Genomic DNA, 288,358 nt, shown 5'->3' with positions numbered 1-288,358 from the left:
AAGAAAAGAAGAGCAGGACACCTTCAGAGGGAGATCTAGAGGCTTAAAGGCTTGAATACTTTCTAACCCCTTTACGTTCATGGTTTGGTTAGCAGGAAGAGGCTGATATTGCTAATCACACAGAAAGGCTGGTTTCCAGTAAGGAGATCTTGAGATGTGCCAGCAGGGCTGGTGCTGTCGGCTGTTTCATGTGGAAGGTAGTGGTTTGGTCAGACCCCCCTCTGGTTAGAATCCTTCCTCTTGCCTTTCAAATATTTTAAGCTCATTGAAAAGCTGGGGCTTTGGGTGTCATTTTTTTGGAATTTTGACCGTTTGGAGTTTGATTTAAATGATCGTGGAGCTGACGCTGAATGTGATACTTGGCAAACGGAAGTACGAGGGATTTCTTGGCTTCAAAAGCATGTCAGAAATAGACATTTTCCATTGTAATGAGTATTTTAAAGTATTTCTGAATGTTTTTCTCATTTCAGCTGTGATGTTCTGATGATTAACAATTAGAATAATGTATTTTACCAAAGCCCTTTGGAATTACTTTAAGTGACTATTGGACAGATGTACCGTTGAATTTGTATGTAAAGTGGAGACCATAAAGCATCATCTCTTCTGCTCTCTTCACAGCAGATAGCGTAGCATATTACAGTTGATTTAAGTGAGGATATTACTGGGCCCTGAGCTTTTAATCTGATCTGCATGACAAGACCCACATGGCTGCAGCCTTGCTGAGTTCCCCGGGACTTGCAGCCGTCCGTATGTGCTGGTCACACAATGGGGCTGGGGAGATGATTTCGGGCTTGTCAGAGAGACAACAGTTGGAGCAAAATGTCTCATCCTGCTCACTTTGTTCATATAACAACAAATACAACAACAACAAAAAACCCAAAGCTTTTAAAACTTCTGAAGCTATTAGAGTGCTCTATCCAGAGGTTTAATCCATGCTGGCATCTTTAAGAGTGTCTAGTGAACTGTTTTGGAAACTGTAATGAGGTATATGCTTTTTTGTAATCATGTATGTATGTTTTGATTGCAGGAGGGAAGGGAAGGTTGATAATGAGAATGGGTGGGATGGGAAGTCTTTTCTGCTTCTAACCTGAATCCATTTCCGAGATATAAATATTGGTTCATTGAGGATGTAACTTTCCCTTGAATTCACTAATTTCATTAAATATATAATGCACCTTCCTCAGAGATGAAAAATGATTATATATAGATCGCTGTGCAGATATAGACACAAGTACAAGTATTTAACAGCTCTGGATGTTGCACTTCAAGTCTTCCTTCCTGCTCTCTGCAGCTCGTGTTTCTTCATTTCTTGCCTCAGGAGCTGTCTGTATCACAGAGAGCAACTCCTTGAGCAATAGGTAGTCATTGGATATTTTTTTTTTCTATTCCACCTCAGTCAAGACAAGTTGTTTTCCAGAGGTTTGGACACCAGCAAACATACCTCTCTACACAAGCCACTAAGGTAGACTCGTTAAGCGAATAATGACAAGGAAGTCCAAGTCTGCTCCACTGAGTCACTGGAGTTACAGCAGCCAGGAGATGCTGTGTAATATTCAGATGGTGTTAGCAGTTCCCAGTGAATGGGTATTTTGTATTTGCTGAGAGGCTTATAAAATTAAGCAAACTATATATACTTAACACTAGCTGGAGAATTGATATTCACTATTATTAATTCCTTTATAACTCTGTTCATAATAGTGTGTTATCCTTGCTGTTATGACTTGCTTTATTTGTCACCTGGAGTAGCAATTCACACACATTGTTATTCCTAGGTGTGGATCTAGCAGTTCTGCCATAGTGGGTAGACCTCACTCTCCAAACCTTCCCAGAGACTTTCTTGATGGAAAATGTTAGTCTTATGCAGGCAAATCCCAGTCTGGCCCTAAGAAATAGAATATAGGAAAGAGATGAGACATTCATTCATTTTAACCGAAGGACGTGCCAGCTGCAGAGAGTTTTCTTTGTGTGCTGCCAGTGAGCAGTTTCTTGCAGGTCTGGGGGAGAGGCTGCAAGCCACAGATACCTTTAGCAAAGCTCTGTTGTTGCAGCAGTGCAGCTGCCATAAGCAGAGCACAGGCTCTTGAGGCAGAGAGCTAAGAGTGAACTGAAATGAAGGAAGCTGGAGACTTCCTGATGGGTTTGAGGATGAGAGGCTTGAACTGTCGGAGAAAGGATGGATTGCGCAAACAGCAGGGTGTACAAAGCGGATGGAGAGGCTGTACTGGAAAGGTTAGGAAGGCCCCACGTGTGGGTGATGGCTGCGGTGTTGCTGGTGATGAGCCCTGTGCTCTACCAGCGCACAGGAAGGAGAGATTACTTGAAAGGAAAATTCGTCAGTAAAGAATAACAACAAAAAATGATGCGAGTTACAAGACAGTGGTAATAGAGGAGCTGGCTTTGTTGAAAAAGGTAAATTCTCAGGGATGGGACAGATCAAAGGAAAGTGTATCCCAAGATTAAGACTACTGCATGAAGACTTTTCTCATGAGGCATACAGCCTGTAGATTTTTCCTTAATCAGGTTTTAAGAGTCACAGGTATCAGTTATATTCACCAGCAGCACCATAGAAAACTCAAACATAGAAAATTCAAACAATAACTAAGGCCTTTTATGCAACATCTCTCTTTGCCCACAAGAGCTCAGGGTTTTATAAAATCAGATGCATCAGGAAAAGATCTCTGTCAACTAAATATTTATTTTAAGTGATATCACTGGAAAATGCAATGGATTAAATGAACTTAAGCTTCTCAAGCACATGTAAACTAGTGACAATCCTCTACTCTGATGTTTTGGAGTATCCTTTTTATATTCCTGTCATCCACATATGGCTCTCCCTTAACTCCTTCAGGGCTTCCGTCCCTTGTCACTCTCTTCTCTGCAGCTAGACAGCCATGGGCCATTTACCTAGAGAGGATTTGGAGGCAGACAGAAGGCTGTATCAGTAATAAGGCTCAGGAGGATCTTTTATTGCTTTTGTGGGAGCGGAAGATGAGCACGACAAGAAATGGTTTCATCTACACGTAACAAGTTAGACACTGAGAAGTGCTGCTTTTAATTCTCTATTCACTGATTAGAAGAAAGAAGGGAAGTAGATCAGAGACCTGCCTAATTTAGCCGTGTGTGTTGCTGTTCTCAGACTCCTAGCTCGCTGTCTCACCGTACCTGGGGTCCATACCTTTGCCCAGGAGTTGGTAATTACCATTGCCACTGTTTGTGCTGTGGCCAGGTAGTGATTGTGGCACTGGGGGGGATGAGGGGCCTAAAAGCAGAGTCTGGATTCACTGCCTGGGAGGAAGGCGCCGTGTCTGCTTCTAGGCATTGCGTCCTGACAAAGAGCCAATATAGCCTAAGCGAGGAGAAAAGCAGACGAGTAGCAGGCTGAGCATGACAGGAAGCATCTGGGAAGAGAGGAAAGTTTCTGCCACCTGCAAAATTGGGAATAAAAAAAAGCGGAGATTTTTGTCTCTAAGGCCCTGAGAACCATGTCTACTTTGATGGTGTTGGTTGTGGTAAAGGCTGCTTGGGATGCCCTGTTCTGTGGCGCAGGTTTATCCAGAGGAGCCGCGTGGCAGCCACCTGGCACTGCCTGACTCTGCTCCAGCAGTAGCTTGGCTGATGCCAGATAGTATTTGAAGACTGTTTTTCTTCTTAACCAAAATATTCTTGAGCCCTGCGGTTGCCCAGCCACCCTGCTGCTTCCTGGCTGTTTGGAGTAATAATGACAATAACAACTTTTAGTCTTGCTTGTTGAAGTTGCCTCTGAAGCAAGAGGCATGCAGAGATTGCCAGAGCTTCTGTCCTGCTCTCAGATGCTGTCTTGTTCTCTGGGGCTGAAAGGGTGGAGAGGCAACGAGGGTGCTCCGGATGGAGACAGGGAGTGAGCAACGGAGACATTTTCTCAGCAAAAAGATACTCTATGCCAAAAACAACAGTTAAATACTAAGGCCCCAAGTAACTTTAGCATGACCTAATAGAAACACTGCTGCCCAAGCAACCCAAACTTAGGCTCTAGTGCACTTACAGAAACTGTCCTGAGGCACTGAGGAAAATCAATGCCCTAAGGCAGCATTACAGCTGTGGAAAATGAACACAGAGACAGTGAACAAAAGAGACAACAAGGAGAAGAAAAGAGAGGTGGTGCTTCAGAAGGAATGGCAAGGCCAAAAGAAGTGTGGAATTGTCAGAAGATAGGCCTGAAGCAGCAGGGTACTACCTGGAAGAAAACAGGTACTGGAGAGCTGCTAAAAGAAGCAATGGTGATAGTGTCAGATGTTGCAGAGGTGGGTGCAGAAGGACGTTTGGGAGGTGAGATGTTAGTAGGCTTCCCAAAAAGCTCTTGCCACCTTCTGAGGACAGATGTCTGGCCATCTGCAGTGCCCAAAGGGCCTTGACAAGTCTGGAAACCATCAGCAATTCCTTGGAGCAGATCATTGTCCATTTTCTCCATCTGCTCTTCAGGATAAAAACTCAAGCCTGCTAGAGGGTGCATTCCTCTCTTGCCATAAGAATTGAGGCTCATCAGTGCAAATCCAACACAGACTGTCTTTTGAGAAAAGTACTTCCCCCCAGATACCCCAAAGAAAGTTTTTTATCAGCAAGAGAAACACATATCATGTCTGGAATGGCATAAGATTATGAATCTGTTAACAATGGCCTGTATTTGTGTTAACCAAATAGCATTTCTGTCTTTGACCCAGCCTCTCAAGGCCTTCTACAGATAAATAACAATGACCTAGGCCTTCATTATCCCATCATTACACAAATCCTGCTGTTAATTTATGTATAGGAAAGAAGTAGCAGCTACATAAGGCTCCAGCAGCTGCATAATTACTGCTTATATTATAAAACAGCAGCAAATGCTGTCTGTGAATACAAACTATCTCTGCTCATTAGAAACCTGCAAGAATTAATTAGCCAGGATCTGATTCTGCCACTCATAGCCACAGGTATTGTCCCAATATGGCTTAACATTCAGTTGTCTTCATCTTTAGGATGGCTTTAATGGAGAGATTCTAGACCTATCCACAAAACTTAAGACCAGCATCTGGCCTAAGTAAAACCAAAGGTGGCAAAACCGGGTGATGGATTTTCCCAGCCAGTCCAGCTGTCTCCGAGAGGAGACACAAGCCCTCTTCTCTCTCTAACTGCTCTTATTTCCATCAAAGTCCAGGGTGTTTTAGCTTCACGGTCAGCTCAGCAGATTTGAGCCTACCAGCAGCTGATGCAGTGACAGACTGAAAAATGGGAGAGAAGGACGAGTCCTGCGGATGGAGAAGGAGATTCGCACGCTCTTCAGTGGAGCGAGAAGAGACGTAGCGATGTTCAGGAGACCCATGCGTTGCCTCTCCCTTGAGGAAGGGGAATATTTGTTGGCTGTGCATTGCCCCGTATAAAACACATTGCCCTCAACACCGTTTGATGGACAGTTGTGGAGCTTTTGCTTTTTGCCACTGGGCTTCCTCCTCTCTGAATCAGTCTCAGGCTGTTACCGTCACTGCTGGCTCTCAGCAGGCTGGTGAGTCACTTGGCCTTCCTGCAGGAGAAGGGCTCAGACTTGGGTTTCAGCTCCTATCTAAAACTATACGTTTGAAAGAAGTCAAAACACAGCTGTCACAAGGGGAAGTCTAAGTCCCTAATTCATCCTGCCTTCACAGCTCCTTTAGGTTTCCTAACAGGATCTGTCCTTGGGAGAATTGAGTGGTCATATCTGCTCTGCAGAGGTATCCATCACAGAGCAATGTCTCCTAGCATTAACCAGGCTGTGTGAAAACCTGGTAGCTGGTTTCTTTGGTTGCTCCAAAAACCCGTGCAGGAATGTGCAGGGACAGCCTGGTAAGGACTTAAAGTCATTTTCCGTGTCTTTTTTTTTTTTGTCAGTTTGAGCTCTTGGAATGCAAGACCAAATTAAACATTTAAAGCAACTGAAATGAGCCTATAATTTAAATAGAAAATGAAAGGATTTAGGAATTTTCCACAAGTGACATTTATATTCTAAGATTAATTTGCTAGCACAGTACTTATAACTTTCCAGATTTCTGTTTGCTTATGTGTGAGAAAAATGTGCTCTGCTACACTGACTATAGCGATTAGTTAAATTACTCATACATCCATTATTAAAAAAGCTTTATTCCACTTTGAGCCTGTGTTTGTTCAGCACCATCTGATAATAACTTTCTGCTTGAATGATGGCCACTAATGTTGTTTATGGCCCATGAATGTCAATCATGCACATTTTTTTGTAACTAAAAGCAGGTTGGTAGGTACAGGTAGGTTTAGATGCATGTTTTCGTGACAGCTTATCAACACTAGGGGAATTTGGCTTTGCCCAAGTGATTGATGCTGAGAGTTTGGTAGCTGGATCAGCATCAGTTAAAACATGGGACTTATTTACCTTCTGAGCTGGTGTTGCTTTTCCTAGTGAAAAGAAATCTGCCAGAAACCGTTGAGGTAAATCCTGCAGCTTTCGGTCTGCCATAGAGAACAGAGGATGGTGGCCACGGTGCCGCGTGGCCAGCGAGGCGGCTTCCTGGGGTTGCTCACTGAGGGCAACTGGTGTGGTGGGCAGAAAGGAAAGGGACGGTGCTAGTTTGCAGGGGGGATTTTGACAGAAACCCTGAGGCTGCTTGGGGAGGAAACGTTGTAGGCAATCAAATCACACATACCTGCTCCAGAGAGCCGCATCTCAGAGCTTCTAGACATGGATGCTTGCTCAGGAAATAGAGCTGCGGTGGCTTTAGCGGACCGTGAGAGTGAAGCTGAGGAAATCCAGCTCCCTGTGGAGCACCCACCGGCTGGGCCAATGGCAATGTCCTGAGGTTTCCCAAGAAAAAAGAGAAGGAGCAGCAAAACCAAAGTTGAGTTGTTCTTGTGTGAGAACAGCCAAAAAAGCAAAGCTAGAGGACCGAAAGCTGCCGAGAGGGAAGGAGCAGTGCTTGTAATCAACTAATAGATGGGGACTAAAAATAATTAGGGCAGAGCTGACTAGATTTCTGTACGTTTGCAGGAGAACACGGCATGTAGTCACTAGCCACGTCCTCGGTGCCTCGCTGTCTGTCCTCGCGCTGGTGGCAGTGGCGCTGGCCGGGGTGGCCGGTGCTGGCGCGCAGAGCTCGCGGCCGCGGGGCAAGCGCGTGCGCCCAGTTCAGCCGGGCACCGCGCGCCGCTGCTGCCAAGCTGCTCCTCCGTGCGAAGACGGCTTTCGTGGCACAGCTTAGCGTCTGCGAGCTGCCTTGTTTTCTGTGGTAATTGCACAGAAAATAAAAATAAAAGGGGGACAGCCTTCTATGGCAGAGCACAAATATGAAAGGGAAAATCCTCTTGCTGTGTGATGCTCTAGCCCAGGACTCTGTGATGAGCAAGTAGTGGGTTTGCTGCCACGTTGCCCTCATTTCAGATGCTGTTGCCGTGCAGCAGGTTTGTTCCCTCCTCCCCTTTCCTGGTTCTGCTCTGTTTTTCTTGCCTTCTGCCCTCAGCTCAAGGCCTCGCAAGCTGGGCAGCCTCCTTGGGCAGGGACCTGCCAGCCTTGCTTAGCCTGTTTTTTTACTTTTTTTTTTTTTCCCCCCACACTTGGAACTATCCATTTATTCACAGCTAAGTTCATTCTTTCTCTCTTCTCTGCTATAGAAATCAGCCTATCCGCTACGGGTGCATTCCTGTGACAACTTCCCAACACCCCATCTCCTGGGACAGGCCGCCTTCCGCTCGCCTGCGCGTGGCCCTCCTGTACACTCTGCCCTGGCGCGTCCTGCGGGGGCCTGTAAAATGCCTCTGGAGTGGATAAAATCCCAGGATCACACAGAAATAACACGCTCCTAAAGCTGCTCAAAGGATCAAAGGCAATCAAGTCCATCAGGCTCAGGCATTTTTTGTTTGACCGTATCTTCCATCAGAATAAAATAAATATAGTGTAACCTCATTAAACAGAAAAGTATGAAAACTGATCAAGCTTGATTTGATCTAAAAGAATAAATTTACAGAAATCTACAGATTAGTGACCTTGAAGGCTTTCACCTTTCTTACTGATCCTCATTTTTCAGGGAGTACATTTGTGAAAAACTGTGGCTTGTGTGTTTCTACCTATGTTGATGTTTCAGCCTGACGTGCTCTTTTGGTTATGAGACAGTCTCCAGCTGCATGACTTTAATTCAAATATCTGTTGTCCTCATGAACTGTCTCCTCATTGCAGTACACTTTATTTACTTTCATTTTTGTTTATTGAAAGTTCTTATTAATAGTTAAGTCAGACTATATGATGCCAGCATGCCTTTTTCAGGGGTGAATTTTATAAAAAATGTCAGTTTAATAAGATAGCAATAAATTTAATTTTGTGTAAAGCAGAGCTTTCACAGTAGTGTCTTTCAGGGGTTCGTTTTATCTGACAGACTCAAAGAGCTCACCTTGCGTCAGCTTGCCATAGCAAGGTGTTTCAAACGGGCACCTTCCATAATGAGGCCTATTTGCTGCATCTCAGACTTCTCCAGCATAAATGCACTGCTTCATTAGCAATTCCCCTGAATGCTTCTCGTAAAGGGTGATTACTTTTGTTTCCAAGTGTTGTCACCTTTCCTGTGGTTTAATTTGGGTTGGTGTGTAAAATGTCCCCACATGGGGGGATAGGGTGGGAAGAAATTCATATAAAAATTTTGACTCATTCTGTGTAATCTCACTCCAGCGTTTTGTCAGCTCTGATGTATTCAGCATTTTAAAGGGTATGTCAACATAGTAAATTTTATACTGCCAATAAAACTTGCTGGTGAGCTCCCTGAGAAATTCCTAGATCTTGGAAGGCAATTAATGTTTGAAATATATACTAATCTCTTTATTGCAACATTTTACACATCTACAAAATTAGGTTACCAGTCAGTAGCTAGCTGTAAACTATAGCGCTGCAAGATAAACCTGAAGTAGTAAATACCATATATTACACTGTATGATCTTTTTAATAGTCTAATTTTCAAAGCGGTATCAGAGGGAAAAATGCATAGTATTTTCAGCTTATTCCTGAAATATAAATAGTGGAAATATATAGCTCAGTAAATGGACCTCTGGCATATGGTAATTATGCTGATTCTAACAGATTAAACTCCAGTTTCAGCTAAATGCTAATAAGTGAGGTGTAGCAGCCTTATCTGTATCCACCAAAGACATTAGATGCTGCTGTTCAGCTGTTCTTATCATCAGAAAACGTTCCTTGGTTGCCACCTAGCCAGGGAAGCCCCTTCAGTCCCTCGGACCGTGTCCAAGGCAGGGTCTGGTGCTGCTGCAGGAGCTGCCGTGCTGTCCCGTGTCCTGCGTGTGCTCCAGGGCATCCTGCGTAGCCGGTGTCTTTGCGGAGACACAATGCAGAGATCTTGCAAGGGGAGCTGCGATGTCAGGACACAGGGATTTCGAGTAGGTGGTTTCCTGAGGAGCTACCTGGTGCCATGGGTGTCATCCCCAGCCCTCTGGGACGCACAACACTGGGACACAGGTTCTTTTAGAGGTTGTGGTGGGTCGGGGAGATCTTGCTGTGCCTTTTCATAGCAATAGTTTGCTGGGCAGCTGTTGTGTAACTGTATTCATATGTGCCACCTCCTTGCTAAACTGAAGCCACACACTAGCTTCCTTGGGACTCTGAGCCACTTCAGCTCCCGATTGTTGGCCTCACTTGTGTTAACTTTAAAACTCAAACTGTTAAAAGGGTTGAGGAGGGTGGTTTACTAGGCTCTGCAATTTATAGTGTGAAGAGTTAAAGCTCTTTGTGAGATACATAATGAAAAGCTTGCAGACTTCTGTTGGTATCGAAGTAAATCTGTAATTATCAACTCTGTGCAAGGTACAAACTCAAGAGCATGATCTTGTGCTGTAATTACGTTGCTTCATAATGTGATACAGTTCACATGCATCTCTTGCAAATTAGAGTTTAGTTCCTAAGCATATGAGTACCTCAAGTTTAACTTCTCAGCCTGACAAAGATGAAAATGTGTGATCTGATTCTCTGTGCATTTACATCAAGTTTTTGCTAGAATCTATTCTGGACTCATTATCAGTGGAAAAAAGAAGGATTAGGCCCTTTGAGTGCAACACAGTAAACAGAATGTAGTAGAGGCTCCTCAGAGCTCTAAGTGGTATGGTGTGAATCTGTGAGAACCCAAAAAGGCTCAGTCTGAGAGCTCTGCCTTTTCTCTTTGTAAAAGATGGTTATGAAAAATGGTGAAAGAATCAGTTGGCAGAAGATATCTTTGGTTCTCTTTCAGTGTTATCGATGTTAGAACATCCTACCCTTGATATTCCTATTGTAGTTAGCAACTGCTTAGTAACAAACCTCGAGGCTAACGTAAGGCCAACCCCATGTTCATCTAAATGAAGGTGCTATTGTGTACCAGGCATAGCATGAGTTTGAGCTGGGGCACAGAACAGAAATAATGATTTCAGGATACTGATGGACAGACCACAGAACTTTCTTTTAGTTTTAACAAACTCAGCCATGAAATGTTAAAAGGGGAAGCAAGGGGTCAGGGGTATGTAATAAAATTATTTGTTTCCTGTTGACACACCTGGCATAGGAATATCTTTGCCTTTCTCAAGTGATGGAGTTACACAAGAGTGACATGGTTTTTTCTGATGTTATGTACCCTCTGTATTGAAAGATTAAGTAAATAGGTAGCTTTGCTTCACATCATCACAGCATTGACACCAATTTGACTGAGGTCTTGGATGAGATTATCTTAGGTGATTGAAGCAAGATGTAGGTGCTGTCCGTGTATAAAATAAAATGCTTCAAAGAAGCTTTTTGTTATAACTAGCAAAGAAATTCTGTTCTAACCTCATCCAAGAAACCTTTAAGATCACTTGGTTAAGTTTCAAAGTTCTGGCATTAATGATGGAGGCAGGATTCCTTTGGAATTGAGTGAAAGAAGACTTGCTCTGGTGGGAGTTCAGCTCTGGGGTTTTTTAAAGAAAAAAAACCCAGGAAAAAAACCACAAACAAGCCCAGGTAAATAGAAGAAAGTAAGTAGGCAAAAGCGTCTAGAAATAAAATGAATTGGAAGCAGGTGTAGCTGGGAGGATTGTTGTTTGCCTGCTGTGTCATGCTTGCCGTCACCTGTTTGACAGTTGTACTGCACACAGGTGTGGGGGGTCTTGATGCAGATTCGCGACCCTCATCAAACTGTCCCCCGAGGAAACTGCCCCAGCAAAATGTCCTAGAGTGCTGAACGTAGAGACACAAAAAGATTCCTAGACACAGAGATGCAGAGGAGCAGTCCCACATCCAATGCTGCACTGCTGGGCTGGAGGGGAGCCTCCTCCGGGCTCTAGTCCTGAGAGAGGAACCATCAACCAGTTGCGGGTGCTTCTCGCTATATGGAATGTGCCCCCGAAGCAGGCAGATAACCTGTAGTGCTGGGAATGTCTGAATATGACAAATTAAGATCAGGGTGAACCACTAGTCTATTAAGCAGAAGACTAAAGACCAGAACCTTAATGGTAAAATGTTCTGAAATGCTTTTGGTGCCACATCTAGGACTAGATGAATGATCAGTGTGTTAATGTGTACTTGAATTTCCTCTAAATGGCATAGGGTGCACGTTTTAAATTCTGTTAGCAACTGGAGAATGTCTTGCACTATAAGGAGGTTATACAGAAAGAATGGATCAAATATGTCAGCTGCTGGTGTGCACTTAATATTTTTAAAAATTGAAGAGATTTTTAAAACAAAGTTCATAGCAAGAGGAGAGGTGTAGAAGAATATGGAGCCTAGGAGTGAAAAATCAGGATATTGAGGTGGTGAGTATGGATGTCCTTCTGTAGGAATTAGCTGAGCAGTAAAGACAACGCTTTTGGATAGTGATGGAGTTTAGTTGTTTTACACAAACCAAAAATCTTGCCTGCTGTTTGTGTGTGGATGATCACTGTAATGAAGGGCAATAAACATGTCATATATTTGAGCCAACAGTCACAGTGAGATACTCGCAATATATGAAAGTAGTCACAATGTCCTGGAAAGGAGTCCCCAGAGGCTTGTAAGAAAAATACGTTCATCCTGAGTTCACCTGGTCAAACTGCATTCTTTTCAAATCTGTCAGGATTAATAGAGCCAAATCAGTTTAGACTTAGTTAAGTGCTGGTATCACCATAAAGCAATTCCCTCTTGACTTGTGAAACTGCTGACAGCTCTTACAGTTTTTTCCACGTAGGCTGTCGCTGTCCAGGCTGTGAAAGCCCGTCACCTCTCCCCTTGCTAAGCGCAGTGTTCCTGCAGCTCAGCACAACCAGACATGGGCTACAGCTAACTGAGCTGCTCATCTAGACACTTTCTTCTCACTTTGACTCATCAACTTCTCAGTGTTTTCTGTCACTCAACATCCACGTGCCTCTTCAAAGCAAAAGTACCAACAGTGTAAGCTTCGGTCCTGCACCATTTGAGCACTGTAAAGGGAGTTTAAAAGACGTAGGTGTCCCATGCAAGGGAAAAATCTGCTCTTGGGAAGGACCCGAGCTCTCGGACATTCATGCAAGCTTCAACACAGCCATCTGGGATGGGTTTAGGAGAGGAGGGATTGGGCCCTAGCATGCAGTGCTGCAGACCTGAGGCTGCCCCATCTGCAGACGGGAGGTTGCCAAAACTCTGCCCTGTTACTCGAGCTGCTTAAGAGGTGCTTAGGACTGAGCCCGGAGGCCACTCTGAATTCACACAGGACAAAGAAAACTGCCACACTGTCCCTACGCGCTGCATGGACCCAAAGTCTTTTTTTTTGGGATGGAGGAGGACAGGGAAGCAAGGGCTTTTTTTTTGCCTTGCTGAGATTTTCCCTGTTTTATAGGACTTACCAAGCACTTGTCCCAGTTCTGGCAACTGCATATAAAGAGAGATGAATGCATCATAAAATGTGTATGGCTTGAAGAGACTTTTATGTCTTTTAAAGAGATCTGCTTGTCTTCCCCACAGTAAAGCACTTTGAGATCTGTGGATGAAACAAAAAACAGAGCTGTATAGAACAATGAACCCTTTGGGATAAATCCTAAAGTATTAGGCAGGCCTGAGATAATTATCATTTTCCAACAGAGGAAGAAGGCAGCAAGCTGCGTAGAGTTCTGAGTTCTATCTGTTCTCTTTCTATCATCAGAACAGGAACTTTCATGCTCAGTTTGTATGAAAAATGTAATGAAGCTCTATAGAAAGTAACTTAAAAGCTGGATAACTCATTAGGACTTCTATCCTCCAATTATGTCCCAATTTGCTTACCCCATCAGGTGCAGTTAAATCACACTTTATTTTATATTTCCATCTATTATTCCAGCAATCACTTTGATGCCTTTGAGGTTTATCTGGGCTGGACTCATGGTACTGTGCATGGATTAGGCTGCATACTGGAGCCTGGAGCTACATTTGGACCTGCCATCCTGGCCACAGCTGTGTTGGGTTCAAAGATTGCTACTCCCAACTGCTTGTTCACTCCCTCCCCACTAAAGTTTTCTGTCTTCTTCAGCTCTGCTGTTGTATTTTCACGTTCAGATGGAATTGTCACAATCACAGAAAAGTTGGAAGGTAAGTTTTAGAGCCTGCCTATCTAACCCCCTGCTCAAAGCAGGGTCAACTAGAGCAGTTTGTTCATGGTCATGTTCAGTTTTGAGTATCTCTAAGGGTGGAGACTTCACTATCTGGGCAGCCTGTTGCAGTGTTTGATTATCCTCACAGTGAAAAATTTCCTTCTTGTGGTTATGGGAATGGTTTTAATTGTATGCTTTTTAACATATCTTCATTGAGTTGCACTTGGTGCATCCCTGCATGTGGCTCGTGGCTGTGGGGATAGGTCCCCTGCTTTGCCCAGACCTGTCACTGCTCTTAGCAATGGAGGGCCATGTGTTGCATCATCCCTAGCTATGGTGCTGTGAACTCTGCTCCCCATTTCCAGCTGCTTCCTCCAGGTTTTTGGCAAATAAGTTCCTCACAGCCTTGGAGTCATCGCACCGTTTTACTGAACGGATGTCGCTTATGAAAAAGTGATACCTAACGAGTGTAGTTTAGCCTGCTGTTAGCAAAGCCTGAAACAGTGCTGTGCAAGTGAGCATATCTGTAGGACATAGCTCAGCACAGACACTGGCTCAGCCCCTAGGAATGGTTTGTGTTAGTTCAGGCCAGCCCTTTGAGCAAGGCTGATTAGCCAGTGCATATCTTGTTACTGCTCTTCTGTTGCCAAGGCTGGAACTAATCTGGCTATGCATGAACTGCACTGTGTTTATCACATGCTGTGAATATGCCTATAAGTTGCTACTTGACTTAGGCTCAGATCCACAAGGGGATTTGGACACCCAGTGCTGCGCAGCCAGCGGGAATTCGGCATCTAATTCTGCCAGAGGAGCCAGTCCTGAGGCCCTCAGGACTGTGTTACTCGAGAGAGATTGTGTGATTCAGTGAGTGTAAATCAACATTGTTTTGCTTATCTGAACAAGGGCCACTTTGATTTATACCCTCTCCTGATCTGTCACGCTGCTTTTGTGTAGAAATGCTGGCATTTTCTCCTGAAGCCTGTAGTTGTGTCCCAGGGTAATCTACATTCCACTGCAGCATTAAGTTTTTTCAAAATTTGGGAGCCGTTTACAACTTCACTGCCGTGCTGTGACATGATGCATTGCTTTGTAAACAGGGTCTTAAACAACCGGGGTCTTAAATCCATAAACTGGCTGGGGCTTGGCAACACTTCGGAAATCTCTTTGCCAAATAGCATACATTATAGTGTCGTCTGAACAGGCTTCACAGAGATCTGACTGACTGAAACATTCGCATTTCTTTTGCCACTATTTCAGGAAGTTATGGGGCTCCCTAAGTTTTTTTTTTTCCCTAAAAAATATCCTCCCAATGTTTTTTTTTTTTTGTTCTGTGCTATGTGTGAAATGATGCATCTAAAATATACAGCATGTTTCGCTTTCCCTGATATTTTATTTCTTTCAGGATAACATTTTTTTAATAAACAATCGCCATCAATTTTGCTTTTGGAACTTGCTTGCAGAGACATTCCATGAACACGATATCTGTCGTGTGGCACCTCGACATTTGCGCATTTTGTTCCCCGTAACTCCCCCATTCTCGAGACAGACTTAACAGGGATATGGAGGGGAGTCTTTTCACATCATTCTCACACACATTTCAGTTCTTCTGCTTTCAACAGATTTTTCCCCCATTCACTAAGGAACAGCTATATTTTTCTGCAACTTTACTTTTTACTAAGGAGTCAGCAAGATCATCCTAATTTATCTTCATCCCTTTTAAACAACAAGGTGTCCATGACCACTCGTGTTTGGCGACTAATTCTATTAGTTTGTTGTCATGTCTAACTCTCCCCAGACTCTTATTAATGAGCCCTTCTATGGCTGGGATTAGTGTGGTTTTATGTGCTGCTACTCTACATAGCTGTGACAAAACATACTTACATACCTGTGACAAAATGGAGAATTTTTTGCCTAATTTACCCTGTATTGCTCCTTTTCCCTTCAAGTCATGATTTTTCATGGAGGAAAAAAAATCCATTTTTTTATCCATCTCTTCCCCCTTCTGCCACTGCTTTCACTGAATGAGGTTCTGTTGGATGGAAAAGTAATAGGATGGAGCAGGCAGTTGCAGAGAGCAGCTGCGTCACTCCAGTCTTACCAAAGCAATGTGTCCTCTCCTAGTTCCCCTCTTTTCTTTCCTCTTTCCCACCTCCTTTCACAGGCTGTGCTGCCTGGCACGTCAGGGTGAACACTGCACTTCTACATGGGAGACTCTTATGAGACTTTTCTGTAGGGAAAAGACAACATTAAGGAAGCTGTGTGTTCTGTTGTGTTACCTTCCCAGACCTATACAGATACCTACTGCAGTCTGAATAATGCTACTGGACTTGCAGAGCCTCTGGAAAAGTCCTGGGAACAGAAGTAGCAGGGAATGTGAGGTAGGATCCGGGAATGCTCCAGGCTTTCTGGCTGTCTGTGAGGGTGCTGTATCCTCTCCTGTTGCAGTGCATCTCTGCAGGCCGGTGGAAAGAAGCAAAATAGGAGGAGGGATTTATTGCAAGGACAGAAAAGGGTTGCACCTGCACCATCATACTGAAAGCTTTTGTGCATGACCCAGAGAGTTTTATGCCTCTTCTATTCTCTATATTTCTATTGTGTGTCTGCATTGGAGCAAGGAACACCAGGGCTACTCGATTAATCTCCAAGGCCACCCAGCAGGAAGCACTGTGCAAGCGCTGTGGCATCCATAAAAGCCTGAGCTATTAGTAACCAAGAGTAACTGTATGGCACATGGCAGCTTTTTCTTGGGAGATGACAAAAACTGTAAGAAATGAGGAAAGTGAGAGATACCACGTATGGGAGACCTTTTAGAGATTGAAGCAGAGTGTATTCGTAGTGCAGAACAGAATCCACCACTTGAACAGCTATGCATTATGCTCCTTAATCTCCAGCTTTGTTTCCACAGTCATCTACTGACTCTCTGTATTTATACTCCCTAATTCATTGCCATCTCTTAAATTAAAATAAAAAATAAATAAAGAGAGGGAAGTGAAGCAGCAGAGATCCTTGACAGTGGTTTGATTTGATTTTAATATGTGATTTTCTTTACCCTCAAGGGTGCCTCCTTCAAGGATGTACCACTGAAAATTAACTCTACTGGTGCCTGGGCACACAGCAGCCCTGAGGCGAGCACAACATTGCCTGCAGTAACAGGGACTGCAGCCCTTTCTTGGTACTCGTACCAAGTAGGGGTCTTCCTGTGACCACATGCCACAATGGAGCATATTACAAAATCTGAAAGAAAGGGAATTTAGGGAGACCAAAGCCTATTACCTGGTTTGAAATTTGTCAAAGACGTCATGTTGCTTCTTTGTGACATGAGTCACAGTCTTCAGCAAGTGTTTGAAAAGGGCCTTGGTTTGGCAGATAGTTCGTACCCTTTCTTTAATGCAGGGAATAAAGCATCTCTCTTCCAAGCTGGACATGTGTTAGAAATGTGTTAGAAATATCTGGTACAGTGTGTCCAAAGAATAATAGAAAAGAACATTTTCTGGATGCACCTACATGTCATTCAGAATGGAAGCAGTTAATAATCCAATTACTTTACTGCATCCTCTTCAGCTTCAATTTTCATTCTCTTTTATAACAATCTAAGAGGCTGTTGCCAAACTGCTTAGACAGTCTTAGTGGTACCTGGTGAATCATAAATCTGCAGACAGTGCTCTCCAAAAGTGAGCAGGCTCAAACAATGTAAAATGAGTTCTGGCCTTTTGCACCATCATCTCTCTACTTTTATGGTCTTTCTTAACTGATTTCATAGAGTTGAGGGAGGGCTGTTATTTAGGAATTTTTGTTGTTAGGCCTTTGTATTGCTCTGTATGCGCTGAAAGAGAAAAATAAACTTCTGCAACAATGTAGACAATGCAACTGCTATAGCTCATACTTCATGAAAACCATTAGGGCAATATGCAGAAAAGCGTTTGTATATCTGGAGGAGTAGGAGTAGAAAGGGAGAATTGTGGATTCAGATTCAAATTTGTTATATGATATTTTTTGCCTGTTGAAAACCAATAGAGCAACTTGAGATGCCAGCCTGGGTCCTGGTGAATTAACATGGCTGCACCATCCAAGGCAATGTTCTTGTTAACTGAATGACCATCGCAGGAGATCTCCTTGAGGCCATCTGATCCTGAGGATGTGTTGGTAGAGGCTGGGTGATCACCAGGTCAACAATCTGTGCGAGAGAGATGTAACCACATTAGTGAGCTGCTTTGTCTATGTGAAGAGTTAAAGTTTTACTGCCAGAACATGCCTCTCATCTCTCCCATTCAGTGGTTCTTCAAGTGAGAGAGACATCATTTTTCCCCTTAGCAATTTGTGAAGAACCCCAGAAGTGGTCTAAGCAACTTCATCGTTAGACTAAATTATTCGGAGGCTATTTGGAGTTGTCTGGAGTACGCGTTGGTTCAGTTTGGTGGGCTCTGCATGAATGAGCACTGGGCTGGGAGGGATGTTCTCCTCTCCCATCATTCTTGTTTCTCTTTTTGGACTTTGGTCTGCCAGTGCATAGGATGTGATAAGTGACCTTTGCAAATCTCTGATAGGCAGGTGGTTCTTTGTGGTTATAAGAAATGCTGATAAGGAAAGAATCAGGCTGTATTCAAACTATTCTTCATTTCCATGTCCTAGATGACCACCACTGAACTCCTCTTTTGCATGGATCATAGATTCCAAGATACATCTAGCCTGGAACATTTCACACCGTGCTTTGAGCTGTGCAGCGTTTCCATGAATGTAATAGCAGTTGTAGCCCAGTTGAATTCATTCAGATGGTGTTGAACTCTCAAGATGTGCTGATTGTTGCTTTCTTTGGGATGTCAGAATGGAGCAAAAGAGCAACCTGACCAGCTTCCATCCGATTGTCACCAGGTTAGCCTGCCCTGCCAAGTCTGAATGCACTAGGAGCCTCCTGTCCTCTTTCACACAAACCAGCTTGGATATGCACAGTGATGTGCTGTGTTAGAGTGACCCTGAAAATCAGCTTCCCACATGGCATGGGTGGTAAGGGTGCAAAGGGACTCCTGCCTGATTCTGGAATCTCTGCTTGCTCCTGGGGCTCCTGCCTCGAATCTGATGATAGCTGAGATCCAAGCAGCCCTTCATCAGGCTAAGAGCAGGTTTTATTCAGGAAGGTTTTCCTACATTGATCTGTTGCTGCCACTAGGGTCAATCTTGGCATGGGGCCCAAAGCTTCATTGTTGGACCAAACAAATGTTTCTGTTTGGTTCAGTTGTACTGTGTTTATTCAGGTCCCTTTGTTGTGTTCAGTTTTGCTTTTTTTTCTGGTAGACATCTGTTATTTTTCTGTTATTGCTTACATAGCCTTTTAATGCACATTTTCAGAAGTGAAAACATGCTTCATTGCTCGTCAAGCTTCATGTAGTCAGTCCTTTTGTCCAACTCCTTTTTTTCTTGTCATTTTCTTTTTTATTGATTTTCAAATAAAGTCTTGATAAGTGACATTATTGGGATAAACCAATAGGACATACAATAATGCTTTGTGTTAAAGATCTTGTCAGACATGATACAAGTATTGTACGCATCCCAGAGATGAGAAGGAGAAAAAGCAAGACAGGGTCTGCAGATGAATTCCTTTTTGCAACAACTGGAAATCTTAGCATGTAGCTGAAGGAAAAATCAAAGGCGACAGTAAAACAAAGCAAAACATAAATAATTTGTAAGTTTAATAATGCTCTGAAGGCATAAACTGTGTTGGGGAACAGGAAATGCAAAATAGTCATTTTGCAACTAGCTAAATGAACAACTCAGGTGCTTTCTTTTTTTTCTGGTTTAGGATGAACTCACAGGGAAAGCTATGAAAACCTCAAGCAATAGAATTGTCTTATTCTGTGTGAAGTCTTAATCCAGTTCACTTTTTCATGGCTTTTTGTGCTGTGCTCGAAGAGTCCTCAGCCTGGTTTCCATGCTCCTTCTGCAGTCCCTTTGAGGATGGTTCTTTCCTTTGTTCCGGGTGATTTCATGCTGCGTGCCCAAGGGTTCCTCTTTCTTCCCTCCTTCCCTCAAGCTTAATTTTTTGCAGTTGAACTCCACCATGTCTTTCCATAGGGCACCCAATCTAAGAGGATCAAACTGCAAGGAGAATAAGATGGGAATATTCTCTAAATCCCAAGGACATGCACATGCCATTCAAGAAGGAAGAGGTCTTGCTTTGGTTTTGTTTTTGGTTAGCACCGGACAAGTGCTAACCTTTTGTAAAGGCCGTTTGGATCAATTTCATTTGCAATCAGTAAGCTAACAAAATCCCTTGCACATATTTCTTTTATCACAAAGGGAGGCTGCATCCACCAGCCAGTTTGTGCCAGCACAGCTCATGTGCCCTTGTGCTCTCTTTCTTCAGGACATGACCACTACTGTGTTTTTGATGTGCAGGTTCATCAATGATTACAATCAGTAATGAATTCCTCTCAAATCTCAGGATTAAAAGTTTATTTTTGAATAAAATTGCTATCACACTTAAATGTTACATAGATTTTTCATATTATCTTTTGCTTTGTATTTTCATCTGATAGTTTTGTGCCTTGTAATCAGGGCTGCTTTCTTCTTCTCCAACCATTTATCCTTTCTTGTTTTTTGGAGAAGTTTAGTTTTGTCTTCTTAACTTTCATGTCTTCCCATTATATGCCTTAAAAGGTATGTTTATGATCATTTTAATGAGTATAGTTTTAATATCAAAAATTGTTAGCTTCAGTCCACACATTTCTCTTTCATCCTTAAAGTCACTGACTGAGTCTTAAGGGAAAAATGGCTCCAGCTGACTGGAAACATTTTATGGTGTTTGAAATTCAGGACAAAGCTTCAGTATGTGTGTCCCATTTATCATCATCCTCTTCCTCTCCCTCCCCCCCCGTTTTTTTTCAGACAACTCTGGGGTAGATCTGAAATATCAAAATTTCAGTGAAGAATAAGGAAAATATTTACTATCAAATGAGTTTCTAATTTTGAGATCAATTCAACTGTCAGGATAAAATAGGATGCAGCTGCCTGAGTGGTAGTGCTTGAAAAAGATACCATGAGACCTTTTTCCAGCTGCATCCAAAATGCCCCTTTCAAGTGAAGTCTTGTGTAGAATCAGGATCTACACAGAATTCCTACCAGAAATCTACCAAATACCAGAATCTACCAAAATTCCTGCAGAATCGCCTACCAAGAACATCTGTCCTGGACTGTCAAGTAGCTATGTTTTTTTTTAGAGTGGACACAGTGGTTTCATTAATACGTTTCTTCAGTATTCCTCCTTTTCTTTCATAATTTATACAGGCTATTTTTAAGTATCCTAGTGAGATACAAGTAAGAGTTGCAGTGTTATTTATCATGCTCCTACCCTCCCTGGCAGTTGGCCAAGGGTGGTATGCAGAACCCATGGGTAAAGGGGGAGGTACTGCATTGCATTAATACTGTCGTGTCTTTTTTTCTTTTCCTCTGCCTCATTGAATGCATTTTTCGTAGAGAAATATCAAATGTAGAACTGTGGCAAAAAATGAATATGCAAGTAAATATTTGTGCAGATGTGAACAGAGTAGATGCACATAATGCATCGAGGAGGGCCATAATCTCGAGGACCACATGAGAGTGTTCTCTGTAGACGACTGTGCTCGATCTGTCAGCAGTGACTCTTCCTTGACTGTGGTACCATCATCTTGCCCATCTCTGCTCGTGTCTTCTGAAAATAGATTCTGCACTTGGGTCCCTGGGAGAGCACAGTCTGTTTCTGTTGGAAACTGCAGTAAATGCAGACCGTGGTGTTGTGAAAGGTTATTTCCCTTCAGATACGGCCTCAGGGCTGTGTTCTCTGCTCCATCGTTTGCATGGGATGCCCAGAAGAGTCTGAGAAATTAAATCTAACCAGTAAGACCCATCCTTCATTGTGTGACATTACAGTGGCCATTACCTCCGTGCAGGTTATTAATGAAACTTGTGAGGAAATTTTTTTTTTTAAAAAAAGGGAAAAGTAAAGGAAAAAAATTCACAGCTTTGAAGTTGCCTAAAATTTTCATTCCCTGATTTCAAATACTAGAGCTAAAGGTGGCTGCTCCAGAGGGCCTGTGTTCAGCAGGCTGTTCAGCACTCAGGCTGGATTTTTCAATAGTCTGTGTAGAAGAGGGTAATAAGTGTAGGGCAGACCAGAAGGGGCAGTAGCTGGAGAAATAACCCACCTTTAGCCCTGGAAATGAACAGGCAGGCCCACCCCGCTGCTGCGGCGCGAGGGCTGTCCTCTGTGGGCACAACGCTGTTGCCTTTTTCCATGGCTGCAAATGAGTATTCCCCATTTTGTATCCACAAAATGAGGATGATTTGCTGCTTCGCCATTTGATACAAACACTCCCTTTCTGAAGATGAGGACAGGCTCATGGGCTCTCAGGTAACTGAGACATTCAAATTTCTCCTTGTCTGTCAAACTCACTAAGACCCCTGGAAGGCAGAGGAAGGGCCTTGGCTAGCTGTGCCGTTTGCCCATCTGTGGGGAATCCCGTGCACGAGGGATATGAAAGGAGCCAGTTCGGATGAAGGCAAGCGCAGTTACCCCGAGGGAATCCCGCGTGGTGAGCAAGGAGCACTAGGTACGAGACGAGCAGCTTCAGAAGTAGCCGTTGATTATTGTTGGCTCATATGGAAAAGATGAGCGCTGTTTTCCTGGAGTGCTTAATGTTTGCAGTATCTATTGATTTCAGCCTGTGTTGGTGCACGCTTGACTGTTTTGGAAATGTCTGAGCAGCTGGTAATGTGCGACCGCTGCGCTCAATTGCTGAGCACAGTTATCTCATGGCTCGTATGGGCTCCCTGCTCCGCTCTTATGCGGCTCCCTGTCTCTTGCCTCATCCTCCCAGTGTGATGCCTTTAGGACAGGGACTGTGTCTTTTGCTGTCTACAGCAGCTGAAGTGATAAGATCTGGACTGCGCCTGGGGTATCTCAGAGTTACCACACATGCACGCACACATAAAACATAATTATTTATTAATATGGTATGCATCAATGTTAGACATTTCATTGACTGTAATAGGCTTTGGATTGGTTTCCTTAGTACCTCTGGCCTTTCTCTGTTCCATTATTCATGCAGGACCATGTTTAATTCAGAGGTAGGGACTACAAATATATCTGGTATACTTAGTGACTCATTCCACTTCCAACTGCAGTTTCGGAAGTCATCCCTGAGCATAGAATTGCTTTATACACAGGCTGGTGCTGGCAACCTCTCTTCAGAGGCTGGTTGCTCCTGTACAGGATAAACGTGTTGTTCCTCCAGCTTGCACGGGTGGTTTTCTTTGCCTTTTGCAGCATGTCCCTCCGCTTGCCAGGCTGGTGAGCTCCCAGGAGACAGATCCAAGGGCGGCACTTCTGCTGTGAGCCCTGGAGTTAGCGTCAAAGTTTAACACGTCGAAACGAGGGTCACACTCTGCTCCATCCTATTTCCATTCAGGGATGGTCTTTTTGCCAACCTTCCATTATCTCTTGCCCAGCTTTTACCTAAAGATAAAAAGAAACAGCTTATAATTCATTACAGTTCATTAAAATGAAAATAAAATTTATTTTGCATCAAAATGAAAAAATATGACTTGTTCATTATTAGCATATAAATGGTATTTTTTTATGTCACTCTGCCACAAAATCACTTACATTTTCAATGATCACAGCACACAAAATTAATTTTTGATAGCCTTTTGTGATTTGGTTGAAAATTCTCATTTCATTTTTTTTGCATTAACAGCAAACTGTATCCACTGCTATTCATACCAAATTTTAGATAATGAAGCAATTAAAAATACATGGATTGAAGATCTTATCTCATTTTTCCTCTAGCCCATTTCTGCTTCATTATTCATGAAGGGATATGTTTAATTCAGAGTTAGTAATTGCAGATATATCTAGTATAAATTGTGCCTTATATTCTTTTACTAAATTTCAATTTATTTTAGCAAATAGATCTATGGGGAAAAAAGAGCGAGAAAGACAAAAGGGCAAAAATTTCATATCGGTGTAGCCAAACAAAACCTTACAGGTCTGTTGCTTGTAAAGCGTGTCTGCAGCTCAGGAAAATGTCGATGCAGTGAACCACTGTACTTGGCATATTAATAACCTTGCATTTGTGTGAAATAGATGAATTAAACAATTCCGATGTGAAGCAGTTTGATGGATCCGATGACCCAGCGTGACTGTCATTCTGCTGCTTTTATCTGCAAAGCCAAAATGTCCAAAATCAGTGAAAAACAGAAGATGTGGATGAATAGCACAGTGAAATTAAATCTCAGGTATTTTAAGCAAATTAGAGGGAATTTCACATGACTTGAATGTGAGAATGAGTTTGGATCCATATGTCTGGAATGGGACACGTCAAAGGGAAGTGAGGGTGACCACTGAATGTGGCTGGGGTTGCCCTAGGGTTAGGATGAGGCTTCCAAGAGGGAGCCAGGTGAGCTGTCTGGTGGAGAGGAGCTCAGCTGGAGAAGACACCCAAGGGTGCCCATGGCCTCATTCCCTCTCTGCTGGGGACCCCCCTGGACACGGGGCCTCCTCCTTGGCAAGAGCCTTCTGTGGTGTTTGCTGCCAGCCCGGGGCCATGGAGAACCTTTGTCTCCACAGGCCGGTGTCAGCAAGGTGGGATGGTGTCTTGGACGACAGAAGGTGGTGACAGCTCGGCCCAGGCTGCTCTCGGCTTCTAGTGCTGGGGCTCTGCCAGCTCCTTGGTGACGAGGTCTCGGTGCTGCTTCAGGAGCAGGAGAGCTGCTTTTTCACTCCTGATCAGGCTGGGCTATTTCAGACCCAACTTTCTGGTTCTTTTAAAGTACTTCTCTACTGAGCATCTGCATTTATTCTCCCAAATCAATACAGAGCAAGAAAAAAGACCTGAGACCTGCCACCCCAGGAGCACCCATACACGCTGAGGCAGGGCATGGTCCCTCCTTCGCTGGGGGCACTGGCCTGGTGGCACAAGTCACCTCAGCATGTTGGCCTTGTGCCGGTTCTGCCATTTCGCTTTGTGGCACCCTGGTGACGACGAGTCCGGCCAATGTGCTGCCTGTGCGCCAGGCGGGCAGCCATGCTGTGGAGCACAGGGCGCTTCTCTTCGCCGAGCGAGGCCTCTGGAGCTGCAGTCCCGGCGTCGCCCCGCGGGTTTGGAGATCCTCGCAGACCATCCTCTGTGCTGGCTGCTGCTGGGGTGGACAAGGCATTGCTCCCTGGCCATCACAAGCGCAGGTCACTGCTTTGCTGTTCCCAGTCTTGTGCTCTGCTAGCCAGAGCTCAGGGCTGCTAAACCTGCAGTCCCTGGAGAAACCCTGCATGGAGTCTGTCAGTGCGCCTCTGCCTTTTGTTTCCCAAGCATATGGTGAGGGATGGAGTTACTCCATTTCACGTTTCAAGTCTTCTCCTCTGGGGAATTTCAGAATTGGCTTTTCAGAGTGATTGTCACTTAAAAAGAAAATAATAAAACTGGCTGTCCTGACCTCCTGCAGACAACAAGGAAGAGGCCTGATACAGGTGAGTTTGGAGCTAGTGCTCTGGCCATGTCAGACTGCTTTAGCGAGCTCCTGTTTCTGATTGCTCAGGACACAGTCCCAAACCCTCCCATTTGTACCAGAGGATTTTTTTGCACGTGTCTCAGACTTGAAATAGGGTTTATAGAATCAACTATCTGGATTTATCAAACACAATGAGCAGTAATTTCTAGTGCAATTATTAATACAAATTTTGTGACCCAGTTATTTGTTTAACTGAGTATTTCGCAAAGTGATGCATAGCCTTTTGTGTATAGTTCTTGATCCATAATTTGAATAAGTTAATCAATCACAACCTGTTTTGCCATCTTAATGAGTTCTGGCTTGCTCTGATGGCTCTGGAAGTCTTAAAATCTGTTGCGACTCTTTCTCTAGAAATGAATCAGCTAATGTTTCAGAGACATTTAAAGTTTTATAGTATGTAGCATTTAACACCTGTGCTTCCTTTTTGGTATACAGAAGTCACAATATGCTTCACAATACCCAGAATCAGCAACAAAAGTTGTGCTAGCTTTCAGCTCCCTATGCTCCGGGAGGAAAATTCATCCTTTCATAGATAAATGCCCATATTTTGCCTAGATAAAATTGACAGGCATTGCTTTCAAAGAAATTACTCTACATTCAGTGCTTCAGTCAACAAAGCAATGCTCCATAACTGGCTAGCAGTGAACAAGAGTTGGAAGGTGTCAGACAATAGCAGGGTATCTAATCTGCCTTTGTTTGCAATGTCACCTGTCAGTGGCCTTGAATGGGTGCTACATGCTTTGTGTTCTGCAATTTGCTGATAAGTATGTTGACAGCTTTTGAAGCCACGTCTGCCGAAAACCTCTGTTGGTCCATCATGTGCTCACTAAACTAAGTATAAAGCAAAATTCTTCCAAATGCGTGAAATCCGTATTCCTAGAATCCTGTTTTTAATAAGCTCACTAGAAGCAGATTTCCTGGAAGTCAGCTTGCTGTAGTAAGGAACAGCTTCCAGCTGAGTTTTTTTATTTGAATGCTATGGCTGTGCTGTGCTCACTGTGACAACCAGGTACTTTGTGGTGCTACCAAGCCAAGAGCGTGTTAATAAGTAGCACAGATTCTGTCTTCAGTATTGGTGAGGAAGTGAGTTCTCTTTCCAGAGTGGCCTGGGTCTTTTTGTTGTTTGTTTGTTTGATTGGTTTGTTTTTTTTCCACTTTGGCATGTTGCTTCCCCTCTTTCTACAATTTCTCACTGGTGTTTTCATTCTGTCTCCCTAGTTGGTTCTTTATCTTTTGCTGTACCTTCCCAGATTTAGGTTGATTGTTAGGGAAAGGAGCAGAGGGGATGTGTGCTTGGTTTCTTTTTCTTCATCGCAAACCATATCTCCTCAACCCCTTTCTCCTTGCCTTTCCTATTCCTTTGTTACATGCAAGTTCCTCATCTCTACCTTACACTCTCATCAACACTTTCCTCTCTATTCACCTTGCTAGTTGACCAATTTCCCTGTATCCTTTACTGGAGGATGCCATAGGAAAATAATATTGAAGTTGGGAGCTGTCTTCTCCTCCTTAATTTCTACTTTTATTGCAAGGCAGATGACACAGTCACAGAAAAGCCTGTTAGGCCAAGAAGCTGGTAAATAGGCTCAGAAACTGAAATAATAACTGAAATAACTCTTAGTCAAAACTAACTCAAATGTCCATCACCCACAATAACAGATTATAAACATGAGCTTGGCATAGACCCAGATATTTCCTTCTCAGTGTCCCAGTCACTTAAACTGCGAACAGGCAGCCACAGCCACATAAGGCAGGGTTTCATTAGTTCAGTTGCATTAGAAGCTAATTAGAACCATCACCCTTTGCTGAAAAAATACCCATGAAGTAGAAATATTTGCTCAGCTTTCCTTAATCAAAACTTTCTTTTCATGCTCCTCTTTATATGCTGATTCCTGCCTGCAAAAGAGCTGGAAGTACTGGAAGACTGGGAGGGAAAAATCATCTTGCAATATTTACTATTGGATCAGAACCAAAAATCCACTGGAAATCTCATGATTTCCAGCAGAATTTACAGGCCAAGAAAATCTGGAGAAGATGCAAATAAGCATCCAGATGTCTGGATAAGCCTCTGAACTAAAAATCTTTGGTGGTTTGTTTATCCTTAACACAGAGAATAAAACCTTAGTATTTATTGATATTAGTGAGCTCCCTAAAGCTCATGATGTTTACAAGGCAAAGAAGTAGACATGTTGCTTGCTTTGATAAGCTTATATGCCTGTAGGCTTGTCTGTCCTGAACAAGAGTTGGGTAACTCAATTCAGGGATTTAGTGCAAAACTCTTTAGGAAGTTAAAAACAAGTATTCATGGAAGGGGTGATTTTTAAGTAGAAATGTGAAGCTGGGGCAGGAGTGTGTTTGGTGGAGGTATGTATGGCTCTCAGAGCTGCATGACTTGAGAGAGGTTGAAGTGGGAAGAAAAGTGGGAAGAGAGACATTCAGGAGACACCAGGGTCCTACACTGCTTCTCTTTCCTTCATGCAGCAGTGTGCAGAGAGAGCTGCTGGCCACGTGTGGCTTGCTCCCTCTGCTTTCGTGTGCTTATGGTCTGTGGTGGAGAAAGGAAGAGGACTGCTAAGTTTCTTTACTGCTCGAAGCACATGATAAGGGCCTAATCCATTAAGAGCCTTTTGATGAAGAATTTTTCTTTTCCAATTAGACCTGATCCTGATGGTAGCAGGATCCAATCCTTAAGAGAAATGTGGGTTAGGCCACAAAACAATATTATATGTTAACTGTTGGCAGGGGTTGATGTATACATACTGAGCCTTAGGTTAAGAATCTGGTGTCCTAACCCTCCCTCAGGCAAAACTGACCATGAAATCACAGAATAGAGTTACCTGAGGTAGATATCCAGGATGGAAGCCTTATTTATACTTTTTTAAAATTGCTTGCCATAAATTCACTGCAAAATATTTCAGATGCCTGAAGAACAAGCAATGTGATGTGGCCTTGCCATTTCAGATGTTTTCGTTGTTTGCTCTCTGCATCTTTATTAAGGGTACTCTGTCAAGGTTGCTGCATTAAACACTGATCTACCTTGACAGCAGGAGCAGGGCATGCATATTGAAGGGCAGGTGTCTACCCCTTACCCACAGGCTTCCACTCTCACACATTATTAACTATTGCTTAGGCTCGGAAGACGTGGAGGAGTCTTTCTTTGACAGCAGACTGGCAGTACTGAACACAGACAAATGTCTGAGATGTCATAAAATTACTGTGCAAACTAAAATACAGGGAAAGGAATTCTGGAGTTCTGAATTTTGGAACTGGAAATCTGCCAAACTAGGAGCCACATCAAACAACCTTGACACTCTCCTGTCAGCATATCGCCTGCTCATTCAGATTTACTAGGCAGGAGCTACTTACCATTTCACAGCAGTTCTCAGCCTCAAGTCTATTTACCTGCGGGAAAATTACCCGAAGGGCATTTTTATAGCATTTTTATAGCACTTGAAGCTTCAGCTCTGCCTAGTCACGAGCTTCCTTTCTCTATTCTTGGAGGCACTTCCCACAGTGATTCTTTCAGGTAATTGCTGCTTTTTGATAAGGTCTACACTTCTAAACTTCCAGGGATTCCTTGAAATTTCCTCAAGAAAAGTGGCAGACTCTGAAGTTCTTGAGGGCTTCTTGGAAGCAATCCAAACACAAAATATTGGTCTCAGCACTGGGAAATGGGCAGCCAAGGTCTCTGCTTGGCTTTAGCTCATGAAGACTAATAGAAGAGGGTCTGAACCATTTGGTAGATTCAGAAGTCAGTGGCCTTTTGAAGATGTTTCAAAGCACAAATAACTCCTATGGCTCTGATCATCTGTTTCTTTTACTTGTTTTGAATGTAGCTAAAGACACTGAGAAGGAAGCAAAGGATCGAAAAGGGTCCTGTGGGACATTACCTAGAGAAACAGGGATTTATCAGTGTGGCTTCTGCCTCTAGTACACGTACAGTTTGCTTGCCATCTCTCTGCTCTTACGCAGCCTTCGTGTTGTCCATCTTCCTAAGTGGACAACCCCTTCCCAGCCTGGTTTCACCTGGATGCTCCCATCTTGCAAACTTTTTAAGTAGGAAACCTATGATTTATGGAATCTCCCAGTAACTCTTCATTCCTCCTGAGTAGAAGCACTGCTCCCCTGACCTTTCTCCATGGCTTTTCTGACATGTTTCTGTGGGGTCCTCACTGTCTCCTAGCGAAGGGCCTTTGTTGGGGTGTCCTGCTGCTCTCCCCTTTTCTGCTCTTCCTCAAATCCCCACACTGTTTCTCCCTCCCTCTCCCTCCCAACTGCAGAGCGTGTCATGAGAAACGCTAACACGCCGCTGCGAGCGGTTAAGGAGCCATCGCCTCCAGGTTACACGTGGCAGCGCAGCCGGCGAGCGGCCCGGAGACGCGACCTGCCACATCGACACTTCCCCTCCCCGCTCCGGCTGCGGAGAGCCTGGCCAGGCCCTGCCTCGCTGCCTCTGGCTCTTGGCAAGGGAGCGAGGCCGATGTCATCTGCTTGGCAGGGGCGCCGAGGAGCGGCGCGGGCCGCGGGCCGGCTGCCGTGCGGCGCTGCCAGCTGCCACAGCGCTCGCTGGCCGGGCGGCGCGGGGACGGGCGCCCATGCGGAGGCCGCAGCTCCCATGAAACACCCTGGTGAGGCATCTTGCAGCTCTGTAAGGACTGTGCGTTTCCTTGGCTCTGGACAGCACAGAGATCTCAAGCTATCTCCTCATTACATGCTTGAATTTCTCTTGAAGGTCTGATAGTTTTCATTTACAAGGTTTTACTTTGGCAGAGCTTTGATTTTCCTTTCCCCCCCCCCCCCCCTTTTTTTTTTCCTTATGAATACTGTTGAATTCACTGGCTAAGGACAAGTAAGACAAGATTGAATCTTAACTACCCGATCACACTCCCACCTGCCTGCCCAGAGACTGCACCAGTTGGTACGTTTAGTTCCCAGGCTTGTTTTAGACCAGCTTACCTGATAGCGTTTGCTGTCTAGCATCTCTCACCAAGGAGATGCACAGCCCGGCGCCTCGCCTGGAGCTTCCTTGATTATGTGTGTGCATGCGTGTGTGCCAGAGAAGGAGAGGAGGGGAAGGCTTGGTCCCTCTCAGCTCAGTCACATACATTATACATCTTTTCCCCCCATTTCACCAAGGGGCTTAAATGCAAGATAGACAGTTGCAACTTCTTCCCTAGGGCTGAACTCTTTCATATTTTAGCATGAAATGTTGACCTGCATAGTAACAAATCATGGCTGCCTGGTCCTCCTGTATCAAATGCTATGTGTCTCACCAAAAATGATGTGCGTCACACAAGCAATTGTTCTCTAAATTCTCTTTAAACTTTGACTTTTTTTCTATAAAAATTTTGGCACTGTTTTAGCTGTTTCTGTGGTGAGAACCCCTGCTGCCTTGCATGCTCTTTGTGGTCTTCAATTGCCTTTGCCTGCCATGTTCACCCTCCCTCTTTGGGTGATAGCCGTTCTGGATCCACTGCCACGCTGGCTGAGCATCTGTGCAGCACCAGGCACACCGGGTAGAAACAAAATTGTAAGAACATAAGAGCACCCAAACCACATCCAGCCCAGTGTGGTCTCTCCAACAGTTTTCACTAGTTGTTAAGATACTACAAATACTGAACAGCAGAGCAAGCTGCCCTTCATCTTCCTCCTCCCCTTCGCTGCTGTGTGGAGCACCTTCTCACCTCAGTTCTCCCTGAATCTAAGTTACTCACCAGAAGGCACACTGAACTACCCCACTAGCCTGGGCAGAACCCACTGCTCTCTTTCTAAAGAGCCCTGTTGAGGCTCATCTTTGTGGACAGTGATGCTGAAGATGACCTATCCAATGCCCACACCTCAGGCCCTGCTCCTGCGCCTGTCACCTCTCAATCTGGCCATGCAAAGCCCAGAAGCTCATGAAGGTCTCTCAGCTAGTTTCAGCCCTAATAGACTCTTCTGTCTAGTTTGCACTTTTTTTTTTCTTTTTGACTTCCAAGATCAACTCAAGAAAGATCCCATGGAAATAGTCACTACCTCAGATATTCTTAGGTCTCACTCAGGAAAGGCATGGGAATCTTTCCAGAATATTACATCACCCTCATAAATGACTCACGCTGCACGTCTGCACTTTCTGTTACTGGTGAGGAGACAGCTGGACTGGGGAGCTGTGGTCAGTCTTGACTTTCCATGGGGCGAAAGGGAGATGGGGCCAGCTCATGGCGTTATACCAGAAGCTTCAGCAGCGTGTGCTGATGTCCTAAGGGGTGTCTGCATGAGGTATCCTGTCTAAAGATGTTGAATGAACATAAAAAATTGGTCAGATATTTGTCATCATGTTCTATGGCACACCACCCGTTTGAGCCAGTGAGACTATAGAAATGTCTTTTCAAGTCTGCTGCATTGTTCATTCCAGCGAATTGTGCCAATTTAATTCACTCATAAGCTCATAATATCAGAAAAAGAGGTCTGTGATTTCTTTTCTTCTTGGCAGTCTTTTCTTTTTGCAGTGTTGTTGGTTTGTCCTTCCTGAAATTTTATTTTCATAAGCTGTTCTCCTTTTGGGTGCATTGCTCCCTTCTTCTATTTGAAGCTTTGTGATATTTGTTTTCTGGTTTTGAGTAAATGAAGTCCTAATTGACAAGATGTGAAATAACTCAGTGACATGAGTCAGTTGCTTTCAAATGTGGCTACCTTCAGAAGAGGGAAGACAACCTTTATGGAAAAATCCAAATGTTTACATGTCCAATCCAAATGGGTGGAAAGGGAAGCAAATTAAGCTGAGCCAGTCGCTAGGCTCAGTATTGACATCAGCTAATGGGAAAAACAAAATAGGAATACGGAAATGGCCAGTACATTAGGACACCTTCTTGCTACACACATGCGAGTGGTGGAGGTGGATCCTCCTGCTTCTAATTCATATAATTAATTCACAAATTTACCCATTCATGATTGTTCTGATCATGTGAGTGTCTGTGGCCTGGACACTGTATGGCACAACACAGTTCAGCCATGTCACTAACATCTGCCATGCAAACCTCACTTCAAAGCACTTTACTGACTGAAATAATACCTAAAAATGGGGAAAAAATAGCGAAATCTATGGTTAAAATTTGAGTCTTGACCAATTCTTTAGAATAACCAGAATGGCAATAGGAAAAGTGAGGGAAAGCTGTTTGAAATGATCTGTGTCAAATAGAAATGGAATTTTGTATTGATTAAAAGGGACAAAAGAGAAGGAAGGGGTGGTGGACTCAGGCTTGGTATATGAAAAGAACTCAGGAGAACCAGGACAGAAGGTGTCTCTGTGAGAAGAGAAAATAAAGACAGTTTTGAAATGAGGAAAGTTACAGGACCATTTGAGGAAGGGAGGGAAAGCATCATGCATATTTTCCAGCTTTTTTTTTTTTTTCCAAATAATTTTACCTCGATTGCTTTTCAAACATTAAGTTGAAGGTCCAATGAAGGCAGGAATTCTCGCTAGATTTTCATTGCTTTCTGCTTCCAGACCTCAAGATCAGGCTCTCGCAGTAATATAGAACATCTGTTCCTGGCCCTAAACCCCCGTTCCAGCCAAACAAAATAGCAGTTCAGAGCATCCCTGAACCTGGGGGAAGTTTGGCCCTCGTCCTTGGCTGCTCAGCGCAGCCCTCCTGGAACAGGGCGCAAACACAGAATAAAAGTTAAATGAGTGTCTTGGAACACCAGGAAAGCTTGGGCTCAGACTAAGTAACAGGCTGAAGAAAGGTTTATGTCAATTCTTATTATGCTCAGACAGATAAATCTATCAGACTGTGGCATTTCCACTGACAGCACTTCTGAGGGTGCAGTTGCCTTGAACCAATATGGGCAACTTGCACTCTTGAAAAGCCCAGGGGAAGAACTGATTTAGGATTCTGGAAATCAGTAGCTCGCTCTAGAAACTTCTGCGCAGTGTTCTTAAAAAGGCAGTGATGTTAGGATCATCATAATGAATGAAATCATAATGAATGTAAATTTACTTGCATGTTTAAAGAATGTTTCTGCAAGCTCTTCAGACTAACTTTTTGGGTTTACAGTCTACTCAGAACAGGAAGACTTCTGATGAGGAATACATGGTACCAATCATTTGCACAATTAATAGCAGATGGTTTCATGCAGATGTTTTAGGTTTCTATTCAACTGTGGTCATTTTTTACCTTTTTAGATTTTGCAATCACACAGCTTTTTCTTCATGCAGTAAGAGCTGCAGAAATGTGAAATGGAAACACAGAGGTTAACGGACCTGCTAGAGAATATACAAAGAGCTTAAAGAAAGTACAGAAATTAATCTGTGTTTTCTGATTCCCAGAACGATGCTCTTATCCTGCAACCAGGATATTTTGCTTTTACACACTCAGTGAAAGTGCTCATATTCTTTAAAAAAGCATGGCTAAATACTTCAGTGGTGTGTTGCTTAAGACTAGTTAACAACATTGTCATTGATAGACTACATAAACATTATCTGTGTCCTTCACTGGGTAGAGTAGTTCCTCCTGCAAAAACCTGGGCTATTATTCTGTAACAATACTGATGTTGTAGTAATTACTACAAATGTACAGACATCTGCATTAATGTTAGCAGCTTCTATCGCATTTCTCATATATTTAGTCAGTTCTACGCTTGAACACTTCCTTGAATGTGGTGTCAGGAACAGTTGGCTTCTGAGCAAATTTAAATATCAATACCTATTTCATAGCTCCCAGGAACAACTGCTGTGTGCGGTTCAGTCACAGGCGATGATTAGTCACAGGAGATAGCAACTATTACATGAATACTGAGCCATGCTACTTTAAAACTAAAAACCACCAAAAAATGACTCACACACTGACTGGGAAACCTTCATGAGAACATCATTAAATGCTCTCCAGCGCGGCGTGTACCCAAAGCATAGACTGTGCGAGCTGCGTTGTGTGGGTCATTTTTCCTCAGTGAGTGTTAAGTGCAAAATGTGGCAGTGGGAAGAAATTGCAGTTCATCAACTACTTTCCCAGGGTAAAACAAAGATTCAAAAGTATACATGATATAATTAAAAATTACTTTAAAAATAATCATTACCTTTGCCGGTTCCCATACTATTTGGCACTGTAGCCCTGGCTGAGCACCATCTGAGCACGTTAGGGTCTGCACAAGGGGCTTGCTAGGGCACCATACCCTCCTGAGGCAAAATAGCAAAGGGAAAGCATTTCCTTTCCCCTTCACATCGTCCCTAGTGCACCATGTGGCTTTGCTCTTCCCATTCAGTGCTAATAGCTACATTTGTCTTGCCATTAACTGGGTCTTTGCTGAACAACAACCAGGCCGGACATCTCCTGTCAGCCAGGAGGTGAATGTGATATCCGAGGCTGATGGACATCTGCAGGACACTTTCTGCAGACTATTTGGGAGAATAATGTGGTGTCAGAAAAGGGAAGAAATCGTTAAGCTTGTACTGCGGTGTTGAATCTGTCTGCATGTTGAGTCAGTGACCATTGCATTATACGGCGCAGATTAAACAAATCCCCAGCAGGGGCAATCCAGCAGTCTCTCTGTGCTCTCATTTTGGGTTCATGTCACACAAGCTGATCCTAATGCTATATGGATTTGTTTACAGAGCCCCATTACTCACCTGAAACAGTAGTAAAAGCCTGAACAATGTTGTTTCCCGTGCGAGGGGAGCTTGTCTTGTTAAGCTCTTTAGCTGCTCAGGCTTCCACCAGTTCAGCAGTGCAGCTTGAGTTCTGGCTTCCCTGGTGCTGAACGCTCAGGAGCGACAGCTAAGCCGAAGACATGACGATGAGTAAAGACAGTGACACTTGTCCTCGCTTGTGATCCTCCTGTGAGCCCAGTGCTGTGGTTAAGAGGTTACTTGCAGCAGGCATGCCCAAAAGAGCTGCCTCTGGGTGAGGAGAAGTCATCCTTGGCTTTCCAGTTGTTGAAGACCACTGATACAAAGCTACAGTCTTCTTCACTATAAACAGATGTTAGAAAAATTCATTGAGGCATTTGCTACTGCAGATTATTTCATCAAACTCAGTGACATTTTGCAGCTAGAATGCTCCCCCATTAGCACATTTAGTTGTATCACTTTTGCAATTAGCTGTGTATTTATAGCACTAAAAAAGACTGGTAAAAACCTTCAAGCGGGTTCCTGTTCGCTAAGCAGCAGTTTTCTTAACTGTTCTCTTGAGCAATTTGGTGACTGCTTTGGATAAACTACAAAGAACAAATGGCCTTGACTTTTAAGAAATGTCTATAGAAATTGTAAAGAGTATATGAAATTTGGGTATAAAAATGCCTTCTGAGTTAACTAGGATTTGGCACTCTCTCATTTTCCTTCAAAACTCAGAGTCTTAGATTTCACTGAGGAGCAGATTGATTTTCACAGAATGGCAGGGATCTCTGGAGATCATCTAGTTCCTACTTGAAGCAAGTTGGTACTAGTTGTAAGTATTAACCTGTGTCTGCACTTAGTATGATCCTGCAGTGGAGGAGAACTCAGGAGCCTTGAAAACTTCACAGATACTTCAATGAGGCACTAAAAATAGCCATGAATGGTTGGCTCATATTCACTTCTAAAGAGTACAACCCAATAATCTTAGTAGTCCTCCAAGGACTTCTGCACGTTCTGTGTCCTCCCCATAAGGATGTTTGAGTGTATGTTGGTAAAGCATTCAGCCAGCTGCTGGAAGCTGCCCTGTGTAACCCAGCAGAAGCCAATTCCTACAAGAGCAGCCTGGAAAACTCTTGTAGGGATGAAGCACCTTTCCCCCGGAGTCCTAGCATCATTTAAATGACAGAGTGAATGCACTATACGACTACTATTTCAGTCATTGATATCAAATGAGAGATTGTGTTGTTTTATGGCATAACCTTTTATTATATTCTGTTATTTCCCTCCATTGTTATTAGCTTGGCTTTTTTTCCCAGCCTTCTTCTGGCTTCTTCCTCTCAGAAGAGGAGATTCTTCTTTAAAGTGGCTGCTTTTCTACTGCCATGTTTAACCTTTCAAACCTGGCTCCCTCCCACACAAATGCAACGTCAGGTGAACGATGATTTCCCTTGTTGTGTCTCAGTGGCCGTGCAGACCGTATGCCGAACATGCCCTCACCGTGCTCTCCTGTCCTGTATTGGTGAAGTGCTCGGATGACTTGGAAAAAAAAATCTACTAATGCAGTCCCTTGAGTTTATAGAAGAGTCTAACTTTGGAGCCCTGGATTAGATATTTACAAGTGGCCAGTGGCATGTTGAGTCATTCTGTGGTTGCAGTCATTCATTGTGGAGACCCGTGTAGGGGCTACTTGTCCTGGATCTAGCTGGTGGCAGGAGCTGCTGCATGGCACCCTCAGCATTGGTAAGAAGGCAACCAAGAAATGCTGCTTTTTGACAGCCTTACAGCATATGTCACTTACTAATGTAAATGAAGAACAAAATGGAGCGGTCTGTGATGAAATATTTAAGTTCTTCACATCTCAGGTTTTTCATCTCTGTACATCAGAGCTACGACACACTATCTGATTTTGGCTTTGTAGTGCCAGATAGTTGCAGTATTTTGTCTCTGCTTGTACTACCTCTTCAGCCTCCAGCTATGCGCTGTCTGCCAGCTGGGGCTCCCTGCGCAGGGGAAACTCATGCCCAGTGCTGAATCCCAGCACTCTCGTAAGGCAGCCCACTCGTAACCAGAAGCCTGAATTAATCAGTCTGAATCCTTCAGATTAGCAAGGAGTGACAGCGAGCCGCAGAATGAACTCTAGCAGAAGATCTGAAACCGAAGTTGGACTTTTGCTTGATCATAGAAGAATGTTAAGATGTTTAACACAGAAAAAATATGTAACAAAAGTGGAAAAATGGCATCCCTACTTAGAGGTTATGTGGAGGCTGCTTGGGCTCTGTGAAATATTGAGTATTAAGGTTAGGATTTTGAGAGGGATATGAGGCAGCCAAATCCCACTGGATGTGAGATGGTTTCTTGCCTTTTCTGACATTAACAGCAGCAGTGCAGACTAATCACCGTGTCCCATCTGTGGATCAGGGGCCCAACACAGCTTAGCAAATTCCTGCAGCCTAAGGATCAGCCACAGGCACTTGTAGAGGATGGGCAAGTGCCCCTCGAGCCTGTCATTTGGCCACCTGAAAGGTCTCCTTGCCTGAGCACTGACATAATGAAGCGGTGACGTTGCAGTCATTGATGCATTTCCCATGGCTGGGGGCTCTGAGACCTCAGCCGGCTGGTGGTAGAGGTGAGTGGCCTGAGCACTTCACCCTGCTCCTGCCCTTGTCTGAGGGACCCCAAGGAGCAGGGTCCCATGGGACAGTGTGCACGGGAAGCACGAGAATCTAGGAGTGCAGACAGGAAAAAGGAACAGAGCCTAAAGGCTACCAGAGCGGGTGTTTTCTGCACCGCTAACCAGGAAGGGAGCCCACTGTGACAAATGGACAGCCGAAAAATGAAATGTCATTTTGGCAGGCTGTTCTGTTACAAAAACATGTCTGGGCAGGTAAAACAGAGACGTGTGGCAGCGTTATCTTACATTAAAAATGATCCAGGTTTCACCTTCAAGATACAGTATTTTATGGCATGTAATTTGCAGTGGTTCTATGATTTTTCAAACCAAGTTGCTTTTTTACGTTTACATAAACATGAATTTAAAAGCAAAGAATAATTCTACTTAGAGCTAATTCATTCTTGGAGCTTTTTTATCAGGAGCTGCAGTCTCCATTATCTGAGTTTTCTATTAGTTGCTGGAAGGTGTTCATTTCTCACAGAAACTATCCAATGAAAATATGAATAACACATAATAGAAACTGGAGAGGAAAGAAGTCTCTGACCTTCCCTTCAAATAGAATCTCATAACTGAAAAAAAGCAAACTCCAGGAGCAATTTCAAGTCTACTCTACTGCTTTTGTAATGTTTTCTTAGGATTGAGCTTGTTTCTGTCTTGCACCAAAGCTTATTTTTCTGTCACCACACACAGGCCCTTTGGCAGCTCTTCAGGGATCCCTAAATGAGGCTGTTCCCTAGTGTTGAAGTTAGAACGTGGCTGGGGGCATTGGAGAGCTACCAGGGAGAGGAGCTTCCTGGAGCAAGGAATGGGGAGCATTAATGCACCGGGACGACGAGTGCACGTATTTATTTACTGAGGACAGTGTGTATTTCTGCAGTTTTTTTTGCAGAAGGCATTAGTAGAGCCTGAACATACACTCTGGCTCATACGATGATAAGCTATGTAGATATAACAGCCGATGAAGTGTGTAGGGGAGTGTCTCATATTTCAGTTTAGACTCTTCACTTCCCTTGTGACCAAGAGGGAATTTTCAAAAATAGAAAAAGGCTTGTGTTTAGCTATCAAAATGTCATTTCCTCTGGGCTTTTACATCCTCTACGTCCTTCCCCATTAACACTAGGTAAGTGTGTTAAGAAGATAAAAATTGGCTTCCAACTTTATGGACAATTGATTGGAGAAAAAGACAGCGCTGAGAGTAGCTGGCTCAAGCCTGTATAAGACCAATTAGAAATTATTTACTAGAGACTCAATAAAGTGTGCCAGAATAGCCCATTAAAACTGTGGAGGCGAGAGCCTCCGGGGAGATTTCCCTGAACTATTCCTTGCCAGTCCAGCTGTGGCTGCTGCTAGCGTGGGGAGTAAACACAGCGTAGATCAACATGCAGTTCTCTTCTGTTTGCAGCAGATTTAAGGATGATATTTATAGGCATCAGTCATCTCTGATCTCTTTTGATCCATTCTTTCCAACTGAATAAGCTGTGCTTTAAAAAAAAAAAAAAACTTCATCTTTTCTGTGGCAGAATTAGAGAGAAACACCAATATACTGACTTCCAAAACACTTCTCACGCCTTTAATGTTTATTTTAACTTTTTTTTTTTTTAAATCTTGGGGTCTGATGCAGAACCAGGCATGGGCAAGAAAAGTAACAGAAGATCTTGTTCCACCTCTATTTATGGGTAACACGTCTCTAGCACCAGGCTCCGAGGTTATCACGAATGTTCCCATCTAAAACATTAAAAGTCCCTCTCTGAGCCCAGCTAATGTAAATACATTAGTATAAAACATGCTCGCCTTCTCTCAAATGCATATTCATAATGTAGCAGCAGCTCCTGACAAAGATAATACCGTATGTGGAGAGCAGTGTTATTAGCTCTGAGTGACAAATGGATTTCTAATCTAATGTATGTACGGCACGAATAGATCACAAGAGCTTTGAAGTCAAATGCATTCTTAGTAGCTGAGCCACTTTTGTTATAGTGCAGCATTAAAGCAGGGAGCTACCAAGTCCCCTGCTGCTGGATGACACTCAGCAGCTGATAAATAGGAGGCAAGGGCGCCTTGCTAACATTAGAAATGCTCCTTGATTTTAAAATAGCAACCTGTACTACAGGCAGCCGTGGAGACACAAGCGTGCTCTGCCTGACAGGTGGAGCTGTGTTTCTGTGGCTCCCTCTGTACTCCGTCCCCTCTCCATCTATAAAGTTTGCGAGACTATATTATCTGAGCAAGCCCATGACTGAATTTTTGTAACAAATGATGCTTTTAATAAGACTGGGGCCCACAGTAGAGGGTCTTCTCCAGCCCATCCAGAGAGTGCTCTTGTACCTGTTCTGCACACCTGTGAGCCCACTTGCCCTCCTGTGTCTATTGCTGTCATGAAGCTGGAGTGTGAAGGCAAGGAGGTTCATGCAGGATTTACGCAGGGAGCAAAGGAGGTCACGCTCGTGTAGCAGCTTGATGGGACCTGGCATGGGATGAGCGACTTCGCAGTCCCAGAAAGCTTCCCTGGCAGAAAAGCTCTTTACACCTGTGGAGTGCCATTGGTGACTGGCACCAAAACATAATGCAACTGATGTTGCTTTACATAAAAAATAAATAATCAGCAAATATTTGGTTGCTTTCCTCCCTATCTCTGTTTAAGCCCTTAATCCCGTTCGAGCAGCCAGTAATGAGCATCACAAATAACACCAGGATTTAAGCACCCGCATCACCCCTGCCATGTAAATAGTGCAGCCTGCACTTATGAAATCATTGCCCTATCAGTCCTTAACAATTCAAATATGGTTCATAGCTACTGTCTGCAACATTTTAAGAAGAATCAGTTTGATGTGAGTCTTGTTCAGGACAGGAAAATGTTTTTGCCCTTCTGAGTTGAAGCCTAATTGAGAGTAAACGCTGTGTGTTTATATCGGCACATGTAGCAGTAATAACTCAGGGAAATGTATTCGTAGGCTGCAGTATCCTCCGCAGTGTAGCTGCTTCATCCACATTAAACAATACCACATGAAATCCATTGGAAACCTCATGTTAGCCAGATCTGAACTTACCTAGCTGTTATGCCTCATTAATTTGGTGTTTACTTAAATGGACTGTTCTGTTCCTTAAATAAGTAGTCTGGCATTTTTTAAAAAACAACCTGATCACATCATGATGCTTGCACAGCTCTTCCTGCTTGCCGCTCTGTCCCTCTTTTGTCTCTCATTTGAATGTAGCGTTACCTTACAAATACACCTCGCTGGAAAGGTGTTTAGTCTCTGAACCAAGACATAGAACGTAGAATCACAGAACCATTCTGGCTGGAAAAAGACCTTCAAGATCATTGAGTCCAACTCTAAGCCCCTCAACACCAGGCCTGCTAAACCATGTCCCTAAGCGCCTCATCTACACGTTTCTTGAACACTGGCAGGGATGGTGACTCCACCACTTCCCTGGACAGCCTGTTCCGGTGCTTGACTGCTCTTTCTGTGCAGAAATTCTCCCTAATATCTAACCTGAACTTCTCCTGGTGCAGCTTGAGGCCATTTCCTCTTGTCCTGTCGCTAGTTATTGTGGAGAAGAGATCGACCCCCGCCTCAGTGCAGCCTCCTTCCAGGCAGTCGTAGAGAGCCATCAGGTCTCCCCCGAGGCTCCTCTGCTCCAGACTAAACAACCCAGCTCCCTCAGCTGCTCCTCGTAAGGTCTGAGCTCCAGCCCCTCCAGCAGCTTCGCTGCCCTTCTCCAGACACGCTCCAGGGCCTCCGTGTCTTTCTTGTAGTGAAGGGCCCATAGCTGAGCCCAGTATTGGAGGTGCAACTGCACCAGCACTGAGTACAGGGGGACAATCACGTCCCCGGTCCTGCTGGCTACGCTGTTCCTGATACAGGCCAGGCTGCTGATGGCCTTTTGGCCACCTGGGCACGCTGCTGGCTCATGTTCAGTAACCCGTGAGGGTTTACAAGGGTTTGGTGAACAAAATGCAGGTTGTTACGTGTTTGAGTTTAGCACTGTGAAGTTAGCTCCTGCAGGAGGAAAAGATGTTCAAACTGTGTCTAGATGTAGATCCACAAAAAGGGTGTGATAAGCATTTGTGTTTCCATCTGCAAATTTTAAAATAGGATTTTAAAATTCAAGACAAAAAGGAACTGTAAAAATGCAGCAAAATGATGACACCAGGAGCTATCGTACAGCCGTCGCCCATGCATACTGCTCCATGCTGCATTTTAATTCAAAGTTATTTTTATTTCACAAGAGTTTTCAAGATGCTAAAGAGCCACCACCGCTCTGTGAGTGCAAATGGGGAACGTATGTCAAATGTGGTGCAACAAAAATAATCTTTTTTAATGGCTGTATGTTGGAAATGAGTGGTCAGTCCACGGCTAAGATATGGTGCAATGGAGCCATGGAGGATATTCAAGGAGAGGCAGTGTTTTCTTTTCTCTCACAGGCAATTCTCTGCTCGCAGAAATAACACTCCAGAGCAGCAGCTATAGCAACAGGAGGATTGCACTGGGTAGAGGTCAGGGAGTATAAGCTGTTTTTCACTGCTGGTTTTCACATGCCATCTTCACAACTGGCTATTAATTGTGGTGCTGGACGCCCTTTCTTGTGATGATATTTCATCTTTGCTACAGCAGCGATGAATAATTAAAGCTGTCAGCAAAACCTGAAGTACCTATATACCTTTGAGAATAGCTTCAAAATAATTTGATGCCCCATTTGTCTCCAGAAAATTATTAACAAAAGAAGTTATTGACAGGGCAGAGAAGAGCATGCATGGAGGCCATGTGCCTGCCTTTTCTGCTGTGCACTGCTTGGAAAAATGCTACCAGTGACAGTCATGGAAATCCCTGGAAACTCTGTGTGCTTTGGTGGCTTTCTGCAAGTGCGTTGGGAATAAAACTCCACCGCCCACTATGAGGAGTCAAGAGCACGAAGCCGGGGAGGGAAGTGTCCTTTACTCAGCCATATTGCGCATTCCCTGTATTTGCATTTAGGATGGAAGAAGGACCCAGCACGCTGTCTTCCTCACATCACAAGCCGTGTCTTGACCTGCTCTATGTGCTTTGCCGAATGTCTTAGGGCAAAAAATCTCCTGCTTCTCCCTGGATGGCGGTCAGTGAGAGCTGGGGATGCCTTTCATCCCTCCTGTGTTGTTCCTGCTCATGGGAGAGGTTCCAGTGTGGATGCCAGGGTGCTTTTATGTTGCGCTAGGAATGCAAATGCCATGTTATTCCTGGGGGAAGGGAGTTCCTAAGAAAATCCGTCTTTCTTTGCAGGCACCAACTCTAGTGGCATTGCCTGAGGTAGAAGCTCGGAGAACACTGCAGGAGCTGCTCCAGCCGTGAAATTCGGGAGGAACGAAGGGGAAGGGGCACCACTGTCCTCGAGGCTGGGTGGTCTCCATGTGCATCTGCATTTATACGGCAAGGGCTATGTGTTCGCCAGGGCAGCACCCATGGGAAGGGATGTGACACATTCCCCTCTTAAAAATGTGACAGGAGGGCCAGCAAAACACGCCGGGTGCCGCAGGTTTTTCCATCAAGGAATGATCCTAGGCAGTGTTTTAGTGGTGTGTATGTGCTGTGAGCACAGCACGGGGGCGCAGCGACGCAGCCTGGGCTGGCCTGAAGGCCAAGCCAAGACATATAATCAAAACAGGGGTGTCTGTGGCAGTTGATTTGTCCCATGTGCAGACAGAATCAGAGCGTCCTGCTGCCACTCGTCACGCAGAGCAGGGGATGCACGTGTGGTTTTCTAGGACATGCAGTAGCACAAACATGCTAGAAAACCATTTCTGCCCTGAAATTCCTTGCTGGCTTTGACATGACTCAGTTACTGCAAGAGTGTCACATCTCAGCTCCTGGGTCCGTTCAATGGGCAGTTCACTCTATGTCCAGTATCTAAGGCAGTGCAGGCATCAATGCAGCGGCTATTTGTTCCATAGGATTTCCATAGGAATTTGTGAAACACATACAGTTAGTTTGCTAAATACACATAAATACAGAGGAGATCCCCTCTGTGTACCAATCTGTGACTGGGGGGGGGGGGGGCGGGTTAGGTTATCTTTGCAAAATCCTCTTAAAAATGACACTTTTTTCCCTTTCTCTCATCATTACTGTGTCATTATTTCTTTCATTATTATTATATCATTATTTCCCTTTCTTTCATTATTCTGTCTTTATTGGTCTTATTCTTTTGTCTATCCTGTCTTTGTTGGGCCGTTAAATGAGAAAGGAAACACTTCTCTTGTATGGCTGTATACAGCAGCACACCTATAGCTAGCTGAAGCTTAAGTTAAGGATAAAACTGTATCTATCTTCCCTGTGTTGCTTGCACTGAGCTCCACAAATCCTAAATCTCATAAACACCCAGAGAGCTGGGAGCTACTCGCATGCCTGGTTGTGCGCATCTGTGCTAAGGCGTTCAGCTGGCCAGCAAATTCCCAAATGCAGATAATATCTATGTGCAATTATCTGTCGTACTCGGGCACACAGCTCAGCAGGAAAGCTGATGTTAGCCTACACAAATGCCTCATGGATATTAGTCGCTAGCTCAGCCTCGCTAAAAGCCAGCGTTGAAATAGGTGCCAGGGCAGCCGCTGCGTTCGAGAGGGCCAAGGCAATTCTCTCTCTGCAGCCTATGGAGGGATCTCAGTTTATTTCCCCAGGAGTTAGCCTGCATGAGGTTGGTCTGTAGGCTTTATCTCTGTTGAGTTCAGGAAGTTATTGCACGGTCTGGGCCTAGGGCTGCTTTATTTGCAAGCCCGTTTATGTTGCTGCACCACATGGGCAGTTTAATGTTTGTTTTTGTGAGGCAGGAGTGCCTGGTTTTAATCAGATTGCCCACAAACATTCAGATTTGCTCTTGCATATGGTAATAAACTTCTCACATGCCTTTTAGGGATCTGATTCCTTTGAGCTAGACACATAGCAAACTGCTTTGCTCCATATTTTGGCCCAGGGCTTTGTTCCACACTGCAGAGATCCTTCTTTGTCCTCAGACCCCAGAACAAAGTGAGCCCAGTTGTTCCCTGGGCATGGAAGTCCAGATATGGAGTGGAGGATATGGCTCTTGCAGTCCACATCTCCTGCAAACCTGGCAGCAAACCAGCCCGCAAACCAGCCCACATCAGTTTTCCCAGAGCCTATTTCCAGCTCCGTGTTTAGTCTGTGTATGATATTCAGCAGAGGACTTCAGCTTTTCCTCTCTCCTGCCACCCCTGTGTTTATCTAGATGGTCAAGCCTCAGGAGCAAAGTCCTTCCATACAAATGTAGGGTTCTGCATACTGTCACATTTGGGTTTGCCTGGGGCATTTGAGCGATGCCTACCTGGTGTTCTGCCGCAGGCATGAATTCAGTACTGGGTGGCTCTGTGTCAGTTTGGGTCATTAATAGCTCTCTCCAAGGCCACCTTGCCTCCCGTGGGCTCTTGCCCAGCTTTGGGGTCAGCACTGACTTACCCCGCGCGCGGGCCGGCGAGGGGCTGCCGCAGAGCACAGCGCCACGGCGATGCAAACACGAGGGAAACGCGGCTCGCGCCTGCCGCCCTCTCTTTCCTTGGGGTCTTTTCTCCTTGGAAAAAGGAGAAAACTTGCAAATCAATACAGCTGGCTAATCAACAAATTGATAAGAACTGCTGACTAGACTTGCATTCTCAAAAAAAGGACATGATTCACTTCTCTTTCTCTGCTTTGCTCCCTTAGTCAGCACAACTTACCTAACGCCCTCTTAATATTTAGCTGCACGTGTGTTTTCTGTGAGGTTGTGGTTATTCAGTATTATTCATATGGCATTGCTCATTTGTGCTGCACTTCTGCAAGTCACCCCACTTACCACTAGACTGCCAAATGCACAAAATAGTGTGTAAAAATTCATCCTCTTGGGGCACAAGTTCCTCAAAATGGCAGAAAATCAAGGTAATAAAATCAAGTGCATAACTATTATCATCAAGGCATAAACCTGCAGGGCACACAGACCACATGTTGTTAGATCCCCCCATTATTTATTGCTGTATTAGACGGAATTATTATTGCAATGTAGAGGATGTACACTTTTCCCATCATGGGGAGGAAAGAACCATACAGCCCCAGGAAATTCGGATATGAATTTCTAAGATTTAGGGGGCTTGATTCCAAAGTCCACTGGAGTCTAGGAAAGACTCTCGTGGATGAAAATTTGTGCCTCTGGTTACGTTTTTTTCCCTCTTTTCAATTACCTAGAATAAAATAAAAGTGAGGACTAGGAGTCCATCAGTGATATGTGCTAGGAGAAACTCAGTGCTACTTTATGTACATGAGGGATCGATTCCTCTCTCTTTTTACCTGTGGATCCTGATGGGTAACTTATCTTTCAGCTTCATGGTTAAAATGAGAAACACAAGATATTGGAAGGAAAATATCTGTGGGTCAACCCTGTGACAAAAGAAATGGGTGAAAGAATAAACAACCAACAGTACCCTTTTGGGGTCAAACAGGATTTTTGTTTTCAGTTAGAAATTAAGATGGTGTTTTGTTTGGAGTGTTTCTTTTCTTTATGTATTTTATCTTCCTTTAAATAAGAAATTAAGCTAGATTATAAAAGATTTACTTCAAAATCAAATCAAGACTTGGGATCTTTCTGGAAAACAGCAAGGTTAAAAACCTAGATCTTAACTATTTTATCTGAAGAGGAGTAGCAAAAGGAAAATATTCCCATCATGTTCTCACGGATGAAAAGCAAAGGTGTGCTGGAGCTGAGCAACAATAGCTCACAAAAACTGTGTACAGATACGAGTATCACCACAGTTTCCAAGAAAGCAGTGCTGGAGAGCTCTCCATCCCTCAGCTGTTTGAATGGCTCAGGCTGCAACTCTATCAAAGGCAAAGCTGAAGCAACTGTGACTGGTAGGGCAGAGAAGTCAGTTTTTGCCATGGGGAAAGCAGATGTGTTTGCTTCATGATAATAGTTTACAGGAAGAAAGCTTTATGTTTTGTTTTATTTTCCCCAGAAAGCACAGCTTGGAAAGCCACAGCTCTTTGTGGCTTCACGTAATGTATATGAAAGTCAGATCTGGTTGCTGAAGAATGTGCAGTTAAGTAGTACTTGAGAAAACCAAGCCACGGAAGTTGTTGGGGTTTCTGGACTTTCTTCAATCAACGAGCCTTTAAATATTGGTTGACTCCTTATGAAATGGCACTAAGCCGAGTCATGTTCTTCTGAACAGGAAAGATTTGTCATGTAAAATTAGAGAATTTCTTTACATCATGCTTTCTTTTGTGCAAAAAATAAATAGATCACAGTTATTTTTGCCCCTCCCTCCGAACAAGAATATTTTTATAGTAAGAATATTGTCAGGAATGTGAGTACATTGGTGTTCTGTTACCAACATATCTGCCTACAAAGAACCTACTATGGTCAAGGACGACAGATTCAGCATGTGGAAGCAGAAATTCGCTAGGAAGATTCAATTTAGAGAACCAAAACATCCATAATCACCAACTCATGGAAAAAAGTCTGTGGTTCCTGCACTCTGCAGCCCACAGAAGATGTCCTAGCACCTCTGGAGGACACTGTGGCTTGAGGGACACTCAGTGGCCCTTCAGGGAGACCACGATGGGTCCCCTCCCATCACGGCCTCCGCAGTGAACACCAGCCATGAGGATGGGCACCAGCGTCTCGGCAGAAATCCCACTGATCCCGAAAGTGGGTGCCCAGGCTTCGCTTGCCTCTTGAGTCACCCCTGCTGGCGCCAACCTTGTTGCTGCTGGCGAAAAAAATTGCAAATGTCATTTTAGTCTTTTGGGAACTTTACTTTTACTGTGCTCATAAATAGAAAGACTTCAAATCAGAGCTATTTCAACTGGGAGCCAGAGTTCAGGATATTTGCTTATGTTCTTGTTGCTAATAAAACCAAATTGACTTTTAAAAATAGCCCTCGTGTGTTATGTAAACAGAGCAAAAATGATGCAGCAGACGGGGAATGAGACTGGAAAATGAGTGATCTAGAAATTATTTCTCCATCTGCCACTAACTTTGTAGCTCCCTGGCCTCTGCCTCTAGATGAAGCCATGTAACCACCAGCACCTCCCTACCTGTGAAGCGAACTGGGCCGTGTATGAGTGAAAATAGACGGTAAGAGGGAATAAACTGCAGACGAAGTGAGAATTCCAGCCCTCTTGTATGTGAAGAGTCGACCTTAACTGCAGACTTTTGTAACTGTGGGTAGATGCATATCAGCATGGAAGAATGTTGAAGGATCTGTCCAAGAGTCAGCGAATCCCTTGTGTGTACTCACAGGCTGCATTTGTTCATGGTGGAGATAAGTTCTCCTCGTTGCCTAGATGGCATGAGGTCAGACCGCTAGTTTTGGTGAGCAGCAGGTGAGCAGGCATTAAAGCACGTGGCTAATTTCCAGCAGGCCTGTACCTCCATATGTGTGAGGCCTTTCTGTGGAGTCAACTGGAGCTAGTCTGGTGTGTAGGGCCATGACTAGTCCATCTCGGTTCTCATGGATCTCTCCAAAGCCAGCACTATGAAGCAGGAAGTTAGCACAGATTAATAAGGTGGGTTTATTGCTGTGTCACTTAGTGAATGCAACCAACAATCAGACATGGAATCACTGATGCTTTCATGCACGTGTTCTGAGAGCCAAATGCTCAAATGGGAACTGAGGAACATGGTTGCTATCTCCCACGGAGATCCACGGAGCTGATCACTTATAATTGAGTAGAAGAATTCCCTGGAAAAAGTCATTTTTTTTTCTTGTTATATGTGTTTTTTAAGCCAGAATCTCTCCTGAGACCCAACACACTGTATACTATTTCAGGCAAAATAGTGGTGGAGCATCCCATGGTATAAAGGGCCACATGAGGGCAGCCCGTCTTTCATTTGCCAACTGCACAGTGCCAACAACAGCCCTTGTATCGCCAAGGGGTGGAAGGAGGGGAGGGTGCCACTCAGTGTGCTGTGGAAACGTAAATGGATATTCAATATTTGTGGAACAAGCTGCATCTAGGAGAAGCGAAAGGGGTGTTAAAATACTACGAATGTATGAACTCTTGCATCTTTGCCAGCTGCAGATTGATCAGAGATGGGCAAAGGGAAGGGCTGTATGGGTATGTGTTGGGTTTAGCCTTGGAGTCCTAGCATTAAAGGTCTTGGTAAAGCTCACAGTGTTAGCAGAGCAGTGGGGAAGGGACAAACCTAGAAAAACAGCATTGCATGAAGTCGCACATCACCTTTCAGCATGTTCATGCATAATGTCAGCTTTCTAATGTTTCATTTATACCCAGCTAAATGAATGCTGATGCCTTAGGGGACAGCTGTGAAGATGCAGTATTGTATTACATGGAGTACATGAGGGAACAGCCACATAAACTTGAATTTGCAAAATGTTTTCTAAAGTGCATATTTCTTGGCATATAAATGCAACACTGAAAATCATTAGAAACAAAACAGAAAGTGGAAGCTCTGGACATTGACCTGCAATTGGCCTGGAATTGCAGAAACTTTCATTTTTGTATCTTAAAATTTACGTTAAACAGAGTTGACTCTGAAAAATAGAATACTTAATTGTTAAACGTACACTTCAGTGCTTAATGTTTCTTAAAATGGTGGCCCCAGGTGAGAGGATGTCCTACAACATGAAATAATGTCACCAACTGATGTCAGGAGAGACCTCTATGTTCAGACCATGAAGGTCTGTGAGTGTGGTGCCTGACTCATCCACACAGGTAATTCTCTAGGGTGGGCTATTAATATTAGATAAAAGATCAGATAATGAAAATGCCTTTTCTAGTAAAGAGCATTTTGTGACCTCCCAGCAAACAGTAAGATGCTACTTGGTAACTTCATTTTTCATTGACATTTGGTCTTCCTTCAGACAGTTGCTTTATCAAGGGGCAAGGTATGAGTCAAAGAGCCTGACTTTAGAGAATAGTGCTCGAGTAGGGGGAAAAAAACAATCAAATGGTCCCTCGTTCTTGGATTTTGTAGGGGATTCTTGGATTTCGTGGAGATTCCCCTCCTGGGCAGAGCAGGAGGAGAGCGGGAGGCGATGAGGAGCAGGAGGCCCCACGGTGAGGGCTCTGCCCTGGGATCTCTCCTGCAGCCAGGCCTAGAGAAGGTCACAGGACTTGGTGCTAATCCCAGCTTCAGATAACAAGAGGGAAGTAATTGCTGCTGACTGATACCTTGTGCTGCAAGGATTTCGCTAAATGCCTTGTGAATACTTGGCAGCTTTGTTTCTTCGTGTAGCTGCCTAAATCACTGATTGGCGTTTCTGACTAAACAATTAGGATGTAACAGCTACAGTGCAGCCATCATTCAAGGAGCAAGGTTACCAGATGAGCCACTCGCTCTAGAGGTTGCCTGGCAGACACTGAGTTTATTCATCAGTCAAACTGATGAGCAGTCAGTCTGGCCAAACCCTTTCCCCAGCGGGCCCCCACGAGCCAAGGCGGGCGCTCCGAGGCCGAGCGGGCACGCTCAGCTTACCAGCTCCCTCACCTGCTGCAGGGAGCTCAGCTGCCTTGACTAGGAGGTAATGGAGGCTTGTGCATGGACAAGGCTGGCTCTAATTAGAGCTTTTTAACAGCACACCAGATCTGTGCAGCTCCAGCTGGCCCAGGAAAGAGCCAGCACTGCAGGTTTAGAAGTGCAGGGACTTGCTGAGCCAGGGACCGGCACTTGGGACCTAATGTGCTCCTGTTGATAGGCTTGGAGCTGTGTCTGTGTGTGCATGCAGATGGAGCGGGGAGGAGGGACAGCAGCGCAGCAGGGAGCCCCATGAGGCTCCAGGCTCCCTACAGGAGCTCACGCGGGGGCTGGAGACCGTGACACGACTTCCTGCTAATCCCGGCTTGGTTGCCAGCCTGGCGCCTATTTTGGGAAACCTGGCAGAGCGCCCCTCATAGATGCTTGACAGTGAGCATCAAGCCAACAGGGATTAATGGCACACAGGCTTGCGGAGGAGCTGGCTCACCTCGGCTGAGCCTGCCAGCGCCGGAGTGTTGGTGCAGGGGCAGTGTCGCAGGGACGTCTCCCCGCTAAGCAGATGACACTGTGCAAGTTCAGCTCATGGCTGCTGAGGCAACGCCTGCATTCATGAGCACCCTGGCCTGGTGCCCTGGAGCGAGCGCAGAGGCTCTGAGGGGGAGCAGAGCTGCACTGGGGACACAGAGCGGGAGCAGGAGGGGGACACTCTTCCCACTGCTGTCAGCCCCTTCCTGCAGGGGCCTGTGGCCACGGGGAGAGCTGCTTGTGGAGCAGAAATGCCACTCAAAGGGCTACTGGTGCTTCAGAGCTGTGGATACGCTCTGCACACAGCTCCACAGCTCAGTGGCCAAAGCAGAGGCCTTCCCAGGGCAGCCGTCACCTCTGCATCCCCTTTGCCGGCTAGCAGCACACTACTTTTCCACTTTAGTGCTAACAGCAATATATTTACATCTAGCCTAATTTATTCTTCACAAGGGAAGCGGGTGGGAGCCCTAGTGCACTCTGCTTCTCCATGCCCAGTGTCCCGTGCGTGTCTTCTCCCCTACACAACTGCTCCTGGTGCACACACAGGAGCCCCAACACGGTACAGATCCCTAGTGCACACATATGAGCCCCAACACTATGTTTAACACTTTAACTCCTGATTAGTCACTGAGGGCCTCACAAACAGTGCAAGCTGAGTAATAACCTACAGGAAGCACACACGTAATTGTCTAGGCATCAAACTTGAAGGAGAAGAAAAGAGTTTTCTGTAGAATCGCTCATGTACCGACAGAAGCACTGCTCTGAGGATAGACATATTTAAACATCTTTGCCATGCAGTGATGGATGAGTAACAAAACACCTCAAAAAGAGCTTCACAGGAGACTACATATGAAGCAAACCAAAAAAAAATGCTGTGATTGCAAAAGTGATTTGATATAGAAATACAGGAGACCAAGTGCATTGTGGTTCTGGAAGCTGCAGTTGAGCTCACAGAGGTGGAGGGAGGTGGTAGTGTCTATGGGCCACGTTCCCACCACTGCCCCAGGCCTGGGCTCGGTGGGCAGGTCTTACCTTGGAAAGCTTATCCTGGGTTTTCAGCGGAAGCCATTGATTTCTGCACGAATTTACCTCTGAGGACACAGACCCTTGAGGCTGGGCAGGGCGGCACAGTGAGGCGCGGGCGCTGCGGCAGCGAGGCCAGAGGCCGCGGGGCTCTACGGCTCGAGGCCGCGGGGCTCCATGGCTCCGGGCCTGCTCTTGTGTGGCGCAGGCTGGAGGCAGCTTCTCCCTTCCTGCCTGGGCCGCTGCCAGCAGCAGTCGGGAGGCCTCGGGAGGCTTTGGCGGCAGTGCTGTGGGGACGCGGCGCTTTCCCCACACAGGCAGGGTCATAAATCCCCACAGGGCTTCCAGCATGTGGCAAAAAAACCCACCTCCTAAACATGTACGCAGACTAAATAGTCTAATCTAAACCCGCTGCTACTCATGGAAGGAAAAAAACATTTGTGAGGGGGAAATGACTTGAAATGGTCATTGCTCAACATTGGCTCTTAGTGACAAATGGCCCTGGGGAGCTGGAGTGCCGCGAGTGAAACCCCTGCGTCACTGCGGAGCCCTGACCCGCTGCACCTCCACCTTGCTCCAGCACCCCTCTACCTTCAGCGGCAATAACTCGTGCCCTTCGGCACTGCTAATGCCAGGCTCCTTCATGCCTCTTCCTGGTCAGGAATCATGGGCTGAGACAGGGCGCGGGTGAGCCAAGGGCCCACGCGTGTCTTTTTTGGGACCAGGAGATTTTTTTTTTGTGAGGGAGCCACTGTGTAACACACAAGGCTCCGCCAATGAGATTGTTTTGTGTCAGCAGACACCAGCTGAGCTCCTAGGAGCTGTGCATGGGGAGGGTGGGCTCCGCTTTGTGCAAAACAATTTTGGGGGTATTTCACTCTATTTTGAATAAATACATAGATGTGTGTGATTCAGATCAACCTGCCCCAAATCCTAAAATATTTACAGTGAGGGAGAACTGGAGGGTGGGCTGGGATCAGCCTGAGATATCTGGCAACTGTGGGGACAAAAGCTGCCTGCTGGTACTGCAGTTAGCTTTGGGTTTGGTCCAGCTGGGAGCCTACAGAAAGACGTTGTTGAATTTTAGGACATATTTCTATGTTGTGAAATGCGGTTCTTACCCAGCCTGGGGTTTGTAGTTATTTTTTTTACAGTCAAGTCTTGCCAGGCTGGTGGAGTGGATAGGATCCCCTCGGAGAGCCGTAGTGAGCGCGTTCCCGTTACTGCCGGCCGAGGCCGCCGCTCCACTGGCTGTGCAGGAGGGCAGGATTGGGGCGTTTGGGGCTCGTTTTGGCAGCACCCTGACACGTGTGCTGTGCTGGGTGATGTGTTTGGTGCTGGCTGACGCACAGTGCAGAGCTAAAATACCAGTGTGGTGCTGCCAGTGTCTGGAGCCCCCCAGCGATACGGCTTGTTGTTTTATAATGTCTTCAAGGCGAATGTGGGCCAAAATGAGATTTTTTTTTCCTCTTTTTTGCTTTTGAGGCTAGATCAAGTGGCAGCCAGTATAAATCAGTGTAATTTCGTTGAACGGCTTTGTAGTATTAAATTCACATTGGTGCTGAAATGTGCCTTAACCAGCCCTGAGCTTGAAGGCAGAAGCAGGGGGGGGAAAAAAAAAAAAAAGCTCTGTAGCTTGTGGCTGTAAACTAAACATGGACCAAGCTCCCCCTGCAAGCACGTGTGCCTGCACACACACACACATGCAGGTAATGGCTTCCTATAGCATCTCTCCTTAGGAATATCCAATAAATGTATACCATTTGTGCTCAATGTGTTCTTCTACTGAAATCTGCTTAATTTATGCTGATTAATTAAAGGAATGAACGAATTAATTCAAAACTTACCTGTATAAGAAGTGGGGAGGCACTGAGGCCCCACAGCCCTGGTGGGCACTCTTCCCAGCAAGCCCAGGCCAGCAAAACCTGTGGGTGCCAAACAGCTGATTTAGGCTTAAAGTACCCTCACCCAACTCTGCCGTGAGACCCTCTGCAGCAAGACCAGCTCCTTTCCCTCCTCGTTCAGGCCTGAGCTGTATCCCTGCCGCATGCTGAACGCGGCGCGGCCCAGTGGGACCGGCCGACACATTGGCCGGGATGATCACTCAGGCTGGATGTGTCGCTACAGCTGCACAGCAAAAAAATGTACATTTACAAAAACACGCCTTATTTGATAAGCTTCAGAGAAAAGGAAAATGCAATTTGGCGTTTTCTTAAAGAAAGAGGGACACGACTAGTGACTAGGCTTAAATCTGCAAAAAAGCAAACCCAAAACTGAACCAGCATGCTTTTTGCTCGTATTAATGCTATTAGTAAGCCTAAAATCCATTTTTTCAAACCTGAACCTAACTAGGAACCTGGCATGACACCCCTTGGATTCGGAGCTGCTTTTGGAAATTTTTGCCAGTCCACCCATTGCTGACCTTGATCCATGGGATTTCCCCACGTGCCCAGATTCGGCCTGTGCTCTGCTTGAGGGGCTCAGCGCTCCCTGCCTCAGCTGTGCCACGTTTCATAGCCATGGACACTCGCCAAGGCTCCTCACCAAGGGCTGCCAGGGCAAGGGTAAAGCAGGCTGAAGTACTGATTTGACACCAGAATAGCCCAGATCATCTCCCATTAAACAGGGAAAAAAAAAAAAAAAAAGGGAAAAATTGTCATCTGTATCTGTATGTTAAATACAGTAGAACCTTATGAAGCTCCCACTTTTTAAATCATTTATAGACAGCAAAGATTTACAGCCATTTGCATTTGTGACACCTCAGATTACAAACCATTCTCTTTTCAGAAAATAGGCAATGGTTTTTGGGGGGGAAGAGATGAAGAAATGTCAAATATGCAGGTGTATGAAATGAAACCCTTATTGTCAAGGCAATTAAAGTCCTCATTTCTGTTGCACTTGATTTACTGTGCTTTCCGCTTGGCAAGCAGCGCTGCAGTGAGTTTGGAGCCATTATTGTGAGTTAACCACACTCTACACTATATAAATATTAATTATGATCAGGACAGATTAAGCATGGCTGATGCAAAACTGTGATGACACCAGCACAAAACTCAATAGCTCTGCAGTCTGTCAAGTCACATGTGTCTTGTGGCCTGGCCCTGTGGACAGCTCAGCCAGACCTTCCCCTAACATGTAGGTTTTGGGGTGCTACCACGAAAAAAAAAAATCTTACCACAACCCACAATAAAAACAAAATTATTTAGCAACTGATAGCTTCATGCTTGGTTTAAGTAGAGGACACCCTTATGGTTGGAGAAAATTAAGAATGTGCTTTTTTGTTTAATCTGATATAAAACTTAACTGGACAAGGAATAATCCAGGAAAAAGGCAACATACTTCATCTATAAATACAGTACTGAGAGGATTACTTATTTCTTTCTCCACAAAAAAAACAAAATAAAACAAAACAAAACAAAAAAACCCTTCCTTTGTTCCAAGACTCAGATGTTCGCACTGTGCTCCCTGCTCTCTTTAAGCAGATCTCATTGCGGTTCAGTGCCAAAAAAGTGCAAGTCCTGAACAGCGGGTGGAAAGAAAACACGAGATCAAACGCACTCGTGGCTGCCAAGAGGCACCGGGCGCTGCCGGCAGGAGCGCGGAGCCCTCGAGCCCCTGCAGGGGCCTGAGGGCTCTGCAAGGTCGCCACGGAGCTGGGTCGGTGCCCACAGCGAGGCAGCGTGGGGAGACAAACCAGCGCCCGCAGCCCCACGGGGATGGTGCCTGTGCTGGGTACAATAAAAGGTACCAGGTAGCGCTGGGAGGAAGTACCTGGGCCTGCCCCGTGATCCCACTCTGTGTTGGGGATGCAGGGAAGAAGCTGCTTCAGCAGTCCCTGGAGCTGGTGCTCTTAAGGAAAGTCACCGAGAGGCTCCTGGTGGCCACCGCGCTCTGCAAAAGGTGGGGAGGAGCCGGCCCTGCCCAGGAGACCAGAGCTTGGAACACGGCAACATCATCCGCAAAGGCCCAAGTCGTCTCCCCGACCCTGTGGAGCAGGATGTGCTGTGAGCCCTGAGGCGTGAGCAGGGATTTCGACCATTAAACATGTCTCCAAGGCTGTTTATCTGCTGAGGGAGTCCTCAGGCCTGAGAGGGGCCCTGTTTGCGAGGTCTTGACCAGCAAAAATTGACTTCCAAGAGGCCATTTTCAACCTTGTCCCACTGCCGTGGCAGGAGCCGGAGCCTGAGCAGTGACTTGCTGGGCAGAGGATTGGTACCAGCAGTGGGATCACAGACCCCCCAGGGCTTGAGTCCCTTTCTGCTGCCACATGTTACCAAATAGCAAATTGCTTTTTAAAAAAGGCACACATTAGTGAGGATAACAAACAACTACAAGGTACAGTGCTATTCCCAAAGACAGCCTTTTTTATTTTAAAATTCTGCATCTGAAAACACAGTATGACAGAAAGCATTTATATACAACTGCAGTGTTTTTGGTATAATACAGTATTTAATACATCCACTTCTTTTTCTGCAAAAAAATTCGCTTTGTCGGACAAAAAAAAACCAAACTCCAATAGACAAAGAATACAGCTAAGGCACATCGTTGTCTGCTAAATGAAAGACAAAAGGGTGCAAAAACGGGTAGTGCAATAATTGATGAAAATCACATTCTACTACAAGAAAAGCATTCTGACTTTGAACTTTGATTACCGGTCAATTTAAGACATTTCAATATCTCATAAAATACTCCTTTAAATAAATAGCAAAATATCTACATCTTTCAGTATGTTCCATTTGAATTTCCAATTATTTTTAAACATCGCTGTATATACATTTTTTTTTCTTACTCAATAGCTTACAAAATATTTCTGTACAGTTTTATGCATATTATGATTTATAACAAAATAGTTATTTCTTAAAACTATATTACCACCAGTCTTTGAAAAATGATAGGAATAACTTATTATGGACTATGTTAGGTAATACAAAAACCCAATCAACCAAAACCAAAATGACAAAGTCAGAAAAACCATTAGCTCAAATCAATTCTTTTTTGTTTCACAAATCTTGTTTGCTATGTAAACCCTTTTCAGTTGCCTTTGGGTTGTATCTGCGTCAGAATACTGAAACTACGGAGGATCTGCGGTTCCTAAAAGCACTGCAGCCTGCCGGGAATACTGGCACTACGGAAACACGACTGTTCCTGATGGAGAGGAGTATTAACGAAAGCCTGATCAAGTCAACAGGGTCTGCTGGCTTTGACAATCTTTGGATGAAGTTCCAAAGGGCAAATTTTTGGAAATGTATTTGTAACTGTAATGCTAGCGCCAGACTATATCTTCCCTGTGCACGCAAAATCGCGCCCCAGTGGTCAAATACTTCATATTTTAAGACTATAACATTAAGAGGATCTATTATCTCCCAGTTACCAGTACAAATGGGAAAGGAATGCTACCGAGTCATGTCAAAGAAGAGAGTGAAATCACTCCAGAATTTCTCTCGTGCATCTGAGAGCAGAGTCCGTCCTGTTCTTCTCTGAAGATAAGAAGGTTTTAAGTTAGCACTTTGTAGGTAATTAAATCAACCTTTCTTATCTGCAGTAAGTTGCAAAAGACAAAGCTCATAATTTCCTAAGGTTGATATGAAAGTCTGAGCTTTCCTTTTGCCCAAAGGGAAGGTAATTTTCTCCCCGCAAAGCCTGCATTTGTAAGCAATTTCTATTGTGTTTGTGAAGTGTAGGCTGACAGCAGCACAGCGGAGTTGTAATAGAAATCACAAGGTGCCTTTTACTCCTTCTACAGCAAACAGAAAAAGTGAGCAAGACACAGACAACATCTAACTTTCTAATAGTTTAAGGCCACATTTAGCAAGGACGAAAGTAAGGCTTTCTTTAAGGGGCACCACGTCGGTTGCCACAAGGGGAACATACACTGAGAAAGCCAAAGCTGATACAGGTTGCACCCCAGGAAAATTTTCAAACATCCTAAATTTGGGCAGTAGGTCTGTGCCTTCCTCTGTACATATGCAGGGAAATAAAGTGAAATGCAGTAGCCACCCCCCTCCGGAATATTCCCAGCAAACTGAAGGAGCAGGAGATTCCTATCGTCTTGTCGAGGGTGTTTGTTGATTAGAACAGAAGCAAAGTCCAGTCACTACAATATACAAAGGCAGCGCAGGGAACCGCGCCGGGAATTGTCTCTCTGGCATCAGAGGCACCTGTACAGTATCTTGCTGTTTATTTGGCAAGGTTACAAGTAATACTTCTAGGTTTCTTTAACAAAATAAAAAGAGAGTTTGCATAGATTGTACATTCAGTTCAAGGAGATTTCTGGTACCTTTTTGTTGTTGTTGTCAGGTAAACGCGTTTGCGGATGGAGTGAGGTAGCAGCTGTGATAGCACCCATGAGCAAAAGAAGGTAAGCAAGGCCGAAGCGCAGAGCAGCGAGTGAACTGGGCACTACCGCAAAAAAATCAACAAAATCAACAGGGCACCTGCAGGCCCAGGGACAAGGCTGAGGCTCCGGCAGCACCGCGCGGGGCTGGAGAAGCCCTAATCGTGCTGCGGCCTGGAGCCGGGTGAGGGCAGCGGGCAGGCCCGGCTGCCTCGGCCTGCAACGCGCCGCGCGGCCTCCGTCACCGCCCCGGCACCTCCTGCCCGCGGCGCCTGGGCCGGGAGTCCCGGCGGAGCCCCCTGGACAGGGAGCCCCTCGCTAGAGCCTCCCGCGCTCGGGCAGGTGCCGAGCACCAAGGGCTAGGTAGTGCTGCAGAGTCTTCTTTCTGTGACAATTTCAGTTGTCATATAATAGGGGTTTAAGGTACTGCCCAGTTCCTTAAGACTATCTTGGAGGCCTGTCATCTAGTTGAGATAAAAGCACATTTTAAAATAGCAGCTTTTCACTACCAGGCCAAAGCGGGAGAAACTTCTCCCCGCTCCCTATGTGCTCAGCCTTCTTGTGCGGCTGCCCGACCTCCTACCCCACATGGGCACGTGTAGGCTCACAGCGAGGGCACGTAACTGCCACCACTTTACAGACCCCTTCATGTAGGCCAGGACCGAGCTGCCCGAGGGCCGCCTCCAAAGCGAACCAGCCTGGATCCCATCACAGCCTCCTGCTCCCTGGGAGCGATGGAGGGGCCAAGGGCTGCCCTCCCCCAGCTCTGGGGGCTGCGCACGGCGGAGGCTGCGCCGGCCGGCACGAGCGGGCAGCCCTCACAGCCGTGACGCCAGAGACGACCTGAAGTCAAGAGACGGTGGCTCCTTTTGTCCAGACATGCTAAAAATCTGGACTTTATTTTTGATGTGGGCAGTTGAAGCTACATCTCACTGTAGCAACATTTCTCAGCCTTGCCGTGCAGAAGAGAAGTTGCTTGGGTTGCTCAAAGTTTTCCTGCCGCATAATTGTGCCAAACTTTATCAAAGTTCATGACCCTTCCTGTCCCCTTCAGCCAGGTGCTGAATTCCCTCCTCTGACCCCTGCAGGAGCAGCTGGGAGAGCTTGAGACAACCTTAGTGTTGCGCTTCGTGCAGGTGAACACGCTGGCGCTTCGGCGCCTGCTGCAGAGTCACTCTGTCCCATTAAACAACTGCCCACGCACGGTGCCCTGAAGCCAACATGCAGGAAAGCCAATTTGTGACACACAGATGCAATTTCCTGTGTCTCCACACTCAGCGATAGAAAGCATGGAGATATAGATGGACGCTCTTGTATCCTACTTGCTGTGGCAGAAAAATTGTTAAAACACTTTCTCTGCTGGTAGAGAGCACAAAAAAGCAGGCATAATTTCAACTTAAAAAAAAAAAAACCACTTTTATATAGCAGAAAATAAAAATATACATACTACTACTCCTATCTGAATGTCAGCAAAGAAAAAAAAATAGACACACCTAAAAATTAACTGTCATTTGAGTTATTTCTACTAGCATTAAGGTTTAACACTACCATATAAACAGGCTGCATTTTACTGAGACTGACTTGGGATATAATTCATTAAAACATGTAAATGGATGTTGTGCATTTTGCCACATCTCCGTTCCATGTAATATTGATTGATCACAGAAGTGGAATGTGGCAATCTAGCAGAACGGGCACAAAATTTAAACCAGCAAAGCATTACACAGAGGACAAATGTGTGCATATGGAAATACAGCCGTTTCGCACAGAGAGGGATTTGGATTAAAGCTGGCTTTCAGATGGAGCCCTCATCCGAAAGGACATGCCAGCACAACTGGAAAATAACACCAGAATATGCACGTGAAGACGCCTGACCTGCTTGTTTTGTACAAACTGTGGGTCCCTGCTCTGAATTCTCCTTTTCACCAAATGTAACATCTGTGAAGTCCTTCTCTTCTAACAAAACATACTGCTCGTTGCAGGCTTCACGCTTCCTCGAACCAGGAGAGGCAGGAGGCAGAGCTGAGGCCCTCACAGCAGCCCCGGGCAAGCGGGACCCCGCGACGGCCGTCGCTTCCCATGGGCTGGACTTCAGTTACTGCACTGCGGAGCTCAGACACAGTGCCCCGTATGGGAGCTGGACGTCAGTGTCTGCACATTAATAGCTAGAGTGGAGGGTTGTCACACAGGTCCGGAATGGGACACTCACTGCACAAGATGCTCCAAGCACAGCAGCTGATCCTGCAGCGCTTTCAAACACGCGCAGTGTTTATTCACAGCACATTGTCACGCCTCCCACTGAGGCTGGCTGTGGCCCTGAAGTCCTTCCTGAGGCCCAGTGCTCCGTGGAGGTTTTGCCTGAGGAAGGACTGCAGGACCAGCCTCTTCAGCAACATCGAACCTCAGAAGAGCGGCACCGAGCTGCCAGCCTGCTACAGAGCCTCTTGGTGTCGATGCTTTTTGTCTTTTAGGAAACAAACTGATATAAAACATTTCTTTGAGCTATTTTAAACACAGTACATAATGTGAATCGATATATCAGCAAATACTTTATTTCTTTTCTTTAAACTAAACCAAAGTAATTTGAACCTTAAATTTTAAATGATAAAAGTGGCAGTTTTTCTTCTAGTCATAAAAGGCTGGATTGTTGCCACCTTCTGCTCAACATAGTTCAAAATGAGAACTTCTCAACAAAGCACGTAAAAAACATTCCTGTTTAAGAATAAAAAAGAAAGTATCAAATTTAAAAAACAGATTACCTGTATGTGTGGGCATACCCTTATACATATGCAAGACAGCCTGGATTTTGCAGCTGCTGCAGCACTTCTATTAAGAATGATCATTGCCCGGGATAGCTGATGTGTGCCCTAAGTGTGATGCTCCCTGTTCCACGTGCAGGGCTTTAACCTGCCATTGCCACTGCAGCAATGTGCCTAGTGCCCAGGCTGTCACAGTGAGCACCGACAGGCCCCCGGGAAATCTGACCTTCCTGATGGAGAGTTAGATTAAAAAGAAGTATTATTAAAAACCAAACAAACCAACAAACAAAAAAACTATGGAATGAGTAACAAAACTATGTTTCCATTATAAAAAAAACCTGTTGGCAACCCTGGTTTTAAACAGATTTGACTCTAGAGCCAGTCAAAAATCAGGAACATTATTTTGACAGAAACATTTCAACCAGCTCTCACTGCTACAAACTTTCCTAAAACTACAGCTCCCAGGACTGTCAAAACCAGGCAGGAGACGGTAAAGGGAGGTGTGAAGGGAGGAAGGCCTTTTCTTAATAAAGGCAGCTTCAGTTAGTAAGATAACATAATCTTCAAGCTGCAAAAGCAGCACCTACTAATTAGTCATTGACTAAAACATAAATAATAAATAGCTAAATTGTTCCTTCTATGCATCCATTTTTGTGCCAGATAAACATTTAAAGGCTCTGCTTTAATGCCAGCACAGCTGACACTGTAATTTCAAGTCCAAAGCAAACTGCAAGTAGCTTTAAACCAACACTATGGAGAGAAATATAATGAGCCACCGGGACCTGTGTGTTATGGTCATTTGCAACTGTTGTTTAAAAGGGAATTCAACCTTTCCATGCGATACAATTACGGAATGATTTAAGGGGCTATTTCCCTCCTCATGTGGAAGCTTAACTCTCATCAGCAGAAAGGAAAGTTATACGTGCATATAGAAGGGTAAAAGGCTACCTTTTTTCACTAAATTAACAAGGGGTTTTATAATTAACCCAAAGGCTTCTAATAGGCTTTTTGGGTTATGGTGTTAAGCAAGAGATTACCACAGCAAAAAACAACAACAACAAAGTGCACATCTTACACAGATGCAAAATGTGTTACTTGGAGATATGTTTGCATATAAAAACAGGTATTCTAAAAAGTTGCTGGAATGTAAATAATTGTTTTTGCTTGTATAGAAAATGCAGGTTAATACGATGTGAGATGTGCACATTCGAAACAAGATGCAGCCTGCTAGAAAGTCAAAACCCGAACACAGGCAAAGGTAGGGCTTGTTTTGGCAGAGTACAGAGCAGCACCAGAAACACGGCATGGTTCGCCTTCAAATTCAGCCCATGGCTTCGGCCAGGAACCGTCCCATCCTGCTCACCACAACCTCCCACATGCCCAGTGCTGAAAAACAGCCGTCTTCACTAAGAGCTGGCAGATATGAGATCAAGCTAGGAAATTAGTGTTAAGACTTGTTAGCCACTGCTCAAATTATGGAAGAAGCAGTTTTCTGCAACTTCAGGGCCCAGTATTGTTTCCTTGGAGAAAAATAAAGCCCAGCTCTAAAGCGCAAAGGGCCAAATTCTACCGTTTTACTGGTCCTGAGGAACCAACCTGCTCCGACCATGAGCACGCGAAGTGAACAGCCCCATCATGAGCCAGACCCAAAGCCGCCTGCACCCGCTGAAACAGGCTTAAGAAAAAGCAGATGTCAAAGGGACTGGAATCAAAAATGCTTCTTTGCTTAAAAAAAAAAAAAAAAAAAAAAAAGCTAGTACCAGGAGCCTGAAGCTGACTGCATGAACAATAAAAACCTATGACTGCAAACACTGGTTCCATGTAGAGCTTATCAGGACATTAGTCTGAAAATAACACTGCTTTTGCTCATTTTCCCTCACCAGGGTAACAGCACACATTATCCGAGTCCAGGATTTGTGTCACAAGTTAATAACAAGGAAGGGTGTGTGCCACATACCTCATGTTCTGTAAGGTGAAGGAGCCATACAGGGTATGGCCTGCAGTAACCAACCTTCCCAGGAAACATAAATACAAGGGAGTTTTGCTGTGATTTAGTCATGATAGCAAAATAATTAAAGCCTATGAAACAGCAGAAGTACATGTAAATTTATTATAAAAAAAACACTTTTAGCAGCTGCTCCTTCACTGCCCTCTCCTCGGCTCGTTCTGCTCCCAGCGCTGGTGGCCGTGGGCTCAGCGCAGCGCGGGCGGCCCCGGCCCGGCCCAGCCCCACGAGGCTGCCGGGCGGCGGAGAGAACAGCGCCAAAGGCCTTGTCAGACTCTGAGGAGTTACATTGCGACCGGTAACAACAAGGTATAACGTGTCCTTAGGCTTCTGCAATCTGCCGTGAGCCTCACGTGTGAGCAAGGTTAAATTCCCTTTTAAAACCTATGCCGGAAAGCGCGCGCACCATCTGCTACCTGAGGCGCCCGTCGGGCTTCACGGGGCCCAGCTCGGACTTGGGGTCGGGGCTGAGCGAGCTCCACGCCGTCTGCGCGCACGCCTGCATCACGGGGCACGAGGTGGCCCCGCTGCTGCAGATGTCCACGGCCGACCACGCGCTGCCCACCAGCGAGTCCACCCAGCTCTCCAGCTTGGAGCCCACGAGCGCCGCGTTCCTCCGGGCCTGGTCCAGCTGCGCGGCGCCGATGGGGATATTTAGGACGGGGTTCAAGCCCTGGAAGCTCTGCTCCATGTATGCGTTTCTTGGAGGCCCGTTGTGATACTTCAAGGCTTCCTCTGGAAATGCAAAAAGAAACGCCCAAATTAGTGAGGCAAAGACTCATCCAGGGTTTAAGGTCACAGCAAACCGAAAGGCAGGAGTTGGTGGTGTGCTGGCCTGGAAATGAGCTGGTCTTGAGAACACACAACGAAAAGGCAGACCCAGCATCGTGGCTGTCCTGTCTGGGGGCTCGCTAAAAGCCCCTCACTGTACCTGGCCCTTCAGTGACGCGCATCTCCCTCTCAGGAGGAGCTGATGTTGCATTTGCACAAAGTGACTTTTCTTTCACCAGGGGGAAGCTGAGGGAGATACATCCCTCTCAACTCTGCAGACACCATGCCCTGAAATTACAAAACAACTCCAGGACATTTGCTGTGAGAATGCCGCCCAGCCTTGCGGCGCTGTCACCGATTTGGCTAAGAACTAAGATCTCAGGCTTTTCTTCTTTTTTTTTTTTTTTTTTAATCCCCTAACTGGATCCACCCTCTCGCGGGCGGAGGAGACGTCACGGTGTTCACTGGCTCCGTTTGCCTGCAGAAGCTGGCGGGAGTCACTCCTGGCACGGGGAGGGTAACAGCACCGTATCGGACACACCGGGCTGGGCTGATGCTTAACCCCAGCATCGCTCAGGAAGTGCTCCAGCCTTACTGGGAAATTCTCTTTAATCACAATCATATTTCAAGCCTTTCTGTCAAATAATGTATCAAAAACACTTCCTAATGATGCTTTTCTTTGCACCGCTCCTGTTTTTCTTACCATAATTCTTTCACTTCAGCAAAACGCAGCTTATTCCCCGAATCTGTGATATTGCACTAAAAACATCTGTCACAACTGTGCTAACGCCTTGAACAACCCGGGCTGGACGCTATGGCTCGGCCAGGCCTTGTCTCGGGCTCCCTCGTGCCTCCACGTCCGTGTGCACTGAGGCTCCTCGTGGAGCCAGGATGCGACCCGCTCCAAATATTCCCTCAGTGCCTCTGGGGAGGAAATTCTCAAACGTTTCTTTCTGTTCTCAGTTGACTCCTTTTGCTGTCCTCCCTCCCGCAGCACAGAGGCCGCGTTGAGCTCTGCCAACGCACACATGTCTAGAGCACAAAATGGGCCCATTCAGGGCCCTCCAGGCTGGGGAAGCCACAGCTCAGATACCAGTTAGAGGCCAGGAATTAAATCAGCGTCTCCAATTCCTTCCACATGTCCCTGCGGCTTGCGCTGCAGATCGACACTGACTCCTTTCTTCCAGGCAGAGGACAGTATCTCAGATGCTGGCAATAAATCAGTACATTTATTTAGAGGGAAAGAGGACATTTAATTGGAAATTTGCTGTTACATTTGCAGAGTCTTTAATGTCAGATATTGTGCAAGTCCATTACTTCAAAACTCCAATTAAATTAATTCGGCACATCCTCATTGCCATTATGTATCACTTACTGTTCCTGTACCCATCAAAAGCTCCCTTTTATTTTAAATGGTAGATACAATAACCTCTAGTCAAAATGAGCTTTTGCTAAGCACATGTGTGAAAAGTGTGCTCTGCCAGAGCACTGCAGTTTAAGAAACAGAACAAGTACACATGATTAAATTTCCTCCTTTGGAAGCAATTAAATATGGAAGACTGTTTGTCAACATATTAATTAAATAGGAACATTCTAAGTAAAAAATCCCCAAACAAATAAGAGTTGGCATTACTAGCAGGATCATCTGATTGAAACAGGCAATTTAGAGAGCTTGTTGAATTAAAGGCTGTTGTGCATGTGTTTATTGGAGGGAAGGAGATGCTTTTCCAGACAAATAGTGGGATGAGGTGGAGCCTGCTCTCCTCTAGTTCCTGGTCTCTGATGTTTCCCACCTACTTAATGACTAGATGGAAGGAAAGAAGGGAAAGAAACCTGCCAAAAACTTAGGACTTGGGGGTAGTCATTAGCAGGAGGTGACCACCCTCTCTGAAGGAAAAGTAAATAAAGCAGAGGCTAATACTAATGGGGAAAAAAGCCCATGCTGCTTCCCAGTGTGCAGGCTGCTCCTTGGCTGGAGGGAAGCTGAGGAAGGGCAGCGGGGGGACGCGCGTCCCCAGAGCTGCCTGCGCTCCATGGAAAGGGCTCGGGAAAAGCAGACAACAGCAGTGAGGCAGGGTCTGGAAGATCACTATTTTGGCATTAGGTGCCTCAAAAACCTGCCCAGTTTGCCCCAATTTCTTCAGCACTCAGCAGTAGCTGCAGAGCCAAGAGGAAGATGTGGCAGTTTGGCTCCTTCCCTCCACTGACACAGAGAGAAAATGCTGTGGGGTGAGCTGCTTGACACAGATACTGAATTAGTATTTAAGGACTGACACGTCACTCCTTTTTCATGAAAAAATAATGAAGAATGCCAGGCTTTCCTCTATGAAACATGTGCTTAGACTTTTAAAACTATGGTTAGAGCAACCAACTCAAAATTAACAGAACTGCAAGCCTTAAACTAGGCTTTTTTTTTTTTTTTTTTTTTTGCCAGGAAATACATCTAAAAAGCCCTTTGACTTCAGTGGAGGATGCAGGCTATGTATCAATGCAAAATATGCCCCATTGAGGTCAAAGTGCTGTTTTTTAAAAATGAGTTATTTTGGTCCCCCATTTTTATTTGCTCTTCACTCTGGGAGGGCCCTTCCCTTCGCAACTGACTTTTTTAACTGTAACTTCTTTGGAGCAAACACAGAGCCTGTAGTCTGCTGCACAGGCTGGCACTTCAGCATTTTTGTGGGGGTTTGCTCAGTATTTTGCAGAAAAAGCAAATGATTTTAGACAGCCAGTGGGTTCAGGAATGAAAGATGCGGTTACCTTGGTACACATTAAGGTGCTAGACTGGTGATTTTTTTAAAACACTACTGAATGTACAGCTTTATTTTGTTACTTGAATTGTGTTGAAACCCTCTGGCGAGAAGGTGATTTTTTATTGGCATTTTGTTTGTTTTTCTTTCTTGCAGCAAACAAGACAGTGCTGCATTTGCTCATTCCGGAGCTGATCGACTCCTTGTCAACTGGATCTGAACTAAATTTCAAAGCAAATCCCTGTCCTTGGGTTTTTTCTCAGCACGACGATTCCTGTGCATCTCCGCTCTTCTGCAGCCCTGCGCTTGCCTGCTGCTGCTACAGTATTTATCAGGAACACGTCACACAGCCGCTAGGTAATTTAAGGAATTCACAGCAGTTCTAGCATCAGCCGCCACCAGCTTTATAATCTTTATAGATGCAATTAGAATTGATTGAGCCTCTGCAAATAACCAATGGCAAAACGAAGGTTTCCCAGTATATACTTAATTAAGATGACCCATAAATACGGATTAAGCGAAAGGCCTTAGGAATGCGTGGCTGTCTGCTACTGCCTTCAGGCCCTTGGGACAGGCAGCTGCAGCTGGAGGGGCTGCGGAGCAGAGCAGCCCGAGCAGGAACGAAGCCCCTGCTTCCCTTCTGTGCCCTTCCTATTTGAAGGAAGAACTGTTTGATGTATTTATTCCCTTCCCTGCTTTTTTTTCCCCGCCCCCTGCCAATCCAGTGTTTGGTATCAGCTTGGTCTTTGCGGCTTTATCTGCCCACTGGCTCCCAGTAACCTATTTAGCTTTAATGAAACAGGTACTGCCACTAAACGCCTGACAACTCATTATCATCCCTCCAGCTGGGAGACCACTGTGAAAGCTCTGCCGTGAACATAAACTCCAATTTAGAACTGGAATTGCCTTGGCTTCTCCTCTGGCCCCGAGAACAGGCGTGTGCTGGCGCAGGCAGGACGGCTCCACGGGGCAGCGTGGAGCCGAGCGCTGCCGAGCGCCCGGCCTTTTCACCAGCACGGGAATCTCCCAGGCTCCTGGGCTTAGGCTGAGAACTGCTGTGTGCTCAGACACAAACCCTCCTTCCACTTCCCTGCATTAGAAAAGCAGCAATTCCCATGGGATTTTTTTTCTGGCAAAAGTCTGAAACCTTAAGGGAGTCTCCAGATTGTGTGGTGCATCACTTGGGTTATGGGTGCTGCTCCTGGGGGGCCGGAGCAGGGCACAACCCGGGAGCCCACGGAGGGGCCGGTCCTGGGCTCGGCAGTCCCCGCGCAGGGGCCGTGCTGCCCGTCGCCGCGCGCGTCCCTCGCTCCGTGAATAGAGCTTTTATCAGCCCAAGCAAGGACATGAATATCACATTATTTCTGTATTCTTTAACGTATAGCTGGGAGGGGGGGGCGCTAGGACTAGCAGCTGGCAGGATTTCTGTCCTGAGGGATCTCACGCCCCCATTTATGGCCAAGTGCTCTGACTTGGGCCTCCTGTCTGGCTCTGCCTCTCTCCATCGCTGTGCCGGGTCTCCAGACCACGTCTCACCTCTGCTGCCTAAAGCAGAGAGCGAGAGCCCCCGGTGGGCACGGAGCCCTCGTCGGCTTCTTCCTTCCTTCCCTGCTCTTCCTCCTTACTTCCATGTGATGGATGGCCGGAGGGGAAGAGAACAAGAAGGAATAACTAACAGCGGGCTCTAGCCTGCCCTGAATTAGTCTGGGGAGTCTCAGCAAGCCTCTGGGTGTGCTCAGCAACCCCAGGTTTTGAAAAGGGCAACGGATTTGTGTTTTCAGACCAATTTACCTTGCTCTTTTCACAGACAAATTGCACCCAAAGCCACAGCCGTTCCTACACCTGGAGGGTTCGGCGGGGCGCAGGTCTGAGCACTGCCAGGCAGATCGATGCCAAGTGACACCAAACGTATGAATGACTGTGATCAGTCAACACCTGTGGAGCAGCTATTCGCTTCCCAGGGCATCCTTACAACAAGGACTTCAATTTTGGGGGGGGAACAGAAGAGAGGAGGATGGTGGGTAGAACAACATTTTCAAGAAATCCCTAATAGAATACAGGATTCCCTTCTGCTGACAACTCCTGGCTAGGTGTGATGCATGTTTGCTTTCCAGTGTTCAGACAAGACAATACTACTCCTTCATTTTAGAAGATTTTTGGCAGATGTCATGTTGTTTACAACTGAACAGAAATTGTTCTTCTGGAAGTCCTAATTCTTCTGTCATCTTCTCATAATGCCTTTATTTGGCATAGAAAAATAAATTTAAATAGTTGAGTGGTGTCAATCAGACACAAGCTGGAAATCAAAAATAGATGACAATTTTCTACGTTGAGTACAATAGTGTCACTGAGAGAGAAAACCATAATAACCAAACAACAGAAATCTGCATTGCAAATACCTATATAATTGTAACTACAGCGGAGTGTCATTATTTGCCCCTGTAGTTAATTTTCTCCTTTACCTTCATGCCTCAGACATCTGGAGATTATACATCACAGCATCAGTAACAAATCATTCCTGAGGCGTTTTTCCTACATAAAATTGTTTTCAAGTTTTATATCTCATTCCTATAGTAGACTGTAATTACCCTATGAGGGAACAAGGCTATTTAACCAAAAATAGAAGCCTGAGCTTCTCCTAGTGAATCAATGGGTCATTTTTCTTTTTGCAGCTCAAGTGGCCATACAGAATGACTTTGTAATTTCAGCAGAGTCAATCCAGATTCAGAGTTTGGAGCACAGGGAGTTTTATTTGAGTTGCAACATGGGGATTCCTGGGTGCAAGCTGAGGAACGTCTCCTCTGGCCTTACAGGTAAAAGGCTGCAGATTTTATCACCGGCTGGCACTGCGCCACATTTCCCATTCGATTTTTGCCTTAACTGTTAAATTAGCCAAGAACATGGAATTCAGTAATTTACAAGGGGCGAGTCAATAATATCCGCATTTAGAAGTGAGCTGCCTCAAACTTTGAAAAACCTTCCCTTCTGCGCACCGTGCTTCCTCCCACTTCATCACTGTCTATTAGCTAATGGCAGCAGCAGGCTGTCTGTGCTTTCGTTTCTGCTTAAGAAACGATGCCACCAAATGTTAGAAGAAGAAATCAGTGCGTTAGCTGTTGTGGTGTGAAACGTGCAGAACGAAGCTCCCGTCGAGCCAGCTAAGGGCTGCATTAGCTCCCAGCGGCTGCCGGCTGCTGTTGGCGTCGCAGGGGCCGCACATCACCCGGGAAGGGTCACGCCTGACTCAGTTTATTTGCTGCCTTGTCAGGAAGAAGAACTTCTGAAAACTTAACAGGTTCATTCATGTATCTAGCAACTTTAAGACGTCTAAAGTTATGAATATTGATATTAGACAGATGGAAGTACTTGAGCACGTAAGGAGAATGGTAAAGATATTCCTAGCAACAAACTTGTTTTGATCTTACTGAATAAGAAAGCAGGGGGGGTTACAAAATGTTCCCTCTTCCCACAGCCCCGTGTGCGCGGTGGTTGCTGAAGAACAGCCACATGAACGGGTGCTCCTGCTGTCTGCTGGAAAAGGGAGCGTGGCTCTGCTCCTGTCATTCGGGGACACAGCCCTTGCATGGACGTGTATTTCTGCATTTGCGAAGCAGATTTTGGCTGGTATTGGGGAAAAGTGGGCACCTGGACCTGATAAATATGTCAGCATATGAGCTCTGGCCTAGGGTAATTTTGACTAATTCAGCATTTCATATATAAATGCTTTTATCATTAAACGCATAGACTTTGTCAAGGTAAGAGCTTAAATGTCTGTACATTTCTCTGAGCAAGTGTGAATGAAAAGCAGCAGAGAGGAAATGCTCCATTTTTTTTTTCAAATTTCTCAATTATGTTCTTTTATCATAACTGTTAGACTATTGAGACTTTAAACTTCTTTGGATCTTGAACCACGCATATTTTAAAGATACAAACAGCCTTTTGTTCAAAGTGCCTGTGTTTTATGGACTGGAGGCAGGCACTTTGGCTTGTCATGGTACAACGTTTCTTCTGATTTAATATCTAAAATATTCCTTTCTTTTCTCCTTTCCCAATGCACTGCAACTCCATTTTTAACAGCAACATTTACAGTGAATAATGTGACAACTATACTATCTCTGGAACAAAATAATACAACTTACCTTGCTTGATAGGCTGCCGATTAACAAAGGTGAGAGGAGTAACGAGGAATTTGGTTTCAGCTACTTGTACCCAGTGGTGCAAAATTTTGATTGTCCAGACACCAGGTCGGAGGGGCAAATTCAAAGGTGGTTTGTAGTGAGTAAATTCTGCGCTGGATTCAATCAGGATATCGTACGTTGCGGCAATTATGTTGATGGGATCGACCCAAATGACAGTGACGGTGACGTTGGGGCCTTTCCCCCACTTCTGCATTCCCACCGGCTCGTCCATCGGCCCCAGAAGTCCTCCGAAGTTCCGGAAAAGCCTCTCCTTGGCGTCCCACTCGGTGCCGATCTGCAATCAGAGGCCGCACTGCTGCTAACGGTTCCTCCGCAAGCACCCAAGACCCCGGCGACGAGCGGGGTCCCGCGATGCAGGAACCCTGCTGCTCCAAACCCCACGATGCACGAACCCTGCTGCTCCAAACCCCACGATGCAGGAACCCGGCTGCTCCAAACCCCACGATGCACGAACCCTGCTGCTCCAAACCCCACGATGCACGAACCCTGCTGCTCCAACCCCACGATGCACGAACCCTGCTGCTCCAAACCCCACGATGCACGAACCCCGCTGCTCCAACCCCACGATGCACAAACCCTGCTGCTCCAACCCCCCCAAGCTGGAAGCGCGGTCAGAGCTGCCCGGCTGGCCAGGCCTGCACGGTTACGCTGGGAGCAGGAAGAGGCTTTTGCTGCCCCAGGAGAGGCACAACCCGCGCTATCCCCTCACACTGTCGCGGGGAGTTATTTCTGCTAAACTCAATTCGTACTGTCATAACAGTGACGGTCTTTTTTATTTATTCACTACCTGACAGTAAAGCAGCTGATTCACAATCTAGTGTAAATATTTAATAGACCTTTCATTTTCCTAGCAGCTTTCACATTTCAATGGTTTATATGTATTTTAATGCTTCACCCATAGCCCATGGGATGATACCAACTTACAAGCTGTTGTCATTAAACACTACTGAAAATAAGCATGTGTAACCAGATGGCATGGAAATATATGTAAAAATTGGACTCTCTAGGCCAACTGAAAGCCTTTTTACCACCCCAGTGGTATACCCCACTACTATAGCTAGTGTGTATTTATGATGTTAACAAAACCAATTCCTCCAGTTCTCAAGGCAATCTGGTAGAACATAGCACTGAACATTGTGTATTTGCTTTTGGACCAAGGGCCCAACTTGCTTATCCCGTGAGGTCCTTTTTCCATGGCCTCAACGCAGAAGAAATCAACACCAAAAATGTTTGAACTGCAGAGCAGGAAAACCCCTTGGCTCCTTTTGGTAAAGAGGCCTGTCATTCCTGGTGAGACATACGGATGACGTGATCAGCCTGGTACTGAAATCCCTCACAACTCTTTAGGTCTTAATGCTTAAATTCCCAACAAACAACATAAATGATCTAATCGTGATTTTGTTCCATAAACAGCAACCATGGGACTCCTTCAAGGGGTCCCTGGAGTCCCATGCGCACACAGACTGGATCCTGCTCTTTCAGCATACGAGGACAGCAAAGATTTCTCCTACACAGCATCTGTTCTTGTCCCTAACCTTCACCTCAGTGGTCCCACAGTCACAACTTGCTTTCCTGAAGCAGTAAACAAACAATTGTAGCTGATTTGCTTGAAAGGCTTCTCTTCTAGATTTCATCTCACCTGGTGAGAATGAGTGGCCCCAATCTAATGCCAAAATCCTACAAATATGTCAAACAAAGCAATTACCTGATGTCTACTACCACTGATATCTGTACTGGCAACTGTCCAGTCTCTAGTCTCTTCTAAGCAGATCACTGTGGTTGGTAGAAGAATTACATAGGGACTGAAAGCAAAAGGCTACAAGGCCAACAGAATAAAAACCTGAAGCTCTAAATCCATCTGGCAGCATACAAGTTTCTCCTACAGGACTACGACACTGCAGAATAAGAGACAAAATGAGTCCTCTATTACTCTGCAATCACCACAGCAGAATCACAGCTAGCAGAGGTATTTCTCCTGGCACAACAGCTAATTGGCCTAGAGAGCATGGCCCAGATACCAGACCCAAGCATTGGCTGCCCTGAAGAGCTGTCACTGTGTACTCTCCTGACAAGACCACCTGAATATGGATGGAACTAAGCTGTGAAAGAAATTTTCCTGAGCAGATCTTATTACCTGCTCCACCAACCTTCACTGAGCATGGCCATGTCATACTGCTGTAGCTCAAGAGACCTAGAAATAATAAAGCCACAATACGTGAAACAAATACACACTCTTCTGGGCAAAAGAAACCCTTTGCAACTCTTTCCAACAGTGTATTTTACTGAAACATGTCTGAAGAACCCCTTGAAGAAAGTTCACTTTCATCCTCAAATATTAAATGTTCAACCCTGACATCAGCTCTTGTCCTGTCTCTAGCCTCTGCTGCCTGGAAATGACACCACATTCTCCGTCCTCCAAAAGCCCTGACCCTGCTTAACAACCTTGTTGCACAAAGCATGGGAGACACGTGCACATACACAAAAATGCACGTGAACTGGAGAAGAGTAAAAGGTCTATGGAAGAGTACAAATTACTCCCGGGGTAAAACAAAAACATGCACTGGGATGTAACCAGTGGTGCTGCAGAAGAATTCAGGAGGCCTCTAAGAAATGAGCTCCTGGATGAGAAAGCTGGCAGAAACTGAATGCAAGCAAGACATGAACAGAGCTGCCACCAGTTTCTGAAGGAGAGGGAAGATGTTGGGTCGAGCATGTTTCCCGTCAGCGAGAAAAACCTCAGGATGCTGTTTGAATCAGTAAACTTTGAAATTAGAATGCTTTGTTTAAATCTGTATTTAAAAATTTTTTCTGTCTCTTCTAGCATCATCTCTTCTTCCTGGACCAGCACATGGATGCAGTCTCCTTGTATTCATCACCTTGAACTCAGTATCTGTAACTCACTGTATCTGAAACTAATTGTGAAGATGATGCATGGGGTAAAGCATGACCCACCTCCTCGATGATCTACAGTGCTGTAAACGTGTCAGACCCTGCTACCAGCCTCCCGTGCAGTCCCTGTAATTTTCAAAGCAATTAATGGCTCAAGGCCTCGCTAAATTGAAGCTCATATTTCTGTCTATGAAACTGAGCCTGTCTAAAGCAAGGCAAATCACAACGCTCATGAGAATTGGGGAAAAAAAACTGTTATGTAGGGATATTGCTAACTAAGGATTTTCTACAGACATCACAGAAATCCAAACTGGAACTACTTTTTTGAAATCCTGCAAGCCTGCTTCTTCAAGAAAGTCTTTCCGCCATTAGAATGACACCTCACCAAAAGACCATTCCCTTTGCCAGGAAAAAACTTCATCCAAATCACTCAATCCAGAAACCTATTCCAAAGAGCAATCCAAGCCCGGGGATGTAGCAGGGAGTTCATGCAAGCAGTGGCTGCTCTTGCTGCCAAAGGCCTGTGCTCAGACCTGAGCACCAGTCAGGGCATAAGCCCTGCACTGCAGATGAGGCCCACGGTGCAACATCGAGGTGGGCAGATGTGTGACAGGAGCACCCGGGCCACCCCATGCAAAACCACAGGTGCAGGAGAAGCAAAGGGAAGGGGGCCGCACACGTCTAGTTACGAGGTCAGTCCTTCATACCCAGCGCTGGTCTGGTACAGACTTTCCTTGCTGCACAGCTTACAGTACCAGCTGGTTTTAGAAGCACAGTTTAATTTTATTTAAAGCAGTATTTAGAGGCTCATGCATCTTCCCCTGAACTTTACGCAGGTGAATTCCTGGTACCAAGATGTCTGATTTTACAGGCTAAGAGATACTACAGCCCTATAATATTTTTCATAGCCCCTTAAAACATCTTGAGTAGGCTTTCACTTTCAAGTGGAACACACAAAGTATAGGAGGGAGCCAAGCAGTAACAAATATCTGATATAATACAAAGGTACATGGCACAGAAACATTTAACACGTATTTGGGGCTTCCAGAGCAGGCAGTAAGCACGGGTACACTTGGCAAGCTGCAACTCTCTCACTTGCTTAAAACTACTGTTTTCTGTCTCTGTTCAGTCCCAAGATAAAATTTTCCCAAGATAAATTATGCCTTGATTATGGGTTTGTGTCTCATTGCTCACCACAAACAGGACCATTAGGTTCACACAATGCACACTAATTGCCTGCCACCTAGTTTATTTTATTCTCCGTGATGAATCACAAGTCTTAACAAGGCCAGAAATAAACTTCATGTTCCCCCGTTATAGTCAGAGCTGAGACTTTTAGTACTCTACAGCGAATCAATCTCTTGTCCTCCATGGAAAAGGTACTACGAAGCCAGAGCAGTCATAGAAGGCTACGTGGTACGTGTATTATTTACAAGCCAATTTTAGGAGGTGTGGGAGTTTCCCGACAAAGAGGAGGGCAGAGGTCTCAGCCTTGGAAATCTTCCCTCTTGGATTTCCTGTAATTTTATGTAACAGCCCAAGACTGAGTGCAAGGAGCCCAGTGCAACTGGCACGCTGTCATTAACCCTGTTAGGAGGTGCACAGGGCTTAGCTTTGCAAGCACGCCGGGATCGTGGCAAATCCGCTGCTCAGGAGGGCGGGCGGAGGAGCGGAGCGGGGAGCACTCGGCCCTGCTGCAATCTGGGGTTGCCCCAGGGTCTCAAGGAAGCCCAAGTCACGTTCAGGGCAGCTTATTTGTGCTCTTCCCGATGGCATCACTGCATTGAGCTCAAAGAGGGAACAAAGCTCCAGCTAAAACATGCCCCGTTCAGCGACACGTTACTGTGAGATCGTGCAATGGAAGCGGCGGCTGGAAAAGCCGCAGAGTAACATTTCTCAATAAACACAAATTTCAGATTTCTTTTCTGGCGCACACAACCCGTGAACATTGCTATCCTTTGTTTCCTCCTTGTATTGAGATGAAGTTTGATGCGTTCTTTCTAAAATTTTTTATTCAAGCTCTAAAATACTAAGACGAATGTATTAATTTTTACCATGCAATGAGAAAAGACATTCCTGCTACCTGCAAAAGCAAGACTTAGAGCAGGTATCAGGCTGAAAGCAGCATTAAAAGAACCAAATAAATAGCAGCATTTCGCCTACAAATTTCAAGAATTAACGCCTGCCTGACCATTTATCATTGCATGAAATGGCACGTCTACCATCAGACACATTGATAAACGAAACACACCTTCCATCCATCTCTTTAATGGCACATTAGTGTCATGGATTTGCCATGCACACCAAAACACTGAATTCTACCTAGGCCTTTCTTAATTGCCCAAGAAGATGGTAATTTATGGACTTGACCATAATGACTTGAACACATTTGTTCAATCAATTTTATGCCTTAATTGAAATTTGTGGCTTAATGAGAAAAATCATGGAATTAAGTGCCTAGACAGTTTCATCTTTAAAACAGAACACAGATGTCAGGTTCTATTAGTGGTCAACTTTCCTAATATATTTTAGGGGTACATTTTTATAGCATATGTCAGATACTGAGACAAATTTCAAGAAGAAATAACAAGCTTTGTGGGAAATCTCAACTGCTGCTGTGATAATTTTCTCTTTGATGCTGCAACATCAATATTCTAGTCAGATGTGGCACTGGTGCCTGACTATCACTAAATTTATGGTTTTTCAGCGTGTTCTCAAGCAGAACACTTACTATATCCCCATTCCCATCTGGAACTGAAAAAACAGGGCATTTTTCAGCTGCCAGGACTCTCTCATAGCTACAACCGATAGCAATCGCAATTTTTGCAGTTACGGAGCCCCTTCTACAACTGTATTGGTGTTATAAGGAAGCTGCGCATTAATCTAGAGAGCCACTCAGACCTAGGAATGACATGGAAATACTCTTGCAAAGGCTGCTGAATTAGCATGCAAGCTCTCCATGGGCTCACGATGCAAAAGGGTGGCTAAACACACGTACCTCGGAGAACTGCAGCCTTCCAAAATCACTCGGTGGACTTGCAATCTTGAAGACCTTCTTTGGCATCACCCACGTTTCCAAAGTTTCCAGCTTACTGACAGCCAGGTTGGTCGCATGGTATCTGATTAGGAAGCCTTGGAAGCGGTCAGCAAGGAAGTAAAGGTGGACTGAAATGGGATGGCCCATGGGATAGTATCTGCAAAAACAGCACAAGCGCATGCTCGTCACTTACACAAACATGAGACATGAGGTCCATGTTTCCTTGGAGCTAACAGCTTAAGGAGCTTAATTCCAACTAGAAAATTCACTGATGTTACGAGATTTCAAATGTGTTCATTACTCATTATCAAATACTCATAAGCTGCTCTGATTATCCTGAAATATAAAGACTGTTACTAAGAATATAGGCTCATTTAGAAGCTCTTCAGCGCTGTAAGTTTTTTAGGAGCTACCTCTGCATGCCAGAAAGCTCCAGTCCATGACGACCTCCTCTGGATAAGAAGCTCTACCCAGAGGGACACCCTCGGGCTGGAGCACTGTCTGCGAGACTAAAGGATGTTCAAGCAGTGTCTGCTCTGTCCTGAATCAGGGGTCTCCTTTTCTTCCGCCTTTGGAGAGGCGCTGGCGGGGGCAGTGACTCGCTGGCGCTGCCCGAGAGCTGCGGGACGGGGGCAGCAGAGGGTGCTCCGAGGCCGGCGAGACGCCCACGGCAGCGGCGGTGCCCGGCTCTGCTCAGCCCGGCCACGTCCCCGCTCCTTCCCGGGGCGATGCTCCCCAGGGACACGGGCAGCAGGAACCAGGCCCACGTTTACAGAACGAACCTCACACTCACGAAAGGCTTGGATTGCGCTTGCCAAGGAATTTTTTTACTTATAATTATAAAACAATCCCAACCAAGCAAACGGGAAAAGAAAATCTAAACAGGAGGTCTGGAAGCCTTCACTTACGGTGTGGCCATTAGATCCTTTGGTATCTAATACTATTAGTCTAGTAAATTACTACTAGTCTAGTAAACTACTAGTCTAACACTAATATCTAGATACTACTAGTCTAGTACTACTAGGATCTAGATACTAGTCATGGGTTCAAATGATCAAAATTTAGGGCCCACTGTCTCTTGCAGTGTCAGAAAAGTTTTTGTAATTATATATGTATGTATGATATTTCTGTAGATATGGATACATAAATAAGCAACTAAATAAAATGCTTTTCATGTCTCCATAACTGAGTAACTTGTTATTTTGCAGAACTGACATTAACTGCAAAATGAGTATATTTGTAATCTGTTTAAAACCAGCTGGTATCACCAGTTTCCAGGAAATTAAATCAGCTAGGACTGACTCCTCGTCTTGGTTATCACAGCTTGAGAGGCCAGCACTAAGAAAAGCCAAGCAGGGATGACTTTCCTGAGATCAGTAACACTCAGGAGGGACTCTGTAGAGCTTGGGAAATAGACCCAGTGAGCTGGGTACAAGCAGGACCAGCACTGATAGACCACAGAACCACAGCAAAGCTCTGCAGCCAGCACAGGCAACAGCCCAGCTCCTGTTCTGAACACTAAGGCCTCCTGTTTTATACGTGTGCAGCAGCAAATATTTACCATATCCTTGAACCAGCCTGAGTAAATTGTCTCTTGGCAGCAGTGAGTAAAAAATGCCTAGAGATGGAGAGAAATAAACTAAATCTCCATCACACGTTGGTGCAGCTGATTCGGCAGCACAGCAGTGTGCAGGGGCCGCACGGCCCTGGCGGGAGCGCGGCTGGCAGCAGCTCCGCACCAGCGTCCTGCGCGGCTGCGGCGGCAGCGCGAGGAGCAGCGCCGTGACCCCGGCAGCAGTGTGGCAAACCACGCTGCTCGTAGGCCTCGCAGCCGAGGGAATGTTATTGGGGTGCTCCGTCTAAATACATCCCTTCTACTGCTGCTTGAGATGTGCAAAATTACCCGTGGGAAAGAAGAAGTGTACACGTGTATACTAGCACGACAGCAGAGTATCAAGAGAGAAGAGAGGCAACACATGAATCTGAGGGTTATCTACTTCTGTATGACTTAATTTGGACACTGACTAGCGGTGCTTTGAGGGGACTTGGCTGGGTGTGTAAACGTGGCCTTCACGCAACATCCCTGCTTGCAATTCCTCCCCGCGCTGTTTCACGAGGCTCCGGCCAGCAGAGGAGCCGTGTTTCATCCCAGGGACAGCTGCAATCAGTGGCGGGTGACACGGTTCCCTATCTATAATCTGAGCAAGCTTGAAAAGCACCTTGAGCTCCTAGGAATGGAAAGCTCCCCAGAAATGAATCTGATTATTGCTATAAATCATCATCAGCACACTGGCAAAAGGAATAAGCACAAAAGTAATTGTGATGTTATTTTAGTACTGGTTATACATAGCTCCCATGTTCTCCTCTGGTTTCACTGTACAGGACAAATGACCCAGGAGTTCTTCAGGTCTGCCTTTACTTCATAGAAGGGAATGCATTCTACTTGTGATTATTTGCTAATTGTTATTGACCTTTTATTGCTTTGCTCTAATAACCATTGCTGGCAAAGCTGGAATAGGAGTCCGGATTGCTTATTGCCACATCTTTGTAGGTGGGGCATTGCTCAGTGCTTCCATGACCAAAGAAGAAGGTCACAAGGCGTCAGGTTCCTCTGGAGAGCGTGGAAGGGCCAAACGCCATTCGTCAAAGCACAAGGACTGTCTTCAACAGTTGCAGACTTAGGCTGTGTTTTCCATAAGGACAAAAAAGGGCTGGGTATCATGGATAGTTCTGAAGCATGAACTAGAATTGCTTTAAAAGATGAACCATATCTGCTCCAAAATGTAGACAGCTTCAAATGTGTGCAGGCAGCACATTCCTTACACAGGCAGCTTAAAGTCATTAAGTGGTCTGAACTACAGACATCTAACATATCTACCATGAAGTCTCTTCTATGTCAATCTCAACTCCTGAATTCTTCTTTCCTAGACTTACAGGTGAAAAATGAAGCTAAAATACATTTTTTCCCCTACAGGCTTTGTTCATGATCTATATCTATATATACATACAGGTTATTTATTTGATGTTAACGGATGCACCTGCTGCAACCTTCAGCAGCAGCAAGCAAGCAGAGACCTTGCAACCAGCTCTTTGTGCACCATATGTGCACCCAAAGGAATAAAATGGCAAGGACCGTTAACTTGCCCCCATTTACATTAATTCTGAAATCCTGTCCTCTGCTTTTGGTATGCATAATAAAGGTGAACATGACCTCTGCTGAAATCACACTGAGGGTTTAGGGGTGGTGGGTATAATATACTCACTGAAATTAATAGAGAAAACGCAGCAGCAGGGGTGGGGGTGGTGCTGCCCAGCTGGAATGTGTCAGTCTTGATCAGGCTGTAGAGCAGCTCCTTAAAAGTGCAACAGCCAAGTCCCATAATGTCACCCTGAATCCCACTGCCTTAGTGCTGGCAGAAACACTGTGGGAAAGGGGTGCCTTCCCCACGCCGCCGCCTGGCCGTGCATGAAACCAGCACAGCCAGGCAGGTGAGTGTCCTTCAGGCAATGTCCCGAGTGTCCCCTGGCAATTGGGTCTGTGTGCTCTGAAGCATCCAGACCTACCTCCTTCCACGAAAACCCACAGGAACTGCTGACACACCAGTGAATCCCGCTCCCACCCACAGGAAGGAAGAGGATTCCCACTAACCGGCAGCTGTTGTCTCCGGCGGTGTGAAAGGAGGTCTCGGCTCTCCTCAGGCCCAGGCGCGCGAAGGAGTGGTACATGGTGAGCGCCACGTCGCTGAGCGTGTGGATGCCGTCGGGCTCGTCGTACACGTTCTCCCAGTACGACCTCAGGCCCGGCGTGCCGGACGGGTAGTTGCCGTACAAGTAATAGTCCAGCTGGCCAATTATCTCTTGGTTCACCACAGCTTCAAACTTGCGGGCAAAGAACGTTGGCCTGGCAGTCTGCTGCGGTAGTGCAAGAGAGAAAGAAACTGGAGTTGGTTCCCGTTTCCAGCCACAAGTCCCTGTCCTAAGCACAGAGTTGGAGTTGAGACCTCAAACAGATTTTTTCTCACCACGGAGCACGCTAACGTTTACAGAACACGGACTACTGTGTGCCAGGGCTAGCCCATGTCCTGGCTCTGCTCGTTTCCTGGTCATCAAGCCATCAGGATGGTCACCAGCTCTCAGGACAAGCAGTGATGATTGCCATGATCACCCTGTCTCCACAGGATGCTCAAGGCCCGGGGCATGAGGCTGGAGACAAGGTGGCAGCTACAGGCTTGGCAGTCCCCAGTGTCAGCAAGGAAGCCCCACACCTCCATGGGACTCCACAAACCTGTCCCTGAGCACTACCAAAAGCAGAACATCGTGGATAACCAGCTTGTGTCTATCACCTTCCTAACTCGCTCAGTAAAAAACTTAGGAGAGTCTAAATGAAGTGAAAAAGACACCTGGATTAGACACAACCGTTTCTTTCAGAACTGGCTTCAGGAGCACTTGTCTTCAGAGTCAGCAAAGGAGATGAACCAAAGCCACAAGAATTGCTGCACAGCTTGGGCTCCTTCCCTGCTGTCTGCTCTTTGCATATTTTCAGCAATCCTTTTGAAGCGTCTCCTGCTTTTATTTATTTATATTAGCACATGGATGCCGCTTTGGCCTTCTCAGAATGAACCCTCCAACCAGACCTAGGCTGACGTCAGGGGAGCCTTCTCCAACTCTTCCCTCTCCCTGTGTTAGCAAACTGCTGCTTGCCTCCTGGGGAAGAAGTACAAATATCTGGATACCAAGGATATGAGAACAGCAGCAGTATTTTTCCGAAATGCCTGACTGACAGGGAGCAAGCAAAATAAGAAAAGCTGTGTGAGAAATCTCAGACCACAATTATGGTGGCAGATACATTTTCTTCTTCTGTTCTGTGGCCAGTCCCTTTGTACCAAGGGCCACCTCCTGCCACCCTGCCCTGGCAGCCACTCTGTGTGCGCCTTTGCAAAATCACTCTAAAATGACATGTTAGCAAGGAGGCCGTGCAGCGGCAGTGGCTGAGCAGAAGGAAGAGGACCGTGGGCTTAGTCCAACTTTCCCTTGCTGCTCAGTTTACCCGCAAGTCCTGAAAGGCTCCTGGGTTCTTTTCCCAGCCCCAAGCCAGTTAGCTTCTGCAGACTTCCCAGAGCTTTTTAAGACTTCCCATTTGTTTTGTGCTGGAGACTTTTCTGAGATGGGAGTTTGGGAAAGCAGAGACTCTCTTAATGTCTCGTTTGCTCTTTTTGTGTCCGTGTCACTGACTTCAACTGTGCCTGGTAGGCAGCACATTACAATAAAGAAAAGATCTCTGTTTTGGAGCAGTCATCATTTTTGTGCTGTAGGGTAACACACTCCCCATCCCACACAAAGCCTGAACAAACATGCTTTATGTAGGGAGCCCTGAGGAGCTGGAGGCTTGGAATTGCAAATCTGGTGATCTCGAAACAAGCTGTTGTTCATTCTTAATAGAATAGGCCAGATACAGTCTTGAGACCAAGTGCACCCTTGAACACAAGCATTTGCTCTCATTTGCCTGGAGGAAATTGTCTCACAAAAGAACCAATTAAACTCTTTAAGGCAGTACTGCCAAACCTGGGTGACCAAAACCTCATGACTCTGACCTCCAAACCATGGGATCAACTTCAATATAACCATGCTTAAGAATATATTAATAAAAAACAGTTTTGCCTTGTGCTATGTAAGCATCTAACAGGTATTCTCATCACGTTTTTTCAGCTTTCTTTTATATTCTAAGGATGAAAATCATTGTTGTTTAACTATGAAAGGCAGTAGACACCTGAAATCATGAAAGCATCGGAACTGAAACCTTGAAAAACCCTTTTCAATAAATTTACTAGAGTAATGCTAGCACTGTGCCAGATGCGTCAGGTTTTCACCCTTCCCAGCACAGCAGATCAACCGGTGGGAAGCCTCCCAAGAGCTGTGTCATGATCTTGCTACACAGTGGTAAACCTCAAGGGCCAAAACAAGGGAAAAGAGACTTTGCCTTCCCCTAAACTATTGACGCCATGCAGCTACACTGCTCTCCACACCCAGGAACAAGGGTGAGAAACCTCCCTTGGGGAAACCAGAGAAGGGAACACTTCAGTTACCTGGAACCTGTGGAAGTCTGCAGGTTTGAAATCATTGGGCGAGCAGCCACACCAGTCTACAATGTGTTTGTACTGACATTTGCAACCGAGTTTACGGTTCCAGTTCGTGATACGCAAATTGTTGTCCACCATGGAGTCACAGTACGGGCTGTTTTCCAGGACCGTGTGAAAGAAAGACTGCAAGAAAAAGAGACCAGGTCAGTACAATCAGCTCTTCGGACTTCCATGTTCTCTCTCAGACCAGTCTGCAGGCCTGAACTGAACTCAGGTGACTTATTTTCTTTCAGAAACAGAGGACAAACAGCTACTCTTGTTTTGCCATGTATAGAGGACATTCCACATGTATGCATTCTATAGAGCATGAAAAATTACAGCACACAACAGATAAAGCCAAACAGTAATAGCATATAGTCGAGGGCATGCTGCAATAAACTGGCCCAGAATAATGACTAGCTTTGGAAACTAGAGTGGAAAGGCACCAATGCCAGCAATTATTTTATTTTTATTCCAGCTGTATGAGCAATTCTAAGAAATTCCCATTATTTCTCTTCAGTAAGCTACTCTCTGGTCCAGCAGATTCAGGGCTATGTGTTGATGATAAATTTCAAATTGTTTCCTAAGACAATTCTCAAACCTCAGCTGCCACCCTGGCTGCTATGAAAAATACAATCGCAGGGGGCTTCTCTGCTGGGTTCCGAGGCTGCAGCACTCAGATGTATTGCTAGTTGAATCGCCTTGCACGGAAATATACAGTTCACCCCTGGTGCCAGAAGGACATCCCACCTCCTGCAATTACATCTGAAATCATAAGTCTCTATTTGCTGACTCAAGGTAGCAAGGAATTCCTATTGTGCTATCCTAATTATATCACCATAATATCAGCTATTACATAAATCATGGGTAATGGGGACTGATACAGCAGGTTAATAGGTCAGTGAAGGCAGGGTGATTTTAAGAAGCCAGACATGTATCTTGTAAAGAAAACCTTGCAGAGAGAAGCAATAGAATATAATCAAATTTACCTCTGTAAGAGAGAGTTCTAAGAGCAGTGACTTCTTAAAAATCAGCTATAGCACAATCTATAAATAACTGGCATAACATTAGAATCATAGAACCATTCCGGTTGAAAAAGACCTTCAAGATCATTGAGTCCAACTCTAAGCCCCTCAACACCAGGCCTGCTAAACCATGTCCCTAAGCGCCTCATCTACACGTTTCTTGAACACTGGCAGGGATGGTGACTCCACCACTTCCCTGGACAGCCTGTTCCAGTGCTTGACTGCTCTTTCTGTGCAGAAATTCTTCCTCATATCTAACCTGAACTTCCCCTGGTGCAGCTTGAGGCCATTTCCTCTTGTCCTGTCACTAGTTATTGTGGAGAAGAGACCCCTGGGGAACACCACTTGTGACCAGTCGCCAGCTGGATTTAACTTCATTCACCACCGCTCTCCGGGCCCAGTTGCCCAGTTTTTCAGCACTGAAGAGTCCACCTGTCTAAGCCATGAGCTGCCGGCTTCTCCAGAAGGCAGTGGCAGACTGTGCCAAAGGCCTTACTGAAGTCTAACAGACCCCATCCGCAGCCTTTCTCTCATCCACTAGGCAAGTCACTTGGTCATAGACGGAGATCAGGTTGGTGAGGCAGGACCTCCCTTTCATGAATCCATGTTGGCTGGGCCTGATCCCCTGGTTGTCACACACATGCTGGGTTATCGCCCTCAAGATGATCTGCTCCATAACTTTCCCTGATACCAAGGTCAGGCTGACAGGCGTGTAGTTCCCTGGATCCTCCATCTGACCCTTCTGGTAGATGGGCATCACACTGGCCAGTCTCCAGTCATCTGAGACCTCCCCTCTTGACCAGGACTGATAGATGATGGAGAGCAGCTTGGCAAGCACTTCTGCCAGCTCCCTCAGAACCCTCAGGTGGATCCCACCTGGCCACATAGACTTGCAGGTGTCCCAGTGAGGTAGCAGGTCACTGACTGTTTCCTCCTGAATTATGGTGGGTTTCTTGTGCTCTCCAGAGGTGTCTTGCAGCTCAAGAGGCCAAGTACATCGAGGAGAACTGAACTGGGTGCTAAAGACTGAGGCAGAGAAGGCATTAAGTACCTCAACCTTATCCTCATCCGTGGTGACAAAGTTCCCTGTCACATCCAATAAAGGATGGAGCTTCTCCTTGGCCCTCCTCTTCTTGTTAGTGTATTTGCAGAAACACTTTTTTATTGTCTTTTACAGTGGTGGCCAGAGTGAGTTCCAGACGAGCTTTTGCCTTTCTAATTTCCTCCCTGCGTACCCTACTGACGTCAAATTGTAGTGCCACAAATTCAAACCAGATAGATGACCATTCCCGCTGAACAACAAATCAACGAGAAACACCTTTTGACTCATTCTATTGCTAAAAGAAAATATTCAATTAAAGTCAGCTTCCATCTCTACTGGATAAAGTTTAACGGAACAGGCAGAAGAACACAAGCCATTCTCTGTGATGAGAAAAGCCAAACAAACAAACAAACAAAAAACAAAAAAAAACCCCAAACAAACAAAAAAACAAACCCAAAACACCTAACAGACACCCTATATGGAACTCGGCAAAGTCAGAGCTGCCAAATACGTTAGTAGAACAAGCAAGGGCCACGCGCTGGTCAGCAGGGAAGGAAGTGCAGCGTCCTGGGCAGGCAAGCTCATCACAGAGCAGAACCGACACGACGAAGGAAATTCAGAGCCAACTGTCTAGAGAAATTGAATGAGTAAAGAACAAAACAAAAAATTAAATCAGCAGTCACCAGTCTGATGAACACACTTCACTTCTCAACTGATGACTGGGAGTATGTACTACTTTATTGCTTTTACACAAGCATTTTAACCTGAACTCCAAGCAATATCTAACAGCAGCCTACACCTTTGAACCATGTACGGCCTGCACACATATCCTGGAGCATGCACATCCTCCATGGCTGCAGCTGCAATTATCCAAGAACGCGACTACCACTCTTTTTCCCCGAGCCAGCTAACATTTAACCAGTCACACACTGAATTTCAAGGTGAAAGTGGCTTCCAAATGAAAAGGAGGGGATGCATCTTCACACAACCTCCAAAATCAAATGAGACTTGACGCTTGTTTTGTGATTAAATAAAACTGCAGTCTTTAAAACCCATTTCTGCCCTTTTCAGGATGCTGAGCCACCCCCAGCTCCCCCAGCAGCGCGTGCAGAGCGCGCACCCACACCTCGCCACAGCCTCCCAGGGCCCGGCCGGCCCGCTCCGACTGCCCCGCTCCGGAGGGAGCCGGTGCTCCTACAGCTGCGACGCCGCGTGAGCACGCAGGAGCTGGCCCAGTCACCGCCAGCAGCGGCCCTGCCCCATGCGCCCTCAAGGCTGAGCTGCTCCTTCGATAAACCAAATGAATATAGAAAGGAAGCCCAGAGCAGGGCAAAAAAATATTCCTGCTATGCCCAAAAGAATATTGCTGAGAGTGATTCCAAGACACCAGGATCTAGACCTAATTTCATTCCTGACGGATGTCTGTTCTTACAGACTGCCAGGAATGAGGATGACGACTTGGCAGTGTCTGTGAGGAATCTGTTCCTGTTACAAAGCCAGCCTATCCAGCAGCAATAGTCACCTAGAGTCTCTTGGCTGAAATTTAATAATTAAATTTTGTCATAGGTGTTTCCACCATGGGGAAACAGACTTTTTCTCTTTCCTCAGATTGGTCAAAATGCACAAGGATGGTCATTCTGGGCAATGATGCATAATACCCAAATATGGGCAAAATGTCCAAATACGCTCAAATTGACCCCATATGGCACTTTGGGAATGAATGCCCAAATATGGTCAAAATAAGCAAATTTAGACATTTCAGGCCAGATGACCAAACACGGAAAAGACCAATATGGTAACTTGGGGGCTGGATATGCAAATACAGAAAAAAGAGACCAAATATGGACAAAATGCACAAACATGGTAGAAACTATAAGATACGGTAATCTGGTCACAGAGCCATAAATATGGTGATAGTGCCTACATAAGGTAAAATAAACAAACAAACAAAACACATATGGTCACAATAGCCATTGATGGTCACACAAAATGGCCTTATAGTGTCAAAATTATGGTAGAAATGACTAAATATGGCAGAAATGACTGAATATGGCAACCTGGGTATGGACAACTATGGAGAGGAGATGAGGGGGAGGAGACTCTCATTATTTATTTAGATTATTTAGAAATACCCCAAATTCTGACCTCCATTCAGTGGAAATGAATATTATATTTTAAATACTGTGCACAAAATATTTTGCAAATGCATCCATATGTGCAAATACCTCTTGTAGAAAAAGCATTTAATAGGGAATGAATCAGGCATCTATAGATGCTTCATTAGTGATTTCATTAACATGTTTGAATTTTCTGTTCAAAGTCAGGCTTCAGCGTAATAGTGTTGGCTGTCAGCAATACTTTAACAAGAATTTAAAATCCGTAACAGAAGTGTCTCTGCAATTCTGTTCTGTAACTGCGAGGGGAAAAAGTGCCTAGCAGGAAATGCACCACTTGTGATTAGATTTGACAGGACACTCCTACACCCGCGAGGGCATCATGCTGCTCGGCGTGATCGGAGCCTAAACCCGCTCCTTTTCGCACCTCTCCGTGCGGCTGCCTGGTGTCATCCCGCCTCGACCCGGTGCTGCCGTGCAGCGGAGCTGGAGTGGGCAGGGAGAAAAACGCTGCCTGTCAATACATGAGAAGAGCACAGTGAGGAATCACTGCTGCCTCCTTATTTGTTTTCTGTAATACAATATGGAGAGTGCTAATCGGATTAGCCTTTCGGGATGAATGATAACAGCATATAAAAGCAAATGTTAATAGGCAGCATGCTAACAAAGTAGAAAATTGCTAATAAAAAAAAATGGCTAATAAAATTCAGTGGGCCTAATTTGAACTTTGATAGGATGGCCAGCACTGAGAACTGCTTTCTCAGAGGTGAGAGAAGCAAGAGGTGGGATGGTAGAAGAGCAGCCTCTGCAGAAGCAGCTGCATCCTCCCACTGCAGCTCCTGCCAGAGACTGTCCTCAGTCACCTGGAAAAGGAAAACTTCCCTGCTTTAAAATCTAAAGGCATTACCTGCACAGAAGTGTGTGTGTGCAAATACATGTCTGGTATCCCCTGAAACATGGTGCAGGGAGAGATGTGGCAGAGCAAAGGCAGACGAGGGGGCTAATACGTCCCCTAAAATGCCTTGATTACCTGGGCTGCATCCTAGGACTTGTTAGAGTATCTTGACTGACATCTCTAGCTGTGACACATGGTTCAATGCTAAGAAAAACTTTGAAAATTCTTCTACTAAAAGGAAAAAAGTAAATCAGAATAAAAACCCGAAGCTCAAAGCATAATGTCGTAAGGCAATTGAGTGCATGGACAGAAAGAGCAGACAGAGCAGCATGGCTGGCCCCCAAATAATCCCCCTACTCTTTTTAATGTTAAATGACAGCTCAGTGAATATGGATTTTATGCTTGAATTGTTTGGTTAAACCCATAAAGGCATCTATTCTCATTCAAGCGCGAGGGAAGAAAAAACCCTACCCAATTACCCATTGCCCTGTGTCCTTTCATAATGATACAGAAATTTCTGCTAGATAATGGATGAAAGGGTTATCAGAGTTGAAAGAAAAGGTGATTTTTTAACAGAAATGGGATTAAAGCAAGATTATTCAACATGTGTGTGGAATAATAAACCCCTATCAAAAGATGACAACCGCTGTGCTCTGCTGCAAGCTAATAAGCCTAAATTTGCAAGATGGTTCTCATCGATCCCTCAAAATGTTCAGGAGTTGCCACTGAGGAGGGAACTTGGGTCTTTCTCCTGCGCTGGGGGGAGAGTCGGGACCTGCTGGGGCAGCCTGCCCAGGTGCTGGAAAGGCCCTGGAGGCGCCTGCCAGCCCAGCTTCACCAGAGCACCAGCTGCTGTTTGCGGAGTTCCTATGGGCAAGAGGGCTGGATAATGGCGAGGAAAGCTACTTCAGCAGGCAATTCACTCATTCTGTAGCCTTCCAAGTCTTTGTGGAGCAACAACTTGCAAGCAAAGGGCTGTTGGATTTTTGATCGCTCCGTAATAGGTTAATGGGTTCAAAAGTGCAAAACTAAAGCCACTGCTTAAAAAAGGTCCCACAAACAAATTGAGCAACAGCAAAAGCAGCTGTAACAGTGAAGGACTGATCTGTCATGGAGGTAAAACTCTCATTACCAACAGCAGGATGATCCAAAGCCGAATGAAACTGAGGAAAATCCCCGCTGATGTCAACTATCTTCTTTGGGCCAAGCAAAAGAGATGCAATTTCGAGAAAAGAGGGAGTGCTTTGAATTCACGTACCTCAGCAGGAAGCAGAGTGTAAGAGTAAAACCTCTTCATCTTTGTTACCAAGTCGTCGTTGGAAAAAGTGATATACTCCACAAACTTCCTGTTCAGGAGGAACCAGTCGGATCCCCCATCGACCGCGATTCCTTCGGGGATCTGCCGGTCCCCCAGACGCCACATGTGTGTATCACATTCCAGGAAAAGCCGATCCAGCCCTTGTTTTCTAATAAATCTGAGGGAATACAAAAACAGTCATTAACTGTTAATCTGTATTTTGTTATCACTGGCTCGATAATTAAAGCAGCTACTCTCCCAAACAAGAAGGGATAAAAAGGTCACTGTTTATATTTCTGTCCTATCCATAAATAATGTAAAGAAGTTTAATAAATGATTAATCAGTTATATATTTCAGTTAGAGGGGCAAAGATCATCAGATTTCTTTTAAACATCATTTGCACCTTTAACTGACCTGAGTCAGAACTCTGCAAACCGCAGAGCTCAGCTGGGGCATCTGTAACATGCATTAACTCTTTGCAAACCACTGCAGAAGACCCATGAGAGGAACATGAGCAAAAAACAATCTATGTAATAGACTTCCGCCTCTAAATAAATGAATGTATTTGAAAAACTGCAAACTGTACATAAAATCAAAATGACCAATTTTCTCCTATGTTATTATTCTGTGAATCTTTCTCCTGGGGTATGGTTAATTAGGAAGAAGTACAATTGCATTGCTCTTTGCCATGGAATGAGTATATTTGCTCCATTCTCAAGTCTACAGGGAAAAATATTTTGTTTATTGCTGAACCATGGATAAAAAGAACTGTAGAATTGCAATGTTATGGAAATGCATTATTTGAGACCACTCTAACACAAAAAAGAAGTTAGAAAATCAATCTGTATTTGAAAACACTTTGGACTGGATGCCCACAGGTGTTCTGGGACTGTCTGGTACAGCTTTTTATTTGTTACCCATTTTCAGAATTACTCCCCAGCAAGTGAAGCCTGGCAGTCATGAATTAGCGCACACTCTCAGAAGGCCTGAATTCCATTAATAACAGCAAGTTGCTGTACTCAGTACATCCGACACGTTTTGAGGAATAATAAATGTTAGCTAACCCGACCGTTTACAGTAACTAACAACCACAGCTAATGGGCCCCCACCACAGACCTCCCTGGATTTAAGAACTGCAGGTGAACTAGAGCTGCACCAGCTACAGCAAAAAGGGCGATGTAAGATCTGGCCATAAATTTCACTTTCTACACCTGGAAATACGAGTCTTTTGCCACGCAGTAGGCTAAATTTAAGGTTGAAGTTTCATTCTGGATCAATCTAAGAACTGAGACACCATTATGAAATGGGCATACATTAATTTTCAAAAGCACCATAAATGCCTTCAGGGTCTGTCTCCCACTGATAGCTATCTTCCTCCTCACAGTATGAGCAAGAAAGCTCCTCTGTTGATACAACAGTGAAGGGAACGTGCGGGTAAGAGTGGAGAAATTTTTCTTTCCATGAACAAGTTTCTAATTTCATGTTCCATTATGAAGGATAATAGAAAAGTCTTGCAATTTTAATGCAGTGCTCTGGAATTTAATCTTCAAATTCAATATTTATGCAGTTATCTCCATATCAAATATTAATGTGCCTGAAAGTTTGGTCATTTAATTTGTTCAAAAATAAATGCTCAATTGAGTTAATTATTTTAAGAAAATAATAGATTATTGACTATATATAAATAGGGGCATAAAGTTCTTTTCCATTATTTTTTCCAGCTATCTCTATCAATTTATCATCTTATACTCTCATGCTCAAGTGAAGTTTCTTTGATTGCAATAGACACACCTCCAAAGCAAACTAAACACAAAAATCCCAAACCCTAACTATTCCAAAAACCTCCCAACTTACAAACTACCTAAGTCTGCATAACATGACGTGCTTTGCAATCAGCTCATCTCAAAAAGCTCCATGATACAAATCCAGCTCTACTGTGTGAAACCAGCAATGGAAGAGGGAGCCACATCCAACATACGAAGGTCCCACCAGCAGACCTGGCCTTGCTGCTTCAGGTCTTCCCAGCGAGTCAGCAGGCTCCCTGTTTACACGTGTGCACAATTCGATGATTATTTGAGTTAATGGCTTGGACAAGCAACTCGTCAGCACATGCACTGAAATACAACATAATTAGTCCTTGGGAACAAGTGATTTCACAATAAATTCCAGTCCTGAAATCTTATGGCAAGAGGTTATTTGAAGAAAACTAAATGAAGTTTCCAACCACCCATCCTACAGAAAGGTGGCATAGCCCAGCTGAAGAGCAGCAAAATCCGGAAACCTGCAAAGGGACAACCCTTTTGCTAATGCTTCTTTAAGCCTTTCTAGAAACTTTATATCAGGTTTTAAATATGTCAGGTTTTAAACAGCAATAACAACCTAATAGGAAGAACACATTTCTTGGAAGGATCCCTCTTACTAGGCCTTCTTCATATACAGTTATTACACCTAAGCACTACAATGTGCTGGCATAGCAAATAATTTCCCTTTATCTATGAAGCACTAATTTATACAATGAGCTTTGAAGCCACAGCTCTCCACTGGGTGATTGCTTATTATCCATTTATGTTTTTTGAGCGCCAAGGAAACCCAGCATATTTGGGATCAGCAAGAAGCTAAATAATCCTGGATGCAATCCAAGGATGCAATGAGTTCCTCTCGCAGGCCAAGGTTCTCATGCTGGCTGGCACTGGAGAGCAGAGCCACGCATGGAAGTGAAGGAGGTGGACACGGCATTCCTTTTTTCCAGAGTTTCTTCCAGGATGACTAATGTCACCAAGCTGCTCCAGCCGAAGTGATTTTTGAAAGTCAGGGAAGCAAGACCTAACTCTAGGCATCCTGCACACACCTTGAGGGAAGGGCGATGTGCTACCTGGATGTCTTGAAGGCCTCTTTAAGACACCAAAGTCCCTAGCACACTGAGAACAGTTCACAAAGATCCTTGACTCACCATCCAACAGCATCTGGATGAAGCTGCCTCTGAACGGAAAGGTAGGATGGAGAGCAAACCCTTGACCCTACTGATTTGTTTCTTGTCTAGTGCTGCATTTCCTAAGTTTCTGGTTATACACCCAAAGAGTGCACTCGATGAAGGCATCCAAGTGTCCAAGGGAGTAATGAAATGCATGATGATGGTGATTCTCCCTTCAAGTCTTTCTCTCTTGGGTTTTATAGGACCCTAGCATATAATTCCCAAGGTAAAGCAGAAAAACAAAACAAACAAAACAAAACAAAAAAACAAAAACAGATTAGTGATAGCACTTCATTAATCTTAGTCAAAATGGGCAACTTCAGGTGCTTTCTGGCACCCTGAACTTTGGGTAAGACTGGCACATTTTGCTAACGGCAGATGGACTTCCAGGATATCTGGACACACAATAGTATGGAGATATGGTTAGCCACGTGCAGTGCAGATTGCCATTAGGTGAAGACACTTGGCTTTTCCCCCGATCTAGCAATGGGAAGAAAATAAAGATGATGTGAATAGAGAGTCAACTATGAGAAAGTAAAATAAGACCAAGGTTCAGCAAAAAGCATCTCATCTAACCTTATTCCACAGATCACTCCATTTACGATGTTTTATATTCACTCTTAATCAATTTTTATTCCTCATAAAGAGCCTCTAATTTTGTGGAAGTTGGATTGTATTTGCAACTAACCAGAAGGCACGGTATAATATTTATATACCCTGCTAGCTGAGTTCATCAATCAGGCAATTGAAAGTGTGCAGGCTGCCTTTTGTGTCCTGACTAAGTGTGAAGGCAGCCTCAAGGTTTACATGATCTGGGTTGTTATTTTTATGCTTTGTTAAAACAAACAAAAAACCAAACACCTAATTGTAAAACATGATGTGTCACACCAGCAGTTAGTTAACTGCCTAAAAAGCTCACGACTGCAATATGTCTTAGGGACTGCCTTTCACTTTGCAGCATATTTAAATATTTATAAACACATTTAAGATAACATTACAGGATTCTTTAACATATATAATGTAAGATGTTTAGCAAAAGCTCCTACAACACAAATATAAACAAATGGCTCAGTGCTTCTTGCAATGTATTTTAACTACTAATAAATAATGTGGCACAGTTACTTAAAAGCAGAAAAAACATCACAAGCAAATCTGAGCCTTCTGCATAGCTTTTAGCAAGTGACACTGCATAGCACTGTAATGCTGAAAGCCCACCACTCCTGAATGCTCACATGTTTATAATACATAAAGAGTTTTGTCTTTTTCTGGTTTTCAGAGCCCAGGAATGAATAAAGCTTTCTCAAGCATCAGAAGCTACCAGGTATTGAAACTTTACTTTATCAGTAAGATCATTACTGAAAGGTTTTGGTCTATAAAGAATATATATTTTAAGCAGGAAAGGTTTCCTCTTCCTAAATGCTTCCTTGTTCTGGCCTCTTGCCTAGAAAGCTCGCTGCCAACATTCACTGCTAACCAGACGTCTCTACCAAGATATTATTATCACCATTCGCTATACAAGAATAAGAGCTATGAGCTAAAGTCAGGGACACAGCAGAAAGACTATTTATCACGTGCAAAAAATCAGCGTCAAAGCAAAGAGCCAAAAGTCTTGCAGCCAGACAATGTTCTCTTGAATGGAGAGAAGGACGCTCTGCATGTTGTTTTGACCGTATCTACCACTCTTGAAGTCACTTTAGACAAACATTTGAAGAACTCACCCGATTTGAGTAAAAAATGACAAGTAAATATTTCTATGGCTACAACACACGTGAGGTTGACTCCCAACAATGTCTCCCAAACACCTGGAAGCGCTTCCTGGAATCCGTCTGTTCAGGGGCGGGAAGAAGCGACTTGCCATATAGGTGACCAGGCAGAAAGCACACAACTGTACTTGGGATACCTTGAATCTAACAGTTGCAACAAACAATTTGTGAGCAATCCATAAACTACAACATATCTCCAAAACCCAGTCACCGAATAATTCTTTATAACAAGCAAGGTCATACAATTCAAAGCTGCACAGAGCAGTTGCATTCCCTGACCTGCGAGCACAAAAATCTTGGCCTTTCACAAATATATGGTGAAATTTCAGTTGCTTGCAACACAACCCTGACTTCACCCCATTTTCATGAGTAACTCTCTTCTGCGAAAAATTACACAGCATTTAAAAAATCTGAAATAATTAACAATTGGCAATTTAAGTACAGTGCCCACGCTGTGCCAGATAAGCATCTGCTTGCCTAAAGATGTGATCGTGCAGTATTTTCTCAAGGCCTCTTTCTGCCGTGCTAAAAGCCCCTGGGGCTAAGAACAACCTCCACCCTCTAAAAACAGAGTTGAAGCTTTAAAAGGAGAAAAATGCTAAAAAGAAATAGTACCTACTTAGTCTGTCAAGATTAGGAAGAATTCCTCCTGGTACGATGGGCAATTGGGTGTGAAGAAAGTGCGGAATTCAGAATTCCTGCTGTTTGAAAAGGCTATGAAAAAACTCTTGGCATAGATAAAAAAGAGGGAAGAAAAGAGAGGGAGAAATAAAAATTGCAACCCAATTTCCAATGTGTTTAAACTGCAGCATCCTGAATGCAAATGTTACCAGGTCAAAAATAGGATTACCTCTTATCTTCCTTTAATTCCCTTACTCTGAAGAAAATATTATAAACACAATGCTATCCTAACAATCCCTTAAGCCTTAATGCCGATGCACAAAGAAACATCAACAACATTATAAAGAATTTCTCTCTTGATTGGATTTGCTGTAGTGCGACTGGGCTCATTTCATATGCAAAAGCCCAAACTGTTGGTAAGCAAAGAAATCAAAATGCTTTCAGTAGCTTTACCCACGGTGGTAAATGCTCAAAAGTTAAGCAGGAAGATAGAAAAACTCTTACTTTTTAAATAGGATTAGCACTCAGCTTTCGTCCCTTGGTGCGGGGAGGCAGCCGGCCGGGGCGGGAGCCCCCGTGCTCCCCCGGGATGACAACGCACTGACCTTGGTGCTTTAGTCACATCGCGCCTCAACGTTATGGGGTTAGAAGAAAATTCCTCATCATTTCTTCTCGTTCACCTCTCACTAAGAGCTACTTGCGTGGGTTTTGAAGGATCTGTTCTTCCATCTTCTGGAAATCTCTTTCAAAGGAAGTCTTAAAAGCCCGTAATGCCTTGTACGATTTTTCACATCGCAGGTCAAGGAGCAAACTCAGCAAATGTTAAAAAAAAATAACAGAAAAAAGAAAATTGTCTGAGGTGCAGGAAACCTCCTGCACTAATGACCCCACTAGACCTTGCCTTGCTCGGACCATGACTCCACACAGCCCCTCGTGAGCACAGGAGCTTCCAAAGACCTTCCCGTGGGTCTCCTCCCATGGCTCTTCACTTACATTATGTCCTAGGAAACACTGTAGCTTCTCTTACAAGGACACAAACTTAATGGCTCCCTGTCATGATTAGAGGTCACAACTCGAGTGCTTTCTGTCTATAAAAATAAGCAAAAGGGGGAGAAAACTGCAAATGACAATGTTGAAAGGTGTAACATGAGTACAGCACAGACCAAGATTCAGCAAGATGAAATCTAACCTGCCCTCCAGTACAGGGCTTTGCTAGATTATTTCTTCTCCCCTTGCATCCACTCTTCCCTCCTGTTTTGCATTCACTCACTGTGAATATTTTTTTTCTTACTTTTAGTTTTCTTTGCACTGACTTCTGCCTTTAAAAAACAGAGCAGGAAAAAAAAACCCTACAAGGAAGCAAACTATCTGGCAGAAAGACCAGAAAGCTCCCTGGCAGCCCTAGCACTTAGCATAAAACAATATGAGTATGTGAAAGTTAGCTGTCATTTCTGAAATTTTTAAATGCGATCCTTCTGCACAGATTCTGCACTATTTCAGTCGATACAGTTCATATGCCACTGTTGGGTTCATCTACTCACAAGCAAAAAATAGACCTTCCTAGTCTTAAGAAACATCTAAGAGAGTGAAATTCCAGCCAGATGATCCACCAAAATACATGGAATGAGCAGGATGGCAAACTCTGCAAGGAACTAAGGGGTTAAACCACCCTGCCCCAGGGCAGATGATCCACCAAAATACATGGAATGAGCAGGATGGCAAACTCTGCAGGGAACTAAGAGGTTAAACCACCCTGCCCCAGGGATAATGAATTAAATTTTATTCCAGTGTTTAGGTACCTAATGGGTGATTCTTCCGTGCAGCAATACGTAGCAGCGGTCCAAGGAAAGAGCACGGCTACATCGCCAAATTTTAAGGGCATTTTGAGAGCTGTTCATATGCTGCCCATGAGGTCAAGATTCCTCAGAGATTTAGCAGCCTCCAGCCTTCACAACATGCTTATGTTGCTTCCCACATGACTCCTGTGGCAGAGTTTCCAAAAAAAGAAAAAAAAAAAAAAGAAAAAAAAAAGAAAAAGGAAAAAACCCCATCTCTCTGGCTGTCATTGAAGATGTCACATTTTCCTGTCTTTATATCTTATAATACATCAGCCAGGTGCTGTTCCTGCCAAAAAAACAAATCTTCCGGGTGCTCAAAATTGTAATAGCTTATATAACCATAGGGTTATTCTTTTGCTTTTAATAGTCATAAGACAGTGAAAAGAGGAGAAAATGTAAGTGTTGCCCACTAAGTGCTATGTAACAACTGCAGCCACTATATGCCATTCCATTTCACATATCCAGCTCTCTAAGCAAATAATGCTTCTCCAGCTGAGTTCAGGAGCCATTTTCACCTCTCCATCCCCCTTGCGAAGCCACTAAAGATGCACTTTTTAATGACTTTGGCATAACTAAAAGAAAACTTCATTCTATAAAAGGAAGCCTGGTTTCTCTCCTTATTTGGCACTAAAACATGTACTGATTGTGAACATGGCTTGAATACAAAGTACCTTGTAATTGAGCCGTATAAGCAGTTAGGTTTTAAGATGGCACTTTTAATCTTCCTCTCGCCGTTGTACAATCCAAAGACTATGATGACTTAAAATTCAGAGTATGCTCTTGTTTACAGCGCAGACTTAGTTGAAAAGTGTATTGTTTAGGAGCCATTATTCATCCATAAATTAAAATAAAAAGTAGCTGGAAGGGTTATACATGGCTTTCAGTGTGTTTTTTTTTTTTAATGTTGAACTGCTGAATTATTAGCTTGCCATATTTTGAGAAAACACCTTGAAATAACAAAATGGTTATTTTACATGGGGCAGCGCAAGCCATCCCCCTCATCGTGGCCTCAACTAGTCTTTTTAAATAAAAAATCCTATTCAAGGCTGCTTTAAGATAGCATGTCCCCAGGGAAGGTTTCCTCCAATTGCCCAATAACTCGGAGATTGGCCTGGCTCCTAAATCCTTTCTAAAACCCATCTTTATTTTTTTCTCCCCTGATTTCATTGCTAAATATTCAGGCTACTGCTTTTTCTCCTGACATTACTAACTCTTGGTCATACCACTCTCCCCATGGAATACTTGTTTTCCACAGGGCTGTGACAAAGTAAAATCTGAAAAGCTATTGGACATATTAATAGAGGAAAAGATCATCCCTGATACTTCTTGAGAAAGCAACAGAGTCTGGAAGTGGAAATTCCCCAGCTAAAGACTGCAGAAAGCAGGATTGTAAGGATGCACCACTACCTCTTTGCCTGTTCTCTGCTCCTCTGTGGGCATTCGCTGTAGGCAACAGGAGATGGGACTTCAGCCTGGACGGACCCTTGGTCTTATCTTATCTGGCCATTCTTATATGGAATATTTCAGCCCAAAGGATTCCATAATACATAACTACAGGGATAAATCTGCCCGCTTTCATGGAGCACTTCCCTTTAAAGAAGCAGGGACTGCTGTGGTGCCCAAAATATAATTGGGTGGGATAAAAAGGTACAGCTGGTGTAAAAAACTACACACAGGTGTGTTACATGGTTTTAGCCATTGCACTGAGAGGCAAGAGGACACAAGCACCTTCCCTGCCGAAGACCTTCTGTATGTGGCTTGCTGGCACGATCGTAACGTAACACATTGGAAATAAAATGAAAGTCAATTGGAAAATACATGTCAAGCTGGTAGAGCAGAAGGTCCTTTAACTTGTTTAGACAAGACTGAGTTACTGAGAGAACTGAAAGATCAAGTTCCAGATCTGCACATTAACATACTTCCCCTCTCCACATGTGAACGTAGAGTTGGGAACTCACACCTTCCATGAACAGAAGTCCAACTGCTTTGTGAACAGTACTTGACACCAATGGAATTGATATGGCTAGTGGCTAACACTCCTCAGAGGCTTCTGCAAGGGCCGCTCTTGGCTTCAGGAGCAGAGCCGCAGGCCTCCCCACATGGGGAGCTGGGGAGCTGATGGGACCAGAGACTGCACGACCACGGCAGACAGAGACTGCAAATCTTCTTTCACGTCCTATATTATGTTCCCTGATGCACAGAGAACCCACATTAGAATTTCAGAAGAAAAGTGAAACCTGCCTATGTGTTGAAACAGGCTAAAAAGGTATTTAATTGTTTATATATTCAAAGGGAACTACTGAACTAATAAATGGGTTGTTATCCCTCTGAGGAGAGGACAAATGGCATATTAGCTCATTTTATCATTAAATTAATACTAGATTAGTGAGTTTAATTGATCTAAATTGTTTTAAGCCAGCTGAGGTTGGCATGGTAGAACCAGCTTGATGCAGGCATGTCATAATTCATTAGTTATTTTCCTTAGCCAGACTGGAGATTTGAGGAGAATCAGGTGCACCAGAAGAGCAAAAAGGCTTAAGAGACCTACTGCTTTTCCCTGGCCATTTATCATTCCTTTTCTAGTTTAACTCTACTGTCGATCACCATTGCCAGCTAGAGCTGAGCCTGCCAATCATCCTGACATTCTATATTTCTCTTGTGAAAACTGTTGACTCTGATTTAAATAGAATTCCTCACTGTTATTTTTTACTACTTGCTATAGAATTTCTGCACGCTCAAGATGAATGCTCGTGAGGACTTCATTTGAACAGGAGTATGACTGAATTGATAAATCTGGAGACAAGTGCACAAGTAGCTGAGAAGTAAGAGACCTATGCACTACTGTATCTACCTGTGTGTGGGCTGAACACGCAACTTTATGTGTCACTGTCTCCACACCATTTATCTGGACTCAGCCCTGCAGTATGCTTGACATTTTACAGGATAAAGAGACGACCTGGTGACTATGGGCAAGATAAAACATCTGCAGGTGCCAAGCCACCAGCACCCAGCATATGGAGCTGTTGAAACTGCTGCAGGACTAGCGTGACTCCAAAACCATCACTAAAAAGAGGACTACTGCAGTCAGATGGGAAAGATCTGCCAGCTACGGAGGCTGTTTGAAGCTCAACAAACATGACGTTTGGCCACTGTTGCTGTCTCCAAGCACAAAGCTGTAAGCACAACCAATATGCTCTGGGAAACGCAGCGTGTTTCAGCCTAGTGCCACGCAGGTGGGTGATAGTGATCTAAGGACTTCAGACCTGCAGCACTGCGAGCCTCCAGCCTCCATGGTCCTCCTCCCTAGGATGCGCCGGCTGTTCCCGGCTCCGAGGGGCTGCAGGGAAGCTTTGCTTGCCCGGGGCTTTGCGACGCCTCCGCGAGCGCAGGGCTGGTCTCTGGGTGGTGGCACTAAGCAGGGCACGGATGGAGGTCTTGCTGCGAGGGGCAGTCGTTGTTGCAGGCTGCCAGGCTGAAAACAGCTTTAGTCACTGAGGGAGCACCCAGCCATGTGCTCACCCCTGCCCTCGTCCAGCTGCTGGAACAGCAGCCGAGGTTAGGCCCTGAACACAGAGTAAGTGTTGGTCTGTTTAACATCTCCCTACCTTGCCCACAACAGCACCCACAGCTAATGGACTGTCAGGAGAAGCCATCCTGGACTGAAAAACAACCGTCCTCAAGAGACGGTTTCCTGGAGCATGGATTCCTTCACCCCAATAGACTAGAGAAACAGTCATTACATAACTCTTGGCATCACATTTAAAATAAGCTGAAGAAAGGGCTGTATTACCTTGCATTGTCCCTCCCGTGGGACTTCAAGAAGTTCATATCACGGTACCTGGACAGGAATGCTACTAGCTGGTCATTCGTCCTGCAAGAGAAACAAAAAAAGATGTACAAAATACACTGTAAAAGCTACTCTCTCATTTAAATGCTTATTTTTTTCATTCGGGACCATTTGCAGACTCTGGAATGGGAACAGTTTCTGAAAAAAGCTTTCAAATGCTGCAAAACTTTCCTCTCTCCCTCTACTCGGGAAAGCATACATAAAAAGCAGCACAGCTTTATTATATCTTAATGAATTTCACATCAAATCTTGGCAAACGTGTCAAGAATTGTAACTGAGTATGCATTAAGTAATACTGCTCACCACTTTTTAAGTATCAAAATCCAGCTGTGAGATGACTAGATTGAAAATCCTACTTTACATGTTTTGCTAGATCTTTCCTAGGGAATTCATTCAAGAATCTGCCGGCATTTTTTTTCTCATAGTCCTTGTTACAGAGAAAAGGCCAAAGTTGGAACGCATAAAGCGAGAGAATTTGGATATAAAACCCCAATAAAATTAGTAGGAACAAAGGAATTTTGAAGGCTTATTCCAATTAACATGATTGGCACTTTGACACCAGCGTTTTCAAAATTTCAGCTGGCATGTCCAAGAATGCATTTGTGCTCGACAGTTTGAGTGGTCGATTATTTCTTTAACAATGGGGCAAAAATGTTCCCTAGGTCAGCACAGTTAGGAGAATAAATAACTGAATAAATCTTATCAAACAGTAGATGACTGTCTGACTTGCACTCAAAACCACAAGATTCAAATAGAGATAACAGCATTTGAGCAATGGCCTGCTCTGGATAGTAGGAAAACGAAAGATAAAACAGCTGTCAGTAGTACAGTATCTTGAAAACACTCCATGCCACAAGCCACGGAAAACCCAGTTAAACAAGACTCGCCTACAAAACGCTTGTGAGCTGTGGGGTCAGCTGCAACTACTCCAGAATGGTCTCAGGCTACTAACGTATCTTTGGATCTCATAATAACAAATTCTTCTGTCATCACAGGTAGCATTTCATTATTGAACCGATGAATACAGAACAAGTTAACCATTGATTTTGTCTGGCCCAAATATCAGCCTATCAGTCAGTGTGAATGACTGGTTCTGTCGGAGCTGCAGACCCTCCTTCTATGTTCACTCATGGGAGCTTTAATACCTCCCAGGGTCAGACTCTGCATCGCAATTTGGCAACCTCAGAAAACTGTTTTCTGTATAGTAAGCTGTGCAGATTTGCACATTTGCTGCTCCAGTGAGTCTCCATCTTCCTGGGATGAATAGGCATTTAGTGAATTTACTTAGCAATGCTTCCACATGAAATAGCTTCAATGGCTGACATCTTCGGGTGAGTTTTTAGGCAAAGGCTGGCACACAAAGATGATCTTTAAAAATATAACAAAGTTTAGAAGTGATGTAGCTTTAACTTTCTTACAGGACAAAAATCAAATTGGCCAAAGAAATAATCCACACTGCTCAACAAGCCATCATCATTTAGGTGGCAACCCATATTTCTGTATTCAGTAGTGCTTTAGCAAATTCATCTGGACTCAGGGCTGCCAGACAAGCTTTTCAATCATCTCTTTTTTTTAGATTACTGCTTATAAATGCCCACATGGCTTTTAGCTCTCAACACAATTAATAATTGACATTTTCTCATTTATTGAAAAACTTAGTGGCATCTTGGGTCTGCTTTTAATAAGTTATTAAAAAAAACTTACGCAGAAATTATTCTTCATTAATCAAGTATGCTTCTTTTCAGGTTTTGACAACACGGAAATAAAACACTGCATTTCCATTTGGGAATCCTTCTAGATTTGACATTTAGATGCATGGGTCAAGCAATTCTGTGCTCACCACGGGAGGATGCAGAATTTCAATTAAGCTTTCATTCAACCCATTTGTTCTGGCCTTGATATCCTGAGGATGCTGAGCCCTACCTCCAAATTATTCCACGGCACAATATTAAAATCAAAGGCATTCCAACATGCCATCAGTGCTAATGTAGCTGCTAAAACCCTCCTCAGCTCTTGGAAAGCTTTTCACTAGGGCAAGTATTTGCTCCACGTCCCTGACCCGGACCCTGGCTCCTCGGCCAGGCCCATCTCCTGCTCCAGCGCGGTGCCCGCGGCTCTCGTTACTCACGGGGCCCTGACACACTTTGCAGAAGAGCCTAAAAACCTGGGTTTTTCTACCAGAAAGGCTAAAGCAGGCTGAGGTTTCCTGCTGAAGACATCACTGGGAGCAACGCTGCCTCCATGCTGCCAAATTCAATTCTACTCTAGCTCTGCAGATTTCAGGGAAAATTCACTAAGTATAATTTTTTTTTATATGCTTTTACTAATATCACAGTATAACAGAGTTTTTATACCTTTACTAATTCTCACGTTATAACAGAATGACAAGGGCAGTGCATTTCTAGTTATTTCCTTCCTAGAAAAAAAATCAAAAAAAAACACAACAGGGATAGCTAAAATCTTTACGCTCTTTATTAAAGCGTAGTAATATCTACATTACATTCCTATCAGTTTCCCTGGTACAGCACAGCATGAATACAGATCTTGGGAAAAGTCTTTCCATGGTTGATGTGCGAGGCTGAGAATGATAAACACGTTCACACAGGCCCCATCTTCCTTCCCTATTTTAAGGGAACCAGCTCAGGGGTAAGGCACAAGGACCAGGATTAGCCATGTGGTGGCCTGTGCCGCAGCGGCACCATCGGAAGAAGCAAACGTGCTGTTTGCAGGAGCACAGCGTTCAGCTGGGAAAGGAAAACTCATACTGCAGGGAATTTAAAGCATGGAGAAAGGAAAGCATGGAGATAGGGGCTTGGTAAGAGAGCAGCTCCAGGGCCTTGCAGAAGCACCTGGAGGGCTGCTGGTGACACCCCACGTGGCACCAGGCAACCCGGGAACGTGGCTGAGCTGCAGGCCAAGGGTTTGGCTGAGGGTGGGAGTCAAGCTACGGGTTAAGGATGGGGGAGAGAGAGAGCTGAGACCTGCAGGAAGGGGAGCTCCAAAGAGCTCGCCAAAGGAAAGCAAGGCCGGCTGCCTGCACGCACGCATGAGCCATCCTCATCCCAGGAGTAGGGTGGCCCAGGACACAGGATAGCACCTGAACTGGAATAACGCGGAATAATGTGGTGTCTATACCGGTGACTGAAACGGGAAGCCAGCCCTGACTCCCCATCGGAGCCGTGAGCGGCCGGCGGGCTCTGCCGGGAAGGGGAGTGAGCGCCGGCCCGTGCGCGCCGGTGAGCGTCACCCATGGGGCAGAACCTGCTGCTCCCCGGGCAAGCAGGGACCAGAGATCCCACTGCTCCGGAGCCGTGAACAGATCCTGAGAAAACAAAGGCTTTGGAGGTGCTGAGGAAAGGAAAACAAGGAGCTGTTACTTTTGGAAGACAGTGAAGGTTAATAGAAATGTTCCTGATTCAGCAAGGCAATTTTACATACAGGCAGTCTCAAGGATTTGAAGAATAACCCTTGTGTCAATGGGGGCATGCCAAAACCTACACAACGGCTTAACAAATCGGCTGAGCTGGATCAAAGGTGCGGGAGCTTCCCTGGGTCGCATACATATATGAAAACATTCTAGCCTGATTCGGAGTAGGAACAGAAAAAACAGAGCCCAGTACCGGCTGCGCGGCGCCCGCATGCTGCACAGCTCGGCTCACAGCAAGGATCAGCTCTGCTCCCACCGGCTACGGGCAGCTCCCCTGCACACACAGGGACTTGCCAGGGGAGCAGAGCTGCTGCCACCGTTTTGCCCCCTGCCCTCTCCTCACCAGCATTGCAGGGGGAGCAGTCAGGAGAAGGCAGGGCCAGCACCATCCCCTAATCCCAGCGACCACAAACCCCAGCCAGGAGTTTCCAGGCACCACCTCGCCCCTCTGTGGGTTTGCACATGTGGGTTTGCCCAGGCTGAACCGGAGCATTACGGCCCTATCAGCTTTTCAAGCAGGTGGCAGTGACTGGTCTACCTGTGACACTGCAGGCACATGAGCTGCCTTGCACCAAGCAGCCTCCAGCCATTACTATGAACCTCATATTTATCTATTTATCTCAATGCATCGCAGGGAGCTTTAATGCCATTCTGTCCACTGAGTATCCATCTATCTTGGATTAGAACCAGCTTTTCTAACTTCAATTTTGTGAATAATTATTGTTTTAAGCTTCCTGCTGTAACATGAGAAATGACTAAGCTCTCCAGTAGTGGTTGTGCCAGGGCCTTTCGGAAAGAGCAGCAGCCCCAGAGAGAGGTTCAACACCTGCAGTCACTGCTGACACTTCTGGTGCCCACATCTTGCCTTGAACTTCACACAATTTGCACAGACGCAAGCACGCCCAAGACCCGTGCACTTTCTGACCTGTAGAGCTTGCAGCAGAAAGGTAAGAGAAACATTTGAAGGTGATTAAAGACTGTAAGCAAGAGCACAGCCCTCAACACACAGAAACCCCCGTCTACTGAGGCTCTCCCTGGGCAGCAGAGGCATCGGGAAATGCTTGTTCAGAGCCGACTGCCTGAGCAGCAAGGCCGAGCCAAAACACAGTGCAAACAGATATTAACTCCTCATCTCTGCTAGCCAGCGCCCTCCACCCAGGTAAAGGCAGAGGGAGCAGAAAGCAGGATTCTTTTCACATGATCCCATCTGCTTGACTCATCCACAGTATTTGCAAGAATAGGCTGGAGACCAAAGCACAAAACAGAGCTAAAAGATCTGGCCTCTAATCTCAGTTTGAAACAACCACTTCCATTGTGACTTTAGACAAGTCTCTTATTGGACAGATTTGAAAACTGTGTGCTCAAAATCAGCCTCTAAGCACAACTGACAGTTTCTTTTTTTCTTTTTAAGATGTTAACCATTCCTGATGCTTTTGTAAGTGAGATTCAGACCTCAAAGAGAATGAATTGTTTTTATTTAGGCTCCTAAAAACAAACTTGAAAGCTTTATTTTTGGCAACTGCTTGGCTGTATCGAGCTTGGCTATGTTAGAGGGGGTCTTGCAAGGCCTGAGCTGTTTGTGAGCAAGCTACGAACACAGCACAGCGATTTGCACTGCAAAAACACCATCAAATACAATAACCTCAAAGCTGCTAACCAGTTTTATAAAAAGCAGCTGTTGAGCACAAAAACCCACTGCCAGTCAGCTTACAGGGCGAGACTGCCAGCATGTGTGACCCGTGACTAAACCCAAAACCTCCCAGGGAAGGATGTTCGCGCTCTCCGTCGTCCTGGGGCCTTCGCTCTGCACGTCCCTGCTGCACCGCGGCAGCAGCCGTCCCCCTCCGCATCGCTCCACCTGCTCCACCGTCTCTTCTGAAGCAGGACGGAGATGCAAAGTGATAACAAACCAATAAAACCTTCCACTGGAGCAAAACCAGCCTTTCCTCCGTGTTAGGCAAACTTAAACAGTGCCACGGAGCACTAGGGCAGGACTGATGCCGATCTGTGCACTACGTCTGATACCTCTGTGCCAGAGAGACACCGGGAAACGGCTGAGCCTGCCCGGAGACAGATATCGATGGCTAGGACTTGTCAAGCACGGCTGCTGCAACCCCAAAACGCTGACCTAGCCAAGCCCAAGCCCAAACTGCAGCACCCACCTGTAAGGAACAGCAGGGCAAAGGCCACGCTGCTTAAAACCCTTTCAGTTTCTCTTCTGCCTCCTCAAGTTCCTCGGCAGCCCAAAGGCTCCAAGCGCAATCAAAGTCAGCAAACGGGTCTGCTTCAAATCACTCCATGAGCGATGTGTTCATCACATGTTACCCAGCTCAGGTAATCCCTGCGGTGGGTTTATCAACAACTTTGTCTCAGGACCAGATTAAGCAATCCTGTTTTAGAATTCATGAGAAGTTCCAGTCCCTGAGGCTTCAGTCAAGCCATGTAAAAAGTATAAATCTTCTTTCTGTGTCTTAGTGATCTCCCCTCTGATCTATCAGAAAGGTAAGGCAAGACATGTTTTATAAAGCAGTGTATGAACACAGGGCTTGTGCTCAGAAAGCATCTCATATATATATACTCTTTTGTTGTTGTCCCAGGTTTGAGCCAAAATCTAACCCAAAGCATGGAAGTCCCTCCTCTGATCTCCTGGGCTTTAATCTGGACGCTGGGGGCCAATGCTGCTCTCTGCGCCGTGCGCACGGGCCGTGGCTGCTCTGTGCCCGCACCGCTCTGTCCTGAGCCCGCTGCTTCTTGAGAAGCCAAGGGCAAAGCCTGCTGCAACCAGCAGTGTCTTGGTCTCTTGGCAATTCCTCTCCCCAAGCAGTAATTCCATTTCAATGAGATTTTTGCATTTAGTGCTTTTGTCATTGCTGTAATTTTAATGCGAGGAAGACTTTAATATGGAACACTTCCAGAGGCTTTACCTTACAAGTTTTCCCGTCTGACAGGTAAAAATACAGTAATGCCCTTTTTATTGCTACCAACCTGCAACAAGTGGAACTTCTAACTACGCTGCCGACCAACCCTCTCACAGCAAAATGAAGGAAACGTGCCCGACTGCAGCAACTCGCACCTCTGGTCACAGCAAGGAATTGAGACGTTAACCAAGTGACATTGCTGCACTGACAGGTAACAGCAGGACAGGAGCTTTTACAGCTGCCTATCTTCTCCTTCAGGATGCTCTCCTGTAGCGTTAACTGCTTAATCGTTGCTGGTTGCAGTGAACAGTAATCACAGAAATGGAAGTGGCTGGGAGATTCTCTCATCAATTCCTGCACAAACCAGCCCCAGCACCTCCAACGTTCTCGGAAAGGCTCCTGCCACCCCTGCGCAGGACATGGCAGCGCTCCGGAGTGAACCTGGGGGCATCTTTCTCCTCTACTATGGGATGGAGGCAGCGACACTCTCTTGGGAAATGAAAAAATGGCTTCACCGACAGAGATCATGGTGTGCTCACCTGGGCTTGCATCTTACCTTTTTCTGCTAGCATTCTTTTTCCATCTGTGCATCAGATGCACAGATTGCACACAGGTGTCAACTAGCGTGTGTGCATGTACACCTGGCTAAACTACCACACGCAGGCACGATTCAGCTGGAAAACAACCCACACCCAGCTGTTTTCCTGAAGGGAGAGCTGCTACCACGGGGCAGACCAAGCTAACATGGGCAGCAATGAAGCAAAACACTTCCTGCTGCAGGTGCAGTTTGCTGGATCTACCCCAGCTATCTCCAAGACTTGCCCATCTTGCTCTCCCCCAAAGCTGACTTAGACCATTTTGCCATTGCCAGGGGAGGCTCAGATAAGCCTTGGCATTTACCTGCAAGGATCAGCCTGCAGCAAGAAGAAAAGACTCTGCCATTAAAAAGTGCAGAAAAGGGAAAGACTCAGCACAGCTCCTCGGGGCACTTGCTGTCTCTCCAAGAACAAACACTAGATGGGCACACGTCTCAGGGACGCCGCCTCACCTCACAGCAGTCATCCGTAGCAAACACAGCACAGAAGAGAGGGACATGGATACGATTTCAGAGGCCAACCCCACGCCAAGGCTCCAGGTGACTGTTAACGCCGCTGCTCTTACGGCAGTGTTGTCTTAAAACGTTTGTTTTGCCTTTCAAGGCGGGTTTAGTGGAGGAGCAAGCCCAAGGCAGAGAACTCCAGCGCGGGCAGCCCGTTTGCTGGAGCCCTGCGAGCGGAGCGCCGTGCCGGGGAGCCGTGCGGCCGGCGCCTTTCCGAGCGCTCGCGTGCGTGCGTGACGCTCCGGGCACCGAGCGGGCAGCGATAGCAACGTGGCGCCGCTCGCTGCAGCCCTGCAGCCTCGTGGGGCTCCCGAGGCGCTTTATCAGCAATAGGCATCTGCGCTGCACCCTCAGTGACTGCTTCCCGCTCACCCCTTGTCTGGTGCCGATGGAAAAGAAAAGAACTAGCAGAGGCACAAAGAACGAAGAAGGCTGCTTTAAATGTCACACTGCCTAATAAACCTCGTCGTAGCGAGGGGACGCAAATGCCTGGGTACAAAAGAAAAGCTACAGCGAGAAAAGGCACATCCTCCGCAGGCTGCTTCCCGCGACACCCCCATCGCCTGTTCTCTACAGGCTCCGTGCTCCGGACCTCACTGTAAAACAAATAAATAAATAAACCTACTGCTGACAAGCAGCAGCGCATGCTTAAATGAAAAGCCTAAAGAGACCATATAAGAGAATTCCACCAAGGATTAATGAACAAATGTGATTAAAACTATCTCCAGCTCTGGACCGCAGCCAAAAGGCTGCCAGCAGTATTTGATATGTAAATGCTTAAACGTTTGCTGTGTGCACAGTCGTTGATGCAAAGCCTCTGTAGAGGGTTTCTTCATCTAATTAGAGATATTGGTTTAGCAAACTTCAGAGTTTATAAAAACCCTCAACGTCTCATTATTCTTTTAAAATAGAATATTCATTTGTTTGGAATGTTTTCCAGTTATATCCCATGAAACCTCAAAATGCCTTTGGCTAATGAAAAACGCCAGCCTTGTATCAGCTAATAAGCCCCAGGGCTTTTATGGTAATAAAATACTCACCACATACACTCATTAAAACTTTCCAACTTGTTGCTTTTGACTTTCTTTAGCTATTTCCCGAGTACAAAGCAATCTGCTCAATTTCCAATTATTTTATAGTGCAATTTCATCCCAAGCATTTAAATTATGTAGTATCTTATCACACATACCATACTGTAGCACAGCCATCCAAAACACTGATCCAGCAAAACACTTAACAGTGTGTGCTTAACTGTAGCACACTTGTAGTTCTTCGGAAATGATTCGGCTTTCATTCTGTATCCTCATAAATCACTTGATGGATAAGGGTCTCCATGTTCACATGTTAGGAAGCAGCGGGTACAATGATTACACACAAGATTAAGAGCTAAGAGCTCTCATTTAACTAATCTTACATTTCCTAAGGGCACAAGTGCATTTATTACGGGGCCTTTCTCACGATAGGGAGGTCAAACCAATTGTACCTCAGCTTTTCCATCTCTGCAGAGGACGTGTCACCTCACTCACCCGCCTCTGGACACTGAATGGATTTCCAAACCGTTCGGGAGTTTCCATCAGGCTCAGGACCGCCTCTAAGACGACCCTAGGACACCACTCGCCGGCAGCCACGGCCCTTTCCGAATATCCCCACTGGCTGCGAGCAGAAGTAAAGCAGCAAGCAACGTGCTACCCTGTAGTACAGTGTAATAGGCAGCTCTTTGGCCAATTTTAAAGCAACTTACACGTTTCACAATAAAAATATAAAGTGCATTACTTAACATTTTCTTTTCATAAATATAATTTTAAGAAATTGCTACACCTGGATTACATGCATACGTATAAACAGGAGTTGTAATGACAAAACATTTGAAAAGCTTCAGAAAACCAGGGACACATGCAGGACAATCCACCAAAATCAACTAACTGTAGGCTGAATGCTGCTGGAATAACCTGATGTGGGTCCATTCAACCCAGATGTATTTTGTTGGAAAGAAGGGAAACATCTCACCTTGATTCATTAAAAAAAATCTATTTATTTCTCTATTTAAATTTATGAATGATCAGCACATCAACAGTGATATCTTTTTTTTCCATCTCGCTAGACTAGAGCTTGAATGCATTTCTGATAGGCCTTGCTAAAAAGGTCTGTAATTGCATATTTCCAACAGATATTTTTAAGTAAATGAAGCAACATGTGTCTAACTTAGATAAGGGCTAGAAAACTTGTTTGAAGCATGCATTAGCTGCAAAGCAACATCCATTTCCCACCACATTCACAAGAGAAGTGAATTTAGTTGAATTGCATATATGCGGGAAAGCTCAGACAAACATTTTTACAGTGACAGCAAAAACTGTTTATCTAGCCACACTGATATTCCTGTTATCCATATTTGGAAAGCAAAATAATGCAGATCAGGGAAGAGAAAAAAAAAGGAAAGTTTATGCACTCCGAACTACAGTCTAATCCCAACTGTTTAGTACTTCTGGACAAGTAGCCTAAAGCCCCAGTGCTTACTCAGCACTACCTCAGCTCACAGTGCAATCACCTAAACTAGGGCACAAATGTTGAGGAAACAGATTTCCCTTTAGCACTGGTACACTTCATGTTTATCATCACACATGGAAAATGAAAAATAAGTGTGAAAGCTAATGATTTTCAAACGATGAAAGCTTCTGTTTGAGGGACTAATGGGAAGGCTTTGTTTTTCTTTTCTTTTTTTTAATTCTGCAAGCCCATTCAAGAGTCTTCAAGAATACAAAATCACTAATGCTTTCTACAGTGCCAGAGGGCTCAAAACGCCGGAATTCTGCTCTGGCAGATGAACACTTGAAGGTGAAGCTGCCAGAAAACCAAAGGGAGACAGCAGAAACATTTGCTACAGGATACTTTTCAGGAATTGTGATATCCTCCTTTGCAAGTTCTAAGGGCAAATATTTTGAATGAAAACCAAAAATAGTTTCCATTTTTATTGCTTTGTCTGCTGTAGTAAAGAATATAATTTAGGATGCCAGGCACAACTTGGTTTTACTTCTTCTCAAAAACTTGGTTTTAATTCTTCTCAAACTAATGGTGCACGGCAGAGAAGCGGTGCCAACGGTGGCGCTCTCGGCCACCAACCTCATGGCCACTTGTCACTCGCGACCGCACGGCACTTGGGACCACTTTAACCCACCTGCAGGCATTAGCTGACACAAATGCTTTAGTCAGCAGCTTTCAAAGAGAGCTGTGGTTAGGATAAATGGAAAGAACTGGGAATTTGTGATAAAACCACCCTGGTTAGGTGGAGGAGATCAATAAGTCCAGCTCTGAATGTTATTACCTTTTTCTGTTAGGGCTGTATGAAGTGACTGAATGCAGAGATTGAAGCTAATGGAAGCCAGCTATTGGTTGAAATATTAAAAAAGCATTTTCACACCGAAATTACAGTGTCAAATGCCTATCCTACTTTACATTTCCATCTATAAGGAAGTTGGCTGCTGAAGTAAAGGATCATTTTAATAAACAAAGAGCAAGAGCCAGCATTTTACCTGAAGAGGTTAAATACACAGCTTCAGGCCATACTGCTATTTACACTGAGATCCTTGTTTAAAGGGGACGGATGCTCACAACTTCTCCATTTATTCATGAGGGCTGCTTAATTTTAACTCCTTCAAAGAACAAAACAAAACAAAAAAGTGTCTTGTGTGTTTTTTTCCCCAGAGTTCATTCTCTCTTCAGCATATTCCTATCTATTCCTAACAAAGCTTTTTAGCATAAGCTCATAAAGCTGAAAATCTTTCTCGTATACAAAAGATAGGGAATTTCATTCTGTTTTCCTCTCTGCAACGCTGCAAAATCAGTGCAGTATCTCCTCTAGACAGTGTAAGGAATGCAAGAGCACTAGCCTGGCTCTGTGCTCTCGGAATGGGCTATTGGAAAACATAACAACAATTCCCCGTTTGGGGGCAGGAATGATTAGATGGTGAGGGTGTGTTGCTAACAGGTGTAGATAGCATGTTATTAGCCCCAAAATAGCATTGTCTTCCCCCCAGTCTGCCAACAGCTCTGGTTTTCCTTCTTGCAGGTTACACAGCAGGTAATGCTCCCGTGGAAAAGACCACAAGCATCTGGTTTTTTTCTCCCATACGATCCATTCATTAATGCATCCAAGCGACAGACAGTAAAATTGAGGCCAGGTAGCACATGACTTCTAACAGTTACTGAAATATGTTTGCTAAGATAACTATTTTTCAAAAGCTGCCTTTACCCAGCATCACTGGAACAAGTCTTTCTATTACCAGTCAATTGTATCAGTGCAGAGATCAATACAGGCAACTACCACATTTAATGAGCTAACATATGAGCTCTTATCAACCAGAAAACAGACCATCCTCCTACACATGCTAGAATATAAATTATAGGGATGCAGAACCACAAAGAGTTAAGAAAAATATGACTATGCTTCATTTAACTAAACTGAGCCCACTCAATACATTTGCTGCAAAGTATCTCAATGCCCACCAAAGATGTGAAACACTTTCCCAACCAGATGTTAATACCCAATGATATTTAAATATTAAAACCAAACATGATAGACTTTTAGGCTTATCAAAGCACTGGGATTTTATTTAGTAGGGAGAGCTGCTGCCTGCTTTGCATTTTTTTCAGTATTTGCTCTTGCATATTCATGTAGAACCCTCATCTTCTTCCACGATACATCCCATTTTGATGAAAACAATAATCACTGATTAAATAAGCAAGTGAAGTGAGCTGCAGAAATGATCAACAAGTCCATTACTCAAATTAGTGAGACTTCAGTTAAAATAAAAAAAAAATCTAGATATTGGGCTGAGTGGGATCTTTTTGTTTACACTGTATATTTTCTATGGCACATTTTATATTCAGCATTTTTTCTCACCTTCTCCAAAATTAAATTCCACATGAAAGAAATCAAAATTAAATATAAGCATGGATTTAAAGCAGCCATTCACTTTTCCATTGGATTTATACATTCTGTCACTCATCTGAGATTTTATTTGTACAAGACACTAAGAAAAACGTTTGCTCACTAAGTGGAGTAATTTTAGTAGGAAACGATCACTTGGTTTAAAGAGAGAAGGGGGGAGAAAGAGGTTTGAGAACGCTTTATGTAAAATTAACCGGCAGTCATAAGCAGCCATAACACTGTTGCCTCTTCCATGCTCCGAGGATTCCAGTGACTGGTGGGATCAGGCCCTCCAGCCGCCTGGGACAGCCCATCCAGCCGCAGAGGAAACACGGCGGCTGCCCCGGAGCTCGGCACTTCCCACCCGGAGGGACCTTCCGAGAGCCGAGGGGGCTGCGGCCCTGTCACCTGTGCCCGGCAGGGGACACATTTACCAGGGTCAAACTCAGGCCAGGGAGGCAAGCAGCAACATCCCCTTGTCTAGGCCGTGTTTCAGTCTCCTACCTGGAGATACCTCAAGAATCAGGAGGTGGGAGCCTGCTGGAGGACACTGACTTGCTCAGACATGGCTGGAGCACAGGGCCAGACGGGTTCCCGGCCTTGGACCCGGGCTGCTCCGCAAGAGTTTTCTACCTTCCAGGGCTGCTTTGCACGTACCTAAGTGACCCGTGAGGTGCCTCACAGCAAAGCAGGCCGCGCGCAGCTCCTCGTGGGGCTGCCACTCCCTTCGATCCCAAATCAGCCTGTCGCAGCCCATCAGTGCACGGGACCAGAAGGCAAAATGGGGAAAATAGGGTCAGGTTAATGGAATTTAACATTAATTCTGTACCGAGCCCAAAATGATGAAGGAACAGGGCCTGGGGGGGTGAAAGGGATAATGAACTGAGAGTTGATGGAAGGAAACTTAATTGGTTTTAACAACAGAAGGTCACATTTTGTTACCTCTATTTGGGTTAAGCAAGAATCTTATTTTGACAATTTGTGCTGGCTGATGACTTGCCCTGTTCTTTGCTAGGGCTGTTTTGGAAGAAGCCAGTGAAGAAGACAGCACTAGGAGGGCAGGCATGAGGATGTGCCAGAGAGGAGGTGTGAGCAAGAGAAGGCCAACGGGAATGTATAGGTACATTAACCAGAACAGCCAGGGCCGACGAGAACACAACACGGAGGCTGGAAAGGCCCCTCGGTGCTGGGCTCAACAGAGCTGCAGCCAATACAGTCCTGTTTAATGGTGAGATTGGTTGAAGCCAACCGCGAATTCAAGAGCCAAGAAAAGACTTTACAACTGGGCAAGTGGAGTTCCTTGCCCTGCCCAGCCCTCTGTCCCCTGGTCCTCCTGAGGGGGACCCGAGGGGCCTGCACTGACCGACAGCAGCAGCAGGCGCAGGAATGCCGAGAGCTGCTGGACAAGGAATCAATATTCCATATCCGTTTTCCCCCAAATTACTGGGATTGGGAAGCAGCTGGTGGCCAGCTGGTTCTGCTTCACTCACATGGGCTTCTGTGCGACCAGGAGCTCTTGCTGGGTCTGAGTTCAGGCAGCTGAAAATGCCTGCTGCTACCACCACTGTGCTCTGACCATGCTGGTTAGTACTGCATTTTATTTAGATGAAGCAGCTTTTTTATTTTGGAATACATCTATTTTTCCAAAGTAGCTTTAATTCTATTTTGAGGCTTTAAGGTACTTCATTCAATTCAGCCCTTCAGCTCATTCATATGCGGTGATCCAGTATTAAAATGTCAACATGCATGAAGTCATTAATATTCAAACAAGACCAAATGTATGTAAAAATTGGATGAAAAATCATTTAACACTGAATACCTCTGAACTCTCTTACACTTCCAGTCCTGTCTAGTTGGGTGAAAGACTTGATCTCTTCCTTTCCTTTCTGCTTCAATATCACCACCAGAAGACTGAACCCAAACAACATTTTTGGCTCACTCTCTAATGGCCTTTTGATTGGGAACCATTAAGGGTGACTTGGGAAGGGTATAATAGCACATGTTCTTATCTCATCTTCCCTTTAAACTTCTACCAGATATTATTTTGCAGCTGTTCTATTGTAAGTAGCATCTTGAATTCTTAACAAAAAGTGTCTTAATGGCAATTTCAACAGATTTTTAATTTCCTGAGAGAATTCTGTCGGGCTACAAAGGAGGGTACATTTAAAATGCAGTGCTATAATAGGAACATTTCCCTCTTTCAAGCAGTTTCAGCTTTCTGAGTTTGATAATGATTTTACTGAACTTTCTAAAAAACAGCTGAAAGTTTAAAGTGTTTTTGCTCCTGAAAGACAGGTAAACACCACAAGGACCTGTTTCTTTGCAGCTCCTTTGACCACCTCATAACTAAATGCAGCAGATAAGGGGGATAAAGGCCACTCAGGCACAGCTCCAGCAAAGGGCAGGGAGGAGGAGGAGGAATCGTACCAAGAATTCCCTGATGATTCCAGCTACAGCATCAAACCTTACCCAAGCTTTTTCCCCAGGAATGCAGTGAGAAGCCAAGTATTCCTGAGAAGGTTTCCCACACCAGGGCAGCTCCAGGGAAAGCAGCTAACTGTGGCTTTAGAGTGCAATAACTATTCTGTGCTAAGAACCCATTTTGTGACTTAGTTACCCCAGACTATTTCTCCACAAAGACAACTTCTAAGTGAAAAATGGCTTTCAGAAATAGCCCTGAAGCTAGGAAGGAAACAGCTGAGCCTGCAAGATCCCACATACAACAAGGCCTTGCTCAGCACAATGGATCAGTTATCCTTACAAAAATATCAGAGTATTTTGTATATTATTCTAGCATCCTGATTGCATGAGAACCAGTGCTGCACATTGGCACTTTTGCATTATTACTGTTCACAGACGAGGCTGAATGATACCTGAGAAGACTTGGACTTAATTCTGCTTATGAGATCATTTTTTTTCCCAATCATAAGTAGATACAAAATAAAGCACCTCCAGAAGGCAAACGGATGAGAACCCTTGGGCTCTTTGCTGGAGAACCTCGCAGCGAGCAGCTCCGCGCCAAGACGCCAGAGCAGGAGCGGGGCAGGGTGCTGGGGGCTGCTCTGCCCCACGGCCCGGCCTCCACGGAGCTCCGACGCTCCAGCTCACGCGGGACGCGATGCAGGGCGCCGCGTTCGGCGCTGTGATCAACCCGAGAGCGCTGCCAAGCACGAGGGCGCTCGGGGCGACACTGCTGTTGGCTGAATGTGCTCGACTGATCCATCTTGAATCAGCACGGCCTGCAGAGCCGAGCCCCTCGCCAGCTTGGGGGGCGCTTATTTGTGCGGCCAGGCTGAGGCCGCTGTGGAGAGCACTGCAACAGCACCAAGTAGCCATAAAGACCCCAAGAGCTGTGGATGTTACAGCTCTCCAAGAAACAAAAGCTGCTTTATAGCTTTAAACCCAGGAAGGGCGATGGAGAAAACCCAACAATCTCTGCTGTGGCCATGTGAGAAAGGGTGGGTCTCCCAGCACTAACACTGGCAGGTGGAAGAAAATATTATGTTAACACCAGATGTAAATAAAATCTGTGAGCCACAATAATTTCAGCATTTCACCCCACCCTTTGTGAACAGCATGCACAAAAACACTGCTTTGCCAACCATTAGATAACTCAAGAGAAAAATAAAAAATCGGGATAGCAGACGCGAAAGATAACCTCAGAAAACAGATATGATTCTCAAGCAAATGTACTGGTGAAGTAAGTAAAAAGGAAGAGGTTATTTGAGGGATTTAAGAAACGCATTTGAAATTATAAGAGAATACAGATTCAAGAATAACACAGATAAAGTTCCCTTTTTGCACATGAGGAAATATGTCCTGCAAAGCATTAAAAGTGGCTGATGTCTGGCTTGCCAGATAAAGATATTTGTAACGAACAGAACTGCACACAGCGTCAGCTACGACGCGGCGATGAACACGCCGGCGCTGGCACCGAGACAGCCGCCGCACTGCCGAAGCTACCGGCCCTGCGCTCCCAGCTGGACACACAGACAGGACTTCCCGGGGCGTCAGTTCAGCGCCGAGCAGCTGGAAGGGCACTGTGAACCTGCTCCAGTAATTCATTATTCTGGTGGCGAGGGCTGGGTTTCAGAGTATTGCAATGGTGGCGGTGTGAGGAGCGCGAGGTCAAACTCAGTGCCGGGAAAGCAGTCTCCTTGCTCAGGATTTCACGCCTAGGGACGGTTTAACTAATAAGAGGAAGGAATGAACTGCAAAGAGAAGGCTCTAAAGTCTGAATCTCAGTGAGACACAAAGAACTGCTAAGCTATGGCAAATCAAAATGATGAGAAGTTGGGAGAGACACACAGGGCAACTGCTTCCCGAGACACTATTTCTGGTGATCCTGTCACCATCACACACCCCCTCGGCCCCAGGAGCTGCTGGCCTCAGGATTCCTAGTTTTGCACCCACAAAGAAAGCGCAGCTGGGTCTCACACACTGCTCACAAGGCTATGGCGCTCTGTGGAAGATCCCTTTTCTTTCTTTCAGTTCTGAGAAAAGACTGTGTTTTAAGGGCTGTGTTTCAAGAGCAAGCTGGGCAGCCAGGAGTTCTGAATACGCATCCAATGAGAACTCCATTCTCCCACTTTTTTTTCTCCCCATCATCTGCTCCAAGGGTTCTGTCATTCACACAAACACCCAGGTGAAATCTGAGCAAGTCAAAGTAAATTTGACAGACAGAAGAAAAACCTTCTCTGATGCAGTTTCTATAAAGCGCTAGTCACCAAAATTTTGCAGGGGATCAGTCTGGACCAAAACAACAAAGTTGCTAATCATCCCTGCAGGTCTGAGACATGAAAAGTAACTCAAAGGTTGCCCTAAGGTTGAAATTCTCTCCAAAATCTTACAGTGATTATTATTACCATCAGCCAACAGACCGGAAAAATAAAACAAACATTCCCACCACTCTTCCCACTCCTGGCAAAAAATCATTTGCCCAGTGGCCCAAGAACTTATCCAGAAGTCACTACTTTTGTTATGAATTTACTAATACTCATCTTCATGTAGATGATAAAGAAATTTAAAATAATGACTGTTTCTCACAGCCAATTTGTATTGTTTCCTCTTTTGTTCCCAACGGAAGCAGTTTCTGGTGCCTGGTGCAGCACCACTATAGGACACAGCTGTGTAAGTTACTGCACATGAAAGCCTTGACAAAGACAGGCCAGTGAAAGGACAGCTCTATCACTGCTAGGTGGAATATTACATTTATATTTGGCAAGAATTCAAATAAAACTGTCTATTTGGTGAAGTTATCTGTACTAACAACTCTTTGAAGCAGTTCGGAGGGACAGAAAATGGGTCTGGGAGCCAAACTGCACTGCCCACTGCTGACTGGCTGACTGCACTGGAAATACCTGAGAAAAAAGGTTGGCTGCTTCCCAGGGCACCCTTCAAGGAGCATCTGAATCTTTAATGAACGGGTCCATTTAGTAGTGAAACTGTTATCTTGACCATGACACAAAGGAGACCACAAAGAAACATGAACACATCAGCAAGTCTCTGCCACCTAATTCTTAATTAATGACTGCAATTCCGAATTACAAAGCTCCTCTTGGCAAATTGCATCGACTGTACCAAGTGTGGCTGCAAGAACCAGTCCTGGTCAGATCACTCCACTTGCCCTCCGGAGCTGGTACCACCCTTCCCCAGATGTATGTGAAAATAAATTTCACTCAAGTTCCAGAACTCTAGTGAGCACACCTCATTTGTCTTCAAAATGCAGGTGTGAACCCGTGTCATCTTTATTCTGAAATGAACTGATCTGCACAGAGCCAAGTAGTAAAAAGAAAGAAAAAAAAGTACAAAAAATAGTTTCACTGGGTTTAAGTTCATTTGTTATAGCTGATTTGGCATAATTGAAAATCTAGTAGTATCTGCATTCCTGACTACATTAACAAGCCACTCTATTTTCTTCTTATTCTGAAGTACTCCCCAAGCCTCTGTTAATATCGCTTGACCTTTATTAAAGACCAAGCATTAGCTGGCAATTAGATTTGGTGATCCCTTTGGTGATTGAGATGCAGTGATTTACTGTAAATTATAAATAGTTCAAATGTTTCATTACATTTCTTCTTTACACAAGCTCTGTGGCCAGGTAAGCACTGCCATGACATTCACTGTTAAATGATCTCATTAAACTTCTTAATTTAAGTGGCACAACACTTCACCTGCCACATTACCCAAGGACTCCTGCAACGCACATTAAATATTCAGCATCAATAGATGCTCCACCATCGTTCACCTTGTTGGGAGTGAAATTTCAGTCCCTGAACATACGGTTGACTACCTGGTGCTGTTTGTCAGAGTCAATAAATAATGCAAATAGATATTTGTGTAAAAGAAGAGGTTAAAGACATCAGTAGCTTTCACACAGAGTTTTGAAAGAGGCTGTAAAAGGAAAAGGCTTAAAACCATGAAAAGATGCCAGTAAAATTTAAGAAGTTAAGAAAAACAGGAAGATTTTTTTTTCCATTTCTTTATGAATGTAACAATTGTGAGAGATTCCTTGACAGCCCTGAAGGCAGGCGTGCTTTGTTTTTATTCACAGCCTTAGCACTGCATAGAAAAAGCTTTCTGAGAGCAGAAGGAGGGCAAGCGGCAGGAACGCTTGGGCTGGGTGTCATTGCAGAGCTCTGCCACAGCTCCGCATCCCTCTTGCCCACACGGACGTGGAATGGCCGAGGGGGCCACGGGCTCAAGGATGGGCTGACACACCGGATCGTCTCCCGTCGGCCAACACATCCCCTGTACGGCCTCACAACCAAGCAAATCCCAGAATTTGTTAGGGGCTTCTTCAGTGCAGGCTGTGTCTGCAGCAGGGATTCAAGGCGCGGCAACACCTCGAAGCACCGGGGCTGGGACCCTGCTTTGCCGAAAGGGCCACCTCCACCAGGGCTTCACAAACTGAACACCAAGGCCAGAGGATAACAGCAGCAGTCCCTGAATCTTCTTAGGTGGTGGCCTATGCTTCACTTTACACCTCCGAACTGTTTCCATCCCCAAGTGAACAGTTCAAACTTTTATTCTGTCTTTAATAGCACACAACCCTTGACATCTGCTTCTGGAGGCTCCTTCTGAAGGATGAAGGGCTCTTAGTAATCGTAATGGAGCCTATGAACGTACCAGACTGCTCTCCAGACAGATATGGGCTTCATCATACAGCATTAACCCCACATACCAAATGTGTTTTTCTGACTTAAAAGACTGGATTAGTTTTTATTATCAGAAGAGAAGTCGTAAAGGTTTCCATGTTACAGATGGAGCGGCAGATGGGAAGCAAAAGCTTAATGTGAAGCAGTCCTGGATAAAAACTATTAATCCTCAAAATTCATATGTTCCTGTGCAGGGAAACCTAGCAATAATACTGCAATATGACTAACCAGTGTGAGAAGTGTAAACTGCCTCTAGCGCATTATCTGACAAATCATGGCATGATGGCTGAAAGAAGGGGGAAAAAAGCCCCAAACCCCCAATTTACTATTTCCTGGAAAAACAAGCAGCTCTTTCTGCGGTATGCAGGAAGGTAATATCTTCCCAAAGAGCATAAAGAATATTAATTTATAGCAACTCCACTGTGAAGCTGAAATGGACTCATATATATTTTTGATGAGATAACGTTTTACAGGGTTTATAGCTGCAAGATTACATATTCCAAAAATTTAACGGTACCCACAAGTCACTGTCATTAAAGTTGTAGTGTTAAAAAAAGGCTTTCTATTTTGTGTGCAAGCGCATCGCGTTGCAGGGAAACGTATTTTCATCAGTTCTGGTAACAGCATGTTTGGGCAGAAGGGGAAGCAAGGACATGGGAAAATAGAGAGCACAGAGAAATGAAGAGCTGTTTTTTTTTTTTTTAATTTTTTTCCAAATGAAGGGTGCTTGTTTAGAGCTTTGGCGATGTTAAGATGCCACCATAATATTCCAAAGCCATTAATGCAGAGCAGACTGCAGCCTGCAGCCTGCTCAAGAATCCCTGTGATTATTTACGGCCATGTCCATAAGTGGCTAACGGCCTTTGCCCCCACAGCGCGGCACAGGGTGACAGCCCGCGGTACCGGAGGATGTTCAGGGACGACTCCTGACCCCGCAGCCAGACGACTGCCGACGCGCGACAACGTGACCTATTTAGGCTCCCCCTGCCCGGCAGGCGTTCCAGCCACTTATTCTTCATCCATTCCTAGAATTAATCTTCCTTGATTCAAATTCTCATCACCTGCCTTTCCCTTTTGGGCTTTGCATTTCTCTGCTGTTTATCACCAGCACAGCAATCCTCACTGCGAAAATGAATTATAGAAAATCACAAGCTAGCCCTTTCCCAAATTCAAGAAACACACAGATTACTATGGACCCTCTTCTACAGCCACAGATAATATGTTAAAACTCTGGAGTCACTTCCTTTTGAATACTGAAAGTGTCTGAATCAAATGAAAAATGAAAAAACAGGAGTTCTTAATTCAAATCCCCATATTCTAATATCAAAATAACCTCTCTGCCTCTCATTTTCTTCCCTAATTTTCTGCCCCTAAATGTGCTGCATTCCTCTGGCAATTGCTTAGAGAAAGACACCAGCCATAAAGCCTTCCATCAGTTCTCACAAAATCCTTCCTAAGGCAAAAACTCAGGCTGATTTCCATTTTCACTTCAGTGGCAGAATTTGAGAGGGATCTTATGGAATCTAATCAGCAAAAGGCACCGAAAGAAGCTAACATTATTTGTTTTTTTAGAAGCAAATTTCACCATCATTCATTAGAGAATTACCCAAGAAAATTATTTCCCATTTTCTCAAATCCTTTTAACATACAGGGAAATAGAAGTCAAGAAGTCACAAGGGGAATTTCCTCTTTTCCTCTTCTGCACAACTTTTATAGCCTAAGAGCAACGGTTTAACCACATCTGGATTTTTTGATGGACTATCTGCTTTTGCACAATGCAGTAAACCTTACTGAATGCAGCTGCTCAGTTATGTAAATCTAGAAAGAATATAATTTCACTTAAAATCACAAGCCTTATCATGTAGTGGTGCATGAAGTTCTTTGCCTGATGGCATCTGAATAAGAGATATACAGGTGACGGCTGGTGTTGAAAATATAACCGACTCCTAGCAACGTTTTTGTCTTCTATCATTATCCGTTACAGAAAAAGTACCAAAAAGAAGGAAAAGGAAAAAATGTTGTCACTGAATCTATATTCACATCTTCAACATCTCTCAAGGTGTCAAATCAAACTGCCGAGCAGAGATCTGCAAGGGAGAAGTCTCCGTGTCTGAGGTTCATGTGTTTAGCTGCTGTTAGCTGCTTCAGTGCTACTTTTCTCATCCCCTGTGGCAAATGCCCCATGCTGGAAATAACAACTCAATGAAGCAGCACCTTCTTCCTCAGTAAAAGTGAAGAATCAGTGTCCCTGTCCTTCTTAGTTAAGCAATGTAGCAATGTAGGGTAGAGTCAGGCTTAACTAGTGTTTCTATGGCAAAAGTGCAGATATCAGACACCAGACTTGACAAGAGGAGTCTTCTGCTCTAAGACAGAAGAAACTGCCCCTCTGACCTCTACCTCTTGCAGCACAGCACTGACATGTTGTCCCTATATCATTAAACACTTCTGGAGTAAAACGTGCACGTTCTTAACATGTTCATCCTACCTGATGGGGTAGTCGGCAGCGCTGAGGTTAATGAAGAAGTCCCACGGCCAGTCATTCATCTCCATCAAGTCCCTCATGCTCTGCAGGTAGGTGGACAGCAGACTTGCTCCTCCCCAGATAGTTGCCATTCTCCAAGAAGTCACTCTTACGTTTGGGTACTGGTTGGCAAACTGGAGCACTTGCCGGTGTAAGTAATTGGATCGCTTTGCAGGGAAGAGAAAAGCAGTGCATTCAAGTTACTCTGTGCAGAATTGCCCCTCTCTGTATTGTCTGCACTTGCTGAACGCTGCCACTTCCAGGTCCCTTCACTGCAAACCAGGGCTCACGCTGCTTCCAGCACGCAGAGGGCTCTGAAGGCGCTCAGGGCTCTGAGGGATCACCTTGCTGAGCCTTTCCACTGCTATGACCTACCCTGCAAAAGTGCACAACCTTGTTTTGCTAAATGAACCCTCTGGAAGGCTGCAGAGCCCCTCTGTTATATTGTTTTTATTACTACCAGGATAATCATCCATCAATGTAATTAACCCCTACTTATCATTTATCATCAGTGCATTCCAAAGGGGGTTATTGACGGTGCTGACTAGTTATTATATCTGTTTTAAAGTGGGAAGTACTTTGTCCAAGACACTTCAGCTCTCCATCCAGCAGGCCACAGCTGTCAGTCTACATCAGTTTATCAATTACTATTACTAAATGTACAACAGGCAGACACAAGACAGCACTAGCAGACATATAAGGAGAAATAAAGGCTGTAATACAGGGAGGATAGTAAGAAAGAAAAAGGATACACAACAGATGGGGAAACAAAAAATGAAGTTTATTATGAGTAGCAGAGATAGATAGAAGATGAAGATGACGACGACGCTAGGCAGACTGACAGATGGCAAGACTGGCAATTCATAACCAGTGACATATACCTTGTCAACGTGAATGTAATAAAAATGGTCTTTATGGTAAATAGCCTTAAACATGCGTTGGAGCTGCCGAGAAGCTCTGCCATGGACCACCAAGACAAACGCGATCCTGACGGGGTTGGCCGGCATGTATTCCACAGAATCCTCGTCCCACTGCACGTTGTTGTTGGCTTTTCCTGTTTGGAAACAAAACATAGGAGATGTCTGAGCAGTCTGCAGAGCGGGGATGCAGACAGTGGTGTGCATTTATTCAACTGACTGCTAAAGGCCGGGAACACTCACAAAGGTGCAAATAAACAAATAAATAAATTTTAAAAGGCCTTGTTTTATCCAAAGATCCTCGCTTCCTCATTCCTGTGATGTGGATCCGGGCAGTTCTGCTGAGAAACTCAGACTTAACATGAGCCAAGGAGTTATTATCTTGCTTATTATCTTGACTGATAGCAATTATCTGCAATGGTATACAGATCCTGGAACATTTAAAGGGAAACGTGCACATCTTTGCTTTTCCAGGCATGACAGGGAGCCTTACAATCCTATTTATAATTTATATTCAGCTTTATTTTAAACCACGGATTTCTATTCTCCATTTTCTAAAGAATACATTGCAATTAAAGGTTATGACAGGAAGCACTGGTTAACTGAAGAGCTGGAGAGAAATTTGTATTGAGGAAAGCAAAGTGTTTTGCTTGGTGTGTGGCATCTTTTCAACTCAAAAATCTGAACTGGATGGAAAAAGAAAATCTCTTCATTCAAAAAGTGGCACTTATTTTTCCATTAAACGACCTCTTCAGCCCTCTGATCTTGTGAGGGCTTCTCTTGGCAGAAATGACTTAGGAAGACACTTGAAATTTTGAATACAAGCAGAACAAGGGAAAAACCTGCCCCCAAAGCTGCAACCTCATGTGAAACCCTTAACATGGCTTCTATTCCGAGACTCCTAGAGCTCTGAAAGGGCAGTATGTAGTAGAGAGGTGCCCCGTCTCTGGAATGAGGCTCCGTGTGAGCTATCCGAGGGGCTCACGCAGCTCCGTGCCTGCCCAGGGACGCAGCCCTTGGACCAGCAACACGAGGGAGCCGGCCAGGTCTGAGCGGGCCCTGGACACGTCTCCTCCTCCTGGCAGAGCCCCTGAGGACATCCCTCTCCAGCAGCTCTGTCCCTTGCTTAGCGCCATTTCAGTGGCCACAGTTGTGTTAAGGCTCATAGGGAGCTCCTGGCACCTTGAATTGCTCTTAAAAGGGACACCAACAACTTAAATGGCATTTCTGTAAAGATCCAACCACCACTAACACAGTAAGACTTGGGATGAACGGCATTAAAAGATTAGAAATGACAAACTTCATATCTTTTATCATTTTTCCCCATGCCGCTGACCATTTCTCATGGGTTTGCTCAGATCTCCTACACAGCAGCCGGGACAGCAAGGAATGGGAAAGCAAGAGACTCTGTAACCACAATTGCTGAAACACAGTTTTTCTTTTAAACTGCTTTGATGTTTTCTTTTTAAACTGCTGATGAAGTCCCGATGACAGACTGAAGTATTTTTGGTGGGTTTTATCACATTTTTTGGATAACTCTTTACTAAAATTAGTGGCTTTCTACAATGGCATGTAAAAGGTGAGAGAGGAATTTTAAAACAGCTGTACCGCAGGGCTTTTATTTTAAACTGCTTTCAGTACCCACACTGTCATTTACCTAACAATTACCGAGAAAAAATCCTACCAGATTTTCATCTAAACTGACACCTCACTTCATCAGGTTTCTGTAATAAATTCTTGAGGTAACTTATTCCCTCTTTGTCATTTTCCTATTCTGGGCTCTTCTTTCCCCATGAGTTTCCTCTTTGTTTCCCTTTTAAATCCAGATTTCTGTAGTACCATTCTCCACCTGCATACAGTTATAGCCTCCTTAATCTAATCCTTTCCTTGGCTGCAGGGAATTTCAGGCAGGTAACAAGGTTATGTTTTTCCACATGTCAGAAAAGCTGCTGCTTCCGCTGGATTCAGTCACTTCCCTATTTTCACTCTGCAGTTCATTAGCAACCCCTATTTAGCAGACTCATAACGAACCACGCTGGTTAGCAGCACCTGGCTGCTCTCTTGGCATTCCCTACAGCTCAGGCCACCACTGCTGGCCACCTTTCCATGGGCCCTCTTCTGCGCTTCCAAGACCTATCAGGCCAGCAGGGAATTCCCATCTTTTGCCATTCCTAATATTTATGGCAGTGTCTCAAAGTGCAGGAAGATGGCTCTGAGCCTCCCTACAAGAAGCTTCTTCAAGCAGGTCAAACTCCAGATTTGTTCTCCACTCCCTAACCCTGGTTAGGGTATGACGTGCCTGCAGAGCGAATGCTCTTATGGATTTAGGGAATGCCCTTTTTGTGTCTTACACACATGAGTATTTTATAAAACACTGTTTTTATGCTTGTTAAAACAAAGTAAAAGAAAAATCCTCAAGAATCATAAGTTACAGTTATATCTTGAGAGCATGGCTCTAATTGGGGAAATAGATTGGGAAACAGTTTCACACACATGAGCGGGTGGGTAGAGCAAATGGACTTGTCCTCATCACTTCCACAGGGCATACGTGAATCAGTAGCTCTCGTCAGGCTTAGCAACCGTCACCTGCAAATTTCTGAGAGTTCCCAGTTTCCCTAGGTCCTGGTAGCAGCAGTCACAAAATGCCTAACGTTGGGCTTCTTGCGAGAAACTGCCAAGAGCTTCAGCAAAAGTGACAATGCTCACGTGGATCATAGAAAACTGTTTGAGCTACTGTAACAAAATGTATTTGCTATTGAAAGAAGAGGCATTTTGCACTGACACCAACTGCCTTTCATAAGCACACTTGGTTGAAATGAAGTTGCACTGCTGGCTTCCTACCCAAAGTATAGCCCAGTTTACAGCAGTGCTAGGAGGAAGCACTAACCTATTCTGCATGGAACAGGAGCATCACACTTCTGCAACTTCCTAGAGCCTTTACAGGCCCTAGGGAAATGAGGGCTCAGAACCGAGGGATTAACCCTCAGCTGCTGCAGCATTGCTAAACGCCAGGATAATAACCAGAGGCAATCACTGCCGTGTTTGTTGTGCTGTCACAGAGTGCTATCACCCACCAGTATCACTCAACTCATCTGCTAATATTTTACTTCTGTTGCTAATTAACAATATCCTCAGGCTTCTCCAGCAGCACAAAGCAATCTTTTAATTAATTTTGTAAGCCATATTAGTTTTTATAAATTAATCCATCGATTTCTATTCTCAACTGGCATTGCCATGTCTATTCAGCACAGCCCCTCTGTGCACAGGCAGCTGGATGCTGCCGCTGCCCTTGCTGCAAACCCTCTTGCTGTGACACCAAGGGGCGGCTGATGGAGGACACCAGAAGAGTTATTGCTGAGTGGTTCTGCACACTATTCACTGTTAGCACATCCAGAAATGAAACGAGCAGCCCTGCCGGTATAGCTGCAGCACAAGTCATAACCACACCAAAGAGACCAGAAATACGCGCTCCTTGCTTGAACCCACACCAGAGGCCCTGTCGTGACACTCCTGCAGCGGGAGATGCCCAAGCGGTAGCAGTCCAACTCAGATTCCACTATAAATTCCTTCTTTGAAATTGCTTGCAACTCATAACAACTCAGCGGGTTGAAAATTTCCAAGCTTTAGCTTTTGCCCAACAATGTTTTTCATCTAGGTTAGAGTGAAAACAGTTCTGCTTTCTTTGAATGAATACAATAAGAAAAATTACTCATTGCCTCATCAGAAAATCCACTTTTTGCATCAGAGCTATCACTGGAGTAGTTGGAATATACAAAATGAAACATATAACATACTGGTGTGCCAGGAGGCTCTAATGAGAAGTCTTTGTTTGAGGGCTCGGTGATAGGAAAATTTAACTGGGCTTAGATAAGAACATCCTCTCCTTCAGGAATAAGGCGCAACAATCCATTACAGAAGTGCCTTGTTTGGCATCAGGGTCCCAATGGGATGTTCTCCCTGCCTGCACTATTCTCCAGTTAACACAGCTTGCACAACCAAGGTAATTGCTGAAACACAGTATTGTTAATCATCCTTGGATAAAAAGTACATTTTCCTATACCAGAACCTAGAAAATCACCTCAAACAATATAAATCCTAACCTTAGGTTGTATGTTTTCATCTACAGTCAAGGAAATCATTCATTTGTTTGTGAAGCCACGTTCCTTATAAAAACAACTCACGTGAATGGTCTTGAATGCGGCTTCTCTTTGTGGATTTTACCTCATTCAGCAAGGAAAAAGAGGTGAAATCAGCTGAGCGGATCTGTGCAGTTGTCCCCGGGGCACAGGGATTTGCGAGGAATGCTTATGCTTGGCAGAACGAAATGCTACTGGATATGTTCCGCAGATTCTCTTAAAATTGCTGCTACCTGTCCTTTCATTCTGCAGGTTTATTATAAGCACTTCGGATAAAACTTCAGAAATTACGCTGCTACTGAAGAGCAGATAATCATTTTTTACAGTAATGTTTTATCTCAACAGTACTGCTTTAGTGTTCTTCTTTTTTATTCTTAGATTCTATTATGAATTGCAGAAGCAATTTATGATCCTCCGTAACTTCTTATGATCAAGTAACCCATAAGCAAAAATCAATGCAGGGTAGGTGGGAAACAGTGAGACACAATTTGCAAGCGCTCAGATTATGAGTCCATTTAACATTAAAGAGAGAGATTTCTGCAACTCTCCTCTACTCTGAGCAGAAGCCCAGCTCGGACGTGGCACTCGGCGTCTGCTTTAATCATTGCAGGAGATGAGAGCAGGAACGTAGGGTGGCCGCAGGAGTGGAGTCACTGCCCTGCAGCTGGATTATTCATTTGGGGAAAAGCTTCCTGAAAGTTTCTATACAGCGGAGTTGAGGACTATTAAGGAGTTCTGTATCCTGAAATGCAGAATTTCAGTACAGCAAAGGAAAACCACTGTAGTGGCAGATTTGGTTTGAGCTCCTCTGTAAGCCTCATGCAGAGGATTTCTTCCTTTTCTACAAACAAAAAGTGAGTGTGAAAAAAGCATGGGTGGAAGACAGAGGCTGTGTATGGAACTGTTCCATATTCACAGGGGGCTCAAAAGAAAACAAGTGGATTTTATTCTTTTCCAGAAATGAAGTTCTTTCATTTTGGAATCTGAATACACTTCTCTCTCTGTTTTCTCATCCTTCTTTTACAGTCACTTAATGCTTGCGTTGCACATTCCAGACCCTTTCAGGAACTCTCATCCCAGCAGTGCAGGTGGTGTCCATTAAACGCACACCGCAGGACACTCCGCAAACCTGTCCAAAACCACCTATCCACTGAAAACCTGGTGGACATTTTGCAGAGAGTTGGAAGGATTTAATGCAAATGAGGAACTCCAGGAACCCTGAGAACTCAGATTTCTACAGTTTGTAGCACGAAATCCAGGAAGGCTCTTGGAAACACATGTCTCTGCAAGACATATCTTAGGACAGAGCTTGGAATTACAAACACGTGCACATGGGCACATGCGCACGACAGCAACGCACTTTCATCAGCCAGCTTCAAACCCAAGCAGGAAGCATTTGGCTATGAAGAAATTTGCCTTATTCCAAACAGCTCTGCTTTGCCTTGCACGCAGTCTCAAGTAGTTACTGAAATCATTTTTATGTTTTACAAATGATGGTCTAATTATCAGACACTGGTATACTCCACTTGCAGCACATACTAAACTTAATTTACTATGATAACTATGTAGGCAGGTCAATAATTGTAATAACAAGCTTGCTTTTCTGACAATTCTAATTATGAAAATTGTAGCGTTCCTGGGAGACAAATCTCAATTATTTGTTGCTTTGCTGGAGCGCGTTAACCAAGCCTTTTCTCCCTTTTCCTACTGACTCTCATGAATAAATAAGTAACACTTGAAAGCAACAGTAAATTAATTAATGCTGAATTAGAATGGACTTCCTAATAATAATATTTATTGTATCAATTAACAGCCAATTAGTTCATCGCGATCAGCATGACTACAGTAAATATTAAATACTTTTTAAAAGATCATTAGTTTGTTTATTCAGGAACATTACCAGACTTCACAGGGACAGAACGAGGGAGCCCAACAAGGGATGTTCCTTGCAGACAAGGGCTATGCCTTTGTCCTGTGCACCTTATACCAAATCCTGCCTTAGCGTTTGGGCAGTGTCATTCTCTCCACCCTCAGCTGTGCGGAACCAAAGTCCTTGCTGGCAGCTGCGCTTGGGAGGATTTCCATTTGCAGCCTTGGAAACTGCAGAGGAAAGCCAGGCTGCTCTCTACAACACAGGTACCCTGGTTGCTCATTGCTGCCCCAAGGAATCACTCGGAGAGAAGGGGTGTTTTCATCTCGCCTGGCTTTGGGGCGGCTCCTTTTGCTGGCCCAGCTCCCTGGGCCACCACACACAAATGAGGGACTTGCCTCTCTTTCACTCCTAACTGCAGAAAGCTGAGGAAATTAGCCTGTTTCTCACCTAAACCAGGAACAATTGCTCAACATGCAGGTTCCATGACTGAACACAAAATAAAAGCAGTCGTGTTTCATGGACTAAAACAGCGGCACAGAGGTTTCCTCAGAACACGGGCCGCGCGCCCGGAGCAGAGCCCAGCGTGGGGCAGACGCCTCCGTGGGGCCCGGCTGTGCCGCCGCCTGCCGGGGTCCTGCGCAGAGAGCGGTCAAGGCACAAAATGGCCCCATTTTAGTTCAGACTTCCTCCTTTCTTCCCCGATTCAAACCACTGGCAACTTCAGTCCTCCAAACACAAGATGCCGAAAGGTAACCAGCTACTGCCGGGCACCCAAATCTACATAACCAAGGAAGCAACCATAGCAACCTACCAACCCGCAAGCTTCACAGAAATACAGCCTTATTGGGGCTCAAGACTCAAATTAGCATTTGAAAATAGCCTTTACTCATTCCAGCACCCATTTTGTTATTTGGCAGTGTATATGGCAATAGCTACACCCATAACCTTTACTCCATCTCCTACTGCAGTGCTCCCAGCACCGACAATCAATAGGGAACAAAACCATCAGTAATTACATAGCTAAAATAGTCTCTTCTTCACATGAGTCCCCCCGGAAATGTTTGCGTACTGCTGAGATTGCGAAGAAATGAACAGTCAGATAAAAGCACGTTTGTCACAGGGCTAATCAATGTCCCCCCCATTTTGTTGCATTCTGCTGTCATCTCAAGTCCCAGCTAAAGTATCTTTTTCCTAGGTATTGGTAAGAAATGAGCAGTTAATCATCTTAACCAGTTGGTGCATGGCTGGGACAACTCCAGTGAAATCAGCAAGACCACATTAATTTAGACCACATGAGCATCTGGCCTGCTAAAGCAAAGTTAATCCTTCCTTCGAGATTCGCATTACATCTGTCTCTTGTTTTGGAGGATTGAGAATCTGAAGGCCAGAGCCTCCCTCTACTCTCTGTCCAACACAGTGACAGACAAAATGCTGCAGAAAAAAAAAAAAAAAAAGACTCTTAGCTATTTTATACTGCTAGTATAAAAGGTCTAATTAAGAACTAAAACACAGAAAACTGACATTTACAAAGCCTGGTCCATAAGTCCATATGCACTGTAATCTGTTGTAAAAATGTAACTTGTATTTTAGCTGCTACTAGTTGCACTACCATTGAAATTAATAGGAATTTCATAATAGTTTGTAAAAAAGACAAAAGTTAAATAGCACATGCCCAGGCAGATACCCAAGTACCAGGCAATGCTAATTCTGTCCCCATTTGAGTAAAAGTGTGTAGACTAAAAGCTGCAGGGATGAGACAAAGCTGAGTACTTTTAAGAATTTCATATTATGGTAATACAGGATGCATGAGACATCAGATACATGTGCCATAAATACATATACATATGTATATTCACACACTCTATGAACTAGTAAGCTAAGATAAAAAAAATAGCCCTTGGAATTGAGATATTTGAATAAAAATCAGAAACTTCAAAGACTGTCTTCCCAGGTAAACAAATACAATTCCTGCATTCAGGGTATATATATTTTTTTCCAGCCTGTGTGCTGACAAATTATTTTCAAACATCTCTTGTCAAAAAGGGTATTAGTAAGTAATGTTTTTTCTCAGTCACCCAAAGCAGGCCTCTCCAGAAGCAGGAGAGCTGCACTAGTGCAGCCATTCTACTCCTGAGGATTTTTCCTGGGGAACCAGTGATTTCTGGTCTCCTCTGAGCGGCACACTAGGGAGCACAGGGTGCGAGTGGGGCTGCCTCGAGCTCCACACATCGCAGATGCTCCTGCCAAGACTTCCACTCTTAAGCTCCTCACCTTGTCACCTGCCCCTTCAGAGGCAACGCAGGTGACCAAGACATTTAGATGAGCAGAAGCTGACTGAATGGAACCATAAGACAGGAATAGAAGTATTTTTCAAAGATCTAGGCCTTTAATATTGCCATTCATCTGTAACAGCCATTTTGCTTTTCACTGTTACATACATTAAGTCAACTAATTCTGTGCAATTTAGATTTCCAAAGCAGCACCAAACCTTACGGTGTCTTCTCCGTGCTCCCTGCTTGAAGTACCTTTTATTTGTCTGTCCAAACAGTAACATGCGAATTGTTTTATCGCTGATTAGCTCTTGCACTTCAAAAAACCTTCCTACCATGCGCCGTACTTGAAGGGCAGTGTGAATAATTTTACTTAACTCAGAAGAAAAAGAGGACCAATTTTCTTTTAGTATATTACTTGTCAGAACGAGAAATGGAATATAATTATGTTGTGACATTACCAACAGCAAATACATTCTGCTGTAAGCAATTAACACTGGTTCTTTTGGCAGACTTCAAAAAATTACTCATGTGGCATGCTAAGTTACAATAACATTTGAATAATAAATGGCACTGCACTACTTCAGCTATGTTTTATTGTATCCCCACAGGTCAATGTACGGGAGAAGTAGAAATACTAGTGTTAAATTGTGCGCAGACCAGCGAGGATGTTTCTGGAGGAACCGGACGCTAGTTACAGGATTAGGGGCTTCGAATCAACCAAAATTGAAAGTCTGGAGCCATACACAGTACCAGAGGGCCAAGGGCTTCAGCCTGCCTGGGGGTGGCAGGAGCCGAGGCATCTTGCCGGGAAGCGCCAGGCAGTGCTGGGCCCTGCTCCCCACAGGGACTCTCCAGGAGCTGCTGCCCATCAAGGGGGATTAACAAAGACAGTTGAAGAAGAAAATCGTTGAGCAATAATCCTAAACATTTCATAGTCAACAGATCTTTAATACAATCCCTCTAATCCAATTAAAGCACCTTGAAAACCATGTGGGAAACGCTTGGCTCCCTGGTGGCCTGTTGGGGCAGGCGGCGCGAGGGCCACTCCGCGGGCGAGCGGCCGCCTCAGCCACACGTGGGGCTGCGACGCCTGCCAACACTCACCACGCTGAACATGGCTTTTGGATATTAAAAACTCTCAGTAGAAACACGGGCAGTAATGACACTAAAGCCCTAGCATGTGGACATGGCGCTTGGACCAAGGGGGAAACAAGCCCAAATGCAACAAGCTGCTAACTGCCCCCAGCCCCAGCTCCTCTTCACCTGACTTCTTAAAACCTCCTCAGGAAAATGCTAGAGTTGTTTTTCACAGGGATGGATGGGCACACTTACGCTTATAGGCAAAAACCGGGGGAAAAGCACATTCTTGTTGCTGTGATAAAGCATTTTGTCTCTATTACTCCATCACGGCATAAAAGGCTCTTGTTAGCATACCACAAGGGGAAAACAGCGGAAAAGCAAATTGCTGGCAAAAGAAACTGTTCCACAAAACAAAATTATTTTTCTGCATTTCACTAGACATACTAGTTTGTTGTAAAAAACAACATGCAGAAAATGTCATTTTGTTGACTAAATGAGCTATTGGCTCCTGCTAAAAGCAACTGGGGTGAGTGTGTATGTGAAATACATTCTCACAACAATTATATCATAATGTATAAACTGCACTTGCACACTCCCTACTGAATTTGGCTGGGCTAGGCTGTCCCGTGATGGAGAGCAGCTGCTCAAGGAGCTTGGTGAAGGTCCCCTCTGTACAGGGAGCAATGCCCGCTGCGAGCGGGTCCAACGCTGCGTTTCGGGCACGTCGCGCATGCCCCCGCGGGCCTGGCAGCGCATCCGCCTGTGGGAGCTCACAGGGCCATGAGGGCGGCCGCTCCGCTGGGCTGGGGCAGCTCGGCAGGAACCAGCAGGATCCGTTAGTGCCGAATCCCTATAGCACCTTCCATAGCCAGTGCAGCATCACACCAAACAAGCACAGGTCCAAGTAGTTAGTCACTTAAATTAGGTAAAGCGAGTGCGCTGAAGCTCCAGATGCAATTCAGTAGTATCAGCTTCCAATATAGTTTTTATTTCCTGCCAACTAATTGTTCAAACACAACCTAACTGACCACCCTGTAACAACAGCAAGCTTAAGTAAAAGTTTGCTTTGAGTTGCAATTCAGCTCCTTCCCCTTGGAGGGAGGAGAGCAGGGCCCCAGCGAGGAGCTCAAGCTAAACACTTCATTCACAGCTTGGCTTTTATGGTAAACTGGGACTGAAAAATCACCAACTGGCAGCAAAACTGCTAAGCAAAACTAATTCAGGAGATGAAAAAGCGTGAAACATAAGAACCATCTCACAGCCCGTAAGATGACATGTTTAGTTAAAAAAAGAGACCAGGGAAAACAAGAAATATCGGCAGAGCAGAGCAGCCACAACTGCAAGACTCCCCAGCTGCCGGCTGGTTAAAGCGACCTGCAGTGCTGCAGGCGGACGGCACCTCAATGGCACCACATAAACCAGACCCAGGAGGAGCAAAGCCCATTCTTCTCGCAGTTAATCCTCTGAACATCCTTAGAGAGAGGAGGAGAGAAGCGAAGAGTGACAGGGAAAAAGCACCAGCTGGTTTGTCACAAATAACAGTAACTATTTACTCTGATGCACTGCAGCTTAATCTGCATCGGTCGGATCAGCAAGGACTGTAACCCCTGGCCCAAGGCACAGATAAGGACAAAACCACAGCACTAAAGAAAGAGGAACTATCCAGAGCCCCAATTCCAGGCAGCATTTGCTGCTGCTGCAAACACTTCTGGTTGGCTCTGGGCTATCAGAAGTTCTTACAGCTTAAAAGTTAAAAAACAAAGAAGGATTTTAAAGATAGATATATTTTAAGGCAAGGAATTAGTTAATGAATAGTAGGAAGCTCACTCATTTTAATTCATCTGCTGAATTCATTTCAGTCATCTCGTGCTATGAAGCAGGAGTCACTCATCTGAAATCAATGGAGAACCAACAGGGTAAAATTGGTATCAAAAGCGCATTAGCACGACCGAGCCAAACTCTGCGCACTTTGCTCACGGCTCTGCTCCTAGCACAACTCGATCTATATAAACGCAGATTAACTCTGAGCTTCTTTAACCACTCCACATTTTTGCTGAAAGACATGACTGAACTGCAGTTTCACTGAAGTAGCATTTGTTCTCCACTATCTTTATATGATTAAGAGAATTATCAAGCACCTGCTCAAACTCCCTCCCCAGGTGTTGTTACTTAAGGAGCACGGTGCTGGTCTGCAGACCACTTTCTCTGCCCCTTTCCTCCGGCACACAGCAAGGCTGCAAGGGCAAAAACTAGCGAGACAGACCCCTGGCTAAACCAGCTCCTTTCTGAGCAGCCTTTTGCCCGGGTCTCAGTAATACCTTCCTCCTGAAAACCCAAGAGCTTTGGTCCTGCCGCTTGCAGTGCTCAAGGATTGTGGGTCTAATTAATACAGTTAAAAATAACGAGGAACTGGTCCGTTGAGCATGCTTAGAAGAGTTTTCAATGCGATATAACTTTCCTATTTTTCCCCAGGCAAAGTCATGATTCTTCAGTGGATTCTGCCACATTTTACAACTCAGCTGTTTTTGCTGTAACCTCATTTTAAAAAGTGCAGTTGAGTTGTCTTCCTATCTAATCAGTCTGAGCATTTATTTCTAGAGTCAGGAAAAAGTCTGTTTTTTTCCCCTTTATCATTAGTTGAAAGAAGTTTTAACATTACCATTAAACTTTGCTGTTAATAAAGAAACCCAGCAAAAACACACCTGTGGGATAGTAATTGGGACTGAAAAATGCCTCTCGTTAGAGGGAAACTTTTAGAATATGACAGAAGCATATGATGCAGTTTGCTCACTACTATCACTTCACTTTCACAGCAAGTACCAGCTCAATGCATAAAAACACCCCATTCTGAAATAACTATTTAGGTAAGCCATTTCAATGGATTATGACCCTAGATGCGATATGCTTAACAGAACAGCGTTCACAGAGAAAAAAGCACCTGAAATGTCCTTATAAGACAACAGAATCTGTTTTGTTCTCTTAAAACAGAATCACTTTTCAAGTATTTGGCTTAAAAGCCAGGTTGTATGGAAAGGGTTAATATTATGCTAAACAAAGAAATATTTTAAAATAACAATTATACCTAATCCTATAATTATGCTGCCCTATATACCAGTCCCTAATGAATGTAGACCTTTTGCCACAGGCAGATTTGCACGTTAATATGAAACCCAATGTGTGTTCATTTTAATTACATATGTGCCTGCTGAGAACACATGATAGAGTCCAAAAAGCTAATTCATTATCAGCATGACAGCAGGAACTAATATTTAATCTTGTACACCCAGTAAGTTTTCTAGACTACCAATTACCACACAAAAATAGGATGCATTACAAATACAGTAATCAGCAAGAAGGTAAAACATGAACAGAACATTGTTAAGCACAGTTCAACTCTGAGGAATGGAGAGAAAATTCTTCCCTAACCTACACTGCTATCCAGCCCTGCAGGACAAGGGGTAACTCTGATGGCCAGCGGTGGGTACGATAAGTCTTCAAGTAGCTCGTATCAATTTTCCTTTCAAAATAAGTAGAGGTGACTTCGTCTGATTCTAATTAGACCTGCACCAGGTTTACAGTGACTTTTATGGTGTTAATCCTCACCAGCACTGTCTGCAAATCTCATTAGTTAGGTAAGCTATGTACTTCCATTGCTAATTCCCTTCAGTAAATACGTAATAGCAGTTCAAAAGTTTGTGGTTTTTTTTTTTTTCTTTTTATAGTTCTTAGCCTTAAACTTTGTGCATTTCAAAGATGTTACTGAGTGTTAAACTCAGGTCCTCGGGAGTCCTTGACAGGTTCCATGCACTGAATTCATTTCAAGAGTCAGTTTAAAACTCTTAACTTACCCACATACTAATGTGCTTTTCATATTAGACACAGTAAGATTTATTTTTAATTAATGGCCATGTTCATGCATCATTCAGTATTTTATAAAGAAACTACCTGGCTTATGAAGAGACAGAAGAACCCTAGAGCAAACCCTAACCAGTGAACTCACCCTTGGGAAAGAGAGACGTAAATACATTTTTGAAGGCAGCAGACACCTAGCCAATAATTCTGACTGCGTCTTACCTGCTTTTTTTGCTGTACTGATGCATTATTAATTAATAACTACTGATGCTTCCCAACAGAGCATTTTAAATAACAGTTAACTTTCTCTATGTATGATTATGAATCATAAAAACATGTCTGTGTGCTCAAAGCATGTTTTCTCCCCGTAGGGAAGCCCGTAAGTCCCCGTAGGGAGCCTGCCCTGCTGGGGTAACGGCTCCTGGAAACCTGGCATTTTAGGGATGCTAAGTGCCTACTCTGTAGCATTTTGCAGTCCTCATTCTAGTTTAATCCAATTAATGTAAGACATGTAAGACCTTCCGCATTTTGCCTCAGCACAGTTAGAAAGGAACATGATGGCCTTTTAGAAAAGCCACAGTGTCAGTCAGGTTCACTGCTTTACCCAAATGAAGCTCCACCAATTTAGGCCAGCTATCATTTTCAGAACTATCAGTTTCCAGCTAAGATAATGAAGAAAAAATGTCAGATCTAAATTATTTATAGTCTAGATTTATGCACATGATGAAATATGCTTCATCAGCATTGTCATGCATTCAGAGGGATGCCAGATTTTCATGTTTTGCTTTAGTTTAGGACAAACTCACTAATTTTTGAAGCTTTACTGAGGGCAACTTTGTGCTATTTCAGTGGGATATTTTTACATATTGGCTGAAATAAATTTGTGATTCTTGAAGATGAAAACTCATCTGGAGGTCCTATTTGTTCATCAGATAACTTTTTTCATTTCCACCTCAAAAAAATGAATTTTTGAGGTGAAAGAATTCAACGAAATCAAGAACTCCTCACTTAACATCTATGACCAAATTTCTGAATCTTTGGCTAAGAACAAATCAGAAAGGAAACTGCATATTCCATTGATGAGCACTGCTCCTGGATTTCTATTCCACGCACTGGGAATGGTTTCCCTACCAGGACACCATGGATCACTTGCCAAAGCAGTGCGGTCCACTTGCTCTTCACGCCTGCTTGTTGCACAGACTACCCTGATCCTGCTCCTCAGTCTGCACTAGGTTTAGCTACTGTCTCAACAAAAATCTTATTTTTATTTGACTGACTGCACCTAGTATTTCCTTTCAATGTTTCAACTGCTCCAAAGTCAGAAAAAGGGCGGCTTCAGCTGTGCTTACTGGTCATCATCTGCCTTCCACATAGACAGCCCAAGTCCTCACTATGTTTTCTGCACAATGCAATACAGAATTACAGCACCCCTAACAAGGTAAACTCTACATAAGGCCTGCACGGTACACAGGGCTCTTCTGACAACCATTTACATGGGGTCAATATTACCCACTCTCTCTGGGGACCATTTCCAAGAGCCACTTGTTGCCAGCTTCTCCAAGGCTGTGTGCTAATATCTCACTCATCCATCATTCATTTTCTATATTCCAAGCACCAATCACTCAAAAGTCAGCTTGACTATCTGCGGATATGCTTGGTGCATCTTGGCACCCAAAATCTTTGTGGCCTCCTGTTTTCTCCAGGAAGGATCCAGCAGCCCCTGGGGAGGGTTTGCGTGCCCCCTCGCAGGACAGTAGCTTGTGAACACAAACTAACCCCATTCTGCTCAGTCACCAAGAGCATTTTTGCTCACCTTTCAAGGCAAATAGAATTTGCGCTCATTTCCCAAGACAAATTACTACTTTATTTTTTCTTTCTAATATTTCTTTCTGTCTCCTAATCTTAATCCTTTCTAGTTTATGACTCAATCCTTCAACAGGGATTCATAGTAAATATAAAGAATAATATCTTTCCCACTCTTAGATATTAAGATGGATCATTATTCCTCCTGATATGTTAGAAAATATTTATCAGTTTGAGTTATGGGGCCTTTATGACTGTGAAGATTTAAACATCAATTTAATGCCAACTTAAAGACTTCTAAAAGTGTAGGAGATTGCATTAGATAAATAATTTAACATTAAAGGGTATATCAAGGCAAACATTATTGCAGCCTTCCCCCAATCAATCACCATTTTCCATGTTTATCCAATTTTTTGTCTCAAGGCTCCGCACATCAAATTGCTAGACACATACTACACAACCGGAATAACTTCAGCATTGAATAAAACTGCATAGCCATTAAAATTTTCTAATATCAAGACAGCTGACATTATGTTAAATACTGGCTTCAATTCCGCAGGGCAATAAATTCAGATCTAAATCAAATCTTCCATGGATAGCTGATTCATTATGAAAAAAAAATGTTTTGTCATTTTATCTAAGGAAATTTACTATGAAAGCCAAATGCAACACAGAACAGTCTCAGAAATATATGGTACTCAAAAACAACCCTACGTCTAGCCTTTCTGAAACACAGGAGATGGATTTGCTTTGGTTCATAAATATCAGACATATTAATAGCTACTGAATCAAGAGAGAAAGCTACTACTGAGCTTCTCCCAGGCCTCTAATGCAGGAGTAATCAGGTTTCAAAATCTTTTACAAGATAGAGAAAAAGTTACCACTATTTTAATACAAAATAATTTCCATGTCATTTGATAAGCAGGTTGAAAAATCTACTTGACTATCCAGAAAACATCCATAATGCCAAATGCACCACCTGCATATATTTGCAAAGGAGACAGGTGCCTTTGTATACCTGGTCTGTACTTGAGAAGGATGTTAAGAGTTGCCCAAGGTGTCCCAACAAACCTGTGACGTATCAAGGAACAAAACCTAAGTCTCCACAGCGCTCGTCAGCTGCTTCCTTTCAAGCACGTGCTTGGTTTTGTGGTGCACCACACGGAGAATAATCTCCTTGTCGCTCTTTAGTCAGGAGCTCTCTGAAGATCTCTGTCACTAATCTCATCCCTAGGTGATAATCTAATAAGTAGACTTTGAAAAATATATTATTCCTTCATATGGACAACAAGAGAACCATCTTTTTTTTTTTTTTTCTCCTCTTTTTTCCAAATGACATTTCTACTTGGATGGATTCCAGTATAATTCTCTGAGTCATTTCAAGCTTGCACTGGGGCTCTCTGATTTTCCTCTCATTTCTTCCCTATTTTCTGCAGCCTTTGATGATAAAAAAGAAACATCCGATGCAGAGATAAATCCCATTGCTACAAATGACAGAGAAATAAAAATGCGAGAACCTGTGTGCTAAATTCCACCCTTCCCAGAGTAAAGGAGGAGATGAGTTTAACAGGCTTTGTCATCAAGGAAATCCATGTAGTGAGTAAGTCTGAACAGTGTTTTTTTCCACTGACTGGGTGAAAAAAGTGCCAGAGAAGTCTGAAGTCGCCTCACAGTGTCTCTTGGGAGCCTGATGGGAATGATTCTCCCGCTCGTTCTCCAAGCTCTGCTGGTAGAACATTTCCAGAATCAGAAGTGCCACGAAACTGCTTTTGCTCCCAAAACACTGCATAGCTACACTTTGCTTAGGAGCATAAACTTCCACTGACATGTAAAAGACATCTTCAGCCCTGAATTCCTTCTGCTCATCTTTGCTTGCACCTGTTGGAGCCAAACTTTCTCCTTTGGGCTTGTTGATCTTAGAATTGCAGAGAGATATGCATGATAGATTTTAAGATGCACCGATAAACCTTATTAAGATCAATGCACTAAGTGCTTGATCCACAGCCAATGTAAATCGCCAAAGGATATTTCATCACATGCCACCGGAATTAGCCTGGATACCTAAAATTAGCAGTTGCAATTTTCTTGCAAATGCAAAGAACTTGGGCACTTTATTCATTTAGATTCTTGAAGATACCATAGTTAAAAAGTAAAAATGAGCTCTGCCTTGAGGGACTCACGGAATGAAGCTGACACTGCCTGGCAAACTTGCAATCAGAGGTTGAAACCCTGACATTTGAGCACAGATGTACTGCCCTTCAACAAATAAAGTAGCCTTTGTTCTGACATTAGCAAATGAACAACATGCCAGCAAAAACAGACTCTTCAAAAGAAATTTTAGATAGATAAAGCAATTTGCAGTCAAAATGATGTCAGTGAATCCATATGTTCTAGACTCCCGTGGAAGGAGTGGAAACTTAGGGAAAAACAAAAACAAACAAACAAAAAACACTTACTATTCATGAAAAAACATTTGAAATGATCTTTCCTACACTGCAGGGTGAAAAAAAAAATACTTGAGCAAGTTAAAGTTACTGAAGAGAGGTCATCAAAGCTAGTACAACATACATCAGCTAAACTTCTAGTCTACTTTGCTTTTAATACTTCAGGGGAATCTTGAGTTTGCCTTCACGTCCGGGCAGAAAATGGTAAAATCGTTCAAAATTGCCCATCAGCTCCACACAGCCTCCCTCTGCTGAGGCCTGGCCAATGCGGTGCGCGTTACGGTCTCGGAGAAACCATGTTCTCAGGCTCAAGAGCTGCCCAGCCCCTCATTTAGTCCTTTGCTTATTGGAGTAAGGTGGGCAACCGAGTCAAGCTTATTTCTCCTACACAGTTCTCCTTTTTGTAAAGGAGCATTGCTTAAAATATTTTTGAATAATCACAGACCATGACTCACTCAGTTTTGGACATAGAGAATGACTTTGTAGCTAGGTCTTCCAGGGTATTTTGAGATACTTAGTGGAATTCTTTCAGAGCCCCTGTGCCTAGGTCCCATGTAGGACAGAAAGTACAAATCAGTAAAACATATATTGCAGTAAATTTCTCTTTTAAAATTCCCTTTTGCTCCCTACTATTCAGTAAATTACCCAGCATGAATCACAGACCACAAATAGATGGAGAACATGGAAATGTATGGTTCTAGTTAGCCATGCTACTGTCGAGCGCTATGGAGCACAATGATATACAACACACACAGCAGCTTCCAGGCTCAAAGCAGCACGGTTTAAACTCTCCACTGCATGACAACATCCACTGGCTGGATAGAAACCTTCATTTCTAATTAAAAACACAGATGAGCAAACAGTGAGACTGCTTGGGCTCCAATTTTCAGCTAGTGGCAAAGGTGTATTCGCACTGGTAAAATGTTTCTCTTAAAAGTTTTTATGAGTTATAAAAATGAATCAAGACTACAACAAAATATTTTTTTAGCTTGGGCAAGAAGGTCTTCACAAAACAAAAGCATTCACCACGCAACAAGGAGAATTATACAAGCAATTATAGTCTAGTTACATGAAGGGCTGTCTTGAATTTCAGCTCGCTAGTGCAATTTGCAATTAGATTGTAAAGAAGCCTTTTGAGGCACAGCTTTGTTTCCTGGTGTTCTCTGACAAGACCTACAAATGTTGAAGACAAGCACATCTCAAGGACAAATGGCCATTAATGTGAACAACTGTGCACTTGCAACTGCAAGAATTAGGAAGAAAATGGAAGATGAGTTCTGTAGATGCCCTTAAGAGTTGATTCATGCAAAAATAGTTTGGGATCTTTATGGTACCACAGAGACTCTATTTTCAGACTTATAAAGCTGGTGCCAAATATATCATCATGACAGAGGTCAGAAAGGAGACCTTCTGTAAGAACTCGTATTTTCCATGATAGTGATTGTTTAGGGAATAAAGCAAGCTCAAGAATTTGATATCTACATAAAATCTTTTGATTTATCAGGACATAGGCTTGTTTCTGAACTCCTGGCATAGCTCTAAGGTGGCATCAATACTGGCTTTAATTAAAATGTGCAAGTTTTTGCCAAGTTTTATTGCCTGGAGAACCATATGGCCCCTGCGAAACACAGTCTCTGTGAGATCCAGTGTACAGACAGTCAGGGTGAACAGGAAAGTCGAGCCCAGGTCTGAATCAAGCCCTTATAGGCTTCCTGACAAGCCTGATACGTATCACCCGCTGGCAGTGTTTTCTACAAATCTGCCCACTCTCGTCAGTCTAGACAGGGTTGGTCTTCAACAGGCAGAATAGCCTTTCTTTAATCATTTTAACTCCCACAAGAGCTGGAAGAGCATAACGGAGGGTGATGTGGTAGGGGAATATGACCACTGGAATATGGCCAAAATTGTGCAGGCAGCACTGCCAGCTGAAGAATTTGTGGTGCCACCAGAACAGCAACATGGAGAAAATTCTGTTTTAAAGGGAACAAGTGATTAAGTCCTGCCAAGCAAATCCTATGAATTTTATTACTTTAAAGCAAATACAATGACTACTAAAATTATTTTCAACAAACACACACAGAGTTTGAATCAATCACACTGATCTTCCTGCAGTACATTTCTACTTGTTGGCTTAAAAATCCCTCCATTCTCATGGAGACATCCACTGGAAAAGCACTGACAGGAGGCTGCCTAATGTAAAAAATGGTTGTTATGATCTGGCTTCATCCAACTCTGGGAAGAGAGACTGAAAAATTCTTTGGCCTCCCTGGAGTCTGATGAGAAAATGAGAGAAAGAAAATGATGGACTTTTGCCATTGACTTTTCCATCAGCACTTTAACCAAGATCTTGCCAGGAATAATTTGTTAGTAAGATTATAAATGCAATACTTCATAGTTTAATGTGTATTAAAGCCTGATGGTGATAAAAGAAGATATACTGGGGAATGGGAGTATTCTGTTCTTCCTTACAAAGGTGTCAATCAAGAATAAGTTTCACTACTGGATGACTAATTAGTGACATTTCAAGGACATTACAATAGTGAGAGAGGGGAATCAGCCTGTTCACTTTTAACACTCTCTCAAAGATGAGCATTTATTGGAAGACTAAATATACATCGAGCAATTTAAAAATCTTTTCCAAAGTTGTTCAGCTGCAGATTCTTGTCATTTGCTTTTTCTATATATGCCATGATTACTTGGAGTGGGAAAAAAAAAGCCTTATGTTTTTAAAACTATATTCAATGCAAGAAATACTTCAGACAGAAACAGTTAAATTATGGAGTCTTAAAATGGTATTATAACCTCCTGTCAGATTGGCTTCATGCCTAGACATGGCATTTTAATTGAGAATAACTCCCTTAAACTACTTCTTCCTCATTTCCAAGGAAAGTCACTACAAAAGAACTGCTGGTTTCATAGAGGCCAGTGACTCTTGAAATGCATCAAATAAATGTATCCTTTCAAAAACCTGTCTGAAAGGGGGTACATGCCCTTCAACTATATTCCTAAACCTGCAAATGCTGTAAATAGTTAAGGCATCAGTTTCAAGAAACCACAAAGAGGAAAATGCTTTGCCCCTGCCCAGAAGGAAATTAAATGTCGAGACTTTCCTTTTCCCCCTGATTCTTTTAAAAGAAATGCCGTGATTGCCACTGACTCAACAGCAAACTGTCACTCCCTCGAGCCACAGCTAGCGTGGGATTCCTGGGACACAGCCCTCCTCCCTGTTCTCAGAATAATAGCACAGAGAATGCGGGGTCCTGTGAAAAGCCGGTGTTGCTTTCCCATCCCTCGGAGTGCGATGGCTGGAAAGGCAGGGCTCCGTGTCTGGAGAGTCAGCCCTCAGGTGCCTGAAGGGCAGATGGGGAAGTTGCTGCTACCTGTTTACACCGAGTTCACAACCATGCTACTGTAATGTAGTTTTGTTATGATTGCAGAGTGAAACTAGGAGAACACGGAGGTTGCTCTTCAAACCTCACCTCCAGGTTAGCTCAGTACTACCATGCATTTACATTGAACAGCTTCTAGCTTAGCGCTGAACAAAAATAGCTGAACTAAGATGCTGTACTTCCATTTAAAGGTCTTCTCACTAACATCATGGTACTGACTCCACTCCAGGGGCCCAACACCTCTTTTATGTGAAAATAAACATATTGCCAGCACAGCTCTCCAGGCCTCCCACCAGGGCAGCCTTTTTTCAAACCCTACCAGCTCACACCATTGCACCTACCATTCTCCCCTTGTTGTATTTACATTTCAATCTTTTTTTTTTCCCCCCTCCTCTCTCCACACACATTTCAGGATCACAGGGGAGTAGCACTAATCGCTCAAGCATTTTTCTTTCACCTCTGTACATACACAGAAACCTTTATCAAAATATTCACTAAGCCTCTACTACCCTCACGCTCCTTTCCCAGGAGGGCTATGGCCAGGACACACTTAGTCATTATCCTCTCCCACACTTGCTCCCTCTCAAGCGCTCGATAAGACAGCAGCATTTTGCTAAAACACTGGTTTGGTGGGAACCAGGGCTGCTGACGATAATTTTTTCAGCTCTTTCTGGCCTCCCTTTTTGCTTTGTGTGTTGCTCTGAGCATTTCCTTAAGGTGCAATTTGCCAAGATGTTTTTCCTCCTGTTTTCTGTCCTGGCCTGTCAGTGACAAGAGGCCACAGAGGGCTGGACAGCGATAGCACCACGTCAGGAGTGGAGGGATCTTGGTCTGTTCTCAGTCCCCCACTTACACACTTGCAGATGTCCCAGGAATTATTTGTATCCAAAAAGAAGGATTCATTGGCACAGACGCCCAATAGTTACTCATGCTTTTTCATAATTTTTTCTTCTCATATAAGAAAAGCTGACACTAGACAGCGTAGACAAAATCAGGCCTTTCTTTTTGTGGGCTAAATCCCTCCTCCCTCCATTGCCACAAACTCACCCATCTTCTAGCTGTGTCCAACTCCTCTCCTCGAAACACTGCAGCTGTATCTTTTACATATGTACAGGGAGAGGATATTCAGACCAGGTATTTCATAAGCCTTACAAGAAAGCACCGAGTCTTGAAATTGCTCTTTAGAAAGAAGTGCTAGAAACACAGTTTCCAGGACAGGCAGGGTACACGGTGTAATCACATAAATGCTATTAATTGTACACAGTTTTGTTCCACTGGATGTTGTTCATTGATAACTGCTCAATTAGTGTTATTTTGCAATTAGTCTGCTCACAGTGAATTTATCGCACCAGAGTCATGTGTGGTGCAGCAAATTAAAACGCTGCCTGCTCCGCACGCGCAGCAGCTCCGACACGCGTCTCAGGCAGTGCATATACAGCCACCGTTGTAATCAGGAATCCTGAAACCAGGAAGAAAAGCCAAATCATGGGTTCAATGTTCTTTAGCATATAGATCAAATCCAATGAAAGCAAGCGTGCACTGTCAAAACTGTGAGAGCTAAACAAAGCCACAGATTTGTTTGTCCCTGTGTGCATAACTCACAGATTCACACACACAGGCAGCAGGCAACAGTCTGTATTTGCTTAGTTACTGCCCCCATTATTTTCAAACTATTTAGTGATCTCTCCCATTTGCTGTGCTCCACTCCAGAAGTATTTGGCTTATCCTCTCTCCCTGCCTTACCCCATTCTCCTCCTGCAAATTACACCTCTTTCTGTTGAGTGCTTTGAAGTAATCAGATACAAACATAGATGCACAGTTCGCTATTACCTGTTTGTATTATTCAGTGAACAGAACTCCAGAGCCCTTTTCTCTCAGCTTGAAAACCACACTGCAACTGTGCTTTCCAAAAGAAACTGCAACGTTTTCTCCTCAGCTGCCTATGGCAGACTGAGACCTCTTGCTTCGGTGCAACAGAGCAGCTCTCCCATCAATAAGAAGGCAGGCAGAAAGCCATCTAAACTGCAAGGAACTCTTTCAGTGCTGATGGATGTTGTGGAATCAGGGTAGCTTGATTATTTTTCTGCTTTATTTACGAGCTGGGTTTACCCCACAGGGATGAAGACAGCAGACAACCTGTTTGATTTATAAATAAAGAAAAGACAACAGAAGAACCAAAGTGAAATAAATCAGGTTTACTTGAGGCTCTCTGCTTTTCTAGGTGTGTGTTTTTTTTTTTTTTTTAAGCCAGAACTACACATTAGAAGAGTTCTCAAAAAAACCTTATATGTATTTTGGTGTGTCTAGGATCACAGATCTAGGTCAAGCATAAACTCAGCTTGGTAACTAATGACAGGAATTAAGCTAGAGCCTCCCTTGGGGATATGGCAGCCTGGAGAAGTTGGCCCAGAGCACGAGTGATTTAGGTGCCATTTGGCGCCCTGCCTGGGGTGACTCATGGGCCGGGTGCCAGGGACTGAGGAGGAACCGGGCTGCGTCTCTGGCAAACTTTCAGGTCAAGAGACTCCATGCTGCCAACTGCCAAGCTCCACGTGGGAACGAAAACCTGGGAATGCAAGGGCCGAACCCAGGCAGCGGGTCAGAAGCTGCTTTTTCTCTTTGCAGAAGGAAGATCTGCAAGCAAAAGTCACAACTTCAGCATGCCTGTACCCATGGGGAGCCATGGGTGGCACAGTAAGTGGCAGCACCCTGTCCAGAGCCACAACACGAGCAGCCAGCTCGGCACCCGGAGCACCGGTGCCATCCTGAGCCGCGCTCTGCCCGTGGTACACGGGATACCGGGGGGCAGAACGCAGCACGGATCACGTCAGCTGTGCCTTGTCACGGAGGAGAGTTTATCTCAATACACAGGGAAACTTAGTCTGGAGTCAAAAATTAGTATTCAAACGTCTAATTCTTTCCAGGACATCAGCTATAGAGAAGGGTGTAGGAAGGGAAAGGGAAGCTTATCCAGGCCCACCAACAGCTGTGGTGAGCAATGATCTCTGGTGCACCAGGGGAAGCAGCTTGGGGCCTATGTGGGGCCAGAGAGGAGATGGCCTCAGCAAGGACAGTCTACCATTTTGTCCGCTCACAACCATGTGTCACTTACCTTGACAAACAGAACTGAGAATTTAGGCTTGCATCCCCAAAATGTTGTCTTTCTCTCCACAGTCTGTGGCAGTCCTGGATTTGCCCTTCGCTCATCTAACCATGCACTAATGTACTTCATTCACTGCATTTCACTCTTAAGAATTCCCCTCAAAATACACTCCTATAAATCCCAAACACTCCCTTCAAAGTCTACAGTGACTTGCAAGCTGCCTGTTGCCCTGATCTCAGACACGATTTTGACTAAGCCTGCCCCTAAAGCCTGGCTCATGTAGAAATGTGCCCCTGCAGACACTCTGCAATTCGGGTAACAGGGAAGTTCCCGTGTCCTGTTTTCTTGCTTCAGCAGTGCTCTCTCTGCAAGGTCCTCGGGGGACTGCAGCCCATCTACTCCCAAGGAGACAAAGCCTTCCTTGCAGACAGGTAGCAAATAACAAGGCTTGGCTTTATACTCTGAAGACAGTTACTTTCTTTGCCTCTTCCCTATGGAAATAATAGAATACTTGAAAGAAAAACAAAAGAACTTGTAAGATCCTGTTCCTGCTGATAGCCACTCAGACGAATGTATCACTTAACATTTATGACAATCCAGCTGGAAGGAGTCATGCCTGTGATTGATGGCTACACTTAGCAACTTCGTGGCTTTGAACAGCTGAGCCTGGATCCAAGGGGATTAAATGCTGGATGACATCTCAATGGAAACCATGGCACTGGGGACATGTTTATACATTGGGATAATGGATGAATGTGCTTCTCCAATGCATAAATATTTAAACTTCACAGCTCTGCTGAAAACAGACTGGAAACCTTTTTTTTTTTTTTTTTTTTGCTCCCCCCTCTCTTCAAACCAAACTGAAAGAAATACCACTTGCATGCTAAATACTTGGACGCAGAGCCGCGGGTGGCAGACCTGCTGACAAACAGCATGCACCCGTCTAGGTGCAAACACTGGTAAGAGGTTCCCCCCTTCCCCACAACCAGCACTCCTGCCCAAGGGCTCTCTCGCTGCTTCACAAACACTTGCTGACTAAGCTCAGCTCCTTTAGAGATACCTGGAGGGGAGGAGATCTTTGACAGGAGATGGAGCAGCTGTGCCCAAGTGCCCACCATCAGTACTTGTATTTTACAATGAGGAGGCAATCCAGTGCTTTCCTAGACCTTGGCACAGTTAAGCTGAGGATTAGCATGTCTTAAATGGGGCCGTAAGCCTACCAACTTATATTTAAAAACAAAGATTCAGTTGAATCAAAGAAACAGCTGAGCTGGGATCAGTCCTGCAGAATAGACTTGGCCTGCTGAACGCCTGCATGTCTTCCTTCATAGCCCTGTCTGCAGACATTTGGGACTTTGGAGCCCACATGCCCTCACAAGCTTCAACATCCCACTGTGCTGCTGCACTGGCATCTCCTGCTCCTGTTCCAGTCCCCAACACTGCTGTTCGTTCATGTCCCCAGAGCAAAAATCCCAAATCTGCTCTAGAGCAACAGGCACCTAGCACAAGGTGGGCAGGATTTTCACACCGGGAAAGCCTGCCTGCTGAAGCAGTTAACTTCAGCTGTTAGCACAGGCAGGAGGAAACAACCTTGAGGCAAAGAAAAGTCAACATTTTCCACAAGGATCTGTCTGGCTAGGTTAAGATATTGCCAAATTATTCCTTCCAAACAAACACTGCTGATTAAAGTAACTATCTAAACGAAACTCCAGGAGGGCCCCGAGCGCCCTGCTAATCCGCAGAAGATTTTTTACACTTTATATATGGTGGATATCCATAATCCATTAGTACTAAATTCATATATACTTTAAAATAAAGCCATAATAGATAATATCTCCATTTCTCTACTCATCTTGGTAGCTTGGTAGTTCAGTGTTTTCATATGCCAATCTGCAGTTTAAACACATGCTGGAATGCTTCAAATGTTAAAAGGTGACATTTCTTTAAAGAGAAGATTTTCTTAGTTCTAAGACTACATGTTACTCTCTTGATTGCAGCACACCTGAGAGTAATTCTGTGTTTAAAATAAGAAGTGAGAAATATTTCTTGAGAGAAGTCTGGTTTTAAGAATGGTTGCTGTTTAAAGCCACTGATTTTATTGGAAAGTCACCCAGAGAGATAGATTACCTTCGGGTAATAAAATCCCAGGCGTGTGCAAACCCGCACGTAGCTGAAACGTGTGTCCGCACGAACGACAGCCCATCGCTGAGCTCTCCGGTACGCGCATACATGATGCGGTTAACCTCCATAAGGTCTCTGTCACTGATGACATTAAGAGATGTCCTTGATCCTAGAAAGGTGTCGGACAGTGTCTGAGCACCATGGCTTTCCCATGGGACCTCAGCTGAATTTCCTGCTGCTGAAGAGGGCAGGATACCCAGGAAATGGTTTGTGACAGTGTGTTTTCCCCATGACCCCCTCAATGAGGTCTCAGGAGCACCTGTGGATACTCATGATGCTCAGACAGTCATTGATGTTTGATCTTGTCTCTGTTTTTATCCTCCCTTTTACTTGTTTTGCCTTCTACCTGCTTCCACAGAGCCCAAGTCTTCTACCTGCTCTGTTAACTCTTCGATCTCCAATACTGGGCCAATAATGACTTTCAGAATTACCACCACAAGAAAAGAAGAAAACCACCCAAAGGGACACATTACAACAGACAGAAGCAGATACACTGGAGTGAGAAATGGGACCCTTGTACTGTTCTCCAAGGCAACATGCAGCACGAAAATGAAAAGCTTTTGTAAAAGTCACTTCTCTCAGCAAAGACAACGTAAGTGCCTCCTTTCCTTACACACAGGGGCTAAGAGCAGGCAATGCTGTTTCTTGATCAATACCCACTTTCATTGCTTGATGAATAGTTAAAAAAGCACTTTACTACAGAGGAAGCTTACAGCTAAATGTGGCATTTGAAACATTTCCTGAAGTAACGACATACATGCAAACCAAAAACAAAACTGTGAGGTACCCCGTATATCTGACGGGACAGAGAAATCAAAAGCAACAAACCAAAATTTGGCTTGCATCATGAATGAAAACTGACTCTCCACACTAGTAATTTTGGAAATTACTTTTGCCGATTGAGGAACATGAAAACCAGAAGTGGGCCACAAAACCAGATCTCTTCATGCTTTTCAAAAAAAAAAAAAAAATTACAAGCTTGTGATAATTATCTCTGTTACCAAAATGCTTAGTGACTCTCATCATTAGCCATGACTCCATTGCACCAGGCACTGTAGGAACATAAGAAATAGTCATACAGAGAACAGCAATGTTATTCATTTATCAGCTAGCAGAAGACAACAGAATTCACCAAGCTGTTCCCTTACTCCAAAAAGCAAACTCTTCTGTGGAGTAACAGGACACGTTCCTGCACTAAACACCTCTCTGTGTTCATAGGTTAAGAACTGCCACTGCTATCTAAAAGAAATGGAAGCAGCAGCATCAGAAAGTTAAATGAAGCTATACGATAAAAATGTCAGAAGTGGCAAGACATTCATTAGGAATCTAACAAGGATCCTGTAATACCCACATAATCCACTTTCAAAACTTTTCAGATATTCCCCAGATTTCACAGACCACATAAGTGCATTAAAATTCCCACATTAGGTATTATAAATATATACAATCCTTCCCCCAAGGCCTCATCATCTCTCTTCCCCATCTACCAACTTACCCTCCAACGCACAGAAACGTGTCACCTTCTCCGGCATCAGCTTCCCGTGCTTGTGCTGACAATATATCTCTGCAATCTCCTGTCGACACTGCTTGGACTTAGCCCGGGACATGGCTGAGATTGCCTCTTTGCCTGTTATCTCGCACCTCAGAGACTGGTCATATCTCAGTTCAGGGGAGCTGTTCCCATTTTTTTTGAAATGATGCTGTCTGGGAGACCTGTGAATGTCCTTCAAATTGTTGTTGCTACTGTTTTTTCCAGGATGGTTACCAAATTGCACCACTTCATTCGAGTTCTTCCCCAATAGTGAGTTCTCTTTCACCTTTTCCTCTTCCAGTTTCTTTCTCAAGTGCTCCTTTTGCTTGCTAAGGGGTTTTTTCACCAGCTCAGTCTGGTGTTTTTGCCTCTGAGTCCTGGGAGCAAAGTTACTGTTATCAATGTTTTCAAAGTCCTTGGGGACTGAATTTTCATTATTGCTGTCTGTTCGCATTTTCTCTTTCGGTCGGTGGGAAAAATAGCCATCCTATAAATGGGGAGAAAAATTATATTCATCTTACTAAAAGTAGACATATCCCATGCACTACAAACATCTCTTACATGAAAACATAAATGAACTACAAATGACGATATTTGGAAAACACACATGAGGGCTCATGAGAGAAATCTGGGGCTGGAAAAGGCCTTCTGAGCTGTCAGAGTCAATGCAGGCAACCACCCCATGAAACCCCTTCCATTAGCAATGCTGCTTTGACACTCGTTCTCACATCCCACTTTGGTGAAAACTGAAGACATTTGGTAGAGGACATATTACTCAGGTTGTGAGTAATTATTAACAGGCGGGTTTATCCTGACACCACTGAAATCAATGGCCAAACTGACACAGACTTTAAGGGAGCAAGAGCAGATCCTCCGGTACTTTCCCAGCGGCTGAACCATCCCAGCTTGGGCCTACTGCTCCTCGTTTGCTTTTCTTTGGAGAGCTGAATCGTCTCCAAAACACATTTATTAAACTCAGAAAGAGCCGCTGCGCCTGTGAGAGAGACACGTTTACATGATTTATCCAAACATCCCTGTGGTCTGCTTTTGTGCACGAGTTCCTGCAGACAGAGGGACAAAAGCTCCGTCACACCAGGCCTGGTAGGCCAGGCCATCCATCTGTCCCATCCGGGTCCGGCCGCCAGCGCTGGCCAGACATGAGGGCTCAGGGCGAAGGGGTGAGGAGATGCCGCGAGCCTGGACACCCCGCAGCGGCGTCCCCGACCCCCCAAGGAACCAGCTCCGACCCGAGCGCTGCATTTTGGCTGTTCCACATTAAAACGCCTGGTAGGCGGCTAGCAGCACTTCACCATTCTTAGCCAGAGATGTCTAGTGAATGCGCTTGCTGTCAGAACCCAGCCTTCAGAGGCCACTTTCCGGAAAGAAAATTCAGTAAATGGGTGATGCTTTCCCTTCACACTGGCACCTTCCCTTCTTCCTCTCAATTCTGCACTGCAACATTCACACAGCCTTTCTTGGGAGATTAAGAAGGCTCGTGGGCAGCAGATGATACCCACACTCAGACATGGATCCTGCCCATGTTAGACCTATCGCACAGCAGAGACTCCAAACCCTCATAGCTCTGCTGGTGCCCAACAGCACTTCTGTGAAGAATGCGCAAAAGGCAAAGTTTCACCTGAGCAGTGAGACTGTCCCAAACTGGTGACCTAGGGCTGCCATAGCTGGAGCACACAGGACAGACATGCTGCATCTTTGGAGGGATTCATGGCCCTCTGGACACGGCCCTGGGCAAGCTGTGCGAGCTGGCTCTGCTCGAGCGGGGGCTGCACAGGGTGCTCTCAGAGCCAGCTCCAGCAGCCTGTGATTCTGCGAAACGCAAGCTCTGCCCTGTGCAACTTTGGCCAAGGTGACTGCGTGGCTGCAGAAACACCTGTGTGAGGACACGGGCGGTCTGGGAGAGCAGCGGGGCGAGGAGGGCGGCACGTCCTCCAGCAGCAGCAGAGGACTCGGCGAGGTTGTGCTGAACCGTGCCCTCCATCAGTGCTTCCAGCCAGGAGGTGACCTTCAGTGCTCCTGCTGGCGTGAGCAGATCATATTCTCATGAGCACTGAGCTCAGTGAAATGGCGAGCGACGGGGCAGGGTCGCTTGCAGGAGGCATAACACAGCCACACAGCTGACTGCTCTCAAACACTAGTGCTACGCTGCTCCTCCTTGTTTCTTTGAAAACCTCTCCTCGGCAGCAAAGTGATTAATAAATTCAATAAATATATTAACAAGAAAAGGCAGAAAGAGGTTCTAGAAACAACAGAAAACAACCCAATGTGCTTGAGGAAAGCTGCAAAAGACGAGAAGCTCAAGACGCTGACAGGGCAATGGAGCCCCAGACGGGGCCCGGCCTGGCCGCCGGCCGTGGGCAAGCTTGAGCCTGCTCCTCTGCCATGGGAATGAGTCCCCAGCCTAGCAGAGGACAAATTCCTAAAACCTAAGGAATGGGCAATAACAGCATGTTTTAAAGTGATCAACAGCCAATGAACGCAAGGGGGAATTGTCATTAAAATACCAGGACACAGAGCTATAAATATTGATAGCTCTGTCTTGTTTTCTTTCCACTCACGAATACACATAATAACCAAAATCAGAGTGTGGCAGATGACAGCATCCTCTAATGATGAATGATGGTAGCAATTCACAGCACCTACGAATCACTTCTCTCATTCAAATCGCTTCACTGACACTTGCTAATTGTTTCTCACACCTCTGCAGCAAGGAGCGACTTGGCAGTCATATTTTACAGACCAAAGAGGCTGCGATAATGACTTACGCGAGGCCACGAGCGAGGCGATGGTGCTCTGACCTCTGCGGCCTGGCAATGAGAAATGTTTGAATAGTTTGTTCACTAGAAGATGTCGCTGTGAGTGACTGAAGCGATCCTCCCGCCATGAATATTTACAGCCAACAGGTAGCTGTAGCTGCCGGGTGCAGAGGCAAGGGCAGGGCCTTTCTCTCAAAAATTCCTAAGGTTTTTCAAACCAAATATTTTGATTTTGGAGGAACCACTTAAAAAAAAAAAAAAAAAGTATCTTCCTAATTTTAAGGGTAGAAAGAGCACATGAACTCCTGGCCCCCAAAGCCAGGAGCAAACAGCACAAAGAGCAAGACAACATGCACCACTTTTAACAGCACACCCAAAACATCTGTAACTGAAGTGCCTGCTCTGAGCAACGGGCTGTTATTTCCTAGGTTTGCTAGTTGGCAGATTTCCTTGTTCTCAAACAACTGCAGCGCCAGAGGCTGCTCTGCCAGTTGTACATTTTGACTTGCTTTGTTTTAATGTACTTTGTATGATGATCTTGGATTTGCACATAGGCAGTACCTCAGCTCTATTCCTTCTGCTGTTAGATTTCTTCTAAGCTGTGGCTGGAATTCACTTTTCTCTCCTCATCAAATAATGAAATACAAAACGTCCTCTGCTCTTGTTCAACTACAGGCAAAATTAGAGCAAATGGAAATCAGCTAATGGCAACAGCAGTGCTGGGATAGGGGCTGCACGCTGGTGGGAAGGGAATCAATAAACCCCAAGCCTGTTTCAGGAAATGACATTTACTATTTCCAGACCAAACGAGAATTTTCCATCAAGTCCAGGCTTGGATGGAAACTGTCGGCGGAGGGCAGGTCCAGCAGCCACGTCGGCAGGAGCAGCCAAGTCCCTAAGGAGCAAGGACAACTGCTAATGTATCCTGCCCTTTTGAGACAAGTTTAATGAATATCAGATTCATGGTTCCATATTTATAATTGTTTGTCCAATTCAAGTTACCCAGACTACAAATGTACATATATTTGCACACATATACTGTTCACTTTTGTTAATGGCAGCAAGTGCTACCCAGCCTTCTGACGCAGGCAGGAGCACAGAGAGGTACCTGAGGCAGCACCATGCATAAATGTGACAATAATTAAACGAGACACAAGGTTTGATGCAACTCGGTGCAGACGGGCACCCCGGAGCCAGGGCAGGTCTCCGGGCTCTCCGTGGCACCGCGATTAGCCGGTCCTGTCCCCGGGGCCGTGCCGTCCCCGTCACGGGGGCTCTTGCAAGGCAGACCCGGCACCGCTTGGGCCTCCTGCTTTCTGGTCTTCCTTACGCACATGGCCCCTTAATGCTGCTACTAACAACAGTTGCTCAAAAGTTCTTGTTTATGAGAAGGCCACCAAGACAGCACCCTGATGGCAACAGCTACCTGGGGGCTCCCTTCTGTAACACTAGACACTGAGTGGGCTCCTTCCTCCCTGTTTGGTTTCTCTTCTGATTATACTTGAATACAAAGGCATCCCAGACATTCTTAGTTCCAGTAAAATAAATGTTGTGTCCCCTGCACAGCCTGACTTATTTCCTACATGGAGTCCTTGAACTTTAACAGTTTAAGCCTGTGAAATATGAAGAAGGACATGAAAGAGCAGGCAAGAACATTTATTTGCTGAGCTTCCACAACAGCAGCGGGCAGGAGAGCTACTGGGAGACCACTCTGCAGTAATCCAAAGCATCCCCATGGTCAGGTTTCATCTTTAACCCAGTTCAAAGCACTTTTTGTCTGTAATTGGAACATTCCATCATGCAATACTTAGGGCCAAAATACCTAGATGCAACGACGGGAAAAAATCTGTCTTTTTCATTAAAGTCTTTCCAAGGTCTCTAAAGGCAGTGCTGCGATAGGATATTTCTGTATATCTTGGCAACATTCCTGCTCACTGTCTGACTCTTGCTAAATGATTTTAAGTTAAAAAAAAGAGAAAAAAACTGAAACCCTCTTAACACTTTACATTAAAAAGAAATAAAGAAATCTAGCCTGTAGAATGAATGGCATGTTGATAAAGGAGAAAGCCAGGGAAAGGAGGTTTTCACTGATGTTTATCTTGGCAATATTTTTCCTTGCAAATAAGAATTTGCCCAAGCTTCCACCCAGGAAAAGCGTCGCTCTGCTCCAGGCTTTGCCTCCTGCCGCATCCAAACGTCGCTGGGGTTCGGGAAGCCGGGGGGGCGCTGGGAGGGACCGCGCGGGGCCCCTTTCTGCCCATTTTCCCTGTACCTCGACCCGCGCGGAGGCGGCCGGGGGAGCTGCTGAGCCCGGCGCAGCTCCCCGCGGGCAGCGATTAGGGGCCCAGCTCCCCCGGCCGGACCCGTGCGCGGCCCTGGAAGCTGCGATGAAACCTCGAGGGGAAGCAGCAAAGTCAACCAAAGCTTTCCCGGTGCACAGTTCACCGCTTAACTACTTTCCCCTTCAAGTGCTTTCCCCCTCTGGGGAATGTTTTTCCAGGCTACGTTCTGGAGTTGGAAAAGACGAATGTATCCGAAACGCTTCAATGACAGACACGAAACTACGCTCTGCATTAACTCCTCAGTGCCAGGAGGGATAGGGGACAACATGGGAGCTCATTACCACAAAGGACATTAAATTTCCTTTGAGATGTCCCCTTCGGAGAAGCAAGAACTAAAAATAAAACACAATGCTCTAGCACAATGTAACAAATTAAAGCCACATATATATATATAAAGAGTACCCAACAAATAGTTGATATATATATATATATATAAAAATAAAAAGAGTACCCAACAAATACTTGGTTGGAAGGATACTCAAATTCAAAGCCTCACTGGGGTTCAGTAAACCCACACCTGGCAATGCAAATGGTAAATGCCCCCAAATCAGGATCACCCATTCACCTGGATTTAATACTGCATTTCACCTTCATCAACTTCTACGAAAGCCAAGAGTTATTTTTATTGCATAATGCTTTCAAGATAGGAGCCTTGTATGACAGCAGGACTTAAACAATTTGCAATACAGGAAAAGTTAAGCTCAGCAGTCAGGATTAGAGAATCAGCAGGTGCTAATGATAAACCGTGCTCACGTGTAAAGTCCAGGGACATCTGGCCTTCCAGCTGCCCTTCTGAAGAAGGGTTTCCTTTGCTCTTATAGTGCTTATAGTGCTGGGTTAACTGCAAACCTTATAAGCCAGGGGGATCCATAAGACTCAAGTCAGGACAAAAAGTCATCTCAGAGAAGCACCATCCTGATCCCAGAATTTCCCACTTGGACAGTGCCATGGATGCACGTCCCTGGGCTCGCTGTTGGGCAGTCACCTCCCGCAGCTTGGATCTATCTGTTGGTGAGTGGTACCTTTTCTCTGCGCTTGCGAATGACATTAGGTACAAAAAAAAGCCAAATTAGAAGCAGAGACTCTATTAATACTGCCTGCATATAGCCAGGATTGAAGATTAAAGCAGTATTTTCCATGCCAATGCCTAACACTGCTATTTTTATTGTTGTACAGACCTAATCTCACCCTCAAAGTGCACAAAGAAGTCACCTTGAAAAGCGCCATTTGGTCCTTTTTGGGTACAAGCACAGATCTGAAGAGGCTCTAACCAAACCCTGCTCATTTCAGAGGGCTACTCCACAAAAACTACTCATTGTTGCTGGTTTTGAACACCAGACCTGGCACCCAGCAGTGTCCAGGTTTGACGTGTTGCTCCATTACATTTCTGGCCACATGTCCCTGATGCCTGATCCTAGATGTCCTCCTCTTGCAAGGCTGGAATGACACAGCTTCCCTCCAGGGACAAACTGAACAGCTAAAGTTGCAGTGTCTGTAGCTCAGTTGAGAAACGACCCACTTCTGCTCCCACTGCCAGCAAAAGCCTTTCTTTCCACTTTTGCAGAAAAGTGCAGGATCAGGTCAAAGTATTTCCTCTACATTTTAAAAGCAAACCCTGTTTATAGCTTTTATAAGGGAGCCTTTGGAGAGCTTTTATCACTTCCCAGTAGTAAATGCAGCACCAAACTTCAAAGCCAAAGCCTGACACAGTGTGGATGTCTGTCACTGAACACAGGCCTGAACGAAGGATTTCCACTAACAGTTATTTGCTATCTTCATTTTACCTGGTCCCAGAAGATACTCGGAGAGGTTAATGGCCAACTCTTGCATGGCAAGAACGCTGACGGGGTCGTTATTGGTTGTAGGGCCTCTCTCCGTGTGTGTGTGTGTGTGTGTGTGTGTATGTGTGTGTACAGCAATTCAGTAATAGCAAGTAAACAGCATTCCCTGCAAAATACTCCCAGACTGGGAAAGAACATTCTGTCCTCAGGAGTGTGCATGAAATCATTGCCAATTACATCCCCATTACCATTGATACTAAAAATAACAATATATCAAAATTATGTTATTTTAAAAATAACATTTGAAACTCAAAGTTGTTACACATAATGAAAGTCTGAACTTTCTCCAAAATCTGCTTGCTGTTAAATGCATGGTTTTTAATTCTCCCTTTTTTAGGGGTGTATTTTATTAAAATATCCATCATATAAAATGCATGACAGATCTATAGCAGAAGCACATAAGCCGCTACTTCTGTAGCAAGTCTGAGGCACAAGTGTTGTGAACGTGGCCTAATTCTAAGTCTCGCCTACGTCAGGGAGAAAACCTGGCCCGCTGTGGGACAGCAATGCAGAACCTTTGAGGTCCACTGTGAAGACTGCGGAATAAATCGATACTGAAACCTATGACAAAGGCAAACAGCAGCTGCCACTGACGATACCTGGCACAAATACGTGGAATTCGGAGAACTCCGTGGCCGCCTCTAATGACACATGGGTTTGAACAGGAGCCGCTACCCTCCTGAACGCCTCGCTGGCATTGCACACAGCCGTGCCTCCAAACAGCAGGGAGTTCACAGCCCTGCGAGCGACCGGCTATGTGTGAGCACACGTTTTTCGCCTGCCAGTCACACACATTGACAACTCAGCCGAGTATGTTCAGACACGAATGTGCATTTGGGTTTGGCCAGCTTAGAGACGTGTTGTTTGCCCAACAGCAGTTTTGCTTGTGGACGCTGTGTGCTAGAGAGCAGGAGAGGACCATAGCTCCAGTGTCACAAATACAGCTTCGATAAACCGGCAAGTCCTCTGCAAGGTGTCCAGCTGTAAGACTAGACTATCCCATGTAAAGGCATGGGAATCAATCCAGATAACTCCAGACTGAACGCAAAGAGTGCCACAGTCAACAGCCAAGATAAGGTGGCTTAAATGTCAATTTTTGCAGTATGCAAAACGCCAACTCTCAACCAGTCTGAAATCTGTTTTCAGAGAGCTAACCTAATGCACATATCAATCAGCAGAGACAGCAACACCAGAGGCCTGAGTGAGCTTGAGGACAACAAGGTCCCACAGACCGTGGGCCGCTGTGGAGCTGTCTCACAGCTCCCGTGCAAATGGGAGAGCCCATCCCGCATGCAGCCAAACGCTGCTCTAGGACCACGTGCTGTAATTGAGCAAAAATATCGTGCCACTAGATGGCTCCGGCTGGAGCATCTCAGCAGAGAAAGCTAGAGCTAAGCCCGGGCCCTCAGGCAAGCAAGAAGAACTTGCATTGACCTTCGCAGGGTGTTCACCGTGTGGTGCAGAGCTTCTCCTCCCAACGAGGAGATACTGCCATCCCAGAGGTTGTTCACTGCAAGGTCCCCGTATCAGGCTCCTGCTACTTCGCTACTCCAGAACGACACCTTCCAGCTGCCAGAGGTGACAGTCGATGGCACTGCTACGAGCAGGGCCTGCTCCTGGACCACATCCTTGTGTGCTCTGACCTTTGAGCACTCGAGAGCTGCAACCCTCCCCACAGACTGAACACACCCCTTGAAGAGGTGCAACACGAGCGCACCACATCAGACTCCATGTTCCCAAAGAAACTGCACTCGATCGCCTGTTCCCCAAGTGGCTGTAGATGGCAGGAGGAGGAGTTCCCAAGGCCAGGCCCAGCAGGCGATTCCTAAGGAAGCCATAGGAATCAGCCTCCTTCCACCCCTCTGCTTCGAGGGTCTAAGAACAAGAAAACATCTTCTCAGATGGACAGGACAAAGCCTACAACATCTGTCCTCGAAGTCCTTCAGCTGGGGCAGGAGTCTGCCCTGATGCAGTCAGTGCTGGCTCTAGTGCTCATCCTAATTTTGCCCATCCCGACACCCCCATGTGCCAAACACTGAAGTGGCTCCGCGGGGCAGGACTGTGGTATCAGCTGCTGCTCAATCAAAACGAGCAAGAAAATGTGAACCTCAGTCGAAGAAACGGTTCATATGTCACGAGACTCTTGGAAAACGAGCACTTTTGGCAGGGTGAGACAAGACCACAGCCAAAGGGAGCAGATGGAGAGAAGACAGCAGATGTTAATGGAGTTGACTTTTTCCATGTGTTTTTCTGTTTCCCTGTAATAAGTACATTGTACTTTAATAACTGTCACTGGCTTAAGACATATGAGAAATGTTTTGTGAGAAATATATAAAGTTACCTTATGCCTGACACTAAAGGGGGAGAACACAAATGGCTGAAAACACAAATATATTGAATTGCACTTGAAAGCCAGTAAAGATGAAGGATGTAATGGCATCAAACACAATGCTTTTCGCTATGTAAAAAAAGAATATGAGGGAAAAAAAAAAAAAACCCACAATCTGTTGTATTCCAAAGGGGATTCTGATACTTGGAAAGCAGGAGCTCTTGAGGATTCAGTGCTACCCTTACAAGCACTGGTGGCTCAGGGACCGGTGTTATTAGACCTGCGACGCGGGGCTGCGGCCTAATGGAGGCCGCTGATATTGCCCCTCCCTTTCTTTAAAAAAAAAAAAAATCTAATATTGCGTTCCAAAATTTTATCTTTGATCATTGAAGAAAATATGATTTCTGTTAACAGCACATTTACAATGTTATTTCCATTTTCACATCTAAAATGGTTACAAGCAGGAAAAAGGGCCTATTCTGAAATAGAAAGAAAACCGCTTCAAAATTTCAGATGCTTTCTGCAAAACAGCTTTTCTGTTTCTTGCTAATGTGCGACTTACTTCCTAATTTAAATTACTCTGAAATTAAAACAATATTGCACCCCTCAAGAGAGGAAACATTTTCACATTTCCTCCAGCTTAGCACATTAAGTGAATGAACACTCATTTTATATTAACAATCATTTCCAGTGTTCGTCTGCTTATTAAAAAGTGCCGAATATTACTAGACAGAGCGTGAAAGCACATATCCTTATTTTATCTGTTTTTCAGACATGACAGCTTTGCTTTCTGCCCATTCAAACTTTTCCAGGAAAAACTGACTGCACACAAGGCCTGTGAGACACCATGAACCCTTCGGCCTTGTTCACACGCGACAGGGCCCGACTCGCAGCAGTAACCGGAGGCAGGTACGGACCGTGTCCCGTACGGACGGCCCTTGGTGCCCCAGTACGAGGCTCAGCACTGATGCACTGGTGCTCGCGGCCCTGCTTTGGGCAATGGTCCCTCTCAGTAACTTCGGCATTAACTGAACTCAGAAGCAGGCTGGGATACGTTTCTCTTTTATAAAAGATTCCCACCTATGAATTTAGAGCGTGTTTCAGTTCAGGCAAAGACCACCCATGGCTGCATGGATCAACAACCCTTCATCTGACTGTTCACTCTGATAAACTGTCCTGGAGTATTTACTAGTATTTTGAAGCCTCCTGGACTTGTTTCAATTTAACCGTATCTTTTAATTTCACTGCAAAACTAGGAAAGAGGAGAGGACGGATTGGCCTGACATTACAAACCAGGGAACTTCTAGGGAACCAGAGAAGGGCGCCGGGAGTCTCTGCAATCCCCTCCCCACCCGGGGTGATCGCCCTCCATGTGTTGCCCTAGCAGGCCAGCACCAAGGTATTTCAGCGGATACTTAAGAAGGGCTGAGGTTGGAAGTGAGATACGAGTTAAGAGGGAATGGTCAAGAGTAGTATATTCCAATATCAGTTCTTACAGACAGTTATTTTAATACTGAAAGGAAACTGTGATGTTCTGTGTTTTTAATTATTACCAAAGCTTAGTGCTTAATTAATTGACAAGGGTACCACAGAGAGAGATCATTTTATATAATTACATATAATAAATAAAACATAAAATATTTATATGAATAAAGCTCCATCATTTGAATATCTGCAGAATACGAACACAACCACCCCAAACACCCATTAGCAGCCAACCAGTTTATTTATCTTCAACTCCCTGAAAGGGATTTTTTTTTTTTTTTTTTATTAATCCCTCCTCTCAGTGACCCAACCCATCATTAAAAAAAAAAAAAAAAAAAGACTAATCTGAACTCCTTTGCTTTGATCTATCTTCCTTTCATCTATAATTCAGCCAATATACATTTTATAATTTTAAAAGCCATAGCAAAGACTTGAAATTGCTTCCTGATAACTTGCTATTAACTAGATGCCAACTCTACTCATCCGCAGGACTGTTCCAACTTAAGTCTTAACAATCTCAAGCAGCCCAGGGTGGATTGCTGAGATAAATAATAGGATCTGTGACAGCTATAAACATAACTAAAATATGGATGATAGGAAGCAAAGACCCTTGCATGTATAAGCAACAAAAAAAATCCTTGTAAAATACGGTCAGTTTAGCACAAACGCATTCAGCCTTAATTAGGTAGAAAATCTATTTAGATATACAATGCGAAGAATAATAATGAACTTCAGGATTACATTTTGTTTCTCAGAGGGGAAAAAGCAACACAAATAAATGGGAAGTAATTGGAGCTTATTTAATAGTCTCATACTATCAGCTTCAGCAACTATAATCATTAAAGGCCCTGCAGTGATCTACTGATAAATGTTGTTAAACCAGAATTACAACACGACAAGTGCAGGAAGCAAAGCCTACTAATATGAACTGCGCTAAAAGAAACAAACCCATTCACATCCTTCTTCACCTGCCCAGTACCACAACAACTCAATATTTTTGGAAAAAAGAAAAGAGTTCAGGATGGAAAGGCCTCCACGTTTCTTCTCATTCCTGGTGCAACCGCAACCTGAACACGAGTGCTCACTGCAGAGCAGCGGCTGCAAGCGCAGGTCACCCCACTGCTGCGGGCACACTGACACCAGGCTGGATGTGCACCGGGGCTCACGTGTATTGTCCCTTATCTACCATCCAGAGGGGCAGAACGGACCTTTCCAAGGTCCTTCCCGCGCAGCATTCCCGATGGGACCTGCTGTGCACCGTGCAGGCAGCAGCCGCACACGCAGCGACTCCGGTTCTCCCTCCCCGCGCACCCAGCCGGCCCTCCAGCCGGCAGCCACGTTCCTGGCACGACTGTGCCGACGAGCGGGGCTTTCACTGCAAGAGAAGGGAGCACAGGGAGATTCTGCATTAAAAGAATTATCAGTATCCGGATAGAATCTGGATTTCTGATGCTGAATAAAGACATCAGTTCAAAAACTTGTCATTACTGGTTCCAATAAAGATAATGAGGAATAAACACATAAGGAAACGCCAAAAAGTTTTCCAGGAAACTGCCCTCCACCCTGACTTGCACAGATATTTTGCAGGCCAAAACTTTTTTTCTCTGGTGTGTTAAACACACTGACTATGTCTGAGTGACGAACAATACTGGATTGTGCCCTGCTCTCTATAGCCACATAGCAGTCTTTCACTCACAGACCAAGTACAGCGCTGTCAAAACAGTAATTTGTAATTAAACTGCATTTAACGATGGTCATATTTCCATGACTTCACACTTAAAACTTGTCGGAAACAAGGAATCTCTGCACACTGAGGCTACAGCCATCTCCCCACATATACACATCCTGAACTGACAGAACTGGATCAGCAGCGTAGTATAATATTAACTCAGCCAGACACTATTCATAGACGATGTCATGCAGAAAAGTCAAGGCACAGCACACACTGTTGTCCTAACTGCCATCATTACTTCCGTGCATCATAAAAATTCTCCCTTCAAAGGGCAACCCTTTGCCTTGCAATTACGCCAAAGGTTTATTTACCATCTGCAGTTTTTCTTGTGATCTATAACAAACTTTTACCCAGGTACATTAAGGAGGTATGATCAGCCTGTTCTGAAAGCATGGGGAAATTAGAGGCTCAAGAATGCCTGCATGTATACAGTGGCCAAGTAGTTCAATTACTTCTCACATGCAGCAAATTTGCAAACATACCCTAACTTGCAATACAGCTATTCGCTCTTTATCGGCAATGTGTTTATGGCTCTGCACAGCCAGGGTCAGCAGAGTTGACTGCGCAAGGGCAGCACATACTGGTGTAGGTAACAGGCTGCCGCAGTCCCTGAGTCCAGAAGGCCACACAGGGCCTCTGCTAGGGGCCTTCCAAGTCACAGGGCCCTGTAACGCAGTAGGATCGTGGTATTTCTGAACGAGGACCGAGTACAAACACCAGAACTTGCCCTGCAGCTAGCGGAGGCTCCTAGCAGAAGGGTTGTGCAACCTTCTGGAGTCGGGGCTGCAGCAGACAACCAACGTCGCTGCTTGGCTGTGATGAACCAAGAGCTGTTTGGGTCTCCTATCCTGAAAGGCCTGCTCCATATCAGCTGTGAACAACCTACACCCTGACAGCCTGCACCAGTCTGCCCTCCTCTGCTCACAGGCATCAACCTGCTGTTGAGGCAACGGGAGCAGCTCCGCACAAGATACGCGCTTGGGAATCACCCATGTGAGGAGCTTCAGCAGCACCAACCTGAGCAGCCCTGTTAACGTGAACACCAGAGACCTGCTGGATCAGGCTCCTCTCCCAGATTAGCCCATATTTCATTTGCAGAGAAGGTGATTTAGCACCATACAAAGAATCAAAACGTGCAATGAAAAACTCTATCAAGAAATTCCTGTTTACATCTTCCTCATATCCTTCTATTCTGAAGCAGCAAGATAATGTAGAATATATTAATAATGTAAAAGTCAGATAACTTTGAATTTGGATCTACAAATAGGTATTGCCCGAATTTTTAACACCGCCAGAAGTTACCCCAATGGAGAAATGCGAAACCACCAAATTTCACTCCGGGGCTGGAAAAAATGAGGCCGCTCTGAACTCCCTGCCCGGGGCGCAGCTCTCGCGACACCTCCCAATGCTCCGCGAGCCCTTCACAAAGTCCCTGCGGTGCCAAAGGGGCTGCCGAGGCACCGGGGATGACAAGGACAGGCAGCCACGGCCCCATGTACCTGCTGCACCCTGGGCTCCGCGTGCCGAGGCGCCCGGCTGCCCGGAGCGGTGCCGAGGCGCCCGGGGCCGCGTGCGGGCTGCGTGCCAGCGCGGCCCTGCGGCGCGCTCTGCGGCAAGCAGGAAGCAGGGGAAGAAAAAAGAAAAAACAACAACAAAAACGCCTGCGAAAAACACACAGCCAGAAATCAGCTTTCCCAGCAGGCGCCACATTGCAATTCTGGGGTGGTAATATCAGCGATCGGTGCTCCCGATAAAAAACGCTCTCTGTAAGAAAACAAGCTCTAAGTTACCCTTGCTCATAAAGCCTGGACTACTTATTATTGTCAGCAGATATGAAACTGTTGTCCTGTATTACTAGTTATTAGCATCAAATTATGTTAGTCAAGCCAATGTGAACAAATCTGATCCAAGTAGAAGCCTCCTGCAAAGACCGTGTGAAGAGAAACATTTTGTAGGTGATAAAAGCAGAAAAGCAGTCTTCTTTCTTGCTTAATTTAAATCTCGCATTGCCCTTAACAAGAGCAAGGACCTGTATCAAGAAGAAGCGATCACAGGCCCTTTCTATGGCCCAGGGTCTCAATTTATGCTCCGAGAAATTTTACGTTTCTCCAAAAGCAAAGACTCTGAAAGGCTGTTACAATGTACAGGTGTTACAACGTAGTTATTATAAGTTCCTCAAGTTGCTCAACAAAATTCTCAAAGAGCACACATAGCAGTTAGGCAACATTTACTCTTGAGATTGAAATCTCTAACATAATGAATGCCTTGGAAAATGCAATAAGATTATTATCATTCTTAGCTCTTTGACCCAATGTATGGGCTGGGCTGTTTCCCGTAAACAAGTGCTTTGTGCTAATTTTATGAAGTGATCAAAAAATGTAGAGTCACTTGAATTTTTTTTTTTCATGTTTGCGAATAACCATGTGATACTTGGCTGAAAGTCCCCACGGACATGGAAAACTGCAGTAAAAAAAAAAGACAAGAGTTTAGTCTGAAAAAAAAAAAAAAGCCCTACCCTACTGCCCTCATCTGCCACCAGCTGTCCCTTGCAAGGGAAAGGACAAACAGCATTGCACAACAGCTGGAACTACAAGCGTTCTGCACAGAGAGCTCTGCCAACAACACCGTTCCATTAGTGCATTAACACATAAGTGCTTTAACTTAATGCTGGTTTCACAGATCAGAGGTGAAATGCTGATTCCCATTCCAAAAATCATTAGGAGAAATTCAGACATTCACTGCTGGCAATCCATACAGTCCTGTGCAAATCCAGGCTGTCAGAGCATGCTGCTTCTCTCAAGATAAGTAATAGTCTTCACTACTGGTTCAGCGATCAAACTTGGCCCAAATCTGTATCACAAGCTAGAAACCACAGCCAAAACTCAACGACCTGCATCAGAAACGGCCCATGTGCACAGCTCGCCCACGGTGGATAGAGCATCACCCTCGACATCTGCCAGCTCTCCCAGAAGTGTCCTGGGAGAACCAGCTACAGGTGACCATGCAGTGTAAACCAGGCCCTGGTCCCTTCCAAGATCCCGACCAGGGACCATTTCTTAAATTTAGAGGCAGCAACTGCTGTGGCAGAACAGTTCGAGGATTTATTATTATTTTTTAAGCTCAAATATTCCATACCACCCAAAATATGCATAGACAGAATAATAACAATAAAAAAGCTGTTTAAGTATCTGTTTTCAATTATGTTGTGAAATCTGACTGTTAGGAACGCTAATTATTCTATGCAATGTCCCTGTTTTAATGCAATCTCCTGTACAGAACCAACATTATTTATAACCTATTTCCAGGTATTTCAAACATCCAAACAGTTCAAAGTCACCTACCACCAGTCACTAGTGCCACTAGAGCATATCCCAAGTAACTGTCTCCTCCTAATGATATCAATGATTAAAAATGAAGATGCTTAAACCACACCAGCAGGCAGCATCTGTTCATAACCCAGAGGAACAGAGACGACTTACGCACTGAATCCCAGCTTCCCGGTGCACTGATGACTGCAAGTGCCTATCGGCCCAACGAGGTTGGGTGTTACAGCGTCCCCAAGGTCAGCCCTCCTTTTTCGAGGGGAAAAGCTGAGGATGATGTTCATGACTCACCAGCTCTCACTGCTGGAGCACATCTCTGAGACGCCACTGGCTTGTTCCGCATTTTCCAGCAAGTGACATTCTCATTTATTAATCCCATTATATATTCTCATTTAGCCTAGAGACTCCTATAAGGATTAGTTGATCTCCTGTGAGACCTAAATAACTGTCACCTGAGAATCCTGTAGGGCAGGCCATTATTTCATTGGTATCAGGCAACACATCTACATCATGAAGCCATGTGTTAAAGGACTGATCACTTTGCTTGGTTTTCTAATTTCAGTGTGCTTCCCTTCCATGCCTTCTTCCTAACTTGCAAGTCGATAAATTCCAGGGGCCAGATGGCTCCTCACACAGGAATAACCTGGAAAGGCACCTTGGAGAGAGCTCCTGCCACCCACGTTCCCGGAGGAGACGTTACCTGCGAGAAAACAGCAGGGAGTCGAGGCCTCTGTTTTCAGGGTGCTGAGGCACTCGGTGTCACCGCTCAGCGCCTCAGGGACACAAATAATTGCCTCCAGAGCCCTGGCTCTGATCCGAACCGCAGAGCTGCCAGGCTCTGCGCCGCCAATCCCTCTTCTTATTCTGAAATCCTCCCAGCGGCCTGGCAGGGAAACCAGGAAAGCACCCGAGGACATTACTCGTCATGTAATAGCTCAAAACGTTTTTAAAGGATTCAGTTGACGGAAGAGGGAGGCAGCTAACTTAATACTGACAAATGCGCGACAGCAGAAGACACCAAACAAGAGTAACACAGTCAGCTGCCTGCAATAAAAGTCGTTAGAAAGGGCTCAGAGGGGTCCATGGATGACTAGAAAAGTGACACGGCGGGGGTGAAACTCCCTCAGGAACCTCATGGGGACTGTGAGCCTCAGAGATTCCCCCCTCTAGATGGCATCTCCTGTCTGTCCTTTGTTCAACTTTTCAAAATCCTCTTATGTTTTAACTCGCCAAACGCCACCTTGTGTGAAGACCACCACCTTGGAGGCTCCTTGGTGGCTTCCTGAGTTTGCAGCCTGGCACCTAAGTGCACAAAGGCGACGTCCCAAAGGATCAGGGAGCTCGGCAGCTCCATCGGAAACGCCTGCCCAGGACATGGGACCCACCAACAGCGCAGACCTCTCGCGTGCCCACAGTAGGACCAGGGCTACAGTAACAGGCAGTACTGAAAGCCTGATGACTTGGAAGCAGTAGTAACAGCCACAAAGCCTAATACAAATGAAAAGACTGCACAAGGAAATGGTATAGCCACTAAAAATGCCCTGAAAATGCAAGTACACACAGCTCAACACAGACAGAGCCAAGCTTGCAGACAGACACACAACAATCTGCCATGATAACATTAGTTAACAAGCATTTGCAGGAAATTATTTAACACCAGTCCTCTTGATTATAAATTTGACATTCATGAAGTGCAAAAGGTCTCCAAGAAGTAGTGTTTAATTACTCCTGGATTGTTTTAATTGCTATTACAAAGCAGTAGCTTTTAATTACAGATCGTATTATTATAAATATGATCTGATCGTGAACATTAGAATTTACTGTAGTGCTCTTGTTCACCAACACAGCATCTTTGTATTTAAAGCAAAATTATATCATTAAAAAGCCACAGGAACTTCATCATTATTACTGTGTGAGTAGTGTAATCTGCATTTCCTCCTGCAGACACCGAACTGGGACCAATCATGCAAGGTTTTCCAGCATGTAAAAATAACTGTCACTTTTCATAGCAAAGAATAAAATGCAAAAGGAATACTGAAGGAAAGTAAGTAAGAAGGAAATAACATATTTCCAGATTTAGAAAACCCCATGCTAGACTTCACCTAGGAACATTTTTAAGATTAAATTTTCCTAAGAAATCTGAAAATAAGGTCTACCATCCCTTTGTTCAGAGGGCAATGTAGGCTCTGCAAGTAGGGGATGTGCGTGTGCGCGCAAAGGAAAATGACTGAAGGTTAGTGCAATTGCCAGAGACTAAGGATCTTAATTCCTAGTAATACAAAAAGGATCAGGTGTTTAATGGCAAAACTTAAAAGAGTGTGATTTGCCTCCCAGAACACAGTGCCAGGGCCTCCGGAATCCTCACCCCCTCGAGTGGGGGAGACCTCCTTCCTACTCCTAAAGTGCCATCCCAGTCTCCACGAAAAGGCATATGAAACAGAAATATTTATATATTTCCTGCAAACCTGGAATATATTATATAGGGTGAAGACAAAATTCAAAATAGCAGATGTCATTATTATGCAAAGTGCAAAACGCACTTCCTGATGCCTTCTCAAGTGTCACCAGGCTCAAGTAACAAACGGCCTCTTAACAAGGCTGAGCAGAAGCCCTTTGCCTCCATTGCAACCTCACTAATTTGCAACTTCTCCTGTGAAGCACAAGACTTACAACAGAATAAGCAAAGGAGTGGCTGGATGGAAAACCCCTCATTCTTCAGCACCCTCCTTGCAGATCCAACCGAAGGCAGGCAGATATTCAAACATGAGTTAAATGTAAAAAATTTATTCTCCGTTTTTAATGGCAACAGACAAAGCTGCTGTCGTGGCGGTTCCCTAGTACCGAGAATCACAAGTTGGCAAGTGGAAGTTTTTATTCCCCAATGAAATCCTAGGTGCTAAGCTGCAGAGAGGCAATTCCCACTGTTCATCCTGAAGAGGTCAAGGAGCAAAGTGCAAATCCTGGCATCTGGTTAACCTCATGTATTCACACAAGTCATGGAAGCAGCTGAGTCACGAAAAGCTCCCAAACTCAGGCACTCCAGGAAGCTGCGGCTTTGTTGATTATTGTTTCATCGTTGTTATTATTTTGAAGTGAGGATAGCTGTAACGATCACCCGGCCAACATCATTCCGCTAACACTAATATGTGCATAAAATGGCTAATAAAGTAAATAAATACATCAGGGCTCGATACCGGCTGGCTCCCAGCGCAGCTCCGTGCCCCTGCACGCACGGGCAGCGGCTCTGCGAGCCTGTTTGCACAGAGCTCCCCTGTGATCCCTTCTAGCCAGAACGGGTTTGCTTCAGGGAGCGGGAGCCCACGGCAGACACCCACACAAGCCAGTCCTGAAGAGGCACAAAGTAGGGGGTATCCAATTAAACAGCGCTCACCTGCTGTATTGTGAGAATTTAAAGTTAGTGGTGACAGGGGAGAAAGATATAAATAATGGCCTTCCTCTTCTCCCCTGTGCCCAATGTGGAGGCAGAGCTGATGCCCAGATTTACGAGGAAAGCAGAATGCATTTTCCACAGGAAAACTGCAACTCGTCCAAAGCAAAAATGAGGCAGCAAATTCAATTTGCAGATTCAGCAAAGCACAACAACAAGGATGATTTATCTGTGAATCCTTGCTGCAGCCTGTGGCCAGCTTGAGCTAAAGTGCCGCAAGTGCCTGGTGCTTACACAGCATGTTTAATCCCAGACACCCCACAAATACACATCTGCACTGAAACATTGGACATTTCAGTGCTAACACAAGTAATAAATAATTTTCACCCCCAAAATAAAACATCTTCCTGGCCTGGTTTGGAATCCTTGGAATTAACCCCTTTTCCAGACTATGCTGTCGACAGCATGTTTTTTTTAATACCAGTGTTACAAGCAAAGATACCACATTTAAGGCACCCCACGCAAGTATCAGTACACAACTCTGCTAACCGACATTCCCTTTCTAGAAAGTCTAAACAAAAATCTTCTTTGTACTTATTTATCCATTTTACGTAAGACAAGAACAGTTCATGGAAGCCTACATGAAGAGAATTGAAAATGGGTAAGAGCAATAAATTCAAATAAGACCACAAAGTCTTTCCAAGAAAATTCTGGCAGCTGATGGCTGGAATTCCACTGATTTTTATAGGTCAACTAATAGATATCATGTTGTCAGACATTTGAGTAGATGATCATTTAACAAACCTTTAGTAAAGCCAAAAGTGCTTAGAAGCTACCCATATGGTTGACAGCTGATTCTAGCCATCGGCAAAGCAAATATATGTTGCTATAATAAGAGGGATACAACTGCTGCATGAGATGACAGCATTCATCTAGGAAGCGCTGAAGAGCAGTGCGCGGTTCCCCCTACCCTCGCTGCTCATCTGCAGCAAGGGATGATTTGTCACGCAAACCTTGCTCATTACTCCAAGGTGTTATGAATGGAGGCCAGCAGCTTTTCAGCAGCTCGTACCCCTCACAAGATCACTGTGGTCTGCACCGCTGTTCAGGGTGATGTGGAAGCTGGAAACCCACACACGCACACAGAGAAGTGACAGGAGGTGACAGGAGGTAACCCACCCACCAGACCTCCACGCTGCCGATGCAGCTCGGCCTCCCGTCAGGCTGTCACCTGCTGACTCGTCAGGCTCCCTCCTCGGGTGACGGTTCTTGCAGCAGCTACTATCTACATCCTCCAAACGGAGCTGTGGCCTGTGCATTTCCACAGCTCACCTTCCTAGGAGGACAGCAGGAAGGCACAATGCCATGTTTCTGATACATAAAGTGTGAGCACTCACTGAATCACTGAATAGCTGAGTTGGCAGCGAGCTCTGGAGACCATCTAGTCCAACCTCCTGCCCAAGCAGGGTCACCTACAGCAGGTAGCCCAGGGCTATGTCCAGATGCCTTTGGAATATCTCTGAGGAAGGAGAATCTGCAAACTCTTTGGGCAACCTGTGCCAGTGCTCTGCCACCCTCACAGGAAAAAAGTTTTTCCTTATGTTCAAAAGGACCTCCCTGTGTTTCAACTTCTGCCCATTGATGCTCATCCTAAACTCACTTTATTTTCTACGCATGATTAAGAGTGGCTAAACATAAAAAGCACCAAAATAGGGTTCATCTCAGCAATTATTTACATATCCAGTCACGACAATCATCTTGACCCAGTGACCTCCAGCAACATCCACAAGGGCAGGAACACAGTAATTTCTCCACACTACCACCAGCCGAATCTCCTGCCTGTGTGTCCTCCCAGCTCTCCAGAGCAGAAACATGACCCGGGGGCACGAACACCTCCTGCACGTGGGAGCACGAAGGCTTCTAACGGACACCAAAGAACATCACTGACATATAGACATTGATTCCAGAATTGTACAAGCATTCGCTTAGAGATCTAACAAATGATAGATCTTTTTCCTCGCAGGTCTTGAGTTTTTACAGATTAGCTCTTTCAAGAATGCTTTTGAACTCCATGCAGGGAGCTTTTCAAGTGAAGAAGTTTCCTGATACAAAAAAAGATTTAATCAACTTAATCTCAAAAAGGCCTAAGTAGATCCCATCATATATTGAAGTCTTAGACTATTAATCTATGAGATCGGTAGCTTCTAAACCCTCTTTGCTGGTATTCAATCTGTTTCACATCCAACACTACTGTTTATACTCCATTTTTGACACCTATAACAGGCTTTACAAGCTGCCAAGAGCCTTATGTGCTTACTTAAGTACATCCCCGTAGGATAATGGTCATGGCTATGAAGCTGCCCACACAACTGGGATGGAGATTCAAGTAAAACAGCACTTACATATTCCTTCCACTACTTATTCCTTAAGTAGGAGGGACGTGGGAGAATCCAGAGGAGGACGGATTGCTCATGTGCTATTTCTTCTGATAAGTAAATTTGACTAATTAAAATTATACCCATGGGTAACTGTTCTCAGTCCCAAGAGCATCAATGGAGCAACAGCAAAAGGACCCCTCTCTCAGAGACACCAGGAGAAAACAACATTTTCACTGGCTTGCCCATAGTCTAGCTTCTTATTGCAGTTTATAAAGACTAAACTTTTATATGATTTCCAAGCATCTAATTTAATGTTTTTCCCCAATCAACTAAATTAAAAATGGATTTAAACCCTCAAAATGCCCAAACCAAAAAATTCCACCACTACACTAAGCACTGAAATTCTAATTACTTGTACCTTTTCTCCAACTTTTCCATATAGAGATGAACCTGAAAATGAATTTTTTTTCCCTAAAGATCTGAGAATTTCTGCATTTGCCCTACACTGTAGTGTCTTTTCTTGCTTCTAGTATGGGTGAAACAGATCCAAAGGATAATCTGCTATGAGCAGTGACACCTGTCTACCACTAGTTAGTTTAGGAGCTTAACCTTCATACAGAGGCCACGCAGCTTAGAAAACACAAATTTGTTTCTCCATCTTCCAGTTAAATCATCCTGCCAATTTCACCTCAGGTCTTTTCTTGCTCTTGCTTGTGTCAGACTATTTCTACAGGTGATATTGCAAGCAAGGAGAGAGCTGAAACAACCAGCTGCGACAGAGACGCTTTGAACGGCCACCAGCACAACCAGGGAGCTCAAGAAGCAAAAGGCAATTAGAATTTCATGTCTTTAAGAGCTTCAATGTCATAAAAATAGGCAAAATAGAAACATTCAGCACAGCAATGTAAATACTCCGAGTGTTTAAATAAATAAATAAATAAATAAAACCTCTTAGTACTGATAGCAAGCTAGAAATACGAAATATTTCCTTCTATACTGTTGAAGCCTCAACACTCAGGGAATTTGCACAGTATTTGGCATTTTCACAAGTCCCCCCGCCCCCCCCCCCAAAAAATACCAAAATGCACACCCCTCCAGTATCAGGGCAATCTTGGTAGAGAATTTTTGAGCTTAAACCAGGAAAATGCTGGGATTAAGTCAAGTTATTTTCCACTTACTGTTTCAATTTTTTGTTTGTTTTTTAATTGCAGCTTTTGGGGAGGAAGGGAAAGAGAGAGAGAAGTGAAAATTGTATTGGTCCCTGTTTGTCCTGATGGGCATTAAAACAGGAAAACGGTACCACCTGGGAGCTTCCTAAACCTCTGGTGCTTTAGATGATACACTTGTTGCTGAAGCAAGGGGCTTTCCTCAGTGACAAACGCGACTTCTCGTGGCACTTTGCAAAGCAAAGGCCTGCGCAGCACTGGCAGCGAGGATCCCACGGCCACGAGGCCGCAATCTGTGGCGAACGCTGCTCATCTGGGAAGATCCCTGGGTGCTGTGGAGCCGCGGGAGCCCGCGGGGCTGGCGGGAGGGGTGTCCGTGGCGCTGCGACGCCAGAGCAGCCCTGCTCCCCCGCGGCTCCACACAAACACAGCAAGGTCTGCTTGAAACAGGAAAACCAGAGCAGGGGGTTTTTCCACCAGCTCCCCGGAGAGTCCTGCGGCTGTGCGCACCTACGTGTGTAGGACAAGGGAAACGGAGGCAGATTCAAAGAAACTTATTCTGATTCTAAAGTGGTTTTATCTCTAAATAGAAAGTCTGCTGGCTGATATAGTTAGCACAGCCTGAAGTTAACAGCCTAATGGAAGGAGCTCTCCGGAGTCCCTGTGGATTACTGGAGACAAACTCTAATGAGCACATCAGCAGCATAATTGCACTGCAGCCAGAGAAGAAAGGAACAGAAAATTTTGTGCACTTTGTTGCTGACTAAAAAATCTTAAAATAACTGCAAAAACTTTAGATGGCCAATTACTGCATGTCCCTTGTTTGCAAGTGCGACACCAGACAGCTGCCAAGCTCCAGCAGGGGCTCGGAGGAAGGTTTCCCCTCACTGGGCCCGGGCCAGGGATCAGCCCCCGGGGCCACTTCTGAAAGCAGGAGCGGGATCTCTGCAGCCTGAACACGGGCAGCACTCACAGGGTCACTTAAAATACAAGCTCACAAACACAGTTTCTTTAATAAACCCACAAGGCAGGATTACGCAAGCGCAATGAAGCTGACACCGGATGTAAAAGAGTCTTTAAAATTCTGCTGTTTACTTGCATGGCTGTTGAGCCCAAGAGAGATTATATCACATAAAATATTACATATTATATTACATATTTTGTCTACTTGCCCTGTACATATTTTGTCTGCTTGCCCTGCTACCCAGAGGTAGAGGAGTAAGAGCAAGGAGGCCACAGATTGGTGCGTTGAAATGAAGACAAGTTTCAAACTAGCACTTTGAACTTAAAAAAACATTCAAAATTGTGAGATAAAGTGCTAATTTTGCTACTCAGCATTTCACCAAAAGGTGCTCTGCTGGGAACTCTTTCCCTTATGCAGAGGAGCCTTCACCTAAACTTGGCTCCAGGAAAAGTAAAACCCTATCTGGATCATCTAATGACCTCCAGTATATTCACTATTTCATTTCTTTTGAGCAACTTTTGGATCCGGTTTGCAGGAGCGGTCTGCAGAATACAAATGCACACAGTCAGTATAACCTTCATCATAAGGAGGGCTGAAAGTATGCTTAGACTATGATATATATAAAAGATAAAGTGCATGAGCATATAAAATTGGCTTAAACCACAATGTATCTACTTTCTGAAACTTCAACATTTAAAAAAAGCCCAAAATCCCATTATACTGTAATCTGTTGCTTTATCATCAACCCAGTGAGAAGTTTCAGGTTTTATTTAGCAAATTCTGCACAGTGTGCCAAACTGAAAGCCCTGGAAATTCAAAATCGTTTCTCTTTCCCAAAGCAGCAGTTCTGGCAAGAGAAGAACGTTACCTCCGCGGAGAAAGAGCTACTTGAGAAGTCTGACAAGACCAGCAGCAATCACTGATTTAGAGTCATATCACAATTCCTCTCCTCTGCACCGAAATTCATCGCTTTTAACTCCACAACGCCTAAAACTAGGCCACCTTATTTACATTTCTGTGCCATTAAGAGATCTTTGCAGAGCAGCACCTCACCAGAAACCACTCAGCTCATTAGAGCCAAGTTCAGGCTCCTCCTGTGACTGAAAGGAACAACTGCCTCTTGCAGAGAAGCCAGATTTAATTCTCCCATGTTTTCAGTTCTACCTTGCCCCAATGCTTCCAGTTTCAACACCACTGTAATACAACCAGTCGATACTGCTTCGTATCTCCTTAGTGCGTAGGAAACTGTCCCTGCTTCACGTACCCAAGACCTGGCAGTTTCCTGCTTTGTTACCAGGGCCCTTACGGCAGCAGTGTGGGCGCTTGTGTGGCTGGACCGCGTTAGTAGCGAGCGGCTCTCGAGCTGCCGCTACCTGGAGCCTGCAAACGAGCCAGGGCAGCCCAAGGCCAGCACAGGCTCTCCCTAAACAGGGGAGAGGTTTTGCATCGGTTTGAGAAGAAAACAGGCTGAGGTTTTGCATCGGTTTGAGAAGAAAACTTAAGAAACCCTGGATGGTAGAAGCGCATGGGAAAACTCAGGCTACAGCGCAGCGTTCAGCTCTCAGTTCTCCCCAGGTATAGACCTACTTCAGCTGATCAATCTTAACATTGTTACTGCAAAGCAAATAGTGAAATCTGCAGTAAATTAGATCTATTGAGCGCTGCTTTGATGGAGCAAATGTGTTTACACATGCTTTTATGGCCACAGGGATTACATACAGTTATTTCCTCCTCTGTTTTAGCCATGTCTAAAAACTACAAAATTATACAGTAATTGATGGTGAAGATGGCATCTTTCTTCCCTCTTTCCCTGAGGATGCTATAGGCAGAAAGAGAGAACAGTATAAAACCAAATCTATTTAGTCAGTGCTTTGGTTTCAGCAGTTTCAGATTTCAGTAATATCCACCTTCACAACATTAAACACTCGCACAGTGAGTGCCACAACCTCAAAAATTGTATCTTAGTGCAGGTGTATTTTAACCTTCACGCTCAACAGGAGCAATGTATTTTCAAATTAAGACCTCTAATAAATATATCCAATCTTTAAGAATTTATTTTTCTTTGGACGACTATAAAATGCTGAGTATTTCAGCAGTTCAGGAGAACTGGCTTTCTGCTATTGCAGCAACACGAAGCTGCACTGACTCCTCCATAGAGTTGTTCAAACAAGGCATCAGCTTGGAGATGTTCATGTGACCTTCTAAAAATTAGAAAGAACTTATCAGATAACTGAAAGCATTGAACAAAAAAAAATTAACAGCAAAAAAACAATCACTTACTACATCTGAAAGCTAAAGTAATCTTGATTTACCCAAAGTAATTCAATATAGATCTAAGCTCACTTCTAGTCTTTCATTTGCTCACCTTTAACTATGGATGCTCCTCTGAAAATTAAACTTATTAGTTGGATTTTTGTCCAGAAAGCCTCTCTGGATTTGGATTCTTAAATCACCACAAAATCTCCTACTTTCTCTCTTCTCCTCATGGGAGTAATATTGCCTTTTTTCATGGGACTTAATTAACAATAAAGTCTGCAAAGGATATGGCAAAACAGCACAGCCGTATCATTTGCTTCAAATAACCCTCTGTGATTTGATCATCTAAAGCATGATAAACCAACAGAACGGACTGTAACTGGCAATCCATTATTTTTCATAAGTACTTTACCCTCTCAGACCAGGCGAATTCTATAGAACCACAAGAGAAGAGGACACAGTGCAATTAGTCTCAGAGGCCAATTAACCGAAGATGTGTGGTTGTACACAGTCCTCATGTATTTCTGTGGAGCTCCTACACTGCTGGTGCAGGGCATGGCCCCTGTACAGCGACAGGGCTGGATTTCAGCACAGGTAGGGGCTGACGCAGGAGCTGACACTGCTCCCTGTGAGATCAGCCACCAAACACCCAACTCCACCTCTCCCTTAGCTTTTTTTTCTGTTGCAAACAAGGAAAACATTTGTGGTCAAAGCGATAACTGAAGTGAACCCTCCAGCCATTTGCAAGAAGTCTTTAAAACCTGCAGCTCTTGTACAAGAATTTCACCATTTCGGGCCCTGTATCAATGCGAGCACCACAAGGCTGCAGGTTTGGGGTCACAGCCACGGCTGACAGTGGCACATGAGGGCAGACATGCTCCTGCATCTCTCAAATATAGGATTCCACCTGCAAGTGCTTTGACTCAAACAGCCCTGGATTTTCTCCTGACAAGCCCTGGTGAAGCATCATCCCAACTGTCACAGGCAACCGAGCCACTGCTGCCATCCTGCTGGTGACACCTGAGTGTAGCTGGACCTGGCCTCCATCAGCCTATAAAAGAGCTCTGACAGATGTCACTAAAACCACAAGCAGCTATAGCAATTACTTTGCAAAAACACAGCATCAGCAAAACCATTCACATTTCCACAGTCTGTGACTACAATCATTATTACAACAATTATGCCTCTTTACAAGTGCTCATTTTATGCTCACAGACATTCACTTGGAACTACAAGACCTACTTTTAGTCTGCATTTCCCAAGAGCTTTATTCCTACTTTTCCCACATGCAATGATACTTAAGGCCAGATTTACAAAGATATTTAGGCACTTAAAGATAATAACTCATACCTTAGCAGGGTTTTCAAAACCATTGAAGCAGGCATGGGAGTAATACTTCTATCTCACTAAGTATTTTTCCTGTATCATTAAGCATCTAAATCATCCTGAGTGGGTGAGAAGAAAAAATTGTACCAAAACAAATCTAACACATATGCTTGTGCAGGAATGTACCCTGCAAGAACAGGGTTTCCATCACGAATGTATCACCACTGCAGAGCAACTCAGATTAGAAACTCACTTCTTAGGGGAATATTCTACAATTGTTTGTATTTCACAAAACAGCTGCTCTGAGGGCACAAATATCCCTCTTTTAAAAACCAAACAGGCACAAATCTCATTCACAGCAAGGCTCGTGTCAAAGCTGCTGATGGGGCTTCACACGGGATGGAGGCTCCTAGAGATCCCTAACAAATTTTCTTTAAGGCAGCTTGTTCTTCTGGTGTTCCCCCCCAAAACTGGGCAATAAAGCCAACCCAAAAGTTTTATTATAACCAAGTTTACAAAGCAATCAACACTTCATGGTCGCTGCTCTTTATCATTTTCCAATCAACACTGGTCGAGTTCTAATTGATTTTATATTACGTCCCTTACCAGAAGTAGGAATATTGTGTTTACTAGGGCAGCACAAAGAGGACAGGCCTATTCTTACTGCTGTATTTAATGCTGCTGCTAATCATGGAGATTAGACTGAAACAATTACAACAGCTAATTAAAGAACAATGCGGTTTTTGGCATCTTTTCTCAGACAGCACTATTGGGAATTCCTAACTCAGGCAAAGCAGGGATAATTAAAAATCGAGCTCCAGTTTCCGCTGCACTGGCAGCTGGATCACGCTGATTAAACTGCAAATAAAACACATGAAACCAACACTTTGTAGTGTATCCAATTTCACTTAAAAGGGTCTTTAAACTGAATCATAAACAGGGAAACAGCACGCAGCAAATTATTTAACTAAAGCTGGATATTCAGCATTCCCTGCATTTGCTTCATAACTGACTTATTTTTCACCTAGAACGTGGGACAGTAGGTACTGTAGGGCCTGACGAACCACTCAATTCATTCGCATCCCTTCCAAAGGCATTTTTGCTTAAAAAGAAGGTATCACGTGAATGCCAGAAGCTACTCAACTCAGAATTAAATAAAGTTAACAGCTAAAAATTTGGATGTCCCTTGGGGAAAATGCAGAATTGCATCAATGACACCTCAAGTTATTAGTGAAGAGTAAGATAAGCTTTTGACAAAATTGCAGTTAAAGAAAGGCTGAAAAATGAAGCCACGTTAATTAAGGCAAAGGAGTAAGACTAATCTGACACACTGACATTCATTTGTCAGAATAGAGACTGTCTAGCACTAAGCTTACCTCAAAGTAGAAGAGCAGAAACTCTGATGGATCCCAGGGCCTGTGCGAAGGGAACACTTAGGAGAATTTTGGGGCAAGGGCGATTCCTTTGAAACAAACTTCATTCATTTGGAAATTATTAAATTACACCGCATGTCTATGCATGGGGCTAACATAATGATTTCTCTTGGTTCAACTCTGCAAAGACATTTCCCTTCAGGCAGTCAGTGCTTCCCCATGCGAAGGTGGATGGGACGGGGGCTCCGACCAGACGGCATCGGAGCTGAACTACAAGCCTAGTTGCTACCTCGGTCTCCCTGTCACGCTTCCAGGCTAAGGTGTGCTAACTGCCTTAAACCCCAAAGCATTCCAGACTTTTGTGCACCTCACTTCTGGCGTACCCACAGCTTCATCGTTTGAAGCAGATACTAAGTTCCTCCTGGGATCTCAAATTGGGCAATCAAATCCCAAATGAGACGCTGTGGGAAAGAGAAGAGGTCTCAACACTTCTTCATTTCTAATTTCCTTTCTCTAAAAACAAACACATCACTTCTTTGCAAAACACTTGGCCCTGGAGGTTTAGAAATATCTCAATACTTAGAGAACAGGTCAAAGTCTCTGTTTTCCTTATCACCATTTTTAAATAGGGCAGGTCCAAACATCCTACAGCAAACTAGGCTTGTCCATATCAATATCTGATGATGCCTACAAGCCATCTGGAGGGTTCTTTTGTACAATTCCGGACTTTCTGAAGACAGCTGGAGTATCTGAGGCATACGTCACCTTCTGAGACTCCCTTCAGCAAGGCTTGGGAGAGCTGAATAGCCAGCATAAGCAGCAGCTATGTTATGACTGCCAGAAGCTCAACAAATTCCCAGTTCGCTAGTTGAGACAAAAAGATAAGTAGAACCAAGCCTTGTCTGAGAAGATTATCTAGGACTCTGGCAACTGTAAGATACCAAGGAGAAGAATAATCAGCAAAGCTCTTTCTCATGCTTAGATAATGGCATCACCTACACTAAATACAAGTACCCTGAGAGACTTATGTAGCTTCATCTTATAATGCTCATGAAAATACTTGTTCTGAGTAACCAAAGAACAACAGAAGAACACACAATCCCAAAGACAACGGCATGAGGGGCAATGCAGAAATACCAAGTTACTTGTGTTGTACTTGCTTGGAAATCTACATGTGGGTTGCTACCATGTGTGCTCTCTGGACAGGAATTTAATGCTTGATTTAATATCAAGGAGATCCTGTCAGGGTTTTTAAACTAACACTAAGAAGTTCTGTATTGATTTAGCTATCTAGAAGAGCTGCAATATAAATTCACTTTTCCAGGCTCCTAGTATCTGATCATACCAAGCTCATAGGACAGTGCTGAGTTCCCCGCTTCACTCCAATGCTCCACACTCATTTCTCAGGCAGACACGGCACACACTAAGCTATTTATTGTTTCCAATTACTTTGGTTAGTCTGCAACAGAACATAACAGAAGCTTAAACTAAAGCAGTAAGTTTCATATTTTGCTTTTGAACTATAAGCTTGGTCTCACTCCATGAGATAGTATTTCATGATTAAGTGAAATTTTGGCAAAGCAAAGCATTCCATAGCTATCCTATGCTACATGTACTATTATTATATCTTTATATACCTGTATACAAGCAAGCTATGCCAAATTGCCTAAAAGTAAGTTACTTGAAATATACAAAATGATGCAAGTGCAATTGTTCCTTCCCAGCTGTGTTCCAAAAGCAATTGCAAACTTCAGAAAGCCAGGAACACGTGATATCTGGGAAGAAATACCTCATTTTTTACCTAATAGCAAATCTTTGAAAGGATCACAACATTTTGTAAGGTCATATATAACACCAGTTATGGCACTACAGTAATGTATTATTCAGCTCCAGCAAGGAATATAAATCGTTGTAACGTACATGGTTAAAATGTGGTTTAATGCATGTTACCCTTTGGCTTTGACCCAATGCTGCAGCTGTATGCTGTAATGCTAAAATGATGCTTATTTCCTGAAACTACTTAACTAAGCCTGAAATGTAAGACTTGGCCTCCAGCTACTGGTCACCCTACCTGGCACTTCCATTGACAGGGGCACCATCCATCACCACGGCTTGACTGCCCGCTCCGTGACCAGAGCTGCATCCCGCAGCGAAGCCAGACACCGCGAGGGCTGGGACTATCTTCCAAGCACTATGGAAGATAATTTCTAAAAACATTGAACTCCTGGCTGCGTTTTTGCACAACATTTGCACTCCAGTGATTGGGACCGGCCTGCTGGATGGGCTTCCTCGCCGCATGGTGAAGAAGGCATTTTCGAGCAGTTTGCATGTGTCAATTTAAAGCTGTAAGCATCTTCGAAATTCACTCTCCTTCAGCATTATTGCCAATAAATAATTAAAAGGCCTATGAAGATAACAGAAGCCAGAGCACCAAAATAATAAGCAAATGTGTTTGCCTCAAGGGCCAGAGCAACACCTGAACATCTTCACCTCAAAGCACGCGAGCGTCCGTACCGAGGCAACCACCTACCCGCTCCACTGGTTATGCTGCACTGAAGGAGGGCTAGTACCTAATTCTGTATATTGTTTTCCCTGTAAGAAAGATATTGTATTAGTTTTCAAAATATTTCATGAAAACAACGGCTTCTTAAGGTGGATGACCCGCTGCAGGTCTAATTTCAGCATAAGGCCCAGAATTTTGAACTGAATAGAAAAACGGTACATTCACCAAGAAAGCAGAATGGCAGAATTGTACCCTTGCTGCAGGTTTCAGCCATTCAAATACCTGCTGTGATCCTGCTGCATCACAGAGAGAAACAATAATGGAAATACCCCCTAAAAATGCTCTAGAGCAGCCAGCATTAACTGCCACAGAGAGAAGAAAGGGAGTAACCGAGAGAAACCTGTTTGAAGGACAAACACAGATTTTGTGGTTGAGTGTTAGGAGCAAAAAACCATATCTTGTCAGCGCCACAACATCTCTGTTGGGAGATGGCAAGCAAGGGCAGAAGGGGCTGACAAGGAACAAGGACACTTAACAGTAAATAGATAAAATACAAACATTATTCAGTGAAGAGGGGCAGAGCGCAACCTCTCTGCTGGCTTGCCAACGCAGTCCTCGCAGCGCTGGCTGAATCCTTGTGGTTTTGTGATCCCCACGGGATCCCCAGCTTGCCAGGGTCTTAGCAGGGCCACCCTCCCCACAACGATTCTCTGATCCTGCTGCGAAACTACTTCTGCACAGAAAACCGAGCGTATTGCCCAAACAGGGCCAGTGCTTGGTGTCCGGGCTTGGGGAGCAAGAAGGCTCCATGTAGTTGTTTTCAAGGCATCTCCAAAAGAATCCTGAAAATACACAACCCAACCCCAGAGCTGACCCTATTGGCCAGGAGGGCCCTCAACCTTGGGAAATCACTCAAATTAGAAAAGCAAGAATCCATCAAAAAGCAACTAGTCCTGATTAATGTCCCCTATGGACATGGCTAGCATAAACTCAGCTTAATTTTAAAGACTCTTCTAAATACACTTTGAAGTAAGGTGCTCATGTTTTAACAACAGAGCATTCACTGAGCAAGCCCTTGGGAAATGGTAAAGAAACAGCTTATACCCTTGCAGCATTTGTGTATCATCTTAAAAAAACAAACAAAACAAACAAACAAAAAAAAAACACAAAAAACCAGGTTGTCAATAAATTGTGTTACAAGGAAGGATTTCCAAACTAGTGTGTATATCATGGCACATACTATATAGAGAAAAAGCCTGCTGCTTCTAAGCTGGAGCCAGAGTTTATCCCCACTTGTCACTGGCAGCTCAGTTCAAAACAGTGGGAAACCTTTGTTGAAAAGATTTGTTTACATAAAACAGTGGGGAATTTGTATTAAAAAAGTCATTTCTATATAGTATAAATACAGACAAAATGAAAAAGTGCCTGGAACATGATCTAGATCTCCACACTCCATAGATCCAGCAGCAATTCCATTAAGTCCATGGAAGTTTTCCTGTGAATCGAGGCGACTTTCAGGCCACAGACGCGACGCAGACACCCCCGCTGCGGGGGCACACAGGAAACGCGCGCTCTGCTGCGAGGCGCCGGGCCGGCCCGCGAGGCAAACGCGCAGCTGGGGACACCCGGAGCGCGCGGCCGCGGCCACGAGGGGCCCGGGGCTCCGGAAGGCGAGAGCCGGTTCATGCCGCCTCACGGGCCCTGCGGAAAGCGGGGCCTCCCCCTGCCTGGAGAGCAGCTGGAGTGATTTAAGCCGCTCCGCTTTGGCACAGCAGTGGTGACGACTGCTCGTTTGACTGACTAATCACCGGTTACATAAACGGAGCGTTGGCATCGCTGCGCCCGGTGACGACACCAGGACGGCTTCAAGCGGGTCAAAGCGGTCCCGCGCGGCCTTGCTTCCATGCTCACGCGCTGCAGAAGGCAACCCTGCTTGGTTACCTGTGGTTGGATTTTAGCTTCTGTGATGGTTTCAATCCCCCAGAGTTGCAAAAGCTGCTCTTGAAAACCTACCCGTTTGGCTCAACCTGAAGGCCAGTGAGAATTTGCAGCCGTGTGCCCAAGGGTTGCTGCCTAGTGCCCTCTCCGTCTGCAATCCAGGCAATTCCTCCTTCATGGCACAGCCTGGAAACTTTGAAAAATCTATCCATACCCTTAGAGAAATTCCAGGATGCTGAACTTAAACGCTTCGCTATGAATGGGCAGCTTGCACATGCCAGCCCTTCCACACACGCACAGTCACTGACGTGAGCGCTACCCGTGCATCTCCAGCACTCCCTGCTCCGGGCTGTCAAACTGATAGATGAGCATAAAATACTGTTATTTGCCCTTTATACTTGGCAAAGAGGAGCCTTGCATGCGGTCGCGCAGACACAGAGCAGACTGGCTGCATTCTTAACTTCTGTTCCACACTAGAATTTAAAAACAAGATAAGGACCTTAACAGTTTAATACTCCTAACTTTAAAAGGTTAGACTCTAACGAATACAGTTATGCACTCAAGCTACTTGGGGAAGAATTGCATAAGAAAAGGGTATCGGTCATCAGTTCAATGTCTAAAATAAAAAGGCAATGACCTCCATTTACTGCAGCTCCGAACCAGTTCACTTGTGTGTTTTCAAAGCAAAGGAGCAGGCAGCAGATTTGAGAAAGGTCACCACGAGCCTGATCTGGCACTTGCTGATAAAGCTTCATTGATTTATTTGAATTGTCTTTTGTCCCCCTCTCCCTCCAAACTAACTTTTAGACATTTATAAGACACCCCTGGTCCAGCTACCAAGCACCAGGACACAAGTGCTAACAAGCTCAAACCTGAGTTGCCAGACAGGAGCTTTGGAGACAGTGATCAAGAACTGAGTGTTTCCTGCCTACAAAGAAGCTAAATCTTGTTGAAGGACAGAACCAAATTAACATCTAGATAATTTTCAAACAATGAACTTAGTGTCATTTTATGGGCACTAAGTAGTTGCTCTTCCAAAATCATGATTTTATTACCAGCTTCATAATTAAAAATATTCTCTTTGCTGTATGGAAACTCATGAGTACTGGCAGGCAGTATGAAGCAAATGCAAATGGTAGGTAGTTGGTACTGCAGAAGAGACTTCAATGTCGAGAACCACAGGAACAAAAACAAATAAACAAACAAAAACAAAACAAACAAACAAAAAAAACTACACACGCTTCTGTTTCCTACAACCTTGTGTCTCTTGCACACATATTGCACATACAAAGCCAGCATTAGAGCTCCGCTCAATCGCATTTAGGACTAACATGACACCGTATTTAGAATGCAACAAAACACAGGCTTTTCAGCCATGGAAATGATGCTGAACCACATAATTCCCACCAAAATTTCAACAGTCCAGACAGGCAAGTTTGATTTCCCTTTCCTAAAGGATACACAGAATGTTTTAAGTAATAATAATAATAAAACCCCCACACTAATTTCCTACAGAAAAGTGTTTTCAAACAAGTTTCTGTCATTTTAATGGCTATTCAGCTCACTCTCTAGGCAGTGACAATTAACTGATTTCAGCAAGCGACGCGCACACCAGCCCACTGCCTTGCTAATGCCATCAGCTGCAACAATAAACACCCATTTAAGTCAGGACTTTAAGTCAAAACCTGTGCTGGCTTGAGTGGTCCAGTTAGCCAGCTCCTAACTGCTCTTATTCCCAGCTGACATCCCTGTGACATCCATTTCTAGCGATGCCAATGAATTCCGAAGACAAGGAGGAAAATGGTGGCTGCAAAGGTATGTCCACGTGTGTGCAGAACAAAGTGCTCCTGGCAGGAAGGAGGCTGATGTGAAAAAGCACGTATTAGGTATGTGGATTTGTGAAGCAGTCCAGATACACAGGCAAAATAGCCTCTCTTGCTATTAGTAACACTTTCATTAACTAAAATCAACAATTTTAAAAGTATGTTCTCTTTGTACTGTGGTCCCTAATACTTCAAGGACTTCAATTATGAAAAGAGAAAAAAAATCCCCAGGGTGCTACACACGAGTGGGATAGAGCCAGTGAGACATGGCCATGGCTACAGAATTATCACAAGTGGGTCTAGAAAATGCACCATGCAAATCACTGCTGTGCATGTCTCTATTTACCCAATTATTATCTGACTGTTACTAAGAAATTATTTGTACATTTTCATTTTCTTTGCTCTGTTTCACCACCCCAGAAACAGAATTACCATTTTAAACCACTTCACTACACAAGAGCTATTTACGCCATTAGGTCTAATCCTGGCATAACCACAGAAAGAGAAAGTCTCAGCGAAACGAAGCATCACAAAAGCCTCCCAGTGCCGTTCACCTGTAGCTACTACAGAAAATGAAATAAAACAGAAACAGACCCCACATTTCGGTATCGTTTATCTAAATCCCTCAAGCAAAATACATTCCAGATGTTTTACCACCAAAATAACCCTATACACAGAACATTTCATAAATTGTGAAGCCAGACAGCAGTCATTTAAGCAGCTTTTCTTTCTAAACATTGTGCATCCTTCCACGGCCAGGCATAAGCCGGCCTGGCACTTTGCCAAGCTGGCAGCTCCGCGTTCGCTTCATCCGCTGTTTGCGGTAACACAAGAGGCCACCTCCTCGGCAGCGCACGGTGACACTGCTGCCTTGCAGCCACCTGGGCTACCCAGACGACACTCCAGGCCCCTCTACGTTACAGAGTTCCAGCAATAAAAGCACATTTTAAACCACTGCAAGGGGAGCGTGCGTTTGGGTAAGAAACAAAGGCTTGAGGCACGACAGCACCTCAGGAAAAAGCCTCCCTGAAGTCAAGCACGCTTAAGCAGACGCTTGTAGTTAAGCACGCTCTCAAACCACATCCTAAGGGCTGTCCCGAATGGGAAGCAATCTATTATTTAGCTGGAAAATTATGTGTGAATTCCTCCTGTCTTGCTCTCCTGACAAGACAGGTTGCACAACTGGAGGAAACGCTTCAAAGTTGTAGCAGTTCCTCACTGAAATACAAATTTTGCAGCTGCCACAAATGTTATATATAATTTACAGTCCCTAAGATAAGAGGTTTTTCTTTATTTCTTGATGCATTTAACCAAGCAACTTCTGCATGAACTTCACTTAACAAATAACACCATTATTCAATCAGTTTCAGGATATTTTGTCGGCACAATTCTTTATTTATCAACTGAGCAGTCATATTGACATATTTGAGCTTTATTTTAACACTCAAATTTAATACTATTAAATATTAATCTTTCATCCTTGAGGCCACTTACCAGGAACCTTTCTGCCTCAGAGAAACCCTTTGGAGCAGGGAGGCCTGGCAGCTCACGCCAGCTTTACTGTACAGCACGGACAGAGTCATCATTAACTGTTTGGACTGACAGCAATTGATTATAATTAACTAAACTTATGTAAATCTTCCCTTTGGATATTTTGCGCTATATACATTATAAAAAGGGGCAAGCACAATACTAAATTGTACAACTCCCTTCCTACCAGAGGGTCACCGCTTCACAAGAATGAACTCTCCCCACAAGGACAACAGAGCAGTATTGAGAACGCTCTGCAAGCTAAAGGGCAACAGAAAACCAGTTTGTGTGGAGCAAGACCTCAATTCTCCTTTCTTTCTAGGATCTTAGTGTTGGAGCTTGGCGCTCTGGAAGGCATCCTGCTAAAAGTGCTCCAAATTTCAGACAGGCTGCCTGAGAGCACTTCATGTTTCTGACGCTGCGTCATGCACGAATAGTCTTACCAACAACTGCAAATCTCAACTCTGAGCAAAGACAAGCGCATTTTCTCAAATTAGTATTAAAAGGGAGAGGCAACACACACTGGAGATGCAAGGAACGCGCCAGGGAACAAAACGCTGCCAGTCAATGCGTAGCTGACGGCCGGAGCACGAGGGCTACAGTCAAGACTCAACCAAACGCGAGCAAAGACATTGGAAAGCTCTGGACAAAATTATCATCCCCGCAGCGCAGGGACGTTCCCCTGGGCGTGCAGCAGGGCTGCAAGGTCTGCCCGGGCTGTGCTGCTTAAAGAAGCTCCGTGCTGTCGCTGGGGCACCTTTTACAAGCACGGAGCAGACTTTAAAAACAGTGAAAATATCAAATGTCCTCCAAGGAATATAGTAGGCAGGAATTACATTATTTATATGTGCAATGAACCCAGGACACAGAGCTGACGGGTAAGTGCTTTGTTCCCTGCACAGAGGTTAGGGAGCTTTATATAAGGCTCTGTTTCTTTTTTTTAAAAGAGTTACAAATAAAATTCCAGCTTTATAGCAGTGGTGGGAAGGAATCGAAGTGCTGGGTGCTGCATACCCTGCTCCTGCAGCAGTGGGGCTCTCCCTCCATGGTCTCATGGGGCTCCAGTGGCCGTGAGTGCCAAATTTCGTAATTAGTACATAGAAATAAAGCCATGAACAAGAGTTAAAGATGCAAGTTCAAAGATGTAAAATATATGTAGCCAGATCATATCTAGTCACTGCGCGTGAAGCAAAAGACAAAATTTCCCCCAATGCTGAACGAAAAGGTACAATACAAGTCACACAGCCACTCATGCTGCAGAACATCTCCTGCCCTCTGCCAGCCCAACCTTTTCAGCAGACGCCTCAGAAACGGGACCTGAGCTCATCTCGGGGGGGATTCAGCAATGCAGATGCTCTTGGCTGCTGTGCTTCCAAGTTTATATCTTTGCCCAAATCAGCAAATCTCATCATCAACAACAACAACAAACATCCCAGGAACTTGATTACTGTGGATGTTTCTACAGGACCAGCATTACTAAGATCTCAGTTTCAGGACCACGCAAAACTACTGGTATTGTCCTGTTTCACGGCGGGTAGCAAAACAGGCTGTTTTCTCTTCACTTTGACAGCAGAACAAGAAATCCTCAGTTAAAGCAAGCACAGTCACTGCAAGAAGCTGCTCAATTTCCCCCAGTAGCCACATATCCCGTTGGCTTTACAGCTTTATACTCACATCAGTACATTATAAAGTTGGCCTTCAAAAACTGAGTTGAAGGAAAATACATTTACCTCTATTTTGAGAATAAGCTACCCTGGAAGTTTCCATTATATTCACAACATGTTTTCATAAAAGACCCATGCATATTACCAGCTACAACCACCTCATCACAAAAACTGTGAGATTCAGTATTTTCCTACAGGTCTCAAGATTCTTGGATTCACATTTTTCATGAATATTGACCTACACTGAGGGAGGCAGAGGGGAAAGGTTCTAACTTGTTAAGTAACTGCAATACACAAAGTAATCCCAAAACATGTGCAATACCAGAGACAGAAAGGACTATTATTTTTAATCTTTCTTTTATAACCATTTTACTGTGTAAATAAAGGTCTTTTATTTACGATATTCTGCCAAATAGAGTGTTTCAACTCTGATGCTTAGCAATAGATATAGCACTTTCTACTTCAAATTTGCAATTCTTACCTACTCTCAGTGGCCACGTGGGTGCAACCAGCTGTGCAGCCACCAGTGCAGCAGGGCTGCCCAAGCACGTGCAGAGGCAAAATCCTACGGGGCTGTAAGAGCAGCTTCTCTGCATCAGGTTCAAGGTGCATTGTAAGGCAATTTGTCCTGCTGAGACACTTCTTTCCTGACAAGTAGGGCTGTCAACGTGGCATCGTCCCTTGGCAAGGAATAGGACAAGGTACTAGAGCATTTCACATGGCAGAGAGGCACCCTCGGCCAAGCAGCCCCAGAGAACACGCTGCAGACTGGAGTCCCTCTGGGCACTTAAACTTGAGGTTTAAGGTCTTGAAACTCTAAGTTTAACAGAAGAAATAATTAAAGGTCAAACAACTGAGCTGACAATTATTTATAGACTCCTAAGGGCAATGAAATTATTTGACCCACACCTGATGACAAAGGAATCTTGCTGGGCTTTTGCAAGACATGCTGCAAGACCACATTTTTGCTGTTCAAAGCGGCCACTTAATGCTTTAGTACAACATTCACAAAAGAGTGACACAGTGTGAACCTTCATTTTTGAGCCTTTTATTGAATTAAGCCAGAAATCAATTTCAGAGGAAGGAATTATAGGATAATAAATACCCTTTAATATGACAACATTTTTTCCTGACACAGTGTTCTGCTGGGTAGTACATTTTTGTTCTAAAAAGAGCTAGCTCTTAAAAAGAAAGGAGGAAAAAAAAAAAAAAAAAAAAGGAAAAAGATGTAGACAGGACAGCAACAAGCCATCTTCTATCCTCGGCCTCTTTAATGGAAACAAGATACCTCATAGTACTAAACGGGACGGAGTTGCAGGGAAAGGCAAACCCAAGAGTTACACAGAGGTTGGCTCTACTGAGTGACACTGTCACTGCTGAACACAACCTGTTTTCACAGGACATTCAGCTCAGAATGATTTATTTTAATTGCCAGTAAACTGCCTTAAAGAAGCAGCGTGTCCCAGAGAGGGCTCCTGCTCTCAGGGCTGAGCCACGAATCGGACCTCAGTCCTCTGCAAGCCCCTGCCTGCCCCGGCCTCCTTGTGGCACCAAGGCCAGCACAGCTGCTTCCAGCACCACACATTTGCACTGCTGTTGAAATGCAAACAAATGTGAGTTTTGTCAGGCAGTGATCACTGTCTGAGCCCTTTTCCACGCTGACTTAAAAAAGAAGAAAGGTTGGCTTCTGTGAGAGGTACTGACTTGCTAAGCTGCAAGTGAAACATGCAGGAAGTACAGAAGAACATTCAGATATGTCTGTGTACATGTATATAAATAATCTTATTTTCCCCAAGATGGCAAGCACGGTGTTGCATACATTCAAACGCCAGTACCTGCTTCAAAGCGGGCGAGCGCTTGAGACCTCCGAGGCCTCCTCCACGCTGCTGCGTTGGCGTCGAGCCCTTCCCGCCCCGACCTCGTGGAGCTGACCTCCCGCCAAGGAGGTAACTTTCAATAGTGCATGTTCATGTGGCATCTTTGCTACAGGCAGTTCTCACATTTGGATCCCAAATGTGCACAGTATTTCAGGTAGCTCAGAATTTCACATTTTGGTAATATCTGGGAACAATACACACCCCTTCCTCTCAATAAGGCCTCGAGTCACCAAACATTCTCATGCCAGTGTGAAACTCTGCTTTCTGGAAACTGCAGAGTAAAATTCATTTGCATTTGAACTTCTTACGGATAAAACAAAATGGAATCTTGTACTCTGGGAAGAAAGATGGCGATTTTTGTTTTATTATAGCTGTTAAGTTTCCAAATGAACAGATATTGTCGACCTCCAAACTGTGGAAAACTAAAGGCTTATATTCACCCTGACACACACACCTAAAGCTTAGTTCAAAACTTGATCTTAGGGTGGCCAACACACTGCGAAGGAAGCTATTTTAAAACCCTACAGTATTTATGGTGCTAAAAAGGAGGCTGATGCTGATGTCTCATCCCAAGGAAGATAACAACTTCCCTTTCACCAACGGAATGAAAAATTGGGCCAAAATTTCTCTCTGGGCTAACTCATACTGAAGTCATCACATTCAGCAACTGGTGTTTCTGCAGAACGAAAGTTGGGAAGGGCAAAATGTGAACAGCCCCGCACTCTCCATGGAGCTAACTCCCGAAAGCAGGAGGAGGAAAGTAGCCACAAATGGAGTCAGACCTGCCTCAGATGAGATGTACAACTGCCACGGTGGTAAAACAGCCTTCCTTTCTCTTCATTCTCTCAGACTTTTGGTCAGATCGCCTGTACATTGTAGGAAAACTAAATACACCTAAACTTTCTGAAAAAAATCTGCCAAAGTGACCTTATCAGATACCACAAGGATGTTTGAGCCTTTCTGCGTTGCTCCCTATTCACAGTGGGATTTACAGATAGGAAGTGTGGAGTTTGTTTTCAAAGTATTTTTCCAACATTGTAAAGCTCAAGTTTCTGCATGTCCCCCCAGGCGAGTATCATTTTGCAACACAGTGCAAATAAATCTGACACCTCCTACTCCCTTGAACACAGCTGATTCATAACTCCTTGATCTTCTGCACCAAATCAACGCACTACACAATTCACACTTGCTATGCACCATTTAACGTAAGAAAAAAAGCAGAGCTAAAGAGAATACTACTTTGTGAGCGGTGTAATCCCATCTGTAGAGAGGAACAGGGAAGGCAGGAGCTACCTGGATTGTATTGTCTTTTCACATGTTATTCCAGGATAGGGATATCTGCATGAATCAAACTGATCTCCAATGTACTGTAATTTGATTAACAGGAACTTTTTTATTTGATAGGTCCAGTTTGAACACAGTATTTTGATATGCCTCCAGAAGAGAGGAGAAAGGGAGGAAAACTGGCGGGGGGGGGGGGGGGGGAAAGTTTGCAGAAGGCTTTTTTTTCTTAAAAAGTATTAATAGAAAACTCTTGCTCACCTCTCAAGCAAATGTTCTCCCTCTGTGCACTTACAGAAAACACTGTCAACCTAAATACACGTTCCAAAGTAGATCTTTGGGAATTCAGAGAGACTAGCTGAGACAAGCTGATGGAAGAGTACCCGCTTTCTCTTTCAGAAGTCTACATGCAGTCACCTCTGGAAAATCTGCAGCAGTTCTATGGGTGATGGGAAAGGAGGGAAAGCAATATGAAGAATTCATGAGAAGCCCTCCGAACACTGTCCTGTTCATGAAGCACGGCCTCCAAATACCAGCCCAGCTAGAGCAAGACAGGAAACCAAAGGGCAATAGCAAAAGAACTCAAACAAGCTGATTCATCCCAACGCGACACAGGAAACCGCCCAAGCAGAGCTGCTGCTCACCAGGCTGCTCAGCACTTCTGACATGCATGTAAGCACTACTCGATCCTGTCTGCCCCGCAAAGGAGGAAAATAAAACATGTGGGCAAGTTCTTGCTAATTCTGGGATTCCTTACTAGCCATATTAACGAACATCCTGTTTTAAAACTGCCGATTTTTCACAAAATGCTTCTCATGCCAAAGAAAACAGAGACATTTGTACCTAAGAACATACATTCCAAACTTAAATGCTTAACTTGGGAGTCTGCATATAAAACAACTTCTTCCAATGCTAATCTGAATGCTTTTGAACACTTGACCCAAATTCAGAGATAAATATACTGCTGGAAGCCAAAACAAAGCTTTGGCCTTCAGCTGTGATAGCCACTCTTGCTTGTACCTCACTGCCACCATCTACTTTCATACCAGCACGAACGAGTCACATGAGACTGTTTTTTGGAAAATGCAGAGTAAGATGGATTCATATCTTGACTTTTCGCATAGGAAAAATCAGAATTTTATAACCCAGAAAGATGTTTTTTTTAAAAAAAAAAAAAAAAAAAAAAAATTGCCATCAAGCTTGCATGCGATATCCAGCTTCTGGAAACCAAAGTAACGCACTGCCCTTCAGCTGCTCTGGGGCGGTGCGAGATATAGACTACAGAGACGTCGTTCTCTCTCCTTATGTTGCCCACTTGATCGAGTGCTGCGTTTGATCCAGCACTAGCAGTTCAGGATGCTCTGGGCCATACAAGCATTGCCTGCAAGAAGGTGCTGCTCCCCCTCCATGAATTTCAAGTTAGGAAGTAATGTAAAATGATATGTAAAATGCATTCAGGAGTGGGTATTCCAGCACTACTTCAACTCAATAATAAAATAACCTTGATTAATACTCTGTATTTCCAGTTCTGCGTCCCGCACAAATTTGTACTTTGATTACTCCATAATACTCTATTTTGACACCCCCTTACAATGACACTGCATATAATCGCCTCTGTGTGATGTCTCTTTGCCAGTTGCAACTCAAGGACTCGGCTCCAGAGAGAGGTCCATAAAAAAGATGTAGTAGGTTTGTTGAAATAAATACAAAAGAGTGAAAAACTTTCCCCAGGGACAGGCCAGCAGACAACAAAGGTAGAAATCTTTATGGCATCACTCAGGAACATTGGGAATCTACATTCTGAATAAACACTCATCTTTAGTATGCTAGTACCACTGCCTTAGCTGTCTCCTAAAGATCAGTGAGAATGGAAATCAATGATGCTGCCTTGTTAGGAAACATGGATCAACATTTTAGTGACTTTGTAAAATCCCTTCTGTTACTTTGACCTTCTCCTCCGTGGATTCCTTACAGCTCAGTGTCATGTCTGAAGGAAATCTGCAGCACAATAGTGTTTCAGAGTAACACACCAGCAGCTGCGATCTTGAAACACACGAGGAAACTGAGCACACGCAAAGAAACGGGAAGTCACTGAATAGGTGCTGGCACTGCCTTGACGACCGTATCCTTTGCTCTAACAAATGCAGGTTACTTCTGCTCTCGCCTAACTGTATGCCAGGTCCTGCCTGCCTCAAAACCTGCCCTTCCTTGTTTCTGTCTTTTTTTTTTTTTTTATTACCAAGTCATTCATGTTGTGAACTATAGTCCCCACTACTATAGCTTCACTTTTTCAGGGCCTGCCATAAGGCTGAATATCCGAATATTTTAAGTACAGGGGGAGAAAGCAAATTAGCCCTAGGTTCAGAGTTTTACAAGTAAAAAGTGGAAGAATTGGTATTAACCTGAGTCTCCAAGCTGGTGTAGGGACTAGGAGGTTGCATCTACAAGAAGAGCAGACAAAAAGGGCCATTACTCTAGAACAGTGGAAAAAGGAGGTGTTTTAAGCTATTATTGGCCCGAAGTGGCAATGCTGACAATAAACATACTCTTGAGCAGGGATCTGTGAAGATTTTTCTTGGACAGAGGCCCTTCTTTCTCAGACATTTCACCATCACACCGAAATGGTAGGATCTCTCACTCGTTTGGATGAGTGAAAAAAAAACTGCAGTAACTGGAGAATATCAGAGACCTGTTAGCTACAGAACAGCTCGGGACCACAAACAGGCCTCAAGTTAATCCTCTGTGACTATATTCTATTACAAGTGACCAGTGCTCTTTTGTTTAAAGCTTCAGAAGATTTTAGCAAGCTGATCGGTGTATGACAAGGGTAAGGTTGTTCAGACCCGTGGTAAAGCTGTTCCTCCTAACGGCTGCAATTACACGACTGCTGCTACATTCTCCATTAAAATCTCCTCCTAGTGAAGAGATGACTCCAGCTCTGTATATTATTACACTTAAGTGCACTGTGCATTTTCTCTTCTTTTGTGTAGATATCTGAACCATTGACTCGGCCAGAAGATTCAAACCTCATTAGAGAGTTTCTAAATACAAAAGCACAAAAACTGTCTATTTAGGCAGTTAATTAAGAGGTTAGAAAGAGAAAACATCCCTGCAGGAGAATCCATCATTAGTGTTCTGGAATTAGCTCTCTAACAAAACCTTTAGAGAAACATGGTTTAAAAGCATAAGGCACGCTTAAAACCTGAGCCTTGCTGATCGAGGTATCACTGCAGGGTCTCACTTTCTGCACCACCCTATTCAATTGGAAAACCTAACAAAGTGAAACCTGGTCAGTGATGCTTTCTTTTTAATCCATCACATCTGCTGAAATTAGACAGCTTTAGTTTAGCAGAGTAAATTCTTGTCTATCAGATTACTGGGCTCCTGAGATCGATTTTGAATTTTAATATCCCCAGATACTTACGTCACTAAAATTCTCACTTTGCCTAAACCATGGAATAAAAAGAAAGCAAACTGGCTTTCCTCCAAGAACCAATATGCTCTGATCTACTTTTATTTGTACCTATAATACAGTTTGGGGCTTAACAAATTCACTGTAAATATATTAATGAAGAAAAGAACGTACCAACCCAGAAAAAAAAAAAAAAAGGTCAAAGTAGCATGTCCTGAAGTGCTCTGTACCTTTTTTCTGCAGTCAGTCACCAAGCGATGGGATCAGGTAGCACAAGATGCTCAGCTCAGTGTCAAGTGTCTCACCTCAGCCATATTCCTAACACAACCTTTCTCCAGTACGTTTGAAAGCGAGAACCATTGTCGTACACCTGCAGATACAATCTGACCACTTTCAAAATGATACCAAGAGCAAAAGGAGACTGAAAACCCTCCGTGAAACATAAATGTTATGTCATCAGCTGGTCAGGGAGGAAAAAAATTACTCATTCGAAGGTGGCAGGAGAGCTGAGGGATCTCTGCACATCTGTAATGATTCACAACGTCAGCAATCGCTGCTCTGCTCATCCCTGTCTGGTGGGGAGAAGCACCTCCATTTCCCAGGGACTCCAAGCGATGCCGGTTTCGTTGCAACGTAATTATTCTGCATCAGCCCATTCCGATTCATATCGTAGCAGGAAGACTACGAGGCTCGCAGGTGTGTATGACAGACAGACTACAGGAAGTTTTTAAATAGCAAGAGCAAAATATTACTTGAACAAAGGCAGCCCAGCTGCACGGCCGCCCCTTTGGGAGATCATCTGGATTCCCTCCGTCGCTGCCAGTGGGACCGCAGACAAAAGCTCTCAGCATGTTCTGCTCATTAGCCAACGATGGCATTTCTATAAGAGGAAGCAGCTACTGTGTATATAAAACATCCTGGAAGGATCAGGAGATTCCTGTAACAGATAAGGCCTCACACTGCTGAAGAGCCAGAGAAATGATGCCAGTGCTTGCTGAACAGCACAGGTTTCTTCTGGAAATTATTAACTTCAAAAGCTGCCTCAATTAAAGAAAATGGTAAAGCAAGAAGCCGATTTTGAATGACATTAATACCTGGGCGGAACACAGAGTATCAGCACAGGTCGATGAAACCAGAGGTTTTTGCTGTTTGTTTTCCTCTACCTGCTTTTTCCTCCCCTTTGTTGCACTAACCTGCACTGTAGCCGATACACAGGACCACGAGGGGGCATATTCAACACCACCACGGGGAACACAGACAGCGTTCCTACGGCATTGCCTTTGCCTCAGAGTGACAGGAGAAAAACATTAACACGAGAAGCTCAGCTTTGGTAGGTGCAAGTAGGAACAAAACACATGATTTTAAACCTTTTTTCCTCCCCCCTACCCCCTCACAACTTGCACCTGCAGTATTGCTGCAGGCAGTGCGTGTTGCCTTATAACATTTTTTTCCCCTCTATCCCAATAGTGCGGGACACCGCCGCCTCACCAAACCCACTGCGGGACACCGCCGCCTCACCAAACCCGCTGGTTGGGAAACAGCGATGAGCAGAAGCTGCTGGTTTGGCCCCAAACGGGCACCGGGCCTCGGCGGAGGCTCCCGCCTGCCTGTCCCGGTGGCTGCCCCCTCACTCAGAGGCAGCTGCAGCCCCTGGCCCAGGCCCTCAAAACGCGACTGCCAAGGGTGCCCCCACTGCACCCCGAGGTGGGCGAGGAAGGAGGAGGATGAAGGGCACAGCTAAACGAAGGTTTCAGCTTCATTTGCTTGAGAGAGAAACATCGCTCCCACCTCACCCTGCTGCTGCAGGGCTGACTCCAGTGGGATGTGCGTGGAGCGACAGCTCAGCGGCCTGGGCTGGTCCCAGCTCAGACCACCGTTATTTACAGCAACTTACTCAATATAAACAAAGAAAACGAGAAAGAGGAGGAGTGCTGGGGTTCAAGCGGGCGAGCACCAAGCACAAATCACTCTTATTAATTCAGGCATTCCCTCGCATGCGAAACACCTATTGTGACCCATCCCTTCCAACACAGGCGTTTGTTTTAATGTATGTACCCGGACTTCTCTGAGCCACATTGCTGTGAAAGAATAATGCAACTTTACCACTTTCCAATGTGAAATCTACTGTTAAACTTTAAAAAAAAAAAAAAAAAAAAAAAAGAAAAAAAAAAAAAAGAAAACTCCAAGGAATTGAAAAAGCCACCATATTAACGGGTATGACAAAACTATTTCCATTATAATGAAGTAGGTTGGTAGTGCTTTAAAAAGAAAACTACTCCACTGAAAGAGCGTAAAGTGACCAGGTGGAGTCATACACAAGCAAAACACATCTTTTAGCTGAAATGAAAGTTATAAAACACAGTAATTCAGGACAAAGCAAAGGATCTGTCCCAAAAGTCCTGTCCAAGAGCATTAGCATGAGCACTACCACGCCAGGCTGTTTCCTATCCCCGAGGCCACAATTACTTAAGACAATATTCACAGATGGCTACAGCAACATGAAGAAACTGGAAGCAGCATATTGGACTGACAGTGAGAAAACATGAAGAAAGATGGGAGAGAGATTGTGTCCTGCTTAGCGCTTGATGTGATCAAGTTCATGCTCCTTACCAGCACAACAGACACAGCGCGCCGCGCCGCTGCTCGGGGAACGTGTGGGCCAGCCCGGAACAACCTGCTCGGAACTTCGCTCCGGACCCCGGTGCAGCAAAGTCACCAGCGGCGCTTCCTGGCGAGCGTCGCGGGGCCTTGCGAGCGCAGCAGCGACGCTCAGGGATGTGCGCGAGGGTCCCCGAGGGCCTCACGCTGCTCCGAGAGCAGGCGGTGCCAGCAGCAGATCCGCACACACAGCCCGCACTGCTGCTCCTCACTGGCATCCCCATGATTCAGGACCAAAGCCAGGCAGAAGCCCCGTGTGCCCCCTCTTGCCATAAGCCATGACCAGGCAGGAGCGAGCTCTGGTCCCAGCATGGCAAGGGGACAGCCACGCGCCAGGATAACCCACAGCACCGCCGGCAGAGCCGCTCCAATTCCCTGCGGATCGGGATTCAACGTCTGTGTGGAGAAAGATGACTGTTCCATTGACTTTCACCTAATTCTTCCTTTAAACAAGGATTTTGACATTGAGTTGATTGGTATCATTAAAGTGAGTAATTTTAGGCCTTGATCTTTAGTAATTACTATAGGAACAGTTCCAAATTGTAACTGCAACCACTTGAAGACGTGTGTCAAGAATCAAGATATCTATGTGTGTGTGTATATGTATATAAATATATATTATATATATATGTCTATATATTTGTATGTAAAAATGGAAAAAGAAAACAGGGCACACTTTAGAGCAGAATAAGTCCCACCAGGAGGGCATCCTCAAAGGCACATATAGATTCAGCTAGCCCCCAAGTTTTAGATTTTAGCAAAATACCATGACAAGAAACAAAGACTAACACTTTTAAAGTTTATCTATATTCTAATGTGCGCTGCGTGGCAGGCAATTAACCTTGCTGCATTTGCAACGCGCACATCACAAGAGAGCCTCATTACGAGGAACGTGCTGCTAAGGAGTGCAAGAGGTGCCGACAGCATCGCGCTCCCAGGGCAGCTCTCCCTCCCTTCCCTCCATAAATAGACATCAGCCAACGTGGAATTAAAAGGCAGATTTCCTTTTTGAAACTACTGCTGCCATAACGAGGCAGGATGTTATTAATAAGATAAATAATAGAGTATATAGCTCTGGAGATAGATGGGAATTTTCACATTCTTTTCTGCTCACAGCACATCATAAGCACAGGGGAGAAAGATTTCAAAGGTTTTGTTTTGAAAGGACCCCTTAAAACACATTGCCACAGCTTTGAAATTCTAAATAATATATAGAAATAATGACCCCGTAAAATTATTTATCCAGCTGCAAATTGAGCTGCACCCATCTGCATAAATAGTGAGTAGTGACATCCAATGCACAGAGCGATGTACTAGGCATTTCAGACTGAAGCCTGTCAGTCTGCAGGAAGGCACTGCATCACCCGGAGCTGTACAGGGACCAGGACTGCCACCACTGTATTCTAACATATAGAACTTAACGCAGACAAAGAGGCTGCATTCTTGCTGCATCACAAGGCAGGCAGGAGGGGCAAAATTAAAGCATTTCAGAGTACAGGTACAGCCTCCTGCAGTGCTGTCAAAAAGCAGGCGCTGGAAATGAGCATTTACTGTGAGGCAACAAAGTCTTTGCATTAACAGATCGAGTCTTGCATCTAATATACTTCTAGGCGTTCTGTTCCAAGAGTTCAGAAGTCAGTGTCAAGGGCTACGTGCACCAAGTCTTTGCCAAGTGCGTGAGAGATTCTCTGTGTAACTGCAAAGCCAGTAATAGCAGAATACTTGGTAATTTACCAAGTATTTACCAAGCTAGCTTACACTGCCTGGCTACCTCCAAGCATATGCTCACTATTAGAGAAAATCTGCCACTTGTGTAGAAAAATAGGCAATACAGAGACACAATAAAAAGAATTTGTAAGAGAATTAGGTTCAAGTAGAAAAGGTCAGACTTCCTAAAAAACACAGCAACAGACAACTTCACAAACCTCCTTCCTTCATCCTTCAACCCTCTGGAAGAAGTTGTTTTGTGAGATAGCGTTACCATCTCTCACTGTATCCCAATACAAGAAGTTATCCCACACAGGCAAGAGACTCCTAATGACCTAGAGCAAATGAAAACAAGAGGATCTATGTCAGGAAGAGCATCTTCCACAGCAATTTTTGATTTTTTGCCCTAAGCAGAAGGCAACACCAGCTTCCAATCCCACTGCAAGCATAGGAGCAAACACTTCACCTGCGAAGGGACAGAAAGGCATGTAATTGCAGTTATATTGCATGAAAATCAGTTGATTACTTGTCTTTTAGTAAAAACTAAACTGTCAGCAGTTACATTTATTTCCACCCATACGCAGTGACAGAAAGGTCATCAGATAACGGAACAGAGCAGAAACAAACAATACCAAGTAATGCAAGATACAGCAGACAGTGAATGTGAGCATCCATTCACAGCAGCCATTACTACATGGGCTACTTCAAACACTCTATTTGTGATTGATCCCAAGAAACATTCCCAAGGCAGTTTCTCTTATCAGTTTATAGGTTATGACTGCAATAAATTATACAAAAAGTGAGGAAAAAAAGCACCAAGAAAATAACCCACTTCACCTGTGCTAGAAAGGTATGGATTGCTTTTAGCCACAATTTCTTCCCAGTTACAGGCTCTTTTTTAACTTGCCTGTTCTCACTGACAGTTTTCAGCTGTTACTAAAAACCTCCCGCGCCAGAGAGCAGCGCTCCTGCTTCTCATCCCTGCTACTAGTCCAGGCAGGGGAAAATCTCTGGGGCAAACCACAAAATAACAGTTATCATTCTGAGTTAAATTTTGCTTGGTTTGTGTGTTGCACCTCAACCCCAGCACATCGCAGCAGCCTGCCCCAACGCCAGGAGATTTGTGGCACCAGAGCCCTGCTGACCAGAGCAATCCCTCCAGACCGAACTGCAGAGCGCCCGTTCTCCAGTCCTATGAGCTATTAATCTCTAGAGCTAGTGATCAATGAGAGCTGGAGCCAAATTTGAGTATAAACAAGACAACAGCGCTATAAGTTATAGGAGACCTTTATCATGCTTAAGCACTGACCAGAGAAGGAATAGATCCACTACTGAAAGGTGACATTGAATATAAGTGCTTTTGGTTGCTGTATTTTTTTACGAGAAAGTTAATATTGCAAAGAGATAGCTGCTTTCACAAAGGTGCTGACACCTTCCAGAAACAAAACTTGGGGATGGAAAGAGTTAGAGGACCTGAGGCTCAGACCAATAAACCAGCTGTTCCGAGGTAGGAAGAGGGAGAAACCCCGGCGGCTGGTGCGAACTCCTCCGTGCCAGCGAGGGCCGCGCGGGCAGCCCCGCGCGCGGCAGCTCCGTGTGTGGGCAGCAGCTGCTCTTACAAATTGCAACTTAGGCTACAGCTATCCCAGGGCCCTGTGGCTTTGTCTCTGAGACTGACTCATTTCGCGAGCCGCTGTTTTGTTAGCCTGCCAGCTTGTGGTTTTTACTGTATGTTCAAATTTGGCTCAAAACCTCTGGATATTCAGAGAAACAGAGAGAGGGAAAAAAAAAAAAAGAAAGAAAGAAAAAAAGGCAGGCTTGGAAGTGACCTCCCAAGCTGCCATTTCCACGCATTTCTCTGCATTAACGGGAGGGAGGCAGGAGCGGCATCGGTGCAGCTGGATGCCGTGGGGTGCAGCATCTTGTGGGGTGCAAACATTAGCAGCCTCATCGACCACCATCAGCTCACACGAGGGACACAGAATCATTTGGGGGAAGAGTTTTGTCCCGAACCAGCACTCAGGCCTTCCTGTCCCGAACAGAGCGCTCTGGGAGAGCTACAGGCAGCTCCACAGCAGGCAGAGGAGGCCCCACAGCAAGGCAAGGCCGCCACGGCAGCTCAGACACCGAGTGTGCTCAGAGGCTTCCTTGAGGAGCCAGCTTCAGCTACGGGATTCATTTGGATATGAAGAAATCAGAACCTGGGAGCTCTCTGCAGAGCTGCTCTCTGCCGTGCAGCCCCAGCAAGAGCAGCTCTAGTTTTAGAGGAGAGGGTTGAGCAGCACCCTGGCAGCTGCAGGGCGCCTGCCCACATGGCTGCTTTTTCTTCCTTCAGCTCAGCATCACCTCACAGGCCCTGTACGGGTGTTTGCATAAAGCGGAAAAGAAAGAAGGTTTCATAGTACCGACCTACACAGAAACAAGAAGCTTCATAAGTGCCTGCAAAGGGTGCATTCAAAGATACCAATCCCATAAATATCGCAGCAGGACTTTGAACTTGTAATCACAGACCACAGTAAACATGATTTTGTTATTTCTATTGGACATGTTAAACTTCTAGGAGACTCTGGTGGACAGGTGTAAAAGCCATTATTTAACTTATCTCTCCTTCTCCAGAAAGCAACTAAGAGAAAGGAAGAAGGCTATAGGGAATGCTTCCTGCCATGCATTAGGAACAAATATTCAATGACAGATTGAACTTGAAATAGCAGAACTGGAAATTAACATTTGCCCCATTTCTTTCAGTAACACTGTTGGAACATTAATAGCATTTCTCAGGAAGAAATTACTCCTGAGCACCAGCAGAAGCAGCCTGGGGACTTCCTGCCACCCAGCTGAACGGCGCAGAGATGGGCAGCCTTCCTGCTCTGCAAGCCGCACGCCCGGCTTCTCACACGACCCAGGGCGCAGACCTTTATCGGGCACTTTGCTGAGTGGGTGAGCGGTGCCGAGTGCTCCGCGGGCAGCACCGCACGAGGGAAGCGCCGGGGCAGCGAGGCCTGGGACGAGCAGCAGGAGCAGCCCCAGCGCCGCTGGCCGGCCTGAACCCGCCTCAGACACCGCTGGGCCATTAGGGCAGTAACAGGCTGAGACGCAGCTGGAGGGGCAGCAACAGCAGCCCACGTGGCCCCTGTTTGCGTGGCTACACGGTGAACCAAACTGGAGAAGCAATGCCAACTAACAATACACTCTTGGGCTAAAATACTTTTAAACAAGGATCATTTCCTCGTCCTGCTTACCAAGAAACTGCAGATGGCAGGAAGGTTGGCTTAAGCCAGCGCATCCATCAGAATTCAAGGTCAAGCACCATGATCTCATGGTCAGCTCCACAAAAGCTCTCCTGTGGTAAATGCCTGCGAAGTACATAATATAGGTACAAGATACAGATTTTACTATGGGAGCTTTGAGCTACTCTCATTGTCTTTAGCTGTAGTATGGGAGTTCTAAGTAGAAAAAGATGTAGCTCGGGAGTTTTAAGTTCAGAATTATTACACAGAGAAAAAAAATGAAAATATAAATATACTGAAGTCTCCTCCAACCTACCATGAGACAGAAAGGACACGAAGCAGATGAGGCTGGAGTGTAGACAGAATGAAACAAAACCATGTAGAAGATCCCTACTAACGGGAAAGCTGCACATGCAGGCAGAAGTGGGGAGAACTCTGCAGAGACATCTATGATACAAAAATTCAAGGCAAAATACCCAATTCTTAAATATTGTCTCACAATATAACCCTTGGTTATTAAAACCTCCCAAACATTTACAGATTCTTCTTTCACCCAGGTTTAGTGTATTGCATCTGTGTGGGGAGAGGGGGATGAATGGTGAGAGTGAAGATAACCCGTGGTAAGAGAATAAAGAGAGTGCAACAGTGAATAATTTCATCAGCTCACGCTGGAGCGTGAGGCTTGCCATCCCCCACCATGCCGTGACAGCTCTTCCAAGGAGAAAGGGCATTAGGGAGCACTCACATATTAAGTCTGTGACAATGGTATCAGAAATGCAAAGAGGCCTGAGCTGTCAGGTCATTTTTATTCAGCCTCAGCTCAGCTTTAGGAAACGTTTTCTATGTTTTCTTAGCTCAAAACAAGTCAGCAGGACTTGAAGTGCAAAGCAGACACCACTTTGCAGCTACCTAGCCCCAGGTAGCTTCAGGCAGGCTGGTGCAGACAGCTCCTTCACACGGCTGAGGTGTGTTGTCGTCAACCGGCAGAGCACAGCGTGCTGGCCGAAGAGACACAGCCGGGTGACTCCGGGTACAGCCAGAAGTATTTCACCTCCAGAGATGACTGAAGCCTCTTTAAGAGCTAACAGTGTCTAAAGTAGATCAGTGTGACTCCTACAAACCCAAGAGCTGAGCGCAGGCCTGTCCAGCGGTCGGTGCGGCCCAGCATGCCCGTCTGTGCCAAACCTGCACCTTCACATCCAGCCAGGGTTGAAGGGCAGCTAAGCTCAAGAGTTCCTGGTTTCCTGCCTTGCAACAGAGATAAGGCTGTTTTCTCACCTGCTGGAGCTTTACAGAAAAGCCGTTTGCAAAACCCAAATTGCAGTTCGACCCGAGTCACAGCTGCAGCTACTACTCCTTAGCACGCAATAGGGACCAGTGCACAGAAATAGCTCGGAACATGCAACAGCCTCAACAGAATTCCTCACCCAAACACATCCACATGGGCTTGCTGAGCACACGCAGGGCCTGCCACGCATTAAACCCCAAAGGGCCCGTTATAAACGACGCCTGCACGAGCCCCGTCTGGTGCGGGACAGGGAGCTCCACTGCCCCGGCACCACCGAGATCAACCGGCGGCAGAGACAGCAGCAGGAGGGAGGCGTTAGGGAGCTCTCCCAATATCTATAAAGTGCACCTGACCACACGGGAGGCACTGCCCAAGTCCTGTTTGGACATTTGGATGTGCCAGCACCGCAGCTCAGCCACGCCACGGCCCAGGGACAGGAGACAGTAACAGCCACGTTCATCAACTCAGGGCCGGCTGATCCGTCTGCGCTGCGTCTGTACGTAATACAGTACAGCTGCTCCGACATCACCTTTTCCAATCTGTGCTTAAGAATGATCTATCTTTCCGAGCAGAGCAAGGGTCAACTGCTCGGCACACTTTAATAATTTATTAAGAGCTGGCAGCGGCAGCAGCTCTGCTGCACTGCTCAGCCGTCCTCGCACACTGCCCAGCCCAGGGTAGCGTACAACGTCCAGCACAAAAGGTAGGTATGTAAAAAAAAAAAAAAAAAAAATACACGTGTATGCTAATCTAGTAGTTACTACGGCTGCTGCAGCTGGTGAAGTGTCCTGGATGAGAGTGGAAGGCGCTTCCCTCCCCGGCACCAGGCCCCTGCCCCGCGGGGCAGCCCGGCTTCGTTTCCCCTGCTGCAGCAGACGCAGTCACGGCCCACGCGGGCACCCGGGAAGTGCAGTTCTCTCGTGTATACTTATAGGGATGTAAATTATTAATAGCTCTGAAGGTAGAAAGGAGGAAAAAAATTAGATACGTGCCCTTCAGCAGCATTTTTGCAACTTTAATGGATTTAGACGGAGAGTCTATATAGAGCAACCAAGCGCTATAAAAAGCATCACAGAGATGCACACTGTGCATGGGGGCAGGGGGACAGGGTTCAGTTCAGCACACGAGCTTGGCATTTAAAGGAAAAAGTCTGGCCGTGTCTCTTGCAACCCCCCGGAGCAGCCTGCGTGGGCACAGGCACCACGCAAAGCCACATGCTAAGCCAGCAGCAAGGCCCTGAGCAGCCTCCAAACAGCCTCGGCCCAACCGACCAGGAGAGAATTAAAGCCTTTAAATAAGCGAAACGGTACAGGACGAGCTAAACACAGAGGACACCCTGGGACACCCTCTACACATGGAGGCATTTACAGCTCCAACCTGGGCTTGGCTCCCCATCGCCCTGCACCTCGCTATAACCACCGAGGGTCCCACCAGCAAGGAGGTGCAGGCTAGCAGAGCTTGGACCTTGCAACGAGTATTTCCACTCTGCTATTGTCATGCACAGCACAGATTTGAAATTTTATGTATTTTTCTATATTTAAAAATAAACAGAACAGCAAGCGGCAGATAAAATGGCCCTCAGTCTTCTAAGGGAAAAGGAGGTGAGAGGAAGAGCAAGGCAAAGGGAAAAAACAGCTTCATTACAGAAAATCCACTAAAACTCCTGAGGGTAACAGAATGAAGCGCAGTAGTTTTTAAAGCTTTACGAAGAATAAAGCCTGCCAGACAAATGTAATTGCTTTATTTGTTCTTTGATATAGTTAGAGAGATTGGACAAAAAGAACACAGCTGAGGTCACATTTTGGAATTTTAGGACAGCATCTGATACTGTGTCTCACAACATCCTAATTGAAAAATTAATCCAAAAAGACTTTGAAAGGACCAGTACACGGTATGGAAATAGAGAACTGGCTACAGGGCTGTAAACAAATGATAATGATAAATGGCATCGTGTTGAACAGAGGGGAGGGCTGAGCAAACAAATTCATTAATGACCTGGAACAGGGAGCAAACAGCACCCAAATGAAACCTGCAGATTGCATTAGAGGCAGATTGTGCCCGATGGCTGCACGTCTGCCTGCAGGTGAGCAGCAGCGATGCAGCGCGGCGGGCAGGACACGTCCCCGCTGCCGCAGCCCCCTCACCCTGCACGTGCACACACGCTCATGTACAGCTAAATGTCTGCAGCATCGTGTAAATATAGTTAATTCTCAATTACTGAAGGAGATGCATTGCAGAAATTCTCTTAGCGGATGTCAGACACGTAGAAGTCTGCATAGAGAAGAAAGGTTGTGACCTCCCATTCACATGTAGCTGGAAAACCCATTCAGGACGGGACAAACAGCACACTGCATGATGCCCTAATTCCAGCAACGCTTTTTTTCCACATTTCTCTGGTTTAGCTTAAAATAATTTTTTAAGGACTAGTATCCCCAATAAAATAATTTAAGACGACAGTTTTCCTCAGCACAAACTTAATTAATATAAGCTTTAAAAAAAAAAAAAAAAAAAAGGAAAAAAAAAACCCAAAACACTATATTGTGTCTTCCTGGGAAAGTTTCTAAACACAAGATTTGGCATCACTGACCTTTAAAGGACCAAATAGATAGTTCATCAAAAATAGTTATAAATAGTTATAAATTATCTGATTATCTGTTAATAGATAAATCAACAGATTTCTTAGTCTTTTCACTGATGCAAAGTAAAAGTAACTGTGTACTTTGTACCATTGCACCTTTTGCCTTGTCATGACATTTCCTGCAAAACAGATAATATAGGAGGTTCATAAAACATACATACCCAGCATATACCCCAGGTATCAGCACAGGTGCTGATTTTCACACTTTGGAAGAACTGAGAGTTCAGCACTGAGCTCACACTTTGCACATTTTAGCCCATGTACCAAATGAAAAGGTTAAGAGCACGGAGGTAGGACAGCATTTATAGCTCTCCTGGGAAGTTTTCATCCAGAACTAAGATGCATTTTTTCCCCAGAAGTAGAACCTACCTATCATTAGAACCAGCAGCTGAGATGCAGATCTGAGATTTACCACTTGATAAGTTGGAAAAACGTCTCCTTAGGACCTGGGCATGCAGGAACCCCTTAAGAACACCTCATTAACTCATTAAAGAGGATTCTCACAGAGATTAGCCTCAGCAATCCTTCATTTAGCTACCAATCCATTCATGTGATGCCAATAAGCCCCTCACAGGGGCCAAGGCCTCAGGAACTCATACGAGGAGTTTGGGTTTGCCTGGCAGTGCTATTCCTGTGTACACTCTTGGTGTACTCACACCACATCAGTGTGAAAACTACTTTGTCCCCAAATGATCATTTATTTTTGACAAACAGGATACTTGTCCACACACACACAAATATATATAACCAAATGAAGCTAATACAGATGCTTAAAAATGAGGCATATGGTAAATTAACACCCAGTTCAACTAATTTGGCAGCACTGGCACAAGGCCTGTTCCCCACCGTGCGTTTCAATGGCATGGTGGGAGACTGGCACACACAAAAGACAGAAAGGGGTTTCAGAAATACCCAGGGCAAAGTGACTTCAAGTGCTGCTCACTGCCTGAATGCTCAATCAGGCAGGCAGGAACTTTCCATCCCAGCCCTTTATTTCCAGGTTTTCCTTTCCTCTGCGCCTGCTCCTGTCGCACCATCCGTACTGGATTTCCGATGAGCCTCCTCTCCCGGAGGAGCCCAGCTGCCTTGCTCTCTCAGGAGCCTTCCAGCACCACTTCAGCTGGCTGCGGCAGCAGAGAAACCCGACATTCCCTGTTCCAGATTGAAGACAGGGATGCTGTGCTGGTAACGGCCATCGTCACCTATGTACAAGCTGGCCCCGCAGCAGCTCCACTTCTCATTGGGCTCCACATCCCCGGCAGGAATGCGGGCACTGCTCCTGCCACCCGCCCTCGCTGCAGTCGCTCCTTCTTTCACACATGTCGATAGTGGCGATTCCACCCAGCTAAATTCCTAACCTTAACACAGGGTCACAATTTCACTTTCAAGTCAAATATTTCAAAGAACATTAACCCACTTCCACTTGCTTAAGTGAAATAGGTTTTTAAGACCCTGATCAGCTTGAATCCCCCTTGCACCCTTTTACACACAGCCACATGCAGAGTCCAGATTTTGAAAAGCATTTGATGTTGTTTGAATGGCTCCTCTTTCCTGCATTCCACTGAATACCCCCCTCGCTTGCCTGCAAACTGTTAACTGCATAGAACGGGAAACTGCTCTGTTACTATCTTTGCACAGAGAAGACGACCACCTGATCCAGCCCGGAGAGCCCCGAGCATCCTCTGCCACTGGACGTGCAGGCGGCCGCTCACGAGACAGGGATTTGCGGGGAGAAGCTGCCGGCTGCGACAGCCCAGGCTCGTTCCCAGCGTCACTGTGGGATCGAAGCTGTGCCGTGAGCAGCTTTCCATATTTCAGGAAGCCAGACAAAGGTGGCTGCTAATGGCACTCGGGTCTGGAGGGGAGAATCCCTGAACGTAAAGTTCCCAGTGACTGCGCGGTGAGGAAGCGGAGCGAACAGCAGGAATGAGTTGGTCACAGTAAAGAATTCTGTGAAAGGGAATTTGACAGCTTGATAATATCATGAGCACCCCAGGAACCTGGAGAATGAGACAGGAGACACTGTAGGGAAACCGAAGTTAAAAACTGCACGCTGCATGGTTCATTCTCCTAGTAATTCCTCTTATTCATTGCCATAATCAACTTGACATGCAAAGCTGCTCCAAATTTACTGACAGCTTTTCAGCTGACATCTAGTTCTCAAGGTTTTTTTCTTTTTTGTTTTGTGATGCCCTTTAAAAAAAAAAATTTTTGAATAGCTAGTTATTCATTGCCTTAAACCAGGATATACAACCATGTCAAGAAATATCTGTTAAAGTTGTATCAAAAAGACTTTTGGGATTATTTTATCTCCTTTGTAGTCTTCAGAAAACACTCATTTGTAAACAATTAAATCATCATTTCAAACCTGTCTACAGCCTCAGCATCTTTGTGTGCAGCCTGCACATCGCGTAAGCAAGTTCCTTATCGCTACATCCAGGAGCCAGGTCTGAGATGTTTCCTACTAAACGTCTTCCTTGGGGCAGACTGGAGGATGCGTTTATGGACTAACAAAGGCTCTGCGTGAGCCCCATAGTAGTGTATCTAATGAAATATAATAGCAGCCTAGGTAAATCAAACTCACAATACTCCCAAGACACGCAGAGAGCAGAAAATTTGCCACAAAAACCGAGGCTCATTGCCGCCACGTAACGTGCGGTCCTGCCTGACACAAAAAGGCAGCTATTTCATTCAGCCCTACAGGCTCATCCTTTGGCCTGGAACGACAGGAATCTAAGCTACCTCCCCGCACCTGCGGCGAGATGCGGGGCTCCTGCACAGCATCGGCCCCGGCACGAGGCAGCGGGACGGCTGAGCCGAGCCAGGTTTCTCTCCTAGCTGCCATTGCTCTCTTCCCAGCTTTGCTGCCTGCCCCAAGGCCCGGTCTCGCTGGGTTGTACAAGCAGAAGCGCAGCATCCCTCCCGAGGGATACGTGTGTAACGCTCTCCTGCGCCGAGCGCGGCGGCGGTGGGACAGGGAGCCTGGAACGCGCTCCTGAGCGGGTAGCTGCAGCTGTGCCGCACGCAGAATAACCCTCTCCCCATCACCGCCAGCTAAACAGCAGATTCTCCCACTACCCCCAGCATTTCTTACATTACAAATAATTCAAAAATATTCTTGTGTGGATATCTGGTGTTAGAAATACCTTTTGCTGCAAGTTACACCTGCCATCAAGAACTCCACACGCTCCTTTTCTGTGCGGGGCAAATGGTTCATCCAGACAGGAGAGGCCAACCTGCTGCTGCCAGCTCACCACAGGAACTTACTGCTTTAGCAATCTGATAAACCTTTCAGCTAATTCATCTAAAATCTTCAGGCATATCTTTTTCAAAATAGAATTGCTGATGCAGCAAAGAAGAAGGGGAAAAAAAAAAAAAAAAGGCAAATTCCACCTTCCTTCTTACCGAATGAATAGCAAGTAGTTCCTTGTGAAACTAAAACTTCCTGTTAATTTATGGAAGCAAATCCACGGCATTCATAACATCCCACCACGGAGGGGATGCAGACAGCACATCATTGTTTCAGAGAGGAATTCCTCTGTAAGCAAGAAATCCGCTGAGATGGTATCAGCCAAACACCGAACAACCCTCCCCGCTCCGCGCGCGGCCCCCGCCAGCCGCTCAGCACCGCTGCCCGGGCAGCCAGGGAGGCGAAACACCCAGGAGGAGAGCAAGAGCAGCTTGTGGGGACTCCACGAGCATCTCGGGACATCCCAACTCCTGACATCTACCTTTCAGATCAGCAATAATTTTCTAAATATTACTTTGTCAATGCCGCTACTACTGAAATAGCAAAGGGTTTTGAAAAAACTAAAACTAGAGGAAGGTATTTCTCATTCTAAATATTCTGTAATTGACAGCTGACTGCCAAGCTGAAGACAGGAAATTCAGCTTATCTAAGAGGAAAAGCACCTCAGCTCGAAGCTCATTCTGTTGGGCTTTTCTCAATGAGTAACAATTCCTCTAGCTAAATGTACATCAAAGCCCCTTGCAAGCCACACCTGACAAAATCCCTGTATTTGAAAAGCAACAGATTTGTAAGCAGTACATTACACGTAAGCTTTTTTTTTTCCCCCACGGATACACAAACCAAGATTTTTCCTATTGAACTACTCCAAATATAAGATTTCCACAGCAAAAACTGTAAATCAAGAGAGCAGTGTTCAAGTCTAAGGTGATGACTTTTTCTTTTTCCTTAAAAGACTACTAACATAGATGTTTAACAACACTTCTAATGTTCATTTCAAAATATTTTTACTGCTTTGTTAGAAAAGTTGAAAAACTCGGTGGAAATAAACCCTGCAGCTACTTTCACAGGGGCTATTCCGTGCGACCCGGCACGGCTCCGGAGGACGCAGGAGCGGCCGGAGGCTGCCCGGGCATGGGTTTGATCTGGGCACAGCAGAACAGGTCATCGTATCTGTCATCATGTTCGCAGGGCTTTTTTTTTTTTTTTTTTTTTTTTTTTTAAAAAGAAAGCATTATCGACACTGAAGTCATTGGCTCTTCTAAACAGATGTCCTTGAAGCCAACAAAAACGCAAACACTGAATTCATTCATTTCTTAAAAACAAGGAGAAAATCTGTCCCAGGCAACTGAAACCAAGCTCAGGAGAGCTGAACTGGGGGCTTTGTCCGTTAGTAAAGTGCCACTGTACTGAGCTCAGTACAAGTGTAACAAATGCACAGGTCTTTAAGAGCTGTTTTACTGGAACGAGGGTTAAGAAACCTCCCAAACTTCCTTAGTATGTGTTAAGCAGTGTCTTTAAATAGTTATGCATGGGCCCTATCCTCAAGTTCAGCTACAAAGATGACTCGCTTCCGAAGAAGGAAGCCAGGAAATGAGCCTGGGAGCTTTTGATTGCTAGCTCAGGGAGAGCAATGTACAAAACCTTGAAAAGGAGGAGTTACATGACTAAAAGGAGATGTCTCCGAGTACTGCAATTAAGAGCTGAAACCTGCACACAGACCTCCAGAGGAATAGAAACTGAGGCCAAGAGTGGGGCTCATGGGAAACACGGAGAGCGTTTTCTGGAAGGGCGCTGGGTGCAGATGTGGATCTGCCAGCGGGGACAGGTTCCAGCAGAGACCTCCATCCCTGGCACACGGGGGCTCAGCCCCTACGTGCGGCCACGGACACTGACCCCACGGCTACACCCGTGCGGGAATCAACCACCCGCCCGAGCGCTCTGTGGGGTGTCCCCAAAAACTTCAGAGCGGGGTAAAAAACATCCTCTCAACAGCCCTTGCTTCAACCAATAACTCCATTCCCCAGTAACTTTGGGACTCAGAGCTCCCAAAAGTCACTTTCACTCTATAAACAACAAAGACGTTGCAGCAGTTTACAAAAAAGCATCATGTCACAGGAGTCCTGTGCGATCCTGGGCAGCCCTCTGCCAGGACGTGCAGCCCACGGGCTTCACAGGTCAGGACAGCCTCATGCCAAATCTGCTAGTGCAAAACTTGCTCTTTTAAGAGTCAAACTGAGTCATTAAACACAACAAAAGTCTTTGAAGTGCATGCTGGACACTGCAGTCCATAAACAGCACACTTGTTTGCAACACTTACGGTAAAGTATTTTGGTCAAGTATAGCATGAACAAGTGTGATTTTATTATATAACTTTGCTAGATTTCATATCTGCTTTACTGCATGTGGTTCGCTCTCAGCTGCTGTTAGACAAAGCTCCACTATCCTCCAATTTCTAGGGTTTTTTTCTCCCCCTCAAACTGAGACACTGCAGTTGTAAAACCTGCAAAATTAATGATTCCCATTAATCCTAGGTACAATTCCAGCAAGTAACACCTGAGATTAATTTGATCACAGGTTCCAGCTGAGCTGATAACAGAAGTTGTTACAGAACTTGGGAAGTTTTACCCGCAAATTACAGTGCAGATTTACATGTAACTCGACAGGATAAGATAACGCTACTGATGAGGGAGAAAAAGAGGTATAAAGCAGGTTTTAACACACATAATGAAGAAGTAATTCACTGAATCATGCATTAGTGAGAATGGGAGGAGAAGACCCTACATTCTTGCTGCGCACACAGACCCACATCCCCCTTCAAGCGCTGCCCAAGGGCCTCTCTGCTCTTAGGAGCTTCCCATCCTTTGCATCATCTGTACCCCCAGGTTGGGAATCTCCCTTTCAGAGCACTGTACTGCAGTAATAGAGCATTTGCAATGTTCCGACCGTTTCTGCCCGGAAATAAAACACTGATGCTTTTGCTAACTGATGCTCTCAAAACTCCTCATGGACAGGGTTGGCGGATTAGTTGTTTGATTTTATTTGCCATCCTTCATTACTACAGCTGTAAATACCTTTCTCTGAATTCACCAGAACAGAATCATTTATGTGTTCCAAAACCTCTGCTTAGGACAGATTAATAAATAAATAAATAATAATAAAAAATGTTTAAACAATGTTCTATATGCAATAGAGCATGATCGGCTACTCAGGAGTCCAAAAGGGTATCTGCTTCTAGCTTTAACTTCTCCAAAATCCACTTTCTTATTGCATGGGTCATAGGAGAAATCAGCACACTTTCTTTTCACACAGACATTTGGGAAGGCAAATAATACCACATTAGTCAGACTTTCACTGAATTACTGTATCACTTTACTACAGTCAAGTACAAGCTGATTCCTTCCAGTTTAAGAGCAGAACATGCTACATGAGAGTGTGCCTGTAATGAGGGATATATTTCATATATATTTATTTAAAATTGGACTATATAAACGGCCTTTAATGGAAATCTCCTCGCCCCTGCACAGGTCTGCAAGCAAAGCCAACACTTTCCTCCCACACAATCGGGCCTTGTAACGGCAGCCGGAGACCTCGCAGAAAGCCAACATTCACTGTGCCGGCATCCTGTAACATTTGGCACCGGAACTCCAACTTTGTTATTTCCCCAAGGAGCAACAATTTTCTTTGTGCAACAGCAGGGCAGTGTGTCTCTGCAAACCCACCTCACAGCCAAGTTTGGCGCTTGGGTGAAAGGAGCCCATTTAGGGGCTGCCCGGCGCTGCCGGCCGCGCGCAGCAGCTCCGGCGCGAGGCGCCGCGCGGGCACCGAGGCCTCCTCGCCAAACCGCAGGCACCTGGGGAGCCCAGTCCGGCCTGTTGACACTCGGGGATTATTTACAGGAGGAAAAAAAAAAAAAAAAAAAAAGCTGGCCAAATTAAGTGAATAACAGTTACGAGATTTTAAATAAAGCAGTTATGAAAGTTACAGGGCATAGTTTTTCTTTCTCTTTGAGAAAAAAGCTACTTCACTGAAATCCATGAAGTAACACTGGTTCTGCAAGAAAAGCTGGGACTGGCACTGGAAATGAGCAGGTATACAGGGAGCCAGCTGCTCAAAATGAAGCCAAGGCAGAGCTGTATCACAGGCACTACTTGAAGGTCTGGCACATTGTCTTTATATTTACACAGCACCTTGCTCATATTTCTTACAAAATAGCTGCCAAAGCTGCCTTTTTTTTTTTTTTTCTCCCCTCCTCTCTCTCTCCTCTTTTTGGCTACATTTCACAGAACAACCTAGGTATTTGCTTCTCAATTTTTCAGAAGGCCTCTGGTGCAATCATTGGATGCTCCAGCTTCTAGATGGTCTTTTCCAAGTGCGCTGCCACAAATACCCAGATCCACTCAAGTTCATGTATAAAATAGATTCATATTCACAATATACCAGACCTAAAACTTTGCACCCTTGTGTATTTTCACATTTCTGAGCTGACCTCATAAACTGCAATAATTTCATCCAGACAATGGATGGGTATTTGTGAACACACTTGACAAACTTCTTGTGCTGCTTGTTTAACTTATTTTGCTAATCATTTACATAGGCAATCCTTTCAATTACCAATAAATAATACAGTTATTTTCAAATGTGTCTTGCCTGGATACCAAGCCAAGGCCAAAGTTTTAAGTGTAAATATTTAGTGTAAGTTTCAAGACCTCCTGTATCAAACATTCTGTTTGCAGACATACTCACTGCCCCAAGCATTTAATTCCAGCATAAATTAGCCATAAATCTCTGTATGTGCTTGCAAACTGGGGACCAAAGAAAGTTCTATCACTTGGATAACACTGCTGACAGGACAACACTTTTAGCTGGTTTGGCTGAGCCTCAACAACTCCCAAGAGATGCAGAGAAGGGGACAAAAGAGAAAGCAGAGATCTGCCCCAAGCGAGGACAAGACACAGCGGAAAGGGAGACACACGGCAATAGCACGGCCGCACTCCCAAAGAGACAGAGGACGAATCTCTTACAAGCAACAGAGTAGCAGCTCCCCCATCCTGCTTGGCTTGCTGTATGAAGGGCTTAACCAAGGCCAAAGAACGCTTTGTACAAAAATCATGGGTTAGAGATGATTACTCGTAGTCTGTCAAGTACCACTACATGTTCTTGCTCATACTGTCCCACAAAACCCCATGGTTTACATCTGGCACTACGCTCGTCACAGATAACCTGATATGTCCTGGCAATCTCTGCCAGGAATTCAGCCCAAGGTCATATAGTCATTTCTTAAACAAATTGTGGCTAAGAGGAATTTTGACCACAGAGCCCACAGAGTTCTAACAATTGCTGCCTACACACAAGTGACAAACAAGCATAATTAATTTTATTAATAACTTAAAGAAGCCTATCCAGAGATTTTAGCAGGAGAAGAACTGTTCTGGTTTTGCAATGTGTACGTAAGAAATATTTCTGTCTGATGTACCCTTTTATGCCTGAGAGGTAACTGTACTGTCCACAGAGCTAAATTTATGCCCACTATGCAAACTATGCCAGGTATAATTTGAGTAAAAGGAGGTACTTATTGCAATAATTATCACGTTAGCCATTAAAGTTGTGTTTCCATACAGCCTGCTTGTTTATACATTTTTCCCTTTTGCAGCTGCATCCAGATTCACCTGCTTCAGAGCTCAGGCAATCAGCTAAGGCTGCCTCATTTACTCGACTTACTCTAACCTAATCCAGTCTAGAACAACTTGAGAAAGAAAAATAGAGGTACTTTAAATTCCTACTGAAGCCAGCCTTGGCAAAACCTCCCAGGACAGGGAGAAGGTCCCTCCTTCACCTCAGAGGTCTCTTCCTCTCCGGGTTCAAAGTTCACTGAAAAACAGGTGTGACAGCATTTCTGAAAAACTCCAATCCCATCTGCCTCTTGAGTTGCAATCTGCAGTCTGCAGCAGACCCACGAAAGTCTTAAAGGCTACATTTGTACTAAAGATCTCAGAAGTTTATCACCTTCAATATCATATGATATTGCTCTGCCCTGAAGGGCTGACACCTGCAGTGAATATAACTACAGCTCCACCTTGGCTCAGCACACGGTGTCTACAAAGGAGCAAAAGAGTAATAAAAAGTTACCTTCAGTGCTACCTAGAGTTGGGTGGAAATTTCATTTGGTTAATCAGCCAGCCTCTGCTCTCAACACCTCAGGAAGAAGCTGCCGCCTACTAAAGCGGCGCTGTGCAAACAAGCTAAGCTGCATCACTGCTGCCCAGGATCAGCCTCATCTTCCTGTCGCCTGTCTTTACTCCAGATGCAGCGATGGCAGGCGAGCCGACAGCCCCGGAACGTGCCTGCAGCTTCAGGTGGCCCCGCTGAGCACGTGCACAAGGGCTGCAGGGCCGGCGAGTGGCGCCTGCCCCGCGCCCACGGCCTCAGCACAGCGAGTGCCGGGGACACGGTGCCACAACGCCGACAGCTATCCCAGACCAACACCGGGCCAACTGCCTGTTGATCTCAAGCAACACGCTGTGCAGGATTTTCTCTTTCATATATCCGCATTTCAGCGAGCGGATATATAACACTGGAGGCCTCATCATCAACTACTACATCAGCACGGCACACCCTTTGCTGATCATCCACATGATGATCTATGCCCAGCTGCAGGGCTATGGAAGGCACATGACAGCCGATGCAGAGCTGCCTGCCGTGGCTACAGGAACTAAAACAGACCCCACCACCCATGAGCGACAGCTACAGCCGCCCTGCGGTCCAGCCCGCGCCGCCGGGTGTGCCGGACAGGGCTGTGCAGCGTTGGGTGGCTCTACACGACCCCCCTCTCACTGCAACACACGTCTGTGCAACAAGGAAGGGTTCTTAAAATGATGCAGCCAAGTACAATGACACATGTTAAATACAGCCACAAGCGGACAGACAGCAGAAACCCATGAATAACCTCATTGATCACAGTAATGAAAGCCTGAACTTATTTGCAGTGGAGACATTTCCTGGCGAATTTCCTTCCACTTGGTAAGAGCACAGACATTGTCTTACCCCTTCCACACCACGCAGCAATACAGCAAAGCTCCAGACAGCGCCGTTGGCGTGGAAGGGAGCACGTAGCTGCGCAACTGCTCCTTGCAAGGCTCGACCCAACACGGATCTTCAAGTTCTGAGCAATTCTGATGCTTGGAAGTTAACTTGTATTCTGAATATTGACCACAAGTTGAAAAGCTGAAATTTAAGTCAATATGGAAATTCTAGGGAAAAAAAAAATTAAGAAACTGTTTTTCATTTTAAGGACATCGAAAATTCTAGCTTATTGCTCTAAACATACCATTCATATGCAATTTTTACCTAGATACAGTATATACACATTGTATTTTTTAAGAAATAGGATAAAAGAAAAAACAAAGCTGAAATGGAGACCATGAAGTAATCTTCTGGCTTCCAACTATTTCAAATCTTACACAGACAGACATTTCAACACACACGCAAAGTGCGTTACTTTCAACAATACAGCATTTTTCAACATCAACAGTTCTATTTAAAAAACTGTCAGCCCTCGTACGCTATCTAGACTATCTGTGATTTTTTTAATACAAGGTGATTGAGACATAGATGGCAGGTAGATAATTTTATCACCTCTAAAAATACAGACGGTTGTTTTATTATGCAAGACTGAGTGGTTTCAACAATCTGCTCCATTTGCCGAGAGTCGTTGGGAAATTCCCCTTGGACAGCTCTGTGCGCGGGGAAGGCGGCCGTGCCGGGGGCAAGGCCGGAGCCCCCGCGGGAACTCGGCGACACGTCCACGCTCTCAGAGCCCAATTGCACGAGCAGCCGCAGCCGGCACCAGCGCAAACCCCCTCCTCCTCAGATCCCGGCACTTCTGCGGCCGCCCTGCAAAACTCGGAGAAAACAGGAACTGTATCGGCGCTGCCCCGCGCTCCGGCTTGCGTTGCTATGAACACGGCAACCAAAGCAGTTTTGAGGCTACTCGTGAAACCCCACACAGGAAGCTGCACAGCAGCTGGGGGAGAACGCGTGTGCTCAAAGGAAGGGCAGAAAAGGCTGGGGAGAAGGGCGAAAAACAGGCCGCAACCAAGAAAATAAAGGAAAGTGTAGAGATATGAGAACACCACTTGTGACAGTGGGTTTAGACAGGGGGAACGGAGGGCTCATCCTCCCCGGGCAAGCAGAGGGTCCTGTGGGGCACCAACACCATCTCCATGGAAAGCAGGGTGTAAAAACCCCAGCTTCCTTTTCCCGAAAGCTTGAAGTCCACCCTAAAACATGATTCTGCAGTGCATGCTTCAAGGCTTTTCTCCTTCCTTCAAGCACTGCATGCAGGCAGTGCTCGGTATTCCCGATGCAACTTCTTTAAAGAAGAGCTCCTGTTACCTTAACCAAAGGATTAGTATTTCAAAATCTCTAGTTACATGACACTTTTAAAAATCCCTTTTCAAACAGATCTACAGCCATGTAATGAACATCCAATAACCACTTATGTTTCTGCTCTGTCATAAACTTCTATATAACATTTACAGCCTCTCTGTACAAGACTTCCAGCCACACATAAATCCTATCCGCAGCAAGAACTCATATGAGAAGACTATCCCTGTCTCACCAGGCTGGTGAAACGGCAGCCTCCCAGCCCAGAGCAGGTCTCCAGCACCTGATAAAACTCTCAGTTCTGCTATTTATTAACACTGAAGCATTTATCTCTTTGTCATACAAGTAACACAAAAGCACAAAAGACTCCCATTACACCAACCTGTACAGTTGGAAATAGAAATTTCAAGGCAGTCCAAGGACTCTTGCAAGCACTCGCAAGCAGCAGAGTCTGCACTGGGAGCATCCGAACTGTGCACAGCCACCCTCCCCGGGTACCAACAACACATTGATTCCAACACTGAGATAGCCCCTAACCACTAATTACTCCCAAAACAGGGAACTCACTTGTGACACCCAGAGTACAAGTGTGAAAGGATACCAAAAGAGCTGCAGGTAGCAATATGCACAACCTGTGCACCTCAGGTGAGACTAATAAAAGTTTGAACACTCCATAAACAGAAAACACAGATGCAGACAGAGGCTCAGCACACACCCACCAAAGCCCAGTTAGCTTGACTTTCTCTTTTCCTCCCCCATCATTTATGCCTGTAATATTTTGGAAGATGATAAAAGTCACCCAGCTTCCATTTTGTTTTTTGAGCGTCCCTGTGTCAGCCTCCACACAGCAGCAGCAGACGCTGCCGAACGCGGCTCGTCCCGCCGCGTGCCCCGTGTGGGGCGTATTAACGAGCCCCACTGCGGTGACGGCGACGGTGTTTCTTGGCTGCCACTCTTCCAAACCGCTGGGCTTGGAAATGACACAGTTTTGACGGTGCCGGGTTTTTTTGAGACACCTCAAACGAGTCAATATTTATCACTGTTATTTTTATGAGGTAACTGAAGCGCTGTGCGCAAAGCGACGCAGAGCTCCTTGGCCAAGGCGGCTTGCACGATGCCCGCGCCACGCGCAGCTCCGGGGAAGGACACACTGTGCGCTCCAGCAGCGGGATGGCCCTCCACACCAGCCTCTCCCCACAGGCTTCTCCACATGCTTCACACCAGGCCTCTCACTGGCACAGAAATAAAACAGTTTGGTTTGGGAACCTCCTGCTCCTTGACTTCCTTCCGCTTTCCAAGTTCTGAGCATGTTTAGTTATTCCCTGCAAGCATGTGAACCCTTGCTCTTGGGCGTTGAAGGAAAGATTTACCCCGATGTAAAGTCAATCACGTTAGCAGAGAGACTTTCCAAACTCCTGCAGACTCATCCCAGAGTGGAATGAACTACTGCACTCCTGAATGTACAAGGCAGAGCGCGGCACTTCCCAAAAACTGCCAGCGAGCAAAGAGCCTCGGGAGCTCAGCACCTCACTAAGTTACTTTGCGATTCTCCAAATTTACTACAGGTCCTAATTTGAGACATACTTTAATGCACTCATCTAATTTTTAGCATTGCTTTCTAAAAGAAGGCTCTGAGGGCCAACATTGCATACCACAGTTTGCTATCAATATTTACAAATACTGTTTTTTTTCTAACTAGAAAAAGAAAGTTTCACTGTGAGGATAACTGACACCAACACAGGCTGCCAAGAGAGGTCGTGGGGTCTCCATCCTTGGAGATACTCAAAACCCCAACTGGGCCCATGCTCCAGGGCAACCAGCTCTTGGTGACCCTGGTGGAGCAGGAGCTGGACCAGATAATCTCCAGAGGGCCCTTCCAACGTCAGCTCTTCTGTGGCTCTGCAAAAGACAGCAGAAAAACCAAAACATGCACATCACACAGCAAAGAGTTACTTTGTGCACCAGTTCCTGTGTGGTTTTAGGTGGCATCACATCCTTGCATTTGAGGCGATATTTCCGAGTAGCTGTCAACTTTAACTATGATTATCAAGTTCTGCTCTATGCCACATATCCTGGACCCTAACATGTTCTGAGCACCCCTTTCAAAAAGGATACTGCATCTCTTCAAGATGATGCCCTGCGTGGTTATGAGGGGCAACTAAAATATACAGGGATCATCTCCTGCAATCTTCTTGGGCTTCTCGAAAAAAATGCAGGAAAAAAAAGAAGCCAAAGACGACCACTTATTTCTCTGAAGAAAGCTTTCTAAATAAAAAAATTAAAAAATTAAAAAAAAAAAAATCCCTCAGTTGAGATATTTTCAGGAACGCATATAGACTTACCAGGCTAACTACTGGAAAGAAAAACCTGTCTAGTACTTGAAGTTTCTCCTGCAGAACAAGTGGTGAGACCTCTGGTTTGTGCTGCAACTTCAGGCCCAGCAAAGTTACAAGGAGAACATTGGCCAGCATCACAAGCGCAAGAGCCAGCATCCTCTGTTTCCAGGATAACATTTTCTGTAGGCTGCCTGCTCTTCTCAAGTGATGCCTGTGACATGGCCCAGAATGATGTCTTAACAACACAAGCCACAGTGTTAGGCCTCAATTTAAATTTCACTGAGTTTACATTTCAAGAAACTGTTCCTCCCTCTAAAACTGCAAACCCTGCTCTTCAGTTACTTTTTATTTCTACATTTTGTGGTGCACACAGGAATGCACATAAAAGCACAGTATAAACAATTCTGCAATTACAACCTCATTTTAAATCACCAATGTTCTTCATCTCAAACATTCCCTCACCATCTTCCTCTTATCTATTTGCTTTCTTAATAGCACTGTAAAATTTTTTCTACCATTTGGGGCCTTAAAAAAAAACCTCAAGAAATCTTTTGCTACAAAGAAAACTGATCATTTGTTTCTAATGGTTCCTCACCATCGTCCAGGTGGGCCCCGGTCACGGCAGTGCCCTGCATGCACCTTCCTGCCATCCTCCCCTCCCCAGCATTCCTGCCAGGAGCTCCCTGGGATCCCTCGTTCCTACCACCCCTCACCTCCATCACCCGCTTTGCTCCTCTTCTGGCTGCCATCAGCAAGCCTTCATTTTCCTTTGCATAAACTGAACTGCTTATGCTCCAAACTCCCAACGACACATTCATAAGCACTAAGAGAAGGGTAGGTCCCATTGGCAACCTCAGGAGCTGAGAAGATTGCTAATAAGTAACAGGATATCACACTTCCATGCTTTTAAAAAGGTCAACACATTGTCAACATTTGTTTTAGATAAAGATTGGCTACTTTCCCTTCCAAGTTGCTCTTTAATTGTGGCCTTTGATTCAGCTACATAAAACGTGTGACAAAGATACCGTGGCACGTTGCAGATGAAAAACTATGTTCTGTGAGCAGTTTTTGCTTTGCAATCACCAAGAAAAGCTACAATAGTAGCAGACAGACACCACTTTTCTTCTAAAACAATAATAATTTAAGTAGGTATAAGGAAAAAAAAAGTGACAGCTTTGCACAGCTTTAACCAAAAATAAAACAGGGCAAGGGCTTTTGGAAACGTTGCAGGAGACGCACACACATATCTGAATAAGGGCTGGTAGTTTTCCTTTAACTGTTGCATTAGGAAATCCAGGTGATTCTGAATGCAGGTGATACCGACTGCCCCAGGCCTTATCGCTGTGCCAGGGTTTATAACTCAGTTTGTAAAGGCTGGAACAAATTCTTCAAGGCAGCAGATGAAGGTTTAACTCCACCAAAGCAAAGGAGGATTTCAGACATGGTGGAATTGCCCACAGTAACTAATGTGTACATTAGGTTTGGTACAGATGCCTTTAACGCGTGGCCAGAGCGCCAGTTTGGCCGAGCTCAGGCTGCTTTGGAAGCGCCCCAAGCCAACCACAGAGCAGCACAACAGGCAGAATCGAGGTGCCCATGCGGGGACCTGGCACCAAATAAACCACCCCATTTTAAACACACACCTTCACCTCCTTGGCAATCACCTTCCCACACTGCTAAGTCCTCATTTGTACCAGGCGACAGGTATCTCGAAAGGAGGCTGCAGGATCCTGCACGGCCTCGCTGCAGCTTATCCAAGGGGCGCACACTCCATATTGGAGTGTTCGCATGAAGAAACCTTTGTTTAGAATCATTTACATTGTCACAACCAGAATTTAGCAAAAACTAACAAACCTGTATGGGGCTCTGCAGCACCAATTTAATGCTGATTGTGGACAGAGTAACTACTCCAAAGAATCGAAGAAAAAGGCCCATTCCCTCAATAACTGGACCTAATCTTAGCAGCACATTACAGCACCCCCACACAATATCCATGAGCTAGGAAAAGAGCTTTTTGGCTAATTTAAAGATTAAACAGCTAAGAAGTTGCTAAAACAAGAAGCTTTATTCAGTAATGCTGCTCAGCGTCGCAGGAAGTTTCCTTGAGTACCAACCGAATTACTTGGTCAACAGATTGCTGCAGACAACAGCCCAGCTCGCTTTAGCGCTGTGGTCTTATAGACTGTATCCCCAGCAAGGAAACAGCTGTGTTCATTTTGTTTATTCAGCTTGCTTTAATATTAGGGATAATAGAAAAGCTTCTTCTCAAGGTCTTAGTGCTCAGAAATTCAGCAGCTGTTATGGCCACGGTTTTTAATACTTCCCCCCAGCAAATGCACACAAAAGGGCTGCTTAAGGAGGTCTGAAATGCTATGGAATAAAAAAAAAAAAAAAAACAGTCTTGTGGTGCACAGGATACAAACAGGAGTATCCATACCTTCTGGCTGTATGTTAACCCTTGATTAAATGTTAACCCTTACAAGTAACAGGCACAAGATGCAGGGAAGCGGTGTGTGCTTTCACTAAGGACAAGCTAGCCTGGGGAGGCAGGAATTGCTGACTCCTGTCACCTCCTGGCAGCCAGAGCACAGGTTCCAGGCCAGATGTGTGCAGCTCCCTGGGAAATCATCCCGATGACAGAGCCAGCGGAAGGGAGATGAACCGGGCTCCTCCCGCCAACAAGCTGCTGTGGCCAGGCCCAGCTGCAGCCGCGGGCGCTCGCACCGGGCACGACGGGCAGGCGCTGGTGACCCCGGCACGACGGGGACCGTGCGCTGCCCCAGCGCGTGGAGCGGGGCCGAGCAGGAGCCTCCAGCACTGCCGCAGCAAGGACGCGCCACAGGAAGGTACCTTGGTGCAGCCTCCTTAGCCACGCTGGTCCCCAGCAGGTATTTTAGCAAAACAATCTCATTTCTTTCGTGTTCGCTTCCCTCGTGTCTCTCCATGTTGAGTGACCCATTGGGTTATTAACGGCCGTTAAGCCCCCAAAGTCCTTTGATTGACTGATGCAGTGGGACAGTCCTTGTCCTGAAGGACGAGTTGGGGGGTTTGGCGGGTGTCACACCTTGGTGCAACCTCAGCAGGAGTTTCTGTAGCCCATCGGAGCCGGCTCCAGCAGCCTCGCAGCGCTGCTCCGCGATGGGGCGCAAAGACAGCGCCCTCGGACGCGCTCGCCCCACGAGGGCCACGTTCGCAGCACACGGCGAAACCAGGAGGCAAACAGAGCCATGCGCACGGGCGAACAGCCAGGCACTGCGGTACAGCCTCGGCACCCTTCTCCTAGCACTTGAGGCTTTGTCTTATTTTCCATCCGAGTTGACTACTGCCCCGCACAAGCTGGTCAGAACTGAGCACAGGCCTCACCACAAAGCTCTGCGGCTCCCCTCGCCTTGGCTGGGGCCTGGCAGACCATCATGAACGAGCACTTTGGCATCTCATTAAGTGGCGATTAATACATTTAAACCACCCTCTGGCTCAGGTAATCTGTTTGAAGGCAAGACAGGCATTTTGTTCCCACTGAAAACCCCACTGACTCCTTCCCAAAACTGGCCCAAAGAAGTCTACCAGCAAACACGCAACTCAAACATGTTACTAATTAGAAGCTGAGTGAAGGCATTAGAAGTAAAGCAAAAGAGATGGATTTGATCTTCCTTCAATCAAAAGAATATTGTCATGCAAGAAGCAGAGTGCAAGACTCCATGCATTCCTGCTGCATGAGCATCTTCGGTAATCCAGTCTGAGAAGAAATCCTTAATGCATTACAGTTTAGAAAATGACCCAATGAGGTCAGCTGGATACTAAAAAAGCTGCATGACAAGGTTCAGCACCTCTAAAAAAATTTAAAGCTACTATTAAGGGATTCCACAGCAGTCAAGAGAAAAATGCAGGAAATCAGGTTGCACCTTTTCAGTCAGGTCAGCCTTTTTTTCCTCCCCTCACAATTCATCTCCATTTGGAGCACACAGCAGGTGAGCAAATAGCAAGTTCAAAGTTCTAAGTTTGAAAGACATTTTGCTTTTAAATTGCTGGTTAATAGAAATAATCACATGTTTATATCAATTTGGGGTTTTACAGAACCAATATTTACAAAAGCCACATGAAGTGATTTTGCCAAATCCTTTTTTTTTTATCATGCAATTCTTTGAAACAACAAAGCAACCTTTATTTTAAGAACCACTTCAGTTTGACAACTTAAATGAATATACAAGAGCTATATAAAAAAGCTAACATGACTATATTCCTTTAACATTACTCTCGCAGTATTTTAAATGTTATTCTGTGCTCTACTTCCTAGGAGATAGCAAGTGGCCCTGAAGAACCCCAGTTTGCTCTCAGAGCACCATGTTACTCAACTACAACTACAAATTTCTTACTACAAATTTGATAGTACACTGCTGAATGGGATATTTAGTTGGTAAGCTGTACAGTAATCTGTCACACCCCATTTAGCAAGGATAACGGCCAACGTCTGTATCAACACTAAACAGCAAAGCAAAGACGTTCAAAAGTGACTCACTATTAAAGGAGCACCAACTTGATTAAATGTTGACTTGCCAAGTCTTAGGCTCATTTCAGTTAGATACAACAAAGCAGAAAGTTGCAAAGAAACAGTCCAAACAGAGCACGTTTCTTGTGGCAACGTGCTGGAAAGCGCTCACCAAATTAACCACACGGGCATCTCTCATTTCGTTATTTGGCACCGAGATGCATGAATAACTGACCACAGTGGAACACAGGTATATGGGCAAAACTGAGCCTTGAAAATAAGTAAATGAAACACTAGTCAACAGCTCTCTACTCAAGAGATAAGGCAAAACCTTATAGCATCTGTATGTGACTATGAAGTTACCACTACCCCAGCCATGGCAACTGTGGAAGTTAGGAAAAAAAAAAAAAAAACTGCTCATCAGTGATAACAAGCACTAGTGAAACAAAGAAAAAAATATCATGAATTGATCCAAAGGAGAACACTCGTCCACAAAAGAGTTATTATTTACCATATATCTAATACAGACCTGAGGTAGTTTGCCTTCCTACTATATTAATCCACTTCCTAAGCACCTGCGCTACCAACACAGTCGAAGGCCACCTGCAGCCGGGGATGCAGCTTCCAGCACCTTCGGCTGCCGCTGGGCTTTGCGAGGAGCACCAAGGAAAGCTCCATAAACACGACTGGATTGTTCACGCATGAGAAAGAGTAAATACACACAACTATGCTAAAACTAACAACAGAACATAAACATTTGCTAACAAGCTCATTACCTGCCAGCGACTTCACAGCTCTGTAAGCAGGTTGGTTGGGTGGCAACCAGCTTGGTCTAGCAAGCAAGTCACAGACAGAAGCAGAAGTTCAGTTAAACCCAGGGCAGCATGAAACTCCAGAGCTGCCTTTCACTGATCCCTTCCGAGGGCCCCATGGTCCAGAAACAGATCATACAGGAAGCATCCGGAGCATCACATGTGACTGCAGAACACCCATTAAAAGTTACAGTGACACTTCAGAAGCCACCAAACGCTCTATCAATTTTGGATATCTCCAAACTATCTCAATACAGAATCCTTTAAGGACCATTTGACCTGCATAACCTTTATTTTCAGTTACACTGGTCTAAAGCATCTCATTCAGCAGCTTAAGTCTTTGATATGAGAATCACTCCAAGTTTACACCAGGGCAACTAAAAAGTGTAATGGCACTGAAATGAAAGAAGCTGTAAATTTTCTATCCAAATAAATTGTCAATACAACTTGTAAACTTAGCCTTGCCTGAAGCAATGTATATGTGGCATATGGGTAACATACAACTCCAAATTTAGATTTTTAGAAAACTGTGCCATTGTTTATTAAACTCCAGTGAAGCAATTTAATCTTCATTTTTACTTATAGATTTTTAGCTATATACAGACAGAAACTCTATAGCCTTATCTTTCACATAAACTAGCTTTGGGTCAAGTTCTGGTGTGTGGAACGTCATGAACTTACAGACCCACAGCAAGCCACAAAACAGTCCTGAGCTCAGAGGAATCCAGTGAACCTGCCCAGAAAACAAATTAAATCTTATTCTTTCTCCATATCAGTTACTGCTCAAAACAAACACTCACTATGCGATGTACTACTGCAAAATTCCTCTGCTCAGAGGGCATGATAAATGCATTTAGATTTACTGAATTTTTATAAAGATTTTGCTCCCAAATATCCCACAAATATTAGAGCTAACCTGTTACTTTCTGGTCTTCCCCAGCTTATCAGATGTCCTCTCACCAGACTTTAGCTGAAAGCCTGTGCAAGGGCAGCAAGCACTCAGAACTCTCAGCTACACCAGATTCCTGCAATTTGAGACTGGTTTTTTCTAGTACAGAGACATTAATCACTTGCAGCCACTTAGTAAAGGGGGTCACACGGTGGCAGGCTGACTAGTTTAGTACTGGACTGGATTAGAAAGGCTCAGGGAAGTGTCATCATAGCAGTAATGCTACCTGCCAATGGAAACTTCCCCCTGGTTTTGTATCATCAGGGCCTGACCTGAGCTTTTGGAACACGAGGCCACAACCTGACGGTCACTGTTGCTATGACATTACAGACACAAGAAACCACGCGGCGGTAACTACAGAAAGCCTGAGCTTCTTGCAGCATTTAGTCGGCGTGATGCTGTAAAAGCCCACGACCAGCCTGGATCCCATCCCTGTCGTCGCAGCCAGGGGCACTCGGCACCGCGAGGCGCTTCCCACGGGGCGGCACGTGGATGCGGCAGAGCCCGCGACGCGTCGGCAGCGCGCGGCCACGAGGGCAGGACCCAAACTGCTCTCAGAGTTCTGCACGATCCTCCCGCTGCTGCTCACTCCCCAGTTAGCAGCGTAAGCTGCAAGCAAACTACAGTTATAATTATCACCATAATTACTATTTTAATAAGAACCAATGACTTATCAAAATATTTCACTGAAGACTTACACATCTTTTCTTGTAAGGCTGCCAAAAAGGGAAAAGCTGGTTCAGTGCTGATGTACCATCGCATGTATGCTGCTAGCAGTCAGCATCTCCAAATTTCTATTTATACAACTGGATGACTAAACCTGACTCAAGTGAATGCCAAAACGTAAGCAATTTGAGGCACGGGAGCTGTGCAAAGTATTATTATTCTCCTGTTGTACACACTAACAGCTTTGTTTACTACATTTACTCCTCCTCTGCTTGTTTGCTTGGGTTTTATATGCTCTAGGCCAAGCTGTTGAACTTAGATGCCTTAAGGTAGCCACCTGAATCCACATTTACGTATTTAAACGGCTGTGTCAGGCATCCAGGGAAAGTCCTAAGAGCCTAAATAAGCTTTTAAGCACCTAATTCAACAAAATGAGGTGCCTAAACACAGATTTATCTCCAGGTACACAAAACTGTATCTCTGCAGGCAATAAGTTGCTATTTGACATGACAGCATTTTTACTGCCAGGTGTGCACTCTAGTCTGGTAAAAGCTTGTTCTTCCTTCACACACTTGTTAAATATTAAGATGCCTCCAGTAACGGTCCCATCTCTACAAAAAGGTTTGATTTAAGTTTTCAAAATTAGCAGATGGTCATTTAACGAGTTACGGCCCCAGGTACACTGTCCAATTGAGGAGAACGTTTCCCAGTTAAAACGACAATTAACAAAGCCAGTACCCGGGGGGTTTTTCTCGGAGCTTTGTCCAGTTGTCATCCTGAAAAAACTTATAGATAGGGCACATGACAGAAAAGGACTGTACTTGCAAATCTGGTATGTGGTTGCATGTTTCTGAATAGTCAAATTTGCCTTGGAAATGTAATTTTTAAGGTCTGTTATTCATTTCTCAAGCAAGGGTCAATGAGTTAGATACAATTTCAGGGAACATGAGCTTTGTTGCTTATTCTTTTGAAAAAAAAAAAGAAAAGAAAAGAAAAAAAGAAAAGAAAACAACAAAAAACATGTTTCATCTAAACATATGCCCTCCTCAAAGAGTACAATTATGAAGAACAAAGCTAACTCCAAACAAGCTGAGTTTTAAGAACAAAAACAAGGACCTCTCAATTTCAGAGAGCATGAAATCCAAAACTCCCCATTAAGAAAGGTCGAGCTAATAGCATAAACTGTGAGAGAAAAAATACTCAAACTGCAGTCACAGAACTGAACTGAAAAACACATCTGAAGGACAAGCAAAGGCTGCAGCACGAAGTAAAAATCAAGTGCCATGACTCACACAATCAAATCCAAGTTAAACTTAACTTTGCAGTGTTATTCAGCTTTCCAGAATTGTTTTAAATAAACATTCCACTTACTAATACTCTCTAGCAATATAACAGAACAGCAGTAGAGCAGCACCATGAAAACAAATGTGGGAAGCATTCAAGATCTGACCTCAATGTCAACCACGCTCTAGCGTGATTTTTTTTTTTTAAGCAAACTGTTTGACTGAACTGATATTCATTTATTATAAAGTTTAATTTTATTTGCCATAAAAAAAACAATTATAGATGTGATATAAATAGTTTGTCCCTTGGAGCAATCCACTAATCATCTCTAAAAATAAGGATCACATGATTGAAGTGTCACGTACTGATGCCTTTGGTACTGCACATAAAAGAATGAACTCAAGGTCGCAACCTATGTAAATTAAAGGAAAATTATATGTCCCTCAATTTTTATACCCACCAGGCTAGAAAGTCTAGTCTCTCACTCACAAATTAGCCCCAACTTAGTGAGGCATTCATCTAACTTAAAGGTTGGGGGTATCTTCAGGGAAACCATAGCTGCACAAGGTAATGTGACTATTTGCTGCTTTAAAGCAAAGTTTTTACCTACCTCTGTCTGCCTAGAAGCACTTGGGTGGCTGGTTTGCAATACCAACCCCTTGCTGTTTTCTATCTACACTCAGCACCTTAACCAAACTGTGGCTGGGGGACTCATTCCCTGCTCAGCTGTCTAACAGCAGGCGCAGAGGAGTCATCAGCGAGTGGGAATCACTGAACAACAGTGTGCCAAGGTCCTGTGCTGCACAGGTACCCGAGGGCAGCACTGCACAAGTTAGCCCAGCGACTCGGTTAAGTGTTAATAGCTGCACTCCCTATTCAGCCTGCAAGCTCTTCAAGGCAGGGACCTCTCCTCAGATACGCCTGGAAGGCTTCTAGTGCCGAGATGGTGCCATGCAAACGAATAATAATTATACTTCCATGTAGACCATTATTGTGCATAATATAAATTACTTTCACTGATCCAAGAGGAAATCATTCTCTCATTTTGAAATGAAAAGAGAGAGTAAAAATAATGATTACTTATTTGATGTTATTATTATAACAATAATTACATTTGTGCGTCCAGAATCCTCGGCTGCCACACACTGACTTTAATGGAGCTATGCCAAGTGATGGCAGCTAAAAACCTGGTCCCGGGCCCTGTTGAAGATCTCAAACCATTTCATGAGGGCTAATTGCACCCACGGCACTTCCACGAAAGATGGGAAGTTGAACACATTTTGCAGTTTGGGAACAGAAACAGATTTGAAAAGGGAAAAGGTGGATTCCTTTAACCGCACTTCAGGTACCCAAGTTAAAAGCCTGTTTGCCTCAGTCTGTCTGTACAGTCTTTGCCAAGGAGAAGGTTTTTCTGGAGAGAGTTTCGAATCCTAATTGAATTGAATCACCTCCTGTGGGCTTTATCTCCCTCCTCTCAATTAAGGGGAGCCTTGCAGCACAACTGCAATCGCAGCCACCAGGCCTGAAAACCCAAACTGCAAGTGCTGGGGTTCTCTGCAGGGAGGGGAGAGAAGAAGAAAAAAACAACAACAACAACAACAAACACATCCAGATCCCAGAACCCAGATCTTGGGGCTCTGCTCTCCAATCTAATAAGCAGCCTGCAGTCCACTGTCAAGGGCATCGATTAAAACTAGTTAACTAATAGAATAGTTAAGAGAAACTGAAGTTCCTGAGTCTGAAAATAAGACTTGAGCACTTGGAAGTATTAATGACCATCAACGGTGCTAACAGGAGCACAAACCTTGTAACTGTGACACCTTCAACAGCGAGTTTCACACCTGAAGCCTATTCCATGGGCAGCATTTCCAAGAGAGAGGACGGAGCTTCCCTTTTCCCCATGCCAACACAGGGTGCAGAGCCCGAGGTTCCCTGACCTGTCTCACACAGAACCACTCACATGCGCATGTGAGAGCAGCCTTGCGAGGACAGCATTTCTGTCCCCTGCATCTGCCCGAGGAAGAAAACACACGGGACATTTCATCCTGCTTAAAGAGTCAGCGGCAAAGATCTTGCTGAATCCATTCAGTATCAGACCTAATCTTAACACTATAAAGAAAGTCAGGAAGTACTTGATTCAAATGAATACCCAGTATTATACAATTTGAGTGTTCTGGCCAGCAAGACTCATTTATTGCTTTCATTGTACTGCTAGTTCCTCATCAAGCACTAATAGAATGCAGTATTTCATACTGTGGACATTCAGCAGAAAAGTAAAAAAAAAAAAAAAAAATTTTTGAAAAATACATCTCAAAGTAGCAGCAGATCACAAGGGCATTTTATAACAGAAAATAACCATTGGCACCACCTGATAAGTAGCTGAGGTTTGTACATGTCTCCTTGTACAGCAGCTGGTCCTCTCTAGCCAAGAAAAGAAAAATGAACAGACCCCTATTTCAAAGGGAACATCTGCAAAGACCCACCGGACACTAAAGAATAGAAAGAGAACAACCAGTGGCCTGAAAAAGACTTCCCATGACATAACTAATTAATACGGACCCATTTCATGCAGTACTTTCCCACATGCCCACAGAAAAGATGCTTAATGAGACAACTGCTGCCTGAGTCCATCCATCTAATCTGCTTCTAATACTCTTCTTAAATAATGCATACATTAGCTCTCTGTTAGTGAAGAGATTTGTTTGTTTTATTAACATGTGCCTTGTTAAGTGCCAAGGCTTTCTAAAATCATTATGCAGTTTCTAGCTCCAGATGTATTGTTACCCCCTCTCTCATTATAAAGTGATTAGTTGTCTCCATTGTCCTTTTCACTTGTTATTAAAGTTGTACCGCAGTGTGATTAAGCTCCTGATAACAGACAAACTGTAGTTAGTGGTCAAGTCAGCATTATGGGCCCATTCAGTAAGAAACTTATCATTTTTAGCCACATCATAGCTTGATGCCATTAACTTCACTCACAAGCTAAGGTCCCCAAGTAAGCGGTTTCACTGAAACCAGCAGGTGTACTAAAAGTGTGCAAGAACTGAGTTTCTAGAGCTTGCATCATGCTACGCTGAAGTCTGTCATGCAAATATTCAGCCTACATTAAGTTCACTCACACCTCTTAGATCTGGAATCAATTTTTAAACCTTATCTACTATTCCTTGGGTTGAGAATTGAAATTGGTGAGGCCACGTGTCTCCATCTATGAACTATTCAGACTTGTGCTAGAGGTAAAACACATGGAACCTGTAAATTCACTGTTTTGAGCAAAAAGGAGTAAGCTAAGGGTGAAATCATTCTTGTCCCTTGAGATCTCTTTCATTTTCTAGAACTTAACAGGTTATTTTATGTCCAAGTGCAACTTCACACAGCAAAATCCAACTCCTCTGCCTCAAATCCTTTGAGAGGCTACCCATGGCAGCCCAGGGGCTCCCTGGCTTTTTCCCAAGGCCAGACACATTCCGACCTTGTTCCCTCGGATGCACATTCCCTCGGACGCGCACCCTGCTACCCTCACAGTCTAAAGCAGTGCTTTAAATCTACTGAAATTGCTGCAGAACGTGCGGATCCCTGGGCTGGGGTACGGCGCTGGCCTCAGCGCGGGCTGCGCGGCAGCTTCTGGAGACGCGTCGAGAACTGACCCGGGCGCTGTACGGGGGAGTTCTCCTCACACAGAGCAGTCTGCTCCCCAGTGGGGAAACAGCTGCCCACCCCGCAAGGGAGATTCTGCACTTGGGGGAAGCCTTTGGGAGGGCTGCCTTTCCTGGGGTCCGTAGTTCATTAGGATCCAGGAGAATTTATCACAGCTTTTGACTTCTTGTGTCTTAACCTACAGCCAGCACAACTGGTGCAACGGAGCCTGCAGGACCAGGCGCAAGGGAACCCAAGGAAGAGGAACAGCATGAGTGTATTCTGCTGTCCAGCCCATGGAAGAGCAATGGGAGCAGCCTCACCTGCCATCGTCCCAGGAGAAGAAACATCTTGTTCCCCTCCGTACAGAAGAAGGATAGGCAATACCGACCCTCAGGAACGCCCTCCACAGGTTAACTTCTGCTTGGAGCTAAAGCAGAGCTAACCCTCACTGTCCTCCAACACACACTCACCTTTTCGTTTAGCATTTCTGAATGTTTCAAGCTACCAATAGCTCCTTTGACAGCTTCACGCTAAAGGAAACATTCAATTTCTTAGAAATGAATACACAAAATTTCAGACTCAAGAAGTGCAACGGTTGCCTCCAACAACTACTCCTACAGCAGAGGCCACATCTGGTAACACCAGCACGTCCACCGTGCCGCACAGCGCCAGGCCCGGGCTAACGCCACAGCACGTGCTGTGCTGCCACCTCGGCCCCGCCGCTCGCAGCCCCGGAGCCGCCATCTCCGCTCCCGCTGCTCTCGAGGGGGCTCCTGGCCAGGACACCCCCCAAGAGGCTCCCTCCAGCCCTGCTGCCGAGCGGCGCGAGCGGGCAGCGCTCCTCGCGAGCCCGGCCTCGGCAGGCACCCGCTGCCCGTCCAGGGACCAGACCCTGGACGACCGACCGCCCTCACAGCCCAGTTCTCGCCTGCTTTCAGTGTTTGAGTTGTGCTGGATGAATAAAGCTGTGCAAGCAGCAATGAGTAGCTCCAAAAAACTGCCCATGGTTGCAGGCACTCGCTGAAGTCACCACTGACCGCCCCTACTTCTTTAGGGATATCTCCATAAGGTGATTTAATTAAATATGGAACAACTGCAGGAAACTGCTGATGAGTAATGAAAACTCCACATGTAGCTGGCCAGGGGATCCAGCACAGTAGGTGTTTGCAGCTGCAGAATGGTTCAGTTCAAAACTGTTTCTTCCTGCCAAGGTGGCAATTCATATTAAATTATGCACAGGTATAATGGCACCTTTTAACTACAGTGCCATATTATTTCATATTTCATCTGAAATTACTTATTACCTGTATCTGACAGCACTGATTGTTTCAAAAACAATCTAAATAATTATTTGAACTAAGTGCTTTAGAAGAATGTTTCTTTCCCTGACAATGTAAGTTACCATTGCCCCACTTTATTTATTTATGTCTGTTTTGGTAAAATAAAATACTGCAGTTTGTCTTGTACATGGTACAAACCAGAAGTTCTGTAACTTCTATGCCTTCTTCTCATGAAGGTTTTACAAGTACCACCTTCTGCAAAATGCCCCAAGTGTGGTTTGCATAATTATAAAAAAAAAAAAAAAAAAAACTCTTATCCCAGATTAGTTAAAATAAAACATATTTAGTATAAAGGTTCTTGAAAAGGTCAGCAATTCTTCAGTTTGGTAGCACAAAGATAGTGACCAAGAACACAGTATTTCATAGACAAACCAACAGCAGTCTTGTCAGAAAAGATCTTAAATGTGTGACTTGGTTAATAGACCAAAGAGAGTTAAAATTAATATTCCTTTTTTTCATTCAGATACAAGAGTGATAAATTGTTGGGAAAAAAAAATGATACTTGGAGAATCTCTTAGACACAGTTAACCAAAGACATGTGGATATAATGGGACTACTGTATTCACACCAGCCAGTCTCTGAAAGCGTTTCAAAACAATTAGATATACATAAACTATGAGAAACTTAGATTGAAGAGGATAACAACCTCACTTACATAAATTGTATTTTAATGTGGAAACACAGCAACAGAAAGTCTTCTTTCATACAGATTTTATACCATGCAATGCCATTAATATGGGATACTGCTCACATATTCAATCTGAACTCAATCAGGCCGCCCTCCCAGACGCACAACACATGTAGAGTTGGACGTATAAACGCATGCACAAAGGAGGAGCTGGGATTTCAACCTACCAAACTAAGTGAGTTGCTACCAGGTTGTTAAGGCAGAGATCTGCACAACTCCAGTTTCCCTATCTCTGTTCCATCAAATGCACATTTTAATCAACAGATGGATGTTTAAATGTGGGTTATTATACTCCTGACAGAGTAGTTTTAAGGATGGCAGCCACATCCCCACGCATAGGCTAAACAAAGCCACAAGCGTTAAAAAGATATCCTGAAGAAGCATTGCAGAATCACCTCTTGACAAAGCATTTTCCTCCAGCGTAATTTTTTTAATAGCAACATCACCCACCACAGGACAGCTCAGTGCAACGCTCTAGTTACGCAGGGAATGTGGGAGAAGCAGCCACGCTGGGTACCTGCTTGAAAGTGCATTTTCCACATGGAACCCAAGTGTCTTTGCTCAATCGGCGCACACCGAGGAGCGATGTGTCAGTGTCAAACACGGCTACGGCAAGCACGGAGCGCACAGCGTGGGCCTGCTGGACCACGCACCAAGCCCGGGCAGCGCTTCGTGGGGCTGCTCCAGCCTCCACCCACCCATGCAAGGGACACGGGGGTAACTGCCAGAGCAAGAAGCAAAACAGCTCAAAAGAAGGGGAAAAAAAAATAAGGAAAGGACACGGGAGGCAGGGTATTGGAGGAAAAATAGTGGAGGTTGACTACTTAAATGTATGGACGCAATAGACATTCACACAAGAGTACGCAAGGAGACAAGAACTGCATGCAGCAAGCGGGAATTTCAGTTTTTTACACTCAGGGAAGCTCCAGGGTTCTCTATAGGCACCAAGCGAGTACGTGGCCCTTCCCCAGAGCCATCCCAAGCACCGGGCACGGCTACGACTGCGTGCGGGCGGCTGGGCAGAGCGGCAGCGGTGCCCATGTCACACAGGGGGTAACCCACCCCCGGATCCTAAACCACCCGTATCTCCCAAAATGCAAACGGAAACACAAAACCAGACGTGCAGAGCGCACACGCACTGGAGGGAACAGGGGCTCCCCCAGCCCTTCTCCATCAGCAAACAACACAAGGGACAGAGGAGTCTTCTCTGGAGATGGGGACCACCAGGCATCGCCTCGGCTACAAGCACATTCCCAAGGTGTGCGCTACCTTCCCCGGGGCACAGCCAATCCAGCCTCCACCTGTCCGCCAGGAAATGCAGAAATAACCAGCGACGGGGCTGGCTTTCCAATAAGCACCAGCTCCAGGCCCTATTTAAACCCTATGGCGGTTTGCAAAGAAAGAAACCCGCAAGCGCGGGGGAGCGCGGGCTCGTCCCCGGCACCGCCGCGTTTCCAGCGGCGGGGACAAGTTCTCGCACTGGATCCCCCGGTGGGGCCTGCGGGAACCGCGCAGCTGGGACGAGACCTGCCTTCCAGGTGGGAACAGCTTCCAGCTGGAGCGGGGGGGAGAGCCGTGATGCTCCGGGCGGGAATCCCGGGCGCGCACCAGGTGAGGCAAAATGAGCCCAAGTTGGGTTTTTGTTGGTGGTGGTTTTTTGGGGGGAGGGGAAGGTAGGGGCAGCGGGGGTGCTGCCTTGGGCCCCCCTGGGGAGCCCCCGCGTGGTCCCCGCGCTCGATCCCCCCGGAGCCCCCATCCCCGCGCGCAGCCCGCAGCGCCGCGCGGCACCTACCAGCGCCTCGCCCTGGAGGGCGGCGGGGCCGCGGCGCGGCTGGGGCGCGCGCTGCTCGCCGGCGGGGGCGCCGCCGCGGTCGCGCTTCTCCCGCCCGCCGCGCTGCTCCTCGGCGGCGTCGAGCGAGGTGAAGTTCCAGACGAGCAGGGTCTGCAGGAGCAGCACGGTGAGCGCCGCCAGCAGCGCCGAGTGCGAGCGCCGCGCCAGGCGCCGGCCGCACGCTGCCGCCACCATCTTCGCCGCCGCCGCGCTGCCGAGAGCCGCCGCATCCGCCGCGGCGCGGGGTTTTCAGACGGGCAGCGCCAGACGTCAGCAGGGGGAGGGCGGAGGGAGGGCGGCGTGTGCGGCTGCCCGCGGCGCTGCCCGCGCGCGCGGCGCGCAGGGGAAGGGCGGGCAGGGCGCGGGCGGCGGCCCGGGGCGCCGCGGGGGGCGGCGGGGGGCGGCGGCGGCGCGAGCCGCGGCCCTGCGCGGGGGAAGGGGCGGCGCGGGGCGGCGCGCGGGGCGAGGCGGGGGAGGGGGCGGCGCGGCGGCCGCGCGGGCGGCGACTGCCACCTTCTGAGGGAAGGCGGCCAGGGCGGCCGCACCTGCCGCCAGGGCGGCCCCGCGCCGCGAGCGCCGGCGCCCCCGGGCAGCGGCCGTTAGCTGCGGGCTGTTTCCGTTAACCGCCGCGGCCGGTCGGGGCCGCGCTGAAGGAGCTGGCGCCACAGCAGCCCCTGGTGAGCGCCGCGCCCCGCGCTTCGCCGCTGCCTCGCGGACGCTCCAGAAAGGCGGTTTCTCTGAATTGTAGAACCGAAATGGGCCCAGATGCGACCTTCAATCTGTGGCGCCCTGAGAACAGCTGAATACCTGGAGCTCTGTGCACACCCTTAAAGCACAGCCCTGCGGCAGCACAAGGTCACGGCCCGGCAGTGTGGTTGTGTCTTGAGCCCGAGCGCACACGGACGGCTTTTTAGGAAAAAAAAAAAAAAAAAAGGTGCAGGGAATGTTCCCAAAGCAGCATTTCGGCCTCGGTGGCTGTTATTTAAATGACATTCAATGATAGCAAAGAGCGGATCAACCCCGGGCTGAGAGCGGCTGTGGTGCGAGAGCCCTGCGGCCCTGTGACCGAGAGGTCTCCCGCGGGCATGGTGACTGTAATTACCTGTCCCATGCCTCGAAAAGTGCTCTTAATGGATGACTTGTGTTCCCTTTTCCTTCCCTACTGGGAGTGGCTTTTTAATCCGAAAGATCTCATTATCCAATGATAGCAGTGAAGTAGGGAATTTTTTAATCTGCCTGCACAGTGCCTCCTTTCTTAAACCCAATTCCACTTCACAAGCCAAATCAACAATGAAAAGAATGTATCTTCTGATCGAGGCAATTCCTCTTTCTAATGATAGCCAAGTGGAATTTGCAAGCTAGTAATATTTTGTTTCCACTGGAAGTACTTTACTTTCTGACTTGAAGAATAATAAAACAAGCAGTAAAATTCAGAGGTATTAAGGGAATATTCTTCCTGATAAAACAGAATTTACTCAGATGCATCTTTTGTTGCAGTGCTACAAAAGCTGATGAAATACAAGGCAGATTAGAGATAAGCAGCATTGTTTAAACACTTTGCTTTCCAAAGCTGCGTACAGCTGGACAAATAGACTTTCTCATGTTACAATTAACTGTTAACAACAATCTTATGATCTGACAGAAGGATCAGTTTTAGGAATAATCTGTTCTTAACACATTATTTTTGAGGCCTCAGGGGTAAACTTCTCAGAAAAACCAAGCAAGGTATTATTTCATACATGAAAAGTTCAGAGACTCTCCTGTCCCATATTATCAACTCGCACATGTAGAAATCAGGCACTCAAAGGACCTAGGAGAAGCTTACTTGGGTGAGCAGGCAGTAGATCGAACGGTCAAGTAGATCCAGGAGATCTGAACGGTTCAGGAGATCTGAACCAACCGTAGAGCTGAACGGTCCTAGACTTCAAGACCCGCTGCTGACCATGTCTACCCCATCATGAAATGGGAGACACCATTCAAAATGACGGCATAAAATCACTAAAAAACAAAATTCAGCTATTTGGTGAACACACAGATTCAGCATCTAAAAGAAAGATTTCAGGGAATGTTTACACATTTTGAATAAAAACATTTGAACACAGAGCTTTTACCGTGTTTCTGTAGGATGCTGTGCATACTGTGTAGGGGCACTGCCTGACTCCTGGCAGTAACAGGGTTTTTCAGTGCCTCCACTGCATGCTTCAGGATCTTCCTCAGCAGCTTCACATTCCCAGCGGGTTTTTAACAGAAGCTCCTTTGCTCTTAGGTTTCCAAATTTCTTCAGATTAGCTGTGGCTCATCTGCCTCCCTGCCCCCAAGAAGTCTTGCGTAGCCTCATCAATATATCTTTTTCTTTCCTCTCTTCTTTTTCTTCTTTACCAGTTTCGGATACTAGCAATAGCTTTTTTTTTTTTTTTTAATCCAGTGCAATATCCCATCTTCTTAATCTCTACCTGATAAACTCACCAGTGAAGGTCACATTATGTGATGATAAAACCATAGAAAGCCAGGCAACATTTTAGCACAGGGCAATACTGCATTTTATAAGAGGAATGTGGCAGTAATTATGACCAAATTTTGATCCATGGTTCTTTAAAATTCTTATGGCCTACTGGAAAATGTCCTCTAATTTTTCACTACACAGGCAAATGTGAATTTTCATAATTTCTGCATATAATTTAAGCCGGTGAGGAGTAACTCTGCACGTTCAGTCTTATGTGTGTCCTACTGAATGCATGTGCAGAGAGATTTGCAAACCACTACAATTTATAGGCCATGAAGATCCGAGTCTTGCACGCAACACTAGCCCTGCATAGGGCTGGGACTCGGTATGTGGCACTTGTGGCCAGAGCCAAAAGTGAGTGCAGCGGGAGAGGAGCAAAGTTCCTCCTGAAACATCCTTCTGTGTCCTGCATTCACCGAGGCCACGTAAAGCTTGGAAAGGAGAGGTGGTAGGTATGGCGGGTAAGAGGATGGGCTGCCCATGACTGTTGATGGAAACGTTACGAATCCGAGCACAGATGATGCCGTGCCGAGGCCTGCTCCTCCTGCAGGCCCATCCCTGCCCTCTGTCAGATGGGGGCCCCGACTGCCTGGGTGGATTTTGAGGGCGGTCGGCAGCCTCGGGGACGCACCAGGGCAGCGGGGCCAGGGCTCGGGAGGGGACACCAGGGCACTCGGCCTCGCACGGATCTGGGCTGACCTGAGCGTTTCCCAAGGAATCGAGGAGGTTCCAGCCCCTTAGCCTGTCTCTTAGGGAAGTCAATGTTGACTGGAAAAAAAGAATCCTGGAGTTGTATACAGAGTTTTGAAGGGATTGCCTTCCTTTGGCACTGCCACCATGTTGTGACCAGTAACCACTATGCTCATAACATCCCCTGCTGCTAAAGAAAACGGCTGAGCAGAAATCAGGAGGAGTATAATTTATCTAATTATTTTTCCTGTGCTAAAATGATTCAGACAGGGAAGCAAAAAGGGCAGGACTAAGCTCCATGGGAAACTGCAAACGAAGAAAGGAATAATCACAAAAATCAAAAACTCAACTGCATAAATCCTAACCAGAGCAAACAAAAATCAGAAATGATATTATAAAAGTTACAACCATAAAATTGACTTTTCTTATTATCACATTCATGAATGATGGCAGCTCAAGTGATCTGTGTTGCATCAAAAAAGATTTAATCTGGCTACACAAGCGAGAATTACAAATCTGAAGGTCTCTTGTTGTTCGTGTTATGTGAGACTATTAGCATCTAGCCTAAGAATACAAGTGAAAAAAATAGAGATAATAAAAAAGTATTATTACTCTTGCACTTAACTATCAAAGAGGTGGTATGTTTTAAACTGGTGTGCCTAATATAGGTTGGCTAATTTGCTGCAAAATCCTAACAGAAAATTGCCTTTTTTTTTCTTTTTCATCCTTGGCATAGATATGTAAATCCAACATGTGGGTGTATCGAAGGGGAGGTAGGTATCAATCTTGGCTACCTAGAATTATGTGAAAAAGTCTGTTCAAGTAGAATTTTTACTATACTTAACTAGATCAATCTCTCGTGCTATGAAAATACACCGTTCTTCCTCCTTACAACAGACACAGTCTAAAACTGAATGAAGTAATCAGACTTTGTACAAGGAAATAAACGAAGTTTCGAGCAATGTTAATAAGCAATATCCTTTCCTGTACTCTGAAGAGCTTAGAGTCCATCTGGTGAACAAACGCTACAGGCTTATCTGAACTCCAACTCACAGGCTGACTCACAGATGATTTAGAAGCACATTCTGTAATCAGTAAAAGACAGTTATTTCAGATTAAAGATTTGCATTTCTCTTAAAAACAATCCTATTGCACCAACCCCATTGCATCAAAATTTAGGTTTCAGATATGTTTCCTCATGGTGAGTTTTTAGGGGACAAAGCTATCTGGGAATTCATTGATTTTTCTAAGAATAGATAGCTAGTATATTCAGGTATCCAATACTCTTAAAAGAAGATCAGTGAAGAAACCCAAACACTTAGCAAATTTGTGTATTCCTGTAATTTCAAAAAACCTCAGCTCCTTTTCCTCTTAGTAATAGAAAAGATTCAAAATAGACCACAAGCATGAGCAGGGTTTTTTACTTAGTCTGCAGTAGCAGTAGAGGTATCTTCCCAGGGAGAGGTGATTCTCCCTTTAAATGACAAATTCACTTTTTTTCTAGACTTTACTACTAACAGGAACAGTATAGCAGCCCTAATCATCTTAGTGAAATATTCTGCATATGGAGGACGTACCTTCTCCCAGAAAGGCAGTGGGCAGTGTTCAGAGTCCATGTGTCAGACCTGAAACAATGAAACAGGTTAAGAAGCTACTCTAAGAGCTTGATAAAAACTTCCCCTTCCCAGATTACAGCTCCATGTCTGCTCTGCAACATGTGTCCAATTCATTGCTTCCTTTCTTTAAAAAGAGCACAAGGGGAAAAAGAAAGGAAAAACGCCCTAGCATATTCCACAACTCTAAAAGAAGGGGAAATGTATCTTGATTTTATTGGAGAAAAGAACCACAGCACTATCATTAACTTCTTTTATATTCTCCAATTCAGTCCCTTTATGGTTTCCATCTACATTCTTGGCCATTCAGGTCTATTGTGTCAAGAATATTTACTATTCTGTATCTTCTTTTCCTAAAAAAAAAAACATACCCCTAGATTCCATTTTACATTTAGCTCTTTTCAGTATGAGTTATCAGGCCAATTAGCTTTTAGTATACTTGGACACAACTCACTTAGAGGTCAGTGCAGATGTGTATATGCAAGGAATGCCTCTCGTTTTGATGTTTTTATAAAGCTGACAAGCTGGTCTTAATCCTCTGTGGTTTTGTTTTGTTTCCAAATGCAGACTGTGTCTCTGTATATTCAAAAGTCAGTGTCACTGTAAAAGCACAAGTCGGATTATAAATCCTAGCATTTAATTCCGGAAACAATATTGATAAAATAGCAACATAAATCATCCTTATTTTCACTTCTGGTTCAGTACAGTCAAATCTAAGTAACTACTTTTCTAGGTTCACTTTATATAAATTATGCCATATATAGTCCCCCTTTTTTTCTGAGAGAAAAAAGTTGTTCAGGACCTTAGCATATGCTTCACGTTAGCAAAGTGAAGGACAAAAATGAGGAAATCACTCCTTTCACCATCAAATTAAAATTTCCCTTTTTATGTAAAGCCCTTTATCATAGAATCATGTTAGCTTTTTACTACCAGTGAGGAGAAATGCCATGTATATGTACTTTATATACAGCCCTCGGTGTTGTGACAGCTTTTTATTTCAGCTAGTGGCCCAGGATAATCACGGAAGGATTGCCCATCTGTTCTTGCCATGTGGCTTTCTATCTTAAACAAGGAGATATTGCAGTTCACAGCTTCCTGCAGTTCTTTATTTCTGATGTTCCCTCATTAACTAGAAGTTGTATTATTATCCTTGCGAGTTACCAAGTTGGAAAGCCTGGAAGACTCCTGAAGGTGACCTACTTTGGATGAGCTACGTTCAACCAGCCCCTGACTGTTGCAAGTAGCACCTTGTTTGGATGCAGACGGGAGTGGATTCTTCAGCTCGCGTCTTCATTCTCGGTCCTTCCAGGGATGGGTGTTTGTGTGTGTGTGCACATGTGTCTAATGTAGTGAGATAAGTGGCACCTAAGAAAAGAAAAGCAAAGAGGACAAAAGACTTAAAAGGAAGGAAGGGGGGCTCTTGCATATAGAATGAGATTGGAATTTCTGCTTGGAAAAAAAAAAAAAAAAAGGTTTTCCAAACAGTGTCAGGGAGACTTTCACACTACAGTTATTATAATTAAAAACCAATGCGAAGTTACGGGTAGAGACTTTTTCAGTACTCATCTGCAGTGTTCTCCTTGTGTCTAATTTCTTACCTGTGACATCACTATAACTTGCTACTGAAAAAATAATTAGGAAGGAAATGGACTTTTTATAGAAGAGTCTAATACTCTCTTTTTTCCCAAAACTGAAAAAAAGCAATATTTTAAAAGTTTTAATCTTAAACTTCTAAAATGATAGAAGTTCATCCAGCTGAAAGCTCACTACAAAAAATATATATCTAGTAAAATAGTACCGCTGTTCTTTATAACAGGGATATACTGTGGTAGACGATTTAATAGATCCTTTTATTGCAGGAAACAAGGAAACCTGTTTATGATTCCATGTCAAAGCATTTTGAGAATTAACACTTGGTTTTAGTGCTTCAACAATCTACTTTTAACTCTGCCTCAGATCTTCCGTTGCAAGAAATAAACTCCACAAATAGCAGCAGGAGCTGTGAAATTCATTAAAAGTAAACATTTTCCTCTAAGGAACAAGTTCACATTTTTGCAAGGCTTGGAGACAGGTTCTTGAAGCCCTGCGGAGACTGAGGAGCCAGAGGAAGAGTCCCATGAGCTAGCTAAGTAACCAGCAGTTTTGCAGTAGCAGACAGCAGAAGTACCTAAAAAATAATCTTCTACATTTGTATGATTCTGTCTTGAAATATTTCTGCTTTGAGGAATTCAAGGACTGTTAGTCAAGAAGGGCCTGTAAACCAGTCTATCCACATCAACAGCTCCATCAAAAACAGCTGCCTGTGATTTTAGAGCCATGTAGAGACAACACAGTGGAGATGGCTGCTCACCACACTTAAGCAGTGCCTACCATTATGCTTAAGCAGTGGCCACTTAGTGACACCTGTAATGAGTGGTTTGTTTCTGCTGGCGTGCCTGCAACTGCATGAATCACATATCTACAGAGATGACCACAGTATTTCACATTATAGCACACAGTTCTGTAACCATCTTTACAGAAAAGGTGTGTTTCAATGCCCATCAGGATCCATAAGTTTGAAACTTGGTATTTACTTTGCATAAGAGACATTGTAGATCTGCTGACTTTTCAGCAAGCGCCACTGCAGACAGTGGTTGCTTCTTCTCTGGGATCTCACTAAGAAAGTGTCTACACAGGGTGCTAAGTCCTGACTCTTTTCCTGCTTTTGGACTTGCCGTGTGGTGCATGTGCTGCATCACAATTATTCACATATCTAGGCATTTATACATGCAAAATGCATTGGCATTTTTGAATATGCAACCAGATTCTATGACCAAAATACCTTAGCTCATAGAATACATATTAAGAGTTGGATTTTAAATTACAGTGCTTTTCCTCAGGAGTGACATTAATAAGTGTTACCTCTTTAGGAAAGGCAGGGAAGGTTTAGAAATTTAGATTTTAAATATTATTCATGAAAAGCAGAATAAATAAGCAGACCCTGTAGTGATTATGCATAAAACTATTCAAACGTACTCCTGTTGTCCCTTAAGTCTTTGACACTCAATTATAGTATAAAATAAATTCTCCAGGAAATTCATATTATAAGTTACTTGTACATAATGTGCAAACCACCTTTGAGGTCAAACAAAATATTAAGTTACGGTGTGAAGATTAATTCTGATTTATACTGAACCATGTCATAATTTTTGTCATAGCAGTTCTAATTGAATATAGCCCAAATACTCAACAAAGTGACTATGAAAATACAGGGCTCTCCTTTGCCCTGGAATGCCTTCTAATACGCAGCTGCTGTTCCATGCAACACCGGACAGCATAGTCAGGTTTTCAGGCACTATTGCTGCACCAGGAAGCAGAATATTACTAACTGTCACCTCACAGTTTATCTTTGCATGCACAAGCCAGTTTGCTTGACTGTACAACACTAATTTGCAAAACTATTGCTAAAACACTGTTGCAAACACACTCAGAAAAAGAGTATGATTGCAGCTGTCCAGCGTGTAGCATAGACTGGTTGAGTTTCATGGCCTCGATCTCCTTGCCTCACTTTGCACACGATGTTCATCATCACAATTCCTTGTTTGCAGTCGCAGAGGATGCCAAAGACAAAGCTGGATTCGACTCCCCTCTCTTTGGAAGTGCCTGCCTCAAGACATCACTGGGAGAAAGTGGGGAGAAGAACACTTTTTTCTGCCTGTTTTGGATACAATTTTTCTGTGACTAAACAGATTTGAAGTGCTGTCAATTGGACATATTTTTCAAGCATTAAAATATAAGTAAAAAGTCAACATACTGTATCTTTGTTAGTGATCACTTCCTGTGTATGAGATGTATTTAAGTGAACAAGGTAACTTCCTCATTAGCAAGATGAAAGGCTCTAGGTTTCTTCGCAGTCAGTTTTATAGAGGTAGCTCTCAAACCCTTATTACCTCTCCAACCCCAGTACTCCTGATTTACACAGCTGCTGATGAGACTGCAGGCTGACCCTGCCCAATGCTGAACCTTCTCACACAGCCACAGTTCTTGCCTGGAATCCAGCCCCTTAATTTTGACAGCAGCACTTTGCTAGATAATATAAACTTAAACAGATTCTCATCTCAGGTATGGATTTACCTGAGCACAGACTGAAAATGTGAATAGGATCTAAAACATGTCTTTTTTAAGCCCCATGTTATGAAGGAGGAAACATATTATACCTTTTGCGCAGTAGTCTTTCCTCTGTGCTGTGTTTATTTGGCAGAGCTTTTCAGTTAAAAAAAAAAAATCTGACCAAATACTCCCATAACCTCATGCTCTGCAGAAATCTGACTGACGCCAGTCAATATTAGGCACAATATTCAAGCTGACTCTGTGCTCTAATGAAAAATACGAAAAAGCTCTATCAGATAGAAGCCTTTTTGCCTCACTTTGTTCACTGCTGTTGTGGCATCTCATGGGATTCCTTGCAGAGTGGTTAAGTGATCTACGCTGAGGTTTCAAAAGCAAAGATAATAGGAATCCTATTCATGGGTTAAACACTTAGCTGCTTTAATACAAGATGTGTAGGAGCAGCCCCTAATGACATTCAAATCTTGTTATTGCTGTACTTCAGTGCAGGATGTACTTGGTTTTGTGGCTGAAAGAAACAATTCTCAGCGATGACTGAAATCCTGAAAAGCAAATAAATACCAGGGCATGGAGAGATGATGCCCAATTCTGATCCTACTGCAGGGTTCACCTTTCAGCCTCCTTGTACTGCCTCCTCGTTTACATCAGTCATGTAAATCATCAGGTGGCACTCAGAGCTTGCACCGTCCCTGCCACCGCGTCTGCTGACACTCCAGGTGCATCAGTTCCTAACCTCGTATCGGCTCCCAGCTCCTACCCCTGCCCTTTGCACCACACTCCTGCCTGGTCATGGTGCGCTGGCCTGTAGGCGCTCCCCTAAAATGCAATAGCACTGAGCCTTCAATATTTCTGGGTCTCACATCCAACTTACCTTTTCTGTCTCTTCCATGGCTTGCTAGAGCTCCCCTCCACACACGAATACTCTCCAAACTGGCAGATTTGCTTACTGTGGGCAAAACAAACAAACAAAAACACACGAGTATTTTAGCTGAGTACACATTCAATTAGTTCATTGCTCTTTCAGCCTCTAAAACCCTATGAACCATCTTCCCCACAAGGAAAAGTTGTAATAGAAACAGATCCAGCAGCCTATCACAATAGGCTTGGTTTTATTCACTAATCCATCAAAGACTTTAAGCACAAATATTAGAACCCCAAGCAAAATGTAAAGGAGCTGCTTGAAAGCCAGACTCACACCATAACACACAAGCTAGCTAGATTAATGGATTAAGAAGCCTATTTGATTTTAGTTCAATTTGGTTCACACACAGAATAAGAGATTAGAGGAAAAAAGAAAAGACTAGACTGAGAAATGCTTGCTGAGTAGAGCTTATTCCTAGGTTAAGGCCCAAGTATTTAAGGTGCACAAGTGAATCTGATGTCCAAATGCCATTGAAATTCAACGCACGTTGAACACATGTTCTAAGTCTCTTTGAAGAATATGTATAAACTTTGCTGAATAAGAAATGCTAACATGGTATATGCATAAGAAATGTGGGCACTTGTTAGCTAGATAGAGTAATTTTGCTGTTTTGAACATAAAAATAACCTTCTGGATTGACCATAGGCAATTTCTCAGTTTCACACGATACGGTACGAAGTGTTGGAGATGTCAGAACAACCTTCAGAAAGCTGCTGTCAAACAACCATAATCACTACACTGCTTATCCAGCCTCAACTACAACCTGATTTGATGATGACAAAATGAATCACTCTATCATATGAACTCTGAAACACAGATAAAATATTCTAAAGACATACATACAAGATCCAATGGATCAAATATAAGTGAAATTTATAATAGCTCATTTCCAAGACACTTGACATTTTTCTTCACATTTCCTTTTACATCACTAACATTTTGCATGTGCATCATTATAAACAAAGTATTTCACTAAAAATTAAATATGATGAATCTACATAATTTAGATATTAAGTCTGGCGTGAATTGCAGTCACTACCATCAGTTGAGGACTAGGTTCTCAATCCATTCTTGCAAACAGAACAAGCTTCAAATATTTCTCCGCATTCTTCTCCTACTTCCTAATATAAAATTTGATGCCTTTGTTCAAGTAGCAAATCCACCTCCTAAAAAGGATAGATGGGCATTCATTTCAAAACAGTTACACTGCCTTAAATAATCTTGTATATATACTTATTTATTGGCATATGATTTAGCTGAAATCACTGAGTTTATCATAGGCTGTGAGCACACACAGGACAAGATACTGTAATTTAGATGACAAACGGGAAATTGTAAAGGTGCAGTAATCTACTTGTATGCTTAAGCTTTAGGTATTTCCCTAGATGGAAAAATTAGGCTGGACTAAACTCAGAGTTAGTTTGCCTTAATGTTTGTATGACTATAATTCAGGCAGTATTAATTGGGGCTCCTGCTTTAGTTTAGGGTACTTGGGAAAAGGTTAACATTAAACAGAAAAAAAAAAAAGGCACCTTTGCTTGGGTCAAAGCATTCCCAGGGCACGACTGCTGCAACGTGCACATGCAGACAAGGCTCAGAAGATGGAGCCACGGGGACTTACCGTGGGCGCAGGGAACAAGCTGTAGCCACAGGTCACCTTCCAGTCCAGCTGCTGTAGTAGAAGAGATCACCAGTGCCAGCTCAGATGATCTGTTTTAAAACCATTTAAACTTAATCAGTTGATGCTATCAGAAGCCCATTAGCACTCACACAAACTCTTCTCCATAGGGCAGCCGTAAAAAGCATTTAAGGAGAGTGACCTCTTCGTCTGGCACAGGAGGATAGGGAAGGAAGTGGAAAGAAGTGAAAAGAGCAACTCCTGTCTGGGTTTCTGAAGAATTGTGCAAAAAAACAAAACAGAATCGATTTAAAAAAAACAAAACCAAAAAAACACTTACTATGGAGAAATGAAAACCAGCATTATGAATGAACAGGAACCCTTCTAGCTCTGTTCTTACCAAAATCACACTGTCCTTCGGTTCCTCTTTTGGAGGAATCTGTGAAACTCCATCATCTGCTGAGCACGACAATTTAGAACCGAAAACGAAACACACAATATTACGGTTATAATCAGAAGCCTTTGGAGAACAATAAGCTGGTACTCTTTGTGAGCCTTGGGAAATATTCCTACCTACCATCATGCTAATTTTCCAGAGGAGTCTCCAAGGTTGGCTTTCCTTACCATTGAGAGAAGGTGTTGTTTACGCCATTGTAATGCACATCAGAATTAGAACTTACTGTCAGGTCACGTCAGCAACAGCACTTTCCATGGTAGTGAAATTTCAACTGACACACAACATCATGAAATGGCCAAAAATAATTAGAAAGGAAAATCACATAATATATTTGCACTTACTACATATAAATATGTGTCACAAATATTTTTAAGTTGACAAAATAGCTTTGAACATCTCAGAATGACTCTTCTTTTTTTATATACTAATTCTTCATCTGGCTGAATTTCAATATATTGCTGAACATTTAAAAGGTGAAATTCAAAGAAGAAAGGTGGGAGGACCAGGGCAGCAAAATGCAATAAAGACAGATTGAGATTCCGAAACAACACGCAGAAATCAGCTGTCCCACCTGTTGAAGGGGTCTGAAAACCCTGATGAAGTCCAGCCCTACTCCTCCTATGCAGGACTAGAGGTGCAGGTCAGAGCCAAGAGGTCATATCCATGGGGTCACCAGAGAAAACAACCCCCCCGCAAAAGCCTCATTTGTTAATTTGGTATCTTCTCAAGAAAACTTACAGTAAAGATATGAACAGGTCCTCTGCTCTTTGAATAGGGGTGCCAGCACATCAGAGAGCTCTCTCTGAAGTCCAAATAACCTCAGTTTCTCTCTTCTCTTCCCCGGCAGCTGTAACACCGGCTGGGACGTAGGGCACGAACAGCATCCACAGCAACGCAAACCGCTTCCCCACGGGAGCCGCGAGGCGCTCGGGAGGACAGAACTACGGAAGGGCCATCCCTGGCCAGCTCAGCCGATATAGATTTATACCTTGCTAAAAGGGGTAAACTCTTCATCTAAGCCCTCCAACTATGGACTAACCCTGGAAAAATGGTAACTGGTATGACAAAGTCTATCTAACTGTATAATACAAAAAGAGAAGGGCAATTAGATACTATATATACTATGCATACTATACAAGTTGGACAAAATATTAGTAAATATGCTAATGGCCTTCAAACATATAAAAGAAAAATAAAAGGCAATAAAGTTTTCTCTGTGCCCAAACAGAAACAGAACAAGAAAACTGCAAGAAAAAAGAGCCAGAAAGAGGTTAAGAAAAATAATTTACTAAGCACTGGAATAGAAGGCTGTGAAACCACCACAAAAACAGGTTAGACAAATATCTGTCAGGAATGGTTTGAGCACTGTCGATTTTGCCTCAGGGCAAAGCGATGTTCCCAGATCCCTTCCCACCCAGGGTTCTGTGATTTGACAAAACATCCTGGTCATCTTAGGGGAATGAAAGGGAGCGCAGGACCCACTTGCTGGTTTCCTGCAGAACTACATGTTCTACATGAGGCTGGACAAATATATTCACAGCAATATGCACTGATAAACAGCTGGGTTTTACAGAAACAATATAAAGGAATTTTTGCAATAAAAAGTCCAAATCATGGCTGCAGAGGTGCTTGCAAAGACCATTATTTATGCATCATAAAGAGAGATGCTAAAGGAGATGCTAATTCAGCATTTCTAAAAGACAGGCAGCACAGAAGGAACAAGTGCTGTATTTATCATTAGAGTAGGCAGCGCAGGATACTGCAGAATTAATAAAGAGCCACATAGGCCTTTGTGGGCAACTCCTTGGAGTGGTTCATTCAGGAAAATAATTGACTCTTCAACTGGCGCCGAGGGCAGCTCTGCAGCCCGCGTCACCGTGCGCCCAGGCACCGGCCTAGGGAAGCAGCCGGGCAGAGCCGCGCGAGGCGGCTCCCCGGCCCGGCGCGCCCGCGGCCCCGGCACCACCGACGCTCTCCGCGATCCGTGGGGATCACATCCATTACAACAAACACGTAAATACAGCTTTTGGCAGCCAAATTTTAGTTTCATTGCTGTTTCATCGCTGTCAAAACTTCAATTATTGTGGTTGGGCTATAATTTTAGGGCTGGTAAAACCTCAGTTGTCAGGTTTGGAGTTTCTTTAATGTTTATTCTAAACGCATGAATTTGTGTAGACTGGAATGAATCAGAGGGGCTTAGGGATTTGGCAGCAGCTCTATATATTTCACCAAAAGTCTGTTTGGCCTAGAGGGGCATTGCAATTCCAGATAAAGAACATGCTTTTTCTACAGAATTAAATCGTAATAGAATATATTTTCCAAAATAATTCTGTGTAAAAGACAAACAGAAGCAAAGGGAAAATAATGCTCATTGCCCCATTATGAGACACAATTCAGATTCTGAAAACATGCAGAAATGCAAGAGCGTGATTTGACCTAATTTGCAAAGTGCACTGGGGTGCAGGAAGCGGCGCTATTACCAGGAATCGCACGCAGGAGGCCTGCAGGGGAAACACTTAAGTTTCCTTTCGCTAATCCTCTGAGCTGTCTAGTCTCTTTACATGGTGTTAGGGAGCAGAAACATTGGAGTGAATCATATCCAGCACCAAACCAAGCTGCAATAAAAGCTATTTAATGAACAACAGAAAAGAGGAGGCTGCAGAAATCTGCTTCTTTTAAGAGGGAAGATTTCAGTGAAGTATTTAGAGGCTTTTGAACATTTGGAAGAGACTGGGGAGAATCCAAAAAGGCCATATTTTCTACAACAAAACCCAAATTTGTGCACTTCTTGAAGCATATCATCCTTTTGACCTATATTCGCACACGGTTGCACATGTAAATCAAGCAAGGGTGTTATGTGTGAGGTCCCATTTTTAAATTCAAATTTGGGGTTTATGGTAAATGCAAATTTCTGAAAGAGCTGATGTGAACGCATTGGCACCAGTTTGCAAGTCACTCTGTGGTGAGGAAAAGGAACGCGGGGCTATTCATCACCTTAATACAGGCAAGGCTTTTGGTGTTAAATAAGTTGGTTACAGGTTATATTTCAGTAACATTTTCAACTTTAAGGCTGAGGCACTACAACCCTGAAGAAACCCAAGAAGAAATACAGAATTTGAGCATGTTTGAGACGAAATGAAGGCTATTTTATCTCAATCAAATAAAACAACAAGTGGACTGAAAATCTGATACTGAAATAAATCCAATTTAGTCTCATATAATTGCTTATTTGATTCTCAAATATGACATGAAGTTCGAAAGCAAATTGATATTCTGTCATTTCTGTTTCAGTAAACTTAACTCAAACAAGTTGCCCTCTAGGTGCATCCTGGCTGGAACAGTACTTGATCTTCATCCCAAGGAAATCAGTGTATTAAATTTGTTTGAAAAATTATTATCCAAACCATGACACCTTTTCAGACTGTGTTTGAGCTGCATACTAAAAAGACCAGATTTCCCCTGAGAGCCTGCACAAGCACAGGGAAGATGAAGTGCTATTGTACATCCTCCCTCTGCAAGAAAATGCATCAGCAGTAAAGGTACAATAAAGGCTCAGACAAATAGAGCAGACAAATCGCTGAAGACCTGTGGGGCTGGGATGTCTTTCCCCCTCTTCCCAGCCGAAATAGTTTTATATGACCTTGACACGCTTCATACATTTAAAGAATGAGAAAGTATATGAACTCTATACTGTCCCAGCCATTGTTAGAATACTACATCCAACTCCAGAACACACATCCATGGATGATGCTAACAAATCGAAGGTGAGAGGAGGGTAAAAAATAAAAATAAAAACAAAAATAGATCCTCTCCTCCTGATGCATTTTACTGAAAACTTCCAGAGCATGAAGATGTTTTTCCAAAACAAGAGAGAATAAAGATGATGGTTTTCTAAGCAGCCTTCCTCCATGGGCCAGAAGGGATGAGCGCGGTGGACGGGCTCACGCTGGAGCTGGAGCCTTGAGGGCCCCCTCGCAGCAGCGACGGGCACCAGGCACTGCGAGAGAACCCGCTCAGAGGGCAGGGAAAGGAAAAGGAAGATTTCCCCGGAAGGTCCAAACAGAATAGAATCATTTCTGTGCAATAGCTGCGAGAAGGTTACAAGAATTATCCTTGCAATTGATTTTAAGTTTATAGGAAAAATGTGTTCTAGGACAGATCATTATTTTTAGTGATAAGCCCTAATTTAAGCATACAAAATAATCTAAAATTCATTAAAGTTGTAAAGTTGCAACCATAAAAACTAGTGTTATGGAAATAAGTATTAATAAAAATGATGATGAAGTCTGACCAGCTAAGGCATAGACACATATAGACCACCAATCTGTAGGAACAGAGAACAAAGAACTTCCCAAACAATGAAGTGCCAACTTTCTGGAGATTTAATTAATATTTATATCCTACATACAGTAACTTCTAATAATAAGCACTTTTAAAACATTTTACATTTGATGTGATATGTTCTGTTTCCCCTGCTAACTTGCTCTTGACCTTTAGATAATCAACTATCATTATATTTCTAGTCTTGTTCAGACAAGTTTCTAGGATGACCTGTGGGTAACACCCAGATGACACTTCCTTCCATCCTATTTTATATCTGCTTGGAATAAGAAGTTTCCTCCTGAGCTCTTTGCTGCATTCTCATTCAGCTTGCAGAGGGGCTCTCCACTTGCTGGTTTATTTCCTGTACGCTCCTGGCACGTATCTGCCTCCAAATAACTGCAGCCCATTAGAAGCAGGGAGAGGAAGAGGATAATTTTCCAGGCAAAATATTTGCAGACCAGAAGACAGACAGCACCAACAAGCTCTAATTCAGCACTTAAGTGTGTACAGTAGTAATACGAGTTAGTTAAAATTTCTCTTTTTTGCTCTGCTAAGCACAATGTCAGCTCAGAAGACAGCACCCATCTATCCTGCTCTCCTGATCCCGGCTGCCCAAGCGGGAGCGACTGCAGAGGAGCAGCTCAGACAGCTGCTGGGGCTGCAGACCCAGCCCCAACAGATCCACTGCATGCAGCGATTGCTCTGGGTCCTACGGATCCTCACGACAGACTGCCTTTTTCAACTGCTAATAAGTCACTGTCATATTTCAGGCTGAAATTCCTCAGGCTTGTAAGCTCTAAATGAACATAAAGATGAAATTCATACCTGAGCTACATCCAGACTTCTGGCTGAAGACTAACATTGATCAGTCAAGGGTACGAAGCACTGAGAGCAGAACTCTGTTACTACAGAGAGCTCCACAAAAATCAATGTGTGTCTGAAATGGGAATCAATCTATTGAGGCTAGGAGATGGTGATGAGCCCATGCATCCTCGTTACAGTCCTATCTGCCGAAAGTGGGGGCAATTTAGTGAGCTAACTGGGAGGAAAAAAAAAGAGCACTCAGCAATGTGTTACAATAACGTCTGGAGGAAATGAAGGATGGGCACAAGAGCGCATATTGCAAACAAGCTCTTAGCCTTGAAATTGTTTTTTTTTTTTTTAATATTATTATGGGAATTTTAAAGGTAAACTTTAGCAATAAGCTCTATTGAAAAAATACGCATTAAGCAGAAAACAATCTTTTACTTCCACTCTAGGAGTGTAATTTAGCCAAATCCAAGGATACTGCAAGGACAGTAGAAGCTGCCACCATACCTGGTGTCTTCCACATGCACTTGGTTCTCTCCATATACAACTGGCAAAACCCCATTGATCAGCCCAATTATGATGCCAGAAAAGCAAGTAGTAAATGAGAATGGCCCTTGCTGACCTCTTTTAAAAACAGCACGGAAAGCGGCACTGCTGGGATACATCGGATAGCTATATGCAGATCTACAAAATTAGTTACCAGAAAAGAGACCAAGTGAAATGAGTCACTCTTAAGCAACTAAAATTTTAACAGATTTTTTTAAACAAAGTACAAGTATGCTAGAAAAATGAAATACAAGTATACTATGTGGTATATTTAAGGCTTAACACTGTTTTAAAGCACAGCATCTTTCCAGTACTGCAAAGGATTGTTCAGCTGCTGCAACTCATTTTGCCAAGCCAAAAATGAGCAGCACTTTTTTTCATTTCCACGCCAGGCCTTCCCAGGTAGTGTCCCATAAGGCAGATGTTAGCTAAAAGATCAGTTTTGGAAGCTGTGGCTCATACAAATGAATGATGGTTGTGGCAGGTTCTGCGGGAAAATGCCAGATCTCATCCAGTTCATGCAGGAACTCACTTAGTGCCCAAGTCGTTGGACAGTCTCAGGAAGAAATAATTAAAAAAACATCTACTAATTTCTTATTTCTTGAGCTCCATATTATCTCGTCACCCTGACTTCCTACCATATATCAACTTTTATGATTACTCAAGCTCCAATTACCCTAGGGAAGAGTCAGAAACCCACAAAGAAGTTTGAGATCTGTAAGAGCCCTACCAGACTGGCAGCATTTGCACAACTTTTGTAGCCTTTTTGATTGGGACTGTGGATTTACTGGTATAAATACATGGAGGGCAATATTATCTCCAAAAGAAACCAGTAGTCTGAAGAATTCTCTTTCCCCTATTTAATCCCAGGATTGATTTATCATGATTATTTTATCATAGCATCATACTTGATGGAAAAAAAAAAACAAATTCCTGAAGTGATTTGCTTTGACTTGCAATATGTAACAAAGTCATCCTCTCGTAGTGAGGGTTTAGACTGGCCTTTCAGGCAGGTATAAACAGATTCTGCAGAGTTGCATTCAAACCATTTATACCAATCTAAAGGTTCCACACAGGCCCTGGCCGTTAAAGGTCACCAGATTTAAATCAGCTCATGTCTCCAATCCAAATGATCTAGTTTTTGCCATCAGGATTTTGTGCACAGTAAGGAGCTTCCAAGGATGAGACAAGGCAGCCTCATGAAGGGGATATAGCAAGGCAGAGCTGGAAGAGGGAAGGTGGGTTTTAATTCAGCTATTGAATAAGTATCTGTCCTGATTTATATCTAATGTAATGTATTTTTTTTTCATTTTTTCCTTTGTCCACCACAGTTCTTACATATCCAACATCAGTATGTTCAAGATGCATCAAAGTAACATTGATTTTTAAAACTCTCATTTTCTGCCTAGTTCAAGAACAGATAAACAACCTAGAACCTGATTTTTCCTCACAGACCAGGTCTGCCTGGCTTGTCCTACACATTTTGGGGCTAAGAACCACGGACAAGTCACAAACCTATCACCAGAAACTTCCCTAAACAGAATACCTAAAAAAATACCCAAGCCTAACAACAACCAAACAACTGAAGGAACAAATGCAATTAAAAACTGGGTAAAATTATCCCTTGAGTAACGCTGGACAAAATCCAGACTGAAAATCACTGAACAGTGGAGCTCTTCCAATTTATGCTATGGTACCATTAAAATACTTCCTCTGCTTCTACAAACATCCTTTATTTCAGAGGAAGAGAATGTACCACATAGGAGAACTGTTCATAAGCAACATGCTGAGCACCAAATGGGAATTATAATTTATAATTCATGTGGAATTAACCATATTTTACAAGAAATTGCTCTGTTAATTCTTTTGCTACCCACTTAGCCTATATTAAGAGTTGTAGTAAAGATTTTAGCTATTGTGGCTTGCTATTGCAAGTGATAGTCTGTGTATGCAGGGGATGTGCCTTCCCTCACTGAAGAGGGAAAAAAAATTCCTTAGACATGCAAAAATGCTAAAAAAAATTCTCAATAGCAAGTAGAAATGAAGGCAGGAGAGGGTAGAGAACATCATAGAATCATAGAATGCTTAAGGTTGGAAGGGACCTCTAGGGTCATCTAGTCCAACCCCCCTGCACACGCAGGGTCACCTAGAGCACGTGGCACAGGACTGTGTCCAAGAGGGTTTTGAAGATCTCCAGAGAAGGAGACTCCACAACCTCTCTGGGCAGCCTGTTCCAGTGCTCTGTCACTGTTAAGAAATTTTCCCTTAAGTTCCTGTGGAACTTTGGATGCTTCAGTTTCTGGCCGTTTCCTCTAGTTCTGTCGGTGGCCACCACGGAAAAGAGGCCAGCACCATCCTCCTCACTGCCTCCCTTGAGGTACTTATAGACACTGCTCAGGTCCCCTCTCAGCCTTCTCTTCTCCAGGCTGAACAGGCCCAGCTCCCTCAGCCTCTCCTCGTAGGGCAGATGTTCCAGGCCCCTGATCATCCTTGTAGCCCTGCGCTGGACTCTCTCCAGCAGCTCCACATCCCTCTTGTACTGTGGAGCCCAGAACTGGACACAATACTCCAGACGCGGCCTCACCAGGGCTGAGTAGAGGGGCAGGATCACCTCCCTCGACCTGCTGGAGATGCTCTTCTTAACACGCCCCAGGATCCCATTGGCCTTCTTGGCCACGAGGGCACACTGCTGCCTCATGGTCAACTTGTTGTCCACCATGACACCCAGGTCCCTCTCTGCAGAGCTGCTCTCCAGAAGGTCGGTCCCCAGCCTGTACTGGTGTCTGGGGTTATTCCTCCCCAGGTGCAGGACCTTGCACTTGGCCTTGTTGAATTGCATGAGGTTTTTCACTGCCCAGTTGTCCACTCTGTCCAGGTCCCTCTGGATGGCAGCACAGCCCTCAGGGGTATCGGCTACTCCTCCCAGTTTGGTATCATCAGCAAACTTGCTGAGGGAGCACTCTGTGCCTTCATCCAGGTCATTGATGAATAAATTGAACAGGACTGGACCAAGGACTGACCCCTGGGGGACACCGCTAGTTACAGGCCTCCAACTAGACTCTGCACCGCTGATCACCACCCTCTGAGCTCTGCCATCCAGCCAGTTCCTAATCCACCTCACTGTGCACTCATCTATCCCACACTTCCAGAGCTTGCCCAGGAGGATGTTGTGAGGGACGGTGTCAGAAGCCTTGGTGAAGTCGAGATAGATGACATCCACCGCTCTCCCCTCGTATATCCAGCCGGTCGTTCCATCATAGAAGACTATCAGGTTAGTCAAGCATGATTTCCCCTTGGTGAATCCGTGCTGACTAGTCTTGAGCACCTTCTTGTCCTCTGTGTGCCTGGAGACAACGGCCAGCATGAGCTGTTCCATCACTTTTCCAGGGACAGAGGTGAGGCTCCCTGGCCTGTAGTTGCCTGGGTCCTCCTTCTTGCCTTTTCTGAAGACTGGTATGACGTTGGCTTTCTTCCAGCCCTTGGGTACCTCTCCCATTCTCCAACATCTTTCAAAGAACTCTGGGGTGCATCCCATCAGGGCCCACGGATTTGTGGGTATTGAGTTTCCTTAGGTGCTCTCTGACCCAACCTCCCTCTACCATGGGCAAGTCTTCCTCTCTCCAGGCTTCCTCTCTTGTCCCTAGGGCCTGGGACTCTAAAGGGCTGCCCTTGGTAAACACCAAAGCAAAGAAGGCATTCAGCAACTCTGCTTTTTCTGTGTTCTTCGTAACCAGGGTACCCACCCCATTCACCAGCAGACCCATGTTTTCCCTGATCTTCCTTTTGCTGTTAATGTGTTTGAAGAAGTTTTTCTTGTTATTTTTAACATCCCTTGCCAGATTGTATTCCAAATGCGCCTTAGCTTTCCCCGTTGCATCTCTGCATTCCCTGACTACGTTCCTGTATTTCTCCCAGGGGGTCTGTCCTTTTTTCCCACATTCTGTGTGCCGCCACCTTCTGCTTGAGCATTGCCACAAGCTCCTTGCTCATCCACGCAGGTCTCCTGCCCCCTCTGCCTGACTTCTTACACACAGAGATGCACTGTTGCTGGGCATGGGGGAAGTGCTGCTTGAAAATTAACCAGCTCTCTTGGGCCCCGCTTCCTTCTAGAGCTCTAGCCCATGGGAGCTCTAGAGCTCTAGCCCATGGGATTCTTCTGAGGAGGTCTCTGAAGAGGCTAAAGTTGGCCCTCATGAAGTCCATCGTCGCAAGGCTACTTACAGCCCTGTCTCCTCCTCATTGGATCCTGAACTCCACGAACTCATGGTCACTGCAGCCGAGGCTACCCCCCACCTTCACATCTCCTACAAGTCTCTCTCTATTTGTTAGCATGAGGTCCAGTAGCCCACCTCTTCTCGTCGGCTCCTCCACAACCTGCGTCAAAAAGTTATCATCAAGTTATCATCATCTCTTCACAGCCAAGCTCCACTGAAAAATCAACAGGAAGAACCCTCCACATGCCAGTGCTTCAGATCAAGTCTTAAATAACCTTAGTTCAGGAAATGACCCATTTCCAAGCAAGTGAGCTAAAAGAGGAGAGAGGTCTAGGATCTGAAGGTATTCCCAAGTTATTTTTACAGGACAGACAGAGAGCAAATCCTCTTGATTTAAGGGAGGAGACTCTACTTTCAAGCACCTAGAGTCACTCTGCCCAATTCAGACTCTGACAAAGAAAAAAATATAGGGGGAATCATTAGGACACACACATAGTTTATAGACTTGGAAACAATCCTCTTCTCTACGCTGGGAATGTTTATGGATATTAGAAAGCTGCACTTTATGGTTCACATTTTCTCAGCTCTATAAACTGTCAAGAAAAGTAGTGGCTTAATGAAGCCTAGAAATCCTCTGACCTAATTTGTGTTGGCTGTAACAAGATTTTAGAACTGTCCAGCACATATTCAAAGAAGGTTTACACTGGAAAAATATATACACACACAGTGTGTATATATATATATATATATATATAAGGCTCCCTTAAGAGAGAGAACAAAATTATAAGCAGAACTCTCTATTTGGTTTCCACCACCAAGAATTTGGCTTGCTCATGTCTGCTAGCTAAAACTTAGAGGCAAATAGAGCGTGTATTTTTCATATGCTTTGCAATAAGATTTTGAAAGTCTCCTGTAGCCCTCAGGATTGAAGGGAAGAGCCCTGCAGCCTGTACCCAACTGCCCTGCTGGGTGCTGTGAGGAGTGTAGGCTTCACCTCATTTTTTGCCTCTCTCTTTCCGCATTCTCATTTTTAACAACTATTCTCCCTTTCAAGCCAGTAAACATCGCTCTGGAAAGTTGAGCTCAGCAGCATTACAGCCCCCCTCTTGCAAAGCCTCTCAGAAAACTATTAGAGTAGTTAACGCGCTGCTCGGAAAGCCGCTTCCTCACTAGTAGGAGGCTCACGCGAGCATGAGCCCCCAAGGCCCTGAAGTGTGGCCAGAGAACACGGGCAGCGAAATACTTGTGTACAAGGAGGGCTGCGCTACTGAGCCAGCTACACACGCCAAGATTTACATATATATATATATATGTATGTATATTTATGTGTATTTCGTAGGGTGTTTCGCGGTCAGAGCCACTGAAGGCCTCACGCGGCGCTGCCGCCAGGTGGCGCCGCCGCCCGGCGCCTCAGCGCGGCCCGGAGCGGCCCCGAGGCCGTTGGGCTCCCAGCGCCGGGCCCGGGCGGAGCGAGGACAGGGCCGGGGGTCCCGCACACCCACAGCCGCGGCAGGCCCCTCTTCCCGTCCCTGCTCTCGGGCTCCCCGGGACCCGGTCACCGGGCATAACGTGCAGTGATTGCCCATGTGGCCAGGCTGGGCGAGAGGGGGCTCCTATTTCCACACTCACACAGAGTTTTCTTTGCTGCGGCCAGTTTAAGCCCAAGCTTCAGAAAGGTAATTTAAAATTAGGGAAACATTGTGCTTTGCAAGGCTTTGTATCTACGCACACTCGGATCCCAGATGGCCACAGTGATGATGCTTCTTGCATATAAATCTTGGAGTGCTACATAAAAGATATTTATATTACTGTCCCTGTTTTACAGGCAGAAAAGCTTGGACACCCAGAGCAATCTACCCCGACTATCTCCATCAACAACAAAAGGCCAAGGGGAGCCTTGTCACACCAGGCCACTGCGCGCTGCTGGCTCTGTGTTAAAGGTCTCATCACCTTTGCTCCTCAAGGGCGTATCTGGTCCTATCCCACCACCCATCAGCTTCAACCAAAGATGATGATTTATCTTTGGCCTTGGAAGGAACACAATTTCTGCCTCTAATGTTGAAATTTTTGCAGAGCCATCTGCCCAGCTACAAGGGTTCAGGCCACGGGATGCACCGGAGCCCTCCCTGGGCAAGGGCAGTCCCAGCATCCAACGCTGCCTCTCCCATCCCCAGGGATTCGCTCCTCTGCTCCGCAGTGACAGCACTTGCGGCAGCCTGCTCTCGAAAACACTCACGCATGAATACGCTTACTCAAATTCACAGTCCCACAGAATCCAATTAAACAATCCAGGAGCACAAAGTTGTTAATGTGTTCAGGAATATGGACAGCTGGGTCCAACATTTATTTTGGCATGATGCCAACTACAGTAACTGCCCCTTTATCTGTATTTCATTTCTCAGCTATACAGTTAAAAGTTAATTCAAACCATCCTATTCCCTGTGGATACTCAAGGATGAAGCTTTTATAGGTCTTTACATTATGTATCAACTACTTGTGCCTGTTTTCTTGCAAATCTCCCATGGATTATACAGGGAAAGCACAAAACATGATGAATTATGTATTCAGGATTTTGCGCCGATCTTCATGTGTAATTGTTACAGTGTTCGCAATGAAAGGAACACAGCTATTTGATAATTAATTATGCTCTAATTGCATTCACCTGGGAAAAACAGATAGCACTAAGAGGCAAACAGGGGTCAATAATATTAATACAGTTGATCACTAATCTTGCATATACAAGTGCCAATTAGTTAAACAGAGTTAAATAGAGTCAGTGATAATTTGCATGAGGAGTTCTGAATGTAGAGATAAATTAAGACACATGAAAAGTAAGGGAAATCAGGCTCCCAGCCTACACTGAAATCTTCTATCTAGTTCCCTTTTTTTCCCGGGGAGGGGGGAGAACGTTGAGGGATAACCAAAGGCACCTACTTTCAGGCCTAAAATGACGACTATTGACAGCACTGACTAAGCACCACCCCGCTCTTCTGGAGCAATCCCACGGCCCCAGCAGGAAGGTGACCCCAAGGCGCAGGGACGCCAACCCCTGCCCACCTCCGCAGGCGACGGTGAATCGCTCTCTAGTCTCACTTCTGCAAAGAGCTTTTCTCCACATTCTGCATGTATTAGTACAATGCAGCTGGACAGTAAGAGAGATGGAAAAAAAGGCCCATTAGCTTTATGTAATAAAAACCAGATGCTACAGTGCAACTTGGCCAAGCGGTCCCTGGAAACTGGCTGCCTGTGTTGGGAGAGCAGCCGGTTGCTTCTCCAAGCTGAGAGGAACCACTGGGGAAACTTTATTCCTTGAGGAGGGTGGGGCCCTCATCTTGCAAAAAATAGAGGGAAGCAGCCCAAACCACCACTGATTCATAGGATATTGCACCAAACCACAAGGAGAGGTAAATTTGGGGCTGCTATTTTGAGAGTTCTTATTAATCTGCAATACAGCAGAGCTTTCCCCAAGCCATTAGCTTAGAAATCATCACAGAACTGAATGGAGTCTTTTCCTGGTTTGGATGGATAGAGCCTGCCCACAACTCCTTGACTTGCATCTACAGCATCTGGGATTCACAGGTGAAGCCCATCCAAGTATAGCATAAAATCAATACCATTTAATCAGCCCAGCTGATCAGGTGCATTTAATTCAGAACAGTCAAGGAACAGCATTGTAACATCTATAACAAACGAGAGTGTAAGATTTGTGATCCCTGATCTAATGCTTTCCAAGTTAAGACATTAATGGCTCTATTTCAAGTGATATCCAGTCCAAATGACTAAGTTTTCCTACTGAGCCTTTATTAAAGGAGACAGCACAAGCTTTTGCGCAGCGGGTACTCCCAAGTGCGCAGGATACAGCGGAGTTAGCTCTGCCTTAGACCCGAGCCAGGCTGCCTATTCTACCCACCTCCAAAGCAGCTGATCTCAGACTTCACAGGGTAGAAGAGGCGGCCGGACACCCATGGGCCTTGCCGCAGGCAGGAGCATTTGCTCAGCTAGAAAGTGCAAGTTCTGGTCTCAACCATACTCACTGCTCATTTACATTTTCATTTATTTATTATTAACACCTCCTGTCCTGAGACAGGAAGCTAGTTAAGCATTATCCTCTCCCTTTTATAAGGGAAACATGACTATGGCATACTCTGCTACGTTGATTTTCATATGTAATAAAGTAATTCTGTACAATTTCAGCACTGCCCTAACTACTGGTCTTACAATTGAATGACACTTTCCTCTAAACCCAAAGATGGAACCCAAACTTCTTGGCCAGGGTGGGGAACTATTATATACTGTTCAAAAGTACTTGATTTTAAACTGAGCTATGTTTGCAGATGCTTTCTGTAAAGTTACCTGTAATTAAGTTTCTAGATTTCATCATGGACTCTGGGGCTTGTAGATTATATAAAAAGTGTACAGGAAGTCCAAGTCATTAAAAGCAATGAGAAGTCTATTCTCTTCAATTACTGCACACTTGCACAGAGACAATTTCTCACTAAATATCCAGCCCAAAGTCCACTAAGCAAAGGAGAGGCTATCCAGCGTGATCCAGCTCAGACCCTGGCTAAGTATCTGAAATACAGCTTTTAATGAGCTATCAATATCCCCGCATCCCTTTGCTAACAGGACACACAAGTAACAGCCGATACAGCCCTGTACATCACAAGAGCTCAGGGAACATTTTTCTTCCCTGATAATTCTGACCTTGAAGTTCACACGAGCTCTGCTGTTAGTCATCTGAGTTGCAAGATGTCCACATGTTTTCTCTCTGCCAAAAGGCAACTTTTAAAATACTATAAACTAAAACCGTGTACAAATTAAACAGTCAACACATTTTACTGCTGTTCAGTAACTAAAATGCTTTCACTGTGCTATGCAATCTATAACAGCTGAAACAACTTTCATGTGTGTTTATAAGTCTTCGTATATTTTCTTCTCATTACTCCAAATACATTTTAAAAGCTTGTTAAGATAGATTTGTTGGTGGTTTGTATCTAGCTGACTGTGCATGTTAAAGGCTTTAAGCGAGACTTTCCTAACTTGAAACACATTATTTTTCATGCTGCTTGTTAAAACACATATCATTCCAACCATGTACATTAATTGGCCTGTCTAGGGAAACAGGACTCAGTTTATGAAATTTGTCATCCTGTTTTGTAACTTAATTATGAAATATTTTTTTTTCCATTCTCCTTCTCAACTTATTTACTCTGTTTTTTTCCTCCTCCTTCCTTGTGTTGCTGTTTTCAAATCCCAAGTCTGTGTAATTGATCCGTGAGGTGCTACTTCAATGGCTGCTCCCAGGACTATCGGTTAAACGTGCTCCAGTAAAAGTGCATCCATTAGGAGAGTCCTAAACCATAGTTGGAAGCCCTTTCATCTGCAGCCAGGTTTAAACTACAGTCAGTCCCTTGACTCTGCTATACAACTCAGGTCACTCTGTTGACAGCACAAAGGGGGTCACCTCATCTGCCAAGCCCCAGAAAACTGCTCTTCCTCCCACTCCCCTCAAACAGGACTTCCAGGGAGGAGAAAACAGGCACAGTAACTCTTACCAGAGCCAACCTTAAGGACGGGAATGGGATAAGCTCATTTGATCCGAGCTGCTGAATAAAGCACCCACAATTAGAGATGCCATTCTGAGCACCACTGGGATTATTCATAAGGGTATCCATAGCACAGTCATTACTCAATAGCCCATGGCAAAGCTATAAAGCAGCAGCCTAAATTAGGCTTCCCAGAAGTGGAGGAGAATTCAAGTGGTTTGCTGAAAACCACAAGCCTGAAGGATAAAATCATGGTCTCAACAGCAAACAGCAATAGCAGAACTCCCTCCCGCTTCAAAGAAGTCAGGAATTGCCCCATGAAAGAAATGCCTTATTTCTGCTAATAGAAATTCAATACACAAGAGAAAGAATTGAAAAAAAAAATCCAGAACTATAAGTAGATTCCATGAAAATCAACCTTCTTTGCTACATCATCTTGCTGATAGCCCAAGTACATAGTTCCTGGATCACAAGTGTCTGGTGCTGGAAATTCCTAACTGAACTGCTGAACTTCCTCTCTACTGAAGGCATCTGCTGGGCAGACTGACTCTAACACTACTTTTTGACAGGAGAACATTGCAAAATAACAGGAATCCAAAGCACTATAGAGTCATTACAATACCTAGGCATGCTAAGACTTTCTTCCTTCTCTGGAACACCAAGTACACTTTTTTTAAGAGATTTGATCCTGTAGCAAGTCTGATGAACCGAAGTAGCAAAGCCAGATTCTTGCTATCTCCTCAACATTCTAACAATCTCCTCAGATTCTAACAATCCCCAAAATGCTTTCCCATAGCTACTAGTACTTTTCGGGATGCATGGAAAAGGAGAGATTTACTTCTTAAGAATACCTCGTATTCTTAGAATAGGTCATCTGTGAAAAGCATCCATTATTTCAGGGAGAGAGGAAGGAGGAAAAAAATAAAAATAAACAGATACAGGGGGAACATGAAAATCTTCCAATTACAAGTCACTATAACATCAGACAGAAATTGAAACTATCGCATGTAGCATGCACTACCATAAACTAACTATGCTTTTTAATCAAACACAACCTGATTTTCCTTTATAGAAATAATTAGTTCTAACTAAGACACAAACCCTTCAGCAGACAGCCCAAAAAATGCTGGAGTTAAAAAAAAAAAAAAAAAAAAAAAAAAAAAAAACTTTACTTAAGAAAGACACAGGCTCCTCCAATTCCCCCCACTTCAGCGATACCAACTTGCTCACCTCCCATTATAGCAGGAAGGCCATATGTGCCAAAGACTTACTGGCATCAGCTGTAACTAGGCATCTTGGTAATGATTGAGGAAATCTGTTAATGGGAAATTAATTGGAATCTAGATCAGTCAATTGCACAGATTTTCCCCTTGATTAACGTACCCACTTATCAACAGGATGAATTACAAGTTGTGCTATTCACTGATGTAGCTGATTCCCCAGAACTTGTCGCTGTGTTCCCAGTAAAGAGACATTTGACCTGTCTGTGGCTCCTCCTGTGCTAGCAGGACCAGCAAAGGTGGATGTCACCAAGTCACACCTGAGCAGGAGGAGGGAGACTCGCTCCCATGCAGGGTCAGCCTGTGGCCTGTACATAAGCTATATTCCTAGCTGCTAACTCTCATTTGCCTAATTTCAAACTTCTCAATTCTAAAAACCAGGAAAAACAGTTTCACAGTGCTAAACATGGTATCAGAATCTATTTAAGAGCTGGACAAATGCAACACCTGGGCTATACCTGAAAATGTACCGAGCTAAGTAAACCTCATCATGGTATACAGGTGACTTTCTGATACTATTACAATTACAGCCATAAGGACCTGATCTGACAGCTATTATATATATGGACCCACTTACACTCCACCTTTCATACTGCTCCCCAATGTTTTTTAAACAAATACGTGGAACAAAAGATTTTCTTTTTCTCTCCTGAAAGCCCAAGTTGGTTTTGAAAACCGACCAGAGTTCACCTGAACAAGCCCTGTCTGAGGGAGCTGCACTGAACCTGCGATGTGGGCCAGTACTCAGCATCATCTCCAGAGCATGACAAAGGGCCAGGGTGCGAATCTCTGGGATCGCCGGAGATTTGGGAGCTTCTCTTTCATAATTTCTCTGTCTACAAACCAATACGCTGTGCCTCACAGTTAAAGCATAGGAATGCTTTATACCACATATGCTTATATTAGCTTTATCAGACACACGCAGGAGTGATGAGACGGCAATAAGCAGTCTGAACCCTCCCCTCCCGCCTCCCCCTCCTTTCTCTTGAACATCGCAGGGAGGATTTGTTAGGGCAATGGCTCTGGTTTCAGGGTTTCGTTGCCATGCGTCGCTGTCGCGTGCCATCTGGTGACCGCGCAGAGAACCACCGTAGTATCAGAAAACCTTGAAACGGCCGGGCAGAGCAGTGCGATGCACCCGACGCTCAGGGCTGAGCTCGAGGAGCTCCTGGTGCCCCGGCACCCACGGGATCTATGCGGAGCTGCCGGGCCACGTGTTCCAGCCTGAGCTGAGGGACCGTGTCCTTGCTGGGATCGTTCCATGTCCAGCTAGCAGCTGGAAACACATGGTTAGCATTTTCTTCTGACTGTTTTTTCCAGTTCCTAACAACAATTTCCCGTTGTTCCTAACAACATGTGGTCTCCACCCTAGATGCATAGAGAACTTCTGCTGGCAGCTGGCACCTTTCACAGTTGCTCCAGTTTTTCCAGCCTGCTCCTGTAAACCTGCCCCGAGCGCAGTTTCCCAGCCACCACCCCCATAGCGGTTGAGGGGCTTGGCCAACTTTTGCTCTTTGAAGACCAGACCAGGTGCCTATATCTACACAATAATCTGCATCATCCTTGGCTCAGTAGTGGCAGTCAGACCCACAAGGCAGGCGAAGGAGCTGCGCTTACACCGATTCTGCTTTCTGGCTTCTAAGCAGAGATACCTCATTTAGAGATACATTCCTATAGACAGCCCTTATGTTTGGGTGGTGCATATACAGAAAAAGAAACATTATGGACACTTACAGTGTCAACACTAACACTTTATTCTTTGCTTCAATAGCATCCTCAATTGATTGTATGAATGATCTTTCCTTTTAATGGAAATGTTGCTATTAGAATGACTGAGATAAAATCATGTATTGAACGGCCCTATATTCCCCAACTGCGGTGCCTTGAAGCTAAAGCTGTGCATTTTAGCTTAGAATTGCAGCAGTAACAGAAGGGGGAACAAACAGTGGTCACCACCACACGTCTTGTAAGGCCAGTGGCTCAGAGCTGGCCCCACTGCTGGCTGAGGGGCCATGCCAAGGGCACACGACCACCTCCTCCCCCCGCGCACGGCGCTGGGCTCTGCAAGGCCCCAGCCAGAGGGGCTCGCAGCCCCAGGCTGGCACCGGCCCCAACAAGGAGACCAGTAAGGATAAAACTCACTGTGTGACTGATACTTAACCCGAAAGCCTTCAACTACACTACAATACACGCCCTCTCAAATGCCTATAGCAGTAACTACCACCGTCTAGTTCACAGAAACCAGAGGAAAGGAAAGGCAGTCCTGTGTTGCCCTGAGGAAAGGTCTGAAACCCAAGTAGAGCGCTGTCACAGACAGCACTTCCCAGACCAATTTTTGGCCATTTGGAACCCACAGTTAGACTTCGGAGGTCCTTGTGTACTTTGCTTTGACCACAAGTCTCCGCTAAGTTCAAGGGCTCCCAGTCCGCAGGAGAGAAGTCAGTGCGGTTTTGAGCTAGGGAGGACGGAAGGGAGGACGGGGCAGGGGTAACTTCCTTCCCCCTACGTGTAACAGCAACGTCTTCAAACTGAAACGAGCAGAGAGAAGCAATGAGACAACAGCCCTTCGTCAGCTGCTGAAGGTGCTGCTTTGCCCTTTGAATAATGACACTTTGTGTTTCAGTTATTAAGAATTCACTTGCAGTATTTAATTAATTATCACAGACATCTGCTTGCACTAACTTTTATGACTCAGGGTAGATCACACGCTCAAGCTGAACTCTGTCTGCATGTGAATCTGAGCGCGCCTGAGCCGACTGCTCAGCGGGTCTGCTGGGCCAGGGCTCAGAGCAGCAGACCAGGGGGGTGTCAGTGCCTCCGTGCCACCACAGGAGGTGGTCGTGGCACCAAAATCAGCCTGGGTTTTCCTTTTTTTTTTTTTAGTAAGTTCCTTCTCCAACAGGCTTGGCCAGCTAATTCTGAAATGTGGTCATTGCTAGAGCCAAAGCAAAAGGAACAGCAGGGATGCAAAGCCAAGGGTGGAGCTGGGAACAGGTCTCTGGACAGCCATTAACCGTTAAATAGGTGAGGCTTTGAAAAGAATAAGGGTGTTTACATAATCTGAGAGCCTGAAAAAAATGCTGAGGAAGACAGTAAAAACTGAGAAAAGGGGAAAGAAAAGGCATCAAATGTAGCAGAGAGCTCAATACACTCCAATTCCAAGCAACAGATCTGATTTTCCTTTTACTCATATGAGACAAAACCCATCCGCTCCACTGCTTCAACCTGACTTTGAATTAATTTTGGATTTTTCCAAAATCCCAGTCTTTCCAAAAATCAGGCTGTCAATCATGTTCCATTACCATGATTCATTGATTTGTATGCATGGAGAGACCAAGTATATACAGCCTTGCAAAATTCGAGAGGCAGATCATATGGAATAAAGGTTACAAGACACGTTCCCTTCTCTGGCGGGTAGGAACATATTTAAAATGATTCTATGTTTAGTTGCTTGCTCCCCTGAGGTCACCAGATTTTAAATGGTATTTTCATTTTAGATTTCCTCTAAGTATTTTTTTAATTAGAAGCAAATATCCTTCAGGTTTTTTTTTTTTTTGACAACTGATTTTCATTGTCACTGAGAAAGTAAGAGCTTTAACTGCAAATCTTGCATTGTACAACTTTTAAACTAAATCTGGCAAAATCATCTGGTAATAGAGGCAGAAACATTTGCATGCTAATTTGCTTCTGAATGATTTAAAAAAGATGTCACTGGCAGCTTGGAGAAATAACTATTTAAGAAGTCTACCCAATTTAATATTTTTATTATTGTTTGCTATTTACACAGTAACACATATGTCCCTGGTGTTTAACAGGGATGCTCATCATTTATGTAACACTTCATATTTTAAAGACCCACGCGAATATTAACTATCTAATTGTAGCAAAGTGTCTGTCTCGAAGACAAGTCCTGTTATCTCTCCTCTACAGATGGGGATGTTTCCATGGCACATCCCTGTGCCCTGGCCAAGGCTGCAAAGCAAGAAGCCCAGTACCAGCGCCAGCTCCTGGCCGTGTCAGAGAGGAGGCGACAACCAGGCTGCTTTCAGTCTCTCCTAGATGTGAAGAAATAGCCCGTTGCCACCCACTGTGGTGCTAGAGACTCGAGTAGGGGCAGTATGGAAACACATGGGAATGTTTCAGAGCCAAGTCCATTGCTAGAACTGAGCTAGGATTAACCTTTACTTAGGGAATTACCACCTACCTGAACGTGAAGTATCTTCCACACTGCTTCAGTGTGACATCCACAGCCACCCTTCAGCTAAAACGATGTTGAAGCTACCCTGCTCATCACTGAAAACTTAGGAATCGGTTATGTCCCTGCTGAAGCCCAAGGCTACATCACACTGCTGGTTATGCTGCAAGCCCCTTTCACAGTGAAACAACAAGTGGAAGGGAGTTCTGCCACTTGCTTCTTTTCAGACTTTGACTTGGAGAATACAATACCGAGAAGCCACCTCTCTGTTTCTGCTGCTGTGTCTATTAAAGCAACTGAAAATGCCTTCTCATTTCATATAGATACTAATCTCGAGTTTCCCAGCTGTCATCTGACAGATATGAGCATTGGGAGAGAAAATAAAACAAGCGCAGTGTATAAACAACCCTAGGGACTAAATTTTGCAGACTGTGAACATCAAAGATGTGCAGTTCTTTGTTTGCTGAGGTGAGCAAGTGCACAGAAAGAACTGTATACAACAATTATGTTAAAGCACTGCAGAGCACTTGAGCTTTAAGTATCTCGGAGGGACAAAATGTAAGTGCAAGTTGCTCTGAAATAAAAAGAGCTATTTTCAGCTGTTTCTTTAATATGAGGCGATGAGGGTTATGAACAGGGCAGGAGGTCTGTGTGAAGAGCTATACGCAATGTGGGAATCCTTGTATTTGAAGAATTGCACGCATCCCTAGGACATTACTACTGACTTCAAATAGAGACACTCCAGGGATGAAACAGAAACATTTTTTCATATAATTTCTGGTAAAAAATGCTAAAAAATGCTTTTTTTTAAAAAAAAAAAGCTAATGAGTTTTATTCCACACTACTTCTACTAAAGAAACATCTATACAAGTTGGAACATTATTCAAACAGCTGCCCCTGCAGTTGTGACAAGCGTGTGCAGAGCCAGGAAAGCTCTCGGCACAGGGAAACCCTTGGATTGAGGCACATGCTCTACAACAAAAGCTCTTAAAACAAAGTCTCCCCTGGCAAAACCATTACAGCCCAGAGCAGTATCAGCCTCATTCTCTCTCTGAGATGGACAACCCAACGCTTTATAAAAAGAGCTCAAGATCTGGTCATGTGTAATTTACCTGGAGAAACGTTTACTAGCTACAGCACTCAATTTCTCACAGGCATTCTCTGCTCCTTCAAATCTCTTGAAACCAACTGACAGAACCCCTGAAGCTGTGCCAATAGTCACTTAGTCACAACAAAATGCCCATTTTGAATAACTTATCCAAACAAAACTTCCCACTGATCCCTAAGATCTCGGTTCACTCTGCTACAGATCTTTGCACCAGCCACCCAGTCCCAAGTGTGGGCTGAAGAGCCCAGCATAAGGAACACAAGGCTGGAGAGCACAAGGAAAATAACAGAGAAAGCTCTAAACAGCAAAATAGTTATGGTAATTTCTTTAGCATAAATAACATTTTCCAAACCATGCCTATTACTGTCAATTTGCAACACCAGTGGAGAAGGTGGTACAGTACATTTAGTTTATAATGGCTCTGGAGTAATTACAGTAATGGTACATGCCTGCAAGAGTGACACAAATGTGAAATTAATCCCTCCAACAGGGAAACACAACTTGGAACACCAAGACAGCTCCACAGACGATGGCAGGAAAAGCTGTGAGAGCAGCAAGTGATCTGGTTTTCCCTAGAGCTGGCAGTTCCCAAACATCCTCCCCTCAGGATTGCTGCTCTCTTCCCTGAGAAACAGTCATTCCAATTCCCTTTCCATCCCATGGGCAGAGTTAGTCAGGAGCCTCTGAGAGTCGGGAAAGCCTTTCCCAGCACGAGTGTTAGAGGCTGAAAAAAGCAGGCTGGCAAATGCCAGTGACATCAGCCTAGTACAAACTTATCTAGGAGAGCTTCTTTAACCCAAACAGCCATATCCCACCTTAGGATTCCACTTAGGCAATGGCTGTTTACTGCGGAACAACCGCGAATACCAGGGGCAGAGGAGCAGCCCTGTCACTCTGGACCCAGCACCAACAGCCTAAGGATGTGCAAAGTAGACACTATTCTCCCACCAAAGTCATTCAGGATAACCTAGAATATACATTTCCAGCAATTCTTGACATCAGCTCTCACTTACACCTAAAGTAGATCTGCTGGATGGAACAAAATGCCCATTTGAATAAAGAGTATATTAACCAACAAAAGAAGATCCAAAACTGTTTATTCAAACACTATAAAGCTTTCCTCCTATTAAGCCTGTTCTAATCCACACATGGAAAATATGAAATATTCTCCACAGAGTACTCACACTCATAGCAATCCTTGGTGACAGACCAGAAAGGGCACATGCTTAATGACTAGAAAGGATAAACCGGGATTTTTAAGACAAATTAAGGCAATAAGGACTACAGAGCAACAAGATCTATTTAAGGATCAGTTTGGGAGTTTTCACAACTCCAATCAGAATTAGAAGTTTGTGGTAAGCACACTCTAAATGTGGAGCCACAGCAGACAGCGAGACATTTTAGCAGTATTTATAAAAACATCAAAGTGTGAAGCATAACTTCAGATATAAACTTGTGTTCTCAAAGAAACAATTTAAAAGCAACTGATAAAGCTTGCAGTTTTCACAAAAAAAAAAAAAAAAGTTTGGGATCTTTTAATTTGCTGTGTTGCAAAAAGACTGCTTTAGCGAGGTTGAAAGTTTTCAAAACATCATGTCACGTTTCCTAATTGGAGTGGGAGACAAGTTCCCCTCACGATCACCTAATCCTAAATCTCTGACCATCATTTAGTCCTTCTCCCAGCAGAGGGAACAGAACTCCTGCTGTAGACAGGGGCCCAGTGCTGCAACTGGAACCAACGGCCACGTCTACCTTGCGTCAAGACAAGGTCTGTTCAAGAAGCTCAGACTGCAGAACCAGGCTCTTGGCCTGCATTAGTAACTCAGTGCTGGTACAATATCAAGTGATTCATAGCCTTAAAATCTAGAATACATTAAAATTACTTACCAAGCAGTGTATTTCAGAAGGAACGCCCTGAATAATGATGTGTTGCAGCATTAAGTCATCTCTTGTTTGCGACTCTCTCCGGAAATTTTAAGGTTTCTCCCTTTCCCCTTATTACAGACGACATCTGAACCAGATTAAAAAGCTTCCTCTAGCCATGCATTAGACTGTTGAGACAACAACAAAAACCCATAAGCCAGAGCAGCAGACAAAAGAAAATATCTTTTTTTTTTCTTAGTGCAATGTGTCCTGCAATTGTTTTTATTCACACACTAAACGCTACAGTAAGAGAACAGTAAGGCCATAATAAGAAACCATGAAGTCAAAGAAATTCACAGGCAAGGACAGAACAAGGCTCATTTCTCCCAGTATCTTGGTGTAATTGGGTGCAGGGAAAAACTGCCAAATAGCACCCCTCAGTGACTAGGCAATGAGGGATGCAATGCAGCAAAATTTGTCTCATTCTTCCCAGTTATTCTTCTTTTTCTCTTTCTCCTTAGGCTGTAAGTATTTTAATGTGCTTTTAATGCAATTTGTGTTTCATGAATAAAACAGTGTGATGTAGGATGGGCTGGAGGAGGAGCCAATGTGTAAATTTTCTATTTTTAATGAATTTGCAAAGAACGGTTCCTCCGTGGTTTGCAATATGCTAAGTTTACAGAGATCTGTTAGTCTATACAAGAGCACATGCCAGCAATGCTGAAAGGAGCGGGACGTGCAGCTCCTCCTGCACATCGCAGTGATCAGACTCGCATCAAGCAGCAAACCCAGCTGGGGAGGCCGTAGCCTCAGCACAGCCGTATCCTCCAGAAGGAAAGTGCACGACTGTGTCCTGCCCCTGCTCCAATGGTCGTCGTGCGCTTTCCTGACACACCGGGATGGAGAGAGAAGTTGAGGAGGGTGCAAGACATTGCTGGCTGGACAAGTTGGCAGATGACAGAGGTGAAGAGCCCGTCCCCACTGAAGGGCAGATGGAGTCAGTGCCCATGGCAAGCTACGGTGCCAGTGCTGCCCAGGACGGTCGCGCTGGTGCTAAACAAGCGAGCGGAGCAGCTACGCAGAGCTGGCCAAGAGCGCTCCTTGGAATCTGCTTCCTGCTGCTCCGCGCCGCGGGAGCGAACGCCTCTCCTGGCCGCGGCCTCTTCTCTCCTCCGCTTTCTTCCCCGCAGCCAAGAGCCGGGCTGGCAGCCAGCAGCCTGCTGCACGGCGCAGTTATCACCCTGGCTGCTCTCCCCGCGCTCAGCGCGGAGCATCGCCCCGCGCACGAGGTGCCAGCCCGCTGGCCACTCGCCTCGCCGCTCCGTGTCACCCGCTGCCGCTCGGCAGAGGCCACCAGCAAGACGCCCACGCCACAGAAGAGTTTGCCAAAGACCCACAAAAGCTTCCACTCCAGCCTAAATCACGTTGTGTTAATGAAAAACAAGGGTGCCACTGTAACACTTACCAATCTGCAGGGTATTTTTGGAACAAGAGCTGACACTGAACCAATTCTCCACTGGGGAAACAGAGCAGAGCAGAATGCATAAAATATCACCTCCAGCTCCTGCAGTATGGCTGAATGCTCTGTCAAACTGGGGAAAATTCATAAGCAAAATGCAGGATGATGTAATATTAATAAATGGATGCTAAGAAATACTATTTGTGTAACTTTCTTTTTTATGTTAGAATTGTACCAGGAAACCATGAAGAAAATTAGGAGCTTGTCATGCTAAGAGACCATGTTAAAAAAGACATACTCTTATCCTAAGACCTTCTGTACTAAGAAGTGCAATATGAGGTGCATAGCATAAAAAGTAACCAGCAGAAAGGGGTAGGGTGTTCATTTTATTTGCATTTTTTTCATAGTGCCTTTCAACCACTTGGAATTTCACAATCTGAGCTCCCCATATTGGATTTATTCTTAAAACTTTGAAAACTTTGAACAAAACCTCTATGATGAAATCACTTGCCCAGCAGCAGGATCTTTAATAAATCTGAAAGTGGCCCCACTCAAGCAGGCATGAATGAGCGCGTGGAGAAAGCAACAATCCGCTCAACAACTTAGTGGATTCCTGTCAGGAGTTACAGATAAGACAGCTTCAGATCCGCGGATCAGGAACGTACTTCTCACGAGATGACACTTCCTTACTACTTGTCAGTATCTTATAGATCAAAGCAGAAAGTGTAAAGCCAACAGAAAAATATTTACATTTGTTAGAAAAACGAGCTAACCTTTCCAGCAGGCACCATGCGTTTTAGTCCCAATCCACTTCGAATTTCAGACCAGAGATGCAGATTATTTGCTATTTTTCCCAAAGACATTTGTGCAGATGTATTTAAACTGTTCTTCGGGAGAAAGAGCATTCACACTGTGGTAGTGAGCCACTTTGCATAGAATATCTCCATTTTGAATGCTAAAATGTATTTATAACTGTGACAACACATGCAGATTTAAGACAAACAAACTATCAGCACATATCGAACCCTGACATTGCAACCCTTTCTTCTTTGAACAACTGAACTAAAACTCCATGAGTCACTTTTGCATTTTTAGCAGCCTTCAGGAGGAACAGTTCATCACCATTTTTGCTCCTTGCCCTTGTCTGGGGTAAGGGGATAGCACAGACATTAGAGCTTTGCTACTGCAACACACATAACTACTGCAATGAGAAGCTACTCTGGACAGCACACAGGAAAATAATCATTATTTAGCATCAGAGTTCCTTCCTTTATTTTTGTTGTCTTTCAGGAGAGTAGCCTGGGCATAGAAGACAAACCCAAGAAACGCTGACGAAGCAGGATTTCCAGAGATCTACTACAGGCAGGGGTGAAACCCCCTTCTCTGCAGGTCCGCCAGGTAACTTCAGTAGTTCTTGTGATCTTCTTTGCCACGGTGACACTTTGCTGTCACTGCATGCAAGCCAAGGAAGGCTGACCTCCACAGCCTGTTTTGATTCTTCAAGTTGCACAAACATTAAAGGCCTCTTGTATAAAAACAGGGCTCTGACATCAGCTGGTACACAGACAAACCTCCTTGCCAGTAAATAGGCTTATTTTTAACAAGGAGAACTCACTCCTACTCTTTCTTGCACATTATGTCACTTTCCCCGGGTACTTGGGTTCTCCAAAGCATCTGAAGTTTTTCTTTTTAGCTTTTATTTTAATTTAGTCAAGTGCAAGCTAGAGAGTCCCCCTTACCTTCTCCCACGTGGGCACTGCAGTCTGGAGAGGCTGAAGAGGCTGAGAGGAACAGGGCTCTGGTAGCACCAGCCAGCCTCACGCCCCGGAACCAGGTGCCAAAGTCAGGCCCTTTACCAGCACACAGAGCAGCTCTGTTATGTGCTACAGTAATGCAAGCTAGTATATAATTTAAATATAGACTTGCTGCACATTTTTTTTAGGAAAATTAGTGCTTGCTGAAACTCAAGTGACAAAGACTTGCACTCCCAAAGCAGCAGCTCCAGTAACACTTTAGCAGAAGTCACGAAGTTAAAAAAAGGTCCATTAGCCACTCATTCATCAGCTCCACATTGTCTGACTCCAGTGGGGTGAGCAGCAAGTGGAAGAGGTAGATGATACATCAATGATACAGTGATTAATCTTTATAGCTAAGAACTGTGATAAACAGCAGCAGGCAGCAAAGGCTACTCCATTTATATTTCTTTTAGCGTATATCCTTAAGAATGGCAGTTATCATCATGGAAGCCATCAAAAACCTAGCTCTGACCTTAAATAAGTGTGTCCCTATGTCAGCCAGTTCCAGGATGGAGAATCTACAAAGATGCCAAATTCAGGAAAGGGAGAGAAGTTGGTCACTGGCCGTAGACTTGTCCCAAGCTGACGACACAGGATGCAGCCACCACCATCCAGCCACTTGTTTTCATCCCTTGTGCCCCTGTAAGATAACAACTTCAACTCACTCCTGCTCCATTCAATATAACCGTTTAACCAACAGCATGCAAATTCACAGGGAGGCCCGTCTACCTATATACATTCTTTAACGTTACACGAAGAGCAGAGAAAAATACAACAATTTCCAGGACTCCACAGACAAGAGAGAGTGCTGCAGGAGCAATTCTTAGAGTGCAGCTTGGCTATCTTTTGCATATGTTTTCCTCACACAAAATTTTGCACAACAGAAAAAAACTCATATTTCCATTGATATTTCAGAGGATAAAAGCATTCATTAATAATGTGCTTTGCCCGAATACACCATTCTTTCACACATACACACACAAAATGGAGTTCCAGGGGCACTGCGCTAAGCCCAATTCTTTTCATTCATTTCCCTCCTCAGTTTGATCCGTTCAAAACCAGTTTGAAACCCATGGCACCTATATACAAGACATGGGCACAGCAGAGCCTTCCTTATTCCTTCCTTATTCCAGCAGAGCCTTCCTTATATCGCTTTCCTCTCATGGTAAGGGGGAATCACTACTACCCCTCCCACTTACTAGCTTCCAGTCTGGGGGATGTTTTGTCCTTCCATACAGCTTCTGCTGTCTCCTACACTGTCACTGTGTCTTTGTGGAACAGCCTGGAATCCAGCCCAGCTTTAGAATCAAAACACATCTTGAATTTTAATTCATTCTAATTTTAAGCCATCTATCTCCTTTTAAACAGTCACAAAGAGAACAGGACAATTTGTCATTAATATAACCCAAACCTCACCTGCTGCAATAGCTCCCTCTGTCCTCTTGCAGCATGTCCCAGCACACAGAGGGGGAATGTGGATTTGAAAGGGAGTAACTAAGTCAATCAGAAGGTGATTTTTCCTCTTTCTCTTGCTTTGCTGTCTTGCTTGTAAAAATGGTGGCATCTGCACACTGGAGTCATTTCAGTTTCAATAGGGTGTTTTCCTGATTTACGGACACCAGCACTGGACAGAGCACCCCAGACCTCCCTCACCAGTGCGGGCCACGGGGCCAGCAGTGACCGGCCACCAGCTGGACTTCATGCTGCTGATCACAGCCCTTTGTGACCACCAAGAACCGGCTACGGCAGCCCACTGAAATGCCATAAACTGAACCAGAAGGAACAGCAACCTTCCTGAACACTACGTCTCAGCTGTATCTACACTTTGCCAGCAGCAATTAAGTTACTTTTACCCTTTCACAGTCCCGCTCTCATGGCTTCCCTGAATCTGCTCTTTCACAGCTACTGCGCTTTGCAATGATGTTTGTATTGTATTTTTCAGTTCTCTTACCGGGCGCTTTTCTCTATTGCACAGACAACCCGCCAAGTTAACAAGAATGAAGAAAACATGGAAGTGACTGTGTGTCAAAGCACATAGCAGTTTTTTCCTTCGCTATCCTCACACCCATCCAGCACAAATTCCTAAGAGTCTAACACATAAAATATGTATATATTTAATTATATTGCCCTCAGAGCTTGATAATTAGCCAGGTTCAAACCAAGAGCAGCCCCGAGCCTGTCAGCATCACTGGAATTCGAGGTGGGAATCCCGAGCACCAGGCTGGAGCAGGCCCTGGGGACGGGGCTGCACAGGCCCCCGCGCAGTCACCTCGGCACTGGGTGCCCCGGCGGCGCGGGGCAGGCCGCGGGGGCAGCGCCGAGGGCACCGGCTGCAGCGGGGCAGGGCAAACGCCGGGCACGCGCCGGCACTCCGCTTAGCAGCTCCCGTGGGTCCAGGGCTGCAGAGCCGACTGCGCAGCTGCTTTCTGGCAGAGAACTCACAGGTCTCAAACAACTCCCATTGGGTAGCACCACATGACCTGCTCTTCAGTAGGATACCCTGCATTGGAAGCGCTGATACAGCCTTGAGACACTTATAAAACCCACGGAACCAGTAGCTGCAGGTGTTTTTGTTTCTTTCTGCGCAGTGCGATGGTTTCCCTCCCTCCCGTAGTGCTCCCGCAGCGCTGGGGCCGCGGGGAGCTCCCCTCCACGCCAGCCCGGGGCTGCAGCCCCGCAGCGGCGGCCGTGCAGAGGTGCAGCCCAGGGCCAGGGACCACAGAGGTGCAAGACGAGCACAGCCCCTTCTCGGGACGTGTTCCTGCATTTATCTGAACCCCAAGGATGTCTCGTCACTGAGCTTCCCAATTAAGAAAGGAAGAAGTGAAGGGCTGCAAGTGGCTCGTCTGTAACTGTGTGTGTTGACACGGATGCATCTGCCTTTTGTTCCCTCTGCGTGTTCTGCCGCATGGTGGTCACTGCTTTTTATTTGTAAATTGTGTGCAGTGAACACAGATTTGAAAGGAGGTAATCTCTGAAAGCTGTTTATGATGCCAATATAAATATTATTCTAATGCATTAGGTTTTTAATCCTTGTCCTAATTAGTAGATTAATCATCTTAACAGGTGAGAACACAACTGGTCAATCCTCTTCCATCTACCCACAATACAGAGATCTTTCCTCATTACTCTCCCACATGGAAATTTAAAGTACTTATTTTAGAAACATCTCCTGTTTCTTTTCCTGAGAATGTGTGTGTAGGGATATAAAAGTAGTGCATTATTTGCAGTATTTCTGTGATCTGTAAATATGACTCCTCTGGAGGAGACATTTTATTGCATTTGGAGCAATTGGATGTATTTATGCCGCAGTACTTCCAAATACTTTTCATCTCATTTTAAAACTATGATTCCAAGAAGTAATTGTGCTCGAATGAAAAGCACGGAGAACAAGAACCCACGGGGGCCCAAGCGACCCAGGCGCTTGGCTACAAGAGGCAGAGCTGCTTTGTTTTATTGCATTTTCTTTACAGCAGCAGTGGCTGAAACTTATTTCCCTTATGGCTTTTTTGGTGGCCTGCAGCAAATGAGCTGGCAGTGGAAAAACATCTACTCAAAACTGTTCTTCCAAACCGAGTGTTGGATGGGGCTAGTAGGCAATGGAAGCAGAACCTGGACTTGCTTTCTCCTTCCATGCTCCGAACATGGGATCTTTGGGGTAAGGATTATCACTTGCAAAACCACAAGTGCAAAGAGTTGTGCTGTTCATGCTGCCTTCAGCCTGCACCCAGCAGGACACCAGCCCTTTCTCAGCATCTCATTCATGCTTGATCTTAAATAAATAAATAAAAATTACATTATAATGCATTATATTTCTCCTATCTTACAGTACAGGCACGTGAGGTGCAATGCATTGCACAAACCTGCCACTTTCACCACTAATACAAAGCAAAACCTAGCAAACATATGTCAGCTTTTAAGAAAATGCAACAACTATAAATGACCATTTAGTTTCACTATAGAAAAGCCGTGAAAACCCTCTAGGACATCCAAGAGGATGTTCTCTAAAGAACATTCAAAAAGACTACCTAGCTACATGGACTGACTGAGTATTTATAGCCACAGTGTTCAGGAATGCAAATTGAAAGGAATCAATACCAGCAGGGATACCTAAAAGACATAAGTGAGAATTACTTTGAATTCTCAAAGGAAATTAGAGCAGTCCATTAATTACAATGCCTTAAAGAAAAATGAATCAAAACAAGACAGAAAGACAGAAAGACAGAAAGAAAGACAGAAAGAAAGACAGAAAGACAGAAAGATAGACAGACAGACAGAAAGACAGAAAATAAAATAAAATATCGGAAAATTAAAAGGATAATGGGCACAGTAGGTATTTCCCATCCTCTTTTTACTATGGAAATGAAAAAAATGGTGATAGGAACTGAGCCACCATGAACAGAGGAGCCAAGACAGACCCTGGGGCTGGATGCACAAGGGGCCGGCCCAGGCTTTGCACAAACTGGCAAAGTTCTGCTCACTTCGGCAAAGGGCTGTCCTGGTCTCTCGCCTGTTTACTCTCTCCCCCACAAAACGTCCTCCCCTATCATTCAATTTCAGTGACAGTTCAGGCAATTACTTCATTAAATTGTGCACTCCTTTGTGTGTTTGATGTATATATTTAGCACGGACTGAACAGCACCTGCTGACTCCATGAATCATTTGCAGCCGAGTCACAAAATGGGAATTCAAAGACCTCCAGGGCTGCTGTTCAGATTGATGCTAGTGATGCTGCCAACTCAACTCCTGTTGCTGCTACTAATCAGCATCTCTTTAAAATGATTACAGCATTCAGACAAGGCCATAAAACTACCAGGTGGGCTGTATTTTGTACTGTTGCCCATTTGTGTTACAATCTTCCCTATAGGAATGGATTTATTGGTCCCATCAATTCCTCTTACAGTCTTTAGCATGAGAAGGAGATGTCACGGAGTTTTAATGCCTCGTATATTTGCTGAATTACACAATCATTAATAACAAGCTTGGCACAAAATACTGTTTTCATCAAACTCGGTATTTAAAGCGAAAACGGCATTTGTTAAGTTATCTACAAATAAATATATAGGCACGCATGAAATCAAAGATTTTTACCATTTATTTAGAGGTCTCCTAAACTGCATTTGCAGACCCACCTGATTTGAAAACATACAACTTTCATCAGGCCAGACTGATCTCTAGCAAAAGCTGGCACAGTTAATTCAAGGCAGTAAATCTGAAGATGCTGAATCCAGCTGCTCAATACTGTGGTACTCAATAGAGATTTCTTTTTTTAAAGAGAATTTCATATGAGCTAAAACACGGCTTAGAAATACAAGAAAGTTTAGAGGTTATTTCCTTTTGTTGTTGTTTGAGAGACATAGTTCGTAACTGGAAGATGAAGACAGATTGGATGCTAGTAGTAATTTTAAGCACAGCAAATCTTTGACTTTCATTTAAATGATTTTTAGTAAAGACATTGATAGAGTTTCTTCATGGCATTTTTCAGACCAATGCACATCTACTCTCACAATGCTCTTGATAAGGATACAAGTTACACATCCTTATGGTTTTGGCAGTTAAAATAAAATGATGGCACCAACAAAGCAGAGAATCTGGAGCCACCAGGTGCGTGGGGCAGACTCTGGAGCCCGGCGATCCCCTCGCCAGGCTGCAGAGGTGCTGTGGTGATGCCCTGCCCTGCCTTGCAGGGTCGGATTTAGTTGCGCTGAGGTTGTCTCTGTGGCCCCAGCCTGGCCGGATCCAGCCTCTAGGTTGCCCTGAACAGCTGTGTGAAGGTCTTGCCCAGTAGAGCTGACAGAGCCGTCTTTCTGCTGCCTGGGTCAAGGCATCCGCCGCCACGCGGAAGGGGAGGAGGCTTCCACGGAGGCTCGTTATCCTTCATCACAGGGAAGGGATAAAAGTCACATGCTGATCTACAGCACCCTCTTTCTGTGGTTTGCAAGGTGCACAGAGCTCCAGTGGAAGTCTAGGAAGCATTGTATTTTCTTCTGCTTTTTAATTTGATTTCATTTATACACCCTGTTGTGCGCCTTGTATGTGCAATATGGATCAACTAACCATAAACTTGAAGACTGACCAATTAACAGTTGCCATCGACATGTTTTATATATATAAACAAGGCTTTCCAATACACAGAATCCCAGGCCCTGACGCTGACTTCGGGGAAACTTGCATGTTTTTGGAAAGTTCATGATTCTGGCTTTGATTCTTTAACCGTCAATTGTAAGCTTAAATCGTTGACTTTAATTAAGCAGGGAGGAATGTCTTGCTATTTCACCAACATATTTCCCCAGTGCTGCTTTGGCCTTTCTGCATCTCCATGTAAAAGACAGAGACTCCATTAAAAAGACAGCAGGAAGATTTCTTTCTCTGTTCCCTTTTTAGTTTTCTGAAGCTCTGTGCATTAATTCCACTCTTATTAATTGATTCTGAATTTTTAAAACAGCTTTAATACAAATTACTAAGTGATTGTTTTTCAGCTCTAAAAAATCGCTAGACAAATTTACCCAAAGAGTGCTTGCCCTTCACAAAAATGAAGACAATAGTGAAATAAAACAAAAGGTAGCTTATTTTCCATAAAACAGTATTATTGGACCTGGATAAACATGTTATATTTAATAGCTCCTTTTAGACTTCTACACAGCTTAATACCTAAGAAGCTAAGGTACTTCTGTGCAGATTTTCATAGGAATTACTACTGGGTATTTTAAGCAGCCTGTGTCTTTTCTTTCTCCCCCATTATATTTATCTCCATCCTCCTTCACTTCCCTTTAAGCCCATCTGCATTTCTGCAAGTTCCTTAGCCCCTGACCTGATACCTGATTCTTTGCTTCCCAGAATGACCATCCTCCAGTTCCTACCACTTAATTTTTCTCCCCATGATTCCTTCCAAGGTGGTTCTGGGTTGCTCACCACAGCATCCCAAGGCCTTCGTGCCTTTCCTCTGCTTTGGCTTTGCAGTGCCTAGAGCTAGCTGGGCACCACTAAATCCACACACAACTTTAAAGTGTTACAGCTTTCCATGATAGCAGTTCTCCGTAGTTATGCACAACCTGAGGAAAACATTGGGAAGAGACCAACTAAGCAACAGCACACAACCTCTTTAAAGAGCTCACTTCATGCCCAAACCACAGCTGGAGCCCCGTTAAAGGTAAGAAGGGGGAAGATTCTCTTAAAGGGGTTTCCTTTAAGCAGGACGCTCACCACAACCCTGAGTACACCGGATCCGCGTGCTTTAGGAGACTCGGGTCAGACCCAGAAATTCAGCCAAGCAAATTTAATAGAACTCCAAATATTACATCTCAGACTGCAGGCTCCTCGTCTTCACTACAGCTCAGAATTCAGGCAACAATTCCCTCATGAATTCTGATTCTCATATTAGAAACGTGTGAACATAATGAGTGACATGAACCAGGAAGAAAGTGACATTCAGGATGTTAATTAACATCAGCTGCGGTGTCCCCTGGACACGCCAGCTCGCGTAAACAGTGTACAAGGCCGCCTCTGAATGCACAAGAAAGGGATCAAATTAAAAGCTGCCTAATCTCCATTTCAGCAAATGCCTCTGCCCAAAGAAACTATTCCAAAATAAAAGAGACGGGCGTGACTGAAATTAAGGGCATTTCAATTCCAAGCGCTCAGGTCGCTGTGGAAACCATTCTTGCCTATTGATGGGTTAGGGAAAGATTCTGAAATCCTTTGAAGGACTTGGCTTTGAATATTAAGCTTTCCACCCTTCTTGTAATGTAGTTTTCCATTAGATATTTTGCATGTGAATTTATTCCAGCCAAATTCACCTCCAAGAAAATTTTGGGCCTGATAAATTTCTGCATTTAGCATTCCTTCCTTCTTCAAAAAGCCAAATGATTAGACTTAAGCATTTAAACACTTGTCGTGCTGAATTCAGGTTAATTTGTTCTGTTTTTTTGAACTGGAAGGTGGAGGTGCGATGAAGGAAGTTTCCTAGGGATTTGCCCAGCCCCTTTGCTGTGTGTTTAGTTTGCATTCTTGACGACCCTGGCTCTCACCAACTTGCACCTTGCCATCACATCAGGGATAGTAGGTCAAGGAGAAAAGACACCCCCGTCCGCACACACCCACGCACAGAGCTCGCTCTTTACACTAGTATCAAAGGTTGCCGCAAGTTGCGAGTGAAGGGGGAGGTCCAGCATTTTTAAATCAAAGCTTAAACATGTTGATTTTGCATTTCACTCAGAAATTTCTACGTTACCATCTCTACTACAACAGGTTCTCTCCTAAACCCAGACTGACGTGACTATCTTGTTTAGGGAGACCACAGCATGCATACATCTCTCTCTCTTTTTTCCCCTCTCCCTTCTCTTCCTCTTCTTCTAATCATAAAAAATTACCTTGAGTTTTTTTTTTCTTTTTTTCCCAGCTGGTAGCTTTTGTTTTTGATTGGGGTGAGAGAATTACCAGGTCTCCATTCCTTGCTTGAGTTTCGCAAGTGCCTAAGCACTAATGCCAGCCTATTTGATTTCAGAGAACTTAACTCACAAGCTGTCATCTGGTGACCAATCCAGCTGTCCTCCTCCACTCCGTAAAGCGCAAACCACTCAATACAGTTGTTTACCCCTCTGCAGCATGGCACTTCCCAAGGGATCAGCTCCTGGGGCACCACGAGACGGCAGCAGCGTCGGGGCCTTGGCCGCGCGGGAGATCGGAAGAGGAGGGATGTTCCCAGCACAAAGCCACGGGCAAAGGACATGCCCAAGGCACGCAAAGCGGATCCTGTTGTGAAACTGGATTCCTTTACTAACCTGCGGCATTGTGCCATTGATCTCAAGTGATCAGAAAATAATTTGTGGCTTTTTTTAAAGCTGAAGTAAATGACTGATGTTAGAGGGTTTTTTTTTTCTATTAAAATGAAGAAAGAAGAATGACAGAAGATCCTCCTAGTGTTCAATGCATATTATTAACTTGGTACTATGAGAAACAGAAATGTTTTTGTCCACTTATGCTGGCCACGAAGTGAGGAACATCTGCATGCTGCATATGTGCAGGCTTTACTTTCTTTCTGGCCTCCCTCCAGTTAATATTTAAGATGTCCATATTGAAAAATTTTATTTCCTTTTGATAGCAAGTGTTCTGTAGTAAAAATACAGTTAATGGATAAAAGTGATTTGCTTCTGCATATTTGGGATAATGTAGCTTTTCACTTATTATGAAGCAATATTATTTTATAGGCTCACTATCTCAGGCTTTCTTTTATGTGCTTTGAATTTGTGTGCATAGATTTCTAGAGCACAACAGCACACAAGCTAACAAAAGCATAGAAATCATTACCACATGAAAATAACTCGAATAATCTTCCTTTCTTAGTTAAAGATTTATACTTTATATAGTGTTTCAAGGGTTTGTTTGAAGACATTTGCAACTGCTGCAGAGACAAAACTGAAATATATTAAATATGCAGGAATGTATTAATGTAACATTAAGTTTGAATGAGTAGAGCCATAATGTCAGAAAGATGTCAAGAAAAATGTTAAGATTTTAAGAACAAGCAACAGTCTGAAATACATTTAGCAACACACAAAAATGCAGTCAAGCTCTGCATCCAATAATAGCAACATTTGATTCAGTCTAAGACATTTAAATAAAACATATATGATAAAAGTTGAACTGAATTAGACAGAATGGAGAGACATTTCAATTCCCTGAACTGTTCTGAAAGTTCTCAAAAACCTTCAGTAATCATGAAACTTTGCTTAAAGTTTTTTCTTTCCACAGCATCTCTCCAAAACTGGTTCACCACAGTTACCCTCGGGATAGCTCAGGGATGTCACTGGGGTGAAAAGGTGACTTAAGCTTCAGTAAGTGAGGACACAGCCCAAACTGGTCGAACTATCCATGCACCTGACATTCTATGGGGAAACGCAGAGATTTAGCTCAAGCGTCTCCCCGTCTGCTGTAGGTGGATGTCTCCTGAGATTTGGACTCCTGAGTTATGTCAGGAGTGGAAAGAAATCCTTAACCTGCTGAGCTAGGTAAGTCTCCAGCCAGCTTTCCAGTCAGTTTAAATAAGCAGCCCTTTCGTTGCCATTGTTATTCTGAAATCCAGGCTTAGGAGATGCACACTGACAAGTATCTGACATCCTGCACATCTGGAGTATTGAGTGCCTGGCTGCACAGGGCTCAGCAGAGCGCTGGAGAAGGGCAGTGCTCGTGCTCTGCTCCAAGGAGAGGCTCTGCTGGTCTCTCCCGAGCGGGGAGCGCAGCACCGTGTCGCTGCTGCCGAGGGTCACTTACACCTGCGGGCAGGGTACGCTCTGACAGGCTCTCTGTCACAACACATCTTTTGATAGCCCCAAGCTTCTAGGTAGTTTCACAGAGTGTCAGGTAAATAGAAAAAAAAAATGTTTTTATAAATAATACATTAGGTCCTCAGAAATAATTTCCCATGTCAGCAGTCCTAGACATTCAGGACAAGAGAAAGAAGAGCCCGGTGTCTTTCCTGACAAATGCTCTGTTACTCTTCTGTATATCTTTACTTGACATCAGCAAATCAGTTCCATTAACATAAGGTTCCTCTTTAGATATTTTTCATCTTGATTAACTCCATTTATGAAATGTATTTTGATCCTGTAATTCCCATTAGTGGGATCAATGTTAATTCAAATCAGAAAGTTGTGTTTTCTCTTGCTTCACTTATACAGATCAGGTGTAACCACAGAGGTGATGGTTAGCACACAGCTGAACATTTAAAGAACTTCATGTAATGGATGTAGAAGCAATCACACAATAAAGCAGCTCATGCCTTGAGATAGCTTTTTTCTGTCCTAAGAAAGCACTGCTGCAAACGTCCTGAGATCAGGGATGGTGGAAATCCCCTCCTGGCCTGGGGTGAGGGGCTCCAGCTGGGGTCAAGGTGCTAGCTGCGTATGGAAGAGGGCACAATTTGAGATGAAGAAAACCTGTGGGTTGCCAACAGATAGTAATTTAGACAGGAAGGCAGAAAATGCACCCACAAAGGAGTAGAAATTAAATAATCTGTGCAGCATGGCAGAGTCAGGGGTGACAAAAGCAAGGGTTAATTCAAAATGCTGAGAGAAAAACTGGAGTAAGTGCAGGGTTCAGAACAGGTCCCCCAACAAGCTCACGCGGATTGCACCGCATAGATGTGGGCCATAGGGTCAGGCATGTTTGGGCAGTCAAATCTGATTCCGAATAATATAGAGCACCTGGTGGGTCAGTAGCAGGTGGTCCATTCTGGTGGTCACAGTGTTGGGCACATAGTAATGTGAGCAGGAAGCAAAAACTCCAGTTACATCTGAAAAGGGCTCAACGTTGAACATCTCTATCAGTCACTGCAGGCAGCACTCAGGGCTTAAGACGGTTCCAGCTGGTTTGGGGAGTGACTTACTCCAAAGGACTGTGCTTTAAAGGAGTCTGTCACATTTATATAGCTACTATTTAAAGACTATGCTGCTTGAAAATTAGATCTGTGGATAAATGGCACCCTGGGAGCGAACATAGCTGTTAGCTGGTACCCAGAAAGGCCTTCCTACCTGTATACTATGAAGTGTGATTTTGCCAACAGGCCATATTAACAGCTAGATGCTGTGGCAGACCCATACGCTAATATTAACTCTGCACATGAGAAAATACTTTTCTCCAGGATTTGGTGGGTCACTGTCCTGACCACACAAAAGATCGCTGATATCTGCTTAGGTGTCTGCACGTAACCTGCACGTTACCTGCATTTACTAGAGTTAGTAAATGACCCAGAGGGAGAGTTATACAGAGCTAACTCTAGTGAAGCAAGTCCTTTAATCCAATTTTTATAGCAGCTTTCACAGCAAAGTTGAGGAAAAGATGTAAAATATGAAGCACAGTCTGTTCATATCAGAATTCAACATCATTATCATAAAGCGGTAAGATCTTTTTTTTTTTTCCCCTGAGGAAAGCTAGGCTGTCTTGTTCAACTGCTCTACGAGCCGCAAACACTTAGCCCTCAACAGACGAGCACTATTGACACTGTCCTCCAGGAACATGGACATAGGGTGCATTTTAGCACAGCACAGTATGTTATAACCTTTCACTCCCAGTGACTACTCTGGGCAAAAACATTTGCAAATTCCAGTCTGGATGGGGTTTCAGAGATCACTCAAGTCAAAAAGAAGTGTCTGGAAAAGCCCAAGGCTGCAGTAACAGCATGGATATGAGTAGAAAGACTGACAAGTGAAGTTACAACAGCTGCACCAAGGAGGACACGGACAGCTGGTTATTCCTGTTCAAAGCCACTGAAGTCTGTTAGAGCTCCCAGCTAGGAAGCCTCATGCTCTCAGCCTTTGGCACAAAGACTCTCACCCCTCACAGTGGCAGCTGTCGCTCTCGTACAACAAGTGAACGAGGCCAAAACAAATTAGCTTCACGCTGTAGCAAACACCAAGTTCATTCTCAAGTTCACTAGAAAATATGAGTTCAGCCTCTGTAGCACACAGGCAGAAAGACACCTATGTGTCACTGAAGTACGAGTTGCCTCAGGATCTATGAGGTGCCTATGCACCACTACCACCGACCTGGTGCTCCCTTCTGTCCCTTCTTCCTGGGTTCAACCTGCTCTGTGACACCCACACCTGGAAGTCCTTTCCATGATGGGCATTTCTCACCCAACCATCTCCATAAGCCTCAGGGGCTAAATGTTAACAGGCTGCCTTAGCCCAGCCCAGCAGCAGCACAGGCCCCACTCTTCCCATCATCCACACCTTATCACCCATTTTCCCAATGCTCACTCCTTTACGTTTGTCTTCCAAAACTGTCGTGCATTTTGAGGAGGGATGAGTAAGAAGAATTTCTTCAATTACAAACCATGAGTATGATAGAGCTGTACAGCAATTTCTATTAATATCAAGTAAGTTTTGATTTGATTTCCATTCCATTATGAAGGAATAAGCTAACAATGAGTCATGGACACATATGCCACAGTCATTGCTAATGTTTAGTCACCTAAGGTTCTCTAATTCATCTTAAAGATGCACCCACGGTAGTCAGAAGGAATGTGATCTGAATGGAGAAGAGCACACACCTCGTCTTAAGATCTCTTGTCTAGACTACACCGTACTGATAGATATTGAGGTTGAAGAGTGAAGTAATGTTTATCCAAAATACCAAAACATCCATCAGCCCATGGGCAGAGTGGCCTAAGAGACACCATCTGCTGCTCCGTGCTGAGAGAGG

The 288,358-nt window shown here is 44.7% G+C and overlaps 1 protein-coding gene across 1 annotated transcript; it reads right to left on the bottom strand.

Moving 5' to 3' along the window:
• Positions 1–62,763: 62,763 nt before the first annotated feature.
• XYLT1 (xylosyltransferase 1) lies at positions 62,764–236,303 on the bottom strand. Its single transcript, XM_088523224.1, has 11 exons — positions 236,070–236,303; positions 150,190–150,712; positions 122,525–122,697; positions 121,608–121,810; positions 99,541–99,621; positions 88,518–88,734; positions 82,151–82,327; positions 79,717–79,979; positions 76,029–76,224; positions 70,082–70,415; positions 62,764–63,159 (listed from the first exon to the last, which is right to left on the bottom strand). The coding sequence occupies exons 1-11, from the start codon at positions 236,301–236,303 to the stop codon at positions 62,837–62,839; spliced, it is 2,724 nt and encodes a 907-aa protein (XP_088379350.1). The 3' UTR covers positions 62,764–62,836.
• Between the last annotated feature and the right edge of the window lie 52,055 nt (positions 236,304–288,358).

The sequence above is a fragment of the Tinamus guttatus genome, unplaced genomic scaffold (assembly GCF_059628265.1).
Source record: "Tinamus guttatus ecotype Peru unplaced genomic scaffold, ASM5962826v1 Tinamus_guttatus_pri_ptg000172l, whole genome shotgun sequence".
In the NCBI taxonomy this organism is placed as follows: domain Eukaryota; kingdom Metazoa; phylum Chordata; class Aves; order Tinamiformes; family Tinamidae; genus Tinamus; species Tinamus guttatus.
This window is presented reverse-complemented; position numbering and strand designations above follow the sequence as displayed.

What these genes read in the sequence shown, in the direction of transcription:
- XYLT1 (XM_088523224.1), bottom strand. Translation starts at nt 236,303, where the DNA reads ATGGTGGCGGCAGCGTGCGGCCGGCGCCTGGCGCGGCGCTCGCACTCG. An exon ending in ATTACATTCACGTTGACAAG is followed by an intron (nt 121,811 to 122,524) that starts GTATATGTCACT and finishes TTCCCTGCAAAG; the next exon opens with CGATCCAATTACTTACACCG. An exon ending in TCGGCAGCCTATCAAGCAAG is followed by an intron (nt 63,160 to 70,081) that starts GTAAGTTGTATT and finishes TTGCATTTCCAG; the next exon opens with AGGAAGCCTTGAAGTATCAC.